This window comes from Cricetulus griseus, assembly GCF_003668045.3.
Source record: "Cricetulus griseus strain 17A/GY chromosome 1 unlocalized genomic scaffold, alternate assembly CriGri-PICRH-1.0 chr1_0, whole genome shotgun sequence".
In the NCBI taxonomy this organism is placed as follows: Eukaryota; Metazoa; Chordata; class Mammalia; order Rodentia; family Cricetidae; genus Cricetulus; species Cricetulus griseus.
In genome coordinates, this window is record NW_023276806.1 from 42,134,800 (window position 1) to 42,423,157 (window position 288,358).

The 288,358-nt window shown below is 40.0% G+C and overlaps 3 protein-coding genes and 1 pseudogene across 19 annotated transcripts; 2 read left to right on the forward strand and 2 right to left on the reverse strand.

Moving 5' to 3' along the window:
* Positions 1-53,147: 53,147 nt before the first annotated feature.
* On the forward strand, positions 53,148-53,263 carry LOC113831073 (annotated as a pseudogene).
* A 33,274-nt stretch (positions 53,264-86,537) lies between these two features.
* On the reverse strand, positions 86,538-110,291 carry Extl2 (exostosin like glycosyltransferase 2). 15 transcript variants are annotated; one of them, XM_035450841.1, is made up of 8 exons: positions 109,886-110,290; positions 107,383-107,565; positions 107,008-107,084; positions 105,179-105,296; positions 95,916-96,081; positions 92,653-93,080; positions 91,574-91,644; positions 86,538-88,616 (listed from the first exon to the last, which is right to left on the reverse strand). In XM_035450841.1, exons 6-8 carry the CDS (start codon positions 93,044-93,046, stop codon positions 88,131-88,133), a joined length of 951 nt encoding a protein of 316 aa, XP_035306732.1. In that variant the 5' UTR covers positions 93,047-93,080; positions 95,916-96,081; positions 105,179-105,296; positions 107,008-107,084; positions 107,383-107,565; positions 109,886-110,290; the 3' UTR covers positions 86,538-88,130. The 15 variants fall into 15 exon arrangements, 13 of the variants coding, with proteins under 13 accessions (XP_035306732.1, XP_027251370.1, XP_035306731.1 ...); XM_027395569.2 differs by lacking the exon at positions 107,383-107,565; XM_035450840.1 differs by lacking the exon at positions 105,179-105,296.
* Positions 110,292-110,356: 65 nt separating this feature from the next.
* On the forward strand, positions 110,357-179,109 carry Slc30a7 (solute carrier family 30 member 7). The gene is made up of 11 exons (XM_027395563.2): positions 110,357-110,627; positions 110,840-110,941; positions 122,740-122,853; positions 127,145-127,232; positions 127,842-127,968; positions 132,848-132,991; positions 136,887-136,937; positions 139,820-139,955; positions 163,124-163,214; positions 165,775-165,924; positions 173,368-179,109. The coding sequence occupies exons 1-11, from the start codon at positions 110,548-110,550 to the stop codon at positions 173,413-173,415; spliced, it is 1,131 nt and encodes a 376-aa protein (XP_027251364.1). The 5' UTR covers positions 110,357-110,547; the 3' UTR covers positions 173,416-179,109.
* Positions 179,110-184,424: 5,315 nt separating this feature from the next.
* Positions 184,425-217,906, reverse strand: LOC100755934 (diphthine methyl ester synthase). Of its 3 annotated transcripts, none has more exons than XM_027395561.2 (8): positions 217,450-217,906; positions 216,986-217,143; positions 212,637-212,761; positions 206,965-207,073; positions 197,529-197,649; positions 193,771-193,810; positions 192,160-192,263; positions 184,425-189,954 (listed from the first exon to the last, which is right to left on the reverse strand). In XM_027395561.2, exons 2-8 carry the CDS (start codon positions 217,118-217,120, stop codon positions 189,743-189,745), a joined length of 846 nt encoding a protein of 281 aa, XP_027251362.1. In that variant the 5' UTR covers positions 217,121-217,143; positions 217,450-217,906; the 3' UTR covers positions 184,425-189,742. The 3 variants fall into 3 exon arrangements, with proteins under 3 accessions (XP_027251362.1, XP_027251361.1, XP_027251363.1); XM_027395560.2 differs by having other exon boundaries at positions 217,335-217,904; XM_027395562.2 differs by lacking the exon at positions 217,450-217,906 and adding an exon at positions 217,274-217,297.
* Positions 217,907-288,358: the final 70,452 nt, after the last annotated feature.

A 288,358-nucleotide genomic window follows, 5' to 3' on the forward strand; every position in this document is an offset into this window, starting at 1 on the left:
TGTCAGGAAGATGGATATTCCAGACTACTCCTTTACTATTCTCCTAAGCTGGGGAAGTAGAATCTTCTCAACTGAGACAGGCCCACAGTGGGAAGGATACCTGGCTCCAAGGGAATACTAACCAGGTGTCTCTTTATGTCTATCCCATTGGAACATTCCGGGGATTGTAAGTCTCTATAGGTGATGAGTGGGATCTTACAGAAGGCTGAGAGCAAACATTCCAGTTACATTCCTAGAACAACCAGAAGCTAGTCATGAGATCTAAGATGAGGCACTTCAGAGACAGAAGGGCACATGTGAGAAAAGTAGAAAGTAGAACTGATGAAAGTTGGTGATAGAATCAAATGTGAAAAATAAGAGAGAAGATAAAAGGAAAAAAAAACAAACTAAGGGATTGTGCTGGCTAGTCTCAGGTCAACCTGACACAAGTCAGAGTTAAATGCCTCCATGAGGCATTTTCTTAATTAGCGATTGTTGGATGGCCAAGCCCATTGTAGATGGTGCTATTACTGGGATAGAGGTCCTGAGTTATATAAGAAATTTGCTGAGAAAGCCACGAAGAGCAAGCCAGTAAGCAACACCTTTCCATGGCCTCTGAATTACCTCCAGCCTCCTGGTTCCTGCCCTGTTTGAATTGCTGTCCTGACTCCCTTTGATGATGAATTGTGATGTAGAAATGTAAGGTAAATAAACCCTTTCCTCCCCAACTTGTTTTTGGTCATGGTATTTTGCTGCAGCAATAGAAACTCCAACTAAAACAGGGTCTTAGATTTGGAGCTTGACAAAGGGAAACAAGAGACAATAGTAATCAAAATAGATATAATTCAATGACAGATCCTGAACTGTATGTCATCTGCATAGGTGCATATAGAGAATAGACTGAGGAGAAAAAACAAATGAGTTATAATAACAAACCACAGACAAAAATTTCTATACCATCTGTCTCAGTGACACTAATCAAACAACAGAGTGTCCTTACCTTTAACAACTAAGAGGTCACTGGTGAGTTTTGCCAAAGCACGGTCAAGACAGCTAGGTGCTTTGTAGTCATGATTTGGGGACTAAGTGGGAGGTGAGGTGGGCTTAGTTAAGTATGCATTAACTTCTGGGAAAGTGTGTTTGTGAAAATGTCATTTAAAGAGGCCAGAACCAAACGAAAGAAATGAATTGAACCATAGGATTTAATTCTATATGAAACAATCAAGCCATTTATTTTCCAGTACAGCCATGTAGTTTCCTGTTACAACCATAGTTAGAGGCTCTCTTCCCTGAATACCCACCAGCACTTGATATGTCTATTCTTCTTCATTTTAACCATCTTAGGCAATGGAAATTATTTTAATTTTCACTGTGGAGATGAGTCAGTCCTGTTGAAAAGATTTTGTGGTTATTGATAAGCATTTCTATATTCTTTTTTGTTTAATTGTCTTTTCAATTCTTCTTCCTATTTCTTAAAAGCTAGATTGTGGTTTTAAAATTACTCTTGTTTTTTAATGAAGCGTTTCTTTTCTAAAAATGTATTTAGTTTTGTTTGTATAGGGTTTTTTCTGCATGTTTACCTATGCACCATGTGTCTGCAATGCCAAGGAGGGACAGAGGAGGGCACCAGATCTTGCGGGAACTGGAGTTACAGATGGCTGTTAGCCACCATGTGGGTGCTGGGAACCAAACAGTGGTCTTCTGGAAGAGCAGCTATGCTCTTTCTTAACCACTGACTCATCGCTCTAGCCCCAACTGTAGCCTTTCTTCATATGAGCTAGAAGCAGGTCATTTGCCAGATACACATTTGAGAATATTTTCTCCCAGTCTGTGCCTTACACTTCTGCTTTATTGATAGTGTTTTATTGAGAGATGAAGTTCTTAATATTCATAAACAAGACTACATCAATGTAGGGAGCCGTCCCTGCATTCTCCATTACAATGATGGCACCTGCATCCGGCAGGCACTGAATGTAAACAAGTTAATGCGCGCAGGCGCTGGGTAATTTTCCATTCCTTGATCTCTGCCTATTCCGTGGTGTCATATGGCCCGAAGAGCTGCAGCCAATCATGGGTGACACGTCCGAGGCTGCGGTTGCCAGCCTTTATTAGGGGACGGGATTCTTGGCTCGGGGTCTCCACTCTGGTAAGCTTATGCTCTCCTCTCAAGACGCATTAAAGCTTTACTGCAGAAGGATCCGAATGTCCTGTGTGGTTCTTGCCGGCAAGACTATCACACGGGACATCTGGTGCCGAAACCCAGGAACTTGTTAACATCGCCGGCATTGCGGAGACCCCTCGGACGGGGCGGATTCAGAACTGCAGGGTGGTAAGTTCGGAGAGGTATGCTTTATTCTGACACCTTCTTTTTTGACTTTGCTTTTAATTTGTCACCACTATGGGATGGATCAGTAAAAGCCTTAATTCTAGTCTTTATCACATTGGTCTTATATTGTGCCCACCGTGGCTGGTGTTCCAGTTCACGACCAAGCTTACCCCAGGTAGCCTCCAGCATAATGGGCTCTTCAAAACAGAGAGACCTAATTAAAAACTGTCTAGAGATTGAGGCTTGCCATCCCATGGTAGCAGAGAGTCAAAAAACGCTTAAAGAGGTACAGGATAATATATCAGAAACCGAACGAGATGAGAGATTAGGAGCTCAAAAAAGGAAGGACATGTCTAAGGAAAAAGGCCCTCCCCAGGATACAAAAAAAGGGGGAGAGAAAATAGGAAATAACCAGTCACACCCCGGTAAATTTAAGAGAAATAAAGACTCAAAACCTAGCCTCTGCCCTACAATGAAACTAGAGGCCTTGGAGCTGAGCAACTCAGACTCTGAGATTTTAGACTCTAGCGAGGAAGCAGAGCTAGAGGAGGAGGCAGTACGATATAAAGAGGACAGATACCACCCCGATAGATATCGGCTGCCAAAAGTGAAAGCAAATATGAGGCCACCGCCTGTTAATCCAGCGGGTGTACTTCCATCAGCACCCCCATTATTTGGTACCGACTCCTTTTTACCATTAGAGGAGCGGAGAAAATTGCAGATGGCTTTCCCAGTCTTTGATAGGGGAAAAGGCTGCGCATGTGATTCAACCCTGCTTAGAGGCCTGGAATGCCTGGGGAAAGCCTCATAAACATTGATGCTCAGGGCCATACTGCGGCCAAGCGCCAGACCTCAGAACCTAAAAGGCCAAAGGAAATGGTAAAAGATATCTTAACTGGTCTTTGGAGAGGCCCGAATCCTATTCTCATAAGATCCAGGGGAGCTATATGTGTTTTTCCACAGGATGAAGAGAATCCCCTGTGGATCCCGGAAAGACTCACCCAAAGAGTCCCTTCGGACCCTCAAAAGTTGGAACTCCACCCTCTCCCCGGGAGTTGAGAGCCGCTATTATCCAGATTAACTCCTGTCCTTGACGGAGAGATTGTCATCATAGATCGCTTCAGCTGTCTCCTATTTTAAGGAATGGGTGGGCATGGGATTGTTTGGTGCAGCCGTTTGCTGCGGATTGGTGTTGCTTCTCTGGCTGGTCTGTAGGCTCAGGGCTCAAACTAAGAGAGACAAGATGGTTATCGCCCAAGCGCTTGTAGCTTTGGAACAAGGGGCTTCCACTGATATTTGGCTAACTATGCTTAAGCAATAGGCCACCGGCCAGACAGCTCTTGCACACCCGGAGCCTAGGCTCATTGCACAGGGTAGAGTGCCTGGCTTGAGCAGCCCATGAGGGATGTCGAGCAAGGCATCGCACAGAGACTTGCCCAGTATGCAGGCTTCTCTGGGAGGCATGTTGTCCTGCATAAGGTTTGCCTGCCCTAGTCTCCCTTTCCCAGAAAAACAGCAGAGGACAGGTCGAGAGCGCTTTGGGTCAAGCTAACAGCCTGATGGCGACTCTTGTACACAGTCTTAATGTTTGATTGGGAAGGTACAACCTCTGCCTCTATCCCTCAACATTTGGGTGACCTATTTGCTTGTAAAAATATGAAGCCTTATCATTAATTAATAAAAAAGGGGGAGATGTAGGGAGCTGTCCCTGCATTCTCCATTACAATGATGGCACCTGCATCCGGCAGGCACTGAATGTAAACAAGTTAATGCGCACAGGCGCTGGGTAATTTTCCATTCCTTGATCTCTGCCTATTCCGTGGCGTCATATGGCCCGAAGAGCTGCAGCCAATCATGGGGTGACACGTCCGAGGCTGCGGTTGCCAGCCTTTATTAGGGGATGGGATTCTTGGCTCGGGGTCTCCACTCTGGTAAGCTTATGCTCTCCTCTCAAGACGCATTAAAGCTTTACTGCAGAAGGATCCGAATGTCCTGTATGGTTCTTGCCGGCGAGAGTATCGCGCGGGACACATCAACTTTTCTTTATTACTAGTGCTTTTAGAGTCCTAAGAAGTCTTTGTGTTCCTAAAAAGCCATAGAGATGCTTCCAGTGTTTCATTCTCAGTGGTTCCCTAGAGTATTAAGCATTTTAATTCAGACCTATCATCCATCTCAAATATTTATACATCATGTATTACAGAAGTTAAGTTTTTCCTGTATAAATTTCTCCACATTACAGTAACATCTATTGGGAGAAAAATGGCTTTCTCCAATGAATTTGATTAGTGACTTGCCAAAATTCAATCAGCATTTTTAAAATGCACATGTTTATTTTTTTTATTTTTAACCTCTCTACCAATTTCCACTGATCTGTCTATATTTTAAAAAAATTACTTTTATTACGTGTCATTTTAGTGAAATAGTAAGTTTTGAAATCAGTATAAGAACTACTATTCTTTTTAAGATTATACTTTAAGTTTTATGTATTTATACATAAATATTAGATTCAGCTGGTCAGTTTCCACAAAATTAGATTTTGGTAGAATTTAAGTGAGATTGCTTGAATATATACCTCAGTGTAGGAAAGTCCAATATGTTAAAGATATTCAGTCTTCCAATCCATGGATCCATAGATACAAACACACTTGCATGCTTTATTGCAAATTGAATCTAATACTTGTAAAAACAAGTTATCTGTGTATTCCCTTAGTTCTACTAATTTTTGCTTTGTTTCTTTGACATTCTGCTATTATTCACTTATACATTAGAGTTGCTGGATTTTAACTAGTTGATCTTGTTATCATTATGAAATGCTCTTATCTTTGATATTCTTTATTTTAATGACTCATTTCTTTTTTCTTCTTAAAGATTAAGCTTATTTTTCTCTTTTTATGAGCCTATGATCACCTGGGTTCCCAAGCCACAAAGACACAACTAAGAAAGAGAACTACAGACCAATATCTGTCATGAACATTGGTGCAAAAATACTCAATAAAATACTGGCAAATTGAATCCAAGAACACATCAGAGAAATCATCCACCATGATCAAGTAGGCTTCATCCCAGGGATGCAGGAATGGTTCAACATATGAAAATCTATCAATGTAATCCACCATATAAACAATCTGCAAAAGAAAACCCACATTATCATCTCACTAGATGCTGAAAAAGCTTTTGACAAAATTCCAACACCCCTTCATGATAATGGTCTTGGAGAGATCAGAGATAACAGGAACATACCTTAACATAATAAAAGCAATATACAGTAAACCAACAGCCAACATCAAACTAAATGGAGAGAAACTAAATGGAATTTCTCTAAAATCAGGAATAAGACAAGGCTGTCCTCTCTCTCCATATCTCTTCAATATTGTCCTTGAAGTTATAGCTAGAGCAATAAGACAACAAAAGGAGATCAAGTGGATACAAATAGGAAAGGAAGAAGTCAATCTTTCACTATTTGCAGATGATATGATAGTTTATATAAGTTACCCAAAAAACTCTACCAGAGAACTCCTACAGCTGATAAACACTTTTGGCAAAGTGGCAGGATACAAGATTAACTCAAAAAAAAAAAATCAGTGGCCCTACTATATACAGACAATAATGGGCTGAGAAAGAAATCAGAGAAACATCACCCTTAACAATAGCCACAAACAACATAAAATACCATGGGGTAATGCTAACCAAAAAAGTGAAAGACCTGTATAGCAAGAACTTTGAGTCTTTAAAGAAAGAAATTAAAGAAGATACCAGAAAATGGAAGGATCTCCCATGCTCTTTGATAGGTAGGATCAACATAGTAAAAATGGCAATCTTGACAAAAGCAATCTACAGATTCAATGCAATCCCTATCAAAATACCAGCACAATACTTCACAGACCTTGAAAGAACAATTCTTAACTTTATATGGAAAAACAAAAGACCCAGGATAGCCAAAACAACCCCGTACAATCAAGGAACTACTAGAGGCATCACCATGGCTGATTTTAAGCTCTGTTATAGAACTATGGTCCTGAAAACTGCTTGGTATGGGTATAAAAATAGACAGGTAGACCAATGGAATCAAATTGAAAACCCTGATATTAACCCACACACCTACAAACCGCTGATTTTTGACAAAGAAGCTAAAATTATACAACGGAAAAAAGAAACCATCTTCAACAAATGATACTGGCATAACTGGATGCCGGAGTGTAGAAGACTGAAAATAGATCTATATCTATCATCAGGCACAAAACTTAAGTTCAAATGGAACAAAGACCTCAATATAAATCCAGTCACACTGAGCCTCTTAGAAGAGAAAGTGGGAAGTACCCATGAATGAATTGGTACAGGAGACTGCTTCCTGAACATAACATCATTAGGACAGACACTGAGATCTACAATTAATAAATGGGACCTCCTGAAACTGAGAAACTTCTGTAAGTGAAAAGGACATGGTCAACAAGACAAAATGAGAGCCCACAGAATGGGAAAAGATATTTGCCAATCCCACATCTGACAGAGAGTTGATTTCCAAAATTCAAAGTACTCAAGATGCTAGCCACCAAAACACCAAATAATCCTATTAAAAAGTGAGGTACAGACTAAATAGAGAATTTTCAATAGGGGAATCTAAAATGGCTGAAAGACACATAAGAAAGTGTTCAACATCTTTAGCCATCAGGGAAATGCAAATCAAAACAACTCTGAGACACAATCTTACTCCTGTCAGAATGGCTAAATCAAAAACATCAATGACAGTTTATGCTGGAGAGGATGTGGATAAAGGGAAACACCCCTCCACTGCTGGTGGGAGTGCAAACTCACACAGCCACTTTGGAAATCTGTATGGTGTTTCCTCAGGAAAATGGGAATCAGTCTACTACAAGATCCAGCAATTCCTTCTTAGGCATATACCCAAAGGATGCACATTCATACAGCAAGGCCATCTATTCAACTATATTAATAGCAGCATTATTTGTAATAACCAGAACCTGGAAGCAACCCTGATGCCCCTCAACTGAAGAATGGATAGAGAAAATGTGGTACATTTACACAGTGGAGTACTACTCAACAGAAAAAAAAAAAAACAATAGGATCTTGAAATTTGTAGGCAAATAGATGAAAGTTGCAAAAAGACAAACATGGTATTACTGAATGCTATATGGATTTTAGACATAAAGCAAAGGATTATCAGCCTACAGTCCACACCACCAGAAAAGCTAGGAAACAAGGAGGGCTCTAAGAAAGATATACATGGTCCCCCAGAGAAGGGGAAAGGACAAGATTTCCTGAGCTAATTGGGAGCATGAAGGAGGGAATAGGGAGTTAGGAGAAAGAGAAGGGGAGAAGAGGAGGGGAGAGGAGGACATGAGGGAGCAGGAAGATTGAGTCAGGGGAAGAATAGAGGCAAGCAAAATAAGAAATACTATAATAAAGGGAGCCATTATAGGTTTAAAGAGAAATCTGGCACTAGGGAAATGTCCAAAGCTCTACAAGGATGACCCCAGCCAACAATCTAAGCAATACTAGAGGGGCTACCTTAAATACCCTTCTCTGATAATGAGATTGATGACTACTTTATATGCAATCCTAGAGCCTTCATCCAGTAGCTGATGGAAGCAGAAGCAGACACCCTCAGCTAAGCACTGAGCTGAACTCCTGGAATCCAGTTGCAGAAAGAGAGGAGTGATGAGCAAAAGGGTCAATATCAGGCTGGTGAAATCCACAAAAACAACTAGCCTGAACAAGGGGGAGCTCATGGACCCCAGACTGATAGCTGGGAAACCAGTCTTGGACTAATCGAGACCCCTGATTATGGGTGTCAGTTAGGAGGCCTAGGCAATCTATGCGGCCTCTGGCAGTGCATCAGTATTTATCTCTAGTAAACAAATGGTCATTGGGAGCTCATTCCACGTAGAGGGATAATCTCTCAGCCTAGACACATGGGGAAAGGGCCTAGGCCCTGCTCCAAATGAAATGACAGACTAAAGATCCCCCATGGAAGGCCTCACCATTCCTGGGGAGCAGACAGGGAATGGTGGTGGTGGGGTGAGTGGGGCCATGGAGGAGGGGAGGGAGAGGGAACTGGGATTAACATGTTTCTAATTTTAATTTTTTAAAAAAGAAAAAAAAGATTAAGTTTATTTCTAATCATGTGTGTGTATATATATATGGGTATGTCCACATGTGAGTGTTATTCACAGTGGGTTTCAGGCAGAACTAAAGTTACAGGCAGTTGTGAGTCACCTTGACATGCTGCTGGGAGCTGGACTGGTATCCTCTGAATGAGTGCTACACTTTTAAACCATAAACCATCTCCTCAGCCCCTTGAAAATTCTTTTCTTAGGCATTAATAACATACTAATGAAACTATATTATACTTATATGTTTTATTGCACTTTTCTACCCTTTATTTTCAAGATCTTTATATTTTGTGTCTTCTAAACTGTGTGGTTTAGACCTTAAATTTTTAAAGTGATGTCTTCCCTTTAACATGGCATTTTATTTGGAGTTGATATCATTGTTAAAAATGCTGGGAGTTGAAATCTATCATTTGCATTTGTTTCATAGTTTCCTTTTTCTTCCCTTTGTCTTCTCTTGAACATCTTAAAGTTTTTATTCTATTTCCTCTTGTGCTTAGCAACCTCTCCGTTATCATTTTGTTTTGTAGTTTCTCTTGAGATTATAATTGACAGCATCAACTTGTCAGTCTGTGTAGATTCACCGTCATTCTGTTTCACATATAACCTGTGCTGAAGTTGCTGTACCTTTTACTGATACAGATGTTTTGAGGTCCCAAATGCACCTTAAATATTTCTTAAGTCAATTATCTTTTAGAGAAAGGAAGAAAAGACACCTTTTGTGGTTACATACATATTTAAAACTTTATTAACTTCATTTAGTTCGGTCCAGATTTCTGCTTTTGTGTCATTTCCTTTCAAGCTGAAACACTTCCCCTGACACTTCTTTCAGCACAAAGACATTGAGAATATAGTTGCTCTGCTTTTGATTATCTAAAGATGTTCTGTGTGCTTTCCTGTTAAAAGATTTGTCTTTTTAAACTTTTTCTTTGAACTGAAATGCATATATACCTTACAACAGTTACTGCTGTTAAGTGCACAGTTCAGTTTCATTCAACACATTTGGAATGCTGTGCAACCATCACCACTATTAATTTTTCAAACATTTTAGCACATCCCATCTATAAGCATACAGCAAGCTATAACCTCCCATGCCACTCAACCCTTGGTAACCTTGAATCTGTTTGTTTCTCTGTTCTAAAGACCTCCTAAGTGTTGAACCAAACACCAGTTGTTTGTCTATTTGAGTTACTTTGCTAAGTATGTTTTTGAGTTCTATCCATATTATAAATTTATTATTCCTTTTTATATGATTAAATGGAACCACATCTGTTGCTATATGTATTCAACCCTAATATAGAGGAGTCAAATGCAGGCAGATCTCTGTGAGTTCAACTCCAGCTGCATCTATGTTGCAAGTTCCAGGCCATCCAAGGCAATGGAGGGAGATCTTGTCTGTTAAAAGGATTGTATGACTAAACCATGTATCATGCTTTGTTTATCTGTCCATCACTTGACAGCCATTCAAGTTGTTTTCTCCTTTCTGCTATTATAACAGTGGAGTTAGTACAAGGTGTAAATATCTGTTGACGTTCCATTTTCAATTTTAGAATGTATATGCGTTTCTTAGTTAATTTTCTCACTATTGTCAATGAAATAGTTGACAAAACAACTTGAGGGAAGAAGGGTTTATTTTTGGTTCACACTTTGAGGAGATGTGGGGAAGACATGGTTGCAGGTGCATGAGGTGGCATTTGTCCTCAGTTGGGAAACACAGACAAATGCTGGCTTTCTCCTTTTCTTGTTACTCAATCTGGTACTGCCACCTGTGTGGTGGTGTATCTGTGTTAAAGGAGAGTCTTCAGTCAATCCTCTCTGAAAACAGAGGTGTGTCTACTTGGTGATTCCACATCCAGTCAAGTGTACAGTTGAGAATGACCATCATCGTATCTAAGAGTAGAACTGTTGAATAGCATGATAGGTTAGTGCTTAGCTTTCCCAGGAAAGGCTAAGTGGATTCACACAGCTACTACAGCTTCATACTATTCCAACAGCCTACAAGGGTTCCATTTATTAATATTCTTGTCCACATTTGTTTAGTTTATTTTGCTTATTAAAATTATAGGCATCCTAATACATGTGAAGTGCTGCCTAGCCCTTTGGCTTGTGTTGTGCAAACTTCAAACGATACTGAATGTCTTGCATGTACTCACCAGTTACTTCACCATCTTCTGGGGAAGATGTCTCATTAAGTCCTTTGAAAAATCAATTTGTCCATTTGAAAAATCAATTGCTTCTCCTTTGTTGAGTTAACAGAAGATAGAGCAACCAGTTGATCGATTAATTGATGAATGGATGGATGGACAGATATTCTGGATTTTAAACCCTCTATAACTCCTGGTTGCTGGCACTCAGGGGAGGTAATGGAACCTGTACAAGAAATTACTTTCTGGATATTACTTCACTGGGGCGAGCTTTAAAATATTGTTGCCTTCCCTCACTTTTGTTCCCCCTCCCTCCAGCTCCCCACTTCCAATATGGATAAAAATGTGACCAGCCAGCTTCCTGCTCCTGTTACCATGCTCCTCCCCTGCCCTCTCCCTCCCCCCGCCATGATGGACTTACTGTTCTGGAACTAGAAGCTAAATAATTTCCCCCTTAAGTTGTTTCTGTCAGAGTATTTTATCACAGCTACAGAAAAGTAGCAAACACACTGCCTGATCTTTCTCACATACCCTGGATAACTCTAAATCAGCTTTCTTATCCCTCTTTGTATGTGTCAAACCTGGTTTCATCTTGGATTTTGGCAGTTAATCTTCTCCATACCTGGAGTGTTCCTCTTTTTGTCTTTTAGGTTATATAATGACTAGTTTTCTCACTTTCTTATGAATTTTGTTTAAACTGTACATGCTCTGAGAGACTTTTAGTACTCTCTAAAAGCCGTCCTCACACAAGTCTGTTGTTACCTAACCCTTTGTCCTGATTTTTTTTCATAGCACTTACCACTCCTCGATATTACATTATAAACTGTGTGCTCACTTAGTGTTCTCAGGACCAGAACATCAGCTCCCGAGAAGAGGAGTGCTATGTTATTGCTGTATCTCCAGTTCCTGGAGTAAAGAACTCAGTGAGATTTGTTGCTTGTGTGAATATCCTTAAATACACAGTCTTCCCGTGATTTGTTTTAATTGTCTAATCATCTATTAAAATGGTGAAATAGGACATAAAAAAGCTTCCAGATACTTCTACTCTTGCCAGATCAAATTTTGCTGTATTTTATGCTCCCCATTACTGAACCATGCTAGAAAACATTCTGGAAGATGAACTCATTTATCCCGAAGAATAAGTATGTGAATTGTTTTGTTGTTGTTGTCTGTACAGGATACTAACATGAAGTGCAACTCCCATGAACTTCTGCTTTAGCTCCTTGCCCTTCAGATGACAGGGCACAAAACACTTTCTGCTTTCTCAGTTTATCCTGAACTTCTTTTCATAGAGCTGCTGAATTTATGCTCAAACCTGCCCACTAAGCATTAGTAGGTTAACTGCCAGGTCAGTGGGGTTAGCGTGAAACTTCTAGATTTCAATAAATAAGACCTACAGTCAGCCCATCGAGACAGCTTCACATGGGAGTCTGTAATCTGCTCAATGGACTCTAAATCATTATACACAAGCCTTTCTTAAGGACTGTATTTTTTTTTAGCCAAGTGTTGATGGTGCATGCCTTTAATCACAGCACTCAGGAAGCAAAGTAGGCAGATCTCTGTGAGTTTGAGGCCAGCCTGGTCTACAGAGCGAGTTCCAGGACAGTCTCCAAAACAATACAGAGAAACCCTATCTCAAAAAACCAAAAAAATAAAAATAAACAAAAAGAACTATATTTTTACATCATTTGTACAGTTTTGAAAGTTAGCTTTAAAAACTCTGCGGTGCCTAGCTAGTTGTTGTCTATGTATCTGTTAATATAAACAACAATGTAAAGTAACATCATGAAGACTAGCACTAGTTTTGTATTGTGTGTGACCATTGTAATTATTAGCACCTAGTTTATGATAACTTTGGCAATACTTTTCAGAGTGAACAATTTAACAAAAGCAGAGTTGAATGCTCTTTTCCAAAGTAGGCACCTGGCCTTATTGTGTCATTGAAAGATTGCTCCCATGCGCTGCAGGTAGGGAGACAAATGGTTTTATCCAAGTTATGAAAAAGATTTAAATCCATAGTTCCCGTGTTTTGAAAATATACTATTGTGAGAGTTAGAGAGCAAATCATTCTGCATTTTCCCCTCTGCCACTGAATAGTTTGTCTAGACTGTATATTAATGTAATTCATGGTCTTTAAACATAAATAGTTATCTTTTTCTAATGATAAAAATGATACACAATCATGACAGAAAACTGTGGAAAGAATCATAAAAGGCAAAAGCCAAGTTAAGACTTTGTGAATAACAAGCTCACCATTGTTATTTCATGATCAACATGTGCATTTTTATGTCTTAAAAATAGCTTTATATACTATATTTTACTGAACATTGACAGTTTTTTCTTGCTGGGCAGTAGTGGCACATGTCTTTAATTCCAGCACTCAGGAGGCAGAGGAAGGTGGATCTCTGTGAATTCGAGGCCAACCTGGTCTACAGAGTGAGTTCCAGGTTAGCCAAGGCTATACAGAGAAACCTTGTCTAAAAAAAAAACAAAAACAAAAAGAAAGTTTTTCTATTATTAACTGAAAAGTGTCTGCATATAATATCCTGTAGTAGTAGATCCGCCTCCACACCTGTAGCACTGACAGAGCCCTATGGGCATGATCACAGATGCTGATGTGACCATTTTACAGGAAAAGGTTCAGCGTCGGAAGCCCCTTCAGGTCACGGAGAGCATCAGGGTGACAGGGTCTGCATCCTTGGAGCTGGAGTGCTGCAACAGTCACTTGCTTTCTGTTTAAGTTCTTTTTCCCCAAATAAACTTGACTTCATTTATACAGAGTCTAGTGAATCCTTATTTCCACGCCCATAATATCCCATGCACATATACAACATAATTGGACTGTCCCCTTGTAATGATTACTCTTTCGGCCAACCACCTGAGTTCTGCCAGCACATTAACGCCACCAAATAACACACAGAGATTAACATTAGTTATAATGCTGCTGGCCAATGACTAGGATTTCTTATCTTGCTAGGTCTGTCTTAAGTATCAGCCATAACATTAATCTACATATTTTATAAAGTCTTCTCTTATTGCGATGCCAGCAGCATGTGTCCTCTCTTCCTGGGATCACATGGTGACTCTCCTCTTTCCTACATTTCCCAGAATCCTCCTTCTCTCTAGTCCCGCCTAACTTGCTTCCCTATTGGCCAACAGAACTTTATTTATCAACCAATAAGACAAACCTATACACAGAAGAACATCCCCCATCAGCCCCCTAATTAGCAGATTTTCTTAAATTTCACATATTCTAATTAATACTGAAATTTTATGCATAATTTATTATCAATAACTATTTAGTTTGAAATGCTAATGTGCTAGAAGCAGTACTGGGAGATGGTTCAGTTGGTAAAATACTTGCCACACAATCATGAAGACCAGAATTCAATCCGTAGCACACAGGTATAAAGCTAGACTTGGTGGCTTATGCTTGATATGACCCCATCCAGCCTGCCTCCTTGGCCACCTTGTCTCAAGTGAGCAAGCTGGATTGCCCCCAAAGAAGAATACAGCTGACCTCTGGTCTCCACAGACACAGGCCTGAGTATGTATCCATACACATGAACATGCATACACAATTAGTTAATTAATTAATTATAGAGGTACTAAAAGGTAGCATTTTGTTACACGTTTCCAAGCTTCTTCCCTGGGTCAAGTGTAATATATTATCCTGATTAAGGCAGAGGCCTCATCTCATCTCTGTTGTCATGACATCCCTGAACTATCCTTTGTAAGTGTGTTGGCTAGCGATGATGTCCTCATCACACTTAACTTTGACTATGTGTTAATAACAATCCATACAATATTTTTATTTTATTGTTAATCTCTTTTCTGTAAGTAATTATTGTTTCTGCCTATTTTGCTATTATAATTCTTTTCTCTTATGGTTTTATAATGCTAAGGATATATTGACCTGTTGCAATTTTTTCTCATAGATATTTTCCAGCAATTTGTAGAAGATATGATATGTTCATTCTTTTTTTTCTCCCTCCCATCTCCTCCCTTGCTCCCAATTTGCTCAGGAGATCGTGTCCCTTTCCCCTTCTCCAGGGGACCATGTATGTCTCTCTTAGGCTCCTCCTTGTTTACTAGCTTCTCTGGCAGTGTGGATTGTAGGCTGCTAATCCTTTGCTCTATGTCTAAAATCCACATATGAGTGAGTACATACCATGTTTGTCTTTTTGTGATTGGGTTACCTCGCTCAGAATGTTTTCTTCTAGTTCCATCCATTTGCCTGTGAATTTCAAGATTCCATTGTTTTTTCTGCTGAGTAGTACTTCATTGTGTAAATGTACCACATTTTCTCTATCCATTCTTCAGTTGAGGGGCATCTAGGTGCTTCCAGGTTCTGGCTATTACAAGTAGTGCTGCTATGAACATTGTTGAACAGATGTCCTTGTTGGTATGAATGTGCTTTTTTTGGGTATATGCCTAGGAGTGGAATTGCTGGATCTTGTGGTAGACTGATTCCCATTTTCCTGAGGAGTAACCATACTGATTTCCAAAGTGGCTGTACAAGTTGGCACTCCCACCAGCAGTGAAGTGTTCCCCTTTCTCCACATCCTCTCCAGCATAAACTGTCATTGGTGTTTTTGATTTTAGCCATTCTAACAGGAGTAGGATGGTATCTCAGAGTTGTTTTGATTTGCATTTCCCTGATGGCTAAGGATGTTGAACACTTTCTTATGTGTCTTTCAGCCATTTTAGATTCCTCTATGAGAATTGTCTATTTAGTTCTGTACCCCCACATTTTAATTGGATTATTTGGTGTCTTGAGTTCTTTGTATATTTTGAAAATCAGCCCTCTGTCAGATAGGGGGTTGGTGAATATCTTTTCCCAGTCTTTGGGCTGCTGTTTTGTCTTGTTGACTGTGTCCTTTGCCTTAACAGAAGCTTCTCCATTTCAGGAGGTCCCATTTATCAATTGTTGATCTCAATGTCTGTGCTACTTCTGTAATGTTCAGGAATCGGTCTCCTGTACAAATTAATTCAAGGGTATTTCCCACTTTGTCTTCTAATAGGGTTAGTGTGGCTGGGTTTATGTTGAGGTCTTTGGTCCATTTGGACTTAAGTTTTGTGCATGGTGATAGGTATGGATCTATCTGCAGTTTTCTACATGCCAGCACACCAGTTATGCCAGCACCATTTGTTGAAGATGCTTTCTTTATTCCATCGTATAAATTTAGCTTCTTTGTCAAAAGCAAGTGTTTGTAGGTGTGTGGGTTAATAGCGGGGTTTTTAACTCTATTCCATTGGTCTGCCTGTCTATTTTTGTGCCAATACCAAGCTGTTTTCAGGACTATAACTCTGTAATAGAGCTTGAAGTCAGGCATGGTGATGCCTCCAGAAGTTCCTTTATTGTACAGGGTTGTTTTGGCTATCCTGGGTCTTTTGTTTTCCCCTATAAAGTTGAGAATTGTTCTTTCAATGTCTGTGAAGAATTGTGCTAGAATTTTGATGGGGATTGCATTGAATCTGTAGATTGCTTTTGGCAAGATTGTCATTTTACTATGTTGATCTTACCTATCCAAGATCATGGGAGATTCTTCCATTTTCTAGTATCTTCTTTAATTTCTTTCTTTAGAGACTCAAAATTCTTGTGGTACAGGTCTTTCACTTTTTTGGTTAGCATTACCCCAAGGTATTTGATGTTGTTTGTGGCAATTGTAAAGGGTGATGTTTCTCTGATTTCCTTCTCCAGGAATGTATCATCTGTATATAGTAGGGCTACAGATTTTTGAGTTAATCTTGTATCCTGCCACTTTGCTGAAGGTGTTTATCAGCTGTAGGAGTCCCCTGGTAGAGTTTTTCAGGTCACTTATGTAGACTATTATATCATCTGCAGATAGCGAAAGTTTGACTTCTTCCCTTCCGATTTGTATTCCCTTGATCTCCTTTTGTTGTCTTATTGCTCTAGCTAGAACTTCAAGGACAATATTGAAGAGGTATGGAGAGAGGGGACAGCCTTGTCTTGTCCCCAATTTGAGAGGAATTGCATTGAATTTCTCTCCATTTAATTTGATGTTGGCTGTCGGCTTGCTATATATTGCTTTTATTATGTTAAGGTATGGTCCTGTTATCTCTGATCGCTCCAAGATCTTTATCATGAAGGGGTGTTGGATTTTGTCAAAGGCTTTTTCAGCATCTAGTGAGATGATCATCTATTTTTTTTCCTCAGTCTGTTTATATGGTGGATTTCATTGATGGATTTTCGTATGTTGAACCAACCTTGCATCCCTGGGATGAAGCCTACTTGATCGGGATGGATGATTTCTCTGATGTGTTCTTGGAAATGATTTGCCAGTATTTTATTGAGTATTTTTATGCATCAATGTTCATGAGGGATATTGGTCTGTAGTTCTCTTTCTTAGTTGTGTCTTTGTGTGACTTGGGTATCAAGGTTATTCAAGCCTCGTAAAAAGAATTTGGCAATGACCCTTCTGCTTCTATTGTGTGGAATACTTTGAGGAGAATTGGTGTTAGCTGTTTCTTGAATTTCTGGTAGAATTCTGCACTGAAGCCATCAGGTCCTGGGCTTTTTTTGGTTGGGAGACTTTTGATGACTGCTTCTATTTTATTAGGGGTTTATAGGTCTATTTAAGTTGCTTATCTGTTCTTGATTTAATTTTGGTAAGTGAAATCTGTCTAGAAAATTGTCCATTTCCTTTAGATTTTTGAACTTTGAGGAATACAGGATTTCAAAGTATAATCTGATGATTCTCTGGATTTCCTCTGTGTGTATTGTTATGTCCCCCTTTTCATTCCTGATTTTATTAATTTGCATGTTCACTCTTTGGTAAATCTGGATAAACGTTTGTCTATCTTGATGATCTTCTCAAAGAACCAACTCTTTGTTTCGTTGATTTTTTGTATTGTTCTAGTTTCCACTTTATTGATTTCAGCCCTCAATTTGATTATTTCCCATCGTCTTCTCCGGGGGGATTGGCTTCTTTGTGTTCTAGAGATTTCAGTTGTGCTGTTAATTCTTTAGTGTGATTATTCTCCTGTTTCTTCATGTGGGCACTTAGTGCTGTGAACTTCCCTCTTATCACTGCTTTCAAAGTGTCCCATAAATTTGGGTATGTTGTGTCTGCATTCTCATTGAATTCTAGGAAATCTTTAATTTCTTTTTTTATTTCTTCCTCAACCCAGGAATTGTGCAATTGGGTGTTACTTAATTTCCATGAGTTTGTAGGTTTTCTGCAATTCGTGTTGTTATTGAAGTCTAATTTTAAAGCATGGTGACCTGATAAGATATGGGGGGGGTATTTTAATTTTTTTGTACCTATTGATGTTTGCTATGTTGCCAAGTATGTGGTCAGTTTTAGAGAAGGTTCCATGTGGTGCTGAGAAGAAGGTATATTGTTTTGTGTTTGGATGGAATGTTCTATAGATGTCTGTTAAGCCCAATTGGGCCATAACTTCTATTAGTTCCTTTGTTTCTTTGTTAAGTTTATGTCTGTTGTTCCTGTCCAGTGGTGAGAGTGGGATGTTGAAGTCTCCCAATATAAGTGTGTGTGGTTTTATGTGTGATTTGATTTTAGTAATGTTTTTTTTACAAATGTGGATGCCTTTGTATTTGGGGCATAAATGTTCAGAAGTGAGACTTCATCCTGATGGATTTCTCCTGTGATGAGTAGGAAGTGACCTCCTTCATCTCTTTTGATTGATTTTAGTTTAAAGTCCAATTTGTTGGATATTAGGATTGCTACCCCCACTTGTTTCTTGGGTCCATTTGATTGGAAGATCTTTTCCCAACCTTTAATTCTTAGGTACCATCTGTCTTTGAAGTTGAGGTGTGTTTCATGTAGAAGGATCCAGCAGAAGGATGGATTCTGTCTTCTTGTCCATTCTTCTAACCTGTGTCTTTTTATGGTCGAGTTAAGACCATTAATATTGAGGGATATTAATGACCATTGATTGTTTATTCTTGTTTGTTTTGGATTTGGTGGTGGTGATGAAATTATGTGTGAGTTTCCATCCCTTTTTTCTTTTGGCTGCTGGTAAAGTGGGATTATATATTGCCTATATTTTTCTGGTTGTAGTTAACTTCCTCGGGTTGCAGTTTTCCTTCCAGAACTTTCTGTAGGGCTGGATTGGTGGATATGTATTGTTTGAATCTGGTTTTGTCATGGAATATCTTGTTTTCGCCATCTATATTGATTGAAAGTTTTGCTGGGTATAGTAGTCTGGGCTGGCATCTGTGATCTTAGTGTAGGTAGAATATCTATCCAGGACCTTTTGGCTTTCAGAGTTTCCATGGAAAATTCAGGTGTAATTCTAATAGGTTTGCCTTTATATGTTTCATGAACTTTTTCCTTTGCTGCTCTTAATATTTTCTCTTTATTCTGTATATTTGGGGTTTTGATTATTATGTGGCGAGGGGACCTTTTTTTTATTTTTTTTGTCCAGACTATTTGGTGTTCTGTAGGCTTCTTGTGCTTCCATTGGCATGTTTTCTTTAGGTTGGGAATATTTTCTTCTATGATTTTGTTGTATATGTTTTCTGGGCCTTTGAGTTGGATTTCTTCACCTTCTTCTATACCTATTATTCTTAGGTTTGGTCTTTTCACAGCATCCCATATTTCCTGGATATTTTGTGTTAGGGATTTGTTGGACTTAAGATTTTCTTTGGTTGATGAGTCTATTTCTCCTGTTGTATCTTCAACTCCTGAGATCTCTCTTCCATCTCTTATATTCTGTTGGTTATGCTTGCATCTGTAGATCCTGACTGTTTATCCAGCTTTTCTATTGCCAGCATTCCCTCAGATAGTGCTTTCTTTATTGTCTCTATTTTAGTTTTTAGGTCTTGAAGTGTTTCCTTGAAAGATTTGTTGATATCTTGTATTTGGGGGTTTGTTTTTTCTTCCATTTCTTTAAGGAATTTTCTCATATCCTCTTTGAGGCCCTCTATCATTTTCATGAAGATGTTTTTAAGGTCATTCTCTTCTGCTACATCTGCATTGTGATGTTCTGGTCTTGTTGGTGAATGGTCCCTAGTCTCCGGTGGTGTCATATTGGTTTTTTGTTGTTGTTGTTGAATGTGCTTTTATATTGTCTTCTTCCCATCCTTTCTTCTGGTAGGTGTAGCAGGAGTCTCTATCTCTCCTGGTGGGTATGGGACCATGGTTCCCTTCTGGTTGATGCAAACAGTTCCAATACTCTGATGTCTGTCCTCTTCTCCTGGGCCGGTGGATGGAGGAGGGACTGTTACCAGGGCCTTGGCAGTCTCTGGGTGTGCTGGAGTCCACCGGCCCAGTTTGGATCCAGCGAGCAGACCTCTGGCGTCAGGTGTCCCCCATGAGGTCAGGGGAACTCGAACCAGAAGCCACTATGCTCATTCTTATGGAAAAGTAGCTCATCATTTCATATAGATATGAGTCACTGTGATTGAAATACAAAGTTACATCTCCCAAATTCAGTTCTTAACCCAGGGTTCGCTACAAGAGTAGAGTATGTTCTTAACCACTGAGCCTTCTCTCCATCCCCTGTTTTGTTTGTTTTGCTTGCCTGTTTGAAACAGATTTTTCTGTAGCCCAGACATGCCCAGAGTAACTATTTTGTTCAAGCTGGCCTCAAACTCAAAGCAATGCCCCTATATTCAGGGATTACTGATGTGAACTAATTCACTCTTCCATCCTTTAAAATTGTGAAATATAACATATGTAATAAAAAACTTTTAAAAATTCAGAGTTTAGTAAGTACATACAAAAGCAATAATCATACATTTACAAAATAGTGAAGGCATAGTGCCACTGCAAACACCTTTCCCTGCATTTGTTATTTCTTCCAGAGCACAGCCATCCCTCCCCATGAGTCATCACCAACCCAGCATCCACTGAATTCAGTTCCTTGACTTTCTTTATCATCTTACCTCTTAAAACATTGTAGCCTATTGCTGTCTCTTACTGGACTGAATTTTATGTACCAGTCATTTGATGTCTGTGATTAAGGCAGCCATAGGAACTTCCTCACAGAATTTCTTTTTTAATGTTAAATTTAAAGAAATCATTTCAGATAGAACATCTATCCCCCATTCCCAACAATCAAGTAAATGCATAACCTAATAGAATAAATTGATTTGTTTTTTAAAATTGCAACCAAGAAAAACAGAATTCTTGAGTGCACACTATTTTGTACACAGCAAGTCACCCTCACTTCTTAACTTCATACCTACCCCAGAAGCCTATCAGGGAATAGAAAAAGTTCTCAGAACATTTAATTAATACTTCCAAATATTTAAAGATATAACTGAGTAGGCATCTTTATTCCTTTTGACTAAGGAATAGTGGGGAAAACTGTTGGGATAGCCAGGTGGAATGTGAATTAAACATTAGCAAACCACCATAGACCATTTGAGTCTGTGTAACAAAATATCATAAGCTAGTAGCTTATATAGAAAAGACATACATTCTAACAGCTCTGAAGGCTGGAACATCTAAGGTAAAAATCCCAGGAAGCTTCATGTCTGATAAGGCCAACTTTCTGATTAATACATAATAACTTCTGACTCTGGCCTCATATGGTAGAAGGAGTAAGGGTTTCCATTAGCTCACTAGGACTAATGAAGTGCTCATGAAGTTCTTGGTTGTACTATGTATATACATAGTTATACTATGGTCTGAATGTTTGAGTTCCATTCAATTCGTATATTGCAATGATAACCCATAAGGAAATAGCATCAGAAAGTGACATTGTCAGAAAACTGTCAGGCCCATCTATGAGGTACTAGAAAGACAGCCACACTGAAGCTCACTCCAGACACTTCTTTAGGGTTGAGACAGAAATAGAAATAAAATAGTATGTCTTCTTTCTTTTTTGTGCCCTCTATTCTGCTTCCCTGGCTTCTACTGTAAATCCATCTGGGAGCTGGTTGTCAAGGAACCCTGGATGATAGAGCCTTCAGGAATCAGAACTTGTGAGCTACATGCAAAGCAGAGAGAAGCAAAGATTAAATTTAAGAACAAATGAGGGCAAGCCTATTGTAAGAAATATAAAACAGGAGTCAAGAATGACTCCCAAGTCATTGGCTATTATTGTGAGACAGCATCATTTTCCAAGATGGAGACTATCAAAGAAATAGCGGTTCAAGATAAAAAACTCAGAAGCCTTCTTGTGTGTGTGTGAAGCTTGGGAAGTTTGTTAAAAATCTGAGTGAGGCTATCATGTGGGTCCAATCATACCAGAAGTTGCCCTCTCAGTGAAGAAAAATGGGAGAGAAGGAGAAATTGGCAATATAGCAAAGCAGAAAAAGTGGGAGAACTTTAGGTACCCTAGGGTTGAATGGTGTCAGAGCGGGATGACCCCATGCCCCAAGGTTCCCAGACAAAGAGGGAAACCTGCCGCCACAACCTGCCCTGTCAGGCTACTGAGAGACATCGGAGCAGTTTCCATATGCTCCAGCAGTCCCAGCACTTCTGGAGTTTAGACTCGGCACTTCTGAGATGATAAAGACAGATCCAGATAAAGAAAAACCTCTAAAGGTTTACATTGTGTTTAAAAATATATGTAGGCTTGTGAAAAAAAAAAAGTAACAGGAGGAAATAGAGAAGGCGGGGCATTGGTGGCACACGCCTTTGGTCCCAGCACTCAGGAGGCAGAGGCAGGCAGATTTCCACAAAGAAACCCTGTCTTGGGAAAAAAGAAACAAAAGAAAGTAAAAATAAAGTAATAAAAAAGCCACATAAAGATGAAAAATACACAGAGAATCTGGATACTATATGCCATATTGTTGTCTTTAAATTGTTTGATTGCCGAGGAAAGACTTACTGCTGCTAAAATACATTTGATTATAAATGCTGCTAAATTAATCCAACTTATACATTTTAAAAATGCTCTAACTTCAAAATTTAAGTTTAAGGACAGGCTACTTGGAAAAAGAATTTCAGCTTGTGTTTCCACAGAAAATGGAAAGCTGTGGATTCCTTCCAGACTAATATGGTTTGATCAAGCAAGACCCCCTGAAACTGAGATGATACAGCCTTACAGACTACAAAAACAAGGACTTGGTCAGGTTTCTATGTTTTATCATGATCCCCATGGAATATGAACATCGCCTCCAATCAGCAGGAAGCAGTTTAGAAAGAACGACTCCCAAATCCCCAAATATTGCTTATAAATGTTTGTTTTCATTTAAATGGGGTTGCTTATAAATGATAATGAGCATAGTCAATCTCTTTTTTAGGAAGAAAAAACGGGGACTAGGATATAGGAATGAATACTTTGTATTGGTATCATTTATTGATACAACTTTAAGGTCAATTTTGTGATATGTATATGTCTCCTCTTATTTAGGTATTGTGTTTATACAGATCTTTTACCTATAATAGTCAGAATTTATAATTAGGTTAGTTAGGTTTTCTAGATACAGAGATGTATTTGAGATGGTTAGGTATTCTTCAAACCTTTCAAAGACCTACAGAAATATGACATTTAAATGGTTTAGGGTGTTTCTTGGCAGTGAGACACAACTGCTCCTGGCACACCAATTATGTCAGAAAGGAGGATGGACATCAAAGAAACTCGTTATGGAGTTTGCTTTCAACATAGCAAGATTAGCCATTTGAGCAAGAAACTGCTCTTGCCGGGACTGTTTGTTGCTGTATAAACTAGACATGCAGGACCCACAAGAAAGTAACTGCTGAACTTACAAAACAAGACAGTCCTGAAGGGTTCCTGTTAAAATGGAGAAGTGTGCTAGACACACTGTGGCCTATAGGCTGAAGATGGATGCCTCAACGTTGCAGAGGAACTTTGGGTGACTGTCCAGGTAGCGAGATGTCTCTGTCAATTCTAGAGTTTATATATTATCCTTCTGTGGTCTTTAATAGAGTTGAAGACAGATAGTTATGGTTATAGTTTTCTTCAGTTATTATAAAAGATAAGTTACCCTTCTTTTTATTTAGACAGAAAAGAGGAGATGATGAGGAATGTACTGTGTATGTTTATCTTATTGATTGTTTAATAAAGTTCTGTTTGGCCAATGAAACAGCAAGTTAGACAGGAGTAGGAGTCAAAGAGGATTCTGGGAAATGTAGTAGAGAAGTGGTGATCCAGGCAGGAAGTGACATAGCAAGGAGACTCATATTTAACCAAGGGGAAATAGGAAGTGGCCCCTTTTCCCCTTCCTCCTCCAGTGGCGGGTTGTGAGCCACTGACAAGGAGGGATGCCAATAAGGTGTCTGATAAGTCTTAGAAAATATATAGATGTATGATAATTGAGACTGAGCTAACAGATGAGAATCCTAGTCATTGGCCAAGCAGCATTGTACCTAATATGTCTCTGTATTATTTTGTCCATCCACACAGTGGGCAGAACTCATGCAGCTGGTGGAGACCGCCCACGTGGCGGTAGGGCTCAGGCAGCTTTTGGCAGAAAGATTTATCGTAACAGGGTTGGATGACCCAAGTGCTGAATGGCAGCATTCTACAGGGAAGGTGGCAAGCAAAATGGGTTTGACAAATACTTTCATTTCCTAGAACTGAGGCATGAGATGAGGGTAGACTCAAAACACCATCCTCAAAGGATGGTGAATACTCAGCTTTCTCATGTGTGGGCAGGTGATAGAACAACATCACGTTGATGCTCTTCCCATCCAGAGTCTGGACACAGTGGCTTTTCACAATGCCGATGTAAAGGGTTTGGACAGTAATGACAGAATGGATTGTTAAGTTGACCACAGACTTAAATGAAGATGTAGTGACAGTAATTTACTAATGATAAAATCCATCTTCTTTTTACCACAAGACAACCCTACACAATGTACTTTTCAAAAGCCAGTTTATGTCATCCATCTTGACCAATAGCAGGGTTTTGTTTTTTAAGACAGGGTATCTCTGTGTAACTTTGGAGCCTGTCCTGAAACTTGCCCTGTATAGCAGGCTAGCCTTCAACTCACAGAGATCTGCCTGTCTTTGTTTCTTGACTGCTGGGATTAAAGACCTGCATCACTATCACCCCGCTTGAGAGTAGGGTTTTAACAACATGGTCCGGAGGCTCTGGGCTCTGTGAGTGTGAAACTTTTTGAAATCTTCCACAGTGAAAGACTTAAGAAAACCAAACATTATTTGTTGCCTAATGTAAGTTAATGAGACACACATGCAGGTATAACACCTTCTTGAGACGTGTATTTGTTCTTACTTTTCTTTATATAAGAAAATCTATACAGACTCCTACCTACAAAATGAACAGTGTGAGCAAAGGTGATGGGTCATTCTCTTGCTGATTTTTCATTGTCCTTTGGCATATATATATATATATATATATTATATATATATATATATATGATAGATAGATGGATAGATAGATCTGAAAGGTAAGTTGGGACCCAACTTATCTACCTAACAAAAACTTGGCCAAAGGCTGGAGAGTCATAAAGTACTGTCTTCACAATTATGAGGATCAAAGCTTGACGTCCCCCTCCCCTGCACCAGAAGCCATATTTTAAAAAAGTAAAAAGGATAGCATGGCAAGTATTTGCAATCCCAAGTTTGGGCAACCGGGGAGGGGGAGGCAGATTCCCGAGGCTCACTGACCAGCTAATGGCTGAATCAGTAAGTTCCAAGTGAAAGTGAGAGGCCCTGTCTCAAAAGACAAGCTGGAGAGCAACTGTAAAAGAGCAACCGTAAAAGCAAATTGATATTGTCTTCTGGTTCCCACTGGCAGGTGCACACATGGACACCTGTATGTACACACATGCTTTATAACCAGTTTTATGACTGGCCAAACCATGTTTTTAGAACACATATTCGTACTTGTTTTCTGGAAGATGAAAATTATATACTTGGGGCTATGTACATTTAACACCACTGGGTGTAGTTTAAGGGGAAGAAGTCTGTTGGCCTAGTGGCAAGTGTTTATATACAAGTTTACCATTTCTCTAAGGGTGAGGTGAAAAAAATAGTAGCAAGTTAGATACAATTTTGTGTCCAATTCTACTTTTTTTCTTTTTTACAAGGGGTGGAATTTCAGGAAGCTGAAAAATCCCCACATCGTGTAGAGTTCAGCTTCCCGATTCCGATCTGTAATGTGGGCATTCTGACTCTCTGTTCCCTACTAGTTTACTTTTGGGTGCTAAAATGGTTTTCAGCCAGGTGTGGTGGTGCAGATCTTTAATTCCAGCACCCGGGTGGCAGAGGTTGGCAGATCTCTACGAGTCTGAAACCAGATTTTTCTACATAGAGAGTTCCAGGCCACCAGGGGCTGTGTAGTGAGCTCCTGTTCTCAAAAACTAAAAATTCTTTTCAGTGACAGTAATTTTGACAACCCAAATTGTATACCGAGAGCTCTAATGATGGGAGTCTTTACTAAACAATGAAAGAAATTAACCATGCAGTCCATCTTCTCCACCGTATGAATGAGAGCTCGAAAAAGGGCTTACTCTGGCTGCTAATGTAAACAGGAAGCTCATGTTGCTGTTATGCGCATGCCTGTGTTATCACTCTCGATGCTGATGACTCAGCAGCGTGGGAGCTCGCTGAACTGATGGAGCAACGCCCCATAACATGCGTGTTATCCAGAACTGTAAGAAATGAAGAGCCATAAACATAAGATAAAGCGTGTTAGCTGTTAGGATTACGATAGTTCTTTGTTCCCAGATACTCTGGCCACGTGTGTGAAAGAGTATAACCAGCTATCTAGCTTGAAGGTTTAATTAGCCGAATGGAGGCAAACTGTTGATGCTGGACTGGCTACAGCACAATGAGTCAACCCATATGTTTTCTGTCACTGGAATATGAGCCTATAAACAGACTGTCTGTGGGGGGAAAACTCACAGATGACTGATAAATGAATCTTGGCAGCAGCCTATGATCAAAATTGGCAATAACTGAGGAAAATATTGACATTGATAAAACTAGTTGAGCAGCCCAGGAATCCTCCTGGACCAGAGAAATTTTAAATGGAGCTTTTTTCGATGGGAAAAAGAGTGTCAAATGGAAGCAATAGCTTTTCAGAATGTGTCCAAGGTAAATGACTATAGATGCGCCTGTGTGTGTGTGTGTGTGTGTGTGTGTGTGTGTGTGTGTGTGTGTGTGTGTGTGTTTCATTTTTGATGTTTATTAATGATTCTAGAAAGAAACACAGAGAGTGGTGAATATTCAAGGACAAAGGAAGGAAACTGTCTGTCAACCTACATCTCCAAAGCCTGTTGATGGCATTTGGCATGAGGACTCTTCCATCTGTCTTGATTTGCTCCTAGGCAGGAGATCTCAAACCTTCCCTGGGCCTTCTCTAAGAGCTATGGTGATGAGAAGGAAAACAACAGTGGCATCTCACCGAGCTTGAATTCCTTATTCATCAGTGCCAGCTCAAAGCTCATTCCACAATTGTTCTGGAGACAAGTGGGAGATGACAGCAGGCCCGAAATAGCGGTGCCGCTCACCTAACTATTTGTGTCAAAATCCTGCCAGAGAGATGCCTGTTTATTTCAATGAGACACTTTTGAGGCTTCAGTTATCAGAGGCACAAATTTTTTGTGCTGGGACCATGGCATCTGTCTCTTGTGATTGAGCTATCACTTGAGAATAGCAATATATATCCTTGTTAACCGAGTGGGAGATTTTCTCCATTCAGCAGGCATTTATGAGCATTTGCTACACGGCGAACTCTGTGCAAGTCACAGAGAATACAAAGATGCCTGAGATAGTCTAGGTGGAGCTCTTGATTTAGTAGGAAAGTGACACAGGAACAGATAAGCTATCACACAGTGAGGTTCATATTATAAATGGAACACAGTGCTCTTCTAGTCCCCCAAACAGGTAGACTTTGCCTGTGACTTCAAGGAATGACTTTATGTAAGGTTGGAATGGAAACTCGCTTTAAAGATATTTCCTAGGTGGAAAAAAAGTCAAAGGAATTGGAGGAGAAAGGAATGTCTGTAGAACTAACCGTGATTATAGTTTTATGAGTGTGTACTTACTCACAGACTCATCAACTTGAATACATTAAACTTGTAAAGCTTTTCGAATGCCAATCAAATGTAGCCAGACAGGAGGCTGGAGAGATGGTTCACTGGTTAAGAATACTTACTGTGCTGTTTAGTCACTCCCCAATAGAAACTAAGCTACTGATAAACACAACCTCCACCTCACCACACAACACATACCACATTGCTAAGCTATTATGGCCTCTGAAATTAGAGCTGGATATGGGTCCTAGATTAGCCCATGGTGTGCCTGTGGGAAAAGTAAACTCCCAGCCCTGCCACCATGGTCACTCTGTTCATGGACCAGTGGACAAATCCAGGGATCTCAAGGGAGAGAGATTGACATTCGTTCACAGAATGGGTCATACTATTTACTAGGTGATTATCCTTTCATGAGCATTGACAGGGGACACAAATAGTTTCATATCCTTTGTCCATTTGGAGAAAATTAGCCATATGCTTCTTCAGAAATGTCTTTCTCACAAGCTTTCTAGTCTTGCTCCTTCTCAGTCCCCAACTATCCAGCCAAACTGTTGGTTACAGCCCAGGAATGAGGAATCAGTCACACATCTGGCCTGAAGTTCTGATCTTTGTGAAGATTTCCCTTCACTAGTGTCCTTCAGGGTTGTCCTAGCAAGGGTCTGTAGTACTGCAGCCGTGGTGCCTGCATCTGTGAACCAACTTCTAGTCTTCTTCCCAGTACATGAATCATAGGGCACACCTCTTGAGGCCAAAAGTACATGCTTGGACACAGAAGGCATTTTATCAGGAGTAAGAATAACCAGCGGTTGGAAAACTTCATATAGCTTATTTGTGTCTTTAGGAAGGATCTTCTCAGGCTTGGTCACATGTGTACCACTTCCATTTGATGATGGAGTGTAATAGTGTACATCCAACTTTATGCATGGTGAGTTAAACAACATCCAGCTTGTGATAGGCAGCTCAGGTTGCATGGTAGTTTATTGCCAAATGTTCAGTTTCCTTAAAGGCCCAATAGCAAGACGAGTGCTGTCGCTCACAGAGAAAATAGCTGTATGCAAATGACAGCAGCACCTTGCTCCAGAATCCCAAGAGCCTCTGCTGTGTTTCCCCTATGAGTATCTGCTGGAGAGTCTAGTAATGGTGCCTCTCTGAGTCCCATTGAGGCTGCTGTCACATGATACAGGCGGCACAGCAGCCTGTACTGCAGCCTGAATCTATTGAAGAGTCTTCCTCACATTCCCTGACCCACTTAAAGCAAAGAACGGTGATTCTCAACCTTGGGTCGTGACCCACAGGTATTGCATATCAGATATTTACATGGCAATTCAAAACAGTTGCAAAATCGCAGTTGTGAAGTAACAACGAAATAATTTTATGGTTGGGGGGGTCACCACAACATGAAGAACTATATTATCTGACTGCAGCACTAGGAAAGTTGAGAACTACTGGTGAAGAGCCTTCCAAGTTGTTAGATATATGGGCCAAAGTATTGCAGTAAAGTTAGGAATGTAATGCTTCCAAAATCCAAATAGACCCACTGAGCATTGTACTTTTAAAAAAAAATTTATTCATTTTACATACTAACCACAGTTTCTCCTCCCTCCTCCCCCTACCTCCACCTCCAATTCTACCTCAGAGAGGGTAAGGCTTCCCATGGGGAGTCAACAAAGCCTGGCATATCAAGTTGGGGCAGGACCAAGCATCTCCCGCTGTATCAAGGTTGAGCATAGTATCCCACCATAGGGAATGGGCTCCAAAAGCCAGTTCATGCACCAGGGATAAATCCTGGTTCCACCGCCAGTGACCCCACAAACAGACCAAGCCACACAACTGTTGCCCACATTCAGAGGGCCTTGTTCGGTCCCATGCAGGCTCCCCAGCTGTAAGTCCAGAATCCATGAGCTCCCACTAGCTTGGGTCAACTGTCATCATGATCACCCTTGCTCATATAATCCCTCCTCCCTCTTTTCTACTGGACTCTAGGAGCTCGGCCTACTGCTTAGCTGTGGATCTCTGCATCTGCTTCCATCAGTTACTGGATGAAGGTTCTATGATGACAATTATGATAGTCACCAGTCTGATTACAGGAGAAGGCCAGTCAGTTCAGGTACTCTCTCCACTATTGCTAGAAATCTTAGCTAATGTCATCCTTGTGGATTCCTAGGAATTTCCCTAGCCCTATGTTTCTCTTTAACCTCATAGTGGCCCTTTATATCAAGATATCTCTTTCTTTTCTGTTTTGCTTTTTGGTACTTTTTTATTAACATTTAAATTTTGCATATACAATATGCATTGTCCACAAATTTTAGTGGAGAACTAGGTTTGGTGAATTATATACTCTATAATATTGCATACCTCATATGTAAGACAAAATTCTACACATGCATTAGATCCAAGGAAATAGGATGGTTACAAAAATATCTATTAAGTGTGAATAAGTTAATTAACATTAACAGTGATGAAATAACAAATCTGTGCTTCTTCTGCCTACAGTGGAGCACATACAAAACAAGACCCACCAAAAAAAATCTTTTTCTGATGTATTTGATAAATGGAATAAACTTGATGAATGTTGATGCTTTATATAAATAAAATTTCAGTATATTAATATTATATTAATATTAATAGGTAAGTTATTATATTGTATACACATAAAAAATTTAAAAGATAAATATAATGACTCATTAGGCAAATCACCAATATGTATTTATACAAATTAAGAAATTTATGTGTATAGCATGCAAAAATATCTCTATATTATATCAGTTGTAATTTAAAATTCCTTTTCATTTTATTAATGCCATTAAAAACATGAACGTTTTTTTCTTTGTTTTATTCTATGTTTTCTTTTTTTAAATTTTTAATTAGAAAGAAAATTATTTTACATGTCAATCCCAGGTCTCTTTCCCTCCCGTCCTCCCCTGCCCCCTCCCCACAACTGACATGCTACCTATCCCGTACCCTTTCTGCTCCCAAGGGAGGGTGAGGCCTCCCATAGGGTGTCATCAGAGTCAGCTGTATCCTTTGGGATAGTACCTAGGCCAACCCCCTTGTGTCTAGGCTCAGGGAGTATCCCTACATGTAGGATGGGCTCCCGAAGTCCATTCCTATGCTAGCAATAAGTACTGATCCACTACAAGAGGTCCCATAGATTTCCAAGGTCTCCTCACTAACACCCACATTCAGGGGGGTTGGATCAATCCCATACTGGTTTCCCAGGTATCAGTCTGGGGACCAAGAGCTCCCCCTTTCTCAGGTCAGCTGTTTCTGTGGGTTTCACCAGCCTGGTGTGGAACCCTTTGCTCATCAGTCCTCCTTCTCTGCAACTGGATTCTAGTTCAGTTCAAGGTTTAGCTGTGGGTGTCTGCTTCTACTTCCACCAGCTGTTGGATGAAGGTTATACAATGTCATATGAATTAGTCATCAATCTCTTTATCAGGAGAGGGCATTTAAGGTAATTTCTCCTCTGTTGCTTAGATTGTTAGTTGGTGTATCTTTGTAGCTATCCAGACATTTCCCAAGTGCCTGATTTCTCTTTAAACCTATAATGTCTCCCTCTATTATATTATCTCTTATCTTGCTCTCTTCTGTTCTTCCCTCAACTCAACCTCCCTGGAGAGGGAACTAGGAGAATGAGAAGGGGAGAAGAGGAGGAGTGAGGAAGATATGTCTTTCACTGCTCTCCCATTCCGTCCCTCCCCCAACTCAACTATCCTGTTCCCTCATGTTATTAACCTCCTTTCCCTTCTCTATTGCCCTCTAAGTTTACCCAGGATATCTTATTTATTTCTTGACCCTCTTAGGGTCCTTCTTGTTACCTAGCTTTTTTGGTTGTAGCCTGGTTATCCTTTGCTTTACATCTAATATCCACTTGTGAGTGAATACATACCATGTTTGTCTTTCTGAGTCTGGGTTACCTCACTCAGGATGATTTTTTTCTAGTTGTATCCACTTTCCAACAAATTCCAAGACGTCATTGTTTTTTTATAGCTGAGTAATACTCCATTGTGTAAATATACCACATTTTCTTTATCCATTCTGTAGTTCAAGGGCATCTAGGTTGTTTCCAGGTTCTGGAATATTACTAATAATGCTGCTATGAACATAGTTGAGCAAGTGTCCTTATGATTTGTATCCTTTGAGTATATGCCCAAGAGTGGTTTCGCTGGGTCTTGAGGTAGATTGACTACCAATTTTCTGAGAAATCGCCATATTGATTTCTAAAATGGCTGTACAAGTTTATACTCCCACCAACAGTAGAGGAGTGTTCCTCTTACTCCACATCCTCTCCAGCATTCCTGTCACTCCAGGGATGCAATGTTGGTTTTTTGCTACTCCTGGTAGAGGCAGGTCTGATGGCTTCTATTTGGCCTTTCCAACCAGAACATCCCTCATTGGTAGGTCAGTGAACCAATGTGGGGATTCTGTCAGCTTCTAAGAATATTTATCCCAACTATGCATTCTGTGTTTGACAAAATAACAAGATGACTTTAAGAAACCATAGAACCCACTGTGAGTAGACTCAGTGAAAATTTCATTGGCCAATGGTCTTGTGTGAACTCCTATTTTAACTAGAGGGTCACAGTGCTGTTTGTGATCTCCTAAAATCAATGTCAATTCAAATCCAGTGTCCACTAGGCCCTAAAATATCTGATTATTTCCTTATCTTTATGAAAGTTCATAAGTCCTTTCTGGAAAATATGGGAGAAAAACTAACAGTAAAACCTTCCAGTATTATGGCAAAGTCCTTTCTCAAGGGGATCTGGCCTCCCATTCATTTCCTAGGCCCTGAGTCCATAAACTGGCTGCAGTCTAGATATTGTTTGAAGAGCCTTGTTCTCTATTGGTACTATTCAATCTAGCCTTTTATTAACTAGTTCTGGAATTGCTCTGCCTTTAGATCAAATTGTCTCATAAATTTTGAGGATTCATTGAATAATGTTCTTTTTTTAAGAGAGAGGTTTTACTATGTAGCTCTGACTGGCCTGAAACTCCCTATATAGAGCAGTTTGACTTTGAACTCATAGAGCTCTCTGCCTGCCTCTTCCCTCCAATGCTAGGATTAAATGCTTGAACCACTATACCAACTGATGAAACACAATTACATTCATAGCATGATACTTAAGAATCTAAGTTGATTTCTTTCATTCACAAATTTGCGCTCTTCTATATAAAACTGAGTTTCACATGTTTGTCTTTAACATTGTACTAATTGTGATAAGCTCAATTAAGATTGGAAATTGCAGAGAGGTCACCTTAAGGCATCAGCATACTTAGGCCATATTATTTTTAGACCTTTCTATGTTATCTTGTACACAGAGCCCTCCTGGGAAGCTATCTGAGGAGTCTGCTATTAGTGACATACTTAGTGCTGAAGTATATCCTACCGCTAAAGGAATCTTAATGGGATTTGAGCCAAGCAAAGATTGGGAAAATGGAGGCAAGATGTTCAACAATGTCATGAGTTGGGGGTAGTTGTGGCACCTATCTGTGATCCCAGTACTTAGGAAGCAAAATCAAAAGAATTGGTTCAAGATCTGGGAATGGTGGCACATGCTTTTAATCCCAGCGCTCAGGAGTCAGAGGCAGGCAACACTCTTGAGTTCTAGACCAGTTGGTCTAAAAAGTGAGTTCCAAGACATCTAGGGCTACACAGAGAAAGAAACCTTGGAGAAAGAGGTGGGGTAGAGGTGGAAGTGGGGGGAATCAGTTCAATGCCATCCTTGGCTATGTGGTGAATGTGATATCACATTGAGCTACATGAGACAAACCAACAAAAAACATGTTCAGCTCCAAGGAGATAGTCAGAACTAGTAATTTTCAGCTTTACTTCCCCTTGAATGTAGACACCAAATAGGCCGGTTTTGAACGACTTGGTAGCTTAAAATAACAGGAACTGACTGTTTGGTCATCTTTCATATCCATTTTCCTGAAGTAGAATCAAAGGAAGGGACTTAGTTTCTACCGTTCAATTAGGGACCCAAGTCCATGGTATAGCCTTATCCTTAACATGCTTATCATTGTGTAAGAGAAAAGAGAAAAATCTGGAGAAGAGGAGGGTTTTTATGTATAAATGCTTGTTTTTTTCCTTTGTTGATTTTTTTATTGAGCTATACATTTTTCCTCACTCCTCTTCCCTCCTCCCCCTCCCACCCTTCACACTGCACCCCCACCAACACAAACACATTTCCAATTTACTCAGAAGATCTTGTCTTTTTTCCCTGGAAGGGGAGGTTTTACCACAAAAATTAAGTTATTTTAATTTCAAAGTGACATGTGATTTTACTCTCAATTCACTGGACAGAACTAATCACATAGTCCCATTCCTAACAAAAAGGAGACATAAAAATAGGTACCTTCCACCTTCCCAGATTGGAGCAGTAGCACCAATATTTGACAATGTGTTGATGATGACCCTTGACTTTAAGCCTGAGATGGAATTAATTGTCCTAGAATTATAAACCAAAGTTGGGACCATAGGACAATCTGTCTCTTAAATTAGCTTGCATGATTCTATATGTTTCTTACATTGATTAAGTAAATGGACTTTGGATATGTCAGGGATATAGAGTCCATCTGAGGTGAGAAAGTCAGTAATCTTTATCTATGCTCCATCACTGCTTCATCAATAGTAACATTATAGTCACAGGTTCACCCTGGAAAGCAACTCTGAAACAGTCCTGGACAGGAATGCCATCTGCTCTACCTCTACTGGGTATAATTTACTTTTCAAAAGTATATATATATATATATATATATATATATATATATATATATTCTATTCTAAATTCCACACTCACCAATACCTACTTATGAATAGTTTCCACGGCTTTTTATATTTCTAAATACTAAACCTGCTGAATAAAAAATAAATTCTCAGTAGATCCTCATAGAATTGCCAAAATAACCACAATAACACACAGAGTCTACTGGCATCAGAAATACAAGAAAATGGATAGCTCTTATCATACAGGCAATGAGGTATTTCATTAGGGAGAATATTTTTGTAACAACACCTAAGTTGGGGGGTATTGAGGTCTGAACTTTGGGGTTTGCTGTTCATCCAATTAACTACAACTGGATTGGTTTATAGTCTTCCATCTGCCTCTCATTCCTGATTAGAAATAGAGCATTTGTTATTGGGGTGACCATCAGCTGTAGTCATGTGAGACTTCTGTCATACTCTGGCAAGACAGCAATTCACAGAGAGGATTGATGACCGCAGATTCACAACAACCCCCATAGAATATCCCCTAATTGTTGGAGCCCAGCCCCCATGGGGTCTCTAAGTGTTGTTTTCCAGCATAACCACAGGTACCTCCTGTTTTCCTGACCTCACCCCACTGGGATCAATATCCTGTTGTGAACCCTTTGACCTGGGTTTTTCTAAGTTTGTATATAAGGCTGCTCTTCAATAAAGGTGGGAGACATTCTCTCAGAAAAGGACCAGGAGTCTTGTGGTTCATCCAAATCTCACAAATGGAGGTCCCACCGAGATCAGGAAAGAAAGAGGACCCTGAGAGATCACCCTCACAAGGCTGGAAAGCAAGTAAGGAGTTGTGAGGGTGGATTGCAAAAGGTACTAGAAAATAGGTACCTCAACTCCTAAGAGAGTTGGATTGTAAAAGCACTGGAAAATAGATACCTCAACTCCTAAGAAAGTTGGATTGTAAAGGCACTGGAAAAGGGGGTGCCTCAACTCCTGAGAGAGTTGGATTGGAAAGTTACTGGAAGGGGTGCCTCAACTCCTAAGAGAGTTGGACTGTAAAGGCACTGGAAAAGGGGTGCCTCAACTTCTAAGAGAGTTGGATTGGAATAGAGATCACAGTCAATCACACAGAGAAAGTTTAAAGAGACAAGGTACTGGTAAGATTTAATTTTAACTTTGGATTAAAGAAATGTGGGAAATCCACCACTGAGGAATCCCTCCTCCATGAGCTACCCACAAGCAGCCAGTTGACCCAGCACCCCGTGCTTTTGTCCACTTGAGCCTGCTGTGGGCTCCAGTCAGCCAGCAATGATGAGGTGTGCACAGACTGGCTGGAGAAATTGTCTCCTGAGAAAAAGTTGGGGTGCTATGTTTGGAAGAACCCTTACCTTCAACAAACAAGAGCTCCAAAAGTGGTTTATGTTTGATATCATTACCAAGGGGCACACCTTCTACATGGTGGCTGAGACAGAGGCTGACATGAATAGGTGGGTCCAGAGCATCTGCTAGATCAGTGGCTTCAGTCAGACTAAAGAGAGCACTGACACCCTGAGAAACATTTCTTCAGTCACTGTAGGGGAAGCTGTAGCCACGCCTTCTTAGGGGCTGGCTACAGGAGTACCTGAGGGCTTGTGAGGGCGTGGTCAGAGTGAGTAGGGAGACTGCGTTTTCGGTTTCGGTTTCTCTTTGCTTCTTGCTGTACAGACTACCACCGGCTGGCTGGTTCGCTCTGTAAGTAAGGCTTTTCCCTATTATTTCTACCTGACTCCGTACTGGTAATTACTTACTATATCTGGTGTCAGAAGCGGGATATTGGAAACCCACACCCCATTTGGGACAGGCTGTGGGTTCCATCGGGCCCGCCGCCTAGGCCCTAGGCCAGGAAAGCACCCACTCTCCACAGGCGTTCCCGGCTAGCAGCCGACCCACTGCTGCTGAGCTGCTCAGAACCATCCACCCAGCTCAGAGACAGTTTCTAGCTGCCTAGAGTCCAGGTAGGCCTCCGCTTTCAGCTGTGGCTTCCCCTGGCCTGCGGGAAAGCCCGAATCTGTTTCAGTGGTTGTAGCCGCAAGGCCGTATACTCTCTAAGATAAGCGCAGCCGCTTTTGTGACCTCTCTCCACCGCTGACCGACTGCTGCCAAACGCCTCGGAATAACTGAACGCCTGTGCTACCTGCTGATCAAATATATTTACTGCATCTGGAGTAGAAATCAGGTAAAATTATGGCGGAATATTTATCATTTGCTAAAATTGGTAATATTTTTGCTTATTACGTGAATTCACTGTTTGAGGAGGATGTTAATGTGCCAATTACTGGCCTATATGCCATAATGGCAGTTAGCTTGCTGGTACAAATAGTATTACTAGCCAGAGGACACAGGAATAGGGATAAGGATAACCTCACCACCTGCTTACAGGAAATAAAAGCTTTACGATTAGGTCAGACCACAATTGTGCAGCAAATGAAACAGAAATTGGATGATAAGCTTGGCTCTGTTTCCAATACACTAAAGACAGAGCTGTCTGATGAGATACAGCGTATTTATGATAAGATAAACACAGAGAGATCCTCCATGTCTGAGGCCTTAGAGGCTAGGCTGTCAGAAGACCATGACCAGCTAAAGAATATCTGTAGCCAGCTAGAAACTCAGATAGGCAATGTTACTCATCAACTAGATGCAACGGTGCAAAATACCCAGCATAGGGTTAAAGAATTGGACAATGCCATTCAATCAGTCATTGAAGCATCCAAGGTAACAGATCAAAAGTTTGAGTCTAGATTTGAATGTTTGGAAGATAATTTACAGTACAGGGCTAACAGATTACATAGGTCCATATGGTCGATTGCTGAGGACTCAAAATCAGCAAATCATGACCTGGAATCTAGACTCCAATACCTAGAAGGCAGTTTCCATGCCATCCAGATGCTGTCTAAGGATGATCGTATAAAAGATCTAAAAAAATGTGTAGATGAGCAGTTAGAGCAATTTACAGATTCACTAACGTGCTTGGAATCTTTTATGATTAAGGAGATTGAAACTTTTCAAAAGGATATCATTGCTAGGCTTAAAGATCAATGGGATGCCTCAGAAGCAGAATCACTCCAATCCCAGGCACCTACTCCACCCAGGTATTGTGACTATTCTTCTAAGGTTGTTACTCGTATACCATTAGTGTACCCAGCTACCATGGTAGAAAAGCCAGCTTCTAAGAAACACCCTCATGGACGAATGGTTTATGAATGACAACCTATACAGCCAAAGGATCTTAAGAATATTAAAGAATCAGTTGTCTCATATGGTCTCCATAGCCCATACATAAAACAGCTATTACATTCATGGGCAACCTTTAACAGGGTGACACCCACAGATTGGGAACGATTGGTAGCAGCTGTACTTGAGAATTCATGCCAAATCCAGTGGAAGGCATTGGTAAGGGAAGAGGCAAAGCTCCTTGAGCGTCAGGGCATAAAGGAAGGTTTTGAAGCCCCTCTAGATAAGCTTCTTGGTCAGGGTATTTATGCTGACCCACAGGTTCAGGCTGAATATGATGACGATATACTGTCTCTTTGCAGGAAAGCAGCATTAAATGCCTGGGATAAGGTTCGTGAGCCAGGAGAACGTCTAGAAGCTTATACCAGAATAGAACAGGGACCTACAGAACAGTTCCAGGACTTCTTACAAAGGTTAACTAGGGCAGTAGAATTACAGGTAACAGATCCAGAAACAAGACAATCAATTATATATACAATAGCTTATGAAAATGCAAACCCTATATGCAAAAGAATACTTTTGCCTTTAAAGATCAGATCAGCTCCGTTAGAAGAATGGGTTTTGTATGCAGCCAACATTGACTATAATGTGCAAGATACTGGAGCTTGGGTAGGAGAAGCCATCTCCAAAGGTTTAAAACGGCAACAGGAAATTAAAAGGTCTAGAGGTGAGGATGTAAGGGCTTGGCAAGGAAAAGCACCTTACAGAGGTCAACATAGATACCAAGAGGCTAGAGGTTACTACTACTATGAACCAGAACCTTGGGTAGAAAGAGCCTTCCCCTGGAGACCACGAAGGCTCCAGGAACCTAGATGTTTCAACTGTGGTAAAATGGGACATACTAAGAGAAATTATAGACAAATGAATTCTAACAATGCCTCATATGGAAGGCCACTGCCTTCTGGATTGTGTAGAAGATGTGGTAAGGACAGACACTGGACCAATGAATGTAGATAGACCAGGGACATACAAGGAAACCCTTAAGGTCGGGAAACCCCGAGGGGGGCCTCAAGAAGTCCCCCACATCAAGAAAGGTCAGGTCATTCCCAATAGCAGTGGAAGACAATCTCTCACAGAAACAATAGATAGTTCTTCCATTTCAACAGGAAGTAACTTGGAGAATGCTACGCCCCCTTTCCCCATTGTTGTCACTTAGGATAGTGTATATACCTTGTTAGGAATAGCTTCCTATTGTTTATGGTTCGGTTTGGAAGGAGGTGTTCAGGCTTGGACACCTCTTTCAGATGACTTTAGGGTTTAGTTAAAATAGATAGTTATCTTCTTATATTTTACCTTTATACTGTTAAGTTTTAATCCTCTTTTAGACTAAAAGGGGAATTGTAGGGGAAGCTGTAGCCACGCCTTCTTAGGGGCTGGCTACAGGAGTACCTGAGGGCTTGTGAGGGCGTGGTCAGAGTGAGTAGGGGGACTGCGTTTTCGGTTTCGGTTTCTCTTTGCTTCTTGCTGTACAGACTACCACCGGCTGGCTGGTTCGCTCTGTAAGTAAGGCTTTTCCCTATTAAATACCCTTATATTTCTACCTGACTCCGTACTGGTAATTACTTACTATAAGTCACAGTTTCTGCTCTTCTCCAGCTGAATTCAGCAGCTCCAGTCATCACCTGCTCTGAGCAAGAAAGTCCTCAGCCCTTTCACACTCTAGCCAGCTACCTGTGCCAAGCCACATCCAGCCTGCCTTGTCCACCAGTGCACCTCAGGAGTATCAACACTTGCACCAATGCATAAAATGCAAGGAATGCCAGCTTCTCTCAGAGCACCAGACAGGAGAGTGATACAGCCACACAAAAACTTGCCCAGGGCAATAGACACTGTACAACACTGTCTCAATGAGCTCCCTTCCAAGACACCTGTCCAGCTTCTCTCAGTACTGCCGTTCCATCTCCGATACAGACTCCAGAGACAGTGAGAAGAACTATGTCCCTATGCAGAACCCAATGTCTTCATCCCCTGTACCCAGTGGCACTACATAGCCCTGGAGTTTCAGCCGGTCTCCCAGAGCCCTCATTGCAAGCCATCCACATCATCTGTCACATCGGATGAAAACGGAGAATATGTCCAAGTGGATAAAGAAAAGACCCATGCCCTACAAAAGACCATACAGGAATGGATAAAGATGCGGCAGTCCTCAAGACCCTCCAAAGATGCCAAGCTATGGTAAGGATGGCCATCCCTGACACCTCCTCTCCTTTGTGACTTTTGTTCAAAAGATGTCTGTATGTTCTGTATGTATGGTGTGGCCACACGTGTGTGTATGAAGTGTGATCGTAAATGTGTGATTGTTAACAAAAGAATGCTATTGTGTTGTCTTTGAATCGTTTAATTGCTGGGGAAGGAGCAACAGTTGTTAAAGTACAGGTTACTTGGGGGGGAAATTTTGCTTTTTTTCCCATGGAGGGTGAAGAGCTGTGGATTTCTTCCAGACTGGTGTGGTTTCCTGGGGCAGTACCCCCTGAAGCTGTGGCCCAGGTGATCTGAATATTTGTTTTCATTTAAATTTGGTCAGTTAGAAATGGTAGTGGTCACAGTCAATCACTTTTAAAAGGAGAAAGGAGGAATGTGATATAGAAATGATTGGAATGGATCCTCATTTGTTGCTACTTTGTATTGGAATGGATCTTCATTTGTTGATACTTTGTATTGGGATGGATCTTCATTTGTTGATACTTTGTATTGGAATGGATCTTCATTTGTTGATACTAGTTAGGTTTCCTATATTTGAGAGGAAGGTGGGCATCCAAGAAACTCGTTATAGAGTTTGACTTTGACATGGCAAGACCAGCCATTTGGGCAAGAAGCTACTCTTGCCTGAACTGTTTAACTGTTACTTTATAAACTGGACATGCAGGACCCACAGGAAAATGCCTAAAAGGTCCCTGCTTCATGGAGGAGTACAAACTGCCAATGCAGGACAGTTTAGAATTCCCTGCTTCATGAAAGAGTCTGCCAGACATTCTACAGGACACAGAAAAAAGATGAGAGACAAACTGCCAATGCAGGTGGACAATTACAATTTCCTGCTTTGCTGAGAAGTCTGCCAGACACATTGTGGCCTGTAGGCTAAATATGGATGTCCCAAGGTTACCAAGAAACTTTGGGTGACTGTCTAGGAAGCAAGTTATCTCTGTTCTAGAGTTTCTATATTATCCTTCTATGGTCTTTGATGGAGTTGAAGATAGATATTTATAGTAACACACTAAGATAGAATGGTTAAAATCTTAAAGTTCTTACTTGATAACTGTTTTGTTATATATAAAGAAGGGGGAGATGTTGGAACCCAGCCCCCATGTGGTCTCTAAATGTTGTTTTCCAGCATAGCCACAGGTACCTCCTGTTTTCCTGACCTCACCCCACTGGGATCAATATCCTGTTGTGAACCCTTTGACCTGGGTTTTTCTAAGTTTGTATATAAGGCTGCTCTTCAATAAAGGTGGGAGACATTCTCTCAGAAAAGGACCAGGAGTCTTGTAGTTCATCCAAATCACCAGGCTTTTGCCCAATACTTAGTGGCCTTAGTGGACTTAGTGGCCAAGAGCAGCCACACCTAATGTTCTCATATTGGTGTTCAGGAGAAAGATGAGTCCACTGACTTTGCTGTCAGATATATAAGTCATTGGGCCACTCCAACAGACTATGTAGATCATCCTATGGTATCCATCAGCCAGCATCTGCATACCCATGCTCTAATGGCTGGGCACATGTCAATGTCTTCAGAGGATCTCCTATGTTGACTACGGGGATCTCTTTGCCAAGTTTGTCATGAGAGCAGAAAGTAACCAACAGCTTCTACAAGTGATGGCCTGGTAAAGGCTCAGTGAAACTATAACCCAGTTGGCTCTAGACACTGGAAGGTAGAAGGAGGAAGAGAACACCATGGTACAGTCAGGGAATCCAGGACAGAGATCACCTCATAAAGGAGGAAAATATTCTGCAAAAAAGCATCATTTTAGCCCTTCTTCCAAATGGCAAATGCCATTTGTCTGCTTCATTAAAAACAACATGTGATGCTGAGACCTTGGTTTTTTTCCAGAAATAAGAGTCTGAGAGACATATGTAAACTGTCAGAGAATACAACAGTATATTGTAGATGTGAGGTTACCAGTAGAAGGTGAGCTGGCTAAAGAAAAGATTGAAGAGGCTGTTAAAGTCAAAAATAGCAGGATAACCCATGTCAAAATCTACACACACACACACACACACACACTTAAGAATGCAGAAGTACTTGAGATTTTGACAAGCAAAAGTCCTGAAATTCAGTAAGAATGTCAATCAAGCTAACTTCACTATGAAATGGGCCCAATTTGAAAGCTGAATTATGCTAATGTACTCTTATCCTCACAATGATAAGACTAACAGAATGGAAAACATCTGTCCTATCAACAAAGCTCAGCTCCTAGGGTGTTGCTTCAGCAAACTGTCTCCCAACCTCTAACCTTTCTCCTTTTGGAAACTTACTTGATGGCTTAATTTCTGGAGATGTGGACTCCAGAACAGTACCACTGTACAATTTTAGTTATTTGTTGATGCCTCAAACTGAAGTTGTATCCTGCTGAGCATTATGTAGATGCAAATACTATATGCTGCAACTATATTATGTAGGTGCAAATACTATATGTGAATTTATTCACATGACTATATTTTATCATAATGAATTTTATTTAAAGGATTCATTTATCTTTGTGAGAACCAATTTAGACCCTGGATATCATAAGGAACAGATTGCTGTGGGTGAAACTTAAATGACTTGTGATAAGAGGTTAATTCCTGTGTAAAATAATCGCATCCTTGTCCTAGGTCTGAAAACAAAGATAGCAACATGTGCAGCCTTTGTAAACTAGCACTCCTTCCTGAATTGAAAGTCCATATATATGTGAGGGGTAAATATAGCCAGGTTCAAGGACTTTAAAGTTCAAGTGAACAAGAGAAGGTAAATGAAAATAGACCATAAAGAAGATAAAGTAGACGAAGAGAAACAAAAGGAAGGAAATATACGCAAGAAAACATTTAGCATTGTTGGAGTGAAGGTAACTCAATGGAAAAACAAAAACTAAAATCCTGTTTCTATGATATTGAGGTAACATACAATTGTCAAAAAGGAAAAAAAAAAAAACCTGCAGGGAAAGCTTGTTGCAAAAAAAGAAAGAAAATAAGAGAGAAAAATCTCTAAGAGACATATTATGTATGTAAAAAGAATATTCCATGCCAGCCTACAATCCACACTGTCAGAGAAGCTAGTAAACAAGCAGGACCCTAAGAGAGACACACATGGTCCCCTGGAGAAGGAGAAAGGGACAAGATCTCCTGAGCATATTGGGAGCATGGGGGGAGAGGGAAAGGAGCCAGGAGAATGAAAAGGGGAGAAGAGGAGGGGTGAGGAGGACATGAGAGATCAGAAAGGTTGAGTTGGGGGAAGAATAGAAGAAAACAAGAAAGGAGATACCGTAATAGAGGGAGACATTTTAGGTTTACAGAGAAATCAGGCACTAGGGAAAGGTCTGAAGATCTACAAAGATAACAACAACTAACAATCTAAGCAACAGAGGAGAGGCTACCTTAAATGCCCTCCCCTGATAATGAGATTGTTGACTGTCTTATATGCCATCCTATAGCCTTCATCCATCAGCTGGTGGAAGTAGAAGCAGACACCCACAACTAATCGCTGAACTGAACTGGAATCCAGTTGCAGAGAAGAACAAGTGATGGGCAAAGGGGTCCAGACCAGGCTGATAAAACTCACAGAAACAGCTGACCTGAACAACAGGGAGCTCTTGGTTCCCAGACTGATAGCTGGGATACCAGCATGGGACTGACCCAGACCCCAGGAACATAGGTTTCAGTGAGGAGACCTCAGAAATCTACAGGACCTCCTGTAGATAAGTTCAGTACTTATCCCTAGCATAGGTGTGGACTTTGAAAGCCCAATCCAAATACGGGGATACTCCCTGAGCCAAGACACAAAGGGGTGGGCCTAGGCCCTATCCCAAAAAAATATGATAGACTCTGATGACCCTCCCCCATGGAAGGCCTCACCCTCCCTGGGGAGCAGAAAGGATATGTGATAGGTAGGGTATTAGTTGGGGGGAGTGGCAGGGGAGGAAGGGAGGGAGTGGGAACTGGGATTGACATGTAAAACAATCTTGTTTCTAATTCAAATAAAAAAGAAATATATAAATAAAAAGGAAAAAGAATATTCCATTGTATAAATAATTTTGAATAAGTCACTGGCTGATATTTATGCACTGTTTTGTTTTTAAAATTAGTTGTGTTCCATATATATGAATTTGATTATATTCACCCCAAAACTCTTCTCAGATTCACCCTCTCTTGTCTACTCACACAACTTTGTGTCTTTAAAAACAAAACAAAATAATAACAGCAACAACAAAACATTAAGATCGATTTGTATTGCCCAAATATTCTTGAATGTGTAGACTTCCACTGGGGAGTGGTTGACTTTCCCAGGGGCTACACTCTTAGAGAAAACTTTTTCTTCCCTTCTTGGCAGCTAGCAAATGCCAATAATTCCCACAGCTAGGGGTAGGATTCTGTGACCAGTTCCTAGCTCCATTCTGGGATTTTGTCTGGATTGGCCTTGTATAGGTTTAGTACAGGTCCTATGAAGGACTCATCGTGTGATACGTAAGCTGAGAACTAGAACATGCATTGCATTTGAAATGATAGCATGTCTACAAGAAGAAAGAAAAGAAAAGAAAAAGCTTCTTGAAATATTCCTTGAATTGAAATGAAGCCAACAATGAGAAAGGATAGGATGAAGAATGTCAGGAAGAACTGAGGCTGGAGAGTAGTTGTGTCTTCAGTGGTGCCCTTAATCCCCAGAGTCACACAGAAGCATAAGTTCTACTCTTTAACTTCAGCTTCTAAAAATGTCTCCTGACCTCACTTTTCCAGATTGATGCCCCTAATAAATTTCTATGTGAACCCAAACTGCTGGATCTCAGAGATCATTTCATGAATAGCCATGAAGCAGTGATATGAAGCAACCAGGTCTTCATTTTAATATCATGTTAACTTTTCTGTACAAGACACACTAGAGGGAGCATCTTTCCAGTCAGCAGCAGAGCAAGACACAGATGATAGTGATGTGGCTATGCTGACCGACACCTATTGATGTAGATTTACACCTAGTGAGACCAATTAGTGCTAAAGATTAGTCTGTTCTTCTGGAGAGGACCAGATGACAAGTATACATAAAAGGTAAAATAATAATCAATAGGGCATTTAACATGGATAATATAGCCAGACAGTGGCACACACCTTTAATCCCAGCACTCGGGAGGCAGAGGTAGGTGGATCTCTGTGAGTTCAAGACCAGCCTGGTCTACAATAGCTAGTTCCAGGACAGCCTCCAAAAACCACAGTGGAAATGTGGAAACCCTGTCTCGAAAAACAAAACAAAACAAAAAACCCATAGATAACATAGATGATTTTATTATATTTTCTGAAGGTCCTAAAAATAAAGATTAATTTTGTGAAATTATTCATGTATATTCATAATAATTTGATTGGATGAATACTTTTTTGAGTATGCAAACTATCTAAGGCATAGTTCTTTGAACCCACAGTAGCCTATAAAAAACTTAAAAGTAATAGCTACTGAACCACTGTGCATTCCAGTATCAGAAATATGTGTCCACAGGAAATAACACTAAGGAGTCCCTAACTTGGGGCTGAAAGGAAGAAGAAGCAAGAAAGTATGTTCTGTCTACAAATTTCATTGGGGATTAAAACAGGAAGCAGAAGATGAACGACATGCCCCAGACAGCTCCTGCTAAAAATAAAACATGTCTCCTTAAAATAAAAAATTTAAAAAGGTCAGGAATTTAAACTTTGGTCTCATTAATATTCAGATTTCACCAAAAACGGTTAGTCATCCTGATGGATGACTGACTTCATCTGGGGACCATCTCAATTTTAACAAGCAAGAGTTAGCAGCATCTTGTTAGATATAGAGTGTCAAACTAATAAAATAAAATAAAATTATAGGGATTATTAAAAGAAATGTTTCTAATACCTGAATATGAAAATGGAAATTTTAGTTTCCAAATATAAACCAATACTGATAGGTTAGCCCCATTGTCAGTTCCTGAGTGAGACTCGGGTAACCTGTTGATTTCAGGTACCTGATTGGTTTCTTCAAGGGAAAGAGTTCAGATTGGAGATGTCATAGCAGCAATGGGGAAATCAGCTGTGGTGAATGACAACCCATATAATCCCTGTCTAGTCTTCCTGTCAACATGCCTACTGTGTTCATGTGTCTATGTGCCTGCACAAGAGTAACTAGGAACAGAGGCTGGATGGCATAATAATTGTCATTTTGGTTACTCAGCACCTCTTTCCATATCATATGTTCAAATGTGGGGGGAAGGAAGGTCTTCACACTTCATGTCCAGTCCCTTAAGAGATCGCCCATATGCCTGGTCTCTAAACTTTCCTACTTTTTATCTTCAAGTAGTTCTTTTTCCAGGTCCCTAATAAACAGCTAAAAGAATACTTTACTTAAAATCTATATATTCTTATTTATATATATTCTATATATATTCTTAAAATCTATATATTCTTATTCTACCCAAAAAGAAAGTTGCACTATGCAGTGATATGCTCGGTGGAAACATATCCCTCAGTGCTAAACTTTTGGACCAGCCATCCATAGGACCATGGAACCATGGTGCAACAGAATTTAGAAGTCTGTAGTAACACACTGAGCCTACCTATCTATAAGTTAAGACTTGCATTTTTTATGTTTCACCAGCTTGTTATAAAGGAATGCCTGCCCTTGGTACAGGTATAAACTAAGGGACGGGCAGGGCTATGCAACAGCCCTTGATGATAACGTGGTTCTGGGACATTTGTTCATTAAGCAAGCTACTTGTTCACTAGCCATGCTCATGAATTCTTCCAGATATCAATGCCAGTGTCATAATTGAGTCTACTTACTATTATGAGTCAGTAGGTCTGACAAAACTAAGCACTTAATAAGCAACTCTTGCCATGTGATTGTTACTTCCCTCATGTATGAGGTAGGTCTCTTGATTTAATGTTCTTTTCAGGTCACTGAGATGTCAATGACTTTTTCTCTTTTACTTCTCTATTACTGACAATACAGATGACAATTTTCTAGACCTTTGTGAAATATTTAGATTATTCTCAATGGTAATAACACAGATCCTAAATAAATTTTAGTAGGTGACCAAATGTCTTTGGAAAATATAATGAATAAATAAACTCTATCAATGATTTTGTATATAAAATTAACAATTCTGTTTTCTTTCTTCAACAGTGACTATCACATACATATTTTTAAAGCACACAAAAATGTATGGCTATATTGTGAGATTTGGTTATTTTATTAAAATCACCACTGAAGTTTTTTTAGCACCTTGCAATTTCTCAATACTAACTGTATAAAATCAATCTTGCAGAATATTAGTAGATATGTGACACAGTTTATAGATTATAAGATAAGGTAGAAGCATATCCAATATATGGCTGAACATATAACACAGTTCATAACTTATACATTTTAAAGAAACCAAGTAACTCACCAAATAAGCCATTAAAGATGTTTCAAAATTTTTCAACTCCTACCTTTCCTTAGAATTTTTATGATAATGCACCCTTTATTCCTTCAGAACTTCAGGGTGTGTGACTACAGCAAATGAGGCTCAAGCATAGGAGAACCAACAGTTTCGGGACATAGAAAACAAGGAAGTTTTTGTTTGTTTGATTGCTTTTGATTTTTGGCACAGGACTGTCTTGGAACTCGATCTGTAGACCAGGCTGGCCTTAACTCAGAGATTCTCCTGTCTCTGCCTCTTGAGTGTTGGCATTAAAGGTGTGCACCCACATCACCCAGTATTATTAAGAAAATGTTTAAGTTGTGTGACCAGATTGTTTAAGGGAGAAACGGTAGATGATGATGTCATGAACACCAAAGCAAGGAAGCATCAGGAAGGTTTGACTGGGTGGCACACTATGAGAACAGTGTAAAAGATAGCTTATATCTAGATTGGTGGCTAAGACTTCTCTAATGTCCTTGAGAAGAGCATATTTAGTACAGATTGAGGACAAAATAAAATTGTGTTTCACCTGAGAAGCAAGAGTGAGCTAAGAAAAATATGAAGTGCCCTTTTCTTTTTACTATTTAGACTGTTATATTAAAATGTATCAATTGCACATAATACTGGGTTTACTTATGGCAGTCTTATGCAGGTATATGATGTATTTTGATCATATTCACGCCTGATTACTGTGAAGAAGCTTGTGTAGAAAGAAGGAAGATATTTCCAAATGATATTAAAACAGTATTCAGCAAAACTTTTGTTGTGATAAGAGAAGCAACAACTTCCAAGAGCTTTTTGATAAAATATAGCTATATAACAAGTGTATGTGTATTGACTTTTTATTCAATCTTATTGAATTCATATATTACTTTTAGTAAGTTGTATGGTGGGGTTTTGTTTGTTTGGTTGGTTTTTGTTTTGTTTGGGTTTTGGCTTTTGTGTAAATTCCTTAGTATTTTCTAGGAAGGTTATGTTTTTTGATATTTTATCCTTGCTACCAGATACTTGCTTTTCTTCTCTTTTATTATCGTATTGGTGAACTAATATAATGTCCAGTAACAGTAATATGGGAGCATATCCTTGCTTTGCGCTTGAACTTAGAGGGCAGCAATCCTACTTTCAGTATAATGTTAGTGGCACGTTTCCAGTAAATAAGCTTTTGGGTTAAGAAAATTTTCCTTTATTCATAATTTAGTATAAATTTATGTTGCATGCATTTCACTTAACTGTTGAGATTGTATGCTTTTAGTTTTTGCATGTTAATGTGATGATTTACTTGTTTAATACTTTGCATTCCTAGGATAAACTCCACTTGATCATGGAGTCAAATCCTTTAAAGTATTGCTCATTTTTATCTGCCAAAATTTTCACATATAATGAATGAGTTGGGAAGTATTTCTTCTCTTTTATTATCTATAAGCTATGTAATTAGTGTTATATCTATCTTAATGATTTAGCAGAATTGGCTTTTTTACTATACAATCATGCAATTTTTTGTTGGAAGTATTAAGATGGAATTTCTTTAATAGAATATAATGTATCCCAATTATCTATTCATTGTTTAATTAAGTTCATGAGTTTTGCCTATTTCAGTTCATTGGGATTTATGACATGCAGTTTTTCATAATATTTATTTATTTATTAATACAAATTATATAGCATCTATTAGAGTCTGTGGTATCTCTGCTCTGTCCATGAGGGGTAATGGTGTTGTGAATATTCCCCTAAAGACTTCTCAGCTGGAGTATTAACAATGTTTGGGGTGGATGGGGTGACACTCTCAGCTGGGAGAAGCATTCCTGGGCTTCTGCATGATAGTACTAGCCCCACAATGATGGGACCAAACATGTCTCCTAACATCACCCTCCATGAAAATTGGGGAGGGAGTTACCTCTGGTTGAAGGATTTACGGTCATAGTGCTCTGCACACAGGTCGAGTTTGAATTTTTCCCTCTATTGTTACTGTTTCCTATTTCGGTGATTTCTTATTTATTTTTAAGCCCTCCCCACCACACACACTTTGATCTTAAGTTTGTTTTGAAGAGTTACCGAGGTGGAAGGGTTTACAATTGACTTCAGATCTTTCTAAAGTCATTTAATGATGTAAATGTTTGTGGTAACTTTGGTTTGGCGGCATCCCCACATATTGTGGTTTTGATTACACTCCATAGAAAGCACTTTCTGATTTTCTTTATGACTCCTTGCTTTTTAGATTTTTTAATTATTTTATTTTGTATGTATGAGTGTTTTGCTTGCATGTATGTAGGCGTACTGCATGCATGCCTGATGCTGAGAGAGGTCAGAATGTGCATAGGATCACCTGGAACTGGAGTTATAGACAGTTGTGAGCCACAAAATGGGTGTTGAGAACTGAACCCTGGTCCTCTGCAATAATAGCCACTGCTCTTGACCACTTAGCCATCGCTCCAGTCCCACGGACTGATAATCTTTTTTCAAATCTTATTTATGTTTTTCTATAGATTTATCAGCTTCTAAGAGTTCTGGTCTGTAACCACAATTTGGCTTTCTCTGTTTATCACTTTAGCTCTAAATATATATTTAGGTATGGCCCACGTAGGATTTTTCTAATTTCTCAAAGATTTAACCCTACAAGAAAGTCCTCTTAATCTGTGGCAACTGTCCTATGTTTTTTTTTTTCCAGATTTTTTATTTGAATTAGAAACAAGATTATTTTACATGTCAATCCCAGTTCCCTCTCTCTCCCCTCCTCCTCTACCCCCCCCAACTAAAACCCTATTACATATCCTTTCTGCTCCCCAGGGAGGGTGAGGTCTTCCATGGGGGAGGGTCATCAGAGTCTATCATATCTTTTGGAATAGGGCCTAGGCCCACCCCTTTGTGTCTTGGCTCAGGGAGTATCCCTGTATGTACAATGAGCTCCCAAAGTCCACACCTATGCTAGGGATAAGTACTGAACTTATCTACAGGAGGTCCTGTAAATAGTAGAGGTCTACTGAAACCTACGTTCCTGGGGTCTGGATCAGTCCCATGCTGGTATCCCAGCTATCAGTCTGGGAACCAAGAGCTCCCTGTTATTCAGGTCAGCTGTTTCTGTGGGTTTCACCAGCCTGGTCTGGACCCCTTTGCTCATCACTCGTTCTTCTCTGTAACTGGATTCCAGTTCAGTTCAGTGTTTAGCTGTGGGTGTCTGCTTCTACTTCCACCAGCTGATGGATGAAGGCTATAGGATGGCATATAAGACAGTCAACAATCTCATTATCAGGGGAGGGCATTTAAGGTAGCCTCTCCTCTGTTGCTTAGATTGTTAGTTGTTGTTATCTTTGTAGATCTCCAGACATTTCCCTAGTGCCTGATTTCTCTGTAAACCTAAAATGTCTCCCTCTAGTATGGTATCTCCTTTCTTGTTATCTTCTATTCTTCCCCCAACTCAACCTTTCTGCTCCCTCATGTCCTCCTCATCCCTCCTCTTCTCTCCTTTTCATTCTCCTAGCTCCCTCCCTCTTCCCCCATGCTCCCAATTTTCTCAAGAGATCATGTCCCTTTCCCCTTCTCCAGGGGACCATATATGTCTCTCTTAGGGTCCTCCTTGTTTACTAGCTTCTCTTGCAGTGTGAGTTGTAGGCTGGTATTCCTTTATTCTATGTCAAAAATCCACATTTGAATGGTATATATCATGTTTGTCTTTTTGTGGTTTGGTTACCTGGCTCAGAATTACCCAGACAAAGAATTATGAGACAAATACACCTCCAAAAATACTCGCTCAGAATGGTTTCTTTTAGTTCCATCCATTTACCTGCAAATTTCAAGATTCCATTGTTCTTTTTCTTGCTGAGTAGTACTTCATTGTGTAAATGTACCACATTTTCTGTATCCATTCTTCAGTAGAGGGGCATCTAGGCTGCTTCCAGTTTCTTGCTAATACAAATAGTGCTGCTATGAACATCATTGAACAGATGTCCTTGTTGTATGAATGTGCTTCTTTGGGGTATATGCCTAAGAGTGGAATTGCTGGATCTTGTGGTAGACTGATTCCTATTTTCCTGAGTGATAGCCATACTGATTTCCAAAGTGACTGTACAAGTTGGCACTGCCATCAGCAGTGGAGGAGTGTTCCCCTTTCTCCACATCCTCTCCAGCATAAACTGTCATTGGTGTTTTTGATTTTAGCCATTCTGACAGGAGTAAGATGGTATCTTAGAGTTGTTTTGTTTTGCATTTCCCTGATGGCTAAGGATGTTGAACACTTGCTCATGTGTCTCTCAGCCATTTTAGATTCCTCTATTGAGAATTGTCTATTTAGTTCTGTATCCCACTTTTTAATTGGATTGTTTGGTGTATTGGAGACTAGCTTCTTGAGTTCTTTGATATTTTGGAAATCAGCCCTCTGTCAGATAGGGGGTTGGTGAATATCTTTTCCCAGTCTGTGGGCTGTCGTTTTGTCCTGCTGACTGTCTCCTTTGCCTTAAAGAAGCTTCTCAGTTTCAGGACGTCCCATTTATCAATTGTTGATCTCAGTGTCTGTGCTACTGGTGTAATGTTCAGGAATCGGTCTCCTGTATCAATTAATTCAAGGGTCTTCTAATAGGTTCAGTGTGGCTGGATTTATGATGGGGTCTTTGATCCACTTTGACTCAAGTTTTGTGCATGGTGATAGATATGGATCTATCTGCAGTCTTGTACATGCCAGCATCCAGTTATGCCAGCACCATTTGTTGAAGACATTTTCTTTTTTCCATTGTATAATTTTAGCTTCTTTGTCAAAAATCAGGTGTTTGTAGGTGTGTGGGTTAATGTCAGGGTTAAAGCACACATTGATGTTAATGAAGCACTCCCTGTCCCTTTGTTGTATTGTTTGCAGTATCATTTTATATAATTTTAATTGTGATCCACCTATGATTCTGTATTTAAGCAGAGGGTTTTTTTTTAGAAGCCACATGATCTTTGTTTTTTATCCAATCTAATAATTTCTGCTTTTTAAATCAAGAACTTTTAAACTATTTTTTCAGTGGTTGTTTGTATGAGTAGCTTAAGTTGCACCTTTTGCCGTGTGTGTGTGTGTGTGTGTGTGTGTGTGTGTGTGTGTGTGTGTGTGTGTGTGTGTATGTGTGTGTGTTAGCCTTTCTTTCTTACTGTTATTTCTCCCTGTGTCTCTCCATTATTTTTGGCAATATTATCTTATTATCTTCACTGTCTCTTCTGGAGAAATTTCTCAGAAGCATACCATATGTATTCTTAACTTTTCCAATCCTACCTTCATGTATATCATAAGAAAGGACGTTCCATTAGCTGCACTTTGAGCTGACTTATGCTGTGTCACAAAGACACTAACACTTTGTTTATAAGCGCCAATAACTCAAAAAGATTAAAAATTAGAAAAACATGGCTGATATTTCTTGTATTTTTCTATCTTTATGTAGACATATTTTCCATATGGTATTTGGCTCCTACTGCCTGGACAAGTTACACACAGAGACATACACATACACACATATGTACATTGTATGTATGTATGTATGTATGTATGTATGTATCATTCTATATCATACTGCATTTGGAGGCTTCATTTCCTAATCTCTGTCAGAAGCATGTATGGAGTTTTTCTTCATTATTCACGGTGGGAACCTGCAGTCAAAACTCATAAACTGTGGGGCCTTCACTTGGGACTGCACCCTCCTGGAGTCTTCAGCTTTCAGGTTTGTCTTAACTGATTCTCCAGCAATGCTCTGAATGGTTTAGCTTCTCCTGCCAGGTGCTGGTTCCACAGAAGCTTCTGCCTGTGTCTCCCCTTACTTGTCTCTTTCTTTGAGAGCAGTGACATCACTTCTTTGACAAATCTAAAAGGGCATGTTGGTTTGCAGTTTGTTTAGCCTTTCATTTATTGTTTATAAATAAATAAATAAATAATAAATGGGGTGTTGATTCCAAATGCCTCATATACTAGGCCAGAAACTGAAGTCAATATTTTTAGTATGATGATTATTTTTTATTCTACCAAATCTGTCATGTTGGGACCTCTGTATGTAAGTGTACATAACCCCCACATCCCCACACACAGACATACATATGATTAAAAATAAAGATTGAAATGTAAATGTCAATTGTTTTGTAGTTCATAAGTAGGATGACTAGGTTGTCACATGGTTGTGTGAGGTGTGCCTCTCTCAAACCTTGTCACAATACAAAACCTTGTGTTGGTACAATATCCAAGTGAGGTGAACCTTAGAGGGGAAAGAAAAGTTATATCAATCCTCTGCAGAAAGTTTCCTTTGATCCCCTCAGCTTAAATGACAAACACCAACCAACTCCAGCCAGTCTGTCCAATGCATCTGTTTCCCTCCACATACCTTAAAATGAGCCCCACTGGACTCTTTAGCATTTTCTAATATTAACAATTATACACGAAGAGCAATTACATGCAACTAAAAATGTATCAAATGGTTTATTGAGGTAATGTTTCAGTCCCTTGTGATGACTAAATGTGCATATTATAAGAACTAGTGATTAACCTCATGTTACCAATAATGCATCAGTGTCACACTAAGAGAAGAAATAAAGGCACTTCCTCTTGGAGTTGCTTAACCAAGGTCAAGTCCAGATTTGATTTCGCTGCATCATGCCCCCTGTGTCTTCTGTCCTCTGTCTGTTGCATGAGTCCCAATCTGTGCTGCCTGAAGACTGTCTTGTGATTCTGTCCCTGTCCCTGTGTCTTTCTCAGTGTTTGTGTGTCTTTGGCTGCAATATGAGCTCTGTGTGTCTGTCCCTATCAAGGACAGGATATAGACCTCCTGTTCTATTTCTATTGAATAGAACGGGAAGAACACTTGGGGGAAGGAATGGGTTACTTTGCAGAAAACTTTAGCAGAGTTTTACAAGGGATTGTCAGTGACTCCAACTGACCCGGATAACAAACACCATTTTTTTATTTAAATTAGAAACAGGCTTCTTTTACATGTCAATCTCAGTTCCCTCTCCTACCCCTCCTCCCCTGTCCCCCACTGACCCCCTTTCCCATCCCCTTTCTGCTCCCCCAGGGAGAGTGAGGCCTTCCATGGGGATCTTCAATGTCTGTCATATCATTTGGAGCAGAGCCTAAACCCTCCACAGTGTATCTAGGCTGAAAGAATACCCCTTTATGTGGAGTGGGCTCCTAAAGTCCATTCGTGTACTAGGGATAAATACTGATCCACTACCAGAGGCCCCATAGATTAACCAGACCTCCTAACTGACCTCCTTGTTCAGGGGGTCTGGAACAGCCCTATGCTGGTTTCCCAGCTATCAGTCTGGGGGTCCATGAGCTCCCCCCTTGTTCAGGTCAGCTGTTTCTGTGGGTCTCTCCAGCCTGGTCTTGACACCTTTGCTCATCATTGGTCCCTCTCTGCAGCTGGATTCCAGAGTTCAGCTCAGTGAACAAACACCATTTTTTATCAACTAGAATCTATAAGCGGTTGCTTTCAACCTTTATGGTAGATTTTAGGAAGTTGCTTTCATCCTCTGTATTTGCTGCTTTTCTGCAAATGATGCCCATGCATTTCCTGGGTCAAGGGCATGGAAGAGTACATAATTAGAGGTTACAGCTATGTGTTGGTTAGCTTTGGTTGTAAAAGCTAACTGGACAATCCAAAGCAAGGAAGGTTAATTGTTACATTGTACTCTTACAAGCAGGTTAAACAAACAGGCTGAGTACACAGCAGGACAGCAGCCCCAAGTGATTTCAGAGTGTATTATTAACTTTGTGAGGTCCTGCAAAAGTTTCAGTCTCTTAGGCCATGGGAGATAGTTTTAGTACATTATATCTAAACAACTAAAGAATATGGATATTCTGTGGGGACATCTAAAATTTTTCATGATCTACTATGACTTACATATGCTTATTATTGGTGATGATATCTGAACTCACACCAAATTTAACTTTCAGCCCTTTTTTGGGTACAGAAAACACTTTTAACATAGCCCCTACGAAAAGATCAGTGATGCTGTGTTCGCAGTGTTTTAAACTCTACTGATTTCTCTTACTCTGATCCTGACTGTGCCACCTGAAACATGGAAGCTCTAGGACAGTGATTTTCAGCCTTCCCAATGATACAACCTTTTAACACAGTTCCTCATATTATGGTGACCCCCCCCCACCATGAAATCATTTTCTTGTTACTAATAACTTTAATTTTGTTACTGTTCTGAATTGTAATGTAAATATATAATATGCAGGATTTCTGATGTGTGACCTCCCAAGGGGTCGAGACCCACATGTTGAGAACCACTGTTCTAGGATCAAGCAGATACCTCCTTAAATCGCCACATGACTTTGTATAGTTTACTTGGTCAAAATAAACCTGTTTTATTGTAGGTAAATAACAATGTGAGGATAGTAAGTGGACCAACATAAGACAAGTATAATGAAAATTAAGTGCAATAATATTGAAGTCTGTATAATTACAAGTCATTAGCATAAGTATAGTTGACAGCATAAGACTCTTGGTGATTCTTCTGCTTTAGATACTGAAGATGTCTATAGAGCCAGATAACCTTGAGCCCTGATTACTGAGAAAGGTCCATTCTTCCTACAGCGAGATTCATCAGATTTTTTAAAATGTGGTTATTTGGTATAACTAGAATGGGTCAGTAGCATGGAGCCACAGATGGATACATGGACCTTCATCCAAAGTTAAAACAGAATGTGGCAGGAGCCCTATCTTCTTTCACTGCCACCTTCCCCAAAGATATTCTCTCATAGAAATGCTAACATGACCCTTCAGAGACAATTAGAGGAGTCTGGATCTGATTAGGTGGTAGCCTCGATCATTACTGAGCTAGCTATCCTCCACTGACCAAGCAGATTTTATAGGCCCAGGAAAAAAAAGAGGAAATTAGGCCTGGTGGAGGTAATATTAGCAGGGATGGAAGAAAATCACAGCAACCATCACTCACTTGGGTAGCTATCCTTCTGATCCTGGGGGCCTTCTAACTAAGAGGCACACCAAGCCCCAATACTCTCTTGCTATTAAGAATTCTTGTGCATGGTGACAGATATGGATCTATCTGCAGTCCTCTGCATGTTGGAATCCAGTTGTGCCAGCACCATTTGTTGAAGATGCTATCTTTTTTCCATTATATAGATTTAGCATCTTTGTCGAAAATCAGGTGTTTATAGGTGTGTGGGTTAATATCAGGATTTTCAATTCGATTCTATTAGTCTGTCTATTTTTGTGCCAATACCAAGCTGTTTTCAGGACTCTATAATATGGCTCTATAATAGAGCTTGAAATCAGGGATGGTGATGCCTCCAGAGGTTCCTTTATTGTACAGGGTTGTTTTGGCTATCCTGGGTTTTAAAACTTAAGTTCAAATGGATCAAAGATCTCAACATAAATCCAGCCACACTGAACCTTCTAGAAGAGAAAGTGGGAGATACCCTTGAACGTATTGGTACAGAAGACCAATTCCTGAACATAACACCAAAAGCACAGACATTGAGATCTACAATTTATAAATGGGACCTCCTGAAACTGAGAATCTAAAATGACTGAAAGACATTTAATAAAATGCTCAAAATCCTTAGCTATCAGAGAAATGCAACTCAAAATAACTGTGAGATACCATCTTACACTGGCCAGAATGGTTAAAATTAAAAACACCAATGACAATCTATGCTGGAGAGGTTGTGGAGAAAAAGGAACACTCCTCTATTGCAGGTGGGAGTGCAAACTTGTAAGACCACTCTGGAAATCAATATGGCTATCACTCAGGAAAATAGGAATTAGTCTACCTCAAGATTCAGCAATTCCACTCTTGGGCATATACCCAAATTATGCACATTCATACAACAAGGACATATGTTCAACCATGTTCATAGCAGCGATGTTCATAATAGCCAGAACCTGGAAGCAATCTAGATGCCCCTCAACTGAAGAATGGATAGAGAAAATGTGGTACATTTACACAATAAAGTACTACTCAGCAGAAAAAAGCAACAGAATCTTGAAATTCGCAGGCAAATGGATGGAACTAGAAGAAACCATCCTGAGTGTGGTAACCTAGTCACAAAAAGACAAACATGGTATGTACTCACTCATATGTGGATTTTAGACATAGAACAAAGGATTACCAGCCTACAATCCTCTTCACCAAAGGAACTAGGAAACATGAAGGACTCTAAGAGAAAAATGCATGGTCCCTGTAGAATGGGAAGGGCCAGGATCTCCTAAGCTAATTTGGAGCATGAGGGTAGGGGAGAGGGAGCTGGCAGAATGTGAGGAAGAGACGAGGAGGGGAGAGGAGGAAATGGAGGAGCAGAAAGGTTGAGTTGGGGGAAGAATAGAGGAGAGCAGGATGAGAGAAATCATAACAGAGGGAGGAGCCATTATAGGTCCAAGGAGAGATCTGGCACTAGGGAGATTTCCAGAGATCTACAAGGATGACACCAACTGACAATCTAGGCAATGGTGGAGAGGCTTCCCTAAATGCCGTTCCCCTATAATGAGACTGATGACTACTTTATATGCCATCCTAGTGCCCTCATCCGGTGGCTGATGGAAGCAGAGGCAGACACTGAACTGAACTCTGGAACCCAGTTGCAGAGAGGGAGAAATGAAGATCAAGGGGGTGGGGACCAGGCTGGTGAATCCCACAGAAACAGCTGACCTGAACAAGGGGGAGCACATGGCTCCCAGTCTGCTGTCTGGGAGGCCATCACGGGACTGACCCCTGAAAGTGGATGTCAACAAGGAGGCCTCGGCACCCTATGGGGCCTCTGGTAGTGGATCAGTATTTTTCCCTGGTATAAGAAGGGACTTTGAGAGCCCATCCCACTTGAAGGGATGTTCTCCCGGCCTGGACACTTGGGGGAGGGCCTAGGCCCAGCCCAGGATGATGTTTTGGAATTTGGGGAGCCCCCATTGAGGGCCCTACACTCTATGGGGAGCAGAGGGGGGAGGGGGAGGGGCTGGTGAGGGGTTGGGGGAGAGGAAGAAGGGATTGACATGTGAAATTATAATTTTGTAAAAATAAAAAATAAATAAATAAGAATAAATAAATTAAAAAAAGAATTCTTATAAGGACTGTAGAAGTGTATCTAGTCCCTATAGACTGTGCCAGCAAAGACAGATCTACAATAGTAATCAAAATACAAGTCCTAGAACTGAAAGAAGAAGTGGGCACATGTCTCCATCCTTAACATGCAAGCTATCTCCAACTGATAACCTCTTGAAAATGAAAGATTAGTTTTCTTCAAGGGAGTCTCACTAGGAAAACAAATAATTCTTAAAGGTAGGTTGCATGGCCAACAGAAAACAAACTCAGTGACATTTTTGGGAGATTCTTTGTCTCATCATGGCATGTCAGGGCTTTTAAATGGTTTTATCTTATGTTAATTTTATTTTATTTATACAATTTTCTTTTTTCTCTCTTTTAATCCTACAGGTCCTCTGTATATATCATGGATTCTAGTTTAGTATTTGTATGTTATTCCTGAGTGTACAAACAAGTGGATTTCTGTATCTCTATTTCTTGTGCCTTTTTTGGAGGGGGGTCTTCACCTTTTGTTTGTTTGTTTTGTCCTATTTGGTTGTGCTAGTTTTTGTTTTGTCTTACTATATCAATTTTATTATTATTAATTTTATCATTATTAATTTTGTTATTATTACTATCCCTTTGAAGCTTGTTTGTTTACTAATGAAAGACAGAAGGGGGATGGATCTGGGTGGAGAGGGAGGTAGGTTGGAACTGGGGGGATAGAGGGAGGAGAAACCGTAGTCAGGATATAGTATAAAAGAAAAAATGAGCTGGGCATTGGTGGTGCATGCCTTTAATCTCAGCACTCAGGAGGCAGAGGCAGGCGGATCTCTGTGAGTTCGAGGCCAGCCTGGTCTCCAGAGCGAGTTCAGGATAGGCTCCAAAGCTACACAGAGAAACCCTGTCTTGAAAAACCAAGAAAGAAAGAAAGAAAGAAAGAAAGAAAGAAAGAAAGAAAGAAAGAAAGAAAGAAAAGGAAAGGTCAGTAAAAGGGGAAAAAGTTGATTGTGGTCACCCAGGACACGACATTTCTCTGAATAAACTTGTAGAAGTCTTACCATACACCCTGAGCAAAAGTCATCCATGTCTCTCTCCTAGTGTTTATACACCAGCCATTGTTTCGTTTGGCACTTCAGTAGTTACATGGGCCAACACTGACAGTCTCTCTCTATAGATGTGGATTTGAATGCTGGACTCCTGTCCTTCCAGGACCTAGGCACACGGATTGCCCTCTGCAAACTCACTGTTTCTCATCTGAATATTGTTCACTCTTTCCATCTCTGCTCTCATTTATGAAAAAGAGATAAATTCTGCACTTTATTCCCCTAATTGTCATAATAAACCAATGAAAGGACATAAAAAATCTTTTTTCTTTCTAATTGCCTGGTCTTCTGAAGGGTACATTAGCCAGCAGCATTAATAGCTCTGTACCCTTGTAGTCAGCACTAGCTTTCATCTTAGAACTAATTACTGCATTACAAAGGAATAGATGAATATAAGAACAAAGACAGCAGACATGCTGAGCACCACCCCACCACGCACAGGATTTGAGCACAAAAAGATGAGCAGAGAGAGTCACTAAAGATGAAGCCTTTAATTTAACACTAAGGTGTGGGAAAAGGTTTCTAATCATGTTCGTTGCTGTAAAAGGTTCAACACTAAGTTGATATGATCTCTCATTAGAAATATGATTCTGGTCACTCAGGTTATGTATTTGGTAAGAAGATGCTAATAAGTAAATTAACTAAGTAAAAACATAAAATGTGTAATAACTAGCATTGGTGTAGCAAGGTGCAACTCACTTCCATGGAGTTAGTTGGGCTTTGAGGGTTTTGTTTGGATGAGCTGGTTAGCTAGTTAAAGAAATGTATAGTCCTCCAGACTCCTCCAGGACTGATAGCCAAAGACTATGTAATTAGTCTCTCTCTCTCTCTCTGTCTCTGGGGGGGGGCTTGTGCTGTGCTCATGCATGTGCATTTGTGCATGTGAGTTAATGAGAAGATGACCTCAGGTGTCATTTCTCAGATGTTTACCCATTTTCATTTTTTAAGATGAGTTCTCTTGCTGGCCCAGAACTTAACAAGTAGCCTAGACTTGGCTAATAAGCCCCAGATATCTGCCTGTCTCTACTCTCCAAAGGCTGGGATTAGAAGTCTTTGCCACTACTTCTAATTATTTTTCTTTACATGTGGGTCCTGGGGAATGAAGCTTGTGTCTTGGTACTTACAAACCAAACACCTAACCAGTGGAGCCATGCCCCAGCCCTAATATGGTTATGTTGATGGCTTCTCTGATTAGGGCTATCTGCTTGTTCTTTAAGGACAGTAGTAAAAACTAAACATAATGCCAATTATTTTCAAAATAACTTGAAGATAAAGTGGTTACTCTGGTCTACTTTGTAAATATTATTTTATCAAATTATGTGCTACAGATAGAATATGAGAATATGATAGCCATACTTTGGAATATGATTTCCAAAGTGGCTGTACAAGTTGGCACTGCCATCAGCAGTGGAGGAGTGTTCCCCTTTCTCCACATCCTCTCCAGCATGAACTGTCATTGGTGTTTTTGATTTTAGCCATTCTAACAGGAGCAAGATGGTATCTCAGGGTTGTTTGGATTTGCATTTCCCTGATGGCTAAGGATGTTGAACACTTGCTCATGTGTCTTTCAGCCATTTTAGATTGTTCTATTGAGAGTTGTTTATTTAGTTCTGTATCCCGCTTTTGAATTTGATTGTTTGGTGTTTTGGAGACTAGCTTCTTGGGTTCTTTGTATATTTTGGAAATCAGCCCTTCATCCCAGGGATGCAAGGATGGTTCAACATAAGAAAATCCATCAATGTCATCCACCATATAAACAGACTGAGAAAGATCTCACTAGATGTTGAAAAAGCCTTTGACATAATCCAACACCCTTCATGATAAAGGTCTTGGAGAGATCAGGGATAAGAGGAACATACCTAAACATAATAAAAGCAATATACAGCAATCCAACAGCCAAATCAAAATAAACGGAGAGAAACTCAACATGATTACCCTAAAATCAGGAACAAGACAAGGCTGTCTACTATCTCCATACCACTTCAATATTGTCCTTGAAGTTCTAGCTAGAGCAATAAGACAACAAACGGAGATCAATGGGATACAAATTGGAAAGGAAGAAGTCAAACTTTCCCTATTTGCAGATAACATGCTAATCTACATAAGTGACCTGACAAACTCTACCAGGGAACTCCTATAGCTGATAAACACCTTTAGCAAAGTGGCAGGATACAAGATTAACTCAAAAAAATCTGTAGCCCTACTATAGACAGATGATACATGTGTGGAGAAAGAGATGTTTCAGAGAAACATTACCCTTTACAATTGCCACAAACAACCTAAAATACCTTGAGATAATACTAACCAAAAAAATGAAAGACCCCACCGGACATTGGTGGCACATGCCTTTAATCCCAGCACTTGGGAGGCAGAGGCAGGTGTATCTCTGTGAGTTCGAGACCAGCCTGGTCTACAAGAGCTAGTTCCAGGACAGCCTCCAAAGCCACAGAGAAACCCTGTCTTGAAAAAAAAAACCAAAAAAAAAAAAGACCTGTACTGTAAGAATTTTGAGTATTTAAAGAAAGAAATTAAAGAAGATACCAGAAAATACAAAGATCTTCCATGTTCTTGGATAGGTAAGATCAACATAGTAAAAATAGCAATCTTGCCAAAAGCAATCTACATATTTAATGCAATCCCCATCAAAATCCCAGCATAATTCTTCACAGACCTTGAAAGAACAATTCTCAACTTTATATGGAAAAACAAAAGACCCAGGATAGCCAAAACATCCCTGTACAATAAAGAAACTTCTGGAAGCATCACCACCCCTGACTTCAAGCTCTATTACAGAGGTATAGTCCTGAAAACATCTTAGTATTGGCACAAAAATATACAGGTAGACGAATGGAATCAAGTTGAAAACCCTGATATTAACCCACACACCTACAAACACCTGATTTTTGACAAAACAGCTAAAGCTATATGATGGAATAAAGAAAGCATCTTCAACAAATGGTGCTGGCATAACTGGATGCTGGCATGTAGAAGACTGCAGATAGATACATGTCTATCGCCATGCACAAAACTTAAGTCCAAATGAATGAAAGCCCTCAACATAAAGCCAGCCACACTGAGCCTCTTAGAAGAGAAAGTGGAAAATACCCTTGAATTAATTGGTACAGGAGACCGATTCCTGACCATTACACCAGTAGCACAGACACTGAGATCAACAATTGATAAATGGGACGCCCTGAAACTGAGAAGCTTCTGTAAGGCAAAGGACATGGTCAGCAAGACAAAATGGCAGCCTGCAGAATGGGAAAAGATATTCACCAACCCCACATCTGATGGAGCTCATCTCTTAAAGAGATCTCCTGTTCCTGAGTAGAGCCAGGGTACTGCTTGTCATGCCCAACAGGGTCAGCTCCACTGTGCTGCCCAGGCAAGGTGCAAGGCCTGTTTTCCTACTGCTGCAGCTGTGAGGAGTTGGGTTAGCTCTCCTGCCTGCCACAGGAAGCAAGGGGGGATAACACCTTGCCCTTGCCCTTGCCCTTGTTACCACATGATAGATGAAGCAAGTAGGACCAGCTCTCCCACTCAGGGCCAGCTCTCTTACACCTCAGCCAACAGAGTCAGCTCTGCCATGCTGCCCAGTCAAGGTGTAGAGACCTGCTCTCTCCAGTGCTACAGCCGGTGTTGGGTAGGACCAGGTTTCCCTGGTGTTGTAGACAGTGAGGGGAGAGTTCATCTCTGTGTAGACCTATCTTCTTGGCCTTTGGTGGTAACAGGAGCCACAGACATCAACACAGATTATGGCTCTAGCAGGGCCACAGGTGCAGACATGATCCTTGGCAGCAGCCCAGGCTCAGATATCACTGTGGCCCCCCAGTGGCAAACAGGTCACTGAGCTCAGCCAACTCCTCACTGCCTTTACCTCTTTGGATCTGCCTCTCTCCACAGGACATGAGCCATTCTGTCTCTATATTTCTCTTTCATACCTCACCATATATTTGTTCATCATAATAGAGCCCATGCACCCAGCTCCTTGAGGCACTAAGTGGGCCTTTGCTTTCTCCTCCAGCCTAGGGTGGAGAGCCCCAGACTGGCATGTGGATCTTAGTTGTAAGCCCCTATTTTCATTACATTCTTTTTCCCTAATAGCCTTTCATCCTCTTGCCTTCTCAACTTAAGTCAAATGATATTGTTGGGGTCATTTCTTTAATAGAGATTTTAAAGATAATCTGGGAGTTAGAGGTAAGTATCTATCCTACATATTTAATGCCTCTTTAGTATGACTAATGGAAAATTTTTGTTCATTGGATATTTGAAGACCTAAAAGTCTATTCAGTAGAATAAATGTTCAATGGCTTGCTCAAATGAAAAATAAAAATGGACACTAAAAATAACCCATTATTTTTCATAGCAGCAGTCAAGAAATTCAGCAATACTCTTATGAGCCATGATAGGTCATGGATGACAGGTTAAGACTGAAGCATCTCCATCATAACAAGGGAATGGAAAAAAATTAGACTTGATTTAACTTTAAATTCCATTCTGCCACTTGCTAGCTGTATGATGACAGAAAAATTCTTAACCTTGCTGAGGATATTGTTGGTGGGGTAGAGTTTCCCTTTTATGTATGCTTGTTTGTTGCATGCTAGACAAATTTCGTATCATAGAGATACATCTCTGGCCCTAAATACAGTTGTTTGTGTGAATGGAAATAGCCATCTAGTTGAAGACATTTTTCAGCTCAAATTGTATGCCTACTTCTTGAGAGCTTTGTAACTTTGATGAAGGTTAGTTAAACTCTCTGAGCCCACTGGGGAATAATATCCATCTCAACTCATTGAGTTGTGAAACAAAAAAAATGGGATAATTAGAATAGGAAGTTAGCAAAGAGGCCATTTTTTCATATTCTTTTTTAAATTTAAATTAGAAACAATCTTATTTTACATATCAATCCCAGTTCCCTCTCCCTCCCATCCTCCCATGCCCGCCACTGAGCCCTCATCCCACCCCCACATCCACTCCCCAGGGAGGGTGAGTTCTTCCATGGGGGATCATAAAGTCTGTCAAATCATTTGGAGCAGGGCCTAGGCACTCCCCTGAGTGTCTAGACTGAGAGAGTATCCCTCCATGGGGAGTGGGCTCCCAAAGCCCATTCGTGCACCATGGATAAATTACTGGTTCCACTCTCAGAGGCCCCATAGACTGCCCAGGACGAAGAGGCCATCTTTAAGAAGATAATGTATTGGTTATTTCTGGATTGCTGTGACCAGGTAGGTTTATTTTCACTCATAATTTCTGAGGGCTCATGGTAGAGTTCATGGCAAGAGCATGTGACAATAGCTCCTCACATGATAGAGGCCCAGGAAACAGAGAGAGCAGCAGGTGGTCAGGGCTTGAGCTACATTTAACCTTCAAATGTCTACCCCTAGTGGTAGACTTGCACTGGACATGGCCACAGCCTTTCAAAAACCAATGTCACCATGTGGGGAACAAGCATTTGGAAGATGACCCTGCAGGTGACAGTTTAGAATTACACCATAACACATACCTTTTGGGCACACATGGACTAGCACGGTGACCAGTTGTGGAGTCTAGTAGCCCTGGTGAATTGTGTGACTTCTGGCAAGGTCCTGGATGACTTTGAATCTGCATACTCTGGTTGCCATGGAGATTAAATAGAAATATCGTGTTTATGAGGTGAATACTTGTTTTCTTAACATGTGAGAATAAAGATGAGGAAGAGTAAAGTTTGCCTGCTTACTCCTTTTAACATCCATGCTTCTGGGGATAGGGACAGTGATGCTGACTAAGAATGCCTCGTCTGGTCACAGTTTGTCAGAGTCATGAGACGTCAGATCATTATGTTTTAAGTAAAAGTGTCATGTTTGTTTTGAAGACCTAGTGTCTCCTGACTAATAAATACACCTACTTCCTTGCCTAGAGATGCTCTCAAAGAAATAGAGAATTTCTACATGTGCTGATGAATGTCTTCAGCTACTTCACAAATCGAGCAGTACTCAGGAAGGGGCTGTAGTCACCTGCTCGTTTCTTCCATTTTTCACCTCTCTCCCTCAAAAAGCCTAAGCTATGCATTGTATCGTGATTTAAAAACAACAACAACAACAACAACAACTGTGTCCCATTTGTGTTAAACCAATTAGAGGTCCCTCAGAGTCATAGTATGTGCTGATAGCTATATACTGACAGTTTCAGTGGAAATCTCTCCTGCTTCTCTCTGATCCAAACAGGCTCCAAGGAAATACATCCAAGTGACTCAGGACTGAATATACTCAGGTTCTCCCTCTATCCTGGCAACCGAGGCTTTGATGTTTGATCATGTGCAATCTGTTTGGTGTTTGATCATGTGCTAGCTGACTCTTCCCCAAGTTAAGCTCTTTACTGGGATCTTTTCAACAGCTCCTTGATGGAAACAGATTTGCCCAAGTCTGTTCAGCATGCATGAACTGGATAGTGGATTCTCTTAGCCTCACGCTGAGCTGTCCACTCATGCATACATGTGAATCCAGGCAGACCACTTTCATGTGTAAGTCCCATACATGATGTTGTGTTGAAAGGTGTCATCAGCAGCTTTATATGACAGAATCTTCTGATTTACAATTTCTTTTCTTCTATTTGCAGTGGCACGGGCCTTCGATCTCAGGACTCAGGCAGGGGCCAGAGGCAGGTGATCTCTGTGAGTTCCAGTTTGGCTTGATGTAGTAGCTGGGGGTTCATTGCAAGACCTTGTCTTAAAAATAATTTGATTTCATTTTAAAAATGTTCCTTTCTGCCTTTGTGCTTGCTCTGTGTTGTATGCTTTTGAATTATGACTATGAGAAACTTTGGTTGACTTTGGTTTTACATGACGTCGTGAGCACTTAGTTGAATTTTTTATATCTGATAGGGATCAAGTCTGAAAAATGGACTCAGAATGTCTCACATCCGGGCCAATTCAACCACTATTGTTTTAAGATCTGTTTTAAAACAAACCAAAAAACTTTGTTGATGAATTTTCTTTCAGTTTTCATCAAATATAAATCTTTAAGCTTGGTGAACTGGATAAACCATGGTGGTTTCCCAAGGAAAATGAGACTGTTTGATGCTACAGGAACTTGTTAAGGCTTTTGATCTTTCTTTAAAGCATCCTTCAAGCAGAACATGCTTGCCAAACTTTCACTTAGCTGGTATTGCCATTAACATGAAGTGTCTCATTTCCTTTAGAAAGCACTAAAGGGAATTTTCTCCTACTTTTAGTGGGCAAAATCTGACAAAAAAAAAGTCCCAGTATAATAAACTTTTGGGTGTTACTTTTTCCTGTGTTAGCATAAACAGTCCCATTTACAAACATTAAATCAAGCTATTAATACCAATGGAATTCAAAACTAACTAATAATTTGATTGTTTTTTCTTGATTTTTTTCTAAGCTTGTTTACTGATTGCAAATTTTATTGCAAATGAAAGCCTAAACAATAGAATATTTGGGCTGAAAGAAAGTTTATATAACCTAATCACCTTTTCCTTTTCTTTGGCAGTGCTAGGAACTGCGCTTTGCACATGCTAGGTAAGTGCTCCACCACTGAGATACACTCACAGTCCTAGCCAGAACATTTTAACACACATACTAACATGCTAACCAGAGGTATTGCCTCACTTACCCAAAAATGTTGTTTTAGTCCATTCGGAATGTTGTAATAAAATACCATGGACCAGTTGGCTTAAACCAGAAATAGTTCTTTCTCACAGTTCTGGAAGTTAGGGAGTTTAACATCATCAGTTGGATGTATGCCTAGCAAGGGTTTGCTTTGTGTTTCACAGACCACGGTCCTCCTGGTGTCTTCAGATGGGAGAAACCACAAGGAAGTCCCCTCCCCAGGTTTCTTATTCCATTCATGAAGGCTCCACCCTCATGACCCTCATCTCCCAAAACCCATACTTGCCAATACCATTACTTTTGAGTTTGAGATCTCAACATTTGAATCTTTGGGAAAGAGAGTAAATGTTTATTTCTAGAAGTTACAAAGTTGGTTAGTGAAAGAGTCAATTCATGGTAATTTACATGTGTTATGTGAAAATGGCTCTTTTCATAAGCATTCATTTATAGCATAAATACTTATACTCAGATAGAATGCCAGCAAAAATTAAGCTGAACATTGCTCACATACTATGAATATGAACTAAGGCTCATTCAACTCTGTCACCATTCTGTAACAGCTGCACACATCTTCTACTGCTAAAGATATTTAAGAAAGGAAAAGAGAGAGGTGTTCTAAAGTAAAGCACTAAAGCCCAGTTTGTGAGAAAAAGTAACCTTCATCTGTTTACCATCTTCCCCCAAAAAGACAGTGTATTTTCAGAGACTCCCAATGTCCCCATTGTTGATTTTATGGCCTTGGTATTCCACACTGCTGCACTAAGAACATGCAAATTGCAGCTTCATTTTTTTTTCTCTTCACTTTTTGGTGCCCCCTACCACCACCCAGCTCCCAAATAAATACGTGGAGACTCATTGTTTCTTATGAATGCCTGGTCTTCGCTTGACTTGTTTCTAGCCAGGTTTTCTTTTTCTTTTTACTATTTTTTTCAAGACAGGGTTTCTATGTGTAACTTTTCAGCCTATCCTGGAACTCACTTTGTAGACCAGGCTAGCCTCCAACTCACTGGTAAGAAAGGTATCCTGTAAAAACATACTTGTTAACTAAATGCATTAAAATGTTTGAGTGAATAAGGTCATCTAAAAGCTATGATTAAAACTAAAATATGTACTAATCATAAAGTTTTATTAATGGAGTGTTTCTTTAAGAGTAAAAACTAGAAAAAACACCCTCCCTTAGTCTTTTAAGAAATAGTTTCAGAAAATACATCATGGTGGAATATTCTATATTTTTAAAAACTCTTTTCTTAATAAAGGAATTAAAATTCTAGACCTACAACTGTGGAGACTCTGGGGGACCAAACTAGACCCTCTATATGTGGGAGACATTTGTGAACCTTGAACTACCAGAGAGACACCTGGCAGTAGGACCATGATACAAACCAGTTACATGAGCTAGCTTGTTGGAGTCCATTCCCTATAGTGGGATGCCATGCTCAGTCTTAATGCATGAGAGAGGGGCCTGGCCTTGCTCTAACCTACTGTGCCAGACTATGTTGGCTTCCCATGAAGTGGACTTGGGGGTGGGCTTGGGGGGAGGTAGGAGGTGGGAGGAGGCGAGGGGGTGGGAGGGAGAACTGTGGTTGGAATGTAAAATGAAATAAAAAATTAAAATATGGAAAAAAAGAAACAAAAGAAATTTCTGTGGCACCAATGGGGAGGCATCTATGTAAGTAGCATGAGATTTTTAGGGTTTCATATAAGATGAAAATTTACAATAGTTTCCCATATGCACACACACACCAGATAGTATAGTAGAGAAAAATCACTGAACTATAGACAAAGGCTCACTGGCCATGAGAGAAACTCAGAACTGTCAACAGCCCAAAGAAGTCATGTTCTCAAGCTGTTTCCCCAGCTTTATGACTAGGGTCTCCATTCTATCAGTAGGTCAGGTCCACTGTTTCTGCAGGTCTCTCCATCCCCATCTTGGCTCCTTTGCTCACTCTACACAACTGAATTCCAGTAGTACGGTTCAATGTTTAGCTATGGGTGTCTGTTTCTGCTTCGAACAGCAACTGGATGAAGACTGTCCTTCCTCTCCCTGCCCCCGGGCTCCAATTTGGCCAGGGGTTCTTGTCCCCATCCCCTTCTTCAAGGGACCCAATCACAAAAAAGATTAACATTGTATATACTCACTCATTTTTGATTTTTAGACATAGAGCAAAGGATTACTAGCCTACATTCCACACTTCCAGAGGAGCTAGGAAACAAGGAGGTCCCCAAGAGAAGATTGCATGCACCCTTCTTTTAGAAAGGGACATACTCATCTTACCTAAGAAGGGAGCTGCAAATGGTGATGCAGCTGCAAATTCATGGATGCTTGAACTGTTCAGTAAGGAAGGCTTCATCACAGAGAGACGGATAGTGCTGTGCCGTTCTCTGGGCTCTGTTGGTCTTTTCAGCAGAGAGGTGTGTGGCGAAAGGATAAGCCCCTGGTTAATCCCATGTCTGTCCCAGCTGACTCATGTGCTCTGGGTGATGATGACTATCATCATGTATATGATACAATTGTTTCTTAAATGATTGCACAGATTTGGGCACAAGTAACCTGACTCAAAGGCCTTTTCTCATAGATATTTAATGTGTATTATATCTGAAATAACTCCTTAAAATCTGGTGTTTTGAAGACTTGACCCCCACCAGCACAGGGATTTTAGTGGATCATGAAGACTCTCATTTCATCAGTGGATTAATCATTGACTGATGGCTTTGTCATTTGATGAGCTACAGGGAATTGATGGAGTTTGGGAAGTTTGCTCTAGTCTGCCTGCCTTCCTTCCTTCTCTCCATCCTTTCTTCCTTCTTTTTTTTCTGTGATAAAGCACTCTACAGCAGAAACAAGACAACACACAGAAAGAAAGGGCTAATTTGTCTTATACCCCTAGGTCATGGTCCTTCACTGAAGAGAGTCAATTGGGAAAGTCATGTACGATCTTGATTCAGAAGCCATGGATGAGTGCTACTGGCTGACTCCCCTATAGACTTATGCTTAGCTAGACTTTTATACAGTCCAGAACTGCCTGCCCAGGGGATGGTTCCACCCATAGTGGGCTGGGCTCTCCTAATCAGTTAACAGTTAAGACAGTCCCCCATAGGCCAGTCTGATCTGGGCAAACCTCCACTCCCTTCTCAGATGACTCTAGACTGTGAAAAGTTGATGACTAGGGTTTGTTTTGCTTTTGAGTTCACTTATGATTAGTCCAACATTCTCTTACATATTATTAAAAATTGGATCAAGTTAACTTGGGGTTCAATTGTGTTTCCTTTTAAGATATTAGTTTATCCTTTATGATTAATAAGTTAGGGCTTAGAATGTAATTTCCACAAGAGTGCAAAAGACTTCATCCCCCCATCCTTTTTGAATTTTGAGGAGATTTTGCTGTGTAGTTAGAAATTTGCCTCTAAATTTTATTTAGTGTTCAAGGATTTTCTAAATACCACTCTGTTTTATGTCAATGACAGTTATCATCTAAAACTGCCATAGTTTAGTCTCTGCAACAATGAGACTAGTTCTTCGATCAATTTATTCACATGTGAAGGGTGTCTGTCCTTCCAGCCTGGGAGAAATGCAGCCAAGGATCTTTGACATAACATAAAAAGCTCACTCTCTTGCAGAATTTAGTCCTAAAATATTCTCTGGGCAACCCAATCTGTACCTCAGGGAAGAAAGACTCCAGAGCTCCAGCAACAGATGGCCATTGGGAGGAAACCACAGTGGCAGGAACTTGGGACGGCTGCTCCCTCATATCATATGTCAAATCACAGTCAAGTGTGCTTAGCATCCTCTTTACCTTTACAGTCCTGAATTCCTTGTCCAAGGAAATGTGCTGACCATGGTGGACTGGGTCTTCTCACATTAATTAGCATAAGATGGACAGTTAACCATGTCTATACATGCCTACAGGCCAACCTGATCGAGACAGTTCCTCACTGAAACGCTCTTCCCAGATGATTCTAGATTACATCAAGTAGACAGTTAAAACTATCACATTACTTATCTTTTCCCTCCCTGATCCCTTTGCTCTGTCACTTCCTGGAGTCAAGTATGACCTTGAGGTTTGTATTTACTTGAAGTTTTGTATTAACATGACTTCAACATATATTTTCATTTTGAAATTCAGAAAAAAATTATATCACACAATATGAATTGCTGTCAGTATTCTTTCACTTTAAATAGAATCTCCAAATAAGGCTTTTGTATGTTTCATTCACAGATGTATCTGAATTGATAATTGGCTTTAATCCAGGATAGAAATGCACAAATATTGTTACCTGAATGAAGGGGAGTGAAGTCTTCTAGATAGTTTTGCTTCTTCATACACGAAGCTTAGAAATTTGGCTTAGTTGCCCAACTGAACATGAAGGGCATATACTTTAGGGGGTGGTGCACTGGTCTTTCTAGTGTAGTCATTTCTTTGTATTTAAATAAAACTAAGCCGTAATAAGTAAGCCCATTTTAGTAATATGAAATGTCTTCCTGCTTATCTTACTGTGTGATTATACTGTGCCTATGCCAGAAATAACTTCTCAAAGCAATGAATTTTGCCCGTCACAGAAGCACAAAGATAAGACAAAAGTGGAGATTTTATTTTGTCTACTGCTGACTTTTATACTTGTCCACAGTACAGAATTCTTGTTTGACCCAAAAAGAGCTCAGGGATGCAGATGTCTGACCAAGCATTAAAAGTATTACTACATACAATATCTGTACCATCTTATGATGCCGTCATTAACATATTATATACATCTTTTTTCAAACCAAAATTCTCTGTGTAGCTCAAAGGGACCTCAGATTTTCCATGTACCCAATCTGGAATTAAATATAAACTGACTCAGCTTCATGATCCATTTTCTTTTCTTTTTTTCTTATTTGAATTAGAAACAAGATTGTTTTACATGTCAATCCCAGTTCCTTCTCCCTCCCCTCCTCTCCTACCACCTCCCCCAACTAAAACCCTACCTATCATGTACCCTTTCTGCTCCCCAGGGAGGGTGACGCCTTCCATAGGGTGTCATCAGAGTCTGTTGTATCCTTTGGGATAGGGCCTAGGCCCACCCCCGTGTGTCTTGGCTCAGGGAGTATCCCTCTATGTGGAATGGGCTTCCAAAGTCCACACCAATGCTAGGGATAAGTGCTGATCTACTACAGGAGGCTCCATAGATTTCCGAGGTCTCCTCACTGACACCCAAGTTCCTGGAGTCTGGATCAGTCCCATGCTGGTTTCCCAGCTATCAGTCTTGGTACCAAGGGCTCCCCATTGTTCAGGTCAGCTGTTTCTGTGGGTTTCATCAGCCTGGTCATGACCCCTTTGCTCATCAGTCCTCCTTCTCTGCAACTGAATCCCAGTTGCAGTGATTAGTTGTGGGTGTCTGCTTCTACTTCCACCAGCTGCTGGATGAAGGCTATAGGATGGCATGTAAGTCAGTCATCAATCTCATTATCAGGGAAGGGCATTTAAGGTAGCCTCTCCTCTGTTGCTTAGATTGTTAGTTGGTGTCATCTTGTAGATCTCCAGACATTTCCCTAGTGCCTGATTTCTCTGTAAACCTATAACAGCTCCCTCTATTATGGTATCTCTTATCTTGTGCTCCTCTATTTTCCCTCCTGACTCAACCTTCCTGCTGCCTCATGTCCTCCTCACCCCTCCTCTATTCCCCTTCTCATTCTCCTAGCTCCCTCCCCCTCCCCCATGCTCCCAATTTGCTCAGGAGATACTGTCTCTTTTCCCTTCTCCAGGGGACCATGTATGTCTCTCTTGGGGTCCTCCTTGTTTACTAGCTTCTCTGGCCGTGTGGATTGTAGGCTGGTAATCCTTTACTCTATGTCCAAAATCCACATATGAGTGGGTAATACCATGTTTGTCTTTGTGACTAGGTTACCTTGCTCAGAATGGTTTCTTCTGGTTCCATCCATTTCAAGATTCCATTTTTTTTTCTGCTGAGTAGTACTCCATTATGTAAATGTACCACATTTTCTCTATCCTTTCTTCAGTTGAGCATGACCCATTTTCTTAAAGATAGGGTCTCATCTTTAAGTACTATGTACTTAAAGTACATAGGCTAGCCTATGTACTGAAAATGACCTTGAACTTCTGATCGCCTGTCTTCACCGCCTAAGTACTAGGGTTACAGGTATGTATCGTCACCTCATTTAATGTGGTTTCAGGGACTCAAACTCTGGGCTATATGAATATTCGACAAGCTCTCTCTATGATGCATCATTTTCTTCAATTAAATGCTTTCCTTAAAAGATTGCTCCTTTTAATGTTGATTTCCTATTTTTTTACTGTTTATTACAAAGCATATTTTATATGCATGCCACATAGTTTCTGTGTTATAGAATAGGAGCCTGAAATTCTGTGTGATAAAACTTCTGAGATGCAGGACGCTTACTTACATTTGCATTTAATAAGACACCACATACAATTGAAGGTTTGTAAATGAGGAAGCTGGGCAGTTGGGGGGGGGATGACTGCTTGAGATTGCAGGAGCTCTGTAAGTTGAAGAAGGGAGCGAATCGTCTGTGCCTCTACCATGTTGCCATGGACTTCTATTCATCAGCAAGTCATTCCTGTGTATTCTGATTTGCAAGACTGGAAATTCCCTGAGAATTTTCCCAGAAAGCTGCATGCCATTTAAAGGGAAAGAAAAGTGAAACTCTGTGTGAACACAATATGTGGGAAATAAACCTAAGAAAGTAGACACATGGCTCTTTCTAAGTGGGAGTGTTTTTGAAAGATATAACAATGCTCTCTCTTAGACATGGGTGTATATATTGTTGTCTCTTGTGTTTAATTTTCCTGACCTATAATCAACAAGAAAGTGTCTATTGCCTCATAATACTTACTTAGCATTGCTTGAGAAGTGGGATTTCTACAAAAGAATCTGTATACTCTCTGCCCTTTTGGAGCTTTCCACTGAGGACAAAGAATAAAATCAATGTATTTAAAGCTCAAACAAGGCAAGATGGTAGTTAATTGCTCTAAGTGCTAAATTGTAATGTACAAACTATTGATACCATACAATTGATTGGAAAAGGATACATGAAGTTCAGGACTTGCTCCAAGAATTCTGACATCTATTTCCTATTTCAGAGGGATGCATGGGTGTTCTTTTCACAGTCAGTAGGTGAACTGAACACATTAGTTTTACTCTGTTTAGTCTACAATTCACATTGTAAATCTTAAGAGGAGATGAATAAGACCTACAGCAATTCTGGGGAAAATCTGTGGAGGAAATAGCATTTTTGTTGCTGTTAGAGTTGACAAAGAAAAGAACAGATCAGTTAAACACAGTGGGTGCAGGGGTGCAGGAAGGGTGGGTGCTGGCCAGAGTGGACTTAGAGTTTTGTGGGAAAGTCCAGGACCAAAAGCAAAACTGAACAATTTGAGAGTGGGAGAAGGGAATTAAAAGGTTGAATGACTTTGGATAGAGGCAAATGAAGAAACTTGATGGATATTTTAAGATATCAAAATGTTATAGATTTTTAATTTGGTTACAGGTTGATAACAGTGGAGCTGAAGGAAATAACTGTAGTTTTAGCATCCATGTAGGAATCTGGAGTGATAAAGAGAAGCAGAAACTGAATCACCAAGTGATAAAGGTCTCCTCGAACTATTGCTGGACAGGCATGGATGAGAAACACTCCAGAAAAGAAAATGCCCACCATTGGACAGACAGGAAGATGAAGCTATGGACAGGAACAATGAGCTAGCTCCATGCTCTACAGTACCCAGGAATTCATGTTGCAAAGTTGCACAGAGACATTATGATGAGCATATTTAAATGTAAAATATCCCAGTCATAAGTAAATTTCCGCAGCATATATATGCTAAAAGACACTAAGTACTTATACACATGAAGTTCAGGACTTGCTCCAAGAATTTTGACAATCTATTTCCTATTTCAGAGGGATGGGGGACAAGAAAATAGACCATTTTTCTGAAAGTTGTCACCAAACTCACCATTATTCTAGTCCCTTTCTATTTCAGACTGGTCTATACCCTACACATATCTGATTTAAGAAACAACATCTATGTATTTTACTGGGTGGTGGGAAGGAAACGTTTTCCTGCTTGTTGGTGGTGATGTCTGGGTGAGATGAACCATCATAATGATGTTTTAAATAAATTTGATTCTATGTCTTTTAAAAGGGTGAAGAATTAATAATATCATAGAGATGAAATCTATAAAAGTCCAAGGGACAGATAGAACCAAGGAGGCAGATTTTAATTCAATACAAAAAGCACATTCTAAAAATGTGAACTACCCATAAATGGAAAAAGCTAAGTATATTCCCTCTTCTGGAAATATTGTAGCAGTAGCTCAACTCTGTAGATATGCTATATATAGAATTCTTTCTTGGGGCTTAGGACTGAGAGACCTCCATAGTAGTTTTTCTATTATCTTCCTCTCGTGTGTCATGGATAGGCAGAAAGCTTGTGAGAATAGTAATAATTTCTACTTACTCATGTAAGCAGGGGTTAGGGGTTTTTCATTAGACAGTGGAGATGTAATAGTGCACAGCCCGACCCAATCTACCTGACTGAGCAGATAATGGATGCCAGTGGCAAAGGGATAAATACTGTCCTAGAAGCAAATGCATGCTACTCAGGGGCATATAGTTCAAATTAGGGAGCCAAAGAAGACTTTAGGGAATAGGGGACATATAATCTGAAATATCAATCATTATACTGAATCTGATTGATGAAGACAGATTTCAGTCACTGTAGTCTGCTTACATGTTCATTTCTTACCACCTGAACACAAGTCTACTGAGAATATAACATTTAGGAGGACGTCTTTCTATGTGACAAAATGGACTACATTCTTGAAAGTATATTTCAGGTTTCTAGAAAAATCTAGGTCTGCTTGCATTTAAATATTCTCTAAAAAATTAAATGCAAGAAAAATCTTTATGCATAAGATCATGTTGTGAGGTATTCACGACTTTCTCCCATATAACTTTGACATTTTATCTTCCCTCTCCAAGGCTGCTAGATCAAATTGGATTATTCCATTGACCCAAGAAGAGGCGTAGCAGGGAAGCAGAGGGAGGGAGTCACAGCAAAGCTAGAAAATAACAGCATCAAATTCTTGACTGTTTGACTGTAAATGTCAAGTAATATAATATACAGATTGAATCAAGTATATGCTGGTAAATTTTCCCTACTTCTGGGAAACAAGATAAGAAGACACTACTGAAAATCTTTATCAAGTGTACCTGTTCCAAAACCCACTTTGTCATGCCATTCCTTCAGGAATTATGTTCAGTGGCTCCCTGCCATTGTAGTTCTCCCAAGTCGATGAAAAAGCAACAGGACCCTCAGGAAGGATCAGCCTTTTGAAAATAAATTAAAACTGGCTTGTTGGATAAGTTCTAGTTATAAGTATAGATGTAGGAATAGTTTTAAAAAAAGAATCAGCAGGATGAAAGCAGCAGTATACAAAATCATGAGGATGTGCTGTGATCGAGAATGCAAAGCCAAGCTGGGGGGACAGCTCAGCCATTTTAAAGGCTAGGCTCACAGTCACAGCTGAAAGAATACAAAGCCTCTAACACTTTGGAAAATTCTAGAATGCCATTAATCAAAAGAAGAGTAAAGGAAATAAGTCTTACAAGTTTTTTTTTTGAAAACTTGATATTATCCCAGAGAAAATTTGTTAAGAAACTCAACATTCCTAAGTTTACACTAAGGTTTACTCAGAAAACATATTTTCTTTAAAAGACAAAAATTTGAAGACTGTCAACCTTTACTTTAAGGGTCAGATTTTAGTCAGATTTAAAAAAAAAAACTATCATTGGTAAGTATATGAACAAATTCCCAGCAAATTTAAAGTTATCAAGGTTACCTTAGTTTCTAATGAAGACAAAACACAACCACAAAAATAAATAAAATTTTCTGAGGACAGCTGTCTGTTGTTTCTCCTTTCAGTCACCATTACTTCCATCTATCATCTCACTCAGTCCCAAACCACAGGATATGGTAGAACATCCTCCTAATCTCACTACTTGGGAGGATCATCACAAGTTCAAGGCCAGCCTAGACTACATAGTCAAACTAAGATCTAATCAGCCTGGGCTAGATAGCAAGACCTATCTTTAAAATAAAGTAGGAGCAGGGCTGTGGTGGTGCATGCCTTTTACCCAGCATTCAGTAGGCACAGGCAGGTGGATCTATTTGAGTTCAAGGCTAGTCTGGTCTGCAAGATCTAGTTCCAGACAGCTAGGGCTACACAGAAAAACCCTGTCTCAGGAAACACACACCACACACACACACACACACACACACACACACACACACACACACACACACACACAAACAACAACAACAACAACAAACAAACAAAAAAACAAACAAAAAAAAACAAAAAAAAACCTAGAAGCCCACATATAGTCAACAAGTCCCATATAGTTTTTTCAGCTACCTCCAAATCTACCTGAAGTTACTGCTTCCACCACTATCACCCTGCCCCAAATGGCGATCATTTCTCTTTAGAGCCCTAGAGACTAAATAGCACCCATATTTTAGTAGCTGTGAAAACCAGAGTCTCTCCAAACATTGTCAAATGCCTTCTGCAAAATTAGGAGACACAAAGTCCCCCCAGGTCTGCATGGTTATTGCCCATCACTTTTACTGGTCTTCATGTTTCATTTTTACCCTTCTATCATCTACACCTTGTACAGTAGCCAGAATAATCTTACTACAGTTGCAAGAACCCTGAGAGACCAGAAGTAGCCAAATACAGTGATTTGATACATGTCTCTTGAGAGAAAGAACTTGACTGCACACATGTGCAGTCAAGAACAGCAGAAAATTGGAGAAGCAGAAAAGCATAAAGTTTTGGGGTTTGACAGAATGTTATCTGTCCTGGCTCAGTCATTTAAACACCCAAGGCTGCCTTAAACAAACTCTTACCTTCCTTGGGCTTCTGTGTCTATATTTGTGTGATAGGTGTACTCTTACCCCCAGGATGACAGGAAGATTAAATAAGACAACATGTTAAAACACTGCATTGTGCTTGACACACTGTAAGCAATGAGTGATTGACAGCAAGCAATATTAAAGTTGAGAAAAGAGGGTAAGCCTCAGAGATGTTAGGGATAAGCAAGCTTAGAAAACACTGACGTTTTTATGTTTGGGGATAAGGAGGGAGTAAAACACAATGTTTAGATTCTTGACACTGGCAGCTTTGTAGGCAAAGCAGACACTGTGAACTTTCTGAATCAGAAGGCAAGTCCTGCTTCCATCTTTCATAGTTCCTGCTCTCCACTGTCCACTTTCCTTCGATCTCACAATGGACTTTATATCCCTAGATTTTCTCAAGTGGTACGTAAATCAAATTTAAAGCTGTGTTTAGAAAGAAAAATTACAACTCTAATTTCACTAAACTAAATCTAGTGTTTTCACCGATTGCCGATTTTGGGAAAAAAGAAAACTACATTTTGGGGTTGGTGAGATGGCTTTGCAGGTGAAGGCACTTGCCACAGCCTGAAGACCTCAATTAGATCCCTGGGACCTACATGGTTGAAAGATAGAAGCCATTCTTCCAAATTGTTTTCTGACTCGATGTATTTGCAGTGATATATGCAAGCCCCTCACATAATAATAATTTCAAAACTACAAATACATTTTATATTATTTTGAAGTTGCCACAGACTTCTCCAAATAACCACTTTCATAATTATAGTATTCTACTTATTTTTCAAAAAAAATTATTTAAGGGGCCCCTAGATATCTCCAAGTGTATTTGGCAGGGGTAGGTTAAGACATCCTGCTGGTTCATTACATAAGTCATACATCTTTTCACTCTAATAATTTGTTGTTTGTTTCTGTAAACTGCCACGCTCACATCTATTCAGAAGCCTTCACCAGCACCCTTTGTTCTTCCAGGGAAAACGGCCACATGACTTTTAATGTTTGTCAGCTGTTCTGACCACTCTTTGCACCCTTCACTGTTCACTCAGTCTTAAGATGCAACATTGATTCAAGTACTGCCCACCATCAACAAACATTGTTGAGCAGAGGGGACTATGCTACATGGCTTGCTATTTAGCAGCAGTTTATCACTTGAGGGTTGCAGTCAAACAAAGAGACTTGTGGGGAAGTTACCAGACAACACGGGAGTTACTTTGCTCAGGATAAAGTTTCATGGCGTGTGAATTCCCAGAGATTTGTCAGGAGGTGACACTGAGAAGAAAGAAAACTCCATTAAAGGACTGAATTTGCCAAGATTGTGGAAGTAACGTCAGTAAAGCTGTTGCTGCATTTTCTAACAATCTTTGAAACACTGAACAGAGTGAAGCACATTTTGTTCTCTGTCTTGATGGCTTTAGCATACTTGGTTAGATCCAGGAACGGGTGGGATATTTAGGATATTTTCATTCCTTTGGTCATTTGTATAGAGATATCATGTTGGTCACTGTAGATACAAATATTAGGCGAACATTCACTTTAAAAGCATTTTGTGACGAGTTGTTGGTTTTTCATAAATGAATGCCTGACACCTGCTGGCTGATTGTGGAATTTTACTTAGCTTATCGAAGTGGAGTTTGTGAAATCCATCAATTGCAACTGTACAATTGTATGTGTTTTGATCAGCATGCAACCAAGGGAAGGTAGATGTCTCTTCAATACACTGATTTAACTTCCTTAAGTTATCCACCAGTGGCAGGAGAACTCATCCCTGTGGTTGTTCTATTTCTAGCTTGTTTGAGGTAAGCTATGCTGTGTTCCACAATAGTCATATTAATTACATTCCTACTAATGTACTACAAGTTCCACTCTTGCGTCCTCCTCACCAGCATGAGTGTGTGTGAGTGCGTGTGTGTGTGTGTGTGTGTGTGTGTGTGTGTGTGTGTGTGTGTGTGTGTGTGTGTGTTGCCATTATAACAAGCCATTCAAGAGGATATCTCATTGTGGCTTTGATTTCTTAGTGATGCTTAGAATTTTTTTCTGACATTTACAAGTCACTGGGAATCTTCTCTGCAAACTGCCTATCAGATCATTTGCCCTTCTAAAAATTGGATTGTTTGACCTTTTGCTGTTGAGTGTCTGAGTTTCTCCGCACTATCTGAATACTATTCTCCTACCTAGCAAATAGCTTGTAGTTCTCCCTTACCTTGTATGTGGTCTTTCACTCCACAGTAAAATGCTAGAAAACGATTGCTTTTTTTGTTGTACGGAAGAATTTTAGTTCAATAAAATCCCACCGGGCAATCTATTTTTCAATGTATTTTTGAAATAATGTAATATATATATATATATATATATATATATATATATATATGATCTCCTTCACCCTATTTCTTAGTCTATAAAGGTGTGTCAATTTTATCCTTTTTTTGAGGCAGGGTCTTACCATATAGCCTTAGCTGGTCTGAAACTCACTCTGCAGACCAGGCTGGCTCATAGAGTCATTCAAGGTATCATGCCACCATACCCAGCTAAAACATAATGTCTTGGTTTTGTTGATATTCATTTTTTAGCCTCAACTTCCTGTATTTACTGTGATCTTATTTCTTTGCTTCTTTGAGTTTGGGGCTTGATTTTCTCCTTGCTTTTTAATCACGTTGCTAGCTTGCTCATTTGAAATACTTTTACCTCTTTATTCAGGGTGATCTTGAACTTCTGATCCTCTTTGCCCCACCTTCTAAGCCCTGCAGCAGCCTGCCTGGTGTATGTGGTACTGAGGATGGAATCCAGGTCCTTGTGCATGCTAGGCAAGCACTGTGTTAACTGAGCTACTTCTCCAGCCCCAGGAGAGGCAGTTATCACACACCTCCCTCTTAGTTCCACTCTACCTATATGAGATAGCCTTGGGGATGATGGGTTTCCATTTTTACTTGATTCCAGAACATTTTTTAATCCCCCTGTCAATTTCTTTTTTAAAAAATATTTCTTGAGATTATAACATAATTACATCATTTTCCCTTTCCCCCTCCAAAGTATTTGTCAGAATCTTTGGATTCCTTTAGGGTGTTGTACTGTGCTTTCTTGCTGTCCATGTTCTTCGGCCACTCCAGCTGGAAGAGAGTTGTTCATTGGTGCAGATCCTTTCTGGGAGAACAATGAGTGACAGGCTGCCGACTCTGTCTTGATTCCATATCTGCTTTCAGCCCTTTGTGTTTATGAACAAGGTTTCAATAAATATTTATGTCTTTGTATACAAACATATCTCTCCACATGCTTGCTAAATACTTAGGTCTTGGGTGCGATTATAAGATGAATGCACATTTGACTTTACAAGAAACAACGTCTTCTGCTTTTCAAAGGTGATTTTATATACATTCTTATGGTAAATGCATGTTTAATTTTTGTAGCTCTCTTTATTTAGTTTGCTATTTTTGAGACAAAGCTCTCACTATGTGACATTCAAGCCTGGAACTCATTGATTTATCTGTTTACTGTGGGAGAGGGCATGCATGCCATGGCATACAAGTATGTGTCAGTGAACAACTTTAGGTAGTTGGTCTTCTGCTTCCACTAGGTGGGTTTCAGGGTTTGAACTTGGGTCATCCGTCATCATGGCAAGCGTCTTACTGACTGAGCCTAGTCCTAACTTAATCTTTCTATAATTTCACTGAAGAAGACCTTTGTAAGCAAAAACAGGAACAGTGAGTGGGCTTTAACAACATTTGCTAAGTTTACTGGAAGGCAGCCAAACTGACAGAGATCTTAGTTTATTTGGCTGCACTGACACCTGCTGGTAAGAAGGTCAATTTCTAAAAATTGTGTTTTATAAGTAGAACCTTACTTTAGTCTTCACAACCTGTTATCACAAACTGGTATTTGCATTCTAGGTTTAATACATTAATGACTGTAAGTAGAAAATTTTGATTCACGTTAGCCAGTGGCAACTCTTTGTGGGCACCTTATAAACCAGTGGGTCTCAACCTTTCTAATGGTGTGACCCTTTAATACTGTTCCGCATGTGGTGACCCCAACCATAAAATTATTTTCATTGCTACTTCATAACTGTAATTTTTCTATTGTTAGAAATCTTAATGTAAACACCCGTGTTTTCTGATGGTCATAAGTGACACCCTTGAAAGGGTCTTTTAACCCCCGCAAAGGGGTCACAGTCCACATGTTGAGAACCACTGCTATAAACAGAAATAATGTTAAGGGAGTACGTATCCTCAAAGATAACCTCTCCATGTCTGCTTGTCATCATGACATTCCATTCTCAGACACTAGGACACAGGGCGATGCTTAAGTCAGAGCCCACTCTGAGACACTGCTCCAGGCAGATGGGCGTCGCCAGAGTGAGGGCACCTAGTTTCAAGAGGGGGACATTCCAGGGTAGTATTTTCTCTTGCTGGAAAGAAAAAACTGGCTGCTACTGCTTTTTTGTTTAAGACAGGACTCCACATAGTCCAAGGTAGCCAGAAACTTGCCATGTAGCCCAGAATGACCTTGAATTCCTCCTGATCCTCCGGTCTCCACTTTCTGTGTTCTGGGAGTGTTAAGTGTGTACCACTCATATGGTTTATGCTGTGCTGGGGATTGAACTGGGGCTTTGTGCATGCCAGGTGAGCACTCTGCTAACTTAACTACACAACCAACCCATGACTGCTACTTTTTAAGACCAACTGATTCAACACTTTGATTTAGGGTCATCACATTTTACAATTAGAAAAAAATTTACTAATCATTTAGTTTGCTCCTCTCTTTCATAAATGAGGAAGGTGAGAAAAATAAATTCAAATTACTTAGGTACCTGGAAGAGTACAGAAAAAGGAAGCTCTCTAATGTGCCCATTCTGGAATTGTTCACTAGATGTATAATGCTTGTGTCTTAAACCAAAAAAAAGTATACATGTGAACATGCTTTACAATGTATATTTAGTTTCTTCCATCTCCTTTATGGCAGCTTTCTCAAACTCGAGATGTGTTATTTGAATACACAGTGTATTATGTAACATTGCTATCTGGCACTTCCAAAATATACCCCCCCCCCGCTACTTCTCAGAAAAGAGAGCAGTATTTGTAGTTTTTCAGATGTAAGAATGGAAAGAGGAATGTGGATCAGAGTGGCAAAGACGGTCAGGATAAGGCTTTACTGGAGACCCATGTGGTTTTGTGATCAGGGCTGTGCACGCAGCATCATGCTGGGTGTAGTGGCAAACACGAAAGCTAGGGCCTCACTGGAGACCTGTATGGCTTTCTGATCAGGACTGTGCTCACAGAATCTCACACTGGACGTCTTAGCAAACACAGTAGCACATTTCTCCTTGGAGTTTTCATTCCAACAGACATTGTCATACAGGTAACACACTTGCAACGTACAAGTGAGAAAGCATGCTGTGTAGATAATTAATAACCAAATGGCCAAGAAATGATGCCAAGCAGGCTTTTTCCCAGCTTTGTCACTGTCAAATCTGCCCTGCTCAGCAACATCACCTTTAACATACTAGAGGTAAGGAGTATCCCTCCAGTTGTAACAAACAAAAATATTGCTAAATGTTCCCTGTAAACTGCACACATGCACACATGCATGCACACAGCTGGTCTAGGTTAATATCTAGTATGAAATAAAGCTGCTTCTTGTGATAAAACAAACAAACAAACAAACAAAAAGAACTACTGAAAAAAAAAATCCCAATCAGGCTGCAGAGATGGCTCAGAGGCTTAGAGTACTGACTACTCTTCCAGAGGACCAGGGTTCAATTCCCAGAACCCACATAGCAGTTCACAACTGTCTGTATCGCTAAGATCTGACACCCTCACACAAACATACACACAGGAAAAACACCAATGCAATAAAATAAAAACAAATAAATTGCTTAAAAAACCAATTAGATATTTCATTTTTTTCTTAGAAATAAATGAAATTCTGAGATACAAAAATAGGTCCAGGAGTCAACTCCCAACTATATAAATACTTCATCAAAATGTCTCTTCTGGAGCCAGGCATGATGTTCAGGCCTATAATCCCAGTGACCAAGAGGCTGAAGCAGGAAGATTGTAACCTGAAGGCTATCCCACAGGCTAAACTAAATTAAAGAACAGCCTGAACTACATAGTAAACACACACACACACACACACACACACACCCTGTGCTGTAGTGGGCTTATTAAAGTGTATTGTGGTATTTTCAGAATTCGGTCTCTCTTCATGATGTACAGTGTAAATTTGATACAACCATACTTCATAACTTTAAAAACAACCTCTTGGCTGCACTGTTCTTTTCCTGTGATGGCGTTAAAGAATCCTTTTTTTTTTTTTTTTTTTTTTTTTCTCCTGTAGCACTGTCAAGTTCCTTCCCAAACAAGGGCAACATGTAAAGTTTCAGGGCAGGGGTATCATCCTCACCCTGCAGGAAAGAAAATTAAGGAGGGTCAAGACCCAATGCAAGTGTATGTTGGAAAATAATTGGGTTTTATGTTATGAGAGACTTTATGGAAGGAGGATGGGGTGGATAAAAACCAGGTGTGTGGGGGGTGCAGGGTGTGTGTGTGGAGAAATAACAAAGTTGGGAGCCTTAGTAAGACAAAAACTGTGATGGGATAGAGAACTATGTGTCTACACAGCAACCTTGAAATAGATCCTAGAAACCTTTCTAAAGCTTCCTGAAGCTTCTACCAGCCTTGAGCCATCATTGGATAGTTCCTGACCACCTTTTCAGCCTTCTCAACATAAGGTTCTGTGAAAGAGAAGCCTTTAAAATTCTGAAGCACTCAAACATTTTATGTGGAATAAGTAGATGACAGGAAAATTGAAATGGCGAAGCAGGAAAGGCTGATGGGAGACAGTGTTCTTGGAGAGGCTATTAATAGTGTCGCCATGGCAACACTTCTGGAGGAATCTAGCAGTATGTATCAAAGCCCATGAAAAGATGAGATGAATACTGGTAGACAGATCCAGGTGCTCACTTTTGTTGGGCTTCGTGTTAAACAAGTAATCACAGGATATGCCCAAAGATGTGTGAGTTGCTGATCTACCCATTATTGTAGAGTAAGAAGTTATCACATGACATAGGAGCATGCTAACTGACAACAGAATCATGGCTTACTCACACAATGAAATAACAAGAACACAGTGCTATTAGAACATCTGTTCAGGGCTGTCCAGATGTCTTAGTGGGTATAAGCACTTGTCATGAAGCCTAAGAGTCCGATGCCTCTAAGCTACATGGTGGAAGAGGTTAATTGACTCTGGAAAGTTGTCCTCTGACCTTCACATCACACACACACACACACACACACACACACACACACACACACACTATAAAACAAAAAACCAAAAAAATCTTCCTTGAAAAACATTTTTTAAACCATATGCTCAGAAAGATCTATAGGAATACAAATCAAAATGTCATTGTTAGCTGTATAGTCATTTTTTTCTTTTTGTTTTTCGAGGCAGGGTTTCTCTGTGGCTTTGGAGACTGTCCTGGAACTAGCTCTTGTAGACCAGGCTGGTCTCGAACTCACAGAGATCCTCCTGCCTCTGCCTCCCGAGTGCTGGGATTAAAGGCGTGCGCCACCAACGCCTGGCTTGTGTAGTCATTTTTAATTGTTTTCTCAAAAACTATTTCTCTCTAACACACATATACATATATTCATATATATCAATACAGGGTCTTCCTCTGTAGCAGTTCTGATCTTCAAAGGAATTCTCCTACCTCAGCATTCCAAGTGCTGGTATTACAGATGTGAGTCACCATTTCTGGACCTTTAATTTTTTTCCACTGCTGTGAATATTCCATAATTGATAGAATAAATATGTATTGCCTTAATGCTAAAACTAAAGCCATATGGCCAGATGTAATGGCAACTCTGGCAGGAGGGCCATGAGTTTGAGGCCAGCCTAGATTATAGAATAAGACTCTCTCCAAAACAAACAAAGCAAGGGGAGAGGGTATTTGAAATAAAGGAAAATGGTGAAAACAAGAAACAATTCCCACAGTTCCTGCACACGGTGACACAGACAATGCTCTGTGTCTCACTTGTGGATGGTGGGTTTTCTAGTATTAACTTTAATGACCACCCTAACAGCTTCTGAAATGAGAAAGCCAGTGTACTCTATCCAGGCACACCAGCTGTTCTTTAAAACCAATTCCCAATATAACCATGGATAGTAACCTATTCGGAGCTTCCCAATTTTGAGGATATATAGGCATTTTTTAAGAAAAATATAAAACAATTACATTTTGATGAGGAAATAGGTGCCTGGACTGGTTAAATAATGAGATGTTTAGCAAAGATTTGAGCTCAGAGTCTAATTGCAGAGCCTGCAGTCTCACTCCTGAACTACATACAATGTTTTGTTTTGTGGGTGTAGTTTTGAGCTTGTGCAAATGATTTTGGGTCATGTGTGGCATGAGTAAGAGGTATTCGTAGAAAGATGGTCATAGGAAGCTAGCCACAGAGTAGGGGTTGTCTTTTGTATAGACCAAAATGTATTTTTGTTGACTATAATATGTGAGAACATGGTATAATTTATATGCTATAATGTACTTAAAACAATTTTTTTTTCCAGACAAGGTTTCTCTGTGTAGCTTTGGAACCTGTCTTGGAACTCACTCTGTAGACCAGGCTGGCCTCAAACTCACAAGAGATCAGCCTGCCTCTGCCTCTCAAGTGCTAGGATTAAAGGCATGTGCCACCACTGTACAGTTCAAAACAAATTTTAAAACACCAATAGGAGATACAATATGGAAATATTTTCTCAATAGGAAACTTACTCCTGGTGAATATATCAAGTTTTCAATTTCACTGTGAGTAGTATTTTAGAGTATGGAGAAGTATGAAAGACACTACATCTGAAGAGCTGAAGTTTATTTATTTGACAGCGGACTACCAAGAGGCAAAAATGTACTGCCAAATCTGGAGAAAGATAACTAACACAGCATTTAATGAGGTAAATTTTAAGAAAAAAAATACAGGATTGCATTAAGACACACATATACACTCTGTTGTTAGACAGACAGACCGACATTGAACTGACAGCAGGGAGCTCATACAGTGGAGCTTCAGCTGTTATTATTCTGCTATCTTCACTCCTTTGAAAATGTGTAGATTTTATATAAGGAGAAGAAGGGTGAAGCACAGAGACCCGATCGAGTGTTTCCTTTTCAGTAATGGGGAACAAAGACAAACCATAAAAACACCAGACAAGGACACAGACACTGGTTCCCATACCAATGAGAGGGCAATGGTAACAGTGACAGTGAACAACTGTGGGGACCCACAGCCTTCTCACATGGTGGCTCAGTTCATTCATTCATTCATTCATTCATTCATTCATTCATTCATTCAATTTATTTATTTATTTATTTATTTATTTATTTATTTATTTATTTATTCCTGCAACGATGCAATTGAAATTTTATCATGATGAATAGTGCCTTTTGACTTAAAAAAAAAAAAATCCCAACAAAATCCAGGCTTCTGGATGCAAACATTTTTGTGTGACAGTTATTAAATATTTACAAGAAAACCTATGCTGTAATAATAAAGATCTCTGATACTAAGGTTTTTAATGTCTGCTAGCTTCTACTTAGCCATTCTTTCAGAAGTTCTTTTATACTATTTACTAAACACGTTCTGTAAAAGGTAAGAAATAATGTACATTCTCATGGTCACACACAGTGACAGACAGCAGTAACACTTTTATTCTAGCTGTGTATAGGTTGCATATGAGAGACATGGGTTGCACATTTTAGTGATCCATGCAGTGTAGGCTTACAGAAAAAAACAAAAACAAAAACAAAGCAAAACAATTAGACACTGGTCAGCCATGAAAACTTACCTTTCTAGTTACAACAGGCTTAACAACAAAATTACCAGCACTGACAGCTTCCTGAAAACCACGCTGGTCAAAGTTAATTCTGGTTAGAAGGGCCATAAAGACACTGGCAACCAGGAATTTTCCTGGCTCTCTGCATGGGGTTCAGACTAAGCTCTCCTTACATGGCTTTTTCCTATCCTGCAGGCATTACTTGAAGAAGCATTTCAGGCTTCAAATAAAAACAATCAACCTTCACTGAAAAGCTGGAAGCTGTTACTTTTGAGTCTCTGGTCCTGGAAACAGTTTGCTGTAGGTCCTTAAGGCAAATGCCAGGGCTCAAATTGGACTGAAAGTCTGGAGATGTAAACAATAATATCATGAGCAAGGGTTACAACCTTGGACAAAAGCTCTTCACAAACAAGCCTGTCTGGGTAAGACAGGCTTCTTGGCTTTTGAAGTTCATGCGTTTTATATACTAGAAGTACGGCATGTTCTGTTTTTTCTATTGTAGAGGCTTATGGACTAGATCAAAATTCATGGTGTTTCTTAAAAAACAAAAAGCACAGCATGGAGAAGCCACTCAAAAGCCTAGCAGTGTTTCGGGTTTGTTTTCGTTTGTTTCCTGTTCATATTTTGCTTACATGGTTGAAATATGGAAAACCAAACTGGGAAATCATAATGTTGGAATATTTTAAGGGCATGCCATTGTAGATATTAACAAGCTTATTTATACAATAAGATCTCTGCAGAAAGTGCTCTGCCCGGTGCCACATTCCAGAATGGCCATTGGTTTCTTTATCCAAAAGGGCCATGTTTACAGGTTTCACAAATACCCCCGAAGACTTCCCCGTGTGCTTGCTGATGATGAAATTCATGACAATATCATCGCAGTTTTGCGTCTCGTCAATCAGCGCATGGACGGCTGCAGGCTGCCTTTGGAAGAGTTCAAGGTATTTGCTGTTGAAGAAGGAGACTCCGATGAGCACCATGGAGTACTGGTCACCGCTTCCAGACCCTGGGGCCTGCAGTACAAAATTTCCGTAATTGTAGACACCTGATGGAGTAGAGATGTGTTTTCTAGGTACGAATCCTACAATCTGGTCAGGAAATTGCTGAAATGGAGGAGGAAAAGAACAATTAAATGTGGCATTTCTTTAGAGAAGACATAGACAAAATGTATTTATCACAGAGGATGTGACTGATGGGTCAACTTTTCCTTATTCCTTATTTTTACATTTTCCTTGTGTTTACATCCTAATTTCTCCTAACTCTAGACAATCTCGTAACTTTGTTTCCTGATAAGTTTACAGCTTAAATTCTATCACAACCCAAAATCTCTCTGAAAAAGTATTACCTTACAAATATTCTCCTGATTCTAACATGTGAACTAAGCAAATTTTAGTCACCATGGAGTCTAGTCCTTCCAAGTTTGCTATAAGATCATGATGGGTGTGGTGGCATATACCTTTAGTTCCAGCACTAGGGAGGCAGGGGTGGGCAGACCTGTGTGAATTTGAAGCCAGCTTGGTCTACAGAGTGAGTTCCAGGACAGGTAGGATTATATAGAAAGAGCCTGACTCAAACAAACCAAACAAACCAAAAACTATCTCACCCCAAAACAACAAAAACCCAAAAGACAAAAAAAGGTTGATCACATAAATATTATTATAGGAGATAAGATGGAAGTGATCATTTTGAAAATCTAATCATATATATATATATACATATATATATATGTATATGTATATATATATACACACACACACATACACACACACATCCATAGAGCTGACTTTTACTGCTTTTCAATGTTGATTTTTTTTTCCTCTGTTGATTTTAATGGTCTTAAATTTTATGCCCTTTTAGATTGAGATATTTCCTTTTCAAAAATATGAATTTAAATAAGTAAATGCAACACAAATTACACATTTACACATACAGGTAAGAGATAAGATCTTTGAAGAAAGAATAGATAGTAGCAAAAACAATCATATTGAGAAGGGGCAAAAAACAGCAAACAAATCACTGAACTTACAAGGTTGAAGTTTAAAAGTGTAATTCATTCTTGTGAGTAATGTGAATTTTAACCAGTTTGAGTTTCATTTGCCAAGGCAAGGGGCATGCACACACACACACACAGTCTAGACTGAATTAAATTTCACTTCAAATAGCTCAGAGAACAATGAAGGTATTCACACTGTGAGTGGGGATTCCCATACCCTGAACAGTCAGATGGCTATAAAGGTAGTTGGGTAAGGCATATGAGTGCACTGAGGATAGTGATAACTGTGTGGCTGGAGGCAGACTGGATGTTCAGGGATGGATGGATGGATGGATGGATGGATGGATGGATGGATGGATGGATAGATAAGGGCTAGTAGGCTCCAAAGAAGAACCATTTACATCAGCCAAATACTGAAAAGTCTCACACTCTAGAGAAAGTCAGTGGAAAGCACCAAGGTGGGACAGTGACAGGCATGTGTAGGCACAGGTACCCATCTTTTCTTTCTTACTTGCATACACACCAAATTACAAAGAGATGCAGGACACTGATCACACAGTCAGATATTCCTGGTCAATAGTTTGAAATGGTTCTTGATATTCTATGTATAAAACTTAAAATAGCATTTATTTTTCTTTATATTTCTACTCAAAGAGCTCTAGCTAATCACGTTCTTTACATTGTACCTTATTCTATCTTTATATTTAGGGCAGATAGATTTTTTTCCTTTAACCCTTAAGTAGAAATCCCATAGCTGAAAAACTGAACTGAACTGGAATCCAGTTGCAGAGAAGGAGGAGTGATGAACAAAGGGCTCAAGACCACACTGGTGAAACCCACAGAAACAGCTGACCTGAAGAAGAGGGAGCTCTTGGCCCCCAGACTGATCACTGGGAAACCAGCATGGAACTGATCCAGACCCCATAAATGTGGGTGTCAGTGAGGAGGCCTCAGAAATCTATGGGGCCTCTTGTAGTAGATCAGTACTTATCCCTAACACAGGAATGGACTTTGGGATCCCATTTCACATAGAGAGATACTCCCTCAGCCTAGAAATACTGGGGCGGACCTAGGCCCTATCCCAAAGGATATGACAGACTCTGAAGATCCCCCCATGGAAGGCCTGGGGAGCAGAAATGGTATTGAATAGGTAGGGTGTTAGTGGGGGGCAGGGAAGGGAGAGAACAGGGATTGACATGTAAAACAATCTTGTTTCTAATTTAAATAAAAAAGAATTTTTTTAAAAAAAGAAGAAAAAAAAGAAATCCCACAGCTGAAGTAATATTTTAGAACATTTTGGTCCAAGAAGATTTTATTTACATGGCAGGAAAACAATTGTAATGTAGAAAAAAGTACAATTCATTAATCAATATGTGAGGAATGAAATCAAAGCTGCAACTTCTAGAAGGCTGGTACTGACAGGGCACAGTCACTGCCTGACCTTCACATCCCATGTAGCTCTTAGGGAGGACCCACTGCTAATCTGACCACCTACGATAGCACAGTATTTAATCAGAAGATCTGCACACAGTTCTGGGTTTAGGTAATTTGTAATTAGCTTGTAAAGGCCTGCTATTATCAGTATATGTTCAGTGGGAGAGCCAGGGAGCAATTTATGCCTGCTCATTTGAGCTGGCATTTAGGAAAAACCAAGCCAAAGCAAACACCTGCCACCATACTGGCACACACACAAAATTATTACCTCAGAATTTCTCAACATGGTCTCAACTAGGATGCAGTTTTGTTGAGGCAATAAATGCTTACTTTTATTACAAGTTTCTTACATTGCTAATACATAAATACATTTTCCATCTGAGATACAAATGGTCTTGGGAAAACTTCTCTCCATTGTAGTTTGGCTGTACCAGATCATTTCATTGTTCTTGGGAAGCTAATTCCAATTTTTCTTCCTACAACACCAAAATGTTGAGTCAACTTTCATGCTATGACAATCTCAGCTATGTTTTAGACACTGCCTATACTGTTTGAGTTGTCTCCGTGTTAAACTAAGCCCCCCCCCCATGAGGTATTACATATACAGTGTCATAAAAGATACAGCAACATTACCTGCCAGACTGAGAAACCAAAAGCAAGGTCCTGGGAACTAATGAGTATGTCATCATCTATCATTAATATTGCTGCAATGGAAAGGAAAAAAAATACATTGAACAGTTTGGAAATCAGCGAAAAAATCGGTAAGATACAGTTGAGTCTATACAGGTGATTCAAATGGAGTATTTTCAAACCCAGTTAGTAAATTAAAAATGTATTCTTAAAGAGATTTGTTTAGTAGGAAAAGAAAATTCTGCCTGAGCAGGAAGTATCGTCACGCAGTTATAGCTGATCAACCCAGAAGCTAATGATCCCTTAAACAAAGCCAAGGGTCCTTTAAGAAAATCACACCCTGGAGAAACTGTTAGACATGGGAAGAAGAAAGTGACACAAATACATTATAAACTGTGCGGGCTGGCTTTATGTCAACTTGACACAAGCTGTAGTCATCTGAGAGGAGGGAGCCTCCATTGAGAAAATGTCTCTATAAAACTGGGCTGTAGGCAGCTCTTTAGGGCATTTTCTTACTTGGTAATTAATAGGGGAGGGTCCAGCCCATTGTGGATGGTGCTATTCGCTGGGCTGGTGGCTACTGGGAATAGCAAGTTGTATAAGCCATGGGGAGCAAGCCAGTAAACAGTGTCCCTGTATGGCCTCTGTATTAAGTCCTGTGTCCAAGTTCTTGTCCTGTCTGAATTCCTGTTATGATTTCTTCAATGATTAACAGTGACGTGGAAGTGTAAGTCAAATAAATCCTTTCCTCCCCAAGTCATATTTGGTCATGGTGTTTTATCACAGCAATAATAACCCTGACTGGGACAGTTATCTTACGAATTTTTCTTAGTGACTAAATACACTCTGTAAGTACTATGCCACACAGCATACCTCTTAAAAATATTTTAACATTACCCACTTTGCTATCATTACAAGAGGTATGTGATTTCCTCCTCCAGGGAAGCTGCTTGTTGGAATCCTGGAAACTGCTTCTCAGGTGTTGCAAAGTGCTTTTTTATGATAACCTCCATGGAAGCCAGAAGTCCACACCCACCCACCCACAGGAGCCCTTTCCAACCCAGAACCCAGCTTTGACTCACCGCTGGTTTCCAGTTCGGGGAAGACCTGGAGCCGATTCCTCATTTTGTTTGCTGTTTGTGGTTTGAAGATGACAGGGACAGGGTGAGGTCCCAGAGAGTTCCATAACTCCTCCGGCCCCTTCTCTCCCACGTTGTTCCACACCACAATCACTTTGTGCAGGTTTGGTATTGCCTGGTAATGATTCAAGAGTCTCAGTAAGAGGTCTGTTCTGTTGTATGTCTGCATGATAAGAGTAAAAGAATCCAGGGCTGATGTGCTCTGGGGCTTGATTTCCCTGCGCAGGGGGAGCATCTTGTCTTCTTTGATGTTGGGGAGCAAATTGGTCAAAGCTCCAGCTATAACCAGTAGCACAAGGATGATACCCAGGGAGAACCGAAGCACTGGAATCCCCATGACTCTTCCAGGAAGTTTGCAAATGTGCCAAAACCTGAAATAGACAGCAGAATGTTCTTATGCATCTAAATTGACTTCTCCATTCTTTCATAAAGTGGTTTGGCCTAACAGATTTTTTAAAAAATGTAGTCTTACATTCTTTTATTCTTTTTTTTTTTTTTTTTTGGTTTTTCGAGATAGGGTTTCTCTGTGTAGCTTTGGAGCCTATCCTGGCACTTGCTCTGGAGATCAGGCTGGCTTCGAAATCACAGAGATCCACCTGCCTCTGCCTCCCGAGAGCTGGGATCAAAGGCATGCGCCACCAATGCCCGGCCCATTTTTATATTCTTTAAAAAATACTTTTCTCAATTCTTTGAGAATGCCATACAATGAATTTTGATCATATTCGCTTCCCACTCCTCCCCCCAGCTCTTCCAGGGTTCACCACCACTTTCTCATCCCTTCCTGTCTTCATTTTTTTTTTTTTAAATAACCCACAGTGTCCGGTTTGTGTAGATCATATACGCCTAAATTTGGGTCCATCTCTGGAGTGTACTCCACTTCCAGGGGCCATTCCCTTACAGAAAAAAACAAACAAAGAAAGAAAAAATCGGCCTCTCTTTTACCCAGAAACACTCAGGGTTGGGAACTCATGGCTCCCTCCCCCCTCCCCCTCTTGTTAGAAGGTTGACTAGCTTGATCTTGTTCAGACAATAGCCATGGCTGCTTTTCCTCCTTCTCTTCCTCTTCACCCACCCCTGCCCCCTTCTCTGTCCTTTCTACTCTTCCTTCATCTTCTTCTCATTTGGTAGTTTAGATCCTCACAAAGATTCCATACCTTTTCTAGGACTATGAATTAAATCAGGAAAATTTTGCTAGCCTGTTCGCCACTGTGGGCTGTGCTGTTCTACTTGAATTCACCTGTAGGTTGAAATAGGGGTTGTGGTGGTTTGCATGGAAATAGCCCCCCACAGTTTCTTGCATGCCTAGTCCCCAGCTGATTTAACTGTTGGAAAGATTAGAAGGTATGGACTTCTTGGAGGGGTGTGTGTCACTGGGAGTTTCAAAAATCAACTCCTGGCCCAGTATCTCTGTCTCTTACCACTTTCCAAATTTGTCTGTTTCTCTCAGCCTGATGTCTACAGAGATCAGGATGTGAGCTCTCAGCTTCTTCTCCAGCACCAGGCCTGTCTGCCTGCCACTATGCTCCCAACGTGATAATAATGGACTAAACCTCAGAAACTGTAAGCAAGCTCCCAATTAAATGCTTTCTTTTGTAAGAGTTTCCTTAGCCATGGTGTCTCTTTACAGCCATAGAACAGTAAATAAGGCAGGGCTTTTGTTCTTCCTGAGATCACAAGGTATGGTGCAATACCAGGATTCAAGAGGCTGAGGCTAGGGGATTGCAAGTTCCAGGCCAGTTTGGGCTACATAGTACATACTAAGACCCTACCTCAAACAACATAAGACAGTCTTCCAGAACCAGCCATGGGATAGCAAGAGGGAACACATAAAGATAGCTTGGAGATTCACAAGTCAGAAAGTTTAATCTAATCAACTTCTCAAATATATACATGTGAAAAAAAAGTTAAACCTTACTGTCAGTTTTGCAGACTTAGAAATGGTTTTCTGACTCCACACATTATCATTTCCAGGATTGCTACCTCCCGCTCTAACACTGATGGTTTCTAATTAGTCCTGCTTCTGATTTCAGATGATTTATTATTATTCCACAAACATCTACTAAGCTTTCCAGACATGTCCTTATGTTGTATTTTGGCCACTGTGTCTTGTATCCATTTTGTCAATATATGAATCCAGCTTGTCATGGCTGCAGCCATCTTCAGATGTAACCTTCACAACTGCCCCTGAGTAGGAAGCTGGCCTTCTCTCCATAGTTTCCCAGGCTACCATAAACAGATAAAACCATGGGAATCACCAGGCCTTACTATCAGACCCTGCTGTAAGCATGTGCCTGAGTCTTTAATATTATTTTAAGAGCTGGGTGGTGGTGGCACTCAGGAGGCAGAGGCAGAGGAAGAGGCAGGCGGATCTCTGTGAGTTCAAGGCCAACCTTGTCTACAGAGTTCCAGGACAGGTTCCAAAGCTACACAGAGAAACCCTGCCCGCTCCCCCATGGAAAAAAAAACAAAAACAAAAACAAAAAGAAATTATCTTAAGATAAAGCAATTACAACCTAGATTGAAATGGCCACATTTGTCTCTGTAAATTCATTTTTTTCTGACCCACACTTCAGGTCTGGCTGGTATGTCTGCCATCTAGAGCCACACTTCATGTCAATTTCCCAATAAATTCTGGATCTGTCTGCCTTTCTTCTTTTGGCCTCACAGCACTTGGGGATTTATTCTACAAGTACAAAAGCCAGCACTTGGGAAAAGGACTCTTTGAAGAAATTCACTAAGAGACTAGAGTGAAAAAAAAAAAAAAAGCAACTAGGAATTTCTGGTCAACATTATGAAAGAACCTTTAAGTCAACAAAAGAGATTTCTCAGCATCAGAAAGAATATGAGGGTATGGAAGAGACAGCTCAGTGGAGGAAGTATTTGCCATGTAAGGTTGAGGATCGGAGTTTGACCCTTAGCACTCCTGTAAAAAGCTGAGTGAGGCAGCAAACACTGTAATCCAGAGGCCGGAAGATTATTGGTGCTTACTGGCTAACCAGTAGAGCTTAGTGGGTGATCACCACATCCCAGCGAGAGACCCTGCCTCAAATAATCATGGTGATGGAAGCCTGAGGAACATTACACCAGAAGTTGACCTCTACCCTTCCCATACACATGTGAACATGCACACATGCACACGCCCACCTACACCCCTGCCCACACCTACATCCCTTACACACTGAGAAAAAAAATGAGATTATTATTACCTGTTTTTTGTTTTGAGACAGGGTCTTGGGAGATAACCCCAGCTGCCCTTGGATTGTGTAGCGCGGGCTAACCTCAAACTTGTGACAACTCAAGCCTCAGTCTCTTGTACTGTAACTGCTCATTATTCCCGATGACTTGGATCCATCCTCTACTCCCTTTTCTTTCCTATAGAAACAATCTCTCATTATTAAACAGGCACTCTCATCTACTGCCCAGTACTGATAAAAAATGAAGATGCTCTTGGGACTTCTCACTGGAAACCAACCCACATCTAAGGCATGCGATCAGTACAGAGCATGGACATTGCTCTTATTAATACCAAACTGCCTTTATGTGGCTCACGCCATTTCTTTTTCCATCTTCTTGGACAGGTACAGTAGTGTCTACACACGGAGCACATCTAAGGTCTTCATTTCACATCTGTGGTTGAACTCAGGCAAGTACAGCCAGGCTACTGTCCCAAGAGCAACCCCTTAGACTAGTCTAAGCAATCTTCCCTTCTGTATATCAGACACCTTGCAGCAGTGTTGTGTTAAAATCGTCACCAAACACCCATGACCTTCCTTCATGTCCCAAAGTAAAGATTTCTCTAGTTCAAGTGCAGAGAAAAAGCATATAGACTTGCTATCACACCTTCCTTTTAAGCTTCTGAGAGAGCAGAACTCAGGGCATACATTTCCTGATGTGACAGTGTGCTAAGTCACGTGCAGCCTAACTTAGCTCTTTACTATGAGACAGGTTCTCTCTCTTTGTAGGCCAGGCTAATCCTGAACGCACAGTCCTCCTACCTCAGTCTCCTGGGTTCTCTGATTACAGGAATACACTATCATGCCCACCCTTGGGAAGTGCTTATTCACAAGGACAAGCCACAAAACCTCTTTTCCAGTTCAGACTTGAAATGTAGTAATACTTACACAGAAAGATTTCTTAAGAGTTTTCAAGGGTATTTTGGTCTCGGACTATTTTCTGCAGTTTGTTCTATCATGACCTTACTCTGTGATATGAATAAAATTAGTAACTTCAGTTTGCATGTAAATTATTTTTTCAAGAACAGTAACCTAAGTAATCTTTGGTTACTGTTCCCTGTAGTCTTTTACTAAAACAACACACACTGGTGAGATTGTCAACCAAAGATAAGATGTAAGACTTAATAATCTTGATTCCAAGGCTTGAAAACCCTTCTAGCACTGAATTTAAAAGCATGTCTCCTAAAACACATGTTCATTTCTGCATAGTCACTTTAAAGATACCCAGGGTAAAGCAAGGTTTTAACAACTACATTAAAGGACACCAGGGTTAAGAGCTTTGCACTATTCTATGTAGCTCAATAGAAATGGCAAATTCCAAAACTTAGAAGTGTTTCTGCCCACTAAGTACCTGGCAGTCTAGACTGGAAAAAGGAATGGCGATTAATTACTAAAGATAATTGTAAACCTTCGGCAACATCAAACACACTCTGACGTGACAGCTTCCCTTTTATTTATACTTCTAAGTTGGAGCTTATTCCCTGTGCCTTCACAAGTTTTCTCTTCCAAACACCTTCTAAGCCTCTACTTTACCTGGATCAGAAAGGTTTCAGGAGATCTAAATAATTTATGTCTTTAGAGATAGATCATAAATATTCCATTTGGCATTTATTAAATAATGCACCTCAATTACATTATGCAAATTTCTTCACTTGCATGAAGAGCAAGAGAGAAAGGACTTTCTAAACTGCAGTACAAAGGGCACACTACTTTTAGTGTGGAGGAAGTTGAGCACTCCATTGTAGGCCCATTGTAAATAACCTTGATGCATTTTGGCTTTCTTTCTTTCTTTCTTTCTTTCTTTCTTTCTTTCTTTCTTTCTTTCTTTCTTTCTTCTTTTCTTTAAAGAGTTAATGTGTCACCTAATCCAAAGCTCTGAATGGGACATAAAAGAGCACACCTGCAAGAGGTGAGGAAACAGGTTGTAAATAAAGCTGGGCACCTTGTTCTTAACCTGGACTTTTCTCTGCTACTTTTTTTTATTCCTTTTTAAAATCATGTCTGTGTAGATTTACTGACACTCTGTCACTCCAAAGTGGATGTCATAGCTCCTCTCCCCCTCTTCTTTTGAGTTTCTCTGTGTAGCCCTGGCTGGTCTGAACTTGCTATGTAGGCCAGAATGGGTGTGGATTATGAGATCCGCCTGTTTCTGCCTCTCTAGTGCTGGGACTATACCCAGCTCACAGCTCTCAATCTATGTACTTTGCCTTTCTCTCACCCCCACAACCACACTAAATAATCAATAACTAATAAACACTGCAAATGTCAACATAACATGGCAAAGGTCCTTCTTTTCTCCGTGTCTCAAAAACAAAACAAAACAAACAAAAAAAACCAGGCAAACCAGTGAATATTTCTGTGTGCACCTGGCTCACATCTTAGTTCTGCATAGGTAAAGAGCATGTCCTTTTGGTTATTTTGATAAACTGTTACTCCATACCAGAGATTTTTCAACCAGGGATGGTTGTACCATCCAGGGAATAGCTGGCCAAGTCTGGAGACATTTTGAATTGTCGTGACTGAAGTGGAGGTACTATTACTGTCTGGAGAGTAGACAGGAGGTACTATTACTGTCTGGAGAGTAGACAGGAGGGGTACAGCTGAACACATTACAATGAGCAGACTGGCTCCCACAGCACAGTGTTATGTGGCCTGCTGTGCTCAAAGTGCCAAGGTGGAAGAAGCCTTGCCCTGCGTTTTAGTTGCCTAATAAAATCCATTTGAACATGATGAGAAAGACTACCAGTGAGTTGTCTGCTATTTGCTATGCCCAAAAAGGGGACAAAGATGGCTTGGTATTTGCTCACCTCCCTGAAAACACAAGTACACTCAGAGTTGGACAGGAGGATCTCAGAGGTCTCTAAAGCCAACTTCTTTCTATAGATCAATAGGTGGGGGTCCAGGGAGAGACATTTGTCTAAAGTCATGCAGCTGCCCTGAACTGGCTATGCAGCAGCAGCAGAGCCAAGACAAGCTTTGCTGGATAGCATTGTCCATGACCGTCCACTATGGCATGGCTGTCACTAAAATACCTGGCAAGAAATGTAGAAATTGATTCTGTGTGTATAAGAACATTTTTATAGCTTCAACGGGATGGCACATTCCACAAAATGCACCCATTTAAAGAATATGGTTCAGTGTGTTCTTTTAATGTCCTCGGGGTTTTGGAAACATCATGACATTTTTGCTAATGTTTGTTTTAAAGATAGGGTCTTGACTATAGCCCAGGCTGGCCTCAAATTCTCAATCTTGCTGCCTCAGCATCCTGAGTGCTAAAAATGCAGGCAAGTGCCAAGAACCTCGTTCATGACCTATTTTTAGAACACTTTTGGTGCCCTCAAGGAAACTCAGACCTATGAACAGTCCTTTCGATTTCCATTAATCCCATCCTCCCCCAGCCCCAGAAAACCACATATTTACTTTATGTGTCAATGAATTTGCCTATCCTAGACATTTCTGTGAATGATACTGTATGAATATGGCTTTTGTATCGGACTCCTTTTACTTAGCAAAAAGTATTTTCAATCTGCATACACAGATACAGGCATCTCTTTTTTGGCATGTATATGCATATGATGTGTGGGGGCTTATGCACTTTGAGTGTGGGTAGGCACATGTGGGTGGAAGCTAGAGGCTGACATTGGTTGTCTTCCTCAATCACTATCCACTTTATTAACAGAGGCCAGGGCTCTTGCTGACCCAAGAACTTGCAGTTTCATCTAGTATAGCTAGCCAGCTTGCCCCCAGGGTCTCTGCCTCTGCCTCTGGAGGGAACACAGAGGTTAGGGGGCCTGCCATGCCTGCCTGCCATTAGATTGGTTCTGGGGACCCCCCCACATCTGCAGTGCAAGCACTGAATGTACTGAAGCATTTTCCTCATGCCCCACGCCCAATTCTACTTTCCCTCCCAGATAATGCTCTATTACACAGCTATTTCACATTTTGCTTATCTGTTCATCAATGGGTGAGCACTTCGGTTGTTTCCATATTTGGGCTATTATCAATACTCCTGGCAATGAACATTTGTGAGCAAATGTTTACGCAGACATTTGTTATCATTTCTCTTGGGTAAATACTGAGCAGAGGAATTGCTGAGCTATGATGCGAGGAATGTTTCAATTTCTGAGGGAAGTGGTTTCTGGAAGATCATTATTGGAAACTTTCTAAATGTGGACAGAAGATAGAGTAAGAAAGTAAACAATACACAATAAATGAAGTGTGAATTAGAAATACGCGTATGTATTTAAACGGAAAGGGAAATCTGAATTTCCCAAGACATGCTACTTATCAACAGTCCCCAGAAGCAGTACTGCTAAATTCTTTTCTAGAGGCTACTGTCTTCAGACTGGAAGAGCAATAATTATGCAGAGAGAAGCTGTAAACAAATATGCCAGAGTGGAGCAGGAACAAAACAACGTCCTCTGGCTAGTCAGGTAGAAACACTGAGAGCAGTTTGGCACCAGACACCGTGAATCTGCTGTTTTCATCATGATGCCACAGATGGTAGAAGAATGATAACTATTCTGCCATTTTGCTGCGAGATCTGCCCGATGCAGCACAGACTGTTTCTCTTTGGGCTCATTCTCCAGGATATGTACTTGCATAAAAACTGATGATTATAGACTACAGATGCTCAGAAAAAGGCCTTCATCTGCCAGGCAATAAAACCCTCCCAAGGTGGAATGCAAAGGTCGATTCAAACCGTGGGGCTTCCCTCTACCAACACGCAAGACATGCAAGAGCGGGAAGAGACAGCTGCCAATTGCCTAATGGCTTCTGGCCAGGTATATCGCGTGCAAATGACACTGTTCAAACTGAGGCAAAGGAACTGGTAACATACAGCAAGCTGATCTCTGACTCCTGTATTAGCCATTGACCGACAGAGCCTACCTGAACAAGTCTTTCAAATATCACCTGCATTTGCAACTTTCCCCTCACTGCCCTCCATCCTGGGTGCTCCTGTTAACTCTAAGCATGGAGATAGACCTTGGTTTCGGGTATTACAGCTGTGCCTCCAGAGCCTTTTCCAGAGTGGATGTATCTCTTTTATTACATTTATTTCTTTTGTATGGGGGGTGACCCTTGTCACACATGCATGGGGAGGTGAGAGGAGTCACTTCTCTGCTTCCACCCATGTGAGTCCCGGGGACCGCTCTCAGGTTGACAGGGTTCTCAGTAGATTCTTTTCCTTGCGGAAATCATCTCTCACTGTCCCACTGTGGGGTGACATTTTGAGGAAGTCTCTGGCTCACTGAGTCTATTCAGTGACTGTAACTCCTAATAGTTGAATGGACTCAGGGAGTCCTAAATTTTGCAACAGATGCCGAAAATGTTAACAGAATAAATTCAAATGTAAATTGGGTTCAATTAAGAGAGTAGCACCCAAGAAACTTTCCCTTAAATAAAAGAGCTGGAATATCACCATCATTATAACGAAAGAGTTGCACAGGCCACCTTTCTGCTTTCAATACCAGGATACAGACTTGCTTTGATTAGAGACTGCAGATGCTCACAGAAGGGTGTTTGCCTGCCAGGAGATAAATCACCCCAAGGTGGAAGGAAGAGGTCAATTTAGAACCTGGGTTTTCCTTCTATACACATACATTTACAAAGATGCAGGCAAACTACTTGAGCAAGACACTCCAAATCTCTGGATGGTTTTGTTTTGATTTGTAACCCCCACCCCGCAGTCTTTCTGGAGCTATTCTGAGTTTAATTATTTTTTAACATTCCAGTTTCTACAGAAGCTCTGGGTGAACAAACCTGTTTATCTTGGGAGAAAACCACCATCTGTGAGACACTATCATCCTTTTCAGTTTCCCCAAGGAGATGTAGGAGGTAATGATAACCAGAAAACACCTTGCTTACTTAGGCAGGCAGCATACAAAATTTGAGCAGACACACAGTTCTTACCTACTTGGCTGTTACAGTTTGAACCTGAACTGCCTTTTTTCTTTCTTTCTTTCTTTCTTTCTTTTTTTTTTTTTTTTTTTTTTTGGTTTCTCGAGACAGGGTTTCTCTGTGTAGCTTTGGAGCCTATCCTGCCACTCGCTCTGGAGACCAGGCTGGCCTCGAACTTAGAGATCCGCCTGCCTCTGCCTCACAAGTGCTGCTGAACTGCCTTTTACAGGCTTATGTAGCAGCACTCTTTAGGGAGACATGGTGCTTTTGAGAAGTGGGGCCTAGCTAGGTGAGTCACTGAAGGGCAGGCCTTATGGGTTGACAAGCTCATCTAGGTCCAGCAGCTCTCTCTGCCTCCTGGCTGGCTCCATGTAACAAGCAGCAGGGTCCAGCCACCATGGAATCACTAGCTGCCATGCCTTTCCTGCCACGATGGACCGTATTCTCCCAAACAATGAGCCAAAATGAATCCTCCCTCCATTAAGTTTGTTCCTATTAACTAGAAAGTAATGAATAGGTTGACAAGTTAAAATTTAGTTTGGGCTTAAAAGTGACAAAAGTCTAGACTTTATTGCCCAGTAATCAGCTTTTCTATTAAAATTTTAGGCAGCATAAAATAAAACTGCACTCTGAGTTTTTTTTTTTTTCCTAGATATTATAGGGTGGTTTAGAAAGAGGAAGACTATATTTTTAAAGATTTATTTATTGGGGCTGGAGAGATGGCTCAGAGGTTAAAAGCACTGACTGCTCTTCCAGAGGACCCGAGTTCAGTTCCCAGCAACCACATGGTGGCTCACAACCATCTGTAATGAGATCTGGTGCCCTTTTCTGGTGTGCAAGCATACATGCAGATAACTGTATACATAATAAATAAAAAAAGATTTATTTATTTTTATTTTTATGTGTGTGAGTGTTTGCCTGCATGGTATGTATATGCACCATGTGCATGCCTGGTGCCACAGAGGCTACAAGCACATCAGATCTCCTGCAAACGGAGTTACAGATGGTTGGTTGCTGATTGCCACGTGGGTGCTGGAAACCAAACCCAGGTCCTCTGGAAAAGTAACCAATGCTCTTCACCACTGAGCCATCTCTCCAACCTCAGGGTAGATTTTGCCCATATTCAGGAATCCATTCTTGTCTCTGTTACTTCAGAAATGTCACACTGCCCTTCTTTCATCCTGTCAGTCCTGTTCTCCACTCTCACTTTCTCTCAGAGAGGCCATCAGATTCTTCTGTTATCAAAAAATACTTAAAGTTATTCTGTGTTAATAATAAACTTCAAAAGGCAGGAATACACACACACACACACACACACACACACACACACACACACACACACACACACACGATACTTTTGCTAGTCAAAACATATCAAAAATACTTCATGGGCCCCACACTGGCAACTGGGGAACCAGCAGAAGACTGAACCAGGCTCCCCTCAATGTGGGTGTCAGTTGGGGGGCTTGGGCAGTCTATGGGGCCTCTGACAGTAGAACCAGTATTTACCCTGAGTTCATAAATGGGCTTTGGGAGCCCATTCCCTATGGAGGGATACTCTCTCAGCCTAGATACACAGGGGAGGACCTAGGCCCTGCCCCAAATGATGTGACAGACTTCGATAATCCCCCATGGGAGACCTCACCCTCCCTGGGGAGTAGATGGGGGTTGGTGGAGAGGGTTGGAAGAACAGGAGGGATCGAGAACTGGGATTGGCATGTAAAATAAGATTGTGTCTAATTTAAATGAAAATTAATTTTAAAATACTTAAATTTATTTTGCATTAATACTAAATTTCATAAGGCATAAATAGGTACACATGTGCACACAACAGATACAAAAAGGTCATGTAGGGTCATAGATGTGCCTTATGATCTTGCATGTTTATGAATAGCCAATCATACAGTAAAATGAAGGTTGATCAACTAAGCCATAGACTCTTAGGGCTAAAGTGACCCATCTTTTCCAGTAACAGTATCCACAGACACATAGATACACATGATCACGGATAACCATCTAAAACCCCACCCTTTAGAAGGTTTAGCTCTGTCTTTACCACGGTTTTGCAACTATAGTTCTGAAACAGAGTCACTAAAGCATTAGTTTATGAGGCTCCGCAAACACAGCATCACATTTGACTAGGGAAGTGCTGCTGTGCCGGGTCATTCCTCAGTGCAAACTGTGAGAGGATCATTTCTGCACTGATTACATGACATTCAAGCCCTCTGCTTTGGGCAGCCAGGTTGAGTGAGTCATTTTGCATGGATAAATCAAGTTAGGGGCAGTAGCACTGGCAACATTCAAAGCAGGCCATCAGTCACTATACACCAGTGTTTCCCTTTCCCGTCCTAATCTCCCTTGCCTGTCCATACCAAAAGCAGCTCATCAGTCATGGATTTCCAGCTCCTCCTTCCCTTTCCTGCTCAAAACATCATATTCTCAACACAGCTCCAGGGAGCCACTATCAATAACTAGAACTTATTATCACGGATTTACGGGGAAATAAAACATAAATGTGTCTAAATTGTTTTAAAAGCACAGCCTGCCTCCTTCAATCCAGCCATTGATCGCTGAGGCACACAAGGAGGGTCTCTCAACTTTCAAAGTGTACAGGTGTGAATTACCATAGAGAAAGGCTCTTTCTAGCCTTGATCCTTTATCTTGGGATTGTCAGTTAATTACAGATGATTATGCTGATAATGACATGACCAGCCCAATGGAAGAATACCAGAAGAGGACCGAGAGTGGCCTTATTCCTAAGAGGAACACTGTGGACTCTACAAGGATCTAAGGCATCAATGGACACCAAGAACAAAGCTAGAAATAGAAAATAATTTTTAGGCAGTAGAGTCTAACGCAAATTTCGTTTGAGAACTGGTTAAAAAAGATGTCAAGTCCACGTGCAAATCTACTGATTTTGCCATTTCAGGACACAAGCGCTTTTCAGTTGAACTTCTGATGGAGGATATCCTTCTGTATATGTTTCTCTTATTGGTTGATGACTAAAACACTGATTGGTCAGTAGCCAGGCAGGTAGACCGGTGGGGCCACAAGACCAGGAGAAGGCTGGGGAGAGGAAGACAGGGAGAAGCAGCCTAGAGACACCATGTAGCCACCAAAGGAGCAACAGGTACGGGAATTCTCTGGTAAGCCAAGACCAAGTGAAAATACATAAATAGATAGAAATGGGTTAATAATTAAGAGAGAGCTAGTTTCTAAGAAGTCCCAGCTATCAGTCAAAAAGCTTAATAATTAATAGAGTGTCAGTGTGTTTATTCGGGGCTAAATGTCTGCCAGACCAGGTGGGACAAAAACCTCCACCTTCAAACTTTTACCTGTTTTAGTAATAGGAGGAGGCAGGGGTGATTGTTAGGCTACAAATCCCTGGACTGTCTGGTGGAACTCGTTCCTTTCTAGTTGCAACTGGTTTTCAGCAGCTTCCAAAGCCACTTTCTGAAGAGAAACAGATTCATGCATATGAATTATGGCTTATAAGTATTTTCAGATACTAAGCCTAAGACAGAAGCAGTATCAATTCATGTCAGCTTTCTCACTTTAGTGGGGGAAGGTCACACAATCCAGGGTGCTCGATCCTATTCACAAATATTTATAGGTTCTTACCATGTGTCCAGCACTGTGGGAAAGAAGAAGCAGACATAGCTACCCTCCCTTAGCTTAGCCATAGCAATGGAAGTTGTCAGAGCTTTCCTCAAGTCATGTTATAAAACAGTTCCAATTTTTGCACAGAAAAAAAAAATAAGGTAGGCACACTACATTTTGTAGATGGGACAGCTGGGGCAGAACAGGAAAAGCATTTCCTGAATCACAGATGGAGTGGTGGGCCAGAATCAAACTCCGGACTCACACTTGAGGACTCACACTTGAGCAACACTGTACTCTCCCCATCTTTTGCAGGGTGCTATTTTCAGCTTTATTCCAGACTACAAGGGTATTTCATATATACAGGTAATGGAGCTCAGGGTGTAGGCTCAGTGACAGAGTGCATGCTTAGAGTGTGTGAAGCCACAGGCTCAAGCCTTACAATAAGTTGATGATAAAAAAAAAAAAAGACACTACATTTGATCTTAGCCAAAAGGCCAAGTGGCTAAATCTTAGGAAGACCTCCATCCATCTGAAAAAAGAACCTACAAGTATTGATTTTATCCTGGAATCTATGTCTTTGACTTTGACATAGTCATCCACTATGACTTTAGTGGATCCACCCTAAAAGAGGTCTTATGGTATTTTCTAATAGGTCCTGGTTCCAGTCATAATTTTTCTTTTTGTTTTTTGAGACAGGGTCTTACTATACAAACTCACAGTCTTCATGGCCTAGCCTCCCCAGGGCTGGGACTGCTTCCACACCACAACTTTTATTTTCAAGAAAACAAAACCACCGATGTAGAAAACTTGAACTAAGCCGCATGGAGACTTATGCCTTTACACCAAGAATTTAGAGGCAGAGCCAGAGACAGGAAGATCTCTGTGAGTTAAGACGCCAACTTGGTATAAACAGTGAGCGGGCTCTTGGCTGGTCAGGGCTATAGAGTAAAACTCTGTGTCAGCAAAACAAAAATCCAAAGAAATATAACCTCAGACAAAAATAGTGGTATTTCACTATTGTCATAACATAGTCACAATAGCAAAAAAAAAACAAAAACAAAACAAAACAAAAAAAAACCCAAAACCAAAAAACCGTCACCCAAGTGACCCAAGTGTCCACAGATGAATAGATAATCCATCCATTTGGGAAGTATGGTATATATATATACAATGGGATTTTTATTCAGCCTCAAAAACTATGTGAAACAAAGTTAAACTATGTGAAACAAAGACTAACACAAAAGGGACAACTATTTTACAATCTTACTTAAATGAAATTCATAGAAATGGGATGTAGACACATGATTTCCACAGGGCTGGGAACAGGTAGAAGAGGATAGGTGTTTTTTGTTGTTGTTGTTTCGTTTTGTTTTGTTTTTTCTTTTTAGAGGGTATAAAATTTCAGTTTTACAAGACAAAAAAGTTCTGGAGCTTAGCTATACAACAATATAAAAATACTTAAGACTCCAGAACTCCAAAAATGATTAAGATGCTATATTTTATGATGTATTTTAACATATACATTTTTTTTTTTTTTTAAGAAACAGAGTCTGTTACTCACCTCATTGTGTTACTAATTTTTCACAACAGTATTCCTTATGGCTTCAGTGCTCCACAGGAACGGGCTCTCTCTTGGTGCTATTAAAAGATATCAAAGGATTTTCTGTGGTGTTTTGAGTGACTTCTAAATTAAAAATTGCTATTCTATGTTCTAAAAATTACATTTAGGGAATAAGGCAGACAGTGTTTTCCTGCTGGCTGATGCTAACAGCTGCAGTGTTTTGTATTTAGATCTCTGGAGGGTCCAGAAACAGAATAAACAGAGATCATCCCAACTGCCCAACACTGACACACTTGAAACCAGAGCAAACACATCATGAAGTGCATCCAGGGGCCATGTATACAATTTGCATCGCTATTCAAATCCTAGACTTACATGCATCTTTACCCTCAGCAGTGACTGTAATTCCTTTTGTTCACCAGCAGTTCACAGGACATTAATCTGAAGTATCTAATAAATCATGGGTCTAAAATAGGGTTGTAGATAAATGCCAGCCCAGATTATTGAGGGTGGCAGATGGCATCCTTCTCATTCTTGCTGTCTGCTATTGGAGAGGACCTGGAACAAGAGGAGTTTCCATCCTTTAATCCTCTCTGCTTTCATTTCTCAATCTTCAACCACATGTCTAAACAGCTGGGTGTTTAGCCCCCCTCCTGCACATAGTATGCACAATTAATCACAAGCAACTAATTGATGATGTAAACAAATATTTAGAAGATCACAGTAGGAATGCATTGATTAATAAAATTACATTTACTACTGTATATACCTATTTTATAGCCTTCCCTAGCCATTTGATCTTGTAATATATGGAGGAATTAAGAATTATGACTGGCGACTTCAAAAATACCTCATCTGATTGGAGACTTGCTAAATACTGACCACCAAAACAGCTGAGGAAGCAAAAACATTTTTCTCCCAACTCATGTTTTTCTTTTTTTTATGAAAAAAAAATGATTGTGGGGGGTAAAAGAAATCAGTTAGCATACAGAGAAGAATCCAGGAAGGAACAGAAGCTGTCTCTGTTCACTGTGTCCAACTCAACTCTTGTGTACAACTTAAACACCACACAATCCTAAAATACGGGACTGGCTTGTCTTTACCTCCACTTCATCTCTTACATGGACTTGCCCTCTCCATAAAGCTGTTTCACATGAAAGACTTTGCCTTATCTGCCTTTGTAGTCCCAATACCCAACGCAGAGCCTGATACATACTAGATACTCACTAAATGATTATTGGACCAGAGTCAAAGTTTGACATGACAACATACATAGGGTAACATGCACAGGACAGATATGATGTCGAAATTAAAAAAAAAAAAAGAAGTGAGGCACAGTAGAAACAATTTCTACCCCTAGAACTTTTCCTGATTTAAATAGTGTCCTTCTGTGCTTTGTACTGCAGACAAAATTCCTGTAATGCTGAATTGGCCATTATGCTGCCCAGGGCTTAAGGATGCAAAGCAGCACTGCTACTTTCTGAAAGGAGACTACTCCCAAGAGAGTATCTACCTTATATCTTGGAGGGAAGGAGCTAAATCTAGGAGTCTCTGGAAACTGATGGAGCTGAAATTAAATTTCTTTAATGCATTTCAAAACTATTCAGTAACGGGTAATGTGCGTTTCTCTCTAAGCCAGATAAGCAATTTTAGATTTGCAGCAGTGCAAGCTAGAATTCAGAATTTATTTCCAAAGGCAGAATAAAAAACTCATAGACTCAAATAGCTGCTGACCTTGATGTGAAAGCCAGAAATCAGTTGCTGAAATTTGATTATTTCTACGTACCATTCCCACTATCATACTGAATAAACCAGTCTTGAAAGAAAAAAAAATCAATTGCAATGGAAATATTTAGCCTTAAACTACCTACTCTGCTTCCTGTTAGGGCTTCCCCAGCAATGCAGTACGGTAAGATTCAAAGACTACTCTAAACACAAAAGTATCCTTTAAAAAGTAAATGCTATTAATTGAAAATATTCGCTTAAATTAAATAATCAAATATAATCAAAGAAAAGCAAAGACAAAAAATGTTTTCCCAGAATTCATTATATAGAATCAATCCGTTTTTTTTTTTCAGTAGATTTTAAAGATGAACATTTAAAAAAAATTGCAAGGTATAGTTTCAAAAATCCAATTACAGAATAAGCCTACACACAAAGTTCCAAGAACGAGGGCAAAAACAGGCATAGATCCCAAATTGAAGAATAAAATCGACGAAAGAGCATTTTATAGTCGCATTACCTCCAGTGCAGAGGATTGCAGTGGGGCCAGCAGATTTATTTGCAGCTTGGTTGGCATGAAACGGAAAGGGAGTCTCCTCTGCTTGCTTCTTTCCTACCCCCTTTCTTAAACTAGGCTTCCAAGCTCTCTGCTGGTGCAATTGACAACCTACGGAATGCGCTGCCCGCCAACTGAGCACCCGGAAAAGGGGACAGTCCCCGAGTGACCACCCCTCCTTCCCTTTGGGCGACGCTCTACTTCCTGTTAGGCAAAAAGGCATTCCCAAGAAGCTCGGTTTTGTAGTTTCCAAGCCACCTCCCAAAGCCATACCCTCTTTTTCGGTTTCCTCTCCTAGGTAGCAACTTTTAATCATTCACGTGACGGGCCAGCTAACCTTGTCTAAACAATTCCCCAGAAAGATGCTGGAGTGTGTACCCAGCCCAGGCCCGCAAGGCCCCCAGAATCCCTCATCCAGCCAGCTTGTGGCTGAACTTCCTGAAATGGTCCATAGTGACAGCTACTGTCCTGGGGTGGCCGGAGTGCTAACGGGACGTTTGTTTGCGTTTGTCTTCAGGGTTGCAACCAATTGAAGGAGGGAGAAACAGCATGAAGCCATAGCCTCCATGGCCGCTTTCGAAAAGAATTCCTTTAAATTACCTTGAAGTGTTTCTTTTGCAAGGCACCCAACGATCGCGTCCCGCGTGGCGGTTTCCGCGGGTGGAGTGCACTCCCTTAGCGTTGACCTCGCGAAGCCATCGTCGAGCATCCTGCGCACGTGGCTGCCTGGGTCCTTCAGTGGTGTTTGCTGCCTAAAGCACCACGGGGATTTGAGGTCCTTAGGGGGTTAACGCAGAAGGGGCAGGCGTGGGCTGCACTGCATCCGGGAACGTTGGTGGTGGGCGATCGGAGTGGCTGACAGCAGGCCCTGAACCCAGCCAGCCAAGTGTGCAGAGAGCCAGCTGGGGCTTTCCTCCCTGAGTCCAGGAGATGGGACCCCGAGCTAAGCTAGAGATGCCCCGCGCCTAGCTGCCTGGGCTGTCTGCAGCCCTCCGAAGCCCCGCCTCCTCCCTCCGTAAGCCCCGCCCCCGCCCGAGCCCCCACCCCGCCTCCGGCTTTCCCGTCCCAGGACGCGTTGCGCGGCCCGGGCCGGAAGTCCTCGAGTTCCCGGGTGTGTGTCTGTGTCTGTGTCTCGCGGCGCTACGCCGCCGTGGTCAAGCGCCTGGGGGGTCCGCGTCTGAAGCGTCACCTCTGTCACTGCTGCCACCATACCGAGTCACTTCTAGAGGGACGGAGGCCCGGCCCTTCGCCGGGTGGAGAAGATGTTGCCCCTGTCCATCAAGGATGATGAGTACAAACCACCCAAATTCAATCTGTTTGGCAAGATCTCAGGCTGGTTTAGGTGCGGGCTGCTGTGTCTGCTGGGAGGGGGCTGCCCGGCAGGAGACAAAGCCGGGAGCTAAGGGTGGTCTGAGGTCCAGGGGGGAGCGTCACCCTCCTGCTGGGGTGGAAGGAGCATGTGGACTGGGTGGGTCTTGAAATGGGGGACTCGATTTTAGGGTCCCGGCACCCCCTGGGCTCCTGCCTGCTTCTAATCACCCCTATCGTGCTCAGGTCCATCCTGTCGGACAAGACATCTCGGAACCTGTTTTTCTTCCTGTGCCTGAACCTCTCTTTCGCTTTTGTGGAACTACTCTACGGCATCTGGAGCAACTGGTAACCAAAGGGGAAGATGATTGGGGCGGAAGCTGAGGGTGAGGGAAACTAGCCACTATTTGCTTAGTGCCACGTAGCTCCTTACCGGTTCAGGTTTTACCTTTGTCAGTACCACTTCTGCTGAGTTGCTCTCTCCTACCTTCATCAACGCAGAAGGGAAGGGATGCTTTTCTAAGATCAGGGTCCATAAAGTACAGCCTCTTTGACTTCCTGCAACTCCATCAAAATCAGACAGCACTGACAGGCCCCCTCCTCTTTTTTTTTTTTTTTTTTTTAATTCTTCTCCCAATTAAAATGAATCTCTTCTCGAACTGCTTGCCTTGGCTTTGCCTCAGAAAAACTGGGAGGATCCTGTTAGCTAACCTCTCAGTGGGTGTGTGTTTTTTTGTTTTTTGTTTTTTATTTTACCCTTATGATTGTGAGAGAGGAGGTCTGAGCTATCCTGTTGAAATTATGATTGTCTTGGAGTGGCTTTTGAAGAGGTTTGTGAAGAGACCTTTGGCAAAGCATATGCCATTCTCTTTTACGGTGAACCTGTCTCATTATATGTTCTCTTATCTTCACTGCAGTAGAAAATTCCCACACAATTTTCTGAAAGTGCCTCTTGATCTGATGGCTTTTGGTGTCGCCTTTGGGTTTTTTGTTTGTTTCTGGTTTCTGTTGTAGTGATTTGGGTAGAGGAGAGTTCAGTGTGACTAAGGAAATAAAGTCACTAGTATTTAAGTATTCCTATGGGCTAACTTCTGGGCTTGTGAAATTGCTTTGCAAATAACACTGTCAGCACACTTCTCAAGTGTACTAACTCCATCTGTAGGTTTTATTCCCCTTTAAGAATCTGCTGAGAGAGGGGCTAGAGTTAAGAGTGCTTGCCGTTCTTGTGGAGGATCAGAGTTTAGCTCTCAGCACCATATCTGACTGTAACTCCATCTTCAAGGGATCTGACACCCTCTTCTGAACTCCACAGGCAGCCCCCCCCCCAACACACACACACACACACACACACACACACACACACACACACACACTAAGGAGGATCTCTGGGTGTTTGAGGCCACCCTTGTCTACATAATTCCAGGATAGCCTAGGCTAAGAGACTCTGTCTCAGAAAACGAAAAGCAAAAACAAAAACAAAAACAATCTCCCCAAACAAAGCAAAACCACCAATAAGTAGTAGATTATATTGCTTGGAGCACAAAAGTCAAATTGACACTATTAAATCTTGATGTATTTGATAACCATTTTGATTCCCCTGAGAATTGTCTGTATATTTTGAGCTATACCCCAAACAGATTTTTTGAATCTCATAAAGTTTGTGCCCTTCAATATATCATAAATACAGAAAGCACTATAATCTTAACTTGTATGTGAATATAATACTTTAATAATATATGCTATTTATAATATACTTTACATTTTCCTGTATCTGAACTATGTCATAATTTTGGCATATGTGCTGCTTATTCTATGACTACATTATAGCGTATATCACACATTTTTCTAGTTACTCTATATTGCTACATACTGTATTTCATTATGACCTTTCATTGGCATAAATCTCTTCCTGGAATACCTTGTTCTAGAAATTCATATCTGAAGTGTCCCAGCCACCTATTTCATGGGAAGCTGGGTGTACAGTACTTTTCTGATCTGTAGGGATCAGTTGAAGTACGAAAGCCATTATTGCCCAACCTGTTTGTTAGTGTATGTCATTGCACATGGAAAATACTGGTGGTACATGACTTTTTATATGTCCGTAGGTGGTTTGCTCTTCTGATTTTGGGTAACATTCCACTGTCCTCCAGTGACTTGTTGTTCTGTACCCTAATTGTTTATTCTCTCATTGTGTTGTTAAATCCTTCAGGTTTGACATGCAGCTTTGTTGCTTGTCTTGCTGCAGTCATTTATCTTGTACCTATGTATATCAAGCTCCATAGTTGCTTATTCCCCAATTTCGATTTGTGTCAGTGGACATGAAACAAATCATTTGGTGCTGGAGAGGATTTAGAAATTTGTGGAGGCTTGTGGTGTGGTTTAGTGGTATAGTTCTTACCTACCATGTAGTAGGCCCTAGATTCAGTCCCCAGCACTGCCAAATACATACATACACACAGACACAGACACACACACACACACACACACACACACACACACACACACACACAGAGAGAGAGAGAGAGAGAGAGAGAGAGAGAGAGAGAGAGAGATTGAGAGAGAGCTCTAAGCCTATAATTCCAGTATTTTGAAAGTGGAGGCAGGAAGATCAGAAGTTAAATATCATCTTCAGCTACATACTAAATTGTTGAGAGCCAGAGCCTACTTTCAAGAGAGAGAGAAGGAGAGAGAGAGAGAGAGAGAGAGAGAGAGAGAGAGAGAGAGAGAGAGAATTTTGTTTTTAACTTAGATCTTTTCATAATCTGTCTTCCTATGATATTTGGGCACTGAATCTTTCAGTTTTTTTTTTTTTTTATTTTTGACTGGTCATAAGTTTCAGGGGGGCTGGGTATGGCTCAGAGGTTAAGAGCATTGACTGTTCTTCCAGAAGTCCTGAGTTCAATTACCAGCAACCACATGGTGGCTCACAACCATCTGTAATGAGATCTGGCATGTAGGCAAACATGCAGACAGAATAACATATACATAATAAATAAATAAATCTTTAAAAAAATACATATTTCAGGTTGTTGAACCTGAAAGATCAAAAAGTTGTTTTTCCCAATGTAGAGGATTAAAGCATGGACATGTGTTATGGTGCCATAGTCAGGCATCTTGGCACTTGGCACAGTGTAGTGGCTTATTTTGTATTTGCTGAATGAAAGAATGAGTGGTGGAATGTATGAATTTATCTGTCTATACTGATAACTGTTCTGTCAGGGGAAAGACAAACACTAGAAAGCAAAAGTCGAGCTCCTTTGGTTCTTAGAAGTTGGGAGGAAGATGTAGGACTACTATCCATGTTTTTTATTTCCTTCAAGTATGTTTTTCTTTCTGATACTTTCTCTTTTTTTCTTCCTGTTATTGAAAATAGTTTTTTTTTTTCTCACATAATATATCCTGATTGTGGTTCCCCTCCCTCTACTCTTCTCAATTTCTCCCTAACTCCTGTCCCATCCAGATCCACACCCTTGATGTCTCTCATTGGAAAACAAATGGGCTTCTAAGGGATAATACTGAAATAAAAAATAAGATAAAACAGAACCCAACCCCTTGGAATTGAACAAACCAAACACACAAGGAAAAAAGCCCAAGGGAAGACACAAGAATCAGACACCCACTCATTCATTCTCACAGGAATCCCATAAAAACATTAAACTGGAAGCCATAATATATACACAGAGGACATGTGCATTTCACATTAATTTTCACATTAATTTTCATTTATTGTTGAGTAACTACATAATCTCAATAAAAGAAGTTTTGTACTATCAAGGATTTTTTTCTAAGTTACAGAAAAAAAAAGCAAAGCCAATAATTGTTTAAACAGACAGTACCTTTTTCCGCAGATGGTTGGCATAGTTCCACCTCTCCCTTGTATCAGAATGCCCAAGCCATAGACGGAACAAGGAAAAAATTGTACATAGAGTCCTCTAAGATGTATCTGGATGCTAATGCTTGCCCTCATACTTTTATCACATGGTCATGCCTAGAAGCAATGTGGTGTATGCCTCGAAACCGTGTAGATTGATACAAGCCGCGGCTTTGTACTGAGGAAGAAAGAGCATATGTACTGGAGAAACAGACCAACCCACTTAACATAGAAAGTCAAAGTGCAGTGTTTGTGTTTTCTTCTTTCAAATGTCCCGCAAGGCCTCCAGCTCCTTTTATCTGGGTTTTATGCTGATTTCTGCCCCCAAATATTCTAGAATACCACTGTGTTTGGCTTTATGCATTTTCATGTTTTTCTGCAATGCATTTACTTCACCATCTATTTAAAAACTTAATTTCAATTATATCATACACTGAATGTGTTGAAAATAGTTTCACTGAGACCAGCGGTTCTCAACTTGTGGGTTACGACCGACCCCTTCGGCAAACTTTTATTTCAAAAATATTTGCATTAGATTCATAACAGTAGCAAAATTACAGTTATGAAGTAGTGACAGAATAATTTTATGGTTGGGGGTCAGAACAATGAGGAAGGGTCACAGCATTAGGAAGGTTGAGAACCCCTTGCCTTAGACACTGAAAAAACTTCTGAAACAGACTGAAAAGGTTGATGCTTCTGTTTTGATAAACATTTGTTCTAGAAATGCTAACAGCTATATTGGAGGTTTTTATGTAATGTGTATAGAAGATGTTTGTTAAGTGATTCCTTGGTGAAAAGTGCTCTCATTAATCACATATTTTTCTATTACATTAAAATTTAAAAATGTTTTAGTCTTTTATCAAGTTTTCCCTTTTTGTATGACAGCTCATCAGCTGTGGTGGAGCCCTTTGCCTTCTAGAATTTTTTCACTTTAAAAACTTAGATAAGTATTTCATTTTGATGAACATTAAGTATCAGAGAATGGCATGGAGTTGTAAGTTACTTAACTACAGTTCATTAGTTTATTAACTTTACTATTGTCATAATCCTAATAGTTTTCTTTTTTGTTCTTCAAATGTGTTTGTATGTGATTATTTTTGTGTGCATGCATGTATGTCAGTGTTCCTGAGAAGGGCACAAGTTGAACTCAGCAGCGTCCTAAATCACTTTCCACCTTAGTCTTTGAGACTGATTGATCCCCAACCTAGTTTTCTAATTTGTGATAATAAATTTATACTTAACCCTCTTATTCCACATTATGGAAGTCAGCTGGACAGGGGTTTGTAATTATAATGATCCCCTGTCTTCAACTGTGAATTAATATTTAACAACCACTGTGAGTACACTGTTAGCCCAGAGACCTTTTAAGAAACTTTTCAGAATGGAAAATCTGAACCATGTGTAAATGGTATAATGGACACCATGTACCACCCATCTTTACAACCCTTTTCACCCATTGTGGTGCCCCTGTCCCCCAGCTGGATTGACTTAAACAGATACAAGATCCAGTCTTTCATAACTGCTTACAACTGACTCTTTAAAAGACAAGAGCCATCCCTGACAGTTCCAAGTGCTTGTATGTTCTTCCTTGTTTCATGCATTCTTCTTACGTTATATTACACAGAAATAAGAGCCACTCACAGTGTTTGGGTGATGTGGGAAGATCTCTTAGAATCGATAGCTTTTTCTTCCTTCCTTTATTTTTACATGTGGACCGTAAACATAACTTTTTTTTTTTTAAAGCTGGTCTTAAACTAGGCCCACCTCAAACTCCCCAGTGCCACAATTATAGATTCATACTGCCACTCCTAGAGTTAGATAAAATCCTGCTCAAGAATTTCTTTCCCTTCCCTCTCCCCTCCCTCCCCTCCTACCTCCTTTACTGTTCTTTGTAGACAGCATCTTACACTGTAGCCTGTGGTGGCCTCATATGCCTTAGGTTGCCCAGTCTGGACTCATTCGAAGGGTTACTCTTGCCTCAGGCTCTTCAATGCTGAGACTACTGTGTGAACCATGCTTGGCTTCAGGTGTTTCTTTTGTCACGGAGTCTGTTTATTCTTAAGTGTTAGGATTTCTCCTCTATACCACAGGAAATCTCCCTTATGCAAATGTCTTTAGAACTAGTCACATGGAAAAAGTATCTTGAACTTTTTAAAAGTAATGTTTAAAGAGGAATCCAAACAAGTGTGCTGATTGAAGGGAATACTTTTTCCTTAGCACTTTTACTTGGTATGCATATCCATAATTTTAGGTAATATCTATGCCACCTTTATGTTTTACTTTTCATTTTTCAAAAGTTTTTATTACATTTTATTTGTTGTGTGTTCACTCATGAGGGAGTACATGCCTTGGTGTACCTGTGGAGGCCAGTGGATACCCTGTGGGAATTGGTGCTGTCTTTCCACCATGTGAGTCCTGGGTCTTGAACACAGGGTATCAAATTTGGTGTCAGGCATCTTTCAGTCACTTCACTAGCCCCGTCTTTATGTTCTAAAGAACTTTGTGCTACTCGTCCAAATGATAATTTATAGTTAGTAACACTTGCTAGTACTGAAGATGAGACATGAACGTCACATTTTCCCGGCAGTGTTTTCCCAGTGAGTGGGAACTCAAGGCTTTTCATGTGGGTTTATCTACTCATCTGTAGCTAAGTAACTTTCACATCTTGGTCCTCAGTTCAGGGAGAGACCGCCTCATATCATCTGCTGTAAGAGAACATGGTGCTCTTGCATCTCAGAAGAGAAGTAGATTTTCAGGTTCGGTTACATTTTATTAAATGCTAAAACTGCCCTGGGAATATAATGGACCATAAAAATAAATATAAGTAAATAAGTATTAAAAAGAATTTGATTGCTACAGTCTACAGAATTTATTCTTTTATGTTTCTCTTAAGGCAATGTTTTGTATCTATTGAATGTATAGAGCACAGATCTGCTAGCCCCTTTCTGGGGCTCCTATAAAAGTACTACAAGTTAAGTGGTTGGCACATGAGCATTTTCTAGTCTCACAGTTGGGAGGTATAAATCTGACTTCTAGGTGTCCACAGGGATTTCGGGAAGAATCTGCTTGATGCTACTCTCCTAACTTCAGGTGGTTTGCTACTAATTTTTAACATTTCCTTGGCTTGTAGAAGAGTTTCTCTTATCTCCGTCTTAAGGTCTCTTGGTCTCCTGTGTGTGTGTGTATTCCTCCAAATTGCTGGGCCTTTTAAATAACGATACCTGACAGGACCTGTTTATGATGTCCTCCTAACCAAGCATATCTGCATGGAACCTGTCTTTAAACAAAGTCAACAAAGTCACATCTGCACTGATAGTCAGTCAGTCAGTCAGTCAGTCAGTCAGTCAGACACACACACACACACACACACACACACACACACACACACACACTATGTGAGTAATGGTGTGTGCCTCATTGCTATAGTAGCAATCACAGTGTCTTGAATCACTTAATAAGCTGTATAGCTGAGGCCAAGATGGCTACCCAGAGGAAACTTGCTTGTATAAAGGAGGAAATAATTATAACAGAAAAGGGACCTAAGGCTAGCCCTTCTGGGTGAACCTCTGATTTGGAAAGGAAAGAGGCAAGAAAGGAAGTTGAAGTGTTGGATTGCCACTTCATATGGCTCTGGGGTAAAGGTAAAGAGAATACAGCCCAGGCCTATGTTGGGAACTCTTCCTGGGATCCAGAGCCTTGGACCTCAGGGGAAGAGTTGGACAGTAAAGAGTTAAAATTCAAGCTAAAAGTGAGAGGTGGTGGATGAGACCCAGTTCCCCAGGAAAGACAGGACCATTTTCACCAAGAAAGGTCGGTTCAGTAGTGAGTTTGGGACTGGACAGAATGTTGGTGGCTCTGATGAGCCACACTGTGCCTGCTGCTGTGGAAGGAGCTCCTGTGGAATGGAACCCAGGACAGCCATTTCCCTGACAAGGTGGCCAGAGCACTGGGGTGAGGCCTGCTGTAAGCTCTGTGTTAAAGTCTAGACGTATCAGTCTCCTGTTTGTGTGGCGGTTTATTTCTGGCCTTAGATTTGGTTCAGTTGGTCTCTGTGTGCCTTATTGCCAATACCCACTGTTTTGATTAATGCAACTCTGATGCTTTTGAAATTGTGAAATATCCTCCATCTTTGCCCCTCTTCTTCAATGTTGCTGCTTTATATAGGACCACTGCTTTTTTTATACAAATTAAAAAGTTTTAAGTATTTATTTTACATGTATGAGTGTTCTGCCTGCATGTGTGTATGTATACTACATGCATGCCTGGTGGAGGTCCAAAGAGGGTATCAGATCTTCTAGAACTGAGTTATGGGTGGTTATGAAGCACCATGTGGGTGCTGGGAACTGAACCCAGGTCCTCTGAGAGAGCAACAAATGCTTTTAACTGCTGAGCCATCTGTCCAGCTCCCATGCTTCATGCAATATAACTTTTAAGATGAGCATGACACTCTCTTGATAGGTAATGAACTAAAAACGTAGCTCATTTGGGGACGTATGTCCTCTGATTCCTTGCTCATGTGTCACATGTATGGTAATTGAAATGGTGCAAAGGCTAGCACTGGCCCTAAACAAATGACTCCCATCCATGAAGCTTTGCTTAGTTCTAAAGTGAAGGCTTCAGAGTATTGTTTTGTGGGTATTGGTTGCAGCTCAGTGGGAAAGCATGTATTTAGTCTGTCTGAAGCATGGGTTCAGCCACATGCACTAAAAAGGTTTTGGTCTTTTTATTTATAAACATCAACATCTTCCCATTTATTTAAGTCATCTTTAATTTCTCCAGTATTTTGCAGTTTTCAGAGTATAAGATTTGTAATTTGTTAAACTTATCTTTTAAAACATTAACTTTTCTTTTGAGTACTATTGCAAATGGAAAATTTTTAGTTTACTTTTGTTCTTTGTTACATGTAGGAATGCAAGTTATTTTGAATCTTCTTATTTTTATCCTGCAAGATTACTGAGTTAATTTATTAATTCAAACAGGGATTTGGGGTATTCTTTAAGATTTTCTATATAACAGCATCTGTAAATGTATATAATTTCACTTCTCTTATGTGAGGAATTTTGATTTCATTTCCTACCTTATTGCCCTGTTTAGACTCTCCAGTAAATTCATAAGTAGACAAATGAAAAGGGACTTAATTGTCATATTCCTGATCTTTGAGGAAAGACAGCCTTTCACTATTAATTAATTAGTCAATTATTTTCACCATTTACTGATGATATCAGCTACATATTTTTGTAGCTGCCATACAGAAGGTTAAAGAAATTCCTCGTATTTCAAATTTGTTGTGTATTTTTATCATCAGGAATGATGTTTTATGCAATGTTTTTCATCTGCTGAATTCTTTGTCTTTTATTCATATGACATATTACAATGATTGATTTTCATATGTTAAACCATCCTTGCATTCTTGGATTCAGTCAGAGTTGGTCAGGGTATGTTTACTCTTGAAGTATAGTACTGGGTCTGCTTGCTGGTGTCTTGTTGAAGGATATTGGATTCATTTTTACTACTGCACAGTTTCTTTCTCATAATGGTTCATCTGACTTTAGTCATAAGGTAACACTGGTCTCATCCTAGGGAAGTATTCTGTTCTACTTTTTCCCAAGTGTTTGTAAAAGATTGACATTCATTATGTTGTAAATGCTTGAGAATTAGCTAGTGAAGCTAATTCATAGTGAAGCATTGGAAATATCATTAGAGCTTTTTGTTGCTGGAAGTTCCAAAACAATCAAGTCAATCTTTTCTCACTATAGGCTTCAGATTATCAATTTTCAGACAGCTTTGTGAGATTAGTCGCCCCTTGGTACTTGTCTTTAGATAATTTGTTGCCATATGTTTCATAATCTTTACATGTTATTCCTTTCCATTATTTAGGTCTACAGTATCCTTCTTTATTCTTGACTTTTAGTAGTAAGATTTTTCTTTTTTCTTTTTTTCTTTTTTTTTTTTTTTGTCATTGTTATTTTGACAAAGACTCACTGTGTAGCCTACCTGGCCTCAACTGCTCCCTGAGTTTCTGAGTTCTGGGATTACAGACTCACACTGGTGCTTAAGTCTTTTTCATGGATCAGTTGATGCAAATGTTGCCAATTTCTTTGATCTTTTGAAAGAATCAACTTTTGGTTTTGATAGTTGTTCCCTTAAAAGAAAACAAGAAGAAGCAAGCGAACTTCTTATGTTCTTTGAACATGATACCATATTATATTTCTGACTTGAACCATTCCAGTAAGAATCATCCATGACTTTTGTCCTTTCTCAGTTCTCTTTGGTGTTCCATGTAAAGTGTGAGGGTCCCCCTTCCCAGTAGGTACTCACTGATTATCCTGGACTTTGATTGGCTGGTCCCCCTTCCCAGTGGGTACTCACTAATTATCCTGGATTATGATTGCTTTTCCTTCAAGAATTTTGGAAAATCCTAAACTATTTCATTTGATTCCTTCATGTAAAGTTTCTGTCTATGGAAATTCTCTGTTTGTTCATGAATGTTCTGTACGGAGAGACCCTGGATACCTGTACAAGGTACTAGAGGGGTAGGATAAAGAGCGAGGAGAGGAGGTGCTCCTCCTTTCCCGGGGTTCAGGCCAGGTCTTGGAAGCATCTGGGACTGGACTTCTCAGAGTGCCAAATCTGGTTATCGGCTACATGTGTGAGTTGTTCTCATTGTTATCGTCTATAATAGACCATCAATAACCATATCTTGTGTATGGTTGTGTACCTTTTCAATGTTCCATGAATGCTCCACACATATTCACAATTAACATAATAATTAATAATTATCAATTATTTTCGTATTTGTGTTTTTCCTGTATGTACGTCTGTGCACCACACACATGTCTGGTGCCCACAGAGTCCAGAAGAAGGTGTTGGATCCCCTGAACCTGGAGTTACAGGCAGTTGTGAGCCACTGTGTGGGTGCTAAGAACTTAATCTGGTGTTTTTAACTGCTGAACCATCTTTCCAGCCCCTAAGGTTCTCTGACAGTTCTAACATCTGGGGCATTTCTGGTTCTGTTGTGTTGTTTGCTTTAGTTTTTGACAGGGCATCTTTGATAGTGGTCCTCATCCTGTCCTTTCAGTTATTGCACACACACACACCCCCCCAGCTTTCCTTCCGGCCGGTTACTGTCGTAGAGCTTTGAAGCCAGTATGGCAATAGTTGGTCTAGGAATTAGCTTGTTTTTCCTTGTTAATGTCACTAAATGACAATTCAGGCTTCCTGGTGATTTCTTCTACCCTGTGCTTAGTGTAAAATTTAGAGTACTAGAGGGTTTTTCATGATACTTGATTTTTTTTTTTCTCTGCTTTTAGCAAGTGTACCTGTACGGCAGCCAGATCTCTCTGTGATCTTGGTAGATTCCTATTACCATGTCACAGGCTTGGTGGAGGCATGGTGGTGGGTTCTCCTGCAGCTTTAGACTCAGGCAGTCCTGGTACAATGAGTGTCAGTTCGTGTGTTTGTTCTGCCTCTTTTAAAATATCCTTTTAAATAAAGAATGGAGGTTTGTTAAACTCATGGTTCTAGAGGCTGTGAAGTCCAATTTGAAGGTTCGGCATCTGGTGGAAGAGCCTCCGAGGTGTATCATAGTGTATCATAGTATGGAAAGGGCATCACAGGGTGAGACAAAGCTGGTGTCAGAGGAAGGGTCCTTATACTGTCTTCCCTCCACAGCACAAGAGCTGGGAGCATGACAGTAATAGTAGCAGACTTGAGCTTGAAGAAATGACTCAGTGATGAAGAGCATTTGCACCTCTTGCAGAGGACCAGTTACCGGCATCTATGTGGGCGCTCACAGGGGTCTGTCACTCCTGACCTTGGGATCTGATACTCTGTTTAGGCCTTCATGGGCATCAGGTACATGTGGTTCACATACACACAGGCAGGCAGTCATGTACATAAAACAAATAAATCTTAAAATATAGTAATAATAGCAGACTTCTTTGCCTCTAGATAACAGCCTGTCCTCCAGCAGCAGAGTTTTTTCCAGCCTTCTTACCTTACTAGCCATTGGCCTTTGTTTGGGACCAGACAGAGAACAATTTCTGTCCTGCAGCACATGGCTGATTTTTGTTTGTTTGTTTGTTTTGTTGGTGGTGGTTTTGTTTATTTGTTTTTACCATTTTTAGGTACTAGACTTTAAGTGAACAGGATCTTTCTGTGTGTCATATTTCAATGATGCCTTAGAAGGTAATTCCAGATGACCTTTAGCTTTTAGGGAGAGTACTTTACCATTTACTTTGTATTATAATGTACTGTTTTATTTGTTCTTTTTCAGCCTAGGCTTGATCTCCGACTCTTTCCACATGTTTTTTGACAGTACTGCCATATTGGCCGGATTGGCAGCTTCTGTTATATCAAAGTGGAGAGATAATGATGCTTTCTCTTATGGGTAAGACTTTAAAATACTTTCCTTGAACTACAAGATACACAAAAAATATACAGCTCTTAAGGCCATGAGTTTTTATAAGTTAAGTTTGCTTATGTAATTTGAGCTCTTGAAACTCCCCTGAGGCCTCTTATAGTCCTTATTCATCTCCCTCAGGGTTATTACCCTTTAACTTCCTGTATTAAATGTGTCTGTTTTAGAAGAATATAGGAGAAGGAAAGGAACAGGGGAAGTAATGTAATTACACTCTCAAAATAAAAGAAAGAATGTTGTAAGTGTATGATCAGAACCTATAATGCAACTTTATTTATATACAGAATCTTTTGTTTGGCGGATAAGCCCTTAGTTTTACCAAAAAAAAAAAAAAAATTAGGAGATTCATTGTTGCTATATAAGAATTTTCTCATAACCTATTTTTCGACAAAGAAAGTCATATGAAGCTGATCATATTTTTTCTTTCTTTTATTTAAAGCTGGAAATACTTTGCTATTATTTATTTAAAATTATTTCATAACATGTTCTTATTCGTCTTTTTAGCTTTGCTCTTATGTACAGTGATTTCCATCTCGCCAATTTGTACACTCAGCCACATGCTATGCAGGGACCTTTGGTGACTCAGATTAGAAGCAGAATTGGCCTCCCACGGACTTGGGAAGCAGTGGAGTTTCCATTATTTGATTTAAGCTTCCTGATTTTCCTGTTTTGAGCTCAAAGAACATTTCTTGGTATAATTCTGCCCTATGTAAGCAGAGATGAGGACTAGTAATGTCCTTTCCCACTTTCTTGTGCATGTCAATTCCTTCCTGTGTGTCCCCGCTCCATCTCTTTTCTTAGTGCTTGCTCACAGGGACTCGTCAGTTGCACTTCCTCTTTCCTCTTGCTCATGCTCACCTCTTCTGCCTCCCCCAACCCCTCTCTTTCTCACTTTTGCTTACATCCTCATACCCGAATGTTCACCTCTCCAGCCTCTCCCTGTCTGCCCCTCTCCTCTCCCTCTCTCCTGGCCTGTTTCCTCCACACCTTTTCAGTCTGTGCTTGTGCTTGCATGCTGCTTTTTGCCTTGGCTAGTTGACACGTGAGACGTGCTCAGGCAGTTCCACTTTCACAGACTAACAAGTTCTAATTCTAAGACGCACTCTGTTCCGGTAAACATAATCATCTGTGATCATTTGTCTGGCTTTCTTCTTCTTCATTTTAAACCTACAAGCAGGCCCAGTAATAAACTAACACTAATCCAGCAGTTTATCAGAATGCATGAAACATATCTGCCGAGCTAGAAATTAGGAACCAAAGAGTCCTAAAAACTTTCTTGCCTTTGATCTTGAAATTCAGTGACCTAAGGATAAAAGGCTTTCTGTCAAGCATTAGCTTTGGGACTAGAGGGAGAGAGTAAAAGAAAATGATCTCTGTTTTGAACAATAATCCTGCTGATGTAATAGATAAATCCCTTTTAAATGTAAATTATAGAAAACTGGATGTATGTTTCTTGAAATTAGTAAACTTTTCTCCAAAAAAGTACATGCTTTGACAAATAATACATGAATCTAATTTACATATATATATATATATATATATATATGTATTTGAAACTGGAGTGTAAAATTCCTATTCTGTTAGATGTACTTGATAGGATGAACACAAATATAACTAAATAGAGGAAGAGTTTGTTCAGCCTGGCATGGTTGTACATGGTTGTAACCCCAGAACCTGGAAATAATTTCAGGCCTTCATAGGCTCCATGGTGAGTTCCAGGGCATCCTTAGAGGGTCTCTACATAACCAGAAAATGTCTTATTTACTGGAGAAATGTTTTTATAACAAAATTATGTTTAGAAGTTGACATAGAAAGCTAACAAAAGCATTTTTTCTTTTTTATGTTAAAATAAGTTGTTTATTTTATTATATATTTTAAATTTTCTTACATGTGTATGAATTGTGTTTTCCTAAAATTTTAACAATCTAGCTTTTTTTAAATTTTCTTTTTTTGTTTAAATTAGAAACAATCTTATTTTACATGTCAATCCCAGTTCCTTCTCTCTCGCCTCCTCCACTGCCCCCCACCAACCCCCTATCCCACCCTGCAGGGAGGGTGAGGCCTTCCATAGGGGATCTTCAAAGCCTGTAATATCATTTGGAGCAGGGCCTAGGCCTTCCACTTTGTGTCTAGGCTGAGAGAGTATCCCTGTATGTGGAATGGGCTCCCAAAGGTCATTCTTATACTAGGAATAAATACTGGTCCACTGCTAGAGGCCCCATAGATTGCCAGGCCTCCTAACTGACACCCACGTTCAAAGGGTCTGGGTTGGTCCTGTGCTGGTTTCCCAGCTGTCAGTCTGGGGTCCATGAGCTTCCCCTGTTCAGGTCAGTTGTTTCTGTGGGTTCTCTAGCCTGATCTTGATCCCTTTGCTCATCACTCCTCCCTCTCTGCAACTGGATTCCAGGAGTTCTGCTCAGTGTTAAGCTGTGGGTGTCTGTTTCTGCTTCCATCAGCTACTAGACAAAGGCTCATGTTTGCCTTTTTGTGACTGGGTTACCTTACTCAGGATGCTTTCTTCTAGTTCCATCTATTTGCCTGTGAATTTCAAGATTCCATTGTTTTTTTCTGCTGAGTAGTACTCCATTGTGTGAATGTACCACATTTTCTTTATCTGTTCTTCAGTTGAGGGACATCGACAAATGGTGCTGGCATAACTGGATGCTGGCATGTAGAAGTCTGCAGATAGATCCATGTCTATCACCATGCACAAAACTTAAGTCCAAATGAATCAAAGACCTCAACATAAATCCAGCCACACTGAACCTCTTAGAAGAAAAAGTAGATGGTACCCTCGAACGAATTGGTACAAGAGACCACTTTCTGAACATTACACCAGTAGCACAGACACTGAGATCAACAATTGATAAATGGGACCTCCTGAAACTGAGAAGCTTCTGTAAGGCAAAGGACACAGTCAGCAAGACAAAATGGCAGCCCACAGAATGGGAAAAGATATTCACCAACCCCACATCTGACAGAGGGTTGATTTCCTAAATATACGAAGAACTCAAGAAGCTAGTCACCAATACACCAAATAGTCCAATTAAAAAGTAGTGTATACAACTAGAGAGTTCTCAATAGAGGAATCTAATTGGCTGAAAGACACTTTAAAAAGTGTTCAACATCCTTAGCCATCAGGGAAATGCAAATCAAAACAACTCTGAGATACCATCTTACTCCTGTCAGAATGGCTAAAATCAAAAACACCAATGAAAGTTTATGCTGGAGAGGATGTGGAGAAAGGGGAACACTGCTCTACTGCTGGTGGAAGTGCCAACTTGTATAGCCACTTTGGAAATCAGTTTGGCGATTCCTCAGAAAGATCCAGCAATTCCACTCTTAGGCATATACCCAAAAGATGCACATTCATACAAGGACATCTGTTCAACTATGTTCTTAGCAGCATTATTTGTAATAGCCAGAACCTGGAAAAGCATTTTTTTTCTCAAAGACAGGCTCCATATATAGTCTGAGTTGGCCTAGAACTTATAACCCTCCTGGTGCAGCCTCTGCATGCCACCATGCAGTGTCTCAAGAGCAGTTCTTATGCTTTGCAGTGTTGATGAAGGACTAGCTGGTGTGAACACACATTGAGCTAAAGTTGTTTCCATGGCTTCAGACCAAACGTGCCTTATAGAAAAATGAGATCTCTCCCCAGTGCTTCACCTAAGTAGGAAGCAGAAAACTTTGGGAGCTCAGAGACAAGGGTTTTATATAATGATATGAAGATAGAGTTAATTCTAAAAATAAGTAACTGAAAGTTTAGGCTGAGTATTTCGGTTTAGGAAAAGATAATAAACATAATCTCAGGAGTCTCTGACATACTACAGGGATAATTTAACTTTACTTGAGATCAGAGCTCCTTTCCTAAGGATTTCATCGCCATAAAGTACAAAGTGAGTTCTCAGGATAGGAGAATAACTGCAGTAAAAACCCGATTTCCTAGACATTGTCTCTTACTTTGGACCTTTCCTTCTTTGTCTACTTGCCTGGTCTGTCCTCTCTACAGTGGCAACTTAAGATTTACATTTCTGTGGCTTTCTAAGCCCACTGTGTGTTTTGTGGCATTAGCTATCAAATATAATTCATAGTAAATTAATTTCCTAATATGTCTTACAGTATTATATAAAATGTATTCTGTAAATATGAAGGTTTTGCTGGCACTTAAGAATCATGTAACATGGTTTACAGTCTCTGAAACATACATTCATTTGGATTTTAAGAAGTATAATTCCCTGTTTACCTTGCTCTTCTTTAGGTATGTTAGAGCGGAAGTTCTGGCTGGCTTTGTCAATGGGCTGTTTTTGATCTTCACTGCTTTCTTTATTTTCTCAGAAGGAGTTGAGGTATAGTAGATAATAATTCGAGTCAGGAACTGACTGTTCAATGAAAATATTTTAAAGATGTAATATTAATAGACATCTTTTCAACTATTTATTGAGATAAAATGTATGTGTATATGAGGACTTATGAAATAGTGAAAAAATTACATATATATGAAATATCTCGTTGGAAAACAATGGAATGAAAGTGCTTTATAAACTGTGAATGAAATCCTGCCACTGAGAAGTAGAGGTACAGTCTGAGGAATGAGGTCCTATGGGGATTGTCTTCAAAACACTTAGAACCTGATAGTTTTGCTGCTGAACATTTAATACGTGGTGTACATTTTCTAAGAGCAGAAGGAAAGTGGGAGGTTTAATAAACTTACAGAGAGCAAGAGGAACAGGTTTGCAACCAAATATCATCACACATACATACATTTATTTAAAGATAGTAATTGTTATTTTTTCAGTAGTATGTGAATAATGGCTTTAGCTGTCTCAACTTTGGGCAGGCAGTTTTGAGCACTTTTACTTATAAAAATTACTAAAAGTTTTAATATTGCACTGAAATGCCAGCAGTTTCATTCAGGAACCGTACCGATGCTGTCTCTTCATATTGTGTGTTTTCAGAGAGCACTGGCTCCTCCAGATGTGCACCACGAGAGACTCCTGCTTGTTTCAGTTCTTGGATTTGTGGTAAACCTAGTGGGAATATTTGTGTTCAATCACGGAGGTCATGGACATTCTCATGGCTCTGGTATGATGGTTAGAACTATTTGTTTCTTCATTTTGTTGACATTTATTTGGTGTGTGTGTGTGTGTGTGTGTGTGTGTGTGTGTGTGTGCGCGCGCGCGCGCGCGCGCGCGTGCCCACACACATGTGGAGGTCAGAGGACAATCTGAGAGAGTTGGTGTTCTCTGTCCCCTGTGTTCTGGGGCTTGAATTCAGGTCTTCAGTCTTGGGGGCAGATATCCTTGTAAGTCCCCATTGTTTTCTTCTTTTTAATATTTTGCATGTTTCTGTCATTAAATACTTTAGAAAATTAATAATTTTAAAGTTGCAAGAGGGTGATGTCTAGATACTCAGATATGTCTTCCTGAACCAGCCCTTGTACTTAACCATAGCTCTGTCCCAGTGCTGTTCAGAGCTGTTATGCACGTTATCATAATGGTATGGACCTCTCCAGACTCAAGAAGCTCATCTGCTTTATGTAATATTTAATTCATACTAAAAAACAGTTATCAGAAAACCACAAATCTAGTTACTATAACAAATTGTGTGTGTGCTTATAATTATTGTGTGATACATTTTAAAGATCCTTCCATTTATAGATGTTGGTCTACTACCTTGCATTTTTTTTATTAACTTATGAAATCACTTTATTATAATGAACTCACAGAACACTCCATGGTATGAAGCCAGGCCTGGTGGTGCGTGTCTACTACAGTCCCAGCACTTGGGAGACAGATGCAAGAGTATTAATGCTAGCTACCTTCAGCCTTACCTATTCTAAATAGTGAATTCCAGGCTATCTAGGATACATAGTGAGACCCTGTCTCAACCACAAAGCCAAATAAAAAACAAAACAAAACAAAAAATATACCCCAAACAAAAATACAACAGAAAGCAGAGGGAACAAGAAAGCATCTGGAGCTGCCATGTTGCATAGTTCAGACCTAGACCATTTCCATCCCTACAAATAGTTCTTTTAATTCAGTGTGTCAATGTATAAGTAGGATTCATAAAACATAGTGTATATTTATTTTTAGTAGATACACTTTTTTTTCAAGTTGCCTTCCGCAATGACTGTTATATCCAGAAATAAATGTATTCATTTTCTCCCCAGACTACATCAACCTTTAATATTACAGATTAAAGTGGTTTGTTCACATTTAATAAATGTGGCTTCTGATTTTTTTTCTTGTCTCTGGTTAGTAGGGAAGTTGGACATTTTACTGGTTTGTTCCTAGACAATAACTGTTTCTCTGTTGTTGTTTTTTTTCCCCACTTGTTTACAAGTTGCAGTATTCCTTAAAGTATTACTACCTTCCTTTGTTTTATGTGTTGTAAATATCTTTTCCCAGTTGATGCTTGTATTTTAGTTTTCATATAGAGATTAATTTGTATGTAGTCTGTGCTGGTTAGCATTAATTGTCACTGACACACCTGTAGGCTCCTGGGTAGAAAGTCTCAGTGAAGGGTTGTGTACATTAGGTTTGGCCTGTGTGCATACCTGATGGAGGACTGTCTCCATGTAGTTATCTGAAGTGGTGGCACCATTGCCTAGTAAGAGATCCTGAAATTGAGCTTCGCAGCAGGCAAGTGAGCCTGACAGTGGACGTGATATGAGTAGCTGTTTGAAGTTACGTTTTGACTGCACCCTACAAGTGCAAACTGAAATAAACTCTTTTTTCTCCATAATTGCATTTACCTTTTCTTTTTTCAGGGTATTTTGTCACAGAAACGAAAGTACAGCATAGTCTGATTTTTGTCTTACCTTTTTTCATATGTATTTTCTTCTCTGTTTCAAGGGTTTCTAACTCCAAGGCTTGGACACCAAATCCTCTGTATTAATGCTCTCATTTTGCTTTGATGGTTTCTTGTTGCCCAGTTTGTTTTTCCATCTATTTATACTTTCTTCTTTTGTAATGAGTGAGTTTGAGATATTTCCCCCTTAGGAAGAATAAGCACTTTTCCAATCATTTTCCTAAGAAAACTTTCAGTGGTTGCCCTGGGTACAACAACATATAGTTCAGATGCTTAGTAAATTAATTCAGTAAAACAAAACAAAACAAAACCTCTGTTCCAGTGTACCCTTGTTCTCTTCCTCCTTTATTGTTACTGAAATTCATGCTTATAACCCAGCAACTTAGTTTGCCACTACCTGGTTTGTGTTCTATCTTTCAAACAGAGTTGCGAACACAAACTCTGCCTTTGTAGTTATCTGCCCAGTGTTTATTTTTCTTTGTGTGAGTTTGAACTACTCTTTAATGTCCTTTGATTTACCCTGAAAAACGCTTCACTATTTTGAGGGGACAGGCTTTTGTTCATCTGGATTGCCTAAGTTTCTCCTTTATTTTAAAGGGAATTCTGTAGATTGTAGAATTTTTCACTTCCACCCACCACTGCCATTTCAATATCCATCTGCTGCCTTTGGCCTCTAGAGTTTCTTTCTTTTGTTTGTTTCACTTTTAATTTTTTTTAATTGTGTGTATACTCAAGTGCGAGTGCTCGAGCCATGGCACGTGTGTTGACAAAGGTGGTGTTTGCCTTGTGGAGGAGCATCTCTCGTTCTGTTTGCTTACCAGCTTGGTTGGTCCACATCCTTTCGTCTCCTCCCACCTTTTGTTCCAGGATCATCCCCCTTGGAGCAGATTGTAGGCAGAATATCAGGCCACACATGTGTGTACACGCTTGTATGCATTGTGGGAGTTCAGCCAAGACCCTGAGTCCGCTTTGGACCTATCTATAATTCAGTGATTGGGAGGCTGAGGCAGGAGGATTGTTAGTTCTGGACCAACCTGGGATACATGATGAGATCTTTAGTTCTTGGGCTTTGTGCCTCCCTCTGGAAGATCCACCTGAGTCCCTTTTCAGTGCAACATGCTGGTATTAACTGAAATGGAACTAAGAGACGACCCACCATGGTCTGGTCTTCCTGAGGGCTGCTCTGTGAATCTGGGATTCCTCTTGAGAAGTGAGCAATTAGTATTTGCAGTGCTAATGTACATCAGCTATGCAGCAAGAAAAGATGACTGTCAAGGTTTTCTCATTAGTTTGGCTTTCATCAGCTGTGATATCTCTAATATGACTGACTTTATTCTACTTGGACTTTGATGGATTTCTTGACTACATGGTCATCAAACTGGGGCAATTTTCAACTGTTGGTTTCTATTTTTCTCCCATCCTCTTGTTTTCAGGAAACTCTGACTGGTTTTTCTTCTTTCTCTTTTCTTTCTGCTTTTGAGGGCATGATCTCTACTTAACTGTTTGTACATCGGCCGCAGTTGCTGAGTCCTTCTGGTGGCTACTTTACTATTATGCTTTAATTCCAGAATCTCTGGTATCTAAAAATTTTCTGCCCTTCCCTTTGCTCCCCTGCCTGCATATACATTTTTATTGTTTGAGAAAAAAAACCTTGCTTTATAGCCCACACTAGCCTTTTGATTGCTGTCCTCCTGCCTCTGCCTCCTGAGTGCTTAATTGTAGGCATGAGCCAATAATCTGATTTTATAATTTCTATGCTGTTAATTTTGTTGACTTGCTGACTTTAGACAGACTTACTGAATCTTTAGACCTGGTTTCTTTTTGCTCTTTGAATATGTTTATAATAGCTGGTTAAAATCTGCCTACCACGTCCATCTCTGGGCCTCTTTAGAAGTATCTTCAGTTAGCGTCTCTTGGTGTATGGCTCAAGTTCCTATACGTTTGCTTTGCTCATTCCTTGATGAGAGCTGGATGCTTTAGGTCACTTGTTTTAAAATACTCTGGGATCACATTGTGTCTCCCCTTTAAAGTTTGTTGTTTCTGGTATTTTGTTCCTGTGTTACTTTTCTTTTGAGTCTTTCTGGATTGGATGACAAATCATGTGTTTTTTATAGGGTGTGGCCATTGAGTGGTCTGATAGTTTTTACTTTAGGATCTTCCTTTTGTTTTTATCCTGTCTGACTACTGGTCACACTTAGATTGGAATGGCTTATTGGTCACCCAGAATTTAGTCAATTTCCTTAAATGACTTGCTTATAAATCTTCCTCTTTTGGCAGAGGGATCTTTGTGAGAAAGAACATCTTCCAACTCTACTGCTTAGTTACCAGAGAACCCTAACTTTTATCTCCTGCTTGTGATAGTGTCAAGGTCAATGAAAGATGAGTGGAAGTTTCTTCTTTTTCAGGTCGGTCTTAGGCATGTACATAGCCTATGAGTCCCAGGAGTGTGTTGCCATTTTGCAAAGTTCCTTGTGGAATCTGCATCTCTGAGGTTTCCTGAAGTTCTCAGAACTCTAGTGTCAGCAGCTGACTGACTTCTGGGAATTCCCCACCGTTGCTTTAGTGCCTGCTGAGCTCTAAGCCTAGGAGCCTCACTAGGAGGGCCAGTGAGTTGCACTGATGGACAAATACTGACTAACCAGAAGGTGGTGCTGTAACAATGCACCAAAAGCAACTGCATCTCCCTGTTATCTACAGCTTGGTTGCTTTGAGTTATTTTATTTTGCTCCTCAGCTGGGAAGGAAAGATTGTGTTCCTTATAAGGCCTAGTAGCTGCTATAGACGATGACCTTCTGTGTATTCTGTGGTTCTCTTTGGTTGGCCAGAGCTCTGACATGGTTGCTTTATTACTTGTTTTTCTATAGTCTTGTGACTTGGGAGAGGGCTGAGATTCTTTTTGCAGCCCTCTGGAAGGTGATCTGGCAGGCAGGTCTCCTGAAGATCCTGCAGGATTTGCATTTTCTGGCGTTCAGAGCTTATTCCTGGGCTCTGAGGTAGAACTCAGGATTGTTTGAGTACATTGGTGGTATTTATTAGAAGCAAGTGTTTCCTGCATTGAATCTGGAGACAGGATTCTTCTAACTAGTGTCATTGTAATCAGTTATGTATTTTTACATATCTCATGTTCTAATATTGTTTGTTTTTCTAGGCCATGGACACAGTCACTCCCTCTTTAATGGTGCTCTAGATCACACCCATGGCCATGAAGACCATTGCCATAGTCATGAAGCCAAACATGGAGCCATACACAGTCATGGCCACGACCATGGACACGGGCACTTCCATTCTCACGGTGAGTGCAGAGGGCTGGCCTTCCAAACCAACAACGTGTGTGGTGTGTGAGGTGACTTTTCCTAGCTGGGATGGTCTGGTGAAAGGACACTTAGCCTCTAGTGAGTCTGTTTAAATGGTTTCCAGTGTTAGTTTCTTTTTATTGTACTGTAACATGAAAGTAAGACAGTGGATTTAATTTTTTCCTTTTGTTTTTCAGTGACTATAGTAATAAAATGCTAGTCTTTTTATTGTGTGAATGGGAAACAGTTGATGTTTAGCAAATAAAAACTGATTGTTTTAAGTCTGACAAGGCTTTTAGTATATGTTATAAAAATACTAGAGATTTTTTAATTTCTATTATAACTGTTTGTGTTAACTGCCTAATATTCCTTGTTCCTTTAGAAATCTTTATGTAATAGTAATAGATACTAAGTTATAATGTATTTATCAACATATTTTATTTCAGGTCATTTATTCACAAGTTACGTGTATAGATTAATAGGAAATGCTTAGGTAATACAATCTACCTATGTCTTAAATAAATTATGCCCTTAGATGTTTACTGGCTCTGGCCATGTGGATGGAATACTAAAGCTTTACATATGAACAAAGTGAGAAGAGTCTTGAGGATTGAACATTCTAAGGCCCAATTTTGCAGTCTTCCAATTTTCAAAAAAGCTTATTGAAATATGATTGGTAAACAAAATGCTGTGCATATTTAATGCTTATGCCTTGATCTCAGGGACTAGTTTATCCTTGTGGGACCGTTTCTTCAGTTTAATGTATAAATCTCACTACCCAGTGTTTCCCCCACCTCGTTATTGTTTATTCATTATTTAGATTAGAGCACAGATACTACCGTCATGACAACTTGAAGTGTACAGTACAGTGTCAGCTATAATTGCTCCAGAGTTGTCCAGCTCTCTGGGCCTTATGCAGAAATAAATATAACTTAACCTTTTCACCCTCCGACAATTACTTCTCCATCTCCAACCTCCAGCACCTGGAAACGGCCAAGCTCCTCTCTGTTCTATGAGTTTGACTCCTCCAGCGTCCTCATGTAACCGGTAGCTGGTGTTGATCATTCTGTTTTACTCACTTCACATGTCTGCTGAATTCATCCATGTTGTCCTGAATTGCAGCTTTCTCTTTTAGAAGGAGGAAGGATAACCCCATACATCCGCTGGGCACATTTAGGTTGCTTCCATGTCTTCAGTGTGCAAAGTCATGTTGCAGTGAATGGAGGCACACCTGGATCTTGGGGTCTGGGTTCCAGATCCTTTGGTTGTGTGCCCAGAACTAATACTGGTGCTCATGTTGTAACCACATACCACTCTTTGTAGTGACTGTACCAGTTTACATTCCTCCTAACAGTGTATAAGGGCCCCCCTTTTCTCCACACACAATACTTTTTTTTTTAATAGCCATGAGTCTTCCTAACAATTTCCTTGAAATTTTTATTGGAATTTCCTTGCTGAGTACTGGTGTTAAATTTCTTTTTCTATACCAATGGGCCATTTTCCAGTCTGACAGATACTTTCCTTTGAGTTGTTTGAGTAGACACAGGTGGATCCCTGAAGCTCGTTAGCCAGACAGTCTAGCTGAGTAGATGGGCTTAGGTTTTAATAAAAGTATGTATTTTGGAAGTTTGAGGAAAACTTACTCAAAAATTACTCAGGCTCATTTTGTCCGTTAACACATGGCATTATAATCATTATCATAAGTGCTCAATATATACTAGACATATTCTAAGAACTTTATTTGTGTTACTTTTATAATTTTCTCATAATCTATCAAAGGAGATAATAGCTGTTGTCCCCATTAACTGAGACACAAACAAAACACAGTAAATAATAAATGAAGAAGCTAGGATTTCTGACCAGTGAGATGGCTCAGTATGTAAGGGGTGCTTGCTGTCAAGCCTGATGACCTGAGTTCAAACCCATCTGGTGAAAGAGGAGAACAACTCCCTCAGGCTGTTTTCTCATTGCCACATGTGTGATGCTTGCACACATGTAAATGAATGAATGAATAAATGAATAAATAAAAAGCTAGGATTTGCTGGGCAGTGGTGGTGCACACCTTTAATCCCAGCACTTGGGAGGCAGAGGCAGGCGGATCTCTATGAGTTCAGACCAGCCTGGTCTACAAGAGCGAATTCCAGGACATCCTCCAAAGCCACAGAGAAACCCTGTCTCGAAAAAACCAAAAAACCAAAATACAAAAAACAAACAACCAAAAAAAAAAACCTTGTATTTGAACATCTAATCGTATGGTGGGGTATGTAAGAAAATGGGCCTCAATTTCATTTTGCCCATGACCCTTGTCCATCTCACTGAGCTTCTATTTACTGGAACACAACACTATGAGGGAGCTATGTTGTTTTTAAAGCTCTTAAGCCAGTGGTGCAGAAATCGGGAGCTGCTTCTCTCTAGGGCATCATGTCTGCTGCAGTAGCCCAGTGGCTCCTCTGCAGTTCCCACGTTGACATTCCCATGAACCTGAAAGAGGCTTAAGTCTTTTACATCTTATCCACAACTTGCCACAGTGCAGCACACCCAACTCAAGGAACTGAGGAAACAGCTAAGTTGTAGACCCAAGAGGCAAAAGAAACAAGTTTAGAGAGTAACTAGCCTGACAGCTTCTGCCACAGATACCATGCAACCAAGAGGACTTTCAAAGTTAACTTAGTTGGAGTTGGTTTTTATAACCGTGTCATCAGACTATCCCGTTCAAAGTACTGACATCAGAAATGACTTTTCGAGAGATGCTTCGTACATGTAGAAAGGTGATTTGTCAGGAGCTGTCGGTAGGATTTCTGGCAGCTTCGTCTTTCAGGAGAGTGCATGGAACATAGTGTGCCACCTCTTGCTTCTGTCTTGGTTGCATTATTGCCCAGCACTATCCCAGTGTGGTTCACTGATACAATGCTCAGCCAACTGCGAGCCAGTGACTACTCAGTCGCCATGCTTCACATTCATGAAGCTTGTCTGGTCTTCTTTTAAACAAATGCTGCCCACCTTTTACCATTTACTTATCTTTTTGTTTCATTGCAAAACTGATGAATAGTCTCTGATATATTTAAGAATAGAAGTTATAATAGTTTTATCTTTTCATCATAAAGAGAATTTTATTTTAATTTCTGTAAAGGAATTTTATTAAGGGAATAAACACCCTCCCACCGTTAACATACTAAACATGTCACTGCTCTAAAATTTGGACATTGTTTTTCTTATTATGCTTGGCAGAACATGTGATTATGTCACATATGTTGTCCGTTTTCCATCTCACCCTTTCCCACAAAATACATTAATACCTTAGCAATGAACCTGTATGCCTTCTCAGTTAGTACTCGATTATTGAAGAGGCTCAACTAAAATCCTTTGTGGCTCACCTGCAGCTCTGTGGCACACAGCCTTTCTGTCTTTTGAGACTGCAGGGCACATCTGTGGCAATAACTTTGATTTTGCCCCTGCAGGTCACATGATAAAGGGCAAGATTTTAGTAAAGTGACTATCTTCTGTGGAGAAAGTGGCACAGTCATGCAGATGCTACTGAAAGCTGATGTTTCACAGTTTCATTACCTTGCTGTCAGTTCTAACTTTCATTCATGGACCTCTTCAAACTTTATTAGTACAATATTGGTATATTTTGTAATATTTTGAATTTCTTATGATGTTTATTTATAGTACAGTAATTTCCAGAATATTCTATGCCCTTGTTACATTTCAAAATTGCCCTCACTAAATTCACTTGTATTTGATTACTTGGTTAAGTTAAAAAATAATTTTGTAGTTCTGGTATAACTGTATACTCCACCTCCATCATACACTTCAGCAAAAACGACTTTCAGTTGCAAATATTTGGATCATGAATGGAAGAGATGTTTAAAATAACGACTTAATTCTCCACAGATGGCCCATCCTTCAAAGAAACAACAGGACCCAGCAGACAGATTTTACAAGGTATGACAAGCAATTGTGTGTTTCTTGATTTCATGGAACTGACTTCTTAGTTCTCAGTTGTCCAGAGTTCTCCTTTTAGAAAAATTAGAACTTGATTGTAGTCAGAGGTTTCTCTCCCACCTGCCAGTTCCAAAATAAACCACTCAGAAGCTTAATATTACTTATAAATGTTTGACCAGTGGCTTGGGCTTATTATTAGCTAGCTCTTTCATTTAAATTAACCCATATTGGGGACTGGAGAGATGGCTCAGTGGTTAAGAGCTCTGGCTGCTCTTCCAGAGGTCCTGAGTTCAATTCCCAGCAACCACATGATGATGGCTCACCACCATCCATCAAGATCTGGTGCCCCCTTCTGGCCTACTTGCAGGCAGAACACTGTGTCTATAATAAATAAATCTTTAAAAAAAATTAACCCATATTTTTTATCTATGTTTTGGCACATGGTTTGTGGCTTGTTACTTTATTTTACATGTCTTGCTTCATTGGTGGCTGGCTGGCATCCCTGACTCCACACTTCTTTATCTTCCTCATCAGTTTGATAGTACCTCCTAACCTTATTCTGCCTCTCCATTGACCAAACAGCTTTATTATCAACCAATGAGAACGACACATATTCATAGGATACAGGATCCCACAGCACTTGGTAATCATATTTGAAATGTTATTCCTCCTAGGAAATGTGTGTGTGGACAAACACATGCACACACACACACACACACACACACACACACACACACACAATGTTGGGTATATTAGCAATATTTGTCACGTGACTGTTTTCTTGGATCTAATTAAAAAACAAAAAGCTAGAAATTGGAAAAGCCTGCTAGAGGTAAGTACTAGGCCTGACTACAGTGACTCCGGTCTGTTTGCTTTCCTAGGATTATGACCATTTTTCCAAGAATAATGTTCAGAATGTTCTTAAGATGCCGGACACTTTAATGTTAATTCTACTTGAGTCTAGTTTTTGCAGTGGCTTTAGATCCAGCCTCTCCTGCATGTGTTTTCCTCAACTGTTTCTTGGTCTAATTCTTACTTTTTGTGTTTCTCCATTGGGAAAATTTATTTTCAAAGGGCTCAGGCTACCTTCTAGTCACCAACTTTCCATTTACAGAATAAATGGAACTGCTTTAAAAACGGTCTTTTCGCATCTTTGATGCAACTGTATCAAGTTCTATCATTAGCTTTGATAATAATTTATATTTAGTAATGAAAAATCATTTTAATGTCTTTTGTAAAAGCTATAATGAAAATGGATTTCTGTTCTGAAATACATGAGTTTGAGGCTCTCAAGACAGCCAGGAGGAAGCTGAAGGGCAGCTGTGGCTGCCTGGTTAAAAACTCTCCTGGCCAGCTGCTCTCAGGACATGAGCACCTGGGGCTAATGCGGTTTTCACCTGCTTGCTCATCCTCAGTACCAGGTTTAGAGGTATTAGACCATTGGTGTGTTACAAGTCTTGCATGGTTTCAATTTCATATGAGTTAAACATGCTTTATATGTGTCTTTAGTGATTTGTTTTCATGAATAGTTACAATAAAATAGAGTTGTTAATGATGCGTGCTGATAAAACCCATTTTCTGCCTAGGAAATTATATGTTGGCAGGGACTTTCCTTAGGACAACCTTAGGAGAAGCAAGAACAAATTATTTCCCCCCTTTTTTCATTGTTCAGAACTATTTTTTTTTCTGTTACTACCAGAACACTAATGAAAGAATATAAAAGCTTAAAATGATGTTATCACATGTACACACACATCCACACACAGGTGTAAACATTTCTGCAGAGTAGTCTGCACAGATGAAAAGGAATGGGGGGTGTGAGGACGGGGTGCCATGTGCTGTGCCTGTTGTAAACTATACAAAAGACCATGAACTGTGTTTTCCCAGCAAACATTAAGATTTAAAAGGACTCAGTGGTCAGAGTTTAAGCTGCTACAAAATTTCCTTTAGTTTAAATCTGCATGTATTTACCTTTTATTGCTCAGGGAGTCCAGAACAAATCTCTAAGCTGGTTACAGTCTGCCATGTAGAGCCAGTCGTTAAGGAGCTGAAGGAAGACTTAACAGGTTTTTTTCTGAGCAAAGCACACTTAAGTTTAATGACTGTTTTGCTGTGTGGTGAGTTTTGCTCATTAAGGATTTACATGTTGAGTGAGTTATTGTCTTAGGTATTTTTAGAAAGAATTGTATATGCAATTTCTGTCTTGAAATTTTTATGGTGTTCCAGGCAAATGTCACTTATCTTAATAGTGTGTTTGAGTTCTTAAACAGCTAACCAGTGACCTACTTAGTACTTAATAGTAAAGGTTCAATATATATTTTCTAGTCATTTAAAACTATTCAGATACCTGCTTTTTCCCCCCACAGTGTATTTGAGCATAGTAACAAATTTAGGTAGTGAAAACCTTTTAGATAATTAATATCCGATTAAGTAGTATCAGGACCCAGATGAAATTTTAAGGCAATATTTTTAATCGCCAGCAGAGGGCATTGTGTGTACATGTTTTCAAAATTAACTTTCTTAACTTTTTTTTTCCCCACCTGATACCCTTTTCTTCCCTGAGCAAATTTTTTAAACTTTGTCCTTTTTAAAGTAAAGATGAATGTCATAAACAGTGTTTAAAATTAATTTTCTCTATTCTTTCATTTGTACTGTTCTATTAAGATCAGGTAAAATAATAATCTACCAGTTAGATGTTTAAAGCGGTGATTGTGAAAACAGTTATGTCAGTTCGTAAGTACTCTGCTGTGCAGTACTAAGCAGTCAGTACTCCTCTTGGTTTTTCTTACTGATATGTAATGTTTTATGAATGAAATTTTGAGCAGAGTCCCAAGGAATATTCCTATGTCACAGTTTTAATTTCGATGATGCTTTCTTTCTAGGTGTATTTTTACACATTCTAGCAGATACACTTGGGAGTATTGGTGTAATTGCCTCTGCCATCATGATGCAAAATTTTGGGTTGATGATAGCAGATCCTATCTGTTCGATTCTTATAGCCATTCTTATAGTTGTAAGGTAAGTGGCATACCGTGTTATTATCTGTTACTAAAATGGGAGGGAGGCAACTCAACACTACTTGATTAGAGAGCTACAGTCAGATTATCATGTGGGTTTTTCTTTGGTCTTTAAAGAAATTCCTGTCCAGATTCTCTTTTTATCTTCATATTTTCATGCACTTTCCATTTATATCTTGCCTGGAGTTTTAACATTTCCTTTTGTTTTTTTTGACACTCAAGCCTTTGATCATAATTCAAATCTTAAATCATACACTGTATCTATAGAAACTATTGGTAATATAAACTGCATTAACTAGAATATTATAGTTTATATCTAGATATGACAATGTCAAACTCTAGTATCAGCATTGCCTTTGCTAGAACTACCTTGGATTATGCAATTTCGTTTTTCTTTTTCTCACCTACCATGGTGCTAGGGCCTCGTAAAGACATTGTATGTAGGGATATTCAGTCTCAGTGACTATTTGCTGTAGTGTGTTGTTCAGCTGATTTGATTGTCATCTCAGACCCTTTGTCCTAAAACATAGTTTATTGTTGGCTTCATTTTTTATTTAAAAAATAGAAATAGTGTTCTTTTTATCTTGCAGCATTCATTTTTACAGTTTGTATAATGTGCCTCAGTTGGAGGGTTATCGTTTCTATGTATCTACTTTCTCCTAATGAAAATGAAGACTGATGAGAAGTGAGACTGTGATGGTTGTTTATAACGCAGAGTTGACTAGGATCCATGTAAAAGATTGCAGTGCTAAAGTTAGAAATGGTTGTTTTTCTATTTCTACCCTAAAGATAGAATATTTATTTTAAACATGCAGATTATTCTTTAATTGTTTGCACATGGAAGCAGGTGGTGTATGGAAGCCTTTTAAAGCTCAAAATGCCTTTCCTCAGCTTTGGAGGTCTTAACCAAACTCTCTTCTGCTAGTATAGATGGGACAAACTCCCGACAGATCTGTGACATCTACAACAACCCCTGTCTTGTTGGTGGTGCCTTGGGTGGCATTTTGCTTTATTGTGTGTTATAGTCTTCGTTACTCCACTTGGTTTTTTAAGTTTCTGATCTTAGTTTTCCCTCTGCTCTGTCTCCACATGTCACCCGCATTCTGCCATGGTTTGCTTGGAAAACCATGATGGCCTCTTTGTCCTCCCTGTTGTCTCCACTTTTCATCCTGTAATGACATTTCTTTGATGAGGATTATGTGACATATTGCAATTATCTTCCTTTTTTTCCTTCTCCAACTCTTCATTTCAGAAATTCAAGATCCACAAGTCCCCTGATACTGTTTAATCCTCTTAGCCTCTCTCTCTCTCTCCCCCTCCCTCCTAACCCACCTCAATTCACTCTCTTCTCCTGTGACAGTCACATACTTTCACTTTCCTAAATACATTATGAACTTTCTGCTTTCCCATTCATATTTCCTCTCTCTAGACTCTTCATGCATTTAATGATATGCCCTTTCCCTCAGCCATATGGCAACTCCACATCCTTCCTATGAAGCTTAAATCAAATAGCCCCTCTTCTAGAACCAGTTCCTGATTTGTCCCCCTAGCTGTGGGAAGTCCTTCCTTGTAGTGACTTCTCCCAAAGTTTCCTTCCAAGGCATTACCACACTGTCCAAAGTGTCACTTATGTGTCTCTGCAGCTCTCTGAGGGCAAACTAATGTCTTATTACTTTGAAGTGATCATATAATTCTCCTGGCAAAGAAATTGGCACACTTCAGAGTTGAGTCAGAACAACTTAGGCTTTTACACCCTAAACAGTTACATTTCCTAGCTAGGCTGTGGTGGTGCACACCTTTAAACCCAGGACTCTGGAGACAGAGACAGGCGGATCTTGGTGAGTTTGAGGGCAACTTGGTCTACAGAGCGAGTTCCAGGACAGCCAGGGCTGTTACACAGAGAAACCCTGTCTCAAAAAATAAACAAACAAACAAAACAAAACAAAAAAGAAAAGTTGTATTTCCTAACTCCAAACTGGAAATTCTTTCTTTGTTATGTTTTTATTCATTTATTCTACAAATAAAAGTCAGTAATAATGTTCTTATTTAGTCTACAAACAAAAGTCAATAATAAAAAAATTCATATATTCATATAACAAACTGATCTTGTCACAATGTCCAAATACATTTTTTTAAATCTTTATAATGCATCTTCAGCTAGTAGCTCTGAGATCCCTACTCTTTTGATCTTAGCACAGGGGAGAGAAAAATCAAACCAATAGATTGATACTCTGGTATGAAATGAGTATTCATTGTACAGAACTAAGGGAGGATGTCAGGTAGTCACTGTCACCTGGGGTTGAATGATAAGGTAAGTCTGCAACTTAATGTCACCAAGAGATTTCCAGCCTAGGGACCAGCTGATAAAAAAAAAAAAAAAAAAAAAAAAAAAAAAAGCTGCATGGTTAAAAACAGCTACCCTAAAGGAGGCCAGTGTGACTGAAACACAGGGAGTAAAAGGAGAGTGGTTTGCAATGAAATTGAAAAAGTATACCAGGGAAAATTACAGGGCTCTGAGGTTGGATTTGATTTCAAGCGCAGTAGGAAATCATGAGTGACCCTTGGTCCACATGTTTTGTTTTGTGGTGCTGGGGATGAAACCAAAGCCTGTACATGCTAGGCAAGCACCCATCATCGCTCATCTAGATCCTCTTGCCCTAATTTGTATTTTTTAAATTTACTTTTTATGTGTGAGTATTTTACCTGCATGTATGTCTGTGTACCATGTGTATGCCTGGTGCCTTCTGGAGGTCTGAAGATTTTGTAGGATCCTCTGGAACCGTAATTTTAGATAGTAGTGAGCTGCCAGATAGGTGCTAGGAACTGAGCAACAAATAATACTAGCCACAGAGCCATTTCTCCAGCCTCCTGATTTGAATTTTTAAAAATAGCTGTTAGCTGGGCATGGTGGCCTCCTTAATCTCAGCACATAGGAGGCAGAGGCAGACAGATCTCTGTGACTTTGAGGTCAGCTTGGTTTATATAGCAAATTCCAAGCCAACCAGGGCTACACAGTGAGCGCCTGCCTCTAATAAAGTAATTAATTGAGTAAAATAAGGTAAGTAAAGATAAAAAGAGACTTTTGAATGAAGCTGAGGTTGTAAGGAGTACAGGCAACAAACAAGTCGAGGAGTTGTGATAATGGACTAGGGGAGAGGCCATAATAGGTGGTTCTAATCTAGCAATGGAGAGACCTGGATAAAGCCAGGAAATGGGGTAGAACTAGTGAGATTTGCTCATGGATATGGATGTGTGGTCAGGATTAAGCAAATGGGGTTCAGGCAATGCTTAGAGCCATGGCAGTGCATAGCGATCTTACCCTGGATGGATGTAGGTATTGTCTCTGAGGAGACTTGAAGAAGAGTGGTGTTTGGCTCCCCCCTTTGGAAGGGCACTGTAGATCAGGGGCTGTGTCTGCTCTTTGCTGGTTTGAGATGCTGTGTTAGTTACTCACTCGGAGGGTCCCTCCCAGTAGGCAGTGGGTGTGTAGGTACAGGATTGCTGTCATCACTCGGTTTACACAGAGGGGAGTTTAAAATCTCAGAATAGTGGTCAGCTGGCAGCAGTCCCTCCACTCCTCCCTGGAAACGCCTCCATGGCTCTTCCCTCCTGAAACTGCTTTAGCATCAGTTCCCTTTTCAGTATAGTGCTGCAAGCAGCCTCACTCAGCCAATTAGTACAACTCCTTTTTATTTTTGTTTCTGTCTTACTCTTTGATTTCCAAAAACTTTCAGTGTCTGTATAATTGGCATACTGAAAAAAACAAAGGAAGGCAACCTAATTATAATATGGCTCATTACTAAAATGTATGCTGTGTCTATTGAAATGTGTTGTAGACAGTGGATAACTTCAGTATTTCTGAGGGCCATTCAGCAAATGCTGCAGTACCTACTTAGCTGGGCAGTTGATCTCATAGCAAATACCTTACCTCCATGGGGGAGCCAGGAAAGCAAATGGGTGTACAAGTAGATAATAAGACATGCACAGTAGGGTGCAGCAAGGCAGGAGGAGAGACATGAGCACACTCCTCTAGAGGCCTTCCGAAGAAAGTGTTTTCAAAAGGAAGAAATAATCAACCCCATCAAATGCTCTTGGGATGATTGGTCACTTAACACCAGACTGCAGAGAGTGGTGAGAATGAAAGTCTAGCATCAAGAGGCTCTGTGTGTGTGTGTGTGTGTGTGTGTGTGTGTGTGTGTGTGTGTGTGTGTGTGTGTGGGGGGTGGGGTGGGGTAGCCATAGTCAACTGCCTTTCAAAGCCTTTCACTATAAAGGGGAAACATGATTGCCTGGCAGCACCCAGGATCCACTTTGAGGTTTGTGGTCATGAATTCAGTATAAAAACAACTAGAACGGGTGTATGTTTCCTCTAGTCTTATTTAGCTACTTAGTACAAGTTATAGAATGATATGAAGGATTGGGTTTAATAAGTGTGCAGTTTTGTCAAACAAGAGTGCTACTGTGATGGGGGCTAGGTAGAAATTATAATAGGGGGAAATTAACTGAATGTTTCAGCCATGCTCTGGAGTAGGCCCCTTGCTCTGGAGTCATTAACTAGTACAAATCGTGTGTGTGTGTGTGTGTGTGTGTGTGTGTGTGTGTGTGTGTGTGTGTGTGTGTGTATGAGTGAATGCGTGTGCCCACTCTCATGCAGGTAGAGCATTGATACAAATAAAATAAAAATAGTGTGACTTTGTTAAAATCAAGATATGAGGTCTAAGACATTCAGCAAGGTGGAGGAAAAGAGCACTGTATAGAGGCCAAAGAATGGATTGTCCATGTGGATACTTAAGCCAGGAATAATGAAAGAAAGAATACAAGTGACAGGTAAAAAGCCACTTATTCAACTCTTTAGTGACTGAAGGGGAATGACCAAGAATCCTGCCCCTGGTTAGACGATGGAATTATTTGATGGGCCTGGCATTCAAGGGAGGTGTGGTTTGTGTGGTGGGAGGGTGTGGGGTAAACAGAGAACTAAAAGTAGAAATAATAAGCAAGAAGGCCCCCCCACCCCATTTTCCCATAAGCCTACCTAAGAAATTCTAAACTTCGTGACTACTTAGTATTGTCTGTCCTCTAAAACCCTTGGTTGGATGCGGAAGAAGGCCACACTCAGCAGTCAGGGTATAAGTCTATTGCACTCACAGACTTACTTCCTAGTGTAATATTGAGCCTGAAGATACTGGGCATGGTGACAGCACCTGGGATCCTAGCACCTGGGAGGCCAAGGGAGTAGACCTCAAGTTTAAGGACAGTGTGGGTTAGACAATAAGACCTTGTCTCGAGGAGCGGAAGTATTTCTTTCCTACCTCTTACATGTTTTCTGTTTTCTGTGCCGTTTTGTCCGGGTAAAATGTGCTTTGGAAACCTATGCTGCTCTTTCTCATCTAAGTAGACAAAGTTTTCCCTTCAACAGTGAAAGTCGTTTCCCACAATTGGTAGTTTTCTCTCCGCATTGTCTGACACAAACAAAGGGTAGTAAGAATTTTTGGGTAGAACTGGTTTGTGCTGTGATAAATTTTGTTTCCCAGTGAAAACCAGGGCTTGGAGCGGAGCAGGAAAGAAAGACTGTATTTCCTGGAAATTTGCCTCAGTGAGGTTTATAGTGGTTTGCTACCTTCTCCCATGAGTAAAGCTGGAATTGAAAGGAAGTAGAAAGCCGAATAAATGATTTGTGTCATTGCAAGCTATAAATGATGCCATTGACTTTGTTTGGTTGTGTTAACCTCTTAAATAAAAAGGAGTCCCTTTTGCTTGATGAAAATATATAACAGGACACAGCAGTGTGCGTTATTGCAGGTATATTTGAAGCCTTGCTAGAGTGTTTTTAAATCAGGTTTTTGAAGTTTACCAGTTAGCATCTTTATTGTGCTTTGTACTTACTTTAAAAAAAAAAAAAAGTCATGTAGATGTACAGATAAAAGCTGTATAGCTGAAAGAATGTCCTCTGCTTTGCATAAGAAGTTTTTAAATAATACACTTATTTCTTAGCAGGTTGAAGGAAAAATACTCCAGTTTTCAAGGCAAGTTTTAGAGGCTGTAGATTGACAAGCCATGGTCATAACTAGAGGCAAGAAATAGGAAGGCTGTGCATGAAGAAAAAAAATTATGCAGGTGCCATTCTGTTGTAAGTGACCACAAGCATTGTTCATACATAAATGGTTTGTCCGTTGCTCCAGTTTTGGTAAATTGTAATTGATTCTAATTATTTGTGGTTTATAATAAGCCAATAGAACACACAAGAAGCTAATCTATCTTCATATAGTCATATATGAGAAATTGTAGGCATTTTATCTTTTTCAGAAATGTTTTTGGGTGTTCCCTAACAATTTCCGTTGTGGTTTGCCTTTCAAGTGGCTACATTTACTATTCTTTAGGCAGCGTGAGATAGAAGAAAACAGTCTATTGGTATTTTAACTGCTGCTTGTATAAGTTCTCATGTTGTGAAACTAAAGGAATTGGGACACTGTTACCCAGGAGTTACATTTTTAATCATATCTAAATTGTATCTAAAGCCACCATGCTGAGAGATAGATTAACTAGTCAGCCTACTACCCTTTGTCAACTAGCATTCTGGGAAAGGTCCCAGTACCATAAGGCATCTGTTTAGGGTAATAAGCATTTCTCACCTATGCATCCAGAATGTCCTGGGCCTGTGTTGTTGGGAACTAAGTTGTCCTCACTCCAGTCATGTGTGTTCAGTGGCTCAGATGAAGAACCCTAATTGGGAAATACTGGCAGAGAGGGTCTTTGGAGAGATGAAAGAAAATAAATGACTCAGGAATGATAAAAATGAATTTTCAGTTTAAGATTCTACTATTTAATCCTATCATTTACAAACATCCAGTAGTTTTTATTGGACCACTTTTTCTTAGGTTCTGAGGACACTATATAGAGTACAAATTCAGTCAGAGTTTGTCATTGTCAATAAACCATGATGAGCATATTTAGAAATTTGTGACTTAAACAAACTCACTATTCATTTCCATTTTTTTCTCTGCACACCTAAACACACGCACACACACACACACAGGCACACACACAGAGATCATATATATTCCTCAATTGTTAGTGTATGTAAAGGGTTTCAACTACCGTTTTCATGAATTGGCTATGTCAGGATAGGATTATGTCCTGGCCAGCGAAGAGGGAGCAGGGTTTTGGTTAATTGGATCATAGTACAGGAGTGAGTTTTGTTTACATTTGATGGTCACCGGATTTTTCTTTTAAAGAATATTGCTAGCTCAATTACCATATTCACCATCAGAGGTTAATGTACATTCCTACTACAAATCCTAGATCGCACATACCTTTGTGTTTTTTTCCAAGGGGAAAATGGCGGTTTCTGGTTTTTTTTTTGTTTTGTTTTTTTTTCCCCACACAGCCAATTAATGCCTTAAGACACAACCAGTTTGTAGGTTAGGAGTCACTGTAATTCCTCATCTGTCAAGTGTGTGTTCTTTACTGAGGGAAGTAGGCACCAGGCCACAAATCTAAAATGGATATTGTGTGCAAACTGAAAAGGGGAGAAGGGTCCAGTCTTCCCCAGTGAGCTTTCAGTCATCCATTTCCTGTTCAAGCCTCACACACATCATATTTTTTTCCTTCTGTCCTAAAGTCATGTCACATGGATACAGCTGCATACCCATACATACCACAAAAGAAAAAAAAAAAGCAAAAACATATATATGCCCTAGTGCCTGGATGTTAAGTGCCACCTGAAGAAAGGTCCATGTGGTAAAGGCTTGGTGTTGATAGGAGAACAATTGGGAGGTGGTGGCACCTTTTAAAGGTACAGTCTGGTGAGGGTGTATGTCACTGGGTGTATGTCCTTGGAGGAGGTAGTGAGACTCCAGCCCTTTCTCCTGGGCTTTGCTCTCTGGCTTTCTATGAAGAGAGTAGTTTTGCTCTCCATCCCTGCTGTGGGCCTGAAAACTATGAATCAGCCCGTAACAGCTGTCAGCCAAAATAACCATTTTCTCTTTATCATTTGGTTGTCTCAGTATACAGTGATGAAAGGTTGATCTACATAAGAGAGTTCAATATATTAAGTAGACATTTCAGAAAGTTTCTAAACACATGGATACCTTATTGATGCTTCCAATAAATCTTTCTATCAAAATGCTCTGTTATCTGCCTCTTGCCTGTTTTTCAAGCTACAGTTGTTTTCCATAGTCTTTCCCACGTATGATATTACACTTTAGCTTGTTGTTTATGGGAGACACTCTGCACTTGGTTACCTTCGTTGTGCCTTTGTGCACAGTATCCTGATCTGGGATTCCTTTCTTCCTCCTATTTCCTGTCAGTCCCAAGATTTTCCAAAGCTCAGCTCTGATGTGCATACTTCTGAAGCTTCTCTGCCCCCATTCCTAACTACCTAACACCTGAATGTAGCATCCTCGTTTTCCCAAACAGTGGTGCTGTGTAGCAGTGTGTCAGTAGATAGACCCTATAGCTAAGGATTGGGAGGCTTGGGTTATGCTTCAGTGTTGTCATTCATGAATGTGGACTTGTCGTTGCTCCTTTTTAAGTTTCTATGTGATTAAATGCCTTTTTCATGGATTGTTGACACAGGATATTCCCAGCAGGTTATAAACCAAAGTTAGTAATGGAAAATAGGTATTGACATTCATAGATTGCTTTCCCATACAATGGGAGTTTTCAGAACTATAGGGCAAAGTTACTAAACAACAAACAAATCCGATGTTACAGATTCAGGGGCTGTTTAGGTCTGAACTGCAAACGTAAGAATTGCATCTTAGCTTTATAGGCTGTATTAAAAACTTAGTTTCGTGCCGGGCATTGGTGGCGCATGCCTTTAATCCCAGCACTCGGGAGGCAGAGGCAGAGGCAGGTGGATCTCTGTGAGTTCGAGGCCAGCCTAGTCTCCAGATCCAGTGCCAGGATAGGCTCCAAAGGTACACAGAGAAACCCTGTCTCGAAAAACCAAAAACCAAAAACCAAAAAAAAAAAAAAAAGAAACACAAAAAACCAAACAAAACTTAGTTTTGTATCACAGTAAATATGGAAGTCAGAGGTTACACCTTGCTCAAGTGTTGAGTTGAAGTGTTTTCTGACCGAGTACTCAGATGGCCTCATCATGTATGTGGGAGAAGTGGGATTCTTCTGGCAGGGTTGCATACAGATTCTTCGTGCCGTGTGGATGCTTGTGTAACCCTTCCTTTTTTATTTCACATGTCACATGTTCATACCTGCCCAATGTTAAAAGTTAATAAAAACCTGCTCTTCCAGTCATTCATAGCATCAAAAATGAAGATAAATGCTTAAGACAATGTATGCTTTTATAAAAGAATATATTTTCACATGTACGTGCGCATGAAAATGTTAGTAATAATTACTTGGTCATATAATTGGATTGTTGCTTTGTTTTCTTTTTTGCTAGTTTCATTTTCTCAATGTTTAGATTATTTGTTGGGTTTGTGGCTATGCTAAAATCATTATTTGCAAAAGATAAAGTTTCATAATGGAGATCAATTTTTAACCACCGAATTATTTTGATTTCCTAAAGAAGATACACATGGAAGCACCAGTAGGGTGAAGGTTTACCCAGTGGGATGAACCCTTCCAAAGTAGGGAGATAATGAACTGCCCAGGTGCAAGGCATGGTGGTTAGTGTTGTCAACTTTACAGGGTCAAATCTCACCAAGAGAGCAACTTCCAAACATATCTGTGAGGCAGTTTTTAGAGTTTTAGTTTTGGGGTTATTTGAGGTGGGGAGATACACCCTAAATGTGGGTAGCCCCATTCTCAGACAGAACAAAGGAGGCCCCGCTGAAGAGCAGCAGCTCTCTAATTCATAACAGCATATGCAATGTGGCCAACTACCTTAAGCTCCTCCCCCTCATGATGACTACACTGTCACACTGTAAACCAAAATAAAAACCCTTCCATCTTTAAAAAAGAAAAAAATTTGCTGTTCCAGATTCAACCATATACTCCATCACGAAGCTGCTCAGCTGTAGACTTTAGTAATTTGGATCATTGAACACTGGCTTTTCTATTCCTTACTTGTATTGGAAACTTTGTGTGTATAACTTTTTTTTGTTTTTGTTTTTTGAGACAGGGTTTCTCTGTGGCTCTGGAGGCTGTCCTGGAACTAGCTCTTGTAGACCAGGCTGGTCTTGAACTCACAGAGATCCCCCTGCCTCTGCCTCCCTACTGCTGAGATTAGAGATGTGCACCACCACTGCCTGGCTATTTATAATATATTTTAATAAAAGTCTTTGTAGTTCAGATTCAGCTCATTTGATTTGTGGAAATGTCTTCTATAGGATCTGTCAAAGCTCATCTTTACTGCCAACCCTGTTGGTCAGATCACATTGTCACAGAGAGTCCTGTCCATGTAAGAAAGTCTTATTTCAATTTTTACACTTGATCTTTGCCCAGAGGCTAAAATGTAGTTACTTTAAACAAGAATGTGTTTAATTTTAAACATATGACAACACTTTACATTTGACTGTGTCCTAACCTAGGCACAGCAGTTTTTAAGGTCTGTGTTCGATAGCTGCTTAATAATGACGTTCAGTGCTTTATAAAATTCAGTTTCTTTGGCTTGAGGGGTTTGTTTGTTTTGAAATTAAACAGTGTTTCCAAAGGAAACTAGCACATAAAACATCAGGAGAAACAGTAAGACACCTTTCCTGCTAAGTCAGCTCAAGTTCTCAGTGTTCCCTAAATAATGACACAGTAGCATCCAAACTTTGATTATCTCTTCCCTGGATTATTAGTAGGCCTGTGGCTGCAGTTGTGCCAATGATGCCAGTCTCTGTTGTCTCTGGAGTAGCTTGTGTAAGTTACTGGCAATGACTTAGATCAGTTGGTCAGAGACACCTTATGTGTCCTGGTTTGGGGCTAGGTAGTCTGGTGAGCGGTCTCTTCTGCCACTTTCATATGTCAGGATGCAGAGTGTGTTTCAGAGGGATTGAACCGCAGTCATGTGCATGCGCACCATCTGCCTGCCTTCCTTTCTTTTTGCTGTCACCTCCAGTTAGGAAGTTCTCACCATCAAAAAATGATTGCCTTACTGTCAAAACAGTGTTTCGTGAGGATCCTGATGCCAGCCATGGCAGCCTGAAATTCAAGGCTTTTTTACATTTTAAAAGCAACCCTTCCAGCCTTCCTCATTTGAAAAGTTAGCAGCTTTGTGTGTTGCATAAATCAATGACATTGCAAGAAGGGCAGTTTTGCTATTATTTTAACAGAAGTTTCACTCTTTCCTCAAGAGTGATGCATTCTTTTCCAGGACCTGCCAGATAGAGGAGAGATCATTAATGAAATATAAAATGTACAGCATATCCAAATGCAGACAGCCCTAATGTAGGGCAGGAATCTTTATTTCTGACGGCTTGTCACTCTTAAGAATTATTACAGGGAAAGCACAAAACTCTACCTTAGATTTGTTGCTTTTATTAAAGGTTTATAAGGTAACACTATTCTGTCTCTATCTCTCTCTCTTCCCTCCCCTACCCCAAAGATTTTTAATCCTAATGTCCTATTTTCCTGCTGTCTTATTTGGGGTGGATGAGATGTGCTTTTGTGAAGTGGCCGAGGACTACATAAGAAATAGGAAAGGAACAGTGAGGAACTGCTGCTCACATGCATTGTCCCAGGCTGCTCGGTTAGCTCACAGTTTCCATGATCAGTATTCTGGGCATAGCCTCACTGGCCTCTCTGCTCAGGCCTCACAAAGCTGTAACTAATGTGTTGGCTGGGGCTCCAGCCTCATCTGAGGCTCAGGGTCATCTTGCAAGCTTATGTGGTTGTCAGCAGAAATCCTTAACTTGCAGCTGTTGAGCTCATAGTGGCTTCCTTTTTAGAGTCAGCAGGAGCAGCTGACCTCAACCAGTGCTCCAGTCCCTCTTTTAAGGGCTTGACTCTGATTAGTCATGCATACCCAGGTGTAGTTGGTTTCTTTTTTGTTTTGTTTTTTACTCTTTTGGGGGCCCACCTCCCAGCTCCCAAATAAATACATGGAGATTTATTCTTATGAATTCCTGGCCTTAGCTTGACTTATTTCTAGCCAGCGTTTCTAACCTAAATTATCCTATTTCTCTTTAACTATGTTTTGCCTCTGGGCTTTTTTTTTTTTTTTAACCTTTATTCTATATTCTTTCCCTTCCTCCCTCCCTCTTTCCTTCGAGCCTGAACTACATTGTGAGTTCAAAGGCAGCCTGGGATACTTAGTGAAATTCTGTTTCAAAATACAAAGTTATAAAGGGAGTGATTATAGAGTTTAATTATTGAGCATGTCTTCCTTCCTCCTTCTTTTTTTCCTTTTTCCTTTCTTTTTTTGTGGTTTGCTTTTGAGACAGTCTTACTTTGTTGCCAAAGCTGGCCTAGAATTTACTCTGTAACCCAGGATGATTTCAAACTTGTGGCAGTCCCAGTTGGAATTAAAGGTGAGAACTACCTTACTGTACTGGATTACCCATTTTTGATTTAAGAAAAAGACTCAATGTGCAAATCAGTGTGTGACGTTAATGACTGTCACCTTAGTCACCTTAACATCAGTTACATACATCACAGCCCTAAGCCACTATCATTGTTTTTCATTTCAGTTGCTATGATGAAACACTGTGACCAAAAGAAACTTGGGGAGAGAGCATTTATTTGGCTTACACTTCCAGGTCATAGTCCACCATTGAGAGACGCAGGGGATGAACTCAACCAGGAACTCAAGCAAACTGAATGTATAGCTCAGTTACTGAGTGCTTGCCTAGCAGCATGTGTCAGGCCTTAGGTTCAATTTCAAGCTCTGAAAACACAAACAACCCCCCCCCCAAACAATTGAGTATTAAAACTGAAGAAAAGAAACCCGTTCAGTAGCAACAACAAAGGTAATGTGGAGATAAAATATCTAAAAATTACATGAGGAGATTAGCATTTCTAAAAACCATGAAAGTAGACTGTAGCAGATCTGCAACACTATCAAAGAATCAACATCATAACCATGCCAGTTGTTCTTATGCTTATTTACAAATTTGAAACTTCTTGGTAGTAGTACTTTTTCGTTGGGACCACCAGCCTGCAAATAACGACACAGATACTTATTATTAATTATGAAAGTTTTGCCTTTATCTTAAGGGCTTGTCCCCTACTAGCTCTTATAACTCAAATGAACCTGTTTCTATTAATGTACATCCTGCCACATGGTCCGGTTACCTCTGCTCTATACCATATGTCTGACTTCTTCCCAATCTCACTGGCATCTCCGCCTCTCTTCTTCCCAGAGTTCTCTCTCACCGGAAATCCCGCCTATTCTCTCCTGCCTAGCTGTTGACCATTCAGCTCTTTATTAACCAATCATAGTGACACATCTTCACACAGTGCAAACAAATATTCTGCAACAACTTATAATAATAAAAATTCAATCAGGTCCCTCTTTCCCTCCCTCTTTTCCTTCCTCCTTTCCTCCCTCCCCCTTCCTTCCCTCCCTCTTTCCTTCCTTCTTTTTTTCCTTCCTTTCTTCCTTCCCTCCTTCCTTCCTTCCTTTCTTCCTTCCTTCCTCTCTGGGGAAGAGTTAGTGAAAGTTGGTTTTAAGGTCAGTTAGGGTAAACAAGCACAAAGAGCTAAGAAAACTCTTCAAAAGAATAAAATGTGTAAAAGTGACTTGCTTGAAAAAGCAGATAAACTTAGGGAGCGGATCGATAACATCAGAAACAAATGACTCATAAAACAACAACAAAGACAGATTCAAACTGCAATGAGACAGCATGTTTTACTCATCAGGATAAATTTCCAATCTTGTGGTAAGGATATGGGCAGAATAGGCCTTTTAACATACTGCTGATAGGAATAAAAATTGTCCTTGTAAAGAGAAATGTTGCCATACGGGCATTTGTGTAACTAAGCAATTCCACATCTAGGGATGTATCCCAGAGGTAAATTCACAAAAATGTAAAATGTTATATTCATAAAATTATTCTTGTGGCTACGTTTGTAATAGCAAAATAGTGGAAATAGAACAAGTATTTGTCAGTAAGAAAGTTCTATTCAAGAGAGTTCTAAAAAGGAAAGACTATAGATGATGTCTGGTGATGTGGTGTGGTTTCCAAGATACAACATTCTGAGAAGATATTCCCGGAAAAGCACTGACTATTGCCATGTGTGAGATGTATAGCATATGTTCTGTAAGAACACTGCAGTGCTCTTATTATATTTATATAATAAGGAAAACAACAAGCACAGTACATATTTTATGAGAAAAAAATCCAATGGGGAGGGAACAAACCAAAGTAAATATAGCTACCTCTAGGAAGAGAGAAGGGAAGGTGCTTGAAATGAGACTTTAAATACATTTAAATATCCTTTTTCTGTAACTTTTATTTTGTTATTGTACATTTGTATAATGAGTGTGAGGTGAGTGTGCCACTGTGTGAATGTGATGAAGGCCAGAGGACAACTTTGTGGAAACAATTCTCTCTTGCCATTTTCCTGTGGGTTGCAGGATTCAGACTCATGTCGCTGGGTTTGCAAGTAAATACCTTTACCTTTTGAGCATCTTCATGGTGGCCCACTGATGTCTCTTTGACATGAGAATTGTCAACAGTTTTAGCCATTGAAAAATAAACAAAATTTAAAAGGTAGAAAAAAAAAACATTGCTGTGGCCTTCATTACTTGCTACAAAAAAAAGGTGACCTTTAGTTCTTTGGTTTTAATGTTTGTTATTAATTTATGTATAATTTAAAATCATCTGCTGCTTAGGTACACTCTGCACGCATGCTACCTTCTTCTTTTGCTTAATTTCTTTGAAACCATGATTTCATCTGTACCTCTACTACTCAACATTGCAGGGTTAACCAGCACTCAGCATAGGAAAGCAATTAGAAACCCACTTTGAGAGTCTCTATCACACACATTCTGGGTGGTTTCCTATTTTTAGGTAAAGAATTAAAAATAGGTTCCTTTGATTTTTAACTTCATATGTGAGCTTTACTTCTAGCCAATGTGCAGCTCTGGAATCAGCCCCAAGCAGTTGTCACAGGGTTGGAGATTTGCTTCTTTCTTCTCAGTGCTCAGGTGTGAGAAGTGCCCCACATTGCTGTCACTGCACACTGCCAGGGGCCTCTTGGGTCACTTCTCCCTTCAAATGCCCCCAAGCTGTTTCATTTCTTTTAGTCATCCAGGCCTCATACACATTTGAAGGTCGTGTCTTTTCTGTAGAGCAAGGTGCCTTAGAAGAACTAGAAAGCTATCCCTGTGACATATCTCAGACTGCTTAAAAGCACTAGACGTGAAGCCTGCCTGAAATTTTTACATTTAGATACGTGACCTTGAGCAAATCACTTAGCCTCTCCATGTCTCAACTTTTCTACCTTTAAAGTAGAAATGACTATACCTACCTTGTAATTTGTTGTATGCCATTCAAATGAGTTATTATTTAACAGTCTAAAACCTGCCACACCCAACATGGTTAATGGCCTGCCTACCTACAAAGAAGGCTGTTGTGAAGCTTGACAACGGTCTTTTCCATATGTGTGTCCCCTTATTACTGGGGTGTGCTCTTTCCATGTTAACTGGTAACATTGAACTCATTACCAAATGGAAGGAAAGCAAGACAGAAGCCACTACTTGGTAGTGGCTGGTTCCTCCAGGTCTCATTATCTTTTTTATAACATTTGTTTCCTCATGTTTAATACACACAGATGGAATTTATTCTGACCTCTTCTTGTAAAGCTATGTGTATTTTGGGAAGCTTTTTGATCCCTTGTTGATTTTGTTGTCTCTTAGCATTTTTAGATTTCCTTTTTATTATATTGATGGTTTGTTAGCATGATTATTAGTTTCTCATTCATAAAATGAAGTAAAGATATTTATTAAAATAACAAGCTAGGGTCTGGGAGATGGCTCAGTGGTTAAGAGCATTTGTTGCTATTGCAGAGGATCCTGGTTTAGTTTTAGCACCCCCATGGTAGCTTATACCCATCCATAACTACAGTTTCAGGGGATCCAGTGCCCTCTTCAAACTCCATGGGCACCAAACACAAATGTGAGTGCACATACATACATTCAGGGAAAAGTAAATAAATCTAAAAAGTACTTAAAAAAAAAAAAGATAGCAAATTGAAGTGGGGCATAGTCATACCTGTATTCCCAAAATTTAGGAGGTAGAGTCTGGGGGTGAGGGGAATCCTGTTCCAGGTCATTCTCAGCTGCATAAGGCGTTCCAGGCCAGCCTTGGCTATTTGAGACCCTGACTCAGATGCACAAAGATAATAAATTATCTGAACGTGCTGAATATTCCTAAATAGAATTCTTTCTCACCTGTATATAAACATGTATAATAAATGTTATAACATTTGAAACAAGGGATCAATAAAATGCTGCCTTGCCTTCTGTTTACTAGAGGTTCGTTTTTGAGAGTCACGGAATTGGGGGCACTTGACTTACTTTGAAGGGTTCAGTGCTGTATAAATAAATGATATCCTGTATTCCAACTATTCTCCATTAGCAATTGAATTGTTTACCTTGTATGTATATTTTGCATATACATACAAGGTATGTATATCTGTGTTTGTGAGTTTGTGTATGTAAAGGCATGTGAACACTTACTGTGCATGTGTATGGGGGTCAGACAGCAGCCTCCTGTGTCGGTCCTTGCCTGATACCTTGTTGAAGTTGGGTATCTTTGTTAGTCACCCCTGCAGTTCACAGTTAGTTGCCTCTCCGGCTTCTGGGGATTCTTCTAGCTCCACCTGCACCTTGTCTCAGGGTCACTGGGATTGCAGATGCCCTCTACTGCATCCCGCTTGCTCCATGTGGCTTCTGGGGATTCAAACACAAATCCTCACACTTGCATCTTCTTTACCCACTGAGCCATCTCCTCCAGTGTGTTATCTGTCCATTTTATCCATAATTAGATAGGTGCTCAGAGTTCCAGGCCTTGGGAATAAAGTGAATGTGGCTGGCCTTGACCCTAGGAGACCTAACTGATGAGAAGCTGCTGAAGGCTTTTCAGAAGCTTGAGCCTTGGCTTTCTGTCACTGGCAGCTTCTTACCCAGCTCTAACAAACCGAAAGCTAGTTTAACCTCCCTCAGTCGTTTTTCCCTTCTATTAAAGGAGAGAGTTGGGTCTCAGTGGTCCCCAGGATCTTGCCTTCATCTGAGACACTGTGATCCCAATATTTTCTTAGGGTTACTTTGGACTGTTAGGAGGATGAAATTGGAAAGTTTTCATGAAGTCACTTTAAAAACTATTAAGTGCTATGTAAACAAAAATATTATTCTTTACTAATTTGATGTTATATGCTGATATTTTTGTTCCAAAAAGCAGAAACATGAAGTGTTATAACTATTCTCCAGATGTTTAGGAAAGGGGCAACCTCTTCATGCCTGGTGTGTGTGGGGGTGTCCATAATGTCTGTTATTGTCCTCATTATTGAGTAAAAAATTACTCATAGTACTGTGTATTGATTTAGACCCCAGGGCCCAGAGGGTAAGTATAGTTAGTTATACATGAGCCACATCCCCAGAGGGGGCACTTTGAGGGATCTGTTCTGTACTAGGTTTCTGAAATTCAAGATTAACAGTAATCATCCATGACCATGGGTTGGTTGTTTAAATACAACTACATGTCTACATTTTACCGTGTAGAGACTGAATGTCTTTGTCTTCTTTTGTCCATTCAAAGGTTTTGAGTGGGGCTAGAGAAATGGCTCATTAGTTAAGAGGACTTTCTGTTCTTGTAGAGGTCCCACCACCTATGTAACTCCAGTTGCAGGGAATTCAGTGCCCTCTTTTGTCCTCTTGAGTGCCAGGCATGCAAGTGGTACAACCACACATGCAGGCTTTCACACACATTTGTTGTTGTTGTTTTTAGTTCTTTTAGTAGACAGACATATACACTTGACCTTTAGATTTACATTAATTTAGGTTTTTCATTTGTTCTCTCCTTATTTATAGATTATAAAAACCCTTAATGATAAGAAGGAAGCACTAAATAAACCAGTTCTCAAGCTTGCCTCAAGAATCATGTGGATTTGAGGGGCTTTTGTTCTCTCTCTCTCTCTCTCTCTCTCTCTCTCTCCCTCCCTCCCTCCCTCTTTCTCTCTCTCTTTCCTTAGTCAGGGTCTCACTGTGTAGACAAGGCTTGAACTCATAGAGATCCATCTGTCTCTGCTTCCCAAGTGCTGGGATCAAAGGTGTGTACCACCACACACAGCCTAAGAATTGCGTTTTAATTATTGCTGGATATTTGTTCTCAAATGTAATTACTTAAACTCTGGAGTTTTTTTTATTAAGTATGGTTGTTCGTCACAAGTTTTCGTAATGTGTATACCTTTTAAAAGATTTAAAGATTTCTTTATTTTTTAAGTGTTTGAGTGTTTGTCTACATTTGTATGTATGTGTTCCCCATGCATACCTGGTGCCCATGGAGGCCAGAAGAGGGCATCAGAACTCCCCATGCTGAAACTATAAGTGCTGTGAGTTGCCGGTACAGGTGCTGGGAACTAAACTTAGTGCTACTCATTCTGCATGCTAATTGCTGAGCTAGCTCACCAACCCCAATCCATTGTTTACTTTATTTATAGCTACTGATAATTTAATTTACCGTTAAAATATGATCTCTCCCTAAAAGCTGTATCTGCAATAGCACTTGCATTTATTTTCATTGCAAAGTTACTTGCAGTACAGAGTAAATGTTGCTCATTTAACCTGTTAAAAGACTTTGGGATTAATTTTATGTTTGTAGTATGATTATAGATTTATGTTCTGCTTTTGAAGAATGAAATCATTACTTTGTTTTACTGGTAAATTCATGCTTAATGAGTCATCCCTTGTCATTTATGAAAGGAAAATAGCGTTCCATTGTGAAAGCTAGAATTGAGTTAGTCAACCAGAAGCGAGCCTCTGACTGTTTCCAGATGCCTGCTCTTCCTTTCCCCGCAGGGTTTGGATGCAGCACTCAGTCTTACCTCAGTCAGGAATTTGCTAAGCTTGCCTTTTCCCCCATATCCTTTCATTATGGCTAGATAGATCCATGCTGAAATCCATTTTATGATTCCCCGTTATGATAGTTAATCAGAAAAATATGGACAGAAACTCCTGAGCTAAACACAATTTAGAAGGCTTCTTTTACATTTTATGGACTTCAGAAATGACCTTGGTTCTGAATTGTATCTCCTCCTGTGAGTGATCAAGCACTGTTTTTCCCCAGCTGTTTGGTGTCCTACCACAGCTCCTACAGTTGACACTCTGACACCATTTCAAATCACTGTTAGGAAAGCTATGTGGTATGTCCATGTGCTGCAGTGGGGTGCTTGCTGTGACATGGTAGCCATTCCAGTTTCCTTAGAAGAGTAAAGCTAATGGTTAACCCTTTAAGTATGTAAAGCTTTTTCTCACTAACCCTTTCTTTTTCCCGAGAAATGACAATGGAGGGACGAAAAGGTATAGATTAGTCACACATTAGTCACTCTCATTTCTTTGCCCCACTCCTTTATTTTGCCCAGGGAATCTTTATATATCTTAATAGTATGTATGATAGATAGAAACAGTTGCTCTTCAGTTTGGGTGAATTAATTAATAGCCAAAATTCTTAACTATCCAACTCCTCAATTCTTCTAGTTGTTTTTCTTTTCCAACCTTCTCAGACCTAACCATTACTCCCAAAAAATGTGTGATGGAAAGGCCTAGAGCAGTATTGTATTGTTTTTTATAATGACCTTCTGTTTGTATTTTCTTCCTTCATTGTGATGTGTAATATACTGGAGATGCCTTTTCCTATTGCCACATGTTTCATTTACTGAGCTTTTCCTGTCTGCATTAGTACGTTTTTTTTTCTGTTAATAATTTCATGCATTCTAAAAGGTTTAGTAATTTCCCCTGTCTTAGAGTGTACTCCTTGAATTAATTTTATTCAGTAGATTTAACTGTAAATTTTTGTTCCATACATATACCAAACACTGAACTGCTGGGGACACAAACATAAGTCCTAATCTATAAAGTGCCTTTCAGTATATAGAGAGGAAAGCAACTTGATGATTTTACAGTACAATAATCCCACCATTGATATTTTTTCTCTTTCTTTTTTTTTAAGATTTTGTTTATTTATTATGTATACAATATTCTGCTTCCATGTATATCTGCACACCAGAAGAGGGCACCAGGGATGGTTGTGAGCCACCATGTGGTTGCTGGGAATTGAACTCAGGGCCCTTGGAAGAGCAGTCGGTGCTCTTAACCTCTGAGCTATCTCTCCAACCCTATTTTTTCTCTTTTTCTGAGACAGTCTTTCTAGGTGTCCCAGTCTGGCCCCAGGCTCATGAATGCTGGGATTACAGGCATGTGCCACCATGCCGAACATCATAAATGTTTTTATAGGAGTGAAGAGTAGACACTCTTAGTTCAGAGGACAGTTCATGATCAGGAAGTATACCCCTACTGAAGTCAGGAGTGAGTTTGAAAGAAATAATAGAAGCTGAAAAAAAAGGCCACCTAAGAACATTCTAGGCAGAGATGGTAGCATTAGCCAAAGCATGACAGAAGTGAATGGCACATGGTAAAGTACGTCTTCATGTTTGAAGAGCTTAAACCTGAAACAGGGATTGAGAGGAGGTAAAGGTAGAGGGATTAGGGACCTCCCTTCTCTCCCCCAAAATAGTACCATGTTAAAGAGCTCACCTTTTCATCCCCTACGTTGTGGGTAGCTTTGGACCCAGCATTTAGTAGGGAACATAGGATCCAGTGCTTGTTTTCTGTGGGTTAACCTCATAGCTCTATAGAAAGTAGCTGTTATGTACAGACGCATAACAGATCCCACAGAAACCTAGTAGCTAACATGCATTGTTATCTTCTAGTCTCTGTAGCTCGGGAGGCTGTGGGCACAGCTAACTGGAGTTCTCACAAGGCAGCAATGAAGTTGTTAGCCTCACTGCAGTCATTGCAGGGTCAGTTGAGGGAGAAGCCCTTGTAGCCTCTCTCAAGCAGCTGTTGACAGCCTTCTGTTATTTGGGGCTAGTGGCCTGGATTCTAGTTCCTCTCCAAAGGTATCCCTTCTTCTCTTGACCCATGGGTCTCTTGATAAAGGAGCTCACAATATGGCGGCTGTGAGGTAGCAAGTGAGAGTGAAAGTGGACGTTAGGTCAGAGGCCAGAGTGCTGCAGCTAATCAGGAAGCAACATTTCATCATTTGTCATTCTCTGTCCATGAGTAGCAAGTTGTTAGGTCTCCCTCTAACCTAAACACATTTTAGAGGGAAGATCACATGGGAACATGAATCCTAAGGGGTGTGGGAGCCATCTTTGAAGCTGCCTACCAAATGGACTTGAGTAAGATTAGGTGACAAGGAGCACTTAGGAGGCTAGTGTAATAATCCAGGTGAAAGATCTGGAAATCACTGTGGCTATAGACTAGGATGAACTAGTTAAAAACTACCTTGGGTGTAGTGGCAGGACATACTATTAGTTTATAGAGCGTGAAGGCTTTAAGGGTTAAGAAAGAGTCACAGATGATATTTAATTCTTCATTCCTGTAGCTACCTTACTACACAAATATGTTTTACTTAAATCTGAACTAAAACTCCTGTCCAGCTTGAAAATGTCACGCCTACTGCTCCCTTGCCTCCATTCTTTAGTAAAGTGGCCAGTCCTCAACCTGGCTGTCGCTGTATGCTTCACTATATTGTAAGATCCCTGTTATTTCTGCCTGCTTAATCTCCTTCTGTCTTTGTTCCCATTGCTATTCTTCTTTGCTCAAGAATCACTCTACTTAAAAGTTTGGGAGCACATTTCTAATTCCTTTTCTGTGTCCTTTTCTTTAATCTAGATTCTAAAATGCCTGGTATCTGTATCTTTCAGTCATTCAGCCAACACTTATCACGGGCATACTTGGTGACCAGCACTTTACTAGGCCTCCTTGGGAATATGATGGTGAGCAAGACAAAGCCCCTGTTCCTTTGGTCTGCATTAGTAGCTCCTCTCCTTCTCATCTCTCAGAAGGGTCTCTTAACGCTTTAGGCACACTTCGGAATATGATGGTGGGCTAGACATTGCCCCTGTTCCTCTTGGTCCGCTCTAGTATCTCTTCTCATGTTACAAATATCATGAATCCTTAAGGCACAGTTCCACTTCTAGTTCTCTGTGAGATGCTTTCAGATCACCGGCATGAATTCCCACAGTCCCCACTTCCTGCAGCTGCTTCCAAGAGAACTCTAGACGTTCAGAGATTGCATGAGGTTCAAAGTGAGCAGTGCTGTCAGTTGTTAAGGGCAGTGAAGTTATTTCTGACCTCTCCCCTCAGTCTGTAGCCAACGGTAGAGCAGAGTGTCACCCTCTGACTCACTGGAATCACCTGCAGAGCTTTGCAGACCTGTAGATGTCTGGACCTTCCTTAGCTATTCTGGTTCAGCATGTCAAACTAAAGGAAACTGAGCTCCAAGGTGAACCTGGTGTCCAGCTAGATTAGAGGGTTATTGCACTAATATCACCATTGTGCTGTGAATTGTGTTTTTTTTTTTTTTTTTTTTTTAAACACGGTCATCCAAAAAACCTAAAGCAGTAATTTGAGTGTTGGGTGAAGATCACCTGTGTCAACCCATAGTGACCTTTGCCCTCCATTCCTAGAGGAGTTCTCATCCATCTGTGAGAGTAACCAGGCTACTCTGAATTTTAAATAATGAAAATATGACTGATAGGGCTGAGGTAACAGCTTAGCCATTATGAACACTTGCTGTTCTTGCGGAGGCCCAGAGTTGAATTCCCAGATCCTACATTGGGTGACTCACAACTGACAGCCCCAGGGGATCGGAAGTCCTTTTCTAGACTTCTCAGGCACCTACAGACACAAGTGCATGTGTGTACACACACACACACACACACACACACACACACACACACACACACACACTTTTTTGAGCTATGACTGGTAAATAACCAGATTTAGAAATAGTAGTAGATCAATCAATGGGGTACATTAATATATGTATTCTCTGTAGCGCCTTTATTCTAATAACTTTCTGAGTCTATGAGAAATGTGGAACAAAGAGCAGTAATTATTTTTTCCTGAAATTCTAATAAATCAAATTCTGTTCTTTAAGGAAGTATATTATTACCATCTTACAAACAGAGTTTTTTGTTGTTGTTGTTTTGTTTTGCTTGCAAACAGGGATTATCAAAAATGTGGCTTAATAAGGTTTTTTTCCCCTTTAGTGTTATTCCTCTTTTAAGAGAGTCTGTTGGAATATTAATGCAAAGAACTCCTCCCTCATTGGAAAATACACTTCCCCAGTGCTATCAGAGGGTAAGTTTTGCAAATCGTTGGATTGTGTGTTGTTTCCAAAGTGTTAGGGTTTTCATCTTGCTTAAATATGGGTAGCATGTGCATATAATCTAATCTTTCTTCCAAGACTGAATGTCATTCATATAAACCCAAGTAAATTCATTAGAAAATATTAAACTTTGCTAAAGAAAATGTGTATATTGTCCTCATCTAGAAATTGAGTTATTAAAAAATATAGAATGTGAGTAATTGATGAAATAGCTATATAAGTATATAACTTTCTTATACACCGTTCTATTGCTGTGAGAGACACCATGACCAAAGCAGTTCTTATGTAAGAAAGCATTTAATTGGGGCTTGCTTATAGTTTCAGAGGCTTAGTCTGTTATCATTATGGCAGGGAGTATGGCAGCAGGCAGGCAGGCATGATGCTAGAGCAGTAGCTAAGAGAGAGCTATATCCTGATCTGCAGGTAGAGACAGAGACATACATACACACACTGGGCCAGATGTGGTCTTTTGAAACCTCAAAGGCCCTCCCAATGACATACCTCCTCCAACAAGGCCACACCTCCTAATCCTTCCCACACTCTGGGGACTAAGCATTCAAATATGTGAGCCTATGGGGACCATTCTCTTTCACACCACCACATCAGTGTATTTAAAAATATCTATTTCTATGTGTATGTGTGTGTTTCTGTGTATGTATACCACATTCGTGTGGGTGCCTGTTGAGGACAGGAGGAGCATCAGAGCCTCTGGAGCTGGAGTTACAGGCAGTTGTGAGCTGCCCGCCATGGGTGCTGGGGAAGGAGCTCCCATCCTCTGAAGAGCAAGTGCTCTTAACTGCTGAAAACATCTCTCCCACCTCTCAGTGTGTTTTGTTTGTTGTGGTTTATTTTGTTTTGTTTTTGTGGCACCCACTGTGTAGCAGATAATAGAGGCAGGTGGTGAACAAAGAAAGACACTGTGCTCTCAAGGAGCCCACAGTTTAGTGGGCTCACAAATGTTAAATGATATTGATGGTAAGAAAACATCAGAGATGAAATGAGAATGTAGTAGATGTGGATGGCTACGTCAGATTCAGCAAGGAAGCCATAGCCAAGGAAACTGAAACCCTGATGACCAGAAGTGTCTGGTCATATACAAATCCTTAAGAAGAATGTTTCAGAATGCGACACACACAGAGAGAGAGAGAGAGAGAGAGAGAGAGAGAGAGAGAGAGAGAGAGAGAGAGAGACAGAGACAGAGACAGAGACAGAGACAGAGACACACACACACACAAAACCACTAATATGAGGCAGCTGTGGCTGGAACTAATTTGGTGTATTTGGAGACTAGCAAAACAGGTTTTGTGGCTGCAGCATGATAAGTAAAGGGGAAAGTGATTGAAAGGTTGGAAAGAAGGCAAGGACCAGATGTTAGAGGGCTTGGTCATGCTAAGAGGCTTAGACTTCACTCATAGTGGGAAGATCTGCAATGCTTTGGTGCAGTGGGAATGTAATGAATTTGTGCTTTAACAAGATTGTCCTATGTAGAGAACATGTTCTGGGAAAAGCTGGCTGAGACTACTGTCCCTGGCAGCAAGATGGAAGCAAATACACATTTGTGGTGTGTTTCTGGAGGAGGGTTGCATTAATGAAGGGGAAAGGGTGTTGTCTCACAGCTTGGTGTATGGTAATGCTACTGTTGAGGCTGAGACTGGGGGGGGCAGTGTTTGAGATCGGGAAGTTAATTCCAAAATAAGATTCTGTTTATAATACATTAAGATTGAAATACTGACCAGACATTTGGGAGGATGACAGCTAAGCAGCACATCTGGCATCGTGGGCACTGATTAGGACTGAAAAGATTTAAAGTCAGGCCAGTGAAGTAGCTCAGGAGAGAGTGCTATCCAGCATGTTCAGGCCAGGGGTTAGGTTCTCAGGGGTGGGGACATGAGGATGGAAGAATGTCTAAAGCATTGAGAAGCCATGTGGTGACCCTGGGAGAGGACATAGTTCTGTTCTCTTGGCTGTTTTCACCTCCAGATTCAGAGCACAGGTGGAAGAGCCAGAAAAGGAATTAGGGGAGCTGCAAAATCAGAAAAGAGAGTCATTTCACCTTTATACATTTTCGTAACTTCATTTCCTGTATTTGAAAAAATACGTCCATTTTGTGTAGGTAGTCAAAATTGTATCTTTAATAAAAAAAATGTCCCTCTGCCTTATTAACCTTTTCAAGGTACCTTGTCCGTGTAATGAATTCTATCATTTCTAAGTATGTATTTATTTATGTCTTTTACTTCCAACCCCTTTTTCTGTGGTCTACTTTGTCATTCTTTTTCTAGCTCCATAACCCGGCCGTACTTCTCTGATCGATTTGTAAATTTAGAACTTCCCTCTAGGTACTCTCAGATGTCTTGACAGATTTTGATAAGTGTTCCTTCATTCTCTTTTCCCAGCCTGTCTCAATGTCACCGGAACATGAGTACTCTCCATAGGCATTTGTTCGGGCATCCCTTTTTTCTGTTGCTGCATAGTTGTATGTAGGTGGGAGGGTGCTGTCTTGATCTTGATGCTAACATCTGCCCCGTGTTTCAGGTGCAACAGTTACAAGGAGTTTACAGCTTACAAGAACAGCACTTCTGGACGCTCTGTTCTGATGTTTATGTTGGGACCTTGAAGCTCCTAGTTGCCCCTGATGCTGACGCCAGGTGGATCTTAAGCCAAACACATAATATTTTTACACAGGTATGACTTGTTACAAACCTCTCTTAAGAGTCTTACATTTTTCTGTATCTATTAGCTTTAAATGTCTTACATTTAACATATCAAATATTGAAGCTACTAAACTAAAAGAATAGATATTGTTCTCCAATCTTAGTGAAATTTGGAAAGTCCTTTCCTTAACAGCCAGCCTCCCTCTCTCCCTCCCTCCCCCTCCCTCCCTCCCTCCCTCCCTCCCTCCCTCCCTCCCTCCCTCCCTCCTCCCTCCCTCCCTCCCTCCCTCCCTTCCTCCCTCTCTCCCTCCCTCCATTATTTTATTTTTTTCCAGTGCTGGGTATTGACCCAGGGCCTTCCACTTTAGTTAGTGTTGTTTGGAGTCTAAACATTCCTCTAAGCAGAATGACTTTTCTATGATGTGTGTGTCACTGGGGACAAACTTCTCTCTTTCTCTCCCTTTACAACTTCAGGCATGAATATAATATGCAGTCTAGTTAAATTCAAGGCATTCCATAAATTAGAGATTCTGCCTCCTGATGAGAGACACACATGCTTAGGTTCCATATGAATGAATTACTGAAAGATCTAATGTTAATTAGGATTTACATAATCCCAATCTTAGATGCATCAAAGAGTCTGCTGTAGTGTGTGCTGGTACCACTTGTTCAGAATTTTAACAGTTTTCTGAGCAGACACAGTATATAAATATGTCTCATCTCTTTGAATGTATATCATCGTGGCTTTCATAAGGAAACCTTGGAGGCCTCTGCAGTGTATCTGAATACTTCTCTTAACTGGCTCCATGTTTCAGGGACAAAAGGAGAGCAGCATGGAAGTAACCTTCTGCTTACTGGCCCCTCCAGACCCAGTCCTCTCCTTTATTCTGTGTCTTCTAGTGCTGCTCCCACCGTCGCAGTGGGACTTCTGCGAGCTTCTAGGACACCCTGCACACTCATGGCTTTGTCACTTCATCACGTTTTCCCCATGAAAAAGAATGCATTTTCTAGTTTGAGAACCCTGCTGGCAGCCATAGCTGCCTGTTAGAGCTGCTGAAGCTGTAACCACGGGAGCAAGGGAGGCTTCCAAAGCCTTAAACCTGGCCTCTGGAAATGGCTGCTTGAACGTTCCTTCAGCTGCTTCTTCTTTTTTCAGAAACTATATTTGGGCTTTGAATACTTAAAGCCTTTTTTATCAACTAAGGTCCTGACTAGTTGATTTCATTCCTTGTAGTCACCACGGATTCCCTTTGAGGCTTTCTGTAAAGGTATTCAAAACCCTGTCCCATCCTGCCCTGGAATATTAGGGATTTTATCTCTAAAATAATTTTATTCATATACTTAGTGGTTTAAAAATTTTTTTATCATTTTTCAATTCCCACATACCAGAATAGAATATTTAAATAATTTATTTCGTTTTCTTCTTATGCAATAGCAATGTTTGTCCTTGTAGCTTGAGTGAATGTCAGGGCTTGCTATAACTAATTTCATTTCATGAACTACAAGTTCTTACATTACTTTGTAATTTAAGTTACATCTTCCTTGTACCTTTTATCAAAGTGAAGCCCAGGTTACTGCTGTTTTTGAGGGGAAAAGTCATCGCACCCAGTAAGAGGTAAAGGACCCCAGTGCCAAGCCTCTTGACCCAACCTTCCATGATGGGGGACAGAGAGGTGACTGCCCTGTCTTCCACAAGCACCCACACACAAAATAAATGATGTAAAAGTGAATAAAATCCATTTGCTAAGCTGACACTGATGCTTTTTCTCATCCAAAGTGTCTAGTCTTGGTTCTAAGGAGGACTTCCTGCTGAGTGTCCTCTGTGTGTTTGGTGTCTTCCTCAATATCCATGTAAACTAATTTTGAAATTAATTATCAGTTGATGATGGTAAGATGGAAAGTTTGTTTTTGTGTTTACTTAGAAACAGAAAGTGAGACCCTGGATTTGAAGCAAGTCAGTGGTTTATGGCTTTTGCTTAAACTGGCCAAGATCACTTGTTAATCTTAATGGTATACTTCATAATTATAATTTCAGCCTTAATAGACTTTGTCTTATTAGAAATAATATTTGAAGAAAAAAGTCTTAAATATGTTCAAACAAAGATCTAGAATATACTTGAGGTTCATTATCCTCCACTTTTCCTCAAAGCACAAAAGACAGCCAAGCCTACTACACATTGTCTCCTGGCAGAACCCCTGCTCAACTTCCTAGCTCGCTCTCCCCAATATGCTGGTTAAGTCCTAAGCCTGCAGCATCCTGAGCCCCCAGCTTCCTGAGTCCTAGCTTCCTGCTTCTGCCTTTTGTGCTCTGTTCTTTGACCTCAAAATAGAAGGCAACAGTTATATCCAGGAAGGAATCAAAAAGCCTCCTCCCAACACAAGTTGGAGTCCCTAAATTACAGTAACCCTCCCACCCCCTCCTGTCTCCTGTGTTTATACTCCCTCCCTTTCTCTGAGCAGCAGTATCACTCAGGCTTTTGCTCTGCATGAGTGACATGCACAGAAGAAGCTCATCTTCCCTTCTCTAAGTGGGTTTCTGGTTTTTAGTCCTTTCTAACCTTTTCCCCCCTTTGTAATGGGCTTTAACATTTGTTGAGTATTGATTTTGTTTGCCTGCTCTTCAGGCTTTTTCTTAGCCATCTTTCTCATTTTTCTTTATCATCTGTACCTACAATTCAGCAGGCTGAGTAGACAGCCATGGGATCTTACATATGTCCTGGGTTGGTGCTTTTCATTAAACCATGTGGTATTTGTGTTCATTGACTGGCTGGCAGTAATGCATAAAATAATGATGGCAGCAGTAACAAGGCTGGCACTTAGCAAGAGCCCACTGGGTGTCAGTTATCATCATAGGAATTAATGTATTCATTACCACAGGGCAGTTTACGGAAAAAGAAACCAGATCTGTTTTCTTTGGTTCCCCTTTTTGTTTTGTGGTGTTAAGTAAACATGGATCTGTATCCCCAGTTTTTGGTTCTTCTAATGGTGTCATTAAGTAGCCCAGGCTGGCCTTGAACTTACTCTCTAGCTTCAAAGTTTTGGTCTTCCTGCCCCTGCCTGTTTCAAGAGCACTGGGATAACAGGTGTGTCATGATAACCAGTTATGTTTTTATTCTTAACTTGCAATTTATTCATATTTATGTACATTTCATTAATTGTGTAGTTTCATTAATTCTCTCTCATGGAAAAATAAGATCGTTTTTTAATGACTTCATTTTATATGTGTGGGTGTTTCATCTGCATATAGGTCTATGCATTGTGTGTGCCTAGTGTCAACAGAGGCCAGAAGAGGGCATCAGCTCCCCTAGGACTGGAGTTGCAGATGGTTGTGAGCTACCATGTTGGTGCTGGGAGAACCTGGGTCCTCTGGAAGAACAGGCTGTGCTCTTAACCGCTGGGCCATCTCTCTAGCTACCCCTCTCCCCCTTGCATTTTGAAGGGATAAAGATTCACATGTTCAGTCAAAATCCCAAGCAAAAATGTGTCTATGGCTTTGGTCCATAGAGAATACAAGTAAGACAACAATTTCTACAGTCATATTCCTGTTTTTTTTCTAACTTTAAAGTCTTTCTTTGAGCCTTCCGAAGCCTGTAGCATCAGGCTAACTTTTGAGGTGGAGACAGGGGCAGTGGACTTAGAGGGTTAAATTGATTAGTTATCTTTCCAGTTAAAGAAGCTACAGACTACTGGGATAGCTGTCATGGCTTCCCGTGGTTAAACTCTAGATCTCTTTGTATCAGGCAGTAGGTCACTGGCCAGAAGACTCCTTGGAAATTTGGCTTTCCCTTTGCTTTGAAGGAAATTGAAATGAACATGGGGAACTGGAAAACCAAGTTCCCTATCCCCACTGGGACAGGGGGATACAGCAAATGACTTCTTTATCTTTGCTGTTGGACTGAGCTTTTGTGGAAAGCTGTTATCCCCTCAGGGGACTGATACCAGTTTGAGTAATTAACTCATGATTATGCAAAGATAATTTATCTAGCCCCTTTGTTTTTCTCTTCCCTTTTCATCGCCTTGGGCGACTCATTTCTTATTACTGTCTTCCCTATGTTAAGACTGAGGTAATGAAAATGGCAAGCAATAAAAAAGGAGCCCAACTGTTTTGCCCATTTTCCTTTCATTAGCAATTGTGTTTAAAATTAAAAGATATTAAACAATATGCTGGGCAATATTTTTACTTTCTATTAAGATTACACATAGAAGAATTTTGCAAAAAATAGTTTCTCCGTCATCCCAGAGCCATCTGGATTGAGTTAATCAACTCATACTTGCAGTAAATCAGAATAATTTATAGTAACAGCCTTTGTAGTGAGTGAAATATTTATTCTCATACATTCACACATGGTCCTGACAACAGTAATAAACTCTAGTGGGTTTATTAACTACCTGTTAAATATTAGATGAGCATATAACACTCCTGAAAATCGGTAGCACTGATTTCACCAACACTATTTCACAGTGAGGAAAACTGAGCTTCAGTTTAATTTGTAGGTAAAGATCATACAAACACTAAGTTCTTCCGCACAAGCCTGTTAGCCAAAGAGAAGTGGGAACAAGTACATTTTTGTGTACGTTAAGTAACAAGAATTTGAGCTTGTCATGGGAAGGCTTTCAGAGGAAGGCAAAAGGCCTATTTTCTGCGCTGACAACCTAGGGTCTGTCTAGTTTTTTATTCTACTAGAATAGGCCCTGAAACTAGCTCATGCATTCATCAGTATTGCACAGAACCCTTCCACCTGAGTTCCAGAAAAATAAGCTGCAATAGAAATGAGTGTTTTGAGCCAGTGATTACTGTCCTAAGGTCACATTGATACCTCTTTATCCCCTACTGAGAACCTCTCCTTGTAAAGTATTGGCAAGGGCCATTTTCTTTCTTTCTCTCTTTCTTTCTTTCTTTCTTTCTTTCTTTCTTTCTTTCTTTTTTTTCTTTTCTTTCTTTCTTTCTTCTTTTCTGCTTCTATTTATTAGTAGTTTTTGATTGAAAGAAAGAAAGTAATAGGATTTTAGTTCATCCAGTAATTATTGACTTCTTGCTTTCAGTCAGATATTACAAAGGTTCTGGGACTCTGGAATGCAAAAAATACATAAATAAATAAAAAATAAAAAGACAAATATGTTTCTCTTGGAGAGATTAAGTGGAAGAACAGAAATAATAAGCAAACTGAATCGCCGGGCCTTGGTGGCACATGCCTTTAATTTCAGCACTCAGGAGGCATTGGCAGGTGGATCTCTGTGAGTTCGAGACCAGCCTGGTCTACAAGAGCTAGTTCCAGGACAGCTTCCAAAGCCACAGAGAAACCGTGTCTCGAAAAAAGCAAACAAACAAACAAGTGAATGCATTTTATAAGGGTTGCGAGGACAGGCCTCATTGATGTCTGGTAGGGGTGTGATACATCTTGTGTTGCATGCAAGTCTTTCTCTGTACCACCAGCTCCCAAATAACAACACGAAGACATTAATTATGAAAGTTTGGCCTTAGCTTAGGCTTGTCCCACTAGCTTTTATTAACTAGTTAAATTAACTCATTTATTTTAATCTAAGTTCTGTTGCATGAGAAATTTACCTCATTTCTCTGTACTGTCCATGCTGCTTTCTCTGAGTCTGGCTCTAAACCCCACCTGTCTTCCTCTCCAGATCCTCTCTGTCCTGGAAATCCCATTTAACCTCTTCCCGCCTAGCTATTGGCCATTCAACTCCTTAGGGCTGAATAGCTAAGGGGAGTAAACTGAAGAGGTAGAGTAAACAGTGAGATCAAATGGCAAGTCAGGAGCTACATTCCATAGCAGTATGGTAGTCATTGTAAGGACTAAGGGAGATCCGCTGATGGTTGGTTGTAGGCATAGAGGGATGCTTGTCATTCTAGTTGCTTACTGAAAATAAACAAAAATGTGAAACCCAGGCAAGGGGCATTGATAAAATCTAGACAAGAGCTGATTGTGGCTAGGGTAGGTTCAAAGTGATGGAGATGATGTAAAGTGGTCAAGTTCTGGGTTTGGATAATATTTTGGATGGGAAGCCAACAAGTTTTGTAAGTAGATTGGATATTGGATGTGAGAAAGAAATATCTTTAGAAGGAGCAGTACTGAGGGTAGGTCAACAGGATTGATGAGAAGAAAGACAGAGTAGCCCTGTGCTGCTGCTTAGATACCCCCAATAAAATGTCAAGTTCCAGTGCAAGTTGTAGGTGCAAGCTCCAGTCTGGACATGCAAACACAGAGCTGTGAACACATACAAAGGTTAATTTACAGTTTGGGTCTAAAATGAGACCATTAGAAAACAAGTGTAGATTACAAGGACTAAGCCTTTGGCTATGTCAGTGTTTATTGCACAGTGATGGGATAGAAGAAACAGTGAAGCAGACTGACAGTTTGGCAAGTGATTGGCCAGTGAATATTCTCTGGAAGTGTCTTAGGGAAAAATGTTTTATGTATTATTCCCAATGGTCAGGACTGAGAACTGGGTATGGAATGGTATGAGCAGTTGCTTGGAAGATCATTTTAGAAAATGATGAGATGTAAAAACAGGGCAGAAATGATTGCAAGAGCAAAGGAATTAGAGACAGTGACTGTAGACACATTTGGGATTTTTGACTTTCCATAAGAGCAGAGATTGAGACTATCCAGGCAGAAAGGAGTAGTGGATTAAGTAAAGGGTTTTTTTTTTTTTTTTTTTTTTTACGATTTATTTATTTATTATGTGTAGAGTGATGAGTGTTCGGCTTGCATGTATGCCTGCAGGCCAGAAGAGGGCACCAAATCTCATTACAGATGGTAATGAGCCACCATGTGGTTGCTGGGAATTGAACTCAGGACCTTTGGAAGCACTAAGGCAGTGCTCTTAACCACTGAGCCATCTCTCCAGCCCCCAAGTAAAAGGTTTTTAAGGTAGAAGAAACTATAGTATGTTTGACACTAATAAAAATGACTCAGTTGACAGAAGAAGATAATATAGAAGAGATAAATAGGGGGCAACTTAGAGAGCAGTGCTCTTGAATAGCAACTTCATATCCCAAACTGAAGCAACTGGAATGTAAAGTAAGTAATGAGTTACTGGCTGTGATTACTGAATAAATGCAGGTGTTGTCATGGGAAGAGTTGCCTGTGGTGAACTGGTTTCAGTAGTGGCTAACTAATCAAATATCATCATATCTGTACTGAGAATCAACAAAAATGTGAAAGCCAGGCAAGAGGCATTGATAAGATCTAGACAACAGTGATGGCAAATAGATAATTCCATCTAATAGCACATGAGAGGGCATGAGACTAATAGGCTTTTTTTTTTTTTTTTTTCCCTGTAGTGGCTTGACAACTTACAATGAAAATAGACTGTTTCTTAGAGGCAGAAGACAAAAATAATTCCATTTTCAAAGAAAAATGAGGTGTTGTTTTGCTTTCCTGCTTGTTATCTAGAATATTCATCTGTTACAGGTTTTACAGGTTTGGTGTTCTGATTTTTTCTCTCTAATTTTCAGGCTGGAGTGAGGCAGCTTTATGTACAGATTGACTTCGCAGCGATGTAGTCAATGAAAAGAAATTGTTTGAGGACCAACATTTTCCAGTACTGTACAATCCAAAGCATTGTACTACCCAGTGCTCTAAAATAGAGGCGTCATCTCTACAACTCGGAGGCACCAAGTAGTGCAGGTAGAGTCAGCGTGTGCTGGGGACCACAGCCGGATCCTGCCCAGACTGTGGCCTTGTGTGCTCTTCCCTCCAAGCCATTCTGATTGCTAAGGTTTCTGGGTTTGTCCTAGGGTGTTGGGTTGTCTTTTTTTTTTTTTTTTCCCCTGGGGGTTCTTGCTGATCACCTTCAGCCCATCCTATCATCACACCAAGCCAGTGAGAGATTCAGACTGTGGGCTGCCACTCTTCCTAATGTCTTCACTAAAGCTGCTGGAAACCACTGCTTTTATCCCTACAAAACCAGTGTTGTTTTTACAAGCCGAAGTCTGTTTTCTATGAAATGTCACAGTTGTTGACGTTCTTCAGTGTAATCATACGTTTGTAAAATTGTTTGTACCTTGCAAACTTATGAACCAAACCATATTGGGTTTTCAAAGTGCCTTTGTATCCGAAAATATATTTGCCAGCACAGTAATGTACCATCAAAGGTCATATGTATGTTTTTTTAAATGGATATTCTGTAATTTGTACAAAATAAGACTTGCTAGTAACATATATAATTGTCTTTTGCATATTTCCAGCATAGGTTTAACTATATTAAATTTCTTGTCTTGTGAAAAAGGACATTATTTTGCTCTATAAAAAATTCAGTGATCACATTAAGATACTTTGTAGACCACTTTCAAAAGTGCAGATACACTAGAAAAACTCCTCTAGACCAAAAAAAAATCTGCTCTACTACAGATCCTATAAACTCTTGGCCTGTCTGTGGTAAATCTTCCAGTAACTTTCCTTGCCATTTTTACAGATTCTGTTGATGAGCGAAAGCACCGCAGAGTTGGCAGAAAGAACAGTGACAGTGACATTTTACAGCGTCATACTCTTTTTCAGGTGCCAAGCAGTACAGTTTCTTTTCCTGGTTTTGTTTGCACAAATACAAATTACTTCCAGGAATCCTAGGATAGCATTTGATTGAGTGTGAACTGTTGTAACTGTGGAGCCAATGTGGTTATATAGAATTCTTCCTAAAATTTGGTATCTTACAAATAGTTGATTTTCTAGGGTGAGTATGAGAAAAATACAATTGCAATGGACATGATACATACTACTCCCAGCACTCAGGAGGCAGAGACAGGCAGATCTCTTGAGTTCAAGGCCAGCTTGGTTTTCTGGGACAACCAGGGCTACATAGAGAGACCATGTCTTAAAATTATAAATGAACTGCAATTTGAGATGACAGGTGCTTAACATTCAAGTATTCTTGGTGTTTTCTGAAGAGATGCTGTTTGGGTGAACATTTTCCTATTGTACTTCATTTATCCCTACAAATACTCCCTTTAGTTTAAGTAAGTTGATATTGTTAGCAAAATTTTAAAAATCTTGAAAGGCAAAAATTAAGAGTATAGATCAGTGACAGACACTTTATCCGTAAGGGGGCAGAATTTATTGTTAGTTTTTGCCTGAGCTTTTGAGTACTTTTCCTCCTACTTCTGACTACAATTTATGAACCATTCTGTATGAGGAGAGCTATGCCAGTCTCAACTGCAGCAGAAAGTACACAGTGTCTGTGGTACCCTTTTTAAAATCAAGTGGGATTTCAAAACCTGTTTGCTTCCTGCCAGGCTGCAGTAGATTGGGTTTGATTGAAACAATGCCATAGTCTTTCAGGAGGGAAAGCACAGATGGAGATGTCCTGGCCCTGTACTGCTTCTTCATGTCCATTCTGAGTAGTTGAGTCCGACAGACCCTGGATATTCTGTGGGTTGGGGCATACTTTTAGAAATGACAGGTCTGGATGAAGGCACATACTTGGATTCTAGCCTTTACAAGCTAATCCTGGTGGCTCTATCAACACTGCACAGGTGGAGTCAACTTGGGTAGTTCTAAGATTTACCAAATCTGCTTTCCACTGGGCCCTTAATTCCATGTGGAATTTTTGTTGAAATGGGTCATTCTGTCTAGCTAGACCCTAAGTGCACCAATCCAAGAATGTTGCTTTTCTTTGATGAGGCATAGAATGTGTTTGATGTGAAACTAATTTTGCACTTTGTTCCAAGAGCTTTCCAGCTCATAACATTTAGCAAGTTGGCATTTACATTTTTGCTTAATTAAATGTTTGCATACCTGTGTGTACAAAAAAAAAAAAATGTGAGCAGAAACAACTTTTCACGGAAAGAAAGCTTGTCTTCTAGTGTTATTTATGCAGCCTAATACTAACCAGTGGTTCTACTAAGAAATACTACTTGGTTATGGTAATAAAATTCATTTAGATACTCCTAACATTAGGCTAATATTCTTTAAAAGAAAAAAAAAAGCCAATCTGAGTGTAAATTTGCCAATCTATGAATAACCAAAGTTTGTTCCTCTGAATAACAAACCTACTTTGTTCAGAGAAAGTTTACCTTACCAGACAAACATCTCCGACTAAGTATATTTTAAAAATTCGTTGTATTACTTGATGAAGAACTTGACCGAAGTCCAACTTCCTCCTTTTGGAAACTCTGTGTCTTTCTGAAGGACAGTATCTGGTTATGTGTAGGTTAGTGTTCCTCTTCTGTCATCTACCCTTCTTTTGTAGTGGAGGTGTAAGATCATGGCAACAGATGTCATTGTGATGTCCCTTTATCTTAAAAGATTCTTAAAAGCCTACACATATGTACTGGTAACCAAAATACTGTGACTTCTGTGTACCTCTATAAAGCAGCCAAATCAGTAACCCACAATGTAGCCAATCAGAACTCTCATATTTTGTTTTTATAGACAGTAACATGGAAACCAACCTGGTATAGAATGCTGGGATTTAAGAGTAGCACATTACTTACTGTAGAATTTCACACCCAAGCAAAGACTGTGCTGGGAGCAGTCTGGTTCTACCTCTCATGTTCAGATGAGAAACCTGAGGTCCAGAAAAGCTGTCATTTCCTTAAGATTACAGGGATGAGTGGTGGCGAAGCCAATGCTCAAAGGCAATTATCCGATGCCAACTCTCTGTACACTGTACTGTGCTGCTCCCCTTTGTGACATTGCCTTTCTGTAAATGTGACTAAATATGGCTTGTAAATAAAGAACTCTGACCTCTAGTTTTGGTACATGAAGGCACTTTATAAATGGAATGTTGTCTCATTTTTCATATATAATTGTGAAGTTTAGATTATTTCCATAGTATTTGTTGCAAAATAAATTATAATAATTATTTTTTATTCTTCCAAAACCAACTCTTGACTTGGAAAAACAAAACAAAATTGTACTTTAGATACTTTTAACTTGTAAGTGAATTTTTATTACTTGCCCAAGGCTCAGTCCAGTTTAATCCTGGCTTACTTTCCTAATTTTGCTTATATACTGTAAACTGTTTCCTTTTAGATAGCAGGCTGATTCACGGGTCATGCCATTTCAGCCCTTCAATCCCTGGAGAGTGTTTTTACATTAAAAATTCTCAGAGCTGTGAAAATGGGGACAGTGAATGTATGCAACACATCTTTTACTTCACTTGGGTCAAGTTTTGAAATCTTAATCAGAACTGCAAATACTAGACCACTGCTTTTGACTCTTCGTAAATGTATTACCTTTGCCAAGTTAAGGTCTTTTTGTTTGTTTTTTTACAAAGAGTCATCATTGTTGAAACACATTATTTTCTAGTTCATACGAATCTTGGGGGGGAGTGTCTTTTATTCTTTGAAGAACATTCATTAAATGTTCTATGAAGGATTCTCAAGATAGGATTTCTAAAGGTCTCCTTAGTGATTCAGATCTCTACCACAGAATCAAGACACTGAAAAAAAAATTGTATATCAAGGAAAGTGTTTGCAGAAATATAGCAGAGAGGTATAACTCCATTTAAAGGCCAAATGGACAGGGCTTTTGATGATGTCATCTTTGGTTTATATTAGGCCTTAGCCATTTCCTAACTGCAGCTCACACAGAAAACAAGGTAGATAACCTCTGCTAAGTATGTATCTGAACACTTGGTGGCTTTTCTCATGTTCTGACATTTAATTCTCACATTTTTATAAAGAGGGGGTTGCATGATTTTATGATTGACAGCATTTTAAAATGTAGCCCGTGATCCTCATAGCATGAGGAAGGAGTCCTTATCTGGGGAAGAGGCTGTGGTATGGCAGCAACTCAGTCTTTTCTGATGACTGCTTTTATAAGGCCCAAGACTTTGTAGCACATCTATGTGGACTCCTGGAAAATCAGTGAACACTCAAGGTGCCGTTGCTATGGGAACATTTACAAACTGCTTCTAGCCTGTTTCTTCCTGCTCTCTGTATGTTTGCTTTATAACTTGGTCACGGATCCAAAACCGTGCTAGGGAAAGTGGCACTAGAACTCCTTAAGTCCATTTACAAGCAATTAGAAAGTTTCATTGGAAGTCACATGGAGCTGCTCACTGACCTAGCGACCTCTATGCCAGCATTAAGAAGAGTGCCTGCCCTCAAGAACATCACTGGGGAATCATTTGCCAAAAATCACAGATCAATTTTCCGGAAGTGTTAAGGAGTATCTGATTTACACACTACATTTTACACAAGTTTTTTCAATATAAAAAGTCTGTTTCATAAATAGAAGCCTGTGCTTCCACAACAGCTTTGAATACGAATTTGTAATTTTGACCGTGATGTTGGAAACCAAAACAAGCTGAAAGTAGTCTTGTATGTCCTTCTCTACTTTGACTCTGTGGGTTTATGCTTACAGGCTCAAGAATATGTAGTTACCAGTAACCCTTAGTAGACCATAGCAGACATAAGCTAAAGGACAGGGATAGGAGAAAAATGAGACTCACTGCAAAAAACATCTCAGGAGTTCTGGCATTTCTGTGCAGGCTGGAGTTCTATCCATTCTGTCCATTTCTCCCCAGCTAGTCTGGGAGTTGCTCAATTTCTGTTTGCTACTCTCCATGCTGTTGGGGATTTGGCAGAACGGAGACTATGTGCTATGGCCTTCTGGACTACACAGCCACACTGGGGATTGTGTTGCCTCCCATGTTTTGGTGGAGAATTGCCATATTGCCATATCTTTTAAGGACTGTCTACTCCCCCAGAATATTCTGTCATCCAAAACTCTTTCGGAGAGATCCCTTGAAGGTGCTTCTAATGAAAACACCATGTGTGTTAAGTCATCTAAATGTCTCTAGAATACACCTACCATTTTTGTTTTGCTTCTGTTCAAATATTTTTTGTACATTTTCTCCCCTAACTTGGAATGATGTGACTGAAAGTTTGCCAGATCCCTTCTTCATATTTTCTGAACATGCCCACACTTCACTTTCCTTCTTGTAATGGTTTTAAACATGGCCAATTCTAGATTGGGGGTTGATTCCCTTGGTGAAGATCAAAACATTTCTACAAATGTTTACATACAAGGCCGGGTAGGAATGTCACCTAGAAGCAATCTGAATGGTTTGAAAATGCTGCAGTGACCAATTATGACTTGCCGAAGGGCACTCTACAGATCGCAATGTATGTATCTTTCATGTTTTCTACTTGCATACATTTCATACATATTTTGTTTAACCGCAATGTATTTTAAAATGATCATATACAGCTGTATTGAAAATTTGTTTTCAATTAAATTTCTGTTTAAAAGTCTTCCTGGGTCATGTCTGAGTTCAATGGACCAGAAAGAATGCTTGCAGAATCTAGAGACCAGATGCTAAGGTGCTGACCCGGAGCCTCTTCCTTTAGCTCAAATCCCTTTAGAATGACGTTTTGAGATTTCCACCAGCATTGAGTTGTTCTTGCCTCACTATAGATGACCTCATCTACATGAAGCTGACCTAGTCTGCTTGACCCCTCCAAAGCTTTCTTATCAGCGGTAATTCCTTTTGCCAGATATGGTGGTGTACACCTTTAATCTCAATAGCCAGAAGGATGCAAACGCAGGTGGATCTCTGTGAATCTGAGGCCAGTCCAATTCACACAGTGAGTTCCAGGGCAGTCAGGGCTACAAATTAAGACCCTGTCTCTAAATATTTTTTAAATGAAAAAAAAATTCCAGAAAAATCACATGCCATCTTGTCAAAGGGATTCTTTAGGTTTTTTTTGTTTTGTTTTGTTTTGTTTTTCATATAATACATCCTGACTGCAGTTTCCCCTTCCCCGAGCCTCTCTCCTCCCCACCTCCCCAGTCCCCCAGATCTACCCACCTCCCCTCAAACAAGAGCAGGCCTCTCAGGACATCAACCAAACATGGCATAATAAGCTACATAAGACAGGCACATACCATCACATCAAGGCTGGACCAAGCAACCCAGTGGGATCTAAAGGGTTCTATAAGCAGCAAAACAGTGCAAGATTGTCTCTGTTCCCACTGTTATCCACAAGGACATCAAGCGACTCAGCCATAACATACATGCAGAGTACCAGGTTTCGCTAATCTCTTTGAGCCCCAGTGAGTCCTGGTTGGTTGAATCTGTAGGCTGTGTTCTCATGGTGTCCCTGTCCCCTCTGGTTCCTCTAATCCTTCCTCCCCCTCCTCTGCCTAATGTTTGGCTGTGGGACTCTGCATCTGCTCCCATCAGTTGCTAGATGAAGTCTCTCTGGTCTCTTTGAGGAGAATTCTGCTAGGCACCAATCCCAGAACACTCTGCAGGAAGGACAAACTAGGTCAAAGGTTTTGTGGCTGGGTTGGTATCCCAGTCCCTCCACTTGAGGCTTTGACTGGTTACGGAAGATGGCTGGTTCGGGCTCCCTGTCCCCCATTACCAGTCTTTGCTAGGGTTACTCTCATAGATTCCTTGGAGTTTCCAGTGCAGTGTTTCTACCTCACCCTCCAAGTGATTCTTATCAAGACACTTCAGCATCAGCCTTGACTGTATATGGACATTCTCCGCTGCATCCCCACAGATCCTTACAGTGTGGACAGGTGCTGCTTGCTGTGTCTTGAGTCTCCACAGCTCCTAGTACTCTGGCTTCGCTTCAGTTTGGTCGAGTTGTTTAAAGGCCATCAGTGGCACGTGTGCCATGTTCATGGCAGAACTGCCAGCGTGTGGGAACAGAAAATTCTTCCATCCAAATTGCTTTTCAGTGACAATTCTATTCAGGATTATAGAATCCTAAGAAATTGTAATGTGGTCTTGACCACCTTTCCTTCCTCCTACCACAAAGTCCTTCTCTTCCTGTAAAATCTTTCGAATTCTCTTTCCATTCCAGGACTACTACTGTATTCTGCGACTTGCCTGAAAGCAGGATCACATTTGAGACTTGCTCATCTTCCCACCCAGTCCATGCCCAGCTTTGTCATGTCTTCAGCCCCTCAAAGAAGCATAGAAAGAATTGGTTACCAGGGCAGGGAATCCGTGGGGCTGGACTTTCATGTCAGTTGCTCTATGGACTTCCTTCTCACCTTGCCTGGCCCCGCTGCACTTTTACTCACTAGGTATGTAGCAGTCAGGGAATCTCTGCCATTGCTGTTTCCTAGAATCAGCCCCCAAGGCCAAGTCCCTGATGGCCTGTGGACAGTCACAATCTTTTCAGCTCTCGAAGTTTTTGTTTTTTTTTTTTTTTTTTTTTTTTTTTTTGGTTCTTGGTTTTGGTTTTTGGAGACAGGGTTTCTCTGTGAGCCTATCCTGGCACTTGGTCTGGAGACCTGGCCTCAAACTCACAGAGTTCCGCCTGCCTCTGCCTCCCGAGTGCTGGGATTAAAGGCGTGTGCCACCAACGCCCAGCAGCTCTCACAGTTTTGAGACAAGCTGTGTTCTTCTACAGCTCCATGCTGTACCAATCATGCCTTTAAGAGTCTGCTGCCTCCCCAGAACCCTGCCTATGTTGCCTGGCTGTCAAAGCTTCCAAGTGCTCTTTCAGTCGTCTACTCAGAATGCTAGTTCTTCTTCTCATTGCTTCCTTGTTTTGGTTCTTCCTTAGACATGACCATTATTATTTTTTTTTTAAATTTTCAATCTACATTTTTTGTTTAGATTGGTTTTTTTTAGGATTTTATTATTTATTATGTATACAACATTCTGCTTCCATGTATATCTGCACACCAGAAGAGGGCACCAGATCTCATAAGGGATGTTTATGAGCCACCATGTGATTGCTGGGAATTGAACTCAGGACCTCTGGAAGAGCAGTCGGTGCTCTTAACCTCTGAGCCATCTCTCCAGCCCCCAATTAGACTGTTTTTTGGGGAAGTGTACATTCCTGGTATATAGTGTTTACAAGCTACCTGTCAATTATAAAACATAACTTTCTATGAACTTTGTTGTTGTTGTTTTGTTTTTGTCTTGGGTGTTTTGTTTTGTTTTTGAGACAAGTGGCTGTCTTGGAAATCACTAGGTACACCAAGCTGGCCTCCAACTTCCATGGATCCACCTACCTCTGCCTTCTGAGTGCATCAGGCTCAGCTAAAGGTTTGTTTATGTTGTTTATGTACACACATGCTTTGTCTACACACCAGAAGGGGGCATTGAACCCCACTATATATGCTTGTAATCCACCATGTGGTTGCTGGGATTTGAACTCAGGACCTCTGGAAGAGCTGAGCAGCCAGCCAGCCAGCACTCATAACTGCTGAGCCAGCTCCAAACCCTCTGGAAACTTGCTTTTTTTTTTTTTTTCCCCTTATTTGGTCATATTTCTCACAGGTAGCAATAAGCAAGCTTTGCATCTAGACTGGAGACACAACAGAGATGAGAAGCAAACACATCAGTGGCAGCAATTAACTGTCATGCATTCTATTTCAAGGGGAAAAAAAAGAAAATTAACATCACTTTGATGGTTCATTTGAACACTGTTCAGTTTCCCTAACCCTAACTCCAAGCTTTGAAAAATCTACCACTGGGGCTGGAGAGGTAGTTCAATGGCTATGAGCACTGGCTGCTCTCCCAAAAGATCCATGTTCAATTCCCCACACCCATGTAGCAGCTCACAACCATTTGTGGAACACATGCATGTGGTACCCATACATGCAGGAAAACCACCATACATATTAAAAACAACATGTTTTTTTTTAAAGTCTACCATGAAACCCATGCTTGACTGTGTTACCAACACTTAAATAGACAATTCAATTATATTTGCTAAATTCCTAAAACCAAGAGGAGCCTGATGAGGTACCATTAGAATGTTTACAGCCTAGCATAATAGGCAATCAAAATTTACTGGGGAAAAAAGGAAAAAAGAAAAAAAAAAAAAAGCCAGAGAGACAGCTCAGTATCGAGGTTTGCTGGACAAGCATGATATCATGAATTCAGATCCCAGCATTCATGTAAAAACCTAGATATGGCCTCACAGATATCTGTAACCACAGCCCAGGGATATCACTAGGCTTTCTAGACCACCAACCTAGCTTCAAGTTGAGTGAGAAACTGTCTCAAAGGAATAAGCTAGAGACACCCAATGTCCTCCTCTGGCTTCCACATGTGTTCGTAAACCTTTTATTCACACATACATACAGACACCCAACACACACACACACACACACAAATGTGTTTTTTAATGGTAAACTTGAATCTTTGAAAACAGTACTTATATGAATTATTAAGTTCAACCTTATTTTTTTGTAGGCCAGATATTGCTAAACTTAAAAGACTAAAAATAAGATAATACAAAGCTAAAACATTCCCAATAGTATTTTCTGAATTTGGCAAGAAATATTCTCTTTGCAAGTACGACATTTTATAAACAGATTCATATTTCCATGTAAGCATAGGTATAGTTTTACGGCAACTATAATTTTGCCATCTTTTAATTTTTGGAAATGTGATCATCTAATATTGTAAGTATAACAGGAACTATTTGATAGCCTCATCTTGTCCTCACCCTAGGCACTGAGTTAGATCATCATGTTTAACTTTACAGGAATTCACTACGTCAGGCTACTTCCCCTTGAGTAGTAATTAGTATATAGGTCACATTGGCTTAGACTCCAAAAGGTAAAGTTAACACATCTACAGTCCTGTTAGCTTGTTGGAGGCGGTACTGTGAGGACAGCCAGAAGCTACGGAAGCCAACAGAAGCCTGTGGAGAGGGCAGATTTTCTGGTTGGAAAAGCTATGGCTTCAAAAAAGCAGAGCAAATTTCTCTTTCTTTTCCACACGGATGATGATTAAGTCACACTCACTGAAGTATGAAATAAAGAATAATTAGAACATCCGGTCCCTGGCCAGAGGTTGAATTGGGAACTGTGATGTAGGAGATAGACTGGGGGGCACAGAGACTAGGAGAACCATATAAATAACATTATGAATCCCAAGGATCACTTTCAGATCATTATGCTTTGATGTCAATCCTATTCAGCAAACTAAAAAAAAAAAAGCCCTGTAACTTCCCAAGTCCCACACTGAGCAAGACAAGCTACACAGGTTTTGACCTATGTCTTTGACCTGCCATCTTTGATCAGTCTATGGTCAAGACAGACTAGTGGTCACAACCTTTACCACATTGCTTGTTTCTGGGAACAGAAAGGCTCACTTCACGGTACAATTGAGTGAAGTGATCTCATATATATATTCAGAATGTCCACATTAAATTCCAGGCAGGTTGACTAAGCATGGTAGCAACTTCAACATTGGGATAACCTAATAAAGACCCTAAAGTAGCCACTATAGAAATGCACACCCACACAATCACAATAATCTTCCAACAGAGGCTAATGTAAGAAATTGGAGATTAGGGCTGGGGAGATGTCTCAGTGGCTAAGAGCTACTGTTCTTGCAAAGGACCCAGGCCTGGCTCCCATGTGATGGCTTCATAATGTTTTGTAACTCTAGCTCCAGGGGATCCAACATTCCTTTCTGTCCTGTGTCTCCTGCATGCACATGGTACACATAAACTCACATAGTTGCACACATATGCATAAAAGTAATAAATCTTTTTAAAAAATGGACATTTAGGACAGTAACCAAAATTTTAAAAGCACACAAAATGAATTCAATCGCAGTATAGAAAAAGAGTCAATAACCTTGAAGACACATCAGGAAATTTTACTTACTCATAAAACATGAAATAAAAGGAACAGAACAGAACACAGAGACTTGTGGGACAAGAAATGCCCGCTGTTCCCGTTACCAGATTCATCAGAAATCAAACAGCATTGGGGTCTGCTGTACAAAAACCCCAAGGTAAAAATAGAGATAATAGAAAGGTATATACATCTGGTGTTTAGTAGTTCTTAGCTCTTTAACGGGTGGGTTTTGATGCCTTGGTTTTTGGTCTCTTACTAGCATGCCTACTAAGAGGGTAAAGCATGCCTGCCACATTTGGTGACATAAATCTATAGATTCAAGGAGCTGAATCTCACAGGCATCATTGCAAGTATCGATACGGTTATACTACATATATGTAAAAAAAAAAAAAAGGAGTTAGAAAACAAATCATTTTGAAGAGACTTAAAGGAAGTGCACTCTTAAGATTAAAAAAAAAACTAAAGAAATCAAGAGGTAACACTGTGCTGCCTGTCTCGACAACAGCCAGTGGGCAGACAGAAATTGAATTTAAGTTGTACTTTACTAAAGAGCCTATGTTCTGAGAAGGTGGCAAATTAACAACCATAAAATAAAACACATCTTGTCTTCAGCTAGCAGTGTCTGGAGAAGGGGGCAGAACCAATAACTCCACAGTTGTCTTGCAAGAGACAAGCAACAAGTACTCCCATGCAATACTATAAGAATGCAAACCAGAAGTGCCAGTTTGGAAGTCATTTTAGCAGTGTTAAGTCACTCTTGTCATCGCTGGCTTATGCAATGTGGGGGGGGGGTTTACTTTGGCTTAGGGATACCGTCCATCATGGTGTGGACAGCACTGTGGCAGAACCCTATTGATAGCAGCATGAGGCTGGTCGCTCACTTCTTGGTGGATTGGGGAAAAAGGAAAATTCTGGTGTTTGGGTATCTATCTTTCTCCTTTTCCCCTTTTTATTCGATCCCGAACTCAAGTCTATGGGACGGTACTGCCCATATTCAGGGTACAGCTTCCTCACGGATCTTCTGCAAATACCCTCACCCAAAAGTGTGCCTCACTGGTAACCTAGGCATTTCTTAATGCAATCAGGCTGCTAATCAAAATCAGCTGGCACAAGCAATTAAAAATGTATTTTTTTTCAGAATTTCACATATTCATACAACGTATTTGATCACATTTGACTCCCACTGTCCACTTTCAACTCCTTGTGGATATTCTCCACATCCCTTTCCAACTTGTCTCTCTCTTTTTTTACAACCCGGACAGAGTTCAATTTGTGCTGCTCATATACACATGGGTATGGACAACCTGCCAAGAACTACACTCCTACTAGCCCGTAACTATCAATAGCTTTTAGGCAAGAATTGGCGCTCGTGTGCCCCTCCCCCATCCGTGTTGGAAGGCTGACTGGCTTGATATTGTGCACACAACCACAGCTACCACAAATTCATGGGTGCAATGGTCATCTCCAAAAGACAGTTTCACTCTGATCCTTTCTGATCTCTGGCTCTTAGAATATTTTTGTTCCCTCTTTATGTTCCCTGACCTTTGACAGGAAGGAGGTATAATACGGATGTCCCATTTATGGCTGAGTGCTCCACACATATTTGTCTTTGCACTTTGACCATTAGTGAACCTGTGTATTAACTATCCACTACACAAGGACTTTTCTCGGATGAGAATGGAGAGTTACACCTGTCTGTGGGTGTAGAAATTCCTATTTAGATGGCAATTGGATACTGTGTCCTTTTAGCAAGATAATAGTAGTAGCTTCACCCAGGGAGTGTATGCACTTCCCAGCCCTGTGTTCTTAGCCAGATTTACAGTACAAGATAAGAATTTCTTCCTGTGGAGAAGGCCTTAAATCCAATCAGAAAGTTGTTGTTTGTCTGTATTCATGTCACTGTTGTATCCAGAAACACATTTTACTAGGCCAGTCAACAGGCACTTTCTTATAGAAGTAAATCAACTCCTACAATATGAACCAGAAATCCCATTCATGGGTGTCTATTTAGAACAACACAGAAGCCTGTATGTGAATACTTTAACTATTCTCATTACTGCTAGAGAATAGAATGTAGAACTCTTAGATGATCAGTGGATAAACAAACTGCAGGCTCTCCAAACAAGCGAACTCTACTAACCAGTAAAAAGGAATACACTCTTGATACCTGGAACAGTTTGCATGAATCTCAAGAACACCCTGCTTATGAAATCCCCCGCCTCTCTCTTCTTGACATTCTTTAAAAGGCCAAACTATTGAAAAGGAGCAGATCACTGGCTTCATAGAATTACTGATGAGATAGAAGGGTAAATGGACAGAGGAAAGGAATTCTTCTGGATGATAAAACTATGACTATATTTAAGACATTTCACTGTATCATAATTTTGATTAATTTAAAACCAGCTAGGCTGGAACAACACGGTAAAATACTTCCCTAGCATATAGAAGGCTATGCAATTAAGCATCCTCTGGCCCATCACTGCAGAGTCAAAAGCTAGTAAGAGACCAAAAGCCAAGGCATCAAAACCCGTTAAAGAGCTAAAAACTACTAAACACCAGATGTATATACCTTTCTATTATCTCTATTTTTACCTTGGGGTTTTTGTACAGCAGACCCCAACGCTAATCCTCTCTTCATGCTGGTGAAGTTTTCATTTTACAATTTCATTATTATTGAGTTTAAATTACAGGTTTGCCAGGTTGAGCAAAAACAAATAAATAAACCTAATTTTAATTTCAAATTACATTTGGTGAGCCCCCCATTCTCCTTGTTAGCTTTTCTAACTAACTTTGGTTTTTATCAGTTTTACCTGACAGTTATGGGTTTCCTACTTGTTTTGCTTATAATTCATTGAGCACATTGGATCAATGCAATGATTATTATACTAAATTTGAGGAAATTTTGACTGTCATTTCCGTTTTTTAAAAACTGCCCTATTTCTCTTCATTTTTGAGAATCTACTTACATTCTTATTAAAACTGTTGATATTGGTGCTGGTGAGATGGCTCAGCAGTTAAAAGTGCATACTGCCAACCTAACAACCTGAGTTCATTCGATACAACCCACTTCTACAAACTGTCCTCTTACCTGCAAACAAGCCCTCTCACGCATGTGCACACACACGAGTGCACAGACAGACAGACAGACAGACAGACAGACAGACAGACACACACACACACACACACACACACACACACACACAGTCTTCTTTACACAAAGTGTAGACATTATGATTCTGATCATTTTTCCCCCTTTAGTCTTCTTCTTTAGGTGGAACAATTTCTCTTCCTCTGTACTTTGCCCAATTTGTTCTGTCTTTCTGTTGTTCCCATCTCTTGGATGGCAGTATTCATTATTCATTATATTCACAAATTACAAGCACCTTTGTTCTTCATCTATGCACAGTTCTAAAGTTTATATCTACTAATCCCAAGGTCTAGGTTATACTAACATCTTATCCCAGCATTCTTCCTTTCTAATCATAAATTCATGCCTCATAATGTGTCCTATAGCCACTGCTGATATTACATTAATTTTTCACCACATTCTGAACCATCTTAAACTTTGTTCTAATAGGCATTAAACTACTTGTTTGTCACCTTTATTCTATGTAGGCATAATTTCACATTATATGAAATGCTCTGTCCTTAGTTTAGTTCTGAGCCTGGTCTTTACTTAGTACATGGCCATTCCAGGCTTCTGATAAGAAAGCATGCATATTTATCATCCCCTTCTAACTTGTCAGAATTCAAACTTGAAGCTGTCTTCTCTCTGCAATAGAGAACAATGTCTATTTCTCTGGGCCCCTGGCCTGACTTTTCACGGGGATCCTGGCTCTTCCTACACATATACACAATTAGGGTGAGCTGAGAATTTAGGACACACCAATAAGATCATTAGAGCATCTGAATTTCTAAGGGCTCCTACTTCAGTTTCTAGCCCCCTTTGGAGCCCACAGTTCAATCCACTAACCATCTCACCCCAGTACAACACCACCTAGGCTGAACTGAAGTCAGGGAATGCTACATAGACAGGAAAAGCCACATGGACAGAATTCTGAGCTTGCTCTGACTCCCCAGTGTCTTTCCACTGTAACAGAGTTAAAACTGGAGGGTGTGAGCCATTCAACTACCAAACCCAGAAGGCCTTTATTTTTTATCATTTTTAAATGTTTAACATCTCTGAAGAAAAGAATATAAAACCTACTTAAGGTACTCAGTATTTCCCTCTTGTATACACAAGAGACTGAAAATGGAATGTTTTGTATGAATTAAAATATTTCATCCCAAATGAAACATCAAAATAATTTCTAGCTAATACACAATACCGAAAAGTAGGAAAAATTTCAACCAATAATCATGACTATACTAAGCAAAAAGGTCATGTTGATTAGGCTATAGAAATACTCATGACTTGAACTAACACAGTAGCTGATAACAAAGCTACTTCTATTCCAGACCAACAAAGGTTATTAATGGTTGCTAAACAAATGAGCCTTTTAAAATTGTTAAGTGAAGACTAACATCAACACTGGGTAGCCTCTTCCTCTATCTTGCTCCAATACTTATTATTTATTTGAGACATCTTATTATATAGCACAAGATTTCCTGGAACTTGCCAGCTGTTGCTATAAGATTAGATTAGCCTTGAACTCAGAAATCTGCCTGCCTCCCAAATGCTGGAATTTAAAGACTACACTACCATACTAAGCTATTGGAAACAGTGTCTCTCATTGAGTAAGGCATCCACAGATTAGCCAGAAAGCTCTGGGATCTGCCTCTCTCTGCTCCTCCCCTAGCGTTAGGGTTCCAGCTGCCACACTGGACTTTTCACATGAGTGATGGGGATTCTGGTTCTCAATGCTTGCACAGAAGCACTTTACCAAGGCATGTTCTCACTTCACAACAGCTACCTTTTTAGAAAGGAGACTATAAAACAATGAATGAAGAGTTAGCAATCTTGTATTTGCTTTACTTGCTACTCGGTGCTTCTTTATCCCTTGAAAATCGGGATTCACATTCCAGTTTCCTCAAAGTTATTCTTAGAGGATGTCTTTGGATGCCCAGTCACATTTTTCCAGCTTGGTCTGCTCCATGTGTGTACCCCCTGACAAGCAGCCAACTGATGCTCCAACAGCAACTGATGATGAAATGGGGAAAAACTGCTGCAGGAAACCAACTGTTGGGTCAACTTGCTTCCTCTTGGTCACTTCTGTTATACTTTCTAGATAAATGACAGACCCAGGCCATCTGTCATATGAATATCACACACCCAATCTAACTGAGACAATGTGAGACAACAGAAACTGTCCATGTTCAGAGTCCATTAATACTTTGGGATTCTGGGATAGAGAAAAGACTTAGCATTTCCATCTCCAGTGGGTGCAGGGTGCCCCCTGTGATGACCAAAGAATGCAATGGTTCTCCCAAGTCCACTGTACACATCTGCTGTAAAGTGCCTGCTGCGATTTTCTGGTCTTCAGCACCAACTCTAGCTAAGCCAACACAGAGTGTCTCCTCAGTGATTGCTGTTTAAAACAGGGGACAGGGGAGGAAGAGACAGAGGATAAAGTCAATTACCTTGTTCAACATTCAAAAAATATTAGTACTTCAAGTACATTGAAAACATCTTAAACATCTGAAACCTCCCTACAGACCAGTTACTTTATCTTTTGAGATTCCCCAAGATTTCCATAGGCTTATATTTTAACAACTTGAAAAAGAGTTAGCTGTATTTATACTCGACATACCGATAATAATATTCATCTTAAAGCAGATTCTGAGTAAACATCTTCATCATTCACAATTATTATAGAGATAAACAGATGGAGGCAGAAGAGGGTGTTGGATCCCCTGTAGCTGGAATTACTTGTAGTTGTGAGGCTTTCAAGGTGGCTGCTAGAAACCTGACTTGGATCCTCCTTGTCTTAGTTAGGGTTTCTATTGCTGTGAAGAGACACCATGACCATGGCAACTCTTACAAAGGAAAACATTTACTTGGGGTGGCTCACTGACAGTTCAGAGGTTCACTTCAGTATCATCATGGTGGGACATGGTGGAGTACAGTCAAACATGATGCTTACTGGAGAAGTAGCTAAGAGTCCTACATCTTGCCAGCAACAGGAAGTGGTCTGAGACACTAGGCGGTATCTTGAGCATATATGAGAACTCAAAGCCCACTTCCACAGTGACACACTTCCTCCAACAAAGCCATATCACTTAATAGGGCTACTCCCTTTGAGGGCCATTTTATTTTCAAACTACCATATTCCTTAAGAACAGGAACTGTTCCTAAGGAGTGAATCATCCTCCTGCCCCAACACACTTACATTTTAAATACATTCTTAAGATACATTTATACTGACCAAGACACAGTAAAAATTAGGGGACTGAGAAAAATTCACAAATGTGAATTTCTGCTCAGCCATCTAATTAGTTATATGACAAACCAGTTTTTTTATTTAAAAAAAAATGTTTTACCTCTTAAATGGTAGCTGTATGGACTAATACAATGAGTACAAGAGTATTTAGTAAAGCCCACAACAAATAACAGTCATTTCTGGGTACTTAAGCTTTTAAATCCAGAATAAATATCCATATTTATCTTTTTATAATCATTCATTTTGGTGCTATAGCTAAAGTGCTAACTTATTGGTTTTATCTTTTAGTTTACAAAATTTACTCACTGAAAAGTGACTTAAAAAGAAACGGGACAAGGATTTATACAAGGCAAAGAGGGCATACAAGAAACTCAGAGCCACTAATAGGGATAATATGTTCAATGGCTGGGCCAGCAGGATGGCTCAGGAAGGAAAGGTACTTGCCACCATGCCCTGATGGCCCGAGTTTGATTCCTGAGACCCACGTGGTGAAAGGAGAACTGACTCTTGAAAGTTGTCCTCTGAACTCCGTATGTACATTTTTGCAAGTATGCACACACATAAAAAAATAAAAAAATAAATAAATAAATGTATGTAATAGAATGTAATAGAGATTTAAAAACATAAACTTATCACTTGAAAATGCCTTAATGCATGTTTTTATTAGAGGTCAGGTAAAAATAGTGCTCATAACAGAGTATGACAGGTACATTTAAGAAGTTCTCAGGAAACATATTTTTTGTATACCACATACTGTGTCTACTTATTAGGAGTGTCTTGTCTTTATCCTAAAGAAAACTATTCTGTATTTCAGTGTTCAAGAGAAAAAGCAGAATAAATGCATTTTTGTAGTATAGATCTTATTGATTAGAACTAAAATGATAGCTCTCTATCAAACATTTATACATTACCATATTAACATAAAACCTGATTATAAGTAATATATCAAGTAATACACACACACATATCAAGCAAATATATATGTATACATATTTAGTTTTTTGTTTGTTTTTCAAGACAGGGTTTCTCTGTGCAGACCTGGTGTCCTGGAAAGTAGCTCTATAGACATGGCTGGCCTTAAACTCACAGAGGTCCACCTAAAGCTGTGTGCTACCATTACCTGACTAAAAGTCTTCATGTTTTAAAAATTCAAATTATGATAATTTTACTGTAAATAACTCAATTATTTTTCTTTTAGTATAACTTGAATCCTGTGGGATCTAAAATTAGGGGAAAAATACAAGACATACCTAACAAGGTAAAAACACTGACCCTGCTTCAGTGCGGTGTGAGTGTATATCAGATACGAAATGATGTATCTGTAGAGAAGAAACAACCTAACAGGCAAAGTACCTGGTTCTTCCCCGCGTGCCCTCTGATTTTGAACAATTTCCAGAAGCTGCTGGGCTGCCTGGTTCACACTCATGTATCGAGGAGGTTCATAGATCTTTCTTCCCCTGTAAACATAGAACTAGACATCATTGTTCTTTCCTGTGAAATCAACTGTGGCATTTGATGTAGCTCCTCCCCCAATACACTCTCAGGTTTTCACATGATACCCTCTTCTGTATAAATCAAGGATGGGTCCAGTGATTTATACATTTCTTAAGCTTTTTTTTTTCTATTGTCCTACTTTGGCTGTCCTCAATGACACTGAAATGATGGCAAGATTAACATTCTAATAAAGATACATGTCTAAATCAAAGTTATGTTTATTACAAGTGCTGCCTTAGGCAGATGTAATTCAAACTGTGTCATTAGGGTCTATACTCTGGGTGAACCATCATTTGTTTTTGTTTATATTTTCATGGTGCTGGGGATTGAACTCAAGGCCTAGTGCATGCTAGCCATTTTTTTTTTTTATTAATATGTTCCTGTATCTTTTTTACTTCTTCCTCTAAGAAAACTGTCAAGATCTGAATATGTTTATTTTTGCATGCCTCAAAAGCCTGGCAAGTTTACCTAATGATCATAACAGAAAGATATGCTCCTGAAATTTGCAGTCTGAACTGATCATTTATTATCTACAGTTCTCCAAGTCAATACTACCCAGCAGAAGCACAGCTCAGTATAATCTCAAACAGTCCAGACACTACAGCAACAAGTTCAGCAGGCAAAATTAGTTTTAATAGCATGTAAATATATATTTAATCCAATATCCAATTTAATCCAATACTAATTCACAAGTATTACACATTGTTTTTATATCAAGTCTTTGAAGTCTGATAAGCACTTTCAGCCCATTTGTTAAGTTTTAATCAGAAAAATTTAATATGTATATTAAATTTAAATGTATATTCATAAAAATAGATTTATAAGGATAAGTTGGAAGGAGGGCATAACTATATTGTAAACATGTATGAAATTCTCAATGAATAAAAATGTTAAAAAATATTTACATATTAAAGTTGTCTTAAACAACCTAGAGGTTTTATAATTATTAGTTTAAAGTTAAATCAAACTTTAGTTCTTCAGTTTCATCAGCCACATTTCAAGTGCTCACTACCATGTGTGGTGGGAGCTGCTGTACTGCACACTGCCTCACTCAAAGAGGATCCAGCCCTCACACACGGGAGAAGTGATACCCCACACTCCTACACCACCTACTGGTCTTCACACATGGGAGAAGCCACACACACCCCACATACAATAGGGGAAGTGTCCCCAAAGCAGCAGCAGCCAAGGGGCCGATGTCAGACGTAAGCCCAACGTTTTGAACTCCCAACACATTCATTCACCCACCCACATTTACAGGGCGACCATCACTGCTCTCAGTGTTGGATCTACGAATTCTACTGCTACCTTCACCCGATCACCTAGCTCTATCTTTTGTACGAATCAAATATTTACTGTGTGACTATTCTGCAAACTCATTTTCATCCATGTTTAGACTTGGCTCATTGAAGCACTCATGGGCTTTGTCATGGAATTGAAATAGGAGGTTCACCCTCAGCACGGACGCACCTGATGAGGTTCTCCAGAGACTGCTCCTTGACTTTGATATCTGTAGGGAGTAAAGGACAGCTCTGTTAATCTAGTCATTCTACCCCAAACCCTTCAGCTTCCATTGAGGATCATGGACGTTTTTGGACATCTTCCCAGAGCCCCCTAAATGCTGATCTGAGCTTGAGGTGTCTCTGCTCACACTTGTGTATGACTACTTTCCTACGAGGTTAGAGAGGAGTGAAGCCTGTGGCTGTGGAAAGGCCCCTCACGCTAGAAAGCAAACTGGAGTCTGGCCCTGACATTCCTCTGCAGGGGTCTAGTTTCCTGTTGGAAAAGATGACTGATAAGGGAAAGCATTAGATGATTCTGGCATGTGCACTACTTAACTAATCAGAGTCTCTTTAGTTCTTCTACCCAGTAATTGCATAGACTCATCTAAAATGTCTGCTTGTACTCCTATAATTATTTATTTTTCAGGCATCAGACTATAAAAACCTCAAAGGATATAGCCTAAGTTAAAAAAAAAAATTCTTTTTGTTTTTCAAGACAGAGTTTCTCTGTGTGTAGTCCTGGCTGTCCTATCTGTAGAGCAGGCTGGCCTTGAACTGACAGAGATCTGCTTACCTCTGCCTCTCAAGTGCTGGGATTAAAGGCATGTGCCACCACTGCCCAAAAAGATTCTTACTGTATTTTGAAAAGTGTTTGCTTTCTTACAGTGGTATTTTGAAATGTGTCTGCTTTCTTACAGTGGTAAGACATAATATACCAATGAATAAATACTGTAGTGACAGGCCTTCAGAGCTCTATGCCAGATGCTGGGCACTGCAGGGAGCAGCATACAATGTCTGTGCTCCTGAAGTCTGACAGGCCTCCATGGCAAAGACAGGCATACAATGTCTGAGCTCCTGAAGTCTGACAGGGCACCATGGCAAAGACAGGCATACAATGTCTGCACTCCTAAAGTCTGACAGTGCACCATGGCAAAGACGGGCATACAATGTCTGTGCTCCTGAAGTCTGACAGGGCACCATGGCAAAGACTTGGTCCTTCGCATTTCACTGCCACTGATGCTTAGCTGAACTGCTTGGGAAATGGTGAAAAGCCAGACTGGCTGTGTCCTTACAGGAACTTCACACAAGGGCAACAGCTGCTTCCTGATTTACAGGCAAAATGAATGGTTCTGCCAAAGTTTGTTTTTGTAAAAATATGGTACAACTAAAGATTCTCTGACAGACTTCCACAACTCTGTAAAGTGATAGTAAAAGCTTCACTTATTGACAAATACTAAAAAGTTTACTTAGAAATTATAACAATGATTAATCTTTTATCTGGTTTTCAATGTCTGTGGCACTTAATATTTAAGTATTTCTCAAATTTGAAATAGCTTAATAGTTCTAGTTGTCTGACACATACAAAAATGAATGTTATTGAAACTATGCCCTCCAATACAATTAGCAATAGAAGTCATGTTTTACTTTAAACAATGTCTTGAATACTTAAGGTAACACTTCCATTAATTCATTGTAAAATGCAACATGTCTACTGTAAAACATGTCTATAAAACATGTGGACATGGCTTCCCTACAACCTACTCCAGCCCATCAGGAACTAAGTTTAAGCAATAAGCTCCAATTATTTCATACAGCCTTTGTTTTCTATTCTAATGCTTTGTACTTAGAAATATCTATGCAACTAATGTTCTGTTACTAACCTCTGACTATATCACATATATTAATTGGTGTCTCTAAATAAGTTATAAATTGTCTGCAGTTTACTACCATGCTTTTTGGTCTCTAATCTTCAAAGGGGATGACCCATAGTAGGCATTCAACAACTACATACTAATTTAAATGAGATCAATGATTTGAGAATTTGGAAGCCTAACACCATACACTCCACACATAAATAAATAAATAAGACAAACAACAACACACACACACACACACACACACACACACACACACACATATATATATATATATATATATAATATATATATATATCCCTCCATAGGGTTGTGTATGTAACCCTCCATAGGGAATGGGCTCCCAAAGTCCATCTGTGCAGCAGGGATAAACACTGGCTCCACTGTTAGAGGTCCCGTTGACTGTGCAGGCCTCGCAGCTGGCATCCACATTCTGAGGGCCTGGCTCGGTCCAATGCTGGTTCTCCAGCTATACGACTAGGGTCTCTGTGCTCTCACTAGGTCTGGCCAACTGTTTCCATGGGTTTCCCCTGCACGGTCCTGGCTCCTTTGCTCATCCCTCCTCCCTCCCTACAACTGGATTCCAGGAGTATGGCTCAGTGTTTAGCTGTGGGTGCCTGCTTCTGCTTCGATCAGCCACTGGATGGAAGCTCTAGGATGGGAACCAAGGTAGACATAAATCTCATTATAGGGGAAGGGCATCAAAGGCAGCCTCTCCACTACTGCTAGATTACTAGTTGGGATTATCTCTGTGGATCCCTGAACATTTCCCTAGTGCCAGGCCTCTCTCTCCAAACCTGTACTGTCTCCCTCTCTCAAGGCATCTCCTTTCTTGCCCTCCTCTATTCCTCCCCTGTCTCAATCTTCCTGATCCCTATTGTTTCTCTTCAGATTGTATAAATCTTTCACCTTTTACATGAGTCCATTCTTATCCAACCACCACCATAACAAAAACAAGCAAAAAATATCAACCTTTGATTTGGGGGTTGGTGAAATGGCAAATAAACACGCTTGCTGCTTACATGGATGACTTGAGTTTGTTCCACAGGACCTCACAGTGTAAAGAGAGAACCAATTCCCACAAGTTTTCCTCTGACTTCCACATATGTGCTCTGGCATGCACTTACGTATGCATATATACACAAACACATACAAAATAATAATAAAGAAAATCACCATAACTAGTTTGAGAAGCACTACTCTCAACAACCCCATGGGGCAGGGTATGAAGACAAAGGCTAAGAGTTGCTTCTCAAGTGTTTCTAGCTGTTATGCACAGACACTGAGATTCTGTCTTCTGGTTCCAACTCTAGGTGTCATTTCATAAGATGTCAGCTGTGTTCTGGTCATCAAGGGGAAAGTGAAAATTGGATTCCAGTATTCCTTTCTATAATGCTTAAAGTTAGAAGAGGCTACTAGACATGTGACTTGTTAAATCTCCGGGTCTTTGCAGGAAGGCAAAGCCCAAATCCATCTGAAACACGGTACTATTATCTTGTTGCACAAAGCTCTTTGTATGTTAAACAGGAAATAAAAGTTTGGGCAGGCTAGCACAAAGAGGAGGCTAGGAATAATCGGTCATTTGTATTTTATTCTGTTAACAATTAGGTGAATGGTACTGGGAAATTACTCAATATTCAACGTCATCTGCAAAACATATTTTAACATAATGATCTTTGGAGGATCTTTCAGAAGTACCATTTTGTGATTTTGACAGAAAATATCCTAGAAGATGCAGAATGGTTGGTGATGATAATAAATGCTCACTACATGTCTGCTGAGCTGTAATAATGATGACAAGTTTGTAAATACAGAATCTTGGAAAAGATCTATAGGTTCTAAGAGGGAACAGCAAGTCTCAACATAAACACAGGATTTATCTGGTATTTGAAGCTGAGAATGGGAAAGAGCGCTGTGTGCAAACAGTGGCTAGCCTGTGACCTTTTGTTTTATTTTGTTTCCTTTCTCTATCTAGTTATTCACAGAACAGTTTTAATTCTATTATAAAATGAAAATAAAAGAAGTCTGACAATTGTACTGTGTGGGAATAAAGGAGCTTCCTGCTGCTTACCAAGTAAACACAATGTGTGCATGCCATTTTGTCTGTTCTTCTTCACTTTGTCAAAGAAGCTTTCTGGTCTCCAAGTGTCCGTCCAAAACACAATAGAAACAGTTTCTCCAAACTTGTACAACTAGAAACACAAAACATTACTTAATGATACAACAATCACTATTATTTCATAGGTCAAGAACCCTAAAATAGGGCTGAACATAAGGCCCAGGCTGAGAGAAAGCTCAGTGGTTAAGAGCAAGTCTACACTTGGTAAGCACCGAAGTCTGTGCAGCTCATAACCACCTCTAACTCCAGCTCCAGGAAGATCTGACCCCTTGGGTCTCCATGGCAACTGACTCACATGAACATACCACCCCCATAGACAAAATTAGAAACTTAAAAAAAAATCAATCTTAAGGAAAAAAACTCACAGGAATAAAAATAGCTTTCAGCACTCTCAATAGGTGTCAAAACTTTAATATTCTGCTTCACTGATAAGACTACCAAGCCTTAGAAAGATCAGTTGAATAAATAAATACATACATACACAAACTTAGGTCTGAGGGAATGTTCTTATCCATCATCTTAGTTCAACAAAAATTCACAAACAGCGTACTCCCTCTTGCTACTCATCACAACCTATACCCTTCCAATTTAAGAAGAATGTCTCTGTCTTTGGGCCAAAGTCAGCCAATAAGAATTTTTCCCCAAATCTCCGTCTCACCCAGGTGGTCCACCTCATTTCCTTGTCACTACAAGGAAGAAGCTTGACTTTTAAACTGACCTAGCTGTACTAGGCCAACATAGCCCTGTTCTAGAGTTTATGTAAGGAACAGTCGAGTTTTGGACGTTGGCTGAAACCTGCTAGCTGTGCAGGAAAGTTGTCAATACATCTATTCTGTTCCCTTCTGTGGGGACCAAGTGGCATGTAAAAATTATTTACATGCTGAAGTTACATGCTAATATTGTAATAGTTTTTGTACAGGTACTGTACAAAAGAGATCTGTTTCCTAAAACACAGTATAGTAAAACACAATGCTAATGTTATATAATGATTTAATTCTTCAAGTTAAACAGTTTGATACAAATTGTAAGAAACCAGGAACATATAGACACTGAAAAGCCACATCTAGTAATGTTTCACAGATTAGAGAATCATTTTACTTTCAGTGAAAAATGAGGAGACAGGCTTCAAGTAGGCACTGGGGATGCTGTTTCCTGTAGTGAAGCTTCCATCCTTCTCGCTTCCGTTTCAGAAGCTGTGGCAAGAGGTGCCAGGAAGCAGACAGGAAGGAAATGAGAAAAGGTGGGGCACTCAGGGCATTTCTCCCTACTTCTCTAGAGCAGCTAATACTTCTCAGGCTTTGTATACCAAGGTCTTAAAACCTTAAACGGTCACAGAACCTCTGAGCCCTAAAAGGATGATTCATCATATCCCATAGGCTCCAATTTACCTATCAAGGAGCTTTATTCTCAAAGCCCATTTGACAGTTACCTGAACAAAGCATCCTCAGAGAGAAATGCTACTATGTAGCAACTGTTCACAAGACAGTGTACAAAGACCATATTGCTCCAAGTATTCAGTCATGTATCTTCCTGCCATGTGTAACAAGATTTCTCTGTGAAAAATACAGTTTGCATTCTAGGATAGGATTCTTAGACCACATTCCCCAGGATCAACTTCATGGGAGAGGCCCTAACTCTGCAGAGGAGTTGTTACAGTTGCTGTCCTATGAGAAGCAAATTTACTAACCAATAATGAATGCCAATCACCTCCTCTGTGCCAGGCATTATTCTGGGCACAGGGTTAAGTGATAAGCAAATGGACCTCTCCCTGGCCCTGGTGAAAAAGCTGAGAGCTCACCCAGCTGACAAAGGCTCTGGACTCACAGCAGTGGTTCTGGTTCTGGTAAATAACCTCTGACCTGGACAAGAACATCCTGCATGGAGAATGTAGTGAGCAGTTTTAAGAAATGAATAACCAAGGGTATACTGAGGGCTGAGCCATGCCTCATACACTGTCAGGGCTCAATATTCGATGCAATGATGTGTATGACAATTATATGAAAACGTTCTAAACTGCTGTGTCCTGACAGGAACCAACTGCTCTCTTTATTGGCTATGTTCAAGCAGTACCAAATATGCAAAACTACTTACTAAGAGTAGTTTTACATTTAAAATGGGTAAGTTCAACTATACGTTTTTAAATGGGGTTTGTCACTTCCCATCAAACTTGAAACACATGTTATTTCATGAAAACTTTCATGGAAAACTATATTTCCATTTATGTATAAATATTTAAGAGGCTCTGCTATTTTAAGAAACATGGAAATAAAAATCATAGAAGCAAGGAAATTCTTCCTTCAAAGACAGAGTGATGAAGCTTTAAAAAGACAATTGAGGCCGGGTGGTGGTAGCACATGCCTTTAATCCCAGCACTCGGGAGGCAGAGGCAGGTGGATCTCTGTGAGTTCGAGACCAGCCTGGTCTACAAGAGCTAGTTCCAGGACAGCCTCCAAAGCCACAGGGAAACCCTGTCTCGAAAAAACCAAAAAAAAAAAAAAAAGACAATTGAGATGCTAGTCACATCTAAGCTAACAGAAGTGTTCTGTGTGAAAGACTGTGAACTGCCCAACTGGGAGACTGAAGAAAACCTCACACAGGCACTGCCCTCTAGGACCCTGATTTATAACTGCAGCCACTCCTGTGGCAAGGGTGCAAACTTCTTCAATGAATGCTGAAACATTATGCAAACAGTGTCACCACTGAGATGTCAGTATCTCAAAGAACAGAAGGACCAGCAATCTGCATTTCACAACCAAAGGACTTACCATCACCAGTAAATTGTAAAAAGAAACTGGAGCAAATCTCAGTGACAAGAACTGAGGTTGCAGAAGCCTAAACACTGGGCTGTCTTACAACTCTGGCCTGTGAGTACGAGCATTCTTCCTGACAATATCCAAATCTGACATTGTTAGCGCTTCAAACCTAAGTTTGAAAACTACAAAAGCAGCTGTTTCCTCAGAAATCCTAGGAGAAACCCAGATCTGTTCTACTTTCATCTGGAATAATTTAGAGAGAAAGCAGGCCATCTAACTCGGTACTGGATTGTATCTTACTAAAAAAAAAACGAAGAAAAGCAAAAACCTTCCACTGAAAACCATCCACAAGTCATTTTTTAAGGTACTATTGAGACAAAGGGAGAAGATGCACAAGAAAGAGACACAGTAGGCATTGAACAGTTCTTGACGATATGACTTACGGACCCCACCTATTCTGAGAGTTCAGCCCTTTCTACACTCAGAGTAAAAGCACCTGAAAGTGTCTTCTGAAAGATAAGACTACAAGCTGGAATTAAAGAGATGGTAAAAGATTTTAGTTTGCTGAGAGAAAAAGTTCTGAAAGATTTTAGTTCACAGAGAGAAAAAGTTTCCCACAGGCCTTGGCCCAGGACAAGGAAGTTGGCCCCAACCCGAGGGCAGACAAACAATCCTTTTTGGGTCACACCTGGCTGGCCAACAGACAATCAAGGACTTTTCAGGGTATGTTCTATGGTTTTTCCTTTATAAAAAAGGTCACACCTGGGTGACCACTCTAACATAAGATCATACTTTGTAATCAATCACTTTGTGCCCCTTGCCTGTATGCTGATCTGTGGTTTTTTCCTATGTAAGGAGCTTGCACCCCATGCCGGGGTGTGCAGCTTTCCCAATATTGCTGACACCCGAATGTGTATTCATTCAATAAACCCTCTTGCTTTTGCAGCTCTTGGTCTGGTTTCTGAGTCTCATCGGTTCCTTGGGATCCTGAGGCCCTTAGGGGTCTGGGGGTCTTTCAATGGAAAGGACGAAGGTGCAGGAGTGAGCTTGGAAAGATGAGAGCGATGAACTACATAAAGGATGGCATGAGACAATTATGAGAAAGAGCAAGTATTTGTCTCTGTACCTCACATTTCCAGCATCTTACCAAGCACCTATTCCTATCAACTCCAGAGGCAGAACTCCGAAACTAACCACTCAATTATGTCCCTACTGCTTTGCTTGGAGCCCTTGATGCCACTTATCTGAGTGACCCCAACAATCGCCCAAGTCATCTCACTGCCACCAACATTTCCTTCCTTTCACAAGTACAGACACAACATTTTTACATTTATCACTTACTCAGTGTTTATGTATACACATGCACACATGCATGTGGTTTGGCATGCAAAAGACAACCTGTGGAAGTTGGTTCTTTAGAGATCCAGGGCATTGAACTGAGGTCATGAGGATTCATAGCAAGCACTTTTACCCCTGGAACCATCTTGTCAGCCCAGTACGGGTACTCTGTGAAACTTGATTCTAGCTGGGCAGTGGTGGAACAGGCCTTTAATTTCAGCAGCTGAGAGGCAGAGTCAGGCAGATCTCTGTGAGTTCTAGGCTAGCCTGATCTACAGAGTGAGTTCCAGGACAAACAAACAAACAAACAAACGCCTATGTTCTCATATATAATTGGGAATCCATTTACGAAATAAAAAATGAATTATATTTTTAAAGCATGTTACTTCAAAGGCAATATCCAATTTGGAAGGGAGAAGAAAAACAAGCAATTTAACTCAGAAAATATTTATTGCAAATAGATTATTTTTATGATACTGTGGTAAATATAATAGAAGGCATAAAGATGAGTAAACTAAAGAACTAACAGTAAAAATATGAACACAAATATTCTGTATAGGAGAGGCATTTACCGAGCTGTCTGACTAGAAGAATGGCACAGTGAGGCCCACAATTTAGAAAGAAACCATTGAAAGGGAAGGATGATGAATCAGTGCTATAAAATAATGTGATGGTACACATGGAACGCCAGCACCTGGGAGACTTGAGAAGAGAGACAGATGGCAAGTTCAAAGTCAGCCTGGGCTATATAATTAGGCCATGTCTTAGAAAATTAAAACAAGGGCCAGCAATACGGCTCAGAGGGCAAAGACATCTGCCTCCAAGTTTAGTGACTGGGCTTTGTCCCCTGAGAAGCACATGGTAAAAGGAGAGAAACTACTGTACAAACTGTCCTATGTCCTATATGCATTTGCTGTGGCATACATGCACCACCACCCCCTCAACACACACAAATTAAAAAAAAAAAATTAAGACACTGAAGGACAATCAAAATAAATAAAAATTAGAGCTGGGTGTTGGTGGCACACACCTTTAATCCTAGCACTCGGAGGCAGAGGCCAGTCTGGCCTACAGATCTAGTTCCAGGACAGCTAGAACTGTTAGACAGAGAAACCCTGTCCTGAAAAACCATTAAAGAAAAAAAGAAGAAGAAGAGCAACAACACATGACAACACTCATGGTCATTTAAGCAACAGTAGAGAAAGTGGAAGTATTTCATAAGGATGAGAAAATTATACAATTATCCACAAGCTCCTTAAAGAAAAGTTATGACTGCACCCACAGTTACCAAGCAAGCATTAAGTAGATATACAATATTTATGGAATGAATGAAGCATGTCTGTCTTAAAGATGTCTAACTCGCAAGCCTCTAATAAACTTTATGTTTCAACTGGAGATTTTCACTAAGGATGAGGCTTACGGTACAGAATCCTATGACCTACCTCTATCAAACTGTGTATGGCCGGTTATGTGTTTGTATACATACATAGATATGTTAAGTTCTACAGCTCCTTGCCATCAGTAACACTGATCCACAGGAACTGGCTATTGATAAATGACAAAGTTAAGGAGACTACTGACTGCTTAATTCTGAACTGTCCTTGCAAGCTCTTTAGAGAACAGAAACAGACCAGCTTCAGAAAGTGACAAACTGAGTGTAAAACAACGGTGCCCACTCTTAGACATTTGCAGCTGCTATGCTTAGAGGCAAAGATGACCGAAGGCATGTTTTGCCCAGGTCTTCGACCGCACTCAAAGCAGGCCTGTTTCAACATCTTAATGCATGTTTCTGAAATCATGACAAAACATTCCGAGAGGACAGGACACCTTCCAAAAGTGAAGTCTACTTCCCTTTAAAATTTAAGTAAGAGAACATGAGGCGGAGCCTACTAACATCCTCCATCTGGCAGGGGTATTTCTGGTAATTAACATCTGCTCTTTCAGTCCTGACAAGTTACAGGAGACAATGAAGTATGTTCATTTTCTAAGATTATTACTTGCTTGTGTTGATGGTTCTGAAGGCATAACCTCGTACCTACAGCTGCTGTAGTACTGATTGCTTGTTAAAATGTAAATTCTCTTGGAACTCAACAGATGGCTCCAGAGTTAAGAGTGTGTACTGCTCTTCCAGAAGAAGTGAGTTCAGTTCCCAGCATCCAGTCAGGCAGTTCACAAGTACAGTTCACAGTTCCAGGGGATACAATGTCTTCTTCTGGCTTATGTGGCATCCATATGATCTCTCTCTCTCTGTCTCTCTGTCTCTCTCTCTGTCTCTCTGTCTCTCTCTCTGCCTCCCTCCCTCCCTCTCTCTCTCTCTCCCTCTCTCTCTCTCTCTTTCTCTCTCTCTCTATCTCTCTCTCTCTCTCTCTCTCTCTCTCTCTCTCTCTCACACACACACACACACACACACACACTAAAAATGGGGGGGAATATGATAGGGTTGGAGAAGAAGGGAGATGATGTATTTTAACTTAAAAACAGATAGGATAGGATAGAATAGATAGACAGACAGACAGATGTGAATACTCAGACCCCATACCAGAGCTACTAATCTCAGAAAGTTTCCTCTTAAGGCTCAGGACTCACAAGCCCTCTAGGTAGGTCTGATGAACAGTCTCTGACAGACAGTTGTTCAGGTTACAGTATCTTCCACAAATGGAGTCCAAATAGTAAAGAGAAAGTCCAAAAAGGAAAGGAATTCAACTGAAGATTTTGCATTATACATGGTATGTATGCATTTAATTAAAAGTATGCCATGTATTCATAGTTGTCCCTCCATATCTATGCTTCTAATTCAATGAATTTCACTAACCATGGAGCAAAAATATTTGGGGTCTTGGGAGGGACTGTTTCTGTTATTAATATGTACTACTTTTTCCTGTCCATCCCTAAACAATACAACACAACTATTTACATAGCACCTGCACTGCACTGGATATTAGAAGTACTCTAGAGATAAATGAAAGTACATGAGAGTCTATGTGCAGGTTGTACGCAAGTACTACACCATTTTATAGATGGAGCTTGAGCATCTGCAGATCTGACATCTTCAGGGGGTCTTAGAATTAATGCTCATGAAAAAGACAATTGCCATTTCTTAAATGCATTTTAAGTTAGAGAACTGTTTAAAAAAAAAAAAAACAGACAAACAAAAAAAACACAACCCCTCTTCACCCTGGAATATGAATATTTTGGGTGACACAGAGGACTTTGTCCATAGAAGCCATCATGGATCAGAGGTAAGAGCAAGGCACAATCCTGTTGTGCACAGACATTGTCATTTTATATACAGATTAGATAATAAAATGAAGATGGGGACACAGTAACAGCTGTCTAGAAAAAGTCCATATACAATCATGACAGCTAAATATTTTTAAAAATATATTAAACATAAATACAATCTCAGGGACATATATGGAAATTGTCAGTTCTCACAATGAATTCCTTCCCCAATAGAACTCTTCCATTTTAGACAGAGAACAATTGCCTCTTCAAACAATTCACAAGAATACAGGGCCAGCAAATTTAGTTCTTAGTCCATACAACAGATACATTTGGAAGACAAGAATGCTTTTTAGTGCTTAAGAAAATAAGACAAAAACAATACTTCTGGGAAAACATGATAGAGAAAGGGCTGCTTTCTTCACAAGACCTAAAATTAAAACCAACATAAAAAATTTATGTTCCAGTTGGGCGGTGGGCCTTTAATCCCAGCACTTGGGAGGCAGAGGCAGGCAGATCGCTGTCAGTTCAAGGCCAGCCTGATATACAGAGTAAGTTCCAGGACAGCCTCCAAAGCCACAGAGAAACCCTGTCTCGAACTCTCCCCCAACCAAAAAAAAAATCTGTTTCATTTTAATGTTTATATACCTTTCTTATCACATTATTTTATTTTATTTTTCTTTTCTTTTTCTTTCTGTCTTTTTTTTTTTTTTTTTTAAGTAACCATTAAATCTTTTAAGGTATCACTGCCCAAAGGGAAGTTTGGGGGTTTTGTGTTATTTTTTTATTCTATCTCTGTTACCAACTTGGGAACATTTTTAGGAGCCATTTGTTCTACCTGAAGCATTAACATTTTAGAGTCCTGTGAACAGCTCTCACCCTGCTCCAATTCAGAAATGCTCTCAACTATAAAGACAAATCAGCGAGAATTGTTTTAAAGTGTACATCTTAGACAAAAGGGATGCAAGCAAAGCACCTAAGCCAATGCAAATAAAATAACTAAGAGTAAGGGAAAAGTACTGCAAAGTGACAATGTACACTTTTGCCTGACTCTACACAAACAAAAATTCATACTGAATGGCCAGGATTAGTTGATGAAACTAAGCTATTCTTCCTAAGTAACAAAGGGTTGGCTTTAACATATCTTTTCTTAAAATGTTTATTATTTATTTGAGAGGGGGCATGCATGCCACAGCATGTACATGTGGAGGTCAGATGATGACTTCCAGGAGCCAGCTGTCCTTCCACTACGTGGCTTCAAGAGTTCAAACTCAGGCTGTGAAGCTTGGAGGCAAGCACTTTTACACTTACTAACCTGGCTCATGGCACCAAATGTATCTTTTAAAAAATATCTACCCATAAGTGCTGGATTTCAGCAAGGTAGACCAGGGAAGACCGATTCTAAGGTGCATCTATTTTTCCTATTAAAATATAGAGACTTGGGATATGTCTTCATAAGCAGTGTCTTAAAAAGCACTGCTGCCCATGCAGGGATCACAGCTGCCAAGAACTATGCAAGTGTCAAGATCATAACATATATCACCCTTGGACAGTGGGTACCAATAGCTTAAGAGAACATCTTAGAAACATCAATAGGGCACTCTTTCAAGCTCTCTGAGCCACAACTGTTAGAGTAACGGACTTTACACACCAGCACTTGTAACATGGCCTTAATGCCTCATCACTGGCTTACAGCTCTGTATTCATTTAAAAAACACAGCATCACACACTCTCTGTGAAAGAGAAAGGGATGCTGTGTGGGAAACTCAGGCTTGACTGCACTGATGAAGTCATTGGAAAAATATAAAGACCATTCAGAAATACTTAATGTAATTTGCTTATTCTTTCCTCTTTTAATATATGCATGAGATAATAAAAAGTTAAAATCATCTGTAACTAAATGTACATGGCCTGTTGAAAGAAAGGGTTACAAGAAAGGAAAAATAATAAATTATAGGAAAGCAGTAAAAAAAAAAAAAACATATTATTTCAAGAGTACATTCTCAAAAATTAAGTTTTATGGATGCTATATGAAATAAAATGAACTTGTAGCTTGCAGGAAAATAGAACATTACCTGTAAACCACAGCAGCCTACAGCATTCATTATGGAGGCATTGTGAATAACTTGATAAGGGATTCCCAACTTGGTTGCTCTCAGAATAAGATCGCTGTGTGTTGTAGCCCTGTAGTTAGAAAACAGGTTCAGTTAAGTGAATGGCACTAATCTTCTATCCTAGCTCATGAATTCACATCAAAGAGTCAACTGTTCTTCCTCAAATTCTACTAGGCACCTGCACAGGGCTTTTATTTGGGCTTTTTAGGGATGCAGTGTACGTCTACCCACATCCCTCACAGGATGTCACTCCAACTACAACACTGACACTGATTGAAGAAAGAAACGTGCTGTGTCCTGCTATCTGCTAAAGACATTTCCAGAATATAAACTCAGTAATTTCATTCTTGTCTCGGGGCTTCTTTAAATAAGTTTTAAGAAAATTTAGCTAGCCATTATTAATGGCTAGCATTTCAATATGTACATCTATACATGAGTAATGATTAAAATGACTTTAGCACCTCAGACATTCATCATTTCCTTGTGTTCCAAATATTCAAGAGTCCTCTCTACTTCCTATTTACTTCAAAACACTCAGCTGTCATCAACCATAGTGCCTATGTTATAATCATTAGAATTACTCCTGTTTCAGCCTTCTCCCGGACCCAGTAACCATCTTTACTCTAGCCCCTTCCTCAGCACTCTCCCCAGGCTCTGGTAACAATTACCTAAGATCCAGTTTTGGACATTAAGGCTTTAGTTTTCACAGTAAGTGGGACACTTTAAATAATGAATTTTCTCCTTTACAGTTCTGTGGTACAACTAAACCAAATTCTTTATTTCTGCCCTATTTGGATTTGTTTTTATATTCTAAAACTGAAGGTGAAACACAGGACATAGCCTGCTGGTCCTTCAATCTATTAAAATTCTGCCCAAAAGAATTCTATTTGGAGTTTACATCTGTGTACAGTCTTTCTATTTATAGCTGTTTTCAGTCTGGCTACTTACTGTATATACTTTGTGTGTGGGGGGGGGTGCGTGTGTGTGTGTGTGTGTGTGTGTGTGTGTGTGTGTGTATGTCCCCATCCTATGCATTTTCTGACTATTAACTTCCCTTTTCTGAAAAGAGTGACAATAACTAGGTAGGCTGGGGAAGAAAAGAATATATGTAAATATAAATTGAATACTATGACATGTAATCTCACATCAATTTAGAATGCATTACTAAAGGTTCTTTTCATCTTGATAAAAATGCTAAGCCCTACTGGGGAAAGCAACATTAGCATGTTTGAGAAACTACTTACAAATAAGCAGAATCTGTCAACTGGTCAATGCATACCAAGTAGGAAGATCAAGGGCTTACACCCCATGAGGCAGCCAGCTACAGATTAAAACATGCCCACCAGGGAAGCCTGTTTTTAATCACACACATAAAATACAAGGAGTATGAAAAATTATCAGCAATTTGATTTAGAGTAAGTGTTTAAAAAAATAACAAGAGTGCTAAATATAAAGAATGTTTATAATACTACCTTCAACAGAACCTACCTAACATTTAACTTCAAGGAAAAGTAAATTAGTTATTTGATTAGGGTGTTATTTTTTAATTTAAATGGTTTATGGTTTACTTAAATAGATGAAAAGAAAACCAGGCTTAAAACTGTATTATTATCCCAAACTCATATGAAATAATCAGACCAAACAACATACACATAAGTTTACTATTTCCAAATCCATTCTATATTTTAACACACATTGCAACTAAATAAACATATACTAAATCTGTAATTTTTATTTTCAAGCCATGCAGATACACCTTTATTTGCCTGTCTTTTTTGTGTCCTAATGTGGGCCATTTGATGACTCCCATTCCTTGCAATACATTTGACTAGCATTTGGCACCAAATAACTGTTCAATATGTGCCGTCAATATTATTAGTCTGTTCTGTTCTCCAATACAAATGAAACTTTTGGTTTCTCCAACATGTATAAAGCTTGTTACACAGATGTATACTGACATACAGTTCCTTGTCTCTTCTTCTCTACATTTTGCACTATCTCTTTGTGATAGATTATCTCAAATAAGGTTTTAAGATCAAAGTAAAGATCTGTAAGTACAGACATTTTCTAGCATATAAAGCAACTTCCAAATGGGTTTTCAACCTACGATGCTACTAATAGCTCTTGAGGTTATACTTTCGCTGTGCACCTTGAAACAGCAAATGTCAGGCTGCCAGCCCCTCCTGCCCCGTCATGGCAGCACCAGCCCCGCTCCTCCTCTGTCAATGGCAACGCTGCTACAGTTGCCTTCATGACTTCCATCAGTCAAGCCATTTTGCATCTTTTCTCTTGAAATTGACTTTAAAAGAATTCCAGATAACAAGTGTGCTATTAAGGCAAAAATTCTTCACTATTTCTGGTTAGGCAACTCAGTTCCCACTCTATGTTGATCCTGGGGCTCAAAATCTGGGCAGCAGGCTTACACAGAAAACATCTAACCACCTAATTGACCACCAACCACCTACTCACACACGTTCTTCTACTGGAATACTCATACTTGAAAGTCTTTCCGGCTTCTGTAAAGACATCCTCTTGTATCCTGCTCTCCTCTGGCTACAGAGCATGGAATACTTACCTTCCCTAGGGCTTTATTTGTTCCTAGGCTGTCTCTCTCCTAGGGTGATGCTATTCATTCCTCTGGCTTTAAACACCACCCACATACCAATGACTCCACGGCTGGAAAGATCCAGCCTTCTCCTTCTAGAACCGGTCCTTAAGTCAGAGTTCCTTCCTCTTCTAGCATCTACCACATCTATTCTGTATCTTCCTTCTGAGCATTACCTACACCATTCTTTCCTTTCTGCCATCAGAAACACCTGTCTCCTTAAAGTCCACTCACACTAAGCAAGTCAAGTGGTTTTTAATATCGGAAAGAATTGTGATTTTCTTGCTTAAAAACCCTCCAAAAGTTTGCCACTGTATTTCAAATAGGATTCCCTGTCCCTCCAAAGTTTTAAAGATGGGGGGCTCCTAACTCCCTTTATAACTCCTTCTCATACCCATTATGCTCTAGCCACCACCATGGCCTTTAGTGCCTTAACCAGTCTTTCTGTCTGCTCTACTTGGAATGATCTGCCTCCTAAGCCCATTTCAGTCACTTGCTTAAGTATAAACTTCAAAAAATGGCTCTTCCATATGCCTTTGCATAAGTAAGTCTCCCTCTACTTCTCTCCCACTTCACAGACTTCTCAAATTTTAATTTTTTTTTCTTTTTCTGTGAAGTGTATGAAAGGTAGTTGGGTGAAGAGATAACTGTCAGTTCAAAACAGACTTGTCTTTCTTTGCTGACTTTCGGTAAGCTATCACAAAGTTCTTCAATTAATATTTAATTAGTAGCAACTGTCTGCCAAGTATTATGAATGAAATTAGAAAGTTAAAGACATGAAGGACACTGTATATATGCACAGGAATAGTAGAGACACAGTTATTTTAAATGTTGTTAGGAACTCTGAAAGCTAGCCCAGTGAGGGTCTAAGTATCAAATGCCCCCCTCTTCCCGCCCCACAAAAACTCATGTACTGTGTCTTGTTCCCCAGCTGGTGCTGTCTGAAACGTTCTGAACACTTCAGGAGGTAGAACCTACCTCAAGGCAGATAGCTGGGGATAGGTTCTTGGGGGCATCTTGTCTTTGGCCCCTTTTTTGCATCTGTCTCTTTCTCTTTCAGCTTCCTGTCTGGCATGGATGAAGAAGCTCCTCTATCACAAGCTACCTCTGCCATGATGGTAGTGCATGGGGCCAAGAAACCCATTTGAACCCCTGAAGCCAGTAACCATAGTAAATCTTTCCTCTTTGTAACTTGTCCTCTCGGGAACTTCAATCACAGTCCCATAAGCTAACTGATACAACAGTCACAGCTCCATAAGCTGATACAACAATCACTGCTCCATAAGCTAACTGTTGTTGTTTTCTTTTTTCGAGACAGGGTTTCTCTGTGGCTTTGGAGGCTGTCCTGGAACTAGCTCTTGTAGACCAGGCTGGTCTCAAACTTACAGAGATCTGCCTGCCTCTGCCTCCCAAGTGCTGGGATTAAAGGTGTGCACCACCACCACCACCACCACCACCACCACCACCACCACCACCACCCAGCTACAATGGGGCTTCTAAAATTCTCAGCTGAGGCTACTAAATTGTTATGGTTTACAAACTTGACCATAACATGGGTAATGAGTTAAAAGTCTGTATAAATCTGTATGCAGAACAGGCAAAGGGGATAAAATAAATTAACCTGGTTAAAATAATGATATTAAAAGTAAAAATATAAAAAAAAGGACCATGAAAAAGGCTGGCCAATAAATAAATAAATAGCCAATTGTACTGTTCCTCAAAATATGGTGAAAACTTCTTTTTTGATTACAAACTCATGAAATAAGTTTTCTAATATATAAAAACCATTTGAAAATAAAATATGAAATAAGACAATATAAGGAATAAACTCCATTATTTAAATTATATTCAGTAGTTAACAAATTTGACTTTTTAAATGGCTATACTAGTTTCTAATGCTTGCTCTCAATTTCTTCACTTATTTCATCAGCAAAAGTCTATGGACTTGAGCAGCTGTACTGTATGACTAAGGGACACTGTCAGTGACTTAAGGCTGTTCATCAGGTGACTGTAAGAACTGCAGTGCCATGTTGGGAGGTCTGGGTGGAAACTTGCCTATAGAAGACACATGTTTTAGATAGAAGGAGTCAGTGTGCTAGTGAGAAAATTCTACTAAAGGAAGACATTCGCTGGTAAGATCGTTCTATTTTCCTATTTCATTTTGCTATTCTATTGCTAAGAAGAAAAACAAAGGTACCATGAAATCTGAGGAAGCCTTAATTTTGCAGAAAACAATGTCAGGTAGGGGCTAAAACAATTTTATACTGAGTGATTACCCATTATAATTTGCAATCAAATATAATAATGATACAGACTCTCTGGCCCTGCATACTAACATAAATTATTTTCATTTTTGACAGATGCATATACGTGTAACTCCATTGTTTTGAGAAATATCCTTGATGGTGGACCCAGGGTGATTTAATTGTCCTTATGTTCCTCAAATCTGTGACATAAATCTTGGGTCACCAGCTGTAGACAAAGAACTCTTGTGTTTGGCTTGACACTAGAGATTGATGATGCTTGACTAGACAAGTAGAAACCCATCTTCTTGGTAATGAGGAAGAGCAGTGTTCCCAATGGGGATAAGACATTGAAATCAGAGACTTGATAAATGATAAATTTAAGGCAAGTAAGTGACAGCATTATTGCCAAATATTAGATTATTAAAAAAGGGGAGGGGCCTAGAACAAAAGAAGCCAAAGATGCTTGCAATTATCAAAGCAAATGGCAGACCTGACTTTTGATAGCACAGTGCCTTATTTAATGACACACTAGTTAAAGGTATCTGTCTTGTATGACCTTGTACAAAAACAAAAGCATAAAAGAAATAAATGTTAGTGTTGATAAGGTAGTAATGCTTATAATGACATCTTAATGAAGTGGATTTTCAATTAATCTTCAAACAAAAATAATTTAAATACAAAATTTTAGGTAGCACTCAGATAAACTTATCAGGAGCAAACAAAGTTTTAAACAGAATAATCATTGCTGATAAATAAAACTCACAATGTCCATTTTCACTTACCCAAATGGATCACCAACCACAAGGAATGCAACATCGCTGACATCAGCATCCTTAAAAATATTATCTGCTTCTTGTTCCACTTCTTCTCTGTCAGCAAGAATCAATTTTCTTCCATAAAACTCTTCCTAGAGATTTAAATAGGATATCAAAATATCAAAATGAGAGACAGCAGGTGAGTTTTTAACACACATACACACACACACACACACCCAAAGAACCACCTTTGTCTAGAACTAGGTGCAAATCTTGGCAACCATCCAAACACAGATCATTCAGCACACCTCATCAGTGAGCCAGAATTCCATATCATGATGCAATTAAACTCTGTCTTTGGGTCTATCATCATATCCCTAGAGAAAGCAGACCTCTTAACATCTGAGGCCTCTAAATGTGTGTCTAATAGACCAGGCAGGACACCAAAGGATGAGCAGAGAATATGTATTCATGAGCCCTATTCCTGAAAGATAAAAAATATGGAATATATTAACAATAATGATATGTGGCAGTGTAGATGTTTCACCCAATTTCTTTGAGAGCATTTATCGTATGCTGGCAGAAATAAAACGCCTCATCAATAGGAAATGACAGAAAATTATAATTTAGCTGTTTACTAACAAAAATGAACAATCCTCCATAATTAGAGGAAAAGAAATGAATTTAAATACACAGGACGTTTCCATCCAAGCTGTTTTGTCAATTACTCTCCTAAAGTTCAGTTCTAGAGAACAAACCCAGAAGAGTGAGCCAGTGAACTAGTGGTCACATGATACTGGTTAAAGATAGTATGTAAGATCATGAATCTTATAACTGAATTCTATGCAATCCAAAAAATGGAAGAGGATGCATAAACAAATTTATTCCTTCATATTGGGAAGTCTGAGTTATTAAGTTACAGGGACTGCTACAGTGCAAGCAGTGGTATTTGTCAAGGAAGTTCACAAACAATTAAGCATCCTAAGACAAATGCTACAATTCCAAATGTGGTCATTATTTCCTAATACTTATATAAAATTTGTTACTCATATGGGAAAACAACCTCAGCAGAGAGAAATGTTTCATAGGCTTTCAGTAATGCTGCTTACACAGATTTTTTTTTTTTTTTTTTTTTTGGTTTTTCGAGACAGGGTTTCTCTGTGTAGCTTTGGAGCCTATCCTGGCACTTGCTCTGGAGACCAGGCTGGCCTCGAACTCACAGAGATCCGCCTGCCTCTGCCTCCTGAGTTCTGGGATTAAAGGCGTGCGCCACCAACGCCCGGCACTTACACAGATTTTTTAAATGCATTCTTGACTTTCACTTTTACTGTGTGCTTTTTTTTTCTTAATCATTACTCTTTACATGTTTAACTTTGACTTTAGGAACCAGAAAACGTATAGTCACAGGATAATTACACCCACATATCTAAGAGAACATACATGATAACTACACCAAGGCGGGGGGGGGGGGGGGGGGGGGGGGGAGGTCTTTACTGAACTAATGTTTCCTGGAAATGACCAAGAAGTCACATGTCACCAGTGCCATGCTACCAGTAATCCCATCTCCTACATGTGGAGGCCAGAGGGCAACTGGAAGGAGTTGGCTCTCTCCTTTCACCATGTGGGTTCCAGGGGCAGATTTATATTATTGGTTTCCAGAGTGCTGGTTTAGATAAAATCTCTTCAGTTATTTCTAGACATACTATAGCTTCTTCCTTCTACTATTTTTATAAACTCTTACTTAAGCCTTTCATTAAGTTTTCTTAAGTATAATGCAGACAGAACCATGAACCACTTGTAACAAGACTATGCTGCTTATATAATACACAGATGCATTCAACCAATAAGCATGCATGACTTAATGTATCACCAGAAATTGCCCAAAGGAACCAAAACTGGTATTTTCCCCAGATTTGCTGTCTCTATATTTCTTTCTTTTTTTTTTTTTTTTTTTCTCGAGACAGGGTTTCTCTGTCCTGGAACTAGCTCTTATAGACCATGCTGGTCTCGAACTCACAGAGATCTGCCTGCCTCTACCTCCTGAGTTCTGGGATTAAAGGCCTGCACCACCACCGCCTGGCCTCCATATTTCTTTTGGAGACTATATTAATAGTACGACCATTTGGCCATTTGAAAACAACAGTGATTAATGGAAGAGCAGTCTAACTTGAAATTTCTTTAGCAATACCTGTATGTGCCGTTTATAAAATCTTGACTGGTTGATTACTACTAGGTAGAAAGCATATGTTCATTACAGAAAATACGATCATTTTTTCGCCGTGATATAATTACCTATAGTTGAAACCAGACTTCATGTAGTTATATAGGTACAAGTTAGCAATTTCTGAAAGTCAGTTTGTTTTAACAAGAAATGAAGGGGCTCAAAGAAGCACAGAAGAATGTGGTAGAAGTGAAAGATGCTCTACAGTTTCACTGGAAATGTAAGGCACAAACTTATAAATGACTGACCTAAGGGAGATGGTATCCTGGGGTAAGCTGCTCAGGGAAGAACAGGAACTAAGAACTTGAAGGAAGACATGAAGAGATTGCTCAAAAGAACTTTGTAATAGGATAGAATCTAGGCCAAGCCACACTGCTCAATGTAGCTTCTGTTAATGATTCCTGAAGTTATACTTGTGGAGTTATTATCCATTGCTAAGATGGCACAGAGACAGTATGAAAGTCTGGAACGGCAGTTCTTAACCCAGAGTTGCTTTAGTTTGTATCTTGCCTATGGCACTAGCTGTTTGATATTGGACAACTTTTGGAACATGTGTGTGCCTCTGAAATGTGAACAGTAGCTACTGGGGGGGGGGGCTGGGTATTGCAGCTCTGTGGTAGAGAGCTTGTGGAGCACATGAGAGACCCTGGGTTCAATTCTTGGCACTGGAAAGAAAATAAATAAAACAGAGCAAAAAAAATGTCCTATAAATATTAACACTTATTGCTATGAAATAACAGGTATTCTAGCACCTTAAAAAGATACAAATAATTTACTTACAAGTCAGGTCAGACCAAACCCCTGATTGCCACTCTACAATAACTACATACAGGTTTTGGGGGACAACAGAGTCTTGAAAAAATTAATACTTTAGTAGCATTTGTAACTTATTTATAAAGCATTTTCACGTGCACCTTAATAAAACACTATATACCTTCCAGTTGGCTATTTCTCTTTGACAAATGAAGACAGAAGTTTGGAAATGTGTCCACCAGCAACGAAAATGTCTGAAAACTTTTGTCCTAAGAACCTAGGAGGCAGACACTTATGGCCTCAGTTTATACAGTAAGAAACTAGAAGTAAAAGAATTGTCCAAGGACATGTCACAAGGCAAAAACAAGCTATATCCCAATTTTCCTCTAAGCCATTGTCCAACACCTTATTCTACTAAACTGCCTATTCTCTCAGATGGTTTTAAACTCATTATGGCTTTTGATCACTTACCAGAGACACAGTCTGTCATCTTAAGATGACCAGCAAGTGTGGCCAGCAAGTCAATGCTGGACGTTAGACACTATTTTTATTCTAATGCATGGCCAATTCAAAAACAAGCCTTAATTTAGTCTTCTAGTAAGTCTGCAACCTTCCCAATTCTCTGGTCTATGAATCTGAGAGGAATGGCCAGAAATTCTGTGGCTCCCACTTTGACAATTTAAAAAACCCTTCCCCTCCTCCCACAAGACACCCATCAGTCCTTTATCTCAATATATGTTCCACTTTGAGTTTGACAATCAACCAGAAACTGACCCTTCTGCTCATATTTATTATTTACGTATTTACCCTTAATGAGAGCCTGCTCAAGGTATATTACACACTAATAAATCCTCTGGATACTTAGTCTCGGATTCACTCTACATACACATGTGGGAACGACAGCCTTCCTGGGAGATTATGAGTAAGATCTCTTTGGATGTGTTGCAGACAGAAAGGCGATCGCTGCCGTTCCCAGTGGAAATACTTCAAAGGAGGGAGCTTTCAGATTGCTTGCTGACTGTATAACCAACTCATTAAGGCTGCGTCAGCACCTCATTAGCACACAACTCGGAGAGGATTTCTTGGCTAGCTCATGAAATAACGGATTTTGATAACTATCCCCAAGAGTGTACAATAACTTTCTTTTTTTTTTTTTCTTACTGGAGAAAGCCATACAAAAATTAGACTTGTAAAGCAGGACAAACCACCGGTTCATTTCCCAAGTCACTGTGTTAGTGTATGAGTGCGCTTTCTGTTCTCTCCAGACCCAGGGCATGTGTTTTAAAGGGTCTTAAAAAACAAAAACAAAAACCAGGCGCTTAGACTCTGTGCAGTCTAGTGTACGAGAATCGGATGACAGCTAGTTCTCTTCCCCAGAGGCCTGGGGACTTTAATCACATACCAGGGCTTCCTTCCCTACAGTCAGGACTGAGGTGTAGGCTTCCAGATACACTCGACTGCAGCGCCTCACAACTTCCAGGCCCTTGACTGTGATGTCCTTGGCATCTCCCAGGCCCAAGCCGATCAGGTAAAGCATTTCGAACTCCAGGGACGGGGAGACTGCAGGGCGAAGGGAACAACAAAAAACGTCAGCTAACACCGGGGACCTAGGGATGAAGACAAACCCCAACGTTGCTCCAGGGGCACCGCACTGGTGCACCGCACGGCACGGCACGTCTGAGCCCCTTACATCATGCACACTCTCAGAAACGACACGAGTGACTGTTTTAAGTAGAGCTGAATCCAATTACCCGCTGAGGGACTCGTGGATGCTTCGCTAACGCCCCTCAAAGTCTCACTGTAGCCTTTCTGTAATAGCAGATCCAGTACCATGTGCCGGGCAGAGACAGACCTTCCGGGCCTCACCTACGGTGCCGGAAAGCAGGGCTCTTTACAGCACTTTACGACGATCGTGCGGGGGGCAGGGAGGCAAACGGCTCCGGCGGAGCGGTCCTTAGCTTCCCGCCGAGGCCAGGACTGAACTGTGGGAGCTGGGATAGGGATCAAAAGTCAGGACGCCTCCAGCTGTGCGTCTGGAAAGGACCCGGCGTGCCCACGCTGCCGGCAGGCCGGGGCTCCAGCATCCCCACGGGCGTCCCTACCGATGGCGGTGGCTCCCAAAAGCCCTCTGGACTCTGGACGCAGGCTCGCAGGCACGACCAGAGAGAGGGACTTCCCTAGCTGACTCCCGCGTTTGCTCAGATTTGAGTCCCGACTCTACGGATCGGCTGTAGGTTAGCCAGCGGTCACCCGAGTGAAGGGACAGGTTGACAAGCCCTTTAGAGTGTGGTTCTAAGTTCCCACGGGGGAGGGAACTCCTTCCAGGGGTTTGTCCCCAGCATGTGATGCTGGAATGCCCCCCCTACCCCCCAGGGACTTGCTTTAGTCATCCTTGGTCGAGAGTGACCTTTTAAGAGTGCTCAAGGGATGACTAAGTACAAAGTGTGGTGGCATATAGGGATGAAAAATGTCATAATGAAGCCCATTGCTTAGTTTGCTAACTAAAGGGTAATTTTATAAAAGAGAGTGCTGTCATGGCGGAGGGGGTGGTGGTGTGCATAACAGAAAAAATAAAGAGTGCTTCAGGCCTCTCGACTATTGTTGCCAAGATTCTCATAAAGGGACTGGTTGGTTACACGCAGTTCCACTAAGGGAAAAGTTTGGACTGAAGACGGTCTTCTTTACTTCACTGGTACCTTCATCCAAGTTGTTAAGACAGTTTCATTGCTTGTCTTGGTACACAGTACTGCCAGTTCAGATTTTTCCTGATGGCTTTAGTGCAGTGTACCCTCTTGCCTAGCCCTGCTTTCCTAAGCCTGGCCTTTTTCCTCCAAAGGGTTGTCTGACCTCTGCACCTCTCATCCTGTAAGCCCATTCAGGCTGGTTTTTCTATTTCCACTACATTGATTTATTCTTTGCACCATATTAAAACACACACACACACACACACACACACACACACACACACACACACACACACACACACACACCTTAAAATAGATCATGGATGTAAATGGAAAGGCCCAAAATTAGAAGAAAACACGGGGGTGGGGGGGGATCTGACCTGTCTGGGTATAGATTTCTTAGGTATGACATCAAAGACATGGTAAAGAGAGAGAAAAGTTGTGCTTTAATAAAACAAAAACTCCCTTAAAAGACAAAAGTCATACACCGAGAGAAAAGTGTTTGCAAACCAGAAATCTGAAAGGACTTATGGAAAACAAAACAACAACAACAACAAATGAATAAAGCAGGGGCAGCAAGATGGCTCAGCCCGTAAGGAACTTGTTTTGAGTGTGTGACAACTTGAGTTTGACCCCTGGGACCCAATTAAAGGTGGAAGAGAAACAGTTCCACAGTTATCCCTTGCCCTCTGAAGTCCTGTACCCCCTTCCACCCTAATAATAAACTAAAGATGAATTCAAATGTAATGAATTGTTAAATGCAATAAAAAAAGCTCAACATGAAAAATTGGGCAAAAGATTTTGAATGACACTGAGTAAGACATGCTTATAGCAGATAAGCATTTTAAAATGTTTCTAAATATAATTAAACATTAGGGGTATACTTTTGAAAATTCTTTTTAGAATTTTTAGAAATTCTTATTTGTGTGTGCATGAATGTCTGTTGCCTGCATGTATGTGTGTGTGCCAGGAACACTCCTGGCGCCCATGGAGGTGAGAAGAGGGCATCGGAATCCCCGGAACTGGAGTTACAGATTGTTTATAAACCACCATGTTAATTCTGGGAATCAAACCCCAGATAACCCCGAAACCTGTCCAGTTCAGCACATCCAGAGCTGAATGCATCATCTTCTCCACTTGCTTGGCGTTTTTCTCTGTATCATGGACATTGGTTGGGATAAGATTGACATTCACCCAAGCCAGATCTTAGTCACCCCCACATGCAGTGCTGTGTCTGCTCCTTCTCAGAAACCACACTTATCACTGGTGGTGGTTTGGGTCTTCATTCTAGTACTCTATTATCTAGCCATCTTGTCCCCCTCAAATTTATCCCCACAGGAACCAGGGAGTTCTCGTAAAAATACAACCTAAAAATGGCATTCCCTTTCTAAAAATCTTCGGAAAGCCAAAAGAAATCTTATGTTCCTTTACATATATCTCTATGGATGTTCAGTGCCTGCCTCCCTAGCCTCCTTACGTACTGTGTACCATGAGCTTTTCTTCAGTGATATTGACCCACCTGTAGTTCTGTATTCAAAACTTGTAAACTGTGTGCAACTTGCTGTCACCTCAGCATGGAATCCTGTCTTCCATCTTCAGCCTAGCTCACCACCATTCATCCTTTATACTTACACACTCTCCCCATAGGTCTCTAAGCGTCTAAGCAAAGGAGTCTCCACTATTCCAACCCTGTGTCTATAAATGAGATAAGTCTGTTTACAATTGCTTGCCTGTATAGGCTCCATGACCAGCAGTAGATGGCCAACACACACAAATGGTGTAACTGTAGATATGTGTCTCAAATTGCTTTGCTTGGGCATTTTTTAAATCTTGATAGTCTTTTTACTTGTATATTATGATTTCAGGTTTTGTGTTATGGATTTTGTTTTTCTGTCTGTGTGTTTCTTGTGCTTTTCCACTTCTAAAAATCCTGTTTTGTTTGCTTTTTCATTTGCCTGTTTGTTTTCTAAGGAGAGAAAGAAGGCATGGAGGTGGGTGGAGGTGGGGGGGCGTTGGCAGGAAGGATCTGTGAGGAGATGGGAGACGGAATTCATTGGATGAATTTTCAATAAAAATATAAATAATTAAAATTTTCTTTGTGAAAATAATTTCATGAAGTTAGTGACTTGTTCTCCTTATATCTTCTTCTTTAGGCTTAGCGGTATGCATGTCCATAGTAGGTTCACAGTAAGTGTGCATTTATAGATCGTATGGATTCACTAATAGTCAAGAAATTTCTTTCTGTTACACTTCCTGTCTTATGCAAGGTGCGTGATATGTTCAAAATGTGTGATATGTTCAAAATGACTGTCAGAAAGTCACTGATAGAACTTCAGACATGAGCATGTCTTCTTCATACCTCTTCAGGAAGCTGTTTGTATTGAATGGCTTATGATACATATCATACATACTTTATACATACATCATGGAATAGGTCAGCAAAGTTTTCAATATACTGGTCATTTGTAATGACTTCTTAGATTTTATTGAGTACTTTCTTGTTGATTCATAGTAAGTGGATATTGCCAAAAAGAATAGTTAGGTAATCCAAAGTATAGGAAAAAATGAAGGTGTACTGTATAGCAAAAACATATTTTTCAATCAGAAAAACTTTAGTGTAAAATTTGTAATAAGCCCACTTTTTTGCCTGCTTTGTCCTTCAATATGAAGGTAGTACCTTTCTCTTTCCTGGGAGTCAAAAAGAAGAAAAGTTATGGCAACCTTTTCCCTCTTAACAAACATAAGCAGCAAACCTTGCCTAGTCTGTTTTTGCAGAGCCATTTTGTGGGGCTGGATGTTTCTCTGTTTTAAACAGCTTTCAAATAGGATTGCTTCTCTCCGCAACCCTCCCCCCAGCAACTTATTAGGGAACTCTATAAGCTTAGGAAAGTTGAAAAATTTTACAGTAAGCTTCCACAGCTTCCTAGATTCACAGCTGTTAAGAGGTCACTGCGTTTGCTTCACATTTCCCCTTCTAGCCCGACAATAGCCCTTCTTATTTTTTGATACGTTTCTAAAAGTCTATCATTTTTTTCACCTAATCCAAGCTGAGCTTTGAATATTTTCCATTAAGACATCTACTTTTTAAAGTATATGTTGTACCATTTTAACAACAGTAACAGCAGTTAAAAATGCAGACAGATTTCATTATTAGAGCAGTTTGCAAGTCTCGTGCAACAGAAAGAGTGCAATCATTATAGAGAATGATAATTCACGGACTGAAGAAAGATTGGGGCCAGGGAGTCCTTTTTTAACCTAAAGAGTGGCAAGGATGAATGAAGCCTGAGGAGCTTTCCACTTCATGTTCCTTCCTTCAGATAGAAAAATAGTAAATCCTTCCTGGCGGTGAACATTTGCCTATTTTTCTTGAGATATCATTAAGATATTTTATACCCTTTGTCAGTAACTCAGTTTCAGTGTCCTCACTGAGAGGAACCCTTACCCATATTCTGTCAGTAGTCACAAAATGCGGCCTGCAGATGCATACTGTCACAGCAATTTATTCCTTGAGACTTTTCCACCCCTCTGTCATCAACATCATACGTTACTTTTAGTCTAAAGAAATAACATAGCTGAGTTGTTTCATGACATCATGGACAAATTGTAATTACCATACATCTAAAAGAAGCCATCCTTCAGTTTTCCAATTTGAGTTTGTTTCCCTGTTGAAAGGAAACTGTCAGGGGACTGACTAAACTCCATCTGACCTTATTGTGAATAGAGAATATTATTTTACTCTGACGCTGGCCTTTTTAACCTACATGCTCCCACAGATTGCCTTTGTTAGAGGAAATCTTCATTAATATTCGGAGAGTCTAGAGACCTTGAATTGATTTATAGTCACTATTTTCTAACAAATAAGTGGTAATTAAAGATAACACTCCTCTAGAGGAGACTATATTTACTAAGGTTAGAAAAAAGACTTGCTATTACTTTATTGTGTATTGATTTATTTAGGGAAAAATCACTTTTTATTTATCCATTGACCTTATGTACTTCTTATATGGCCATATAAAGTGCACATGAAAGAAAGAAAAGAGCAAATCTAGACTTATTTTCTTGTGAAATATAAGGAAAAATGTTATTGTCAGTAATCTTGGCTCAATAGGTTGAGAGTAACCAGGCAGAAGGAGTCACCTAAAGCCCTATGTTTTTATATAAAGTGGCTTCCAGAGATGTTCCTCTTCACCCACCTACCTGGGTGTGTTGGCTGTTTATTTCTAAGTCATTTAATAGTTGGTAGTCCCTTCAAAAATCTATGCCAAATAGTAAAATAATAACAAGCAGGGAAAGATAGTTTGGCTTTGTTCTTTAAAACTATGTAGTATCTGCTTACATTAAATACATATCAATTAGACAGATTTTGTAGGGGAATAGCCTCTCTTTCACTCAAATCCATGATTGTGTTGTTGTTATATTTTTGTTTTCTTTTAGACATTTAGTTTTAAGTGTATGAGTGTTTTGCCTGAGTTGTATGTATGTGTGTCATGTGCACACAGTGCCCATCAGGCCAGAACATGGCATCAGATCCCCGGAAAGACAGGTGGGAACAGCCTTGTGTGTATTGGGAGCTACCGTGTGGGTACTGGATACTGAACCTGAGTCCCCTACAAGGATAACAATCACCCCTAGCACCAAAAGAAAAAAAAAAAAAGCCGGGCGTTGGTGGCATACACCTTTAATTCCAGCACTCGGGAGGCAGAGGCAGGCGGATCTCTGTGAGTTCAAGGCCAGCCTAGTCTCCAGAACGAGTGCCAGGATAGGCTCCAAAGCTACACAGAGAAACCCTGTCTCGAAAAAAAAAATCATCCCTAGCCACTGAACCATTCATCTAGCTCAGCTGTTTCTTTGAAAGAGGTTTTATTTGTGGGGAGGGTAATGCTAAGGAATACACTAGTTTGCATTTTCTCAAATGGAAAAGAAAGCACAGGACAACATTTCTGTTTGATTCTCTTGAATCTGCTTTTTGGAGGATTTGCTATTTTGCAACTTTTATGTTACTGTCCACAAGGATACAACAATGTTTAGCTAATTGTTACATCATGGGTCCTTGCTCAATGAGTTCATCCACCTTTTACTTGTCTTCTGGTTTCTGGCTCTTGATCACATGTTTCTTTATTGTTGTGCATGGAATCTGGTTGAGGGATAGATTTGTATTTGAAATGTCCACAGGTGGTGGGCACATACTATTGCCCTATTACTAAATGTCAAAATGAGCTTTGCAGTTGTAGCCATCTGTAAGAGAATGCGAAGGTTTTTGAGAAACACAAAATAGACCTCTATTTTGGAATGGAATTGAGTGTTTCAAGATAATTCTTTTTTATACCACCCACTTTACTGTCACTATTGCCACAGTATGTCCAAAGTGTTGTCAAGTGATGTGGAAAATGGTTTCAAAAAGAAACTGAGGGCTGGAGAGATGGTTCAATGGTTAAGAGGACTCAGGTTTGATTCCCAACACCCACATGGTTCACAATGATCTGTGACTGTAGTCCCAAGGGATTTTTGGTGATTTATATGAAAATAGCCCCCAGAGGCTCATATATTTTAATGCTTGGTCCCCAGTTCGTGGAACTGTTTGAGAAAGATTAAGAGCTGTGCTCTTGTTAGGAGGATTGTGTGTTACTAGGGGCAGGTTTTGAAGCTTTAGAAGTCCACTCAGTTCCCTGTTAACCCTCTCTGCCTCATGCCTGTGGATCAGGATGTAAGTTATCAGCTACTGCTCTAGCACAATACCTGTCTGCCTGATGCCATGCTCCCTGCCATAATGGTCATGGACTCACCCTCTGAAACTGTAAGCCCTCAGTTAATTCTTATACAAGTTACTTTGGTCATGGTTTTTATCACAGCAATAGAAAAGTAACTAAGACAGAAGTTGGTACCAGGTACAGCCTTTTGCAATAACAGTCCTAACCATGCTGATTTGGGAAAGAATGTGGAAGACTTTGAACTAAGAAAGTGGTTTAATGCTATAAGTGGGACTTAATAGGCAGTGCTACTAGGAGATTGGAAGATAATAGTGATGAGAGCAATGTGGATACATTCAGATCAAGAGGTTTGTTTCAGAGGGAAGCAATATTAGCAACTGGTCTATAAAACAATCTTGTAATATTTTGGCAAAGACTGTGGTTGCTTTTTGGCCCCTTTGCTAAGAATTTGTCTAAGACTAAATTGGGTGAGTTTGGGGCTAATTTCATTGGCAGAGGAGATTTTTAAGAGCAGATTGGCCACCTGCCCTTTTTGTGGCTTGGTTACTAGTGATTACTATTATACAGGTCTATAATGAAAAAGAGCAAGCAGGGCAAGAAGAGATACAAAAGGTACAGTTTGGGGCACCAAGGACTGCAATGTTGGAGCTAAGACTTGTGCCGATGCAGATAAGGAAAGCTCATGTTCAAAAAGTAATAAAGGAAGTAGTGCTTTCGGGGCAAGATTCCACCCAGTTAATCCTGCAGTTTGTGAAAGGAAAAGGCCTGAGGGATTTTTCTGGTTCCCCACACACACACAAATTAAAATTTAGGCAAATGTAATTCAAGGAGAAGGGTAGCATCCTTCTCAAGCAGGCAGCATTGGCCATGAGGATATGGGAGTAAAGGGGTTTGGAATCTTCCTCCATGGTTAAAGAATTATTTAAGTCACTGAGGCCACATGAATACATGGTAGGGGAGTCCAGGAAAGGTGTCTGGGCCCACAGAGATGGCTCTGCTTCATCTTGACTTTGGTCAGAGAGCTCAAACTGTCCTTACTCTTCCAAGGTTAAAGTCATAAGACCTAAAGGTCTAAGGCGTGGCTACTGTAGGATTTCTGGTCTTAGGCATGGATGTCTTATCTAAAAAACAAGAGACTTGCTCTGAGGTGTGGTTGCTCTTGGCCCTCAAGGCCAGATAACGAGAAATTTAGTCTAAGGTGTGGTTACCAAATGTTTGGAGAATTAAGGAAGAAAGTCTGTTCCTTTCTTATATCTTGACAAAGTCTTTTGCCACATTCCCCTTTTATGTTTGGATATTTAAGAATGTTGAAGAGTAAACTTGGGGCATCCAGTTTTCACTGGATTGCCCTCCTGACTCTGTGTCTGTCTTTTTCTTAGTGTCTTTACCTGCTGTCTCAATCCATACTCCCCCTCACAGGTACAAACTGGGCAAATCGGCTGGATCTGACAGAAGCCCCACAATGATGGGTTTCAACAGAAAGGCCCATTGCCTGAAGCTGTGAAAGTGAAGCCTAGATTGCATTGGAGACACCAAGATGTTGGAGAATTCAGAACTATGGGATACCTACTAAGGAGAGCAGCAGACAGGGAGTGGAATCAGCTCTACATAAAGAAGTGTGTTGCAGCCAGGCGTTGGTGGCGCACGCCTTTAATCCCAGCACTCGGGAGGCAGAGGCAGGCAGCTCTCTGTGAGTTCGAGGCCAGCCTGGTCTACAGAGAGAGTGCCAGATAGGCTCCAAAGCTACACAGAGAAACCCTGTCTCGAAAAACAAAAACAAACAAACAAAAAAGAAGTGTGTTGCAGTCAGAAAAAAAAAATGGAAGAGAAGAGGCATCTAAGCCCTTTGACATCAACCAAACAGAGTTACCGGATTTGAAGTTTGCCTTTTTTTTTTTTTTTTTTTTTTTTTGTCCAGTATTTTCTTACTATGCTCCTATCTTTCCCTTTTGGAATGGAATATATATTCTGTGTCATTATATGTTGGAAATATATAGTTTGCTTTTTGATTTTACAGGGGTTTACAGTTAAGATATTGCCTTGAGTCACAAAAGTGACTTTGGAATTTGGACTTTTAAATTGTGTTGAGACTGTGAAAGAAAGTCCCCATAGGACTTTCAAAGTTGAACTAAATGTGTTTTGCATTATGATATGGCCACAAGCCTATGGGGACCAGGGAATGGAATGTGATGGTTTGAATGAGAATGACCCCTGTCTTAGTTAGGGTTTCTGTTGCTGTGAAGAGACATCATAACCATGGCAACTGCTATAAAGGAAAACATTTAATGGGGTGGCTTACAGTTTCAGAGGTTTAGTCCATTATCATTTTGGGACATGGTGGCATGCAGGTAGATATGGTGATAGAGGAGTTGGGAGTCCTTACATCTTTTTAAAATTATTATTTTTTAAAAATTAGTAACAAGCTTGCTTCACATGTTAATCCCATCTCTCCCTCCCCTCCTCCCCGGCCCCACCAACTCCCCCAAGCCCCAACCCCATCCCCCTTCTGCTCCCCAGGGAGGGTGAGGCCCTCCATGGGGGACCTCCAAAATCTGTCCTATCATCCCAGGCAGCACCTAGGCCCTCCCCCATGTGTCCAGACTGAGAGCGCATCCCTCCATGTGGAATAGGCTCCCAAAGTCCATTTGTGTGCCAGGGACAAATACTGGTCTACTACCTGAGGCCCCATAGATTGCTGAGGCCTCCTCACTGACACCCATGTTTGGGGAGTCTGGATCAGTCCCATGCTGGCCTCTCAACCATCAGTCTCGGGTCCCTGAGCTCCCCCTTGTTCAGGTCAGCTGTTTCTTTGGGTTTCACCAGCCCAGTCTTGACCCCATTGCTCATCACTCCTCCCTCTCAGCAACTTGGTTCCAGGAGTTCAGTTCAGTGTTTAGCTGTGGGTGTCTGCCTCTGCTTCCATCAACCACTGGATGAAGGCTTTAGGATGGCATATAAGGTAGACATCAACCTCATTATTGAGGAAGGGTGTTAGATTGCCAGTTGGTGTCATCCTTGTAGATCTCTCGAAATCTCCCCAGTGCCAGATTCTCTTAACCTCTGAGCCATCTCTCCTGCCCAAGTGCCAGATTCTGTTTAAACCTGTAATGGCTCAGCAAGAAGAAGTGAAGCTTGAGCAAAGGAGACATCAGAGCCCACCCCATGAGCTTTTGGTGGCCAATTACATTCAAACTATGGCAGCCCCCATATACTCAAATATTTTAATGCTTGATCTCCAGTTGGTGGAATTATTTGGGACAGATTGGGAGGTGTTGCCTTGTTGGAGAAGGTGTGTCACTGGGAACAGGTTTTGAGGTTTCAAAACCTCATGCCATTCCCAGTGAGCATTCTGTGCCTTATTCCTTTCTGCCTGCTACCATGCTCCCTAACCTCTGAAAATGTAAGCCCCCAATAAACTCTTCCTTCTATAAATTGCATTGATCATGATGCTTTATCACGGCATGAAAAAGAAACTGAGACAGGATCTGAAGCTCTCTTTTGGCCTCTGGGGGCACTGAACACACATGGTAAACACGTACATGCAGACAAAATTCCCATTCACACAAAATATAGATAGACAGATGGACAGATAAAAATTGCCTTTCAATATACATCTAGATGCTGTGGAATAATCCTCTTGTACCTGTAAAGATTTGTCACTCTAATTGGCTTAATAAAATGTTGATTGGCCAGTAGTCAGGCAGGAAGTTAGGTGGGGTGACCAAACTAAGGATGATGGGAAGGAGAAGAGCAGAAGTCAGGAGATGCCAGCAGCCACCAGAGAAGCAAGATGTGAGGTAATGCCATGGTCACGTGGTAATAAATAGATTAATAGACATGCAGATATAAAAGCTAGTTAATAATAAGCCTGGTTCATCAGCCAAACATGTAACTAATATTAAGCCTCTGAGTGATTATTTTATAAGTGGCCATGGGACTGGTGGGCAGGACAGAAAAGCTTCCATCTACACCTGAATACACTGATTACATTTTACAAACTTGACATCTTGCCTTATTCTGGGTCTAACCAATCTGCATTTCCTAAAGCTAGCTTACTAAGCTCTGTAGTAGACACATGTTCTCTCTCAACACCACTTCCTATTTCTCTAACTTCAACTCATACTATTCTGCATACACTACAGCTTCACAGATACCTGTGTGGCTCTGACTCCATTTAAAAACAAATCTTTACTCAGGGGTTGTTTCCTATTTAAACTTGCAACCATTGCTACTCCCATGGGCTTCTAGCCATCTCATAACACAAAATTCATTCAGCCCAACTTTGAAAGCCCCCAGAGTCTTTGACAGGACCAACATTGTACATTTTTAACTGTGAGCCTCTGTCTTCCTATATTCAATTGCACAGACAAACACTCCCATTCCAAAAAGAAGAGGAATGTATTAAGGAAAGCTTGCTCTGAAGAAATCTCCAAGCACAATAGGACAAATGCCAATCTCTGAAGCTTCATGTGTAGAATCTGGGTCCCATGGTGTTAACATCTGGTTCTAAAGGGTTTGATTATCCCTGCCCCTCCATCTCTGCTGCCTGCAGAAAGCATAACATCTCTCAGGATAGTTCTGCTCTGAGCTTTTTTATAGTCCTGGCATCTTTAGCATCCTGAGGTCTCCACTGCAATTTTACAGCTTTGCTCAGTGGTCTCTCAGTGCCCTCTTGCAGGGGATCCAGCCCTCTTACACATTGCCTGGTTTCAGTGGCTTTCTGAAGACTGGCATGAGCCTCCATGACCCATAACTCCTGCAGTTTGCATGGCTTCAAAGTTAACACCATGTGACTAAAATGGCAGAACCCTGTTACCAACCTGGCCTACCATAGCTACAGTGACCTCTGTGTGCCTTGGCTAGACCAGAAAAAAAAACTTGCCTAGAAAGTTTGAGTTCTTCTGCATTACTGTTCAGCCTTCTTCTTGTTGGAGTGTTCAGTTGTTATTTATTAGAGACACTTGTCTTTGAATGTACTTCTTAATAGTGATTTTCCTTGAAAAAATTCTGTTTTCAAGGAGTTTTATTTTGTTTTGCTTTATGAAAGGGGATTTCACATATCCCAGGCTAGCTTTCTAATTTGCTATGTACCTAAGTTTGACCTTGAACTTCTGATCCTGCTGCCTCTACTTCTCCAGTGATAAGGTTATTGTTGTATGGTACCATTACCATTTTATGTAGTCTTGGGGATGGAATCCAGGATTTCATGCATGTTCAACAAGTTTTCCAACCAACTGAGCTACAGAGCCAATCCTGGTCTTTGTTTTTAAATTAAATTAGTAAAAGAACTCTTCTTGTGGGACTGGAGAAATAGTTCAGTGTTTAAGAGCGCTTGCTGCTCCTGCAGAGGACCCAGCCTCCACTCCCAGCACCCACATCTGGTGACTCTCAAGTGTCTGAAACTCCCATTTCATGCATCCAGTGCCCTCTTCTGGGCTCTATAGGCACCTGCATGCAATTGGTGCACATACATACATGCAGGCACACACACACAAATAAAAAGTAAATTCTCTTTTTAAATGATTACTCTTTCCCAAAGAGTTTACATATATGAGGTTTTCAGAAGTAGTTATTGTATAATAAAATTTATATAAATATAATTATATATTTCTGAATTTATATCTCTAATGGTTAGCTTATAAGTTAGATGAAGATAATCTACTCTAGTACTAATGGTAAAAAAGGAAATGTTTTGTTAAATTTCAGTTTGATCTTTAAGGTCCTATGACCTTTCTCCTGACTCCTGGAGATATCCTTTAGAGAGTGGTTTTAGACATACAGAGGCCAATATAATTTTTGTGTCTATTTTAAGTTCTAAAGAAATATATGTGAAATTATCATTTCAGTGAAAAGATACTAAGTTCCTGTGTCAACAAGTTCCAGGGATTATGAAATGCATATATTTTGGTGGCAATTTAACTCCCAGTAGTATTTTCTCTTAACTTCATTATGCACAAACAGTATGTGTCTTGATTAAAAGGTAATTCAACTCCTATTTCATTATCATGATGAAATTATCCTGGGTAACCACCTGCCCTAAGCACTTTTTATTAAATGTATGCATTCACTAAACTTTAAGTAAGGCCACTTAACAAAACTAGGTATGTAATGAGTACTTTGGCTCTTTCCTGGAAATGGAAAAATGCTTAGACTACAATAGATATTTTTAGGGCAATGTCATTAGTATTGAACACATTAGCATTTCTTCCAATAACAACAAAAGTAAATAAAAGTCTGTGGATTCTTTCTCTGAAAGGTACTACAAGTTTTTCTGTTGCAATGTCTAGTTTTTCACCTGTGACATGAAACCAATTTCCACAATGCTTGGCATCTAAACAGGCGTGACCGCACCTGTTGCTGGGCTAGCCCTTCAGGGAGTGGTTGAGTCTCGGGGAAGACCCAAATAATTTGGTAATGGGAGGGGAAGCCCCAGCTGAAGGAAGGGAAAGCTGCTTTTGGAACTTATCAGTTACTGTTCCTACAAATGTCTTGTAAGCAGACATTTACTCTCAACTTGTCACCCCTTGAAATCAATCCCCTTTCCCTAGCATCTTAGAAACAGATCTTGCTAGATTACAGCAGATGAAAAAATGCCAAAAATCATGAACATATTTAGGATTTGTGCCGCCTTGTAATTGTGCTGGATAGAATTGAACTGCTGAATGGTCTCTGCACCCTTAGCCTCTGTGAGTCTTTTTACATTATCTGCCTCTCCGACTGTTTGTCAGCATTTGTATCCTTTAGTTCTCCAATGAGTGTTAGGTTCTGTCTTCACTCCCTCAATGTTTAGTTCTTTCTTTAATCTGCCAGGTTACAATATATTTACGTCATTTCCTCTTTCCTTTTCCTCTCTCCAAACCCTTCTGTATACTTCTAGCTCTCTTTCAAATTTGTGGTTCTTTTTCATTAATTGTTATTACATGCATATGTATTATGTAAGTGTATATACATATACATTCCTAAGTATAATCTGATCAGCCTGTGTAGCTATAAGAGTCAGACAACCATTCCTCTGAGATAAGAGGATAGATTACAGTTCAAGAAACTGATGACTGCAATTAATCCTACAATCTCAAAATGCTATCTGCCTCAGTTTTTTGTCTAACTGTACATTGTAGATATTAGTCATGTATTTCAGAAATACTCTTTTCTTTCCCTCAAGAAGCAAATCCTAAAAGAATTACTCACAATTAGAAATGACTATAACCAACATGTTGAATCCAAATTGTGTTTTGTAATTTTCTTAAAGAAAATAATCATTTAGCCATCAAGGGAACTTAGTCTAGAGTCCTGAAATCTGTAATTTCGTACTGCTTATGTGCAAACATATTTTAAAAATATATTAAAAACTACAAGTACTTATGTGGTTGTATTCCTGCTCAAACTAAAATCTGTGTGTCTGTGACAATGTGTGTATTTCAAAGCTTTTGAAATGTTAACATGCAGCTTCCTGTTTATCTTTGACATTGTGAGAGAGTGGGATGTCATCCTTTGTGAGAATCTTCATGAGAAGGAGGAGAACATAAATTTCCTGATAACAGCATGGCTGTGTTTCTGTGGTTTAGTTATTTAGTTTTACATAAGCAATGATGAACATTCCATGGAAACTAAATACATTCACATTACACATTTATTTAGAAATTCTCCTTTCTAGCTTTTAATCTCAAAGACTTGATCAGCTTTTAAAAATGAGTAGAATTTGGTGTTAAGTGCCTTCTAAATATTTATGTTTATAAATAGCTCTCTGCCTTGGCCAAAGAAGTTCTTTTTTTTTTTTTTTTTTTTTTTTTTTTTTTTTTTTTTTGCAGTGGGAAGCAGTAAAGGCAGAGTCTCATAACTGGTCATGGTTCTGAGAACAAATGACTGTTGAGAACTTGGCCTTAAATGGGATTCTCGTATCAACCCCTCTTAAATTCAGGGAACCATGCTGAAAAATGTAAGACCAAGAAGATGAGGAGGAATGCTATAAAACTCTTCTACACACAGCACACCCACTGCACACATGAGCTTACTGCTGCTCTAATTGCTAGCACAAAACCAGTAGAAAATTGGTCCCACTACCAGTCATTCCATCAAGGATGAAGCTTGAGCTTCACAAGGCTCAACTTTAGCTTGGGAGCTATGGTGGCTACTGGAGTAGGGGGAGTCATTTTCCTCAGTCCTGTGTTCACTGATAGGTTGCCCATGCCCCAGTAAATGATCTCACACCCAGGATCATGCAAGTGATATATTCACTGTAGTAGGCCAAAACACAAGGTAGAAAGAGAGAACTGATTGTGAAAAGGCACCCTCTGACCTCCACGTATGCACCACAGCGCACACATGTACTTGCTGAGTAAAATAAATAAATAAAAGTTTTGAAACCCTGACTTAAAAAGCAGAATTCAACAAGCACTACATTTACAGTGAGAGGATAGATGGTTTTAACACTGTTAGCTTTGTTAATAACACATTTTAAAGACAATTTTAATATACCGATATATTTCTTGTGGTAAAATGTATCCTATTTTTTTTTGTAACTTTGAGGTTCACAAACATTAATATAATGGACCATGGAGGTCACCATCTGTGCCACTTTTCAGAATGAGAAGTGATTGTGCAAAGCAATGCATTGGGTTGCCCTGAGCCAAGAACTACTATGTTGTGGATTTCAGGCTTTTTTCCAAACCACTTACAGTTTTATATATTGTCTTACTCACTTAACTCTGATAATCACTGTTTTAGTTACTGTTCCATTGCAGTGAAGAGACGCCATGACCAAAGCAGTGCATAAAAGGAACATTTAATTGGGAACTTAAGTACATTTTCAGGGGACAGGTCCATGACCATCATGGCAAAAAGCATGGCAACAGACAGACAAACAGAGTGCCAGAGCAGGAGCTGACAGCTTCTATCTGATCCACAAATAGGAGGCAGAGAGAACAAGACTGAAACCTCAAAGCCCACCCCTAAAGACACACCTCCTCCAACCAACATGGTCATGCCTCCTCATCTTTTCTAAAACAGTTCCACCAACAGGGGCCATTCTCCTGCAAACCATCACAATCACCATTTAACAAAGCCCAGACATGAGGGAGTCAGGCAGCTAATGTGTTCAAATACGATGCTGTGGTGGTTCTCCCGGCATTTGCTCACCTGAAAAAAGTCCGAGTTTTGTCTGTACTTTTTTAAATGAAAAAAATCAGTGGTACTGGGTTTGTAAACTAATAATTTGGTTTTCTCTTTCAGCACCTTTAAGAGTCTTTCCACTATATTTTGGCCTGTATTGTTCCTGATAAGAAATCAGCAGTCACCTGTGTCTTCTTCCCTCTGAAGTCCATGTTTGTGTAGTTAAAACTCTTATCACCAAGTTTCAGAAGTTCAGCTATGGCTTATCTTATAGTGATTTAGTTTGTTGCTTCTGCTTGGAGTTATTTTGATTCTTGGATCTAAAGTTTTATACCTTGTATTAGAATCACTTTAGCTATTATTTTTTAAATGTATGTGTGTCCTTTATAAAATTTTAAGTCTTTCCTTCTGGAATTACAATTATGTATATTAGACTGTTTAGAGTCATAAATGTTCCATTTTTCTGCAGTGTTTTTCTCTGTGTACCTTATTTCCATAGTTGATATTGGTATGATTTTTATTTCATTTTTAATAATTTTTCTTATATGTCATTCTACTTATCATTACTATCTCATATAGTCTGTATTTAAAATATTACATTTTCATTCCTATAAGAATTTCTATTTGGGCTTTTTTTTGTATCATAGATTTTCTTTCCCTAATCTCCATATTTTACTTTACAACTTGGCCTGCTTATAATACCTAAAATAACTACTTATAAGGTTCTTTTTGCCCTTTCTGTCATTACTAATTTTTCCCTCCTTATTATGTGCTACAGTTTCTAGCATTTTTGCATGTCTAATACCTTTTGACTGACTATGAATTTTACTGTTGTGCAGTTAATGTTTTCTTGGTCACTAAATTTTGTTGTATGTGTTTAAAGACTGCTGGAGTTGTTTTGGTGTGTATTTAAATAATTTGCATATCAATTATATCCTTTTAAGGCTTACATTTAAGGCTAGTTATTTTAAAATTAATTGCATTCCACTACTAATGCATGGCCCCCTTCTCAGAGAGCACAGATCTGAGTTCCCTTTTGTAAATGTCTGAGCACTATCATTTTGCATACTTTGTCTGCTTTTCTACTTGTTAGTGGTGGTAAAACAATGCTTATGGCAGATTTTTAAGGTGCTTTTGGTTGGTATAACCAACAATCAGAAAATGGGTGGCTTATCAGCAACACTATTTTTCTTGTTTCTAGAGTTCACAACCAAGCAGGTTTGTTTCTGGGTGAGGGTCACCTTTCCAACTATACGAGATAATTCTCTTCATGCCCTCACGTGGTAGAGATGGAAAGACAGCTCTCAGGAACCCCTTTTTAAAAAAGTAATAATACCTTTCATGAGAACTCTATCCTTAAGACCTAATCGCCTCCCCAAGGTCTAGTCCCTAATACTGTCATAATGTCTATTAGATTCTATTTCTAATCTAAATGGAGTATTTAGGTTAGATTTAGACATATGAATCAGAGGAGAGGCAAACAGCTATCCAAACTGTTGCAGTAGAAAAATTCATATGTAGAAACAGAAGGCCGATTTTTATTGTTGTTCTTTTTTTTTTTAAATTTATTTATTAGTTCTAGTTAGGGAACAAGCTTGTTTCACATGTAAGTCCCTTCTCCCTCTCCCTCCCCTCACCCCCATCCCTCCTCCCCCACCCCCAGCCTACCCCCACCCCATCCACCCACCACTCCCCAGGCAGGGTAGGGCCCTCAACGGGGGCTCTGCAAAGTCCACCAAATCTTCCTGTGCTGGTCCTGGGCCCTTCCCCATGTGTCCAGGGCCAGAGTGTAACCCTTCACATGGGATGGGCTCTCAAAGTCCCTTCTTGCACCAGGGAAAAATACTAATCCACCACCAGAGGCCTCCTTATTGACATCCATGTTCAGGGGTCTAGATCAGTCTTGTACTGGCCTCTCCGACAGCATCTGGGGTCGATGTGCTCTCCCTTGTTCAGGCCAATTGTTCCTGTGGGTTTCTCCAACCTGGTACAGACCCCTTAGCTCTTCATTCCTCCCTCTCTTCAACTAAATTCCCGATTTCAGCTCAGTGTATATCTGTGGATGTCTGTCTCTGCTTCCATCAGCCACTGGATGAGGGCTCTAGGATGGCATAAAGAGAAGTCATCAATCTCATTTTAGGGGAAGGGCTTTTAGGTTATCCTCTCCACCATTGCCTGGATTGTCAGATCGTATCATCCTTGTAGGTCTCTGGAGATCGCCCTGGTTCCATAGTGGCTCAGACCTATAGTGGCTCCCTCTGATATGGCATCTCTCATCCTGCTCTCTTTCCTCTATTCGTCCCCCAACTCAATATTTCTGCCCATTCATTTCCTCTACTCTACTCCTCTTCTCTTGCTCTTATTGTGGCAGCTCCTTCCCCCCTACCCTCATGCTCCCAATTAGTTCAGGAGTTCATGCCACTTCCATTCCTGGGGACCATTTATCCCTTAGAGTCCTTCATGTTTCCTAGTTTCTTTGGTGAAGAGGATTATAGGCTGGTAATCCTTTGCTCTATGTCTAAAATTCATATATGAGTGAGTACATACCATGTTTGTCTTTTTGTGACTGGGTTACCTCACTCAGGATGGTTTCTTCTAGTTCCATCCATTTGCCTGCGAATTTCAAGATTCCATTGCTTTTTTCTGCTGAGTAGTACTCCATTGTATAAATGTACCACATTTTCTCTATCCATTCTTCAGTTGAGGGGCATCTAGGTTGCTTCCAGGTTGTGGCTATTACAAACAATGCTGCTGTGAACATGGTTGAACATATGTCCTTGTTGTCTAAACATGCCCTATTTGGGTATATACCCAAGAGAGGAATGGCTGGATCTTGAGGTAGACTGATTCCCATTTTTCTGAGCAACCACCATACTGATTTCCAGAGTGGTCTTACAAGTTCGCACTCCCACCAGCAATGGAGGAGTGTTCCTTTTTCTCCACATCCTCTCCAGCATAGATTGTCATTGGTATTTTTTATTTTAGCCATTCTGACAGGTGTGAGGTGGTATCTCAGAGTTGTTTTGAGTTGCATTTCTCTGATGGCCAATGATTTTGAGCACTTTCTTAAGTGTCTTTCAGCCATTTCAGATTCCTCTGTTGAGAATTCTCTATTTAGTACTGCACCCCACTTTTTAATTTCATTGTTTGGTGTTTTGGTGGCTAGCTTCTTGAGCGCCTTATATATTTTGGAAATCAGTCCTCTGTCAGATGTGGGATCGGTGAAGATCTTTTCCCATTCTGTGGGTACAATTGGATTCGGACATGCAGAAAATTGCAGATAGATCCATACCTGTCGCCATGCACAAAACTTAAGTGCAAATGGACCAAAGATGTCAGCATAAAGCCAGCCACACTGAATCTTCTAGAAGAGAAAGTGGGAATTACCCTTGAACAAATTGGCACAGGAGACCGCTTCCTGAACATTATGCCAGTAGCACAGACATTGAGGTCTGCAATTAATAAATGGGACCTCCTGAAACTGAGAAGCTTCTGCAAGGCAAAGGAAACAGTCAGTAGGACAAAACGACCACCCACAGAATGGGAAAAGATCTTTATTGTTGTTCTTTAAAAGTGGTTTTTAGTCATTAAACTTGTCACTACTAATGTTTATCTAAAATGTTAAGGTTGTCAAGAGTTTGAATAAATCTTTTACATTTCTTCTTGAGTTAGCCACATACTTCCAGTGTGAGGAACGAAGAAGACATTCATACCATAATATGACTTATTGGTCTGCATTCTGTCTGAGACACTGTCTTGTTATAAAGTCTAGGTTAATCTTCTTATGTAACCTTGGCTAACCTCAAACTAGCAATGATCCTCCTGCCGCAGACTCTGGAATGCTGGGATTACAAATATGTACCACCATGCCCAATTATAAATTACTGTTGATCACACTTAGCTAATTGTAATTTATCCCATATACAACTCCAAAGACCACATCAGTCTATTTCATTAACTCCACACTTAATTTGTCTCCAACTCCCAACTCCACTATCGTCTTAACTATATCATAAAGCTGCATGTGGTCACTTCAACACACCAGGAAGAGAGGAAATGAAGAATTCATGATCTAAGTTAGTTTTTGCCAGTTGTAGTTGTTTATCTTTTATAAACTGTACAAAACTGTTAATACATTGCTGGGGGAATCTGCTAGGGACTTGGAAAGGCTTACACAAAGGACACCGGTCACTTGGGCTTTGTTTGTTTCACCTTTTTCTGCCACTGACTTTGTCACTGGTGTCTTTAAAGAAAGTTAATATCACATTTGGGCATTCTTTTTCACAGCTATAATCTTAGGCTGGAAATTTTATTTATTAAGCACTGGAAATAAGAATCATAGAACATTCTTTACGCAGCTTGTCTTGCAGACATCTGATAGTGATCGAAAGCTTCTCATTGCTCAGTTTCTTACTGATAAGTTTACAAAGGGCTAGGTGAAGAAAGAGTAATCCCACTCATAACTGATAGTTTAAGAAGAAAAAAGATGTAAGTCAAATTTTTGATTAACACCCACAAAGTGTTTGATTTTACTTTTGTACTAAGTGAGAGGCATAGGTTTTGTTTATTGTGTCACCCATGCCCTGACTCTGTTCCTTTGGAATAATAAAATAACTTGGTTTGTGGCAATGTGCTTTCCCCTTTATTACACTTTTATCAGATTTCACAGCAGGTATTCAATTTCTAACAGCTTTGCTATCAACCATTAATAATTTTCTTTTTAAAAACGATTAGAATGAAACTATTTTCACTAACTGTTTTGTTCTTTTAACAATAACTTTATCTTCATGACAGTCCCTGTTTCACAGGTGGTAGTCTGATGCCTCAACCAGAACAAAGAAACTCTTTTGTACACTGACTATAGCACTCAGACTATAGTAATGTCTCCTGCTATCAGGAAGTTTAAAGTGTATTTCCTGTTTTGAATGTTCATTCCTGTTCTGAATTGTTTGAGAGAATAAATTTATATACAACACGTGCTTCCGGATTTTAGGTCATCAGAGCGTATTGACTGATCAGTAAGCATCTCAGAAAGAGTTTCACAAAGGGTAGTATACCTTTCCACACTGTAAGATTTACACCAGTGAAAAAAGTAAAGGACACTGAGTGATTTCAGAGATACCCATGACCTCAAGTAAGAATTCTAAAACTTAAATTTGGCTTTTCACTGAGTGGGATTGAAGGGACAGTTAGGTGCAGCAAAAACAACAAAACCAGTGCCTACCTGGTTTTACTCATTGATCAAAAATGTATTCTTTTCTGAGTGCCTGGTTAACAAAAAGATACAAAGATCAATGATGAATGGTCTTTGTGCACCAAAAAGTTAATCTGTCAATGAGAAAGGACAGTGATACAACGGCCATGACAGAACAGATTTCTGTGAATAGAATTTATATAATAACCTTTCCTCTAAAGGTTGCCTGAACAACTGTAGTCAGAGAGATGCCAGTTTAAGATTTAATTCTCCCTCCTCCTAACTGTGTAACCCAGTGCCTTCTACTGTAGGTCATGGACAAAACCAGAAGCTCTCCACCAGCTTGTTTATTCCCACCATCTCAGGAAACATTTTGCTCCTATCATAATCTGAAGTTAATGGAGCCTGGGCTACCTTTGTATCTTTGTTGCTCCATAAATACCCACCCAGTGATGACTACTGGGCTCCAGTTCTTACTGTCTGTTGAGTGGTATTAATGTCCCGCCACATTTCAGGTATTAAAGATGGAATGCACATCAGAATTGAGTTACTGTGCTGGGCATAGTGGCCCAAACCTGTAATCTGTGTATTCAGGAGGCTGAGGCGGGAGATTTTCATGAGTTCAAGGTCATCCTGGATTACAGAGTAAGATTCTATTATCAAAACCAAAAATGGAACCCTACCAGAGAACAAAAAAGAAAATGTCCGAAGTGAGAATGCCATGAATCTGTATCAAAATTAACATGAGGGCCAGGTTGCAAACCAAAGATAAGAAAAATTAGGGATGAGGAAAGGAATCCATATGGCTAGTATTTTACTTGCTTTGCATAACTATGACAAAATACCTGAGAGAAGCTATGTAAGAGAGGAAAGGCTTCTTTTGACTCCCATTTTCAGAAGTTTCAGACCATTGTTGACTGGCATCATTGCCCTATACCTGGAGCATGGCTGAAACATCATGTCATCAAGACATTCTGATGGAAAACTGCTTGCTTCATTACCACTATGAGATAGAGGGGATAAAAGGGGCCAGGGACAAAACCAACCCTTTAAATATACACTCCTGGTGACCTCATTCCTCCAGCTAGGCCTCACCTCTTAGTTCCTCCCATCTATTAGAAACACCATCAAATTAAGACTCCATCATTGTTCAGATAATAGCCTTCTGTCCCAGTCACTGTTCAATAACACCATCATCTTTGAAAACCTCTAGCAGGTAAGAGTGAAAGGGTCACATGATTCAAAGCTGAGAAGTATGTTTTAGTTCTGTATTAGTTTGCATTTTCTAGAGAAACAGAACTTTTAGAATATCTATCTATCTGTCTGTCTATCTATCTATCTTTCTATCTATCTATCTATCTATCTATCTATCTATCTATCTATCTATCTACCTGTCTACCTACCTGCCTAGATATATTTAGCTACGTAAAGGAGATTTATTTGAATGCCTAACAGGCTGTGGTTCAGCTAATCTAACAATGGCTGACTATGAACAGAAAGTCCAAAAATCCAGAAGTTGCTTAGTTCAAAGGCTGGTCTTCAGTATATGCTGGACTCCTAAAGAAGTAGGCTTTAATATCCCTGAAGGAATGGACTTGCTAGCAAAGTGAGAGCAAATATGCAAATAGCAAAACCTTCCTTCTTCTACATCCTTATATAGGCTTCCAGAAGAAGGTATTGTTCAGATTAAAGGCATGTCTTTCCACCTCAAAGATCTGGATTAGAAGTGGATCTTCCTACTTGAAATCCAGCAAAAACCCCACAGGTGTGCCCTCCACTTTGGGGTTTTCTTTAATTCTAGATGTAGTCAAGTTGACAAACAAGTATAGCAATCACAAGCCCAGATCTTCTTTCCTAACTGTGTGTACATGCATGTGCTTGTGTGAGGAGAAGTTTCTATGGTATAGCACTTTATGTAAAATTAAAGTAGGGTCAGTGAGATGATTCAGCAAGGCCAAAGTACTTGCCAACAAGCCTGACTACCTGAGTGTGAGCCCTGGGACCCATAAAGTGGAAGGAGAGAAGTGACTCCATGTTGTCTTTCAACTTCCATCAGTACTCTGTGGCACATGGGCCTCTCCATCATACACACCAAATAAATAAATAAATAAATAAATAAATAAATAAATAAACAACATATTTAATTGAATTGAATTGAATTTCAATTTAATTGAAAAATTGAGTAGTAACTATTTAATAGCTAAGAGGAAGTTTAATAACAATCTTACAATTTAACCGATGTAGATCATTTTCTAACACTCTGATTTGCTTCTATGGAGGTAGAAAGCGATGCAGTGAGAGGGATGAAGTCTGCTTCTTGACATGTAGTGAAAAAATGTACACAGAAGACAACACGGGGGCAGATGCCCGAAAGAATCCAAGGAGATAAACCAGCAAGAGCAAAGGTCCTAAGGCAGAACTGATAGACACATTTGAGGGAAAGCAAACAGGCTGGTATAGATATGGGGGAGCGGGGGAAGGGTGAGCAGTAAGAGATAAGGCAAGAGACGTAGGGGAGAGAGGCAGAGCATGCAGGGCCTTAGGCTGCAGTAGAGATTTTGCCTATTTGTGTCCAGTGCAATGGCTTCAGAAGCGAAGACTCCTTCTCGAATTCAAGTAGCCCCAAACCAAAATGTCACAAGACCCTCTGAACCAATTAATGAGAACGGTTTGTACCAGGAATTATTTTTTGAGTGCAGATGATTCTGTAAGGCTACCAATAATTCAGTCCCAGGAAAGGAAGAGTGGCCTGGTGACACGACAGGGGCCGTGGTCACCAGAGTTCTTGGAATAGCTTGACAGTTTCTTAGGGTTCTGTCTTTCATCTCTCTAAAGTGTTTGGCACAAATTTTTAGTAAAAGAATGCTGATAGGTTTGTTTTTTTTTTTTTTACTATTATATATTATTGGTGTTATTCAAATGTCAGACCGCTTCTATTAGCTGTTCAATCACATGTCTAACAAACATCTACTTTGTACCTATTATATTCCAGGAACCATGTAAAGCACTGACAACACAGAGATATGTAAATGGCTCCTTCCGAGTTCACAGTCAAGCAAATGAGATTTAGAAATACAGGGTGATGTAGCAGGTGCCTGGTGTGTGGTAGATAAACAGTTGAATGGATGGTGATAGCAAGAATGCCGTATTTTCTCTGAGGCAGAATGGGGGCAAGAATTCATGTTTGGCCATCAGCGTCACAAGGAAGGGAGACTTGATTTTTTTCTCTCCTGGATCTAGTACAGAATATAGCAAATAATTGATGTTCAAGAAAGTCTTTGTTGTTGTTGTTCATTTTTGTTTTTTTTGTTTTTTTTTTTGTTTGTTTGTTTTTTGTTCTTTTGAGACAGGATTTCTCTGTGCAACAGCCCTAGCTGTGCTGAAACTCACTTTTTAGACCAGGCTGGCCTCAAACTCACAAAGATCTGCCAGCCTCTGCCTCCTGAGTGCTGGGATGTGGAGATACACTGTTTATGATCTGATAAAGCTTGCCTGAAGAGTAGAATGCAAAACTAGCCACAGCTATAGAGGCCAGGCAGTGGTGGCACACATCTTTAATCCCAGCAACCACACTAGTTAGCCATGGAGGTTGGGCGGTGGTGGTGTGCAACTTTAATCCCAGCCCTAGAGAGTCTCATGCAGGCATCCAGCATTCAGTCTCAGTGAGTCTGAGAAGCAGGTCAGAGGAGATGCAATCTGAGGCCAGGATCACCCTTTTGGTCTGGGGTAGAGGTAAGAGCTAGTGGCTGGCTGCTTTGCTTCTCTGGTTTTCAGCTTGAACCCCAGTATCTGTCTCTGGGTTTTTATTATTCACGCTACACTGGGATTAAAGGCATGCCCTACCACTGCCCAGCTAATACTCAGTAAAATTTTATTGAATGAATGAATGAATGAATGAATGAATGAATGAATGAATGAGATGTGTAGAGTGAAGTGGGCATAAGATTTGTTTGGCAGACAGGTCACACTACTGGCAAGTGAAAGAACATGGTCAAACCGAGTGATGATACGGAGCTGTGTGGTTCTGTAGTAGCAATAAAATTTCCACTCTAGATTTGCTTAAACAGCTCTATTTTTAACACAGAAGTGTCTGTTCTCCTAGCTTCTTTCACCAGTATGTTTACAAGCAAGAACAACTCTGAAATCAGCACAGATATCATTGTCCTCACAATACGAAGATTGATTCACTTGAGTAAACCCAGTAGGAAAAAAAAAAATTACAGATTTGCCCCACAGTAAAATGGAGTATCTTTTTCATTCATTGTTACATTTCAGCCTTCATCAGGTATAACAAACTCTGGAAGTGATTTCTCCTGAATGACAAAAGAAATGGAACAAAAATTCGTTTAAGACTAGTTCACACCAGCTCTGTGGCATGTACTATTAACAGCTAAGATCAAGTCACAAAACATTATTTCGTGGAGAAAGGGTTTAGTGAACCCTAGAAATTGGGTTTGATTTATGCCAGCAAATCTGCCTTTTCACGGCTTGAGATTTCTAAGGAAGAAAGCCACAGTTCTTACCAAATGGTTTCTAAGGAAACCCCTTAGCCCACAGCCTCGGAAAACAATCCGGTTGTTAATGAGTGCTCCTTCTCACGGTGGGAAAGTGTTGACGAAAAGAAAAGTCTACTCCACTGGGCAGGCAGTCTGTAAAAATGTTCACTGTTCTACAGTCACCTTTATGAAATTTCCACCCAGAGTAAACATTTTCAGGTCCTGTTTCACAGTTTGTACTTGAAGTATACTTCTCTAAGGAAGCTAGGACAGTAGAAGCGCATTCCCACTGACAACGAGCTTGCAAATGCATTCAAACAACTCACATTCCAGACTCTGGCCGCGCCATTGAGGCTTTCAGTGGGTTTTGGATGCCACTATTGTAGGGTTTATATATTAGTATTGAATTATAAATATTAAATTCATTTGTATAAAATAGTTGTAAAAGTTCCAGACAGCATTATTTGTCTTTGGTTCTATTTTTAAAATGTATTCTGAAGTGTCCAATGAGTTATCTTTAATAGTTTACTTTAGTAGTTGCAGTTTTAACTACAATACTTTTATAATAACTTTTAGGTGCCCTAGATATACAATAAAACAGCCTTGTAGTTAAAAGATAGATGCTAGTTACCCCTAGTTGTTATTGAAGTCAAATCTCAAAAAAGCCCTGCCTGCATTTTCTTGATAACCACTAGGTAATGAAAGCAAAGGAAATTCATTCACAAATTTCAGTAGAATTTTCCTCTCAAGCTTCATTCAGAAACATGAGAGATTAACTGCTAGGAGCCAAAAGAAAATGACCATTACAAATTCAGAAGAAAATATTTAGAAGTCTTTCTTGCTCTGGGAGTGTTGTCCACTTTTAAGTCTTTGTCAAAATCTAACAGTCAGTTGTTGGGCTACTTGGAAGTCTCTCCAGGCATCACTCTGTCCATAGCTGCTGTCAGTCCATCTGTCCCCAAATATGTTTTCTGCTTTAGACTTCTGTGCAAAGGAGAGCTGCCAAGCTTCTTCTTGTCCTTGTTTGTTCTCCTCATGTGACCCCTACCTCCTTTCTCTCTCCCCACTTGTCTTTGAACTTCCTCCTCTGTGGACAGCTGCTTTCATTTGTAGCTGCTTTGGATTGGGGGAAAGTTCTGCCAATGAAAACAAGGAAACTAAGAAAACAAGAAGAGTTGCAAGTGCTCTGCATGTGTGGCAGCTCTCCGGCTGTCCGCTGTTGGGTCTTCTTGTCCTTTGGGTAGGAGGCTAAGAAGGGGCCTCCGCTACTGGAGGTTGGTTCTAAGAGGTTTCTGTCTCTCAGCCTTCAAGCAACATGTCCAAAAACTATTTGTTTTGAAAGAGGATATATATTTGCTTTGGTCAGACATATACTATTGCCAATATTTTAGGGCTTACGGGAGTAGTTTTGTTGGTTTTTCAGAAAGGTTTTCATTATGTAGCCCAAGATATCATAAAACTTGTAACCCCACATCTGCTTCATCAATTACAGGCACACATCACCATGCTTACAATAGTAATTTAGGTGATATTTTATTGGGATGCTAGAGAGGGAGGGAATATAACCTTTTCTCCCTCATTCCTTAGAATACACAAAAATCAGAGAACTACCTAGCCAATGTTTTCAGAGTGATATACTATAGATAAGTCTCTGTGTGAGAATAATTCACGAATATTGGTTCATGAGAAGAAAGAAGAAAATATCTTTTCTGAATCAAAATAACAGCAAAAAGGGAATATTTTATGGCTGCTGTTGTCATTCCACATTGGGGTTGGGGAAGATCCTTCTAGATCAGATTAAAAGAAGAAATAAATTCTGTCTCCATGGAGAAAACATCAGCCTAGGTTGATTGAAGGTGGTGTCTGAATGACGAGCCTGCAGTAGAAATGGGCTTTCTCCCTCAGCATACTAAACCTCTTTCTTTTTTTAATCCTTCCCATTTCCACGCTCTCTACCATAGCATGGCTCTCCAGAGAAGATGGCAATCTATGGGGGCAACCCTGTGTCAGACTTAGATGCTGGTTTTTGCTTATGGTACCCAGTCTGCATCTCACGCTGATACATCCAAGGCTGCCTGAGAAATCAGCCAGGTAAGGATTTCCTCTTGTCTGAACACAGTCATTTGTTAGAAGTGCTTTACAGCTAAAAGGACGAACCACATAAGAGCTATAAACAAATCCATGAAGAAAGAAGAAAAGGCACCAACCCAGTAAGAAGGCTGAGTGGGCACAGGTTCTTTCTGCTAAATCTGAAGACCTGAGTTTTATCCCCCCAGGGCCTACACAGTGGAGGGAGAGAACTGACTCTGATTTCCACATGCATGCTATGATACATACACGTGCAACACACACACACACACACACACACACACACACACACACACAGAGAGAGAGAGAGAGAGAGAGAGAGAGAGAGAGAGAGAGAGAGAGAGAAAACACACACACTAAAAATTAAAATAAGGAAGAAAAAGTCACCACTGCTTACTGAGTTAGAGTCCATGTGAAGAAGATGATCACATTGCCTCATCCTACAGAAAATTAAAAATAATTAGTCTTGAGATAAATTGAATTTAGTGTTCTAATGAACTGAGTACTGTGTGCTAGCCTCTCCAGTACTCTCTGAATGCAAAGAGCTCTCTTGCCTGTGGAAGGGCTATAGACCTCACTAGTGAAAGATCCAGGAGTATGGGCAGTGCTGCTTTCTGAGGTACCAGACCTCCGGTGAGGACACTCTTCATGGGCAAAGCATCAAGTTCTGATGGTAAGGAAGACACGAGACCTGCCCTCCAGAGAGTCCCAGTCTAGCTGAGGGGAGAGACAGGAACAAGAGAAATTACAGCACGGTTTTACAGAAAGGAGCTAATGATGTTCTTTGTGAAACAGTTTCTGAAGTTGAAAAATCTTGCCAGCTACATGGTAACATAGGTGAGGTGTTAGCATACTCAAGGTTTTTGTGACTGAGAATAAGAAAAGATAACAGGGAGGGTGAATGTGACCGAAGTACCTTATGTGCTTGTGGGGAACTTGTGTAGTGAAAGCCATTATTCTGTACAATTAGCACATGGTAATGAAGTATTTCAAATAATGTTAACTAGCTTCCTTCTTGTTATTGCTTTTCTTTTCCTATTTTGTTGTCCTCGTGTCAGACAATAGGATCAAAATGTAGTCCACCCAAATTTCTCTCTTTAAACATCTTAGTACTAGAAAATGCCAGTTTATATTCCAGGTGGAACGAATGCAATGTCAGCATTAGACACCATCATCACATCTGTTTTCGATTACTTCCTAAAGATTACATGAGGTGATGAACATGGAAACTCTAACAGCTGAGAGATGGTGGCTTTCTGTTCTCTGTCCTCATTGTCATCCCAGATAACTTTGCTCTTTCAGAAGTAGTACTGGATGAAGCAAACCTTTCTTCTGAATCTTAACAGAAGAGCTTGCATTTCAGCAAAGTACAGTTTAATGAGATCTACTCTGCATGTGTCCATGCTCAGCATTGTTGCCATTTGGGGCTGGATAACTCCTCCTTTCTGGAAAGCCCTCCTGTGCTTTATAGGACTTGGGCCAGAATCTTTGGTTTCTGTCTAGTAGGTGAGAGCAGCTCAATAGGTGTGGCAACCAAAAGTGTCTCCACACACTGCCAAATATTCCTGGAGTAAAATCCTCCCAAACTGATCATTGACGTGAAGCTACTGAGATCATGCAGTGTGCCTAAGGTGTGGTCTTCTGATGGATGTGTGTCTTGAGTCTGCTGTGATCTTTAATGTGCATACTTTGTGCCAAATATCAGAAGAACCACAACGAGTAAGGCAGTCCTCAGCCTGAAGTAACTTGTAGTGTGTGGAGGTCAGAGAACTCAAGAGCACCAGTTCTCTCCTTCTATCCTGGGGTCAATCTCAGGTGGAACTCAGTGCTTCAAGTTTCCTACATATCTGTAATAAACTCACAAAATTAGGTAGCTTGTGCTATCAAAATACTTCCAAGCAATGGAAAGTCTTTATAATTTTCTTTAAACTTTATCAATCCCCCCCCCCCCGATTTTTCTACAGATGATGGATCAGAATGTGTTGTTTTCTTTAACTGGTGTGATATTTAATTATTTTTATGTTTAATTTTCCTCCCTGTATCTTTCATAAACCAACACTTGTGTTGTGAGTTTAGGGAATATTAGCAGCACCTGCTTGATGCAGAGAGCTCTTGCTGTTTGAACAGCTGCCTACACTTTGAACATTTTTCTAAGCCCATTCAGTTTAAAAAGAATAATTGTTGATAAAACAGATCTCACTATTGTGTAACTGAAGCAAATCTTAATTGCTCATCTTACCACTGTCAATATATAAACACCTTTAAAAAAAGTAAAAAGTAATTACTCAAGATCCTATAACATAGAGGTTTTCATTCTGTGGGTCATGATCCCTCTGGGGATCAAATGACCCTTTCACAGAGGTCACATAAGACAATCAGAAAACACAAATATTTACGTTACGATTCATAACAGTAGCAAAATTGCAGTTATGAAGTAGCAACAAAAATAATTTTATGGTTGGGGGTCAGCACAACATGAGGAGCTGTGTTAAAGGGTCACAGGAGTAGGAAGGTTGAGAACCACCTCTGTAACAGCATTACACTTTATTTAAAATTAAATCAAAGGTAGGGATTACGATGAAAGATGCATGTAATCCCAGCACTCAGAAAGTGTAGACAGAAGGATTGGGAGTGGAGGCCAATCTGGACAGCACAGTGAGTCTAGACTACACTAGGGAACAGAGAGAGACTGTTTCAGAAGTAGATAGGTGATAGACAGGTAAATAGGTCTCTCGATAGACTCAGGTATGGAAAGATACAATTTATAACATTAATATCACCTTTGAGCTGATAGGGTACTATGCAACTTACTACACATTAATAAAATAATTCCTTTCCAGGAATATAGCATTCCCCTGGTTTTTATCTAGACCTGGGTGCTTGCAAAGCAATTCAGTGAAGCTACAGGAAGGGTCTTGGGTTGTCTTGGTTTTCTGTGTTTGCTGGTAGAGAAGCTTTAGGGAGATATATAGTTATTTTTATTTTTAGTATTTATCAGATGTCTTTTCTGTGAAAACTTTATTTTTCAACTCTGGCATTGTTTCTGTATACTTACAGGTGTAAATATATGTAATTTTATTTCAGATTACTTTTATTAAGTGGTTACTAAATAAAAGGAGCCACGCAAAGCACTTTTCATACATCGTGTATTTAGTGTAAGAACTTCATGAAAAGTTCCATAGTGATAGGCTTGACAAATGGCTCAGCAGTTTGTCTGCTTCCCAAGGACCTGAGTTTGGTTCTCAGACACATCAGGCAGACCACAACTGCCTGCAACTCTAGTCCCAGGGACCAAACACCCTCTTCTGGTCTGTAGCCAGGCACACGCGCGCGCACACACACACACACACACACACACACACACACACACACACACACACAAACCAAAGAGAGAAGTGTGTATGCACAGCATTGTTTAAATGATAATTATGATTCTAAACTGATCACACTTTAAATATTTGAAAGTGTTTACTCCAGTGTTGTTATCATAACTCATGTAAACCATATGCCTAAATCAGATATAATAGAAAATTTGAAAGGAGGACTATTTTAAAACAGCATACTTGTATAATGAAAACTGTCTTGAGATAATTTCCTTTATGCTGTAATGATTACTGGTTGTTCCCAGGCAGGATCAACTTGTTTTCCAATGCTGGGGCTTGTATTACAGTTTGCTCATTTTGGGAGCTAATTTATGTAAAATATTTACATGTGAGTGTGAGAAAGAAGAGAAGCAAACCATAGTCTAGGAAAAACATGATCTATAAATACTCAGACTTAAAATCTAGAAGTAAGCTTGTAGTTAATTTAGTTGAGGCGCTTGGGGTGGGGCGATGAGCTGCTGATGTTAGTTCTATTTTTATTGCTCCCATCTTACAGGTGAGGAAAGTGAAGCAGAGAGAACTGAAATAGCTCTCCCAAGATCTCGGGGCTGAGAAACGCCTGGGGGTCTTGAAGTCTGGCATCAGTCCAATTGATCTATTGATCACTATTCTGTATTCCCTGCTGCCTAAATTCAAAAAGTCAAAAGGCTCCCCGGGGGATTTTACACACAGAGGAAACTTTATGTTGTATCCAGTGCTTCAAGTATGTTTTGACTTCAGCTAGACCTTGGGAACAGAAGGTGATCTGGAAATTGAAAGTGGCTTTTTCTCTGCCAAATATTCCTTCCAGCAGCCTGGCACATTTCTCTGTGGCCAAGATTAGTGTTGCTAAATGTCTGTTGCAGAAGGAAAGATCATGAAGGGGTTTCTTCAGAACACATTCGGACACTAACCTAAAAGTATAAACTGTCATTTCCTTTAGAGGAATACCTTTAAAAATTGACTGTTCTACATTCCCTAAGAGAGGATGCCATGGTCAGCCTTAACACAACAGTGGGGAGGGCCTTGGCCCTGCCCCAACTTAATGGGCCAGACTCTGTTGACTCCCCATGGGAGCCCTCACCTGTTGGGAAGAGTGGATAAGGAGGAGGATTGGGAGGGGGAGTGAGGAGGGGCTGGAGTGGGGGTGGGAGGGAGAACTTTGGTTGGAATATAAAGTGAAATTTTTAAAAATAAAAAATATGACTGTCCTACATAACAGCTATTTCACCAATATCCTTTGTAGACAGAATCACTGTATTTTTCAGACATACATCATCTGTTTTCATGTCACTGGCCAGAGCAGACCTCTTGTGGTCCTATTATGGCTCTGGTGTAGAGATGGTCTCTGAGCTTTTAAGCAGATCTCAGTTATTGAAAGCTCAAACCCTTAGGTACCTGTGCAGAGGGGGGCAAGTAAAGCTGAGGCCAAACTGGCCTGCGGTTGAACTGGAGCTTTGAGATGTGTTAGTTGCATGAACACAATCATTCAATTGTGTTCCTCCCTTGACTGCTCTGAAGATGAAAATAATTCCGAGCACCCATAGGATTACTTTGTGGGGTAGAGGAAAACTGTATATATTGGTTAACACCAGATAAGTTGTATTATTTTACTTTCTTTTATGCTTGTAACTGAATACTCTTAGTTACAGACATGAAAGGGGAGGGAGAAAACTGACTGCATTCGTTTCCTTGTACAGAATACAACCTGGGCTGGCATCAAACACAGAGCTGAGAATGATCTTCAGCTTCTGAATCTCCTGCTTTTACCTCCCAAATGCTTCCAATGTCAGACCTGTACCACTACACCCAGTTTCAAGGGGTGCTGTCGATCTGCTTGGGGGGTCCTCAGCTGGTCACCCACTTTGTAAACAGAGCTACGTCTCCAGTCCCTGGCTACAATTTTTAAAACTTAGTTCCCATGACTAAAATATTAAGGGTCAAACACTGCTCTTTGGAAGTGATCTCTGCATTTCTCTGTTCATTTCTCTTGGTATTTATTTGCTTCTCAAAAATGTTCTTTCCATGGGTAACCCTATCAATGCTAAATCTACTTCTTACCAGTTTCTAGTCTAGCATTGAAAAAAAAAAAAAAAAAGAACAGCTATCCTCAGATGTATTTTTAAGAGTCATTGCTTACTTTGATCAGAACAACTTTTGTATGTTGATCCCGGAGATAACAGTAGGTGTAGGGTGGGTCACCAGTTTCATTGTCCAAGCCTCGACCATGCATACTCAACCATGCTCTCAGGCATGGTTTCTCCCAAACTTCAAGACGGAAGGAGCATGGTTTCCCAGAGGACGATGTAAATGTTACCTGAAACAAAGAACACTAGAATTCAATTAGATGAATTTGTTACATTCTAAGACTATAACAGATGTGGACATGAATTTTACTCTTTTCTAACAACCATTGTTTTCTCAATATGTATCAAGTTATTTGTGGTGTTGATGTTATAGGGTAATAAGCCTCATCCAAGCCCATAATTGGCTATACCTGGTTAAGATCCTCCAAAGGGAATTGAGCCACTTAGCATCTTTTGTTGAAGAAATATTTAAGTGCTTACGAAACAGAGTCTTGTGTTACATAACAGAGTAAGCAGAGTAGCCCACACATTCGAAGGCATCACTGAAAGGAGCTTAGAAAACACCACAGTTCTGAGGCCTTGAACTCTGAGCGCTCATGGATCCCGTGGCTAGGTCACCCCAGGACACTTCCATTCAAGATTCAAATTGCCAAAAGGTGGATCAAACTACATTGATCCCAAGGTCCAACCCTGTGATTTAGAAAATAGTCTCTTAAAAAAGTCCCAAATTAGGGTTAAGAGGATGCACTGAGGAGGGGGTGGTACAAAAACAGAACAAGCCACAGTAATCTGAGGCCAAGCTAAGATGCCAAGATTTTTGCTCAAGAATGTGACTTGCATTTTTGAGTTCAAAAACAGTGCTAGTGACTTCTAGCTTGGAGGTCCTGTAGATAGAGACTAGAGCCATAGTAGGGAAGCAGCCAGCAGTGAGAGAAGGAAAAGGACAAGAGAAACTTACAGTGGGGTCACCATCTGTGAAAGGCTTCATGAGATGATTTTGTCAATGTGTAAACATCATGGAGTAGACTTACTTCCACAAACTTAGATATATAGGCCAGTGATGCCTAGATGCATAGGGAAATCATTTCACTTGGCTTCTTAAGACAGTCAAGAGCTAAGCAAAAGATCCATGAGGTGAGCAAAGCTGCTGCCAATGTATAAAACTCTTCATTTGAGTAGAAGTACATGCTAAAATAGCGATGAAGTCCAGTAGGTTGAGGGCTAGGAGATTGCTCATTGGTTAAGAGCTCTGACAGCTCTTGTAGAAGACTTGGTTTTGGTTCCCAGCACTGACATCAAGTGGCTCACAACTGTCTACAAAGTCCAGTTCTGGGACATCTAATGCCCTCTCCTCTCTGAGGGTACCTGCACATACATGATGCACATAAAATTGCATAGCAAACATACACATAAGTAAATATATAAATAAATAAATCTTTCTTGAAAAGTAAAGCAGATCCATAACTCAGTAATATGGTCATATATTAGTAACTGTATTGCTGTGCTTTTATATGACCATGCAATATGTTTGTCTACAATATCACTACAGATTCCTGAGCAGAGTGTTCACCACAGTATAAAGTTACTGTGGCTGTGATAGAATCATACTCTCACAGGACCACCACTATACATGTGATCTGTAATTGAACAAAGCATTTGGTGGAAAAAATGTGGTTTTCTTGTTCCAGAATAGCTTTTACTTTATAAGCAAAAGGTCTAGCAATTGTCTCATGGCCTAGAATATTGGACTATATAATTATTGGAATTAAAATCCTGTCAGACATCAAATGATACCCAAATATCAGGTAATTACATGCAGTGGGACAAAAACAAAACATTTTCCAGTTCTGCATTTGGGGAGGTGAGATGGCTTAGCAGATAAAGGCAGCTGCTGTCAACCCGGATGATCTGAATTTGACCAGTGCAACCTCCACAGTGTTAGGAGAGAGCAGAACTGACTCCCATGGGTTGTCCTCCGACCAACACCTACTACATGCACGCACAAGATACTAAGCACTTAGTAGGTATCAAACACTATTCTGAGCATTCACATCTATTTCACTTTATCCCCACAAATTCCCTGTACTGTGGATAGAATTATTAGTCCCATCTTACATACAAGGGAAGTAAGAGAGAGTGAGCCATGCAGCCAGGATTCAGATTCCCTTAATAACACCAAAGCCTAAGTTCTTGGGAGAACAATTTTTTTTTGCACAAACTTCAGTGATGAAACTGCTTACAAGACTTCAAAGTTTTAGGATGGTTCAAAACCTTTATTAATTCCTCTTGACTAAAAAAAAAAATTCTCTTCCAGATACTCTTGAAATTTCAGAATTACTCTGCTATTTCTCTTGAGAGGCATTCCATTTGAACATTGTGAAAGATTCACCAACATGAGTGGCCATTTGCTGAGCAATTACAGCACAAAAATAATTGATAAGCATTGTGTTTTTCACTCCCACACCTACTGAAGTAGATAGTCCACAACCTGAAGAACTATTACTCCTATTTCCCCTATAATTGTGTGCTATTATGTAACAAAATGCTTAGACTACATGCACAGTAACTATGCAATATGCTTATGTGGTGAGTTCAGTCACTATTTGAATGATTAAAACACCATGAAGGATTCACTTTGCAATCATCACATCTGCAGGCGTTAACCTTTGGGAACCGGGTGGAAAAGCTGTAGTTTCTTCTGAGAGAGTTTCTGTCAGACATGGTTTCACTTTACTTAAATTGTTGTTGTCTTTTCCTCCTTCCCTCCCTCCCCCCTCCCTCCTTCCCTCCCCTCCCTCCCTCCCTCCTTCCCCCTCCCTTCCTTCCTTCCTTCCTTCCTTCCTTCCTTCCTTCCTTCTTCCTTTCTTTCTTTCTTTCTTTCTTTCTTTCTTTCCCTTCCATGCCTTCTCCCCCCTTACTTTTTTTTTCCTGAAAAAACAATTCAGTCTGAGAACTGTTCTCTAATCCTTAACATCCTCCCAACGAGTGCTTCCATCAAGTGCTCCCATCAAGTGATCAAAAGTACACAATGTGAGGGAGTATTAAAGATCCCCCGCTGGTCAGTGGAGTGCCGAGTACACAGGTTCCTTGCCCCTCGCTGGACACTGCTCCTCTGGCCAGTCACTGTGGGCAGAAATACAGGCTGGATTGTGAGCAGATGCCAAGAACCTGTCTCTTTCCGACTCCCTTCTCCCTTTTCACTGTGCTGCTGAAAGAGACAGAGGGAGAAAGAGAGGGAGAGAGGGAGGGGGTAGAGAGAGAGAGAGAGAGAGAGAGAGAGAGAGAGAGCCTTGAGCCAAATTAGGAAATGTATTAGTTCCTTTGCTAAAGAAAAAAAATAGTGCATTTTTAATTCAAATGATTTGAACTCTTTCTCTTTTTACATCAAACTTGTGACCACATTGTTTGGAAGCCACAGTGCCAGATTACAGCTAACTTCTGTGTTGGAAGCCACAGCATTTGATTTGCAGTGAACTCCTGAGTTAACTTCCTGTGGTGAATTTGCCCCTTTACTGAGGATGATTGCTTTTTCTTTTAGCAAATTGACAAAAGGGTAATGTCTAACCCTAGAAATGGAAATTTCAACTTGATAATGTATTGTTGACAGTTACTCATTTCTTAATCCAGTCATGATGAGACAGGAACTGCAGAAGCCAAAGACCACATGAATTATCAATGTAAGTATCAAGAGGGTGTGGAGGAAACCAGTTCCAATTTCTTTTCCTCCGACTGTTGCAATGTTTTGCCTTTTAAAACAATCATCTAAAATATATGTATTAAGCCCTGATATAACTGTGCTAACAACAACAACAACAAAATTGGTCTCCTGGCACATATGTGACTTCTTCACCCTCAAAGAACTGGATTCTCCCCACCAGGCTGTCATTCCCTTTTTTTCTCATGATATTATTTCATGTCCTTGTGTCAAGCTTAGTCTATTGGAAGTTCCTTCGTCCTCTATAATTTAGGTTTTAAGCAACATATGATTTACTCTGTTATTTAAAAAACAAATGTAGCTGTCTTCACTGACTGGGAGGCTTTCTGCCTTCCCTAATCTTCCATAGAACGAGCAGTGAGAAACACAGAAACTCTCCTTAAAACTGGAGACCTCACAACTAGTTAAAACTAAAATTTGTTTTTGTCCTGAATATCCTTGCTGGGTCCATTATGCATTAAAAGGGGGCCACAGCCCATTTGCAAGGCCTCTGAATGAGCCCCATTCATTCTGTGCTTAGAAAAGTCTTTTCAGACACCAAGACAAACAATAGCCACAACCTAATTTCTTTGGCGTGGATATCACCAGAGGAAAAGCCAAGAGACCATTATGAAAACTCTAGTATTTGATCTTGGTGATTATGTAATTCTGTATTCATTGGTCATATTTACTTAAATAAGTCCATTTTTTGAAAAGGTTGCAAAAATGGTTCATAACATCATAGTATCTCATTTGATGAATGAAACAACCTTTTGAAAACAGAGCATTTCAAAGTAATTTGCTTCTTAATGTTACAAAAGTTTAAAGATATACTAACTTGTGTTTTTTTCATTTCCCTTCTTAAATCTGATGAGAATTCAGAATGACGGTTTTGTTTGCCAAAGCCACCAGTCATGCTCCACATTTACCCACAAGGGCCAGTAAATGGAACAGATAGGGAAAGGTGGGTGATGATGTACATGATGCGATTTCTGCAGAGATGACTGGAGCGAATGCTCTTGAGTACAGAGGTGGCTATGCCACCTTGACTTCCCATTGCTCTCAAAGGTCCATGTCTGTATGCTCTCTTTCTGGCTTCTGACATCTGCAAACCCATTCTATTAGCCTCTTTGCTTCCATCTTCCTACATGGAGCCTTCTCTAGCTAACCTGGCCCTTTCCCACATTTTCCTTCTCAGATTTTTCTCCCACCAAATCTTTTCTCCCCATTTAATCTGACCAGCCTCCACTCTCCAGGAAGTCTCAGTCTTGAGGTCACTTTTTAAGGAATTAACAATTGTGTTATCAATTCAGTTGATAGTTTAACCTGTACTGTAGTAGGAACTGGGACGGTACTGGGATCAGTTGCTGAAATCTAAAACCAGATTGTGAAGAACTTCTAAACAGCCTTTACAAAGCTGTAAACAGACATGATGCCCACTTCATGTCTCAAAAGTTTGTAGGGTTGATTGGTCTGAAAAGAACACTTCATTGTGTCTGTACTAGTCACTCTTCTGCCGATGCAATAAAACACTCTGGACGAAAGCAGTTTAAGGAAGGAAGGGTTCGTTTTTATTGCTTTCAGTTCCAGAGGGAGAGAATCTTCACCAAAGCGTTACAAAAACTGCTTGCTTTGATGGAATTTTATAGCCTCTGCTAATTCATTATTGAAAATGCCAGCTGCTAGATTTTGCCTTCTATTGTCATTTACTGGTGAATGATGGGAAATATAATTTAATTAAAATTTAAAGACTTTTAAGTGATTGAGTCATGGAAAGCAATAAGGGATTAAGGGCAGGGTCTAGAAAGGTCTACTTTAAAATTCTTACTTGGCCACTTATTATTTGTGTGGATAAAGACAGGATGGAATAAAAGCATGTTAATAGACTAAGGGAATTGCTGGGAATGTAATATGTAGCTTGAGTTTTACACTAATCTTCACATACTTTTTGTTGCATCTGACAGTCTTTTGGAAGAAGCCATTGAGAACAGTGCTGGGAGGCGAGCTCTCTGGTCACCATGAGGCTGTGGCTCACTGGCCATGTTGCTGCAAACCCTTTCTACCCTTCCTGAAGGCCTGTAGATCCTGCAGATGACCTGGAGTGGGCCACAGAAGCAGATGTCTTTAGCCATCACCATCTTTTAAAGACATAACATTCCATTTTATATTTTAGGGAAATTTTATCCTATGATATGTATCTGAGCATGACAGGTAGTAATAAAAATTTTAATGTATTTTTAAAGAAATAAAAGTTACTATTTTACAGTCCCTTTGACTGTTTTGCTTATAACACTCCCACCCATTTAATCCCCTGGTCAACTATCCCAGTCCATGTTAATCTATATGAATTCTTTTATTTTATACTTATGATCTGTCTTCCATAAGTTGTCTTTTTGTCTTGGCATCTGTATGTTTTTATTTGTTCTTTATAAAGCAGATCTAGAACTCTCTGCAATCTGTATAGCATATCAGCTTTTCATATTCTCCTCCTGATGAAGAAAAAAATATCACTCACAGAACAGCAACTAAAGCTGCACTCCTATGCTGTTCCTCATGATAGGAACTGGCCAAGTCTAATGGAACTTGTACCTTGTCAAGGCAACCTACTGTGAGTTAGATTTCCCTATTCATCCCTACAAGTTAAGAAATCCAGTAACTAGGGCCAGCAGAATGGTTCAATAGGTAAAGGCACTCCCTGCCAAGCCTGACAACCTGAGTTCAATCCCTGGAACCCACACATTAGAAGTAAAACCAACTCCTACAAATTGTCCACACTGCATGAATGTATGTGTATTCACACAAACAATAAACAATTATTTCAAAAATAGAAAAAGAAACCCAATGCCTAAATATTATTTCTTATTCCAAGTGTTATTGGTGCAGGAATTTAGGACTTCTGTCTCTTGAGAATCTTGTCATTGATGTCTTGGACATGTACTGTTCTTTCTCTAAGTCTCTCTCTGTTCCTCCTTTCCTCCCTCCCTCCCTTCCTCCTCTCTCTGTAAATCTGTGTTGAATTATGTCAATGTATTCTGAGTTTGCTTCATATGAACTCATCTTGAAATTCTCTTCTCCGATGAATTCAAGAATCCCAGCTTCACTTGAGGGGAGACCCCTGTAAAGAACTCTTCAGGTTGCTGTAAGCTGTTGCTCCAGCTCTGGCTGCTGCTGCTGTATTCTTCAGGGACTTGTCTGGGATGGTTTTGAAGCCTCAAGAGCACCTGAAATTTTTTTTATTTGTTTTGTTTTTTGAAGATAATGTTGTTTACACCTAAAAACTAATAAAGGGCTTTAACTTTTTTCTTTAAAGAAAAGAAAAGATTCCATCTATAAATCTGCCAGTAATCACCACTCTCTGTCTGTGTTTCACTTCTAAGCCCAGAAATTAAAGTTAGGAGAATAGCCATCCTATTGCTTGACGTCCTCAATAAGCTGACAACAGCGCAACGGGGAACTGGCACCATTGATAGAGTATACTGTATTACAATTGTAAATCTATGTCCAATTCCGCCTTACATTTTTTAATGACTTACTCATGTCATCATGCTCAGTCACCTCATGGAAGAAAAATTGGTCCTGCTATTTTTTTCATGCTAATTTTAGGATTTGACAGGACCATCTGCTGTACTCTTATTGTTTGTGTGATTTGAAGTCCTGGATGCAGCCTCCCATGGAATGATGATCCTATAGGATCCAAGCCCAGAATTTCTCATGTTCCCCTTAAATTGGGCAAGTCGAGATTTTGAATCTATAGGTATGCAAGGTTTATATGTGGTTGAGCAGTGATAAAGTTTCAAAATGGATCTTTGGATGTCATCAGCTTTTAGCATGAATGTATCAAAGTATCAGAGGGAAATTGAGCTATGTCAGGAATACAGAGTAAACTAAAGGAGAATGGGGAAGTAAAGGAGTCCCCCAACCCTGAGTCTGTTTGAAGTCACTTGCCTTTTGAGAGTCAAGAATCCCAACAAAAGCTAACAAAATTTGCTATGATTGTGTGCACAGAGACAATATTTTTTTATCATTATATTCCATAAAACAAGGCTAAAATAGCAATGAACCATTGTTACGATAAATCTTCTCGCCAAAAGCTGCCAGCCCCACCGCCACATGTGCTCTTTACAGCAGCCACCTGCTGAGTTAGGGCCCCAATTAATGCACAGAAATTTGTATTAGGTTCAAATGCTGCTTGGCCAATGACTAGGATTTCTCATCTGCTAGCTCAGTCTTAATTATCATAAATCTATATATTTTATAAGACTTATCTTATCAGATGCCTTCCATTGGCACCCTCCCTTGCCGGTGGATCACACTGAGCTGCTGGAGGATGTGAAGGGGAAAAAAGGACACTTCCTGTTTCTCCTTGCTATGTCACTTCCTGCCTGGATCACCACTTCTCTATTACATTTCCCAGAATCCTCTTTGACTCCTAGTCCTGTCTAACTTGCTGTTTCATTGGCCAAACAGAACTTTATTTATCATCCAGTAAGACAAACACATACACAGAAGCACTTCCCCCATCATCTCCTCTTTTCTGTCTAAATAAAAGGGATAACTTATCTTCTATAATAACTGAAGAAAACTATAACCATAACTATCTGTCTACAATTCTACCAAAGACCACAGAAGGAAAATATATAAACTCTAGAATTGACAGAGACATCTCACTACGTGGACAGTCACCCAAAGTTCCTCTGTAACGTTGGGATCTATCTTCAGCCTATAGGTAGGCCATAGTGTGTCTGGCACACTTCCCATTTCAACAGGAACCCTTCAGTACTGTCTTGTTTTGTAAGTTCAGCAGTTACTTTCTTGTGGGTCCTGCATGTCCAGTTTATACAGCAACAAACAGTCCAGGCAAGAGCAGTTTCTTGCCCAAATGGCTAATCTTGCCATGTTCAAAGCAAACTCCATAACGAGTTTCTTCAATGCCCGTCCTCCTTTCTGACATAATTGGTGTGCCAGGAGCAGTTGTGTCTCACTGCCAAGAAAAACCCTAAACCATTTAAATGTCATATTTCTGTAGGTCTTTGAAAGGTTTGAAGAATATCTAACCATCTCAAATACTTCTCTGTATATCTAGAAAACCCAATTAACCTAATTATAAGTTCTGACTATCATAGGTGATTATATAACCTGTATTTAATTATGTATATCATTTTAAAAGATCTCTATTAAAAAATACCTAAACAAGAGGAGACATACATATCACAAAATTGACCTTAAAGTTGTATCAATAAATGAAAATCTATACCAATGCAAAGTATTCATTCCTATATCCTATTCCCCCCTTTTTTAAAAAAATGACTATGCTCATTATCATTTATAACCAACCCCATTTAAATGAAAACAAACATTTATAAACAATATTTGGGAATATGGGCGTCATTCATTCTAAACAGCTTCCTGCTGATTTGGGGCGATGTTCATGCCACAGGGATCATGATAAAATATAGAAATCTGACCAAGTCCTTATTTTTGTAGTCTGTAAAGCTGTATCTTCTCAGCTTCAGGGGGTCTTGCTTGATCAAACCATATTAGTCTGGAAGGAATCCATAGCTTTCCATTTTCTTTGGAAACACAAGCAAAAATTCTTTTTCCAAGTAGCCTGTCCTTAGACTTAAATTTTGAAGTCAAAGCATTTTTAAAATGTGTAAGTTGGATTAATTTAGCAGCATTTATAATCAAATGTATTTTAGCAGCAGTAAGTCTTTCTTTGGCAATCAAACAATTTAAAGACAACAATATGGCATATAGTATCCAGATTCTCTGTGTATTTTTCATCTTTAGGTGGCTTTTCTACTATTTTACTTTTACTTCCTTTTGTTTCTTTTTTTTTTTTTTTCTGAGACAGGGTTTCTCTGTGGAAATCTGCCTGCTTCTGCTTCCTTCAGCAAATCCTTCTGGTGTGAGCCACCACAACCGGCTACTCTATTTCCTCCTGTTATTTTTTCTCTCACAAGCCTACATATATTTTTAAATGCAGTGTAAACCTTTAGAGGTTTTTCTTTATCTGGATCCGTCTTTATCATCTCGTGTGTGCCGAGTCCAAACCCCAAGAGTGTCGGGACTGCACGAGCATATGGGAGCTGCTCCGAAGCCTCTCAGCGGCCCGACAGGGCAGCCTCTGGCTGCAGGTTTCCCTCTTTCTCTGGGAACCTTGGCATGGGGTCACCCCACTTCTTACACCAGATAATGTGGGAAATTACCAATATGGAGTCAGGTAGAAATATAAGGGATTTTAATAGGGGAAAAGCCTTACTTACAGAGCGACCTAGCCAGCTGGCCAGCAGCAGTCTGTACAGCAAGCCAAAAGTGAAACCGAAAAAAAGCCACCTGAACCCCCCTCACTCTACATCACCCTGACCATGCCCTAAGCAGGCTTGGATACAGCATCCCCTACAAAACATGCTTAAATCCTTTGTGTTTTACTGTTTGCTTTTTAGTTATAAACTTTGAGACAAGATTGTGGCCTTTGTTTATAGTCAATATATGTCTTAACTTCCTAGTGTAGTAAGGGCTTTTTTTTTTTTACCCTTGAGATCTATATGCCCACCCATCCAAGGTAGGAACAACCCTACGGTTTTATTTACAAAATAAAAAGCAAAAATCAACATAACATCAAAAGCCCAGAAAAATAAGTTCTGTAGAAAATCTTTGAAGAATATGACTTTATATATTAATCATATATATGACTATTGTTAAGTCTCTTAAATATGACTTTCTCTCTTGAGAAATCCATACCCATTTCTTGGGTGTGTGCTAGCCTTTCCCTTAGGATAGCTCTTTCCCTCCATTAATGATCAGGTTTAGGTCCATGTTAAAACCTTTTCTTAGTAAGCTCCAACTTTGTCCAAAAAGGTTACTTAATTATATTATTTTGAATAATATAACAGCACTTCAATAAAAAATTTATCATATTAGCGTATCAGATATAGTATATAGAATGATAACAAAGAGATTTTTAAAAACCTTAATGAATGTATCACATAGAACAGTTTAAATATGAGACCTGACATTTCTTGGTCCTGATGATGTTACCTATGTTTAATTCAGACTTTTAAATTCTTTGGGCTTCAGCAAAAACTGAAGTAGAGGCAACATCTAATCCTATTTAATTGTAGGATCCCAAACTTTGACATATCCATTCTGTTCCCACACCTGACTAGAGCTTAGTCTACTGATTACAGTAACTCACAAGTGATGGTGGACTATGTAGTCTTGGAGGACTCCAGTACTAATGAAAGTGGCCCATTGGAGAAGGGCGGTTAGAGGAGGGCTAGTAGTGCTGGCTGTTGTCCTCTGTTAGGGAAGCAAAGACTCTTTTAGAAACTTCTTCTCTGTCCCATCCCAGCAGATTCTGCTTTTCCACTACTAGATCATATGGATATGCAGAGCTGTATGGAGAAGAGGGAAACAGAACCTCTGTGGCTTTGACTAGAACCTCAGACTCCTTTGCTCTAGCTCCACTGAGAACTCAGTACATTTTTTATGACTTCAAAGAAAATTCACAAAAATGTAATTTACAGCCTAACAGCCATCTAAAATCCCAAGTGATTTAAAGCCCTAATGATGCCTTTTGTCATTTTAGAGTAACTACTGTTACTAATGTGAAATGTAGATATCTATAGAGCAATAGATCAATCGACCAATAGATAAATCAAGGATAGATATCTTCTGTTGGCCATTTTGTAATTCTGGAATCTTGGAATCAGATTAGACAATGCCACCCTCATTTCCTACTGTCCTTGCTTTTTATCACAGCAAGCACTGACACCCTAGCTTTGCAGTGATGTCATGACATGGTCTGGGAATGTGATGTAGCATGATCTAAAGGGGAAGCTACCACCACACCAGCAGTTTGTGCGCACCCTTGAGTCCCACTGTTTCCCTTGACATTTTGAAATATGCAGTGATACCATTACTCCAAGTGAGCTTACTTTGGCTGCTTGGGGAATGAACATACAGTTTGCAAACTATGCTCTTGGACTAATCATGATTCATTATCTGGGTCTGGATACATTGTCTCTCAGATAAGAATTAAGCTTTGTTGAGACTCAGAAAATAATATCGTTAGGTGTGGTGTTTTGACAGGCTGAGGACAGGAGATTAGAAGGTCTCGGAAACAAAGTCTCCCTGACCTTTCCCTATCCTCCTGCCTCACCCCCCTTTTCTCCTGTGAAGCAAGTCATAAAAACCAGAATTCTTTCCATAGATTCCAGAACCTCTCATTTCAGAGTCCTGTCTCAAGCCCTGGAAGAAGGAATGCAACAAGCACACACACACACACACACACACACACACACACACACACACACACACACACACACACACACACACACAACAACAACAACAACAAAAAAAAAACAAACAAAAAACAAACAAAAAAACAACAACAACAAAAAAGAGGAATCTGACCAGGGCCTTCAGACCCTTTTGTTCAAGCATACTTCCACACTGTTCTGAATTCTTTCTTGAGCCCAGGAATGCAAACAGATGGTGTCCCTTGAGTCTTTTCTTCATTTCAGAGGTCTCCTGTTGGCCAATTCTAGTTAAATGAATTTGTTGTGCTTTTTTTCTCACTAATCTGTCACCCATGACTCTTACGGGTGACCAAACATAACACCTTTCTGTCTCTCCACCTTCTTTTACAGAGGAAGGAGAGAAAGCAGAAATTATTTAGAAAACACAAGTTCTACTTGAGTCTGCACTACTACTAACTGCTATACTTATTTCCTGAGAAATCTTTACAAATTGGTTCATAGCAAATACATATTTATTAAATGAGTGGAGAAAATGATGACTACCAAGAAGGGAAAACAGTAAAGGATTTGTTGTCTATAAAAGCTTGCAGCATCATACCTAATAACTATTGTCTATTTTCTTAAAGTAGAAAATAGACAACGATGGTTGAATGAACAAGCAGATGTCTCCGTGAGGTATATTGTTTCCAAACACCATCATGAGAGGTATTCCCCTAACAATGAAAATTATTAGTGAGCTGTCAATATAAATGTCCATGCCTTTAATTTTGGGCTGTCAAGAAAGAAATTAGAGAGTCAACTTCCTGTTGCCTGCAAGATGTAGGACTATTGTCTATTCCTCCAGCATGTCTGTCTGCATGTTCCCCACCATGATAATGAACTGAATCTTTGAACTATTGTTTATATGGTGGGTTATATTAATGGATTTTCATATGTTGAACCATCCCTACATCCCTGGGATGAAGCATACTTGATCATGGTGGATGACTTTTCTGATGTGTTCTTGGATTAGATTTGCCAGTATTTTATTGAGTATTTTTGCATCGAGGTTCATGAGGGAGATTGGTCTGTAGTTCTCTATCTTAGTTTTGTCTTTGTGTGGTTTGCATACTAAGGTGATTATAGCCTCATACAAAGAGTTTGACAATGATCCTCTTGAGTGGAACAATTTGAGGAGTACTGGTATTAGCTTTGAATTTCTGGTAGAATTCTGCACTGAAACCATCTGGCCCTGGGCTTTGTTTTTTTGTTATTTTTTTGTTTTTTTTTGTGATTATAGTTAAGAGATTGCATGAATCTCAGAAGAGACTTTGAATGTTAGATTTTAAAACACCACTGAGACTGTGATAGACTATGGAATTTTTGAAGTTAAACTAAATGTATTTTGCATTATGATGTTATGGGGACTTATGGGAGTCAGGGAGTGGAATGTGGTGGTTTGAATGTAATTGGCCCCCATAATCTCATAGGGAGTGGCACTATTAGGATGTATGGCTTCTTTGGGGTGGGTATGACCTTTTTGGAGGAAGTATGTCACTGTGGGGGCAGGCTTTGAGGTTTCCTATACTCAGGATGCTGCCTAGTATCTCAGCAGACTTCCTGTTGGCTGCAAGATGTAGGACTCTCAGCTTTTTCTACAGCACCACTTCTGCCTGCATGCCACCATGCTCCCTGTCACAATGATAATGGACTGAACCTATGAAATGGTAATCCACCACCTCAATTAAATGTTATCCTTATAAGAGTTGCTGTGGTCATGGTGTCTCCTCACAGCAATAAAAACCCAAATGAAGAAACCAAACCAAACCAAACAAAACAAAACAAAAAACAAAAAAGAAAGAAATTAGAACAATTCCTTAAATATTGGGTGGAATCAGTGTGGGCCCATTTATAATAGGTGCTTTTGGGTTTGGAAAGCTACTTATGTTGCAATTTATTTCCTTGAACAGATTCAGGCCAGGTTAGATAGTCCATCTTACATGGCTCTTGGCAGCCTGCTAGTCAAGAAAATGTTTTAGTCTATGTCATCAAATCTGTGATAAAGTTGTTCTTGATATTGTATTTCAACCCTGACCTTCACCGAATCCGTGGCAATATTCTCTTTTGAATTTCTGGTTATGCTGATATTTTCAGAGAACCAGCTACTGGGCTTCTTGTTGTCTCTATTGATTTCCGTTTTGTGTGTAAGTTCATTGATCTTTCTGCTCTGGTTTTTGCTATTTTGCTTTTGCTTCTCATGGATTTAAACTGAGCTGTTCTTCCTGAAATGGTTTGGATGACTCCATTTGTGTCTATACTTGGTGTTGTCAGTTTTGCTCTACACATGGCCTTTTCCACATTCCACAAATTTTGGTAAAATGAGTTTTCACTATTATTTGCTATTCTGCTTTAAGTACTTAACATTTTTCTTGAGTTATTTCCTTTGATTCATTTGTTGTCTATAAGTGTGTTGCTTATACTTTATTTATTTTGAAATTTTTCAGTTTTTTTGAATATTGGTTATTAATTCCATTTTTTCCATTAATTCCATTGTGCCTGGTAGCAGGCACCTTCCTTCCTTCCTTCCTGCCTTCCTTCCTTCCTTCCTTCCTTCCTTCCTTCCTTCCTGCCTTCCTTCCTTCCTGCCTACCTGCCTTTCTTCCTTCCTTCCTTCCTTCCTTCCTTCCTTCCTTCCTTCCTGCCTGCCTTCCTTCCTTTCTTCCCTTCTTTCTTTCTTCATTTTTTCTTTCTTCTAACTTACTTATTTTATATCCTGACTGCAGCCTTCCCTCCCTTCTTTCCTCCCACTCCATCTCCCAACCTCCCCTCTGCACCCCAAATGACCCCTCCTCGTCCTTCTTCTCCCCTCTGCTTAGAAAGATGCAAGTCTCCCATGGGCATCAGTAAAGCATGACATACCAAGCTGCTATAGTACCAAACACCTCCCCCTGTATTCAGGCTGAGCAAGACAGGTAGTAGGCATTTTATGGCTTCTTTTATTTTAAATTGCACAGGCATATTTGATGGCCTAGAATGTGATAAAAGTTCCCAGTGAGCCTGAGAAGAATGTGTAGTGTGTATTCTGACAGGTTAATCCATACATGTGAGTATATCCAGTAGATTTATTTCAACTGTGTCTGCTGATTTTCTGCCCACTGAACTTGTCCATTTCTGACAGAATGGTGTCAAAGCATTAGTTATAATAACGGATTTCTCTATTTCTCCCCGTGCTTCTTTCAAGGTTGGACTCACATATGTTGTTGTCTGTCCCCAGGCACATATATGCTAAGTATTATTATTTCTTCTTGGAGAACCAGTCGCTTTATTGTCTGATCCTTGGTAGTTTTCTTTGCTTTCAAGTCTAATATGTCTGGAATCAATAGCTGTTCCTGCTTCTCACCATTGGTTTGCATGTGGCTGAGGATAGCACTAAACATAGCCCACCACAAAATCGTAAACTTGCTTAAAGCATCTTGAGATTTTTAGAGTTGTGGACTTGACTTAGTGATAGAGCACTTGCCCAGCATGCACAAGACCCTGTATCGCATCCTCAGCATTGAAAAAAAAAATTGTAATTCTAAAAACCTCACTGTGCAATTCTCAAGCACGAAGTTTGTAGATGCCAGTACTGTACTATGAAAAGGTTGGATACGCCTACAAGTCTAAGTCGAAAGTCTCATCTAAACATCATCTAAATTAGTGCCAGTTGAAGTACAATTCATATTTAGTCAATGTCTTTCCTAATGTGAACCAGGAAAATAAAGTGTATTATGTGAGAGAGTGGGTATTCCTATTCTGAAAGGGCCAAGTAGGAAAGAAAAAAAGCGGATCTTAAGAAGGGCTGAAACTGATAGGGCAAGCAACAGAAGACATTAAGTGTCAACTAATTGGCTTCCTGCTCTTTGCTTCAGGCCCATAATCTGCATTCCAAGCCCATGGTTATCATAGGTTGGTGCCACATCCCTATGGCTCTATCAGGATTTTTGCAGTGATTCTGCCCTCACTACTTTCTCCAAATAGGCAGGAGCCTCTGTCATGGTCCTATTCATACCGCAGTTCTCTTTATGGGCTTCATAGTTCCCCTTGGCTGGGCCCCTGTCTTTACAGCTCTGCTAATGTCCCATTTTTGAAATCTCAGTAGTAGTAGTTATGTCCTATGACTTTTCTGGACAAAATCCATTTCATAGCTCTTTAACCCAGACTGTAAGGCACCTGACAGGAATATCTTTGTTGACCCGGACCAGCAAAGGACTTCCTTTAAAAGTCCCCTGTGCTCTGGAACTGCACTTTGGGCTTATGATGGGAGATGTAGTCGTGATGGTTTCTGAATCACCATTGGTGTCATCCTTCCCTTGTCTTTAAATTATCCCCTGGCTTCAGTAAAGATCCTGATCCATACATTTTACCACCTGATAAGTTGCTTTGCTATGCCATTAGTAATCTGTCCTGACTTGCAATGTTTGTACTCAGAAAATAGTTTTAGTCTGAAAGTTTGACATCGTTTTCTTACTAATTCCCATCTTAAAGTCATTTATTTCTTCTCAAATTTATTTTAAGTAATCCAGGGAAGCTAACTTCAGCCCTTTGCTTAGAAATTTCCTTGGCCGGACTTTCCATTTCTGTTCTTATGGACTGTGCCTTTTACAATACACTAGGATACAAAGAGCTCAGCCAAGCTTTCTGCAGCATTCTAACAAGTATGCCCCCTTTGCTTTCTAATAACATATTCCTATTCCTTCCAGAGACCTCATTAGCATCTCCAGACCATAGTTCTGGTCCAGTAATGACGGTACAAACATTCAATCTTAGCACTCAAGTGGCTGAAGCAGGAGGATTCTGAATTTGAGTCCAGGCTGAGTTACATAATTTGCAACATGAATATAAACCCAGAGAATGAAACTGGGGTTCAAGATGAAGATCAGAGAAGCAAAGAATCCAAGCCAGTAGTAGATCTTACCTCTACCCAGCTGAAATGGCAATCCTGTCTCCACGAATCCTTAGAGGCAAAAGCTCTGAGTTCTTGTCACATCCTGCTTTATATTTCTTTCTCCACCCAGCTATATCACTCCTGTCTCCACCTCCTTAATGCTGGGATTAAAGGCCTGTGATCCCAAGTGCTGGCATCAAAGTCGGGAGTTCTGTTACTCTATACTCTTGGGTAGACTAGGATGGCCTTGAAATCAGAGAGATCCACCTGCCTGTCTTCTCAGTCTTGGGATGAAAGGTGTGTGCCACCACTGCCTGGCTCTATGGCTTGCTAGGATGGCTGCTAGGATTAAAGGTGTGTATCACCATTGCCTGATCTCTATGGCTTGTGGCTAGCTTTGCATTCTGAATCCTCAGGCAAGCTTTAATAAATCATAAACAATATATCAACACACACATGTATATAAGGGCTGTCCCAAAACAACAAGGAAAAATAGTCCCAATTTCTACCAACATTCTACAGGCATTACTTTGGTAGTCTCCAAGAAGACTGAAGATTTTTCTATAGTTCTCTAATTTCTTTATGGGCCCTTATCAGAATTTATTCTCAAGCCCCATTCCCAGCAATGTAGGCTTTTTCTTAACATGTGCCACCTCTACTACTTACCCTGCTCCAAAGTTGCTTTTCTAGTTCTAGGTATTCATTATAGAAGAACTCCTTTCTCTCATACTGGTGTCTGTCTTTACTCATTCCATCTGAGATCTATCATCTGTCTGTTTATCATCTAACTATGTATCTATCATCTGTCATCTGCAGTGACTCAAGCAACTTTTATTTCTCATAATTATGGAGGAAGACATGAGCCTATTTGGTGTCTGATGGGGCTCCCTTCCTGGATCATAGATGACATTCTATTCACAGTGTTTGTACATAGCTGAAAGGCTAGACAATTCTGTGGAGTTTCTTTTATAAATACACTAATCCTATGCCTCTTCTCCATGCACCCATCACTGGGAGCTAGGTTTCAACACATGAATTTCTCGGAGGCAAAAACATTCAACCTATAGCAGTTCTCTTTTGCTTCCTCTGGCATTTCCTTTGCTGGGGAGTTACAGTTTTATGAGGGTCCCACAGTTCTTGTGTGTTCTGCTCTGCTTTTTTCACCCTTAGTCTTTGTTCTCTTCACTTGTTAGTTTTAGGGATTTCTATTGATGTCTTCTAAAGCTCAAAGATTCTTACCTGGGCCATGTCCAGAGTATCAATAAGCCCATCAAACACATTTGGAATTTCTCTTATAATTTTCATCTCTAGAATTCCTTATTGCTTCTTTTTTTCAGGGTTTGTACTTCTGCTTGTGTCAGTAATTATCTCTCACATGTGTGATTTACTCATTGGAGCCTTTGATGTCTGCACTAGATGTTTTGAATTTCTTATATGATAATCCTGCTACCCTTGTTTCTGATGCTTGCTTTGTCTCTTACCACTGGGTTTTTTCCTTTTAGTGTGTGCAACAGTCCATATATTAGAGGCTTGAGCCCCAAGACATTGGTGGAAGCATTAGGAGGTGTGGTCTTGGCCTTTCAGGAGGTTCTTAGGTCATGTGGGACTTTCCCTGGTGAGAGAATACTGTCATGCTGGATGAGTTCTCACAGAGGTACCTTATAAAAGCCTGAGCCTGGCCCCACCCAATCTCTCCAACTTTGTGTTTGGTGATGTGATTGCTGGCTCCCATACTTGCCACCATTGAGGTCTGACAGAACAGAGCATAGCTGAGAGGGGCCTCCTCGGAGCTGAGAGCAGGAAGCTGTACTTCAACCTGTAAATGTGAGAGCTGGTTCCCATGGTGTTTCTACTGTCACATACTGTAATTTTGTTTCTGCCTGTCATGCATCTCTAGTTTGGAAATAGTTTGCCCTGTGGCCTTACTTCTCTCATGGACCCAAGAAGAGTTGTTTTGTTTTTAGCTTGCTAGCTCATTGCCAGTTAGAATGGAACAGCAACTTCTGAGTCCTTACATGTGAATTGGCAAAGTGGAATCATTCCATTTACTAATTTTCAAAACTCAAAGGATGATGATAGTAGTAGGAATGGAGATAAATAGTGGAGTGCTTGCCTAGAAGTGTGAGACCTCAGTTCCTTCTCAAGAATCACAGGGGAGGAGAATGGTAAAACATTCACAAAGCAGAATCATTTCATTCTCCAGCCCATGCTTTGTCCATATCCACTCATTCAAGAAGGAAGCATTTCTAACTTTGAAATAAATGTCAAGAAGCTGCAGTAGTTGATTATGTCCACTACCCATAGTTTCTCCCCTGGCTCCAGAGCCTCAGTTCATTTGCAATAAGCTAGGTACTCACAACTTGCAAAAGACAGAGAGAGAAAACCACATGAGTCAAAACATCTAATAACAATTGTTCTGACCCTGCTTCAAAAGTTGCTTTTGCTATAGGTCTTTCTCTAGTCCTGTCTCTCGAGATTGCTGATTCTTGTCTTATTCTGCTCCTGTGGAATGTGGTACAGCCACATTGGGATTATGACACCGAAGATAAAGAGGGCATGTATCAGGATGAATGGAGTCTGGGGTTCTGAAGACATGGATGAAATCTGGAATTCTGAGGACATGGGTGGAGTCTGGGGTTCTGAGGAAATGGATGAAGTTTGGGGTCTGAGGGCTTGAGTGGAGTCTGGGGTTCTGAGGACATGGGTAGAGTATGAGATCTGGAGAACACAGGAAACCATATTTTCATTTTTTCACTGTGCTCACTGTGAAACATACATGCAACACACTTACACATAATCATGTACATACACACACCAAAAATAATGTTAAAAAATCTTAAGGAACTCTGTATGAGATTTTTACTTGCTGGAATACTAACTGCTCTCAAAGAAGCAGTATGTGATATCATTCATTTGTATAGATAAAATGAAAGCCATATAAAATACAAATTTCATATTCAATATTCTACAAGTGACTGAATAATGATTGGTGGGTAATAGGAAGATCACAGAGTCCATGATGACCTGAGTTTTCTTCCTTTGGTTTTTCAAGACAGTGTTTCTCTGTGTGACAGCCCTTGCTGTCCTGGAACTGATCACTTTGTAGATCAAGCTGGTCTCAACTCACAGAGATCCACTTGCCTCCATGCCTGGCTGATTTGATATTTTTTTTTATTAAAAAAATCTTTTAGAAGTTCAAACACAAGTATTTTAGTATATCACTTCTACCTCTTCCTTTCCCCATCTAATTTCTCCCACAATTCATCTATTATCACACACACACACACACACACACACACACACACACACACACACACACACACACACACCTCTCATTGAGTCTATTTAGTGGAGTGTGTGTGTGTGTGTGTGTGTGTGTGTGTGTGTGTGTGTGTGTGTTTAGGGCTGACTGCTTGGGGTTGGAAAGCCCATCAGGGTGCTTGTCTTTGAAGAAAATGAATTCTCCCTTTTGGTGATATATTATTTATGATTGATTAAAGCTTGCCTGAGGATTCAGAAAGCAAAATTAGCCACAAGTCATAGAAGCCAGGCACACACCTGTAATCCAGCAGCCAGAAGCTGGAGGTGGCGGTACACACCTTTAATCCTAGGACTCAGGATTAAGAGGTAAACAGATCTCTCTAAATTTAAGACCACCCAGGCACACACGAGATTCAATCAGTCTAAGAGAGTAAGAGAGTACATGCCGCCGTCAATCCCAGCACTAGAGAGTTATAAAAGACAGAGCAGCATCTTCAGTATTCAGTAGGAGGCATTGATTCTCCAGCCACATTGAAGATAGGTCAGCTCATGTCAAGGAGGATAGGAAGACATTCAGTTTCAGGATTCTCCTGCTGTGCTGAGGAGAGGCTACAGGATCAGCCCACTCAGCCTGAGGTAAGAGCTAGTGGCCCATTACTTTGCTTTTCTGACCTTCAGCTTGAAATCAGGACCCCAATATCAGTCTCTGGGTCTTTTATTAATTTGCGTTACACACTGTCTCTCAGTGGCCACTATTTGCCTGTAGCTTTTCAGCTGGGAGAAGAACTTTTTTGAGAGTTCCATGATGATATGTCTAGTTGTGTGGTCCTGAGGAGGGTCTTCTTTACTCAACTATATTGTTGAAATTTCATGGGTACAGCACCCCTGCCGTGTCTAGAAGACACAAGCATTCCAGCATTCATACACACCTGTATTTCTTGTTGCTCCTCATCCAGTTCCTCACAACCACTTTTTAAAGATGATATTTGAAAATGTATTTTCTCATAATGTGTATGAGTGCTTTGCTTGCATGTATGTGTGTGCACCATATATGTGAGGTTCCTGAGGAGCTCAGAAGAGGTCATTAGATCTTGAACTGGAGTTACAGATGGTTGTAAGCTTCCATGTGAGTGCTGAGATTGGAATCTAGGTGCTATGGAAGAGCAGTCAGTACTCTTAACTACTGAGCCCTTTATCCAGCCTCATCAACCACTCTTAAACCAGGTTCATAAAGGTCAGAAGTAGGATTGAAGTATTACCTGTACACATTAATGAGACTAGACAGTGGGCTGACTTCCTAGCCCCCATTTCTTTGTGCTTTTTATCATGGTTGTTCCTCAACTTTTGGAGCCTATAAACTATTTAATATTATATTTTGCTAAGTTTTATCATTTTTCATCCCCGTTTCTGGACTCTCAGATGTACAAGTGGGAGGGGAGTGTGAGTATATTTTCTTGTTTGTTCAGTAAGGTGGTGTTTATATGTGTCAGTGTGAATGAAGGAGATTTTAAAGGAAGAGTAGACAAAAATATTCCACTTTAAAGGACTGAGTTCAAGGAAATAGTTACACTGATTGTTATATGTACTGTTGACATTACTGATAGGTAACAATGTACGATTCACAAAGTATATTTATAAGCTAAATCCCAAGTCCATTTATGATCAAATCAATAAAAACTGGACTGAAAAAAATCTACATGTAGAAAACTCCCAGTAGATGACTAATGTTCAAGGAGAAACCCTTGGTTGCACTTCGCATTTGGGGTCATGCTCCAGGGCACTCAAATTTCAGTATTACTCAGTTTCCCAAGGAATCCAAATATGAGCAATTACTATGAACAGTATTTTCCTCACCTGGTGTGTGAATGTTGTAGGTTATTGCTCAGTATTGCTTTTGCTGTGGTCTTGTGTCATCAGAAGGATGCTCTGTTACAGAGCTGGTCTTGAACTTCCTTCTATTCCTTAAATTTTATTTTATGTGTGTGGGTGTTTTGCTGGCTTGAATGCCTACATATCACATACAGGCCTTGTGCCCAAGGAGGCCAACAGACAGCATCAGATCCCTGGAACTGGAGTTTCATGTGGATGTGAGCTGCTATGTGGGGGCTGAGAATTGAGCACAGGTATTCTGCAAGAGCAACTAATGCTCTTTACCTTTGAGCCACCCACCTCTCTAGCCCCCCCAATTCACTTGAAAAGAAAGCCTTTTTCTGTTCTCTGTTGCTTCTCTTTCATTTGTCTCTTTTTCTGATTTTATTCTTTTTTGCTTGTGTGGTAAAGAGGCTGAATGCTGATGGTCAAGAATTTGGATATTTTTTCAGGCATTTTTGTGGGGGCAAGTTCTGGGTCTCTTGACACCAATACATAACTGTTACCCTCTTCTCAGAATATGATGCCTATTCCTTCTCTCTCATGTAGTGGGTAAGTTGGGCATTCTTTAAAGAATCCCTGTAGATTTAAGTATATACAGAGTTTCTTGGTAGACATAGATATAAAGACCATGGCTTTCACCATGGATAATAAAATTTGTTCCTTTGTTACTTTTTTGTTTTTATTGTTTTGCTTTCTTTTTTCTATTCATTTCATTTTCTTTTTCCTTTCTTTCTTTCTTTCTTTCTTTCTTTCTTTCTTTCTTTCTTTCTTTCTTTCTTTCTTTTTTTGCTTTACAACCCTTGGAATGAATTTTCTTAAGCTACTAGCTTGTCATTTATTTCACCACTAAATTTGCCTGTTGCTGGAACTTGTAATTTTTTCTTCTAAGATTTATTTTTATTATTTGTATTCTGTATACTTGTGTATGTGCATATGCATGTGACTGCGGGTGCTAGACTGAGGCCAGAGGGATCAATTTCTCCTAGAGCTGGAGTTACAGGTGGCTGTGAACTGTACAGCGTTGGCTATTAGGAATTGAACTGAGATTCTCTGGAAGATTAATACATGCTCTTAAGTGCTGAGCCATCTCTCCAACTCAAGACTCAATTCATATATATATATATATATATATATATATATATATATATACCAATAATGGCAGTATGTTATGCATCAATATCAGCAACAACTTTTCCAGGTTCTGCAGTCATTTAAACAAAATTGTAGAGACATACAGCACTCTCCATTAAAAAAAAAAAGTAAAAAACAAAATCCCAGAAAAACAGCACAGTTCTGTTACCCTTGTGGTACCTGGCACCATTTTTTAAAAATTAGCTTCTCAATCATCATCTGGAAGGAAACCATTCTGAGCAACATCATTAAAAACAGCTCTGATAAAGCACAGTCACTACTATGTATCATAAAGCAGGTCCACATATGAGTGAGTACATATCATGTTTGTCTTTTTGTGATTGGGTTACCTCGCTCAGAATGGTTTCTTCGAGTTCATCCATTTTCCTGCAAATTTCAAGATTCCATTTCTGCTGAGTAGTACTGAGAGTCAATTCTTATACAACCTCTTTTCTCTACTTGGACAAAATACACTATATTTCCTTTCTCTTCTCTTTAATTAATTTTTGGTTAGTATACAAAACAATGAGTATCATCATGGTGTCTTCATACACATCTGCATGAAGGGATATGGTGGGGTGTAGACAGGATCTCAGCCCTGTTACGATAAATCTTTCTGTCAAAAGCTGCCTGAGCCCCACTGCCATGTGTGAGCTTTACGCCAGCTGCTGCCTGAGTTAGGGCCCAAATGAATACACAGAAACTTGTATTAGGTTCAATGCTGCTTGGCCAATGACTAGGATTCTCATCTGTTAGCTCAGTCTTAATTATCATAAACCTATATATTTTATAAGACTTATCTTATTGGACGCCTTGTTGAAGACTTATCGGATGCCTTGTTGGCATCCTCCCTTGCTGGTGGCTCATATTGTGCTGCTGGAGCAGGAGCGGAGGGGAAAAGAGGGATGCTTCCTGTTTGTCCTTCTTTAAATATGAGTCTCCTTGCTATGTCACTTCCTGCCTGGATCATCACTTATCTACTACATTTCCCAGAATCCTCTTTGACTCATAGCCCTGCCTAACTTGTCGTTTCATTGGCCAAACAGTATTTTATTTAACAATCAATAAGATAAACATACACAGAAGTACTATCCCCATCACAGCCCTTTTGGGATTCAGGAAGGAGAGAGGTAGAAAGCAACTGGCAGCTGCTCCCAGTTCTCTGATCTTCCAGGTTTTTACCCTGATATTTGACTCCTGCTTTTTATTATTAACTAGGTTAATGCTTCAATGTGGACGTCTGAGGTTGATGTTGGGTATCTTTCTTGAACCCTGACACCTTTACTTTGACTAGAGTCACAAGTAGATACCATCACACCCAGATTTTTACAGGCTGCTGGGGATCTGAACTCAGTTGTTATGCTTGCACGGCAGACAATTTACCAACTAAGCCATCTCCCCAGCCCATAAAGTGTATTTCTTAGGTGAGTTTTCTTTGTCTATTCACAAGCTAAAAACTGGGAGCTTGTGTTGGTTTGAGTGAGAAGTACCCCTACGGGCTCATATGCTTGAATACTTGGTCCCTAGTTGGTGGAACTGTTTGGAAAAGTTAGGAGGTTTGTACAGCCTTGATGGAGAAGGTATGCTACTGAGGCAGTATTTGAGACTTCAAAAGATTCTCTCCGTCCCCAGAATCCCCCCTTTGCTTCTTGTTTGTGGATCAAAATGTGAGTTCTCAGTAAGCCCAAGCCGTAGCCCAATTAAACACTTTCTTTTATTAGTTTTATCACAGAAATAGAAAAGTAAATGTTATAGAGCTGAAGCTCAGTATAGTCCCCGATGTTTCTTTAGCACCCTTTAGCAATCTGAAAGACCTGATGCTTGATGCTCTCAATTTCAGGATACTATGATGTCCTCCTGTGCATGACATAGTGATACTTTTGATTATGTGTTGGAATTTGTAACAGTTAACAGATAACCTTTGACTGACAATAACTTCTCCACCTCTTACTGATAAAATGAATACATGGTAATTAGAAATCTGATACATGTTTGTTGGAACTAGTGTGAGTTCAGAGAAAATGTTGGGTAATTAAAGCCCAAGGGAATCACAAGGGAAAATACCCCATCATTTAATTAGATAGAGGTAAAGAACAATCCGTTTCAAATACTATAATTAACCTAAAGTCTTTCCCTGAGAACAAGTATAATAACACATATCTATAAAGATTATGATGAAATCTGTTAGTTTGTAGGCTAAAACCAGAGATCAATCATCTAAGTTATGAGAGAGAGAGACAGAGACAGAGACAAAGACTAAATTCCTAAAGTAGAATAAGACATTTTTCTAAAATGTGTCTCCATAATGGTAGTTACTTTCCAGGGGTCCCAAAACTACAGGTATTCAGGTGTGGCTATGCAGTCTATAATCTCAACTTTGGAGAGCCAGAGGCAGGAGCATCACTACAAATTGGAGGCCAGCCTAATCTACAGAAACTTCCAATTCAGACCAGTCTAACAATTAATCAGCCAATAAAAACAAATCTAAAAATAAATAAAAGTAAAAGTAAGCTGTTGTTGTAATTATATTTATTTCATTTGATTAAAAAAAAACAAAGTACCTCTTTTGTGACTCCTCAATTATTTCTCAGCTTGTAGGTGGGTTTTGTTTTGTACAATAGGCATAATCATGCAAGTCATAGATTCATGTCCCAACAATGAATTCCTCTTCTGAACCGAAGTTTTATTATTCAGAATATTAAACAAAGCAGAACAATAGTTCACATAGCCTCATTTTCTAACAAAAAAATGAATCTTAAGTTACTTACTACTTAATTCAACTTTCTGGTTTTTGCATCAGACTGCATAAACAGAAGTAAAGGGTCGATTAATAGTCGTCTTTTTAAATAAATAAGAATCAGTTCATTCTAATTAGTTTCTCAAAATAATTGCTATTTCCTTCCTAAGGAATATGTTTTTTTATAGTGTGATACCCAGGATTTGACATAGTAGTATCAAAACAAAGAATCTTTGAGTTATGGAGAGCAAAGCAATAAGTCAAGTTATAATTATTATAATTTTATGTTTATTTTTAGTCCGTGTGTGTGTGTGTGTGTGTGTGTGTGTGTGTGTGTGTGTGTGTGTGTGTGTGTGTGTGTGCGTGAGAGTGCACATAAGCCCAGGTGTTAGAAGAGGCTAGAGGAGGCTGTCGAATGCTCTGGAGCTGGAGTTACAGGCATTTGTGAGGAACTGGTGTGGGTGTCAGGAACCGAACTCAGGTCCTCTGCAAAAACAGTACCTCCTCTTAACTGCTGAGCTGTCTCGAAAGCCCCAGCAATCCAATTTTGTTCTTTGTAAATTATACATTTTCAAATATCCTTATGGCCTTTTGAATATTGAAACAAACTACTATTATAGCATCATTTAGTAATTTTTAAAAAAGAATTTCACTTAGAATTCTTCAAAAGATAATATGGAGTATGGAAGTATTTGAACAGGTTTGCCTGTTTCCAAATCCCAGGCCCTAATTTATAAGCAGGGTGACCTTTGTCAAATTATGTCATCATAAAATTGTGTGTGTCTCACTTTTCTCCTTTGTGGAAATAAGGTTGATGAAAATAATGGTTGTAATTTGCTAATTAATACATACAAGGCACTAAGAATTATTCCTATGTTTATTAACATAGTTTGAAATGAAAACTGTTGAGAGAAAACAATTAATAATTTCTTGTTGAATTCAGATTAAATTTCATACAACACTGGGTACTCTACAACTGAAAAAAATTATTTCCCTAGTTACAATGCAAGAACGGGCTCAAACCACATGGCCTTACCCTTTAACTACACTGAACATAGAAGAGGATTCTGGTGTCTCTGAAAATTCTTGCTTACTGTGAACTAAATGTGTAATTCATTTTATCCTGGTAATGAACTCTGGAGTATGTTCAGATTTGGTCTCATCTTTAAATTTGTCTTGCTTCTTTAAGTGTCCTGTGAAAGCTCATGTTTTATTTTGCATCTATTAACTGACAAACATACACAGCTGTGCCTGGGGGTGCTGTGCTCTAGTCCTAGCCCTTAGGAGCAGGAGATGGGATTGATGACTGGTAGGCTTGTGTGAAGCACAGCAGATTATGTCTCAACATGCATTGAAGGGAAGGAGGAAAAAAACCCACAAACGCAAAAGATACATATTATTAAGAGCATATTTTGCAAAAGTTACTAAGCTATAAAATTTCAAGCCCTCCAATGTGCAGTCTTATAACCCTTTTCTCCAGAGGTTAAATGATCACTTAATGTGTTTCGTATCTTCCTTGATGCCATCTGTGATGTGTATGCATAGTCACATGTACACAAATGTGCACACACAGGACTCCTCAAAAAACTGAATTATTCCCTTCCTAATAGTCATCTACTGTGTTTTTCTCTCAACATTATACACACACTAGTTGACTGATATACTAAGTGATACACACACACACACACACACACACACACACACACACACACACACACGTATACACATAAACATACAGGAACATGTAACAGATATAATTATTTTGTGTGAGTATCGGGGCACATAAAATATATACAGTTATGTATTTAAATATGAACTCCTTATCCACTTTTCAGGTTAAAATACCATTGAGACATTGGAAAGCCTGTCTGCCTGTGAATACTTCCAGTAAAGTTGTAGCTTACAAATCAGTATGTTCATTCATTCCCTCTCCACTTCTCAATGGATAATTAAGTCACTCCTTAATTTTTTGCTATTAGAAACAGTGGTGTCATGAGTTTTCTCTATTTAAAATTTTTTTACATTTGTTTGCGTGTGTGTGTGGGGGGGGCGGTGTGTGAGTGTATGAGAACCTCCTCTTGTCCCGGTGCCTGAGATAAGGTGAGAGGACAATTTTCAGGACTGAGTCTGACACCTGGATCCCACATGGTGAGGAACCAGCTCCACCAGGTTATTCTCTGCTCTTCATAGGCAATATGGGGGCACTCCCCACCCCAATAAAAAATTAAAATGAAGAAACCTGAAACAGGAATGAATGTTGAATAAGCTATTTTTCATACTTGCATTTTCTCACAGTATCTTAGGCTCTCACAGCAAAGATTATTTGAATCACTTGGGCCACTGATTCTAAAATTATATTTGTCGCTTTGGTTTCCATTTGTGCACCTGCACCTGCACACTAAGCCCCGTGTACTTCATTTTCATTCTCATTAACACAAGGTGTTAAATTCTTAAGAAGACTACTGTGCTTGGGATATTTTTAGAGTTGTGTGTCCAGTTTTCCAAAGAGTCAATTTATTATTTTATCAAATGAAATTTTCTGTGGAAACTACCTATTTCTCAGTACAAGAGCAGCTAGAGTTAAATGCACTGCCAAAGTTCAAATAACTTTTCCTAATGAAAAGTGTTAAAAATATTTCTAATGTGTCTTGGTACTTTATGTTTGTAGAGTTTATTTGTTAATTAAGAAAAAACTTTGGATGTGTTGGAAAGATGGAGAAAGGACCAGTCAGATGGCCAGTGAGTAAAGGCACTCACCACCCAGCCAGACAGATGAACTGAGGTCTATCCCCAGATGTCCCATGCCATTGCTGTCTTCTTATCTCCAAGCATGGGCCAAGATATGTGTGCTCCTGTACACACACACACACACACACACACACACACACACACACACACACACACGGAAGTTTTTTTTAGAGCTAGGGAAATTTTAGGAATCAGATGTTTCATTAAATAACATATTCAACACTCCATATTGGTAATGTAAATGAGTGATAGATTCTTGTAAAAAGGAAATTATCCTTAACTCTATTGTTACCAAAAAAAAAAAAACCTCACACATAGAATTTTTGTAAAAAAAAAAAGGTTCTAAGTTATAAACATAGTTTGATTATTTATGGTGGATTTTCAATGGAGTAAAGAATGTTGTCACTGATGGCCTAGGAATCAAACAGATACTTAAATTTTTTAATTTAATGTTTTCTGATTTGGGTTCAGTTATTTTTTTGGTTTAGTGTCTATAAACAAAACCACCATAGAACAAGGATATCAGCTCTAAACTCTTAAGACTGCAACTGTTTCTCTGCTTTACAGCAACTCCCCTTCCTTGTTGCACCCCCTCCCCCAAACACACACCCCATTTTGAGACAATCTTGCTATTTGCCTGTGTTTTCTAGGCTGGTCTTGAACTTGCAATTTTCCTACTTTTAAAAATGAGTGTCAATCAATATATTTACTGTGTTTAAACCTATTTACCATGGAACTCAAACACCCACTCTCCGGTTTCCTTCGTTCTAATTGTGTTGTGTTTATGGATTAGCTCATTTGCATGAAGGAGCGCCTGCCGGCAAAGCTTTTTGCTGTGCTCAGCTTTTTCAAAGCCAAAAGATTTTGAAAGAAGATGGGCATTCTCCAGCTTCCAAATGTTGACTCTGGATTCGTCAGCCTAAGTAATAATAGGCTGCCTGCTGCCCAAAAGGTCAGAGTCACAGACTGATTAGAACATCGCGATTATGTGGAGAAAGAAACATTGGGTCATCTGGTGCCAAGTTTGAGCTGGACTGTGTTCTGTGACCTACTTTTCTTATGTTGGTTTTGTTTAGATGGATAGAACACGGTTAACGTTCTCTGGATAGCAGAAGCAGTCAGTGTTTAAACTTGAAGGCTTTAAGGATGATATGTTGATGCTTCTAACCTTCCCAGGAATCCTATTAATAATATGGTTAATTTGCCAAAACTGTGTGTGTTAGTTGAGTTTTCTCCTTTTTGCCAGATAACAGGGTAATTGGTAGAGAATAGATGTTTACTTGGTCGTGGCTCTGGAGATGGGCACGAATAAGAGCATCACATCAGAATCTGGACGGGTCCTTCCTGCTGTCATATAACATGCTGGAGGTCACATGGCCAGACAGAACAAGTTCATTAGCTTGGGTCTTGTTAGTTTTTTCATACAGACACCAGTTTTATCCTATCCTACCCTTATGGCCTCATCTATTCTTAATTACTTCCCATAGAGACCCATCTCCACATAGCAAGAACATAAGAGTTAGGGAATTAAATCTCCCACACATGGTCTTTGAAAATAAATTTAGATTATAGTCCTAGAAGATGTGAAGAGCCTATGATTAACAAAAAAATGAGAGCCAAGCTCACTCTCACATACAGGTGTGATGCGGCACTTGAAACTTCACTGCTACATCCACAGGTTATAAAGGTCAAGTTATTTGTATTTTTTAAAATACATAAACTGTACTCAGATAATTCACATACATAAAATTTAAAATTCACCTTTTTGTTTGTTTGTTTTGTTTTCCAGACAGGATTTCTTAGTGTAGCCCTGGCTGTCCTTTAGACCAGGCTGGTCTCAAACTCAGGCTCTGCCTCTCTCTGCCTCCCAAGTGCTGGGATTAAAGGTGTGCACCATTAATTAAAGTGTTTGACACATATAGTTTAGTTGTTTAAGACACTCAAATACTCATGTAAGTATATGACCACCAACATATGCATTCAAGACATTTTTCATCAGCTCAAGAAGTTATGCAGGGTTAGTAGTCCCTCCTCAGACTTAGCTCTTTAGAATAGCTGATTTAAAACATTAGTAGTGCTGGCAAAATGACTCAGTAGGGGAGGACTCTTGCTACCAAGTCTGAAGACTTGAGTTCAATCCCAGAGAGCCAAATAGTGAGAACACAGCATTAGCTTGCTAGATGAAAAACAAAAAGCACTCAATAAAATTTAAGATAAACAGTAACCCTTCCCTAGGATTAGAAGGATGCTTCATTATTCCCTTAGTGGTTCTTAGAAGAAGACAACTGGCAAATTCACTCAATGAACATTGCTACAGCACTGTTGCTGAGACCTGGAGGAAGGCAAGGCTGCTACTCTCACCACTTACAATTAATTACCCTTGTCTGGGGACCTGAGGAAACCCAGTGAGAGGAGGAGAAAAGGAACTGGAAGGGAACCAAGATGCCTTTTTTGTGTGGACGTCAAACTGAGGATCAAACCAAGTGCCTTGTGTGTGGCAAGTGCTGACTCACTGAGCCATATCCCCTTCTCTGCCTTTAATTTTTAGAGTGTGTCTCACTAAGTTACCCAGGCTGGCACAGAACTCATTCTATAGCCTATCCCCTTCCCGAGCTTGACATCCCTCTCCCTCGTCCTCATCAGAGGCTGAGATTATTGATATGCACTAAGTCCCATCCATGTTGTAAATATTATTGTATTGTGTGAACATTCAAAAACATCTATAGACAAATTACTAGGATTATCAAAGTGGATGCATAGAGGGTAAGTATTATGCAATCAACTTCCTGCCTGAAGTTTCTGCTGATGCATCCCTGAGGCATCTCAAAGTTAGCCAGAGTCTAGGCTGGCAAGATGACTCAGGAGGTAAAGGTACTGACACCAAACCTGATGATCCTAGTTCAATCCTGGAATCCCACATAGTGGAAGGAGAGAAGCGATTCCCACAAGTTATGCATGTATGTGTACAAACACACACATACACACACACACACACACACACACACACACACACACACACACACACACACACTCATGCACACACAAAACAAAATTAAGGAAGCAACAGAAGCCTCAACTCTTGATTGTTTTGCCCTTATAAACCTTATCTCTTTCTACCTAGTTCCATCTTTTGCAAGGCCATTCACTTAGCTGCCTTAACCAGAATGAAAGGTGAGTCTGCTTCTAAGTGTGTATTACCTTTGTACAAATTACCCTTCCTGTAAGTGGAGGGAGCCCATGCCAGGGGACATGACTCAGGCATGTGTGAACTGAATTTTTTTTTTTAATGCTTCCTCTATTGCTTTGGGGAAAAGAGTATGGTGTGTGTGTGTGTGTGTGTGTGTGTGTGTGTGTGTGTGTGTGTGTGTGTGTGTGTGTGTGTTGCTTACCAAGGTTAGAGAACAACTTTCAAGAGTGAGATTAATTTTAGTTATGTACTCTTATTCAGTGGACATTTGCACCGCTGTATATGCAAGTCTGTCTTCCTCCCGGCCCCCTTTCTTCATACTCAACTAATTCACAGTGCTGCCAAGTCTATCTCCAAAATACACTTGAACTTGCTCTCTGCTCTTTCCTTCTGGCCAAAGACACCACCAGCTGGCCCCCTAAAAACTGAACAGCATCTTCCTAGCTGCCCATGCCACTCGTACTGCTGCTTCCACAGTCCCTTTGCCCCACAGCAGAGGAAGTGATGATCTTCCAACATAATTCCAGTTACATCTATCTCATGCTTACATCCTTCACTTAGGAAAACAAACCCAAAGACTTTGACAGGCACCGCAAGGCCCTGCATGGTTTGATCCTGTTTGCAGCCATCCATTCTACCACTTAAGGTCTCTTCACCTACTCTCTTCTCAACATAAACTTACTCCAGTTTGATGTGCTGAGTATCTTTCCTGCCTCAGGCTTTCACACTTTCTTGCTTTTCTTTTGAAATAATAAGATGCTGCTGCAAAAAATAGCTAGTACTCATTTGCTTATGTGGTGTGCTGGGGACGCATCACCGTACCTTACAAACACTAATGCATGCATTTGTCACAGAAGTTATGTGGGACAGGTCGCATGTGCTCTACATTTAATGGATAAGGGAGGTAAGGCACAGACAGGCTAAAGCAGCAGCCCAAAGTCACACAGCTTACACTGGTGAGGCCACAATGAGCTTCACCAAATTCTTATTCAGTGGCTCCTTCTCTTGCGGCAGGTCCTAGCACATTAGTCCTGTCTCTAAAGAGGTCTTTCCTGACCTGTATTTGTCTGGGGTTAGGGAGTGGGGAGGAGCAGAGTCCCTCTGTTAGTCACGGTCTGAGTCTTAGTGTCCTTCATCCATGCCATAACTCACGGCTATTATTTTTGCATCCCCCTTCCCTGTTTCCTCTGCTGGGATGTAAGCCTTGTGAGGACAGGCACTTGACAGAAATGCCAACAGGCTACACACACTTCGGAGTACAATGATGAAAGAGAACACTCTCAACAACTGACACATGATTATGCCCCTAACTACCCAACATATGTTTCTTTCAAATTTAAGAAATTAGGGGACTTGCTTCTCCATTAACTTGACTGGCTTTGCTAGAATGCTCCTAGCTATGCCTGACTTACTGTGAAGGGTAGACAGCAGACTGACAGGAAGGAATGTGGTGAGCTGTGAGCTGGAGATAAGCGAATATAGTTCTTTTTGAAAGGAGTCATGGTTGAAGTCTCATCTGCTACACTCGGTGGCTTTAATAATAATCATTTTTCCAATTGGAGATCTACTTAGAAAATAAATACTTGGCATTTTCTTATTGATTGAATGACTTAATGTATCCTGCTGTTCTGCCAAGTTTCTTATCAAAAGAGGCAGAGACCAAATGATTAATTGAACTAATTGACTAATTGAACTAAAGGAAACTTACTGAAAACATATCAGACTCCCAGACCCTACAGGAGACTGGTGGGGGACCGAGAGGTGTGCAAATCCAGAATCATGCTCACAGCCATCCCTGCATTTCTGGATTGTATAGTGAGGTCCCAGCCTCCTGTCACCACTGCCCCCGTGGCTGATTGTGCATACAATAGAAAGACGAATGAGAAACATCTGATGAAGCTGGCTTGTGTGCATCGTGTCCCAAGTCTTCATTCCCACATCAGGGTTACACACAGTCAAGTCCTTGCGAGATCAGGGTTCAAGCTAATTCCTCAAAGCCAGATCCAAGCACCTTTTCCCTGGGGAAAAGTAGAGGTGCATTGCTTGCACTTTTGCTAATTTGAAAATTGTGCTCATGACATAGATTTTACCCATACACAGACAGCAGGACATTGCCATGTATTTTTATTTTGACATAGACATTGGACAAGAAATAAACACATGTCTTGTCATTGAAGTTAAAATACATGATGAACATTTGTGACTCAGTTATGTGTGAAATCACCTTTCAGGACCAAACCCCTGAGAGCATCACGAATTCTTTGTAGATGTAGAGGTGATGTTTCATACCAGTAAGTCACGGCCCTTACATGTTTTCCACTAACTGCTGGCCTCTGAACCTGGTTTTCATGTCTGTAAGTTTAATTCTGAAATATGGGTTTGTCTTATTAATTTTTTTGCTGCTATAACAAAATGTCACTAGATAACTTATAAAGGGTTTGATTTGGCTCGACTCTGGTAGCTAAAGGGCCTCAATAGCAGGGTTCTGACATCCTCGAAAAGACCCCTGGCTATGGGGCAACAGGGAAGGGAAGTGAAAGGGACACCACTGCTTGAGAGGGAGAAAACAGAGGAACTAACCCGCTCCCATGAGACCTAACCTACCTCCCATGAGGCAGCACTAATTTTTGTGTGAAGCATAGTTCTCTAGGATATAATTACCTTTCTCTAGGCCCCACCTCCTAACTCGTGAGAGACTAAGCCTGGAGCACCTGCACTCCTGGCAGGGACAGGCTTCATTTAACCACAGAGAGATCAGTTCAATGTATTCAAAAGTGAGCTCATTTTTTTCTGTGCCTGACACTTTTTCTGTTTCCCCAGTTCTGATAAATGCATCATTTTGTATCAGCTGTCCTGTACCTCACTGTCTGCATGTAGACCCTCTCAATTTCTTCCTTTTGCTGTTCAAATATGTGTCTTTCTCATTATTGCCCTTTACCAAAGTCTTGGTTCAAATTCATAACATCTGTGCCACTCACTGATTTCCTAGTTTTGCTTGGCTTTAGCTGGTCACATTCTCTAAGTGTAGGCTGCCGGTGATAACTCTAGCTGTGCATCTCATCATTTCCTGCTATCTTACTTGCCTGAACCACCAGGATTCTGAATATATTCTTTTTTTCCCAACTAATCCAGGTGTGTGTGTGTGTGTGTGTGTGTGTGTGTGCGCGCACAGGCACACTCACTTGGAATTAAACATAGGGCTTTGTACATGCCAGGCAGCTACTATACCACTGAGCTACATTGGCCGCTATGACATTTTAAATATAAATTTAAAATGATTAATCTTTCTATTTCATTGTGTGTTAAAATCTACTCTGGTCTGTCTTACTGAATTCCTCCATTTCATACATCGAGCACGTGTGTGCACTTGCACACACACAGACACACAGGTATACACATGCACAATTATCTACAGTTGTGTTTTCTCCACTTAGCACATTCTTGGTAGAGCAGAAACAATTAAACATGTTTGTTTAAATAAATGAAGCAGATGGCATTGAGTGGAGCACATGGATGAAGATGAGACTGAACTCCAAGCAGAGAGAATATGTACTTTTGATGTTCCTTTTACTCACACTGCCTCCAAGACAGAGAAAGATCAAAAAAGCAACTCTGGTCACGGCACAAATACCAGACTCTCTTTCTTTCTGCTTGCCACCATGCTTGCTACTTACTGCATTGATCTGGGAGACTAACTCTGCCTGCTCCCATTGCTAAACAAGGACATGTCTTAAAGATCACATGTTACATGGATTTGCAGTCCATTTTGTTGTAAGTTTCTGTGTTCCTCTTTACACGGTTTATCCTGTCTTCTTTTTGCTATCTGTGACTATACCCCAATCTGCCTTTGACCTTGGCACAACCCCTCATTATTGCCACTCAAGGCCTGTATTGCTTTGTGGTCTAGAGTCAAGGAAAGGTATTAGGCAGCACTCATATGAACATTTTCCAAAAGGAAGAAAACACAGAAGCATGTAGATCTCTGAGTTTTCAAGTCCAAACTGGTCTACATAGTGAGTACCAGGCTAGCCAGAACAACATAGTGAGACTCTGTTTCAGAAGACAAAATAAAGCATATAAGGGAGGAAAAGAAAGGAGAGGAGAGGAGAGGAGAGAAATGGGGGAGAGTTGAGTACAATCACAATGATGATAGCTGAAATAGCTCTTTGTTAAACTTTTTAGCATCATGGTCACACACTACAGTATACACATAGAGACATCCTCCATCATTTTCTTCCTCTCACCAACTCTTTTTCTGATCCCCAATCACTTTACTAATCTCTAGAACAAAGGCTTTCTAATAAAGATCTCTTCTGTGTCTCTCATGCCAGTCATAATCTGAGAAGCAGAAACGATTCCATTAAAGACAATTGGAGTAAGATAAATGGGTCAATGGCAACACACTTAATGCCCACAAATCACACCTGAGGCTCTCTCTCCTCAACCTTCTCTATCTTATGCTTCCCAACCTTTTTCATTGTCTTATTACATGGTCAGTATCTCATAAATACATTTCACAAAAGCTACTTAACAGGGAATTTGGGCAGTCATTGTTATCAGAAGAATTCAAAAACATCATATGAGACAGGGTTCCAGTGTGTAGCCTGCAATGGCCTCTAATTCCAGAGATCTACCTGCTTCTGCATCCTCACTGCTGAGTTTAAAGGCCAGTGCCACACTGATAAGCCAGAAGATGTTATCTCGTAGATCAGTAGGCAATGAGAGAGCCACTACAGGTGCTTATTCTGGTATACGAAACACCAGGTAAGGTTGATTTATATTGTGGGCTAGCTTTGGCAGAACAAGTTGATGTTAATTATATCAACTTCTACCAATACCATATACAGTCCCAAATGACAGTTTAAATTGAGTCTTGTAGGTAATGCAAAACCATATACTGTTAGGTGTGGAAAGTATTTTAGTCTTTCTTGTCCTACCGTCTCCTCTGTACTATGGGTTCTTTCTATTTTAGGCTGAGGTCATTTAAATGTGCATTTCCTAACGATGTAGGAAGGGTGATAGTTTCTGACTGATTCAGGTGAGGAAGGAAATTACTAAGTCAAAAAGTCTATCTTGCATTATCCCCATGTTGATTATGTCACAGCTTTATGTAGTATATGTTTGGAGAACTTTCGGAGAAACAAACGCTCTAGCTCCTATAAGGAAGAGATGTACAGCACAGGCCATCATGATGCTCTCTCATAGTGTGTTAGAACACACCTCTGGGTGGGGTTATGTTACTGCCAACGAATGTAGTTGTGGTTTACTCTAACCCTTGCTGTCACTTTGAACTATCGAGGTTGTTTGATCCAGCATTAGAAGATTGCATTTTATGAGAATCAAGCCAACACCCACTACAGCTGTTGGACTAGCAATGTGCGTCACACCACAGACAGCCTGCCCAGCCACTGCTTTCCGGTTCCTGTTATTGTCTAAAAAATGCCAAAGTTTGGAATTAAAAATTACTCATAAAATCCCTTGACTCTGATTCTGAGATCAAATATAAATACACAAGTGCATGCTGGGGTTGAAATCAGACTGAAAGGTCTAGGTATACTGTCTTAGTTTCTCTTAAAAGGAAATCTAAAAGTATCTGACAAAGCTGGAGTTGCACCCTCTCCCCTCAGTTAGCCCTTATCAGCATTCCGGCCTCCAGCTTTAGATTACAGTGTGCTCCAGTTTCCTCTGCCTGAAACACTTCTTGGTGACCACCTCTGTGTCCTCATTTCAGTTGTTCTATTCAACAAGGACAATTTGACCCTGTGTTCAAGAAACTGCTTAGTCAAAGCTTGCCCGCCTCCCCACGCCATTAGCCACTTCCAGGCCATCTCTGTCTTTTGAAGTCTACAACACCAATAGGCTCCTAGCTGCTAGCGCACAGGTCTCTGCCCACTTTCAGCTTCTTGACGTAAATTTTATTTGTGGTTTGGGCATTTGTCAGGTCCCTGTTTTGGGCCCCTTTGTGTCCGTTCTCTGCTCTCATATGACAATCATTTTCTTTGATGGCTTTTTTTAACCCTTAAAAACATAAAACACTGAATGTCCGGTATCACACGATGGACAGTAGAATGGACCAGTGAGTAGAAGATTGGCTGTCCTCTCCTCATCCTGTACATGCATGTATATATGTTTACACATGTGCAGAGCCTATTACTTAAATAATGACAAACTTCATGGGAATGCATTATGTATAATCGCAGAGGACAAATGAAGTTTTGCAGATAATCTGACATCACATGTAGTTAGAT

Bases quoted from the DNA above. Each gene is read 5' to 3' on its own strand.
- Extl2 (XM_027395564.2), bottom strand. The intron at 91,645-92,652 runs GTGAGTCAAAGC...TTTCCATTGCAG, and splicing joins CCCCGAACTGGAAACCAGCG to CAATATTAATGATAGATGAT. The intron at 88,617-91,573 runs GTAATGTTGCTG...CCTCCATTTCAG, and splicing joins TTGGTTTCTCAGTCTGGCAG to CAATTTCCTGACCAGATTGT.
- Slc30a7 (XM_027395563.2), top strand. From the start codon at position 110,548: ATGTTGCCCCTGTCCATCAAGGATGATGAGTACAAACCACCCAAATTC. The intron at 127,233-127,841 runs GTATAGTAGATA...GTGTGTTTTCAG, and splicing joins TTTTCTCAGAAGGAGTTGAG to AGAGCACTGGCTCCTCCAGA. The intron at 139,956-163,123 runs GTAAGTGGCATA...TTTCCCCTTTAG, and splicing joins GCCATTCTTATAGTTGTAAG to TGTTATTCCTCTTTTAAGAG.
- LOC100755934 (XM_027395560.2), bottom strand. From the start codon at position 217,416: ATGGTACTGGATCTGCTATTACAGAAAGGCTACAGTGAGACTTTGAGG. The intron at 193,811-197,528 runs GTAAGCAGCAGG...TACTCCCTACAG, and splicing joins GCACACATTGTGTTTACTTG to ATATCAAAGTCAAGGAGCAG. The intron at 192,264-193,770 runs GTGCGTCCGTGC...CTATGTTTACAG, and splicing joins TCTCTGGAGAACCTCATCAG to GGGAAGAAAGATCTATGAAC.